This window comes from Stegodyphus dumicola, chromosome X2, assembly GCF_044657685.1.
Source record: "Stegodyphus dumicola isolate Sdum_Otavi_A_Nest chromosome X2, ASM4465768v1".
In the NCBI taxonomy this organism is placed as follows: domain Eukaryota; kingdom Metazoa; phylum Arthropoda; class Arachnida; order Araneae; family Eresidae; genus Stegodyphus; species Stegodyphus dumicola.
In genome coordinates this window covers 155,952,022-156,240,379 of record NC_140781.1, presented here as the reverse complement: position 1 = coordinate 156,240,379, position 288,358 = coordinate 155,952,022, and the positions used below count along the sequence as shown (strand labels likewise).

General features: G+C 33.4%; 1 protein-coding gene and 1 long non-coding RNA gene across 5 annotated transcripts; both read right to left on the bottom strand.

The window, feature by feature from the left end:
* Positions 1 to 66,098: 66,098 nt before the first annotated feature.
* LOC146992953 (uncharacterized) lies at positions 66,099 to 67,604 on the bottom strand. The gene is made up of 3 exons (XR_015038879.1): positions 67,506 to 67,604; positions 67,295 to 67,390; positions 66,099 to 66,213 (listed from the first exon to the last, which is right to left on the bottom strand). It is a non-coding gene; the product is annotated as an uncharacterized LOC146992953 (long non-coding RNA).
* A 48,856-nt stretch (positions 67,605 to 116,460) lies between these two features.
* On the bottom strand, positions 116,461 to 263,415 carry LOC118192737 (uncharacterized). Of its 4 annotated transcripts, none has more exons than XM_035363748.2 (18): positions 263,309 to 263,414; positions 262,874 to 262,913; positions 246,061 to 246,357; positions 235,676 to 235,825; positions 224,466 to 224,549; positions 209,513 to 209,644; positions 209,077 to 209,147; positions 194,432 to 194,486; positions 183,479 to 183,571; positions 182,976 to 183,107; positions 169,603 to 170,118; positions 165,839 to 166,126; positions 160,508 to 160,612; positions 157,495 to 157,557; positions 153,276 to 153,443; positions 143,684 to 143,767; positions 132,529 to 132,612; positions 116,461 to 120,713 (listed from the first exon to the last, which is right to left on the bottom strand). In XM_035363748.2, exons 3-18 carry the CDS (start codon positions 246,316 to 246,318, stop codon positions 120,687 to 120,689), a joined length of 2,310 nt encoding a protein of 769 aa, XP_035219639.1. In that variant the 5' UTR covers positions 246,319 to 246,357; positions 262,874 to 262,913; positions 263,309 to 263,414; the 3' UTR covers positions 116,461 to 120,686. The 4 variants fall into 4 exon arrangements, with proteins under 4 accessions (XP_035219639.1, XP_035219635.1, XP_035219636.1 ...); XM_035363744.2 differs by having other exon boundaries at positions 116,461 to 121,412; positions 263,309 to 263,413; XM_035363745.2 differs by lacking the exon at positions 262,874 to 262,913 and having other exon boundaries at positions 116,461 to 121,412; positions 263,309 to 263,415.
* Between the last annotated feature and the right edge of the window lie 24,943 nt (positions 263,416 to 288,358).

Sequence of the window (288,358 nt, the reverse complement as noted above, 5' to 3'; positions counted from 1 at the left end):
ATAAGATGGGCTTTAAAACTCCAAGAATATATTATCACAATAAAATATAAACCGGGTAAAGAAAACAATGTAGCTGACGCACTTTCTCGTATAAAACTGGACGACGAAGGAAATGAACTTAAATGCGCTGTGTTGACTTCAAAAATTTTAGATTCTAGAGATACGGTTATTACTGAACTGAAAGCTGATCCTGAATTTGGAAATATCTATGCTTATTTGAAAGACCCCGAAAGCTTTGAGCACACAGATATCGATGCTATAAGAAATAGAGCAGAAAAGTATGAAATAATAGATAATTTATTATTTTATACGAAAACAACAAACAAAAATCTTGAGTATAAGCCAGTCATCCCAGCCTCGCTACGATTAAGCATTTTGAAGGAGTTGCACGAAGAAAAAACAGCGGGCCACCTCGGGGTCAGAAAGACTATAAAAAAGGTACGCGAGGCGGTATATTTCCCGCAATTATACAAAATAGTAACGGCGTATGTCAGGTCCTGCAATCAATGTCAGTTAATAAATGATATTAATTACAGCCCGGCCGGGTACTTAAATAGCATTCGCGCTACATTTCCGAATGAAATTTTAGGCATAGATCTCCTTGGTCCCTTCCCCCAGAGCGAGTTAAATAAAAATCGTTTTCTTTTAGTAATAGTAGATCATTTTTCAAAATGGATAGAAATTGTTCCACTTAAACGCGCGTCAGCCAAAACAGTCGCAGATGCATTCTTACACAGATACATTTTAAAATACGGTGCACCGATAAAAGTCATTAGCGATAACGGAAAACAATTCATTAGTCAAATATTCGAAAACATATGCAATGGACTTGGCATACGCCATATCAAAATGGTTCCGTATAGACCACAGGCTAACATAGCAGAAAGAGTTAATAAAAACATAGTAAAAATAATTCGCAGTTACGTGAGTACACATCACAAGCGCTGGGATGGCTACATAAATGAATTAGCTTATGCTTTAAGAACGGCACATCATGATACTACGGGAAAAACTCCAGCAGAATTATTTTTAGGCAGAAAGTTAATTACGCCTTTAGATAAATTATTCTTTGTGCAACAAAGAGAGCAGGAGTTTAAACAACAAGATGTGCAAAAGTTGATTGATCAGGCGCTTAAAACCTCGGATACGGCAAGAAATAGGCAGAAACTTTATTATGATAGAAAACGCCGTGAAGCAGATTTTAAAGTTGGGGATAAAGTATTGAAGCGGAAATTTTCTTTATCAAGTGCCCCAGACAATTTTATGGCAAAGCTAGCTCCAAAGTTTGAAGGCCCCTATGTAATTCAGGAAATCAAAGGGGTAGTATTATATCTTAAGAACGACAGAGGGGAAATCTGTAAAGCAAGTCCCGACCAGGTGAAAAATACTATAATCCAAATGATTTTGAAATCCTTAAAAGTTTCTTGCAGGACTCAAGTCTAAACGAAATAGAAGGGCCAGAGACTGCAACAACTATTCCACCACCCAAGAAACGGAGAACTGAAGAGAGACCTAGCACTTCTACAACCCGGACGTCGGTATCAAAAAGAAAAAATGATTTTCAAACTCCGGCGTTTAAGAAAAACAAAAATACAGATGAACCGGGTAAAGAAACCGTGGTAAAGACGAAAACACCACCTACAAAGGATGGCAGGAGAAATTACACATCAAGGAGAACGCGCACACGTCCACAGAGTCAGGTGCCAGCAAGGCCGCCGTTCCGGAAACTGAAACGCCAGCAGGAGGCACAAAAATACGAGGAACAGAAGAAATTCAAGAAGGACTCCAGACCGGAGGACGTCAAGACCAGCCGTCCCAGGCAGAAACGCAAAGGCCAACAACCAGACGATTACTCCGTCAAGAGGCCAGCATGTAGAGGACGCAAAAGAAAGAGCAACGTGGACGACACTCGGAGATCAATAAGGAGAAAATTGACATCCATGAAACCTCTAACTTGGGATCAATTTTGCCAAAAACGGATGACGGAGTTTCAAGCATCGAAAACTCAAAGATAAGTTAAAACCTTCTATAAATATTTTTTCTCTTTTGTTCCGAAATGTTATGCATAAGTACGAAGTTCTATGTTTTGACGAAAGTCAATATGTCTCGGTTGAGACTTAGTTTTGTTTTACTTTATTTAGCTAAGGCAAAAGTATTATTTTCTTTAAGTGTAAAAGTTAAAAACAAGCATTTTCTGTTGGTCGAAAGACTAATTCTGTTATGTTAAAGCCAAAATTTGGCCGAAGATAAAAATAACTTCGTATTCTTGTATTAATAAGAATTTTACTTTCAGTGCCGCCAGCTTGGCGAAGAATGAGTAAAGTAAAAATTTATTTTCTCTTATTCATTTTATGGTAAATTGTAAAAAGCATATGTATAAAATTTTGTAAATGTATGTAAATACTTGAAGGTTATGTAAAAGTAGAATTTAGTCTAGAAGCATAAAATTGTAGATGCTAAAAGTGAATGCTTAAAAGCAATGAAGTCAAAATTTAAGTATTAAACTGTAAAGTCATGCTTTAGAGCGAAAGTCTGCATGTTTAAAGATGAATGAGGGGTAAGTTAGAATGAATGTGTTTTGTAGGGTTCTCCACCTACATTTGAATTTTTAAGAATATTAAAGTAGCTCATTGAGTTGTAGAATGTCGAGTAAGGTGTGTCTATTTGGTTGTTGAATTCTAACAAATCATGGTGGTTAGGGGAAGTGTTGTAAGACTAAAACACGAATATTCCCGTTTGACACCACACACGGTGGAGAGCCAGGGTAAAGTTAAATTAATGCTTGAAAAATTGAATGAATGTGAAGGAAGCAATAACTAAGAAAAACGAATCGTTTAAAAACAAAAATTTATTGTGTCAAGAAAGTGTAAATTATAATGTATGTAGAAAGATACTGATACTTATTCCTTCCAAATGCTGGAAGGAAAGACCAAGATTGATTGATGAAGTCCAGGAAAGGTTGCTGTAAGAAGACAGCTTTGTAACGATCAACAGAATTTTAGGATACAAATGCTTACATAAGATTTTTTTTTTTTTTTTTTTTTTTTTGTGTGTAAACGAGGTTCTCGCCAGTTAGTTCAGAATTAGATAAACTTACAACAGGTCGTTTGTAGGATCTGCTTCCAAGTTTTCCAAATTCTGGCAGCGGCAAATGTAGGGTTTATATTTATTTTAACTAACATTTATTTTAAGTTTAAACTATCTTTCCTGTCAAGCCTTACTTTCCCCTGGAACTGCCAATGCCAGAATATGTAAATTTTAGTAGAACGCGCAAGGATTCAAATTATCAGCGGAAGTATTCTGATTTAAATAGAAGGAAACAAGTTCGGTGTGAGAGATTCTCTTACGTAGCGAGCGCGGAGGTAATTAGCGAGAATTGAAGAACCCCGCGTTGCGGCCTATGTGCTTGGCGGGAAGTAGTGGTTCAAGTTCCAGTGAGCTTCAAGTCTGCTGAATTAGCAGCGGTATTGTAAAACGCGGTGAGTTAGTTATTTTAGAGAGCCTCGTAGTTAGAATCTTGTCTTTATTTTCTTTTCAGGTTATTATTTTTATTTGACTGCCAAGTTGGCACCGTCTGTAAGCGTCAAGAGAACGCAATTGTAATTTATTACTTTGAATAAAAAGGGACTTAAACCCTTCACAAGCTTCTATCTTTTATACAACTTTTCACAGTCACCTCTTGGTTGCGTGCAAGTTGGAGGCGCGCAACGTTGTACATTTAATAATGCTTTTTTTTAAACAAATCAACGGCATCCCGATGGGAACTAGCATAAGTTTTGAGATTAGTAATTTGTATCTTTTCACCAAGGAATTCCATTTCCAACAGCAGTTATCTCAAGTACAACATTCATATTACTCTAACATTTAGAGATACATGGATGATATTCTTGCAATCAACAACTTCAATAAAATAGAATACGATCACATTTATCCTTCACGTTTGAAACTCAATAAAACTAACTTTCAACAAGGAGATATTAACTACCTAGATTTGCAAGTTATCAATTTTAAAGATATTAAAATTTACGACAAAAGAAGAGATTTTGATTTCCCTACTATAAAACTCATCCATTGGCACTCCAGTAACTCCAAAAGAGTAACACTTAATGCCATACAAACTCAATTCCTTAGAATCAAAAATATTTGCAACAATGTCGAATACTTACAAGAAGAAATCTCTAAGTCAAAATTCTCTTAAAGAATAAAACACCTCTATTCAAAATGTCTATATCTTTAGAGAAAGCTGGTATTAACTACTTTTTTAATTTCTCATCTAAAGTAAAATGATAATTATTACTTAAACCTTAATCGGAGGTAATAGTCAGATGACTACGATAAGAAATTTAATGTAAATATGTACAAAGATCTTGTATGTTTTTCCTTTTTAACTATTTTTACTAATTTTTATATACTAACTCTCTACGCTTTTGTAAATTTAATAACTCGTAAATCTAGCTGTTACTAAAAAAATGGGGCTTCTAGTTTCAAGGCTTATTGTACCCCGATTATGTGAAGACTTTTATCTTTTATAACCTGTATTTTCCTTTTTCCTTAACTTTGAGCCAGTTCCGTTTTCGCTTTTGAAGATTTTACAGAGGACAGCAACTTTTAGAAGTTTCTTACGCCACCATTTTGGAGTTGACGCTCATCCTCTTCGTCGGTAATAATTTTTACAGACCGCATCCATCGTTTGGCAACCCCTCCCCACAAACACAAAGTTTAGCAGGATAGGACATTTTAAACACACGTTAAAATAATTAATTCTGCTATTGGACACTTTGAACTTTATCGCATACTTTTTCCAAGAAATACAAATTTTTGCTTCTCCACAGTAGCTTTGAATTCAACTTTCTTTTGCAAAGAACACAGTTTGATCGTCTTAAAAATTCAGTAAGTTTATGTTAAGATGGGCTTCTTAAGAATTCACTAAGTTTTTTTTTTCTTTGTTTTTTGTTTCAAATATTTTTTCAGTTTTTAGCTGTTTAAGGCTCAGTTTAGATTCTATTATTTACAGAAATCTCTATGAAAAGTTTTTCGTTTTCTTGGTATTAAAAGTTTAGGTTAGCATAATCGGGGACAACCCAATTTTTGAGGGTTGTTTAAATAACAATTTGATTTAAAGTATATTTGTTTTGCTCTTTATTTATAATTGCTTTTGAATATCGGATTTACATACAATGTTTTTAGACCAATTTGTTTTTTTAATGGTCAATTTGCATAATGTAAACTTTTTTTTTTTTTTTTTTTTTTTTTTGAGTGGTCAATTCGGCAGTATGCAATGTTTTATTCTTTTTTCCAAGTGTTTCGAAAGCGTGTAGGGAAAATTCTGGATACATCTGAGATTCTATTTTTCGGTTTTATATGAATTTTAATGTCTTTAATGAAAATTTAATTGAATCTTTTTTCGTTTTTTTGATCTCAAATGAACCAGGAGAACGAAACATATTTTCTAAACATATTAAATCGATTTTTATGAGATTTTTAATTAATTTTCCTCTGATGAGTTCTGAATTGGAGTTTCAGTAAAATGAGATTAATTCTTATCTTTTTATAATTTTGTATATTTTTCCTTTTCGCATTTTCATTTTTCGAGTTTGTTTTAGTAATGACTTCTTATTTTTATTTTGGTATGTTTAGATATTGTATTAAACCTCTTATAAACGGTTGCAATTATTAATATTGTTGAGGAATTTCTTTGCTTTGTTTCCAATTTAATTTTAACTTTAGATGCTTTAAGTTTATTTTACTTCAAGCTTACAGCTATAGCGCAGGACGAGTTTAATAGTTTTGTTTTTAATTTTTAGCCTATTATTATGTTTCTTTTTGTAAAAAACTATACAGGTATAAGGCAATCTTTAAAAAAAATGCCATAATTGCGTAACTATGCTTTTCAGCTAAACAAAGAGCATTCTCAAACTAGTTTAAACAAAAACTCGAAACTTCCCCAAGATAGAATTTCAAAAAAGAGCAGTAAGCATTGAATAGATAGCCTTGCGAGTAAAATCGTAATAAATAGAACTGACAAAACGCTTTTAAAATTCTCACTTTAGTTTCTAGTTACACTCAGGACAGCCAACTTCCTACGCTCTTTCAAGCGTAAAAGCACTTGAATAGAGGGGGAAAAAAATAAGTTCACTTCCTGGCCCTTTGCGCAACACTTCGTTAGATAACCACTCGGACTGACGAAATGAAACTTTATTCAAATGCGTACGAGAAACTTCATGAATTTTGTATTTTAATAAACAAGCAAAGTAACGAAGATGGTATTTGAAGGTTTGTTTCCCGCGGTTATGATTGAATTACGAATATTTTGCAACGGAATGTCGGAATTCAAATTAATTTCGATTATTTTTGTTATTTTAAGACTAAATTTCTTCTTGGTAAGTTCTTTGGAATAAGAAAAAAAATATTAGCCTAGACTGTGAGCTTCTAGCTGTCCTAAATTAAAACCCTTAGACATATTTAGCTTGATTTTGAGTTCCGAAGGAAACGAAATCAGTCCAGTCAAAATTCTTCAGTAAGCAACCCTTTCTCAACTTGAATTTCAAACAAATCAAAATTAAGCTTTACACAGAGAATTTTTCGATACGATAGACCACCCATTTTTCAGAATATTTTTGACATGAAATACCTGAAAGTAATAATAATGGAAGAAAAGGAGAAAAAGAAAAGAATAAAATGGATCTTTTTCCGTTACATCAAGACGACACATACAAAATATTTTCTACAGAACGACATGCGTCAACGTTGCCAGTTGACCATCATTACATTTAATGTGTTGTTCTTATGTCTTAGAATAACGTTCTTGTTTCCAAAGTAAGTACTTCCAATAAAAGGGTTTTAAAATGTGTCATTCTATTTCATTCTTTGCATATTGAAATAAGTACTTAGATGTTTAAAAATATTACCACAGTCGAAATGACCTAATGAAGAAAGCGTGTGTTCTTGCTGGAAGTATTAAGTTGGCGAAAATATCTCTTTTTGGATAAAAATATTTGGCACGTGTTATCCTTTAACGGAAGATATGCAAAACGTTTTGCTTGCGAGAATAAAAAGCCTAAAATTTGAATATAAAGACTTCTGTAGCGGCATGTAATCACCCAGAGATGTGCAAATCCGGTTTCGATAGCATATACGGGACTGTTTTCCCGCATGTAACATAAATGCGAGCTAATTTATCTGAGAAAGTCCATCCTAATTCATCCTAAAGCAGATGACGTTTGAATGCTTCGTAGTAATTAATAGCAAACTAAACTCTAAATTTTACTCTTTTTCGATATGATACCAGTTTCTTCTCTTGTTACGCATTCCAAGCGTCATTAAAAAACATTTTAGTGAATGGCACAGTCTTTTACGTGTGAAGCTCCTGAATAGTTCTGTCAGCGATGACATAAAATGTTACTAAATAGAGGTGACCAAAATGTCGCTGCGGTAAAAAATATGAAATGGTCTTATACCTAAATAGATTCGGTCCTGAAAGTAATATGCATGTGTTTATTAGGCACGTGATGATGTGAAAATCCTTTTTTACTAAACGCTGGCTGAGCTCATTAGTGGATGAGTGGCTGCAATCTCAAAACACTGGAATTTCGTCTTGAAGTCTATTTTCGAACAGGATGGCTGTATGAGGGATTGAATGAGTTTTCTCAGAAAGTCGTCCTCGAAGACATTCCTTGGTCTTCAAACTTATTGATTCAAGGAACCCAAAATACTTTTTGCGGGAGGGGACATTTACCAAAATCTGAAAAATAAGGGCCAAGAAAGCAAGGAATACACGTCAGTATTGCGTTCACTTTATGTGGGAAATGAGAAGAAAATCATTATTTAATTATAATTTTACTCATAAAAACAAACCTATGTCAAATTATTTTTAAGTAGCAATAGGTATTTAAAAAAAATAATCTGATTTAATTTGCTATCTGAAATGTTTCATTTTGCGGCATACTTAGTATTACAAATTCTTTGGACTTTTCACTTTGACTTGCGGTGCACGTAGAGGAGTTATATGGAACCCCTAGCCACAACTGAACGCAGTTTGAAAACCATAGCTTTAGACAGGTAGCCCTCTCTGTGCTTGGTCATAAAATAAATAATCCAATATAATCTTTACTGAGCACCAAGGACGTTCCAGAGTAGTCAATCTTCCGTTCATCATGTTGCATAGATTATTCTAAAGTTCCTACGACGTTTCTCATTGCATTCGGCAAAAGAATTATCTGTAAAGTGAGATCGGAAGATTTAGCAAGCCAAATATGATCATATATATATATATATATATATATATATATATGAAGTTTTGTATTCAATGTCAAACTGAATGTTAAATTCCTTTTCAAATCGCATTCCCTTCAATTGTGCATCAAAACGCAATTCGATGGAAAACTTTCCAATATTTAAGTGTGTGCTTTCAAACAAAATGCTCTCCACATTGATTAAAAACGTATTATTAATGCATTTATAAACGCTGAACATTTATAATATTCCAAAATAAGCTGGTTCAAAACGCTTCATGAAAGCAATTTCTCCGAGATAAATAGTATCTTTCGAGTATTTCGCCATAATATATTAACCATTCAACTAACACAAATATAATGCTAAAAATATTAAAAATTAAATTACCTCTTTAGACAGGGGAATAAGATGTCGTCAAAATTCTAAGGTGATATAGAAATAATTAATACAGTATTTCATTATCTGTTACAATTTGAAATTTCATCGCTCAAGATAAATCTCGAAAAACTTAAATATTTTATGACTAAATCAAATCTAAGACAAACAAGTTGAGATCTATATCGAAACTCTTATTATTTTACGAAGTTATTGTAAAAGATTTTTAAGAAGACTGCTTAAGATTTTAGAACCTTTTTTTTTTTTTTTTTTTTTTTTCGATTTCTTTGGAAGTAAGAGCCCACCAGCGGCCGAGCGGTAAAGTCGCTGAACACTGATAGTTCGGTCTGAGGTTCGAATCCCGCGAACGGGCTGGCTGCATGGGCGTTTTCGTGGTTGTCCCCATGTGTAACGTGTATACGAGCCCGTTCCCCTTAGAAAGTCCTCCACGAAGGCATCCCTCCTCTTAGGCAGATAGCCCTCGAGGCTTTGCCATAATCACGCACACACACCCTCACTAAAGTGACCTGGTTTTTCGAAAGCCAGTTTGGGACAAGATATAAAAAGAAAATTGAAATATTGTTTTCTTTTCAAGCAATTAATATACATTTTTGGTTACTTAATTTACTAACAAAACAATCAAATATTCAACAACTATCAAGTTCTTAAAATATTTTGCTCTGCTAGGGTAACCGACCGGTTAAATCCACTGAACAGTGATAATTCGAACCGGGATCTAACCTTAGCGATTTGGCTGGCTACATGGTTGCTTTACTTCTCCCATGTGTAACGTGAGGAGTTAAAAAAATCCTCCACGAAGGCATTCCCTCTAAAACAGATAGTTCTCGTACTCTTTGCCATATTCAAATAACCTAACCTAAAAGATTCTACTTATTACTTTACGAGTAATTTCTTCAAGAGTTCTTCGTTTACCTTTTCTATGGGCTGAGCTAACTCTTTGCACTGTTTAGCTATATTCATTTCATAATTGTCATAGATTTTTAAAGCGGACCAGTTAGTTGCTTTTCTTTTCCATTTGACCGCATATTATTTGTGATCCAAATACATGCTCGTTCCGCAAAACACACTGAAGTTATTTATTATCGGCATGCTATGTTTAACATGCTTACAGAGAGTAAGCACAATTCAGATATTAATAGTACAGAGATTTGAAAGGAACATAACTCTTAAAATGGGATAAATCTTCGTCCATTTCGACTCAGTTCAGTTTTGAACGCAAATCACTGTTAAATTTACAAAGCTTGATATATTTCGCAATCATCGGTTACTGTCCGAGCTGTTGGTAGACGTTAAGCGAATTATCGCTAAGTCTAAAATAACAACTGAGCCTTTAGAAGGGGCTAAAAGACCCTTTACTTAAAACCTAAAGGAAGAACAGAAGGCACACTTGGTGCTTACGAACTCAGCCAGCACATATGGATAGACAATTACAGTGGCTAGATAACTAGTAATAGTGAAATTTAAAGATTTAAATTCAAGTGAACTAGTAGCCGAAGGCAACACAAATCAATTTAAAGCGAAGTTGTCTCACAACCTAACTGGCATTAATATTCAAATATTAACAAGCACAATGCAAGACCGAAGACCGCAACTTTTATCTGATCTGATCTATCACCAAATCAGTAACGTAGCCTTGAGAGGCAGGACACTGTCTGTCTTACAACAAAAAAGTCTCAATTTAAATACACTTGAATTAATTTGCACTTTGGCATGGAAACGGAAGGAAGGAGTGACAGTAAAGGCCTAAATCGCAAAATAATTGGTTAATTAACATAACTCTACACATTTCTTAACTCTGATAATCTTTCCAAGTATAATATTTTACTGAATAATGATTATTGATTATGCTATCTCTCTCCTTCACCAAACGGTTTTTTTTTTCTTTCAGACGTTAAATTTTCTTTGTTTTCCATTTTGCAATAATTTTCAAAGTAATCCACTTGCAGATGATTTAAATATATTGTTTATTTTTTTTTCCAAATACAAAATAATGTTGAAAGAGATACCTAAAAATTCTTTCATAGATCAATCTTGTTGGTGATTTTATAAATTTAGAGATTTATTATAATATCTCTTTATTTATAAGATATGAATATTTGAAATGTTTTGTATCTTTTTCAAGACGCAATGTTTTTTTTATTCGAAATCATGTATGTCAGTCGCTATATGAAACGAAGATAGCTAACCTCGGGTCAGGTTTTGAGAAATAGAAATACACTCATGTCCATAAATTAAGGATAATTCGGAGTCACGCGGAAATCGAACTCTAAAATAAATATATCACCTGTAAAATCGCTACACACATCTTCAAGAATCATATGCAAATTTCAGGAAGTAACCAGGTGACACCGATGGTACGTCACAATGACAAGAGTGTAAGAGATTGATATATAAGGAATACAGGCAAAGAAGAAAATTGTTCGCAGGCGTTTTATAAGCATTTCAGTGCAATAACCGAATAGTTATGACACAAAGGACGCATTTGGATGATTTTTTACGTGGTAAAATTATCGGCCGTCTGGAAGTCTGGAATGTGGGCGTACCCAACTGGAAATATCAGACGAACTTGAAATTGCTCAGAGTGTCGTCTCCAGCCTTTGGCAACGATTCCAAGATGATGGTAATGTGAGTAGACGTTACAGCACAGGTCACCCCAGAGTTACAACGCCGAATGAGGACCTTTATTTGGCATTACTGACAAACGAAAGAGGCGGAGCACAGCCTCAGACCTGTCTCGTCAGCTCTCTTCAGCCACTGGTACGACAATTTCAAGGCAGACCGTGTACAGAAGCTTAGGGCAGGTTGGTCTATATGCTCATAGACCTGTCAGATGCGTTCCACTTACTGCAACTCACTGTCGCCTGCGTTTAGCCTGGAGTAGAGAGCATGCATTGTGGACACCGCAACAGTGGGCTTGTTTGATGTTTTCCGGCGAGTCCAGGTTTAGCTTGCAGTGTGATTCTCGCCGGACTTTCATATGGAGAGCTCCAGGTACCCGTTACCACCAAAAAAACATCATTGAAGGACACCGTTACGGTGGTCCAGGTGTGCTCGTTTGGGGTGGAATTATTCTGGGTTCCAAAACTGATCTGCATGTTCAAATTGGAACCATGACAAGCCAAATCTATCGGGACGTCATTCTGGAACAACATGTACGTTTGTTTCGGGGCGCCGTGGGCGCACAATTTGTGTTTATGGATGACAACGCCCGTCCTCACCGTGCAAACATCGTAAGCGAATGCCTTCAATCGGATGATATCACCCGAATGGACTGGCCAGCATTCTCACCGGACTTGAATCCAGTAGAGCACGTGTCGGACATGCTTGGCCGACGAGTTGCAGCCCGTCAACCTCCTCCTATATGTCTACCGGAACTTCGGAGAGCATTGCTTTTTGAGTGGTGTAATATCCCCTAAGATCAGATCGATAATTTGATACTCAGCATTCCTAGGCGTTGTACGGATTGTATTGCATCGTCTGGGAGACATACAATGTATTAACAATTATACCAACCATGTAATATTGGTTTTTTGTAAATAGGTTTTTTTTTTTTTTTTTTTTTTTTTTTTTTTTTTTTTTTTGTAATTCGCTCCAGAGAGAAAAAAATAATATCAAACATATAGCATCATTTTTTGCTCTTTACCTTTTGTTTAATAAATAAGCTTTACAAAGAAGTCAAATTTGTTTTGCTTCTAACACTTCCTTTGCCTGATTTTGCATTATCCTTAATTTATGGACATGAGTGTAAATACAGAATCCAAGATATTTTCCTAAACATATCCCAAAGTAGAAACGGCACTAAAATTCGGGAACATCCTATCAGTGTACGTCAAACAGATACCCTTCGATTACTGCATAGTTGCATATACCTTATGTCAGATGTCAAAATATACATCCTACGTCAGCTATAATAATACGATAATTTAAAAAAATTGTGTTTCCTGACTTTATACCGTATTGAGACAAGCAAAGTTCCAACTAAACCATATGGATAGATATTCTTGTGGTTCGAAAAAACCACTGTCTAAACAAAGAATTTACCGCTAGAGTCATTTATTGTCAGAGGAATGAACAATTTTGAATTAAATCAGACACGAACAGCGTTCCCTTCAGAGTTCATAAGGAAGATTTGTAACAGGATTAGCAGCAAACTGACACAACTAGACAAAAGAAAGTGCTACTGCAATATTTGCAGCTACAATCACTTGACAACCTGTGTTGTTGAGTGACTGTAGCTAAGAAACGCAGCTTATCAACGAGAGTGACATAGTTCAAATATTGGTTCGTTCCTGCTACTAAGAAAGGAAAGCAAGTTAATCCGAGTATCATTCTAAAAGCTATAGGCAACATTTCACGCAAAGTAAAGTTTCCTGAAAACTTCAGTGCGCTGCTTTACATACTTTCTCCCCCTCAAGCTAAAAAAAATTACGCTTTTGAGCTGTGAGATTTTAATTACCGGCATGAGATATATTTAGGGCTATAATTTGAATGCTGTTTTTCTTTTTTACTACAGCATGAAGAATCTGCCTACGCACTCCGAAGCGTGCTTGATTTCTAGTCACGTTCATTCGCGTCGTAAAGCCCTGAATTCCACCCCCCGTACACCTTTATCAGGCTCTTGTAAATCAACGAAGTGCTAGCCCTTGAATGACGACAGGGTGAGTAATGACTTATTATGGACGCAAACATGTGTTTTAATGAAAGTAGGAGGTGCTGGTGTAGTGTTAGGAACGTGAGTCAGTTGTTCGAACAGGTTAATTAGTTTCCAACGATGGTTATTCATTCTTAGAACACGTAATGACAATTTTATCGTAAGAATTTTATCGTACGCGTGATAAGGATGTTTAGTATGGCGGTAAATTTTCACTGCCTTTCCATTGAGTTGTGAAAACCCACATAGGTACTTAAATTATTATATAACTTGACACTCTGTTGCTCGCACGTGATATGAGAGATATATGACTCCTTATCGTCTCCATCTTTTATGTTTGTGTATTCCTTTGTTTCCACCTGATCTAAGAAAACACCGAGCTTATTCTTTTTAATAATTTTTGTTGTTTTTGAAATTTTACTGCCTCTCATTTTTTAAATTTTGAAATAACCACTTTATTTTACATGTGTGCAGTAAAATATATTTCTTTGTCCTCTGCCATAATATAATTAATGAAATTTTGGCATTATCTGTAAAAGTTTAATCAGAATCATAGATGATGTCTGGCTGTGCGCGCGAGTACTGAAGTATTAATCTTAAAACACGTATACACACAGCTGTTTGAAGCATATTTAATGGCCGAGTGATCTGTAGATCTCTAAACATGTGTATTTAAGACAGGTTTAAATACCGGTAAATGAGCTAAAGAAGATAATTTGCAGAAACATTTCCGCAATTTTCGGCATGTGTAATATGAATGCGAGACAGTTTTCCACAGAATGTCCTTCACCCGTACAGTTAGGCCACAAGTGTCAGACGCAAATTGCATGTGGGGTGCATGCACGATATGGATACAACTGAAAGGCTATAACTTTTTTTATAAAATGAATATATATAAATGAATATATTATAAAATGAATACATATATTTTTATAAAACGAATATATTTTTTATAAAAGCAATATCGCAAAATCATTTTAAATTGAGCATATCTTTAGAATTTCCGATACACAGTCTCACGCGCTGGAGATAAAAATGTTTTTTCTGTACAACGTTGCCATTGCTCGCTTTGAAATACTTGAGTTTGTTAATCAAAAATTCGTTAAAGTTTTACAAAATATGAAATCGATAATAAAACAAATTCCAGATTTGCGCTTCCAGATGACCATATTCTCAGTGAGATTACGTCATTTAAAATTTGATGGTTCTAGGTACCGCTGCTTTATCGCAATGCGGGAAACATACACACATTTATGCAGATTCTTCATTATTTAATTTCTTCAAATATAGTACAGGGCGATAATATTTGGTGGCAACAGTTTGAGAAGTGAAACGGACATTCAGAGTGATTCGACGCAAAATCGCTAAACGAAAACAATAGGCCCTCAGGGACAAAGCCCCTTTGAACAAAAAATAAAAAAATGTTTAAAAAGTTTTTTTCGCTTAATAAATATTTATGAAAATGTGACTTAAGCAACAATAATGATAAAATCATAACGGGAAAATAATCCATTTTCTATTTATTTTTATTGGGAAGTTTGGTATTTGTAAAAGACATTTGTTGGCTTTGTTGATATTTGTTGTCGTAATTCAAACATACTGACAGCTAAATATTAAATTCTTGGACTGATATTCCCTTTAAACAATTTGATCATGTTTAATTAATCATTAAGTAATTTATTTAAATTCAAACTAAAAATTGACAAATTATGAAAATTTCCTAAGTTTCGAAAGAAACTTTTCCATGTGCGACAAAACTTGAGAATAAATAATGACACCTAATTTCTTTCTCTTATTAATTATATTTTTCTTTTTCGCATAAATAAAAATACATGTTTGTATGCAAATAATTATAAATTCCTTATTTCTTACTGCAGTTTGACACTTGATGGTATTATGTTATGGTAAAAATTGTAGCTTAGGAGAGAAATTACTGGAAATTAACTTAATTACGGACTGAAGATGCCAGTCGGTCAATTGGGTTCTTTTCTTATCAATTTTCAACTGTGAAAAAATGCTGTTCGCATATAAATGTATTCCCAAACAAAACGATTATTATTACTGAAAATGTCTGTAATTGAGCTTATTTATTTTTTGACAAAAACGAATAAAAGTTAATGAAATCTACATTTATAGATTTTTTCTGGCGCATTGTTCACGTTAATTCTTAATGGAAGTGAAAATAATATAAACTCAAACTTCAAATAACTAAAATCTTGAAATCTTGGTAACACCGTATTTGCAACAAATACATAAATGGAATGTCGTCACGGGTAGCATAAAATTGCTTCGCGGGCCGCCAGTTTGACACCTCGCCACCGCGTTCTTTAAATTAATCAAATGAATAAATCAACCCATCATCTATAATTGCATTAAAAATTCACAAAAAACTGGATTGGATTGAATTGTGGCAAAGCTCACAAGGGCTCTCTGCCTAAGGGACGAGAACCTTCGTGGAAAACATCTACAGGTAATTGGCTTGTATTCACGTTGCACAACAGAAAACCACGAATACTTCTAAGCAGCCATCCCGTTTTCCAGAATGTTAACCTAGGTCTAACTACAAATGTTCAGTGGTCTTACAACTTGGCCGGATTAGCTGTAATTACTTTAACTTATGCTAGTAGCATATGTTAATTTTCTCTAGTGATATAAATATTTAACGTAAATATTTAAATTTTACTTCAAAAATTTTTCCTTTCTTAAAAACAAAATTTAAAAAGAGAGAAAGAAAATCAAAATTAGTTAAAAATTACTCGAACTCGCAATTAAAAGGTATTTTATTTATAACATATACAGTATTTTTTTTTTTTTTTTTTTTTTTTTTTTTTTTTTTTTTTGTGTGTGTGTGTGTGTGTGTGTGTGTGTGTCTAAATCTACCATCGACGATATTTTTGCAAACGCCTGTTTTCTTTCATAATCTGTATCATTTTATCTGTAAAGGAAGTTAACAGTATACCTCATTCTTCTCTATCATTGATGAATTCCATTTTCCTTGACACCGTTATCCTAAAAACTAGAATATACAGATGTCTGACGTTTCCTGATCACTGACGTCAGCCAAATTTTGAAGATAATTTAAATGTGAATGAAAAGCAATTTCTAATGACTTTCAGCAACGCATTTTTAAGTCAAATGCTTCACAGTTTGCTATCTTTCCAGATACCTAATCTAAAAAGGCTTCCAAGCATTTAATTTAACGTTATAGAATTTTTTATTGAATAACTATGCAGCCTTCGATATTTTTTTCATTGTCCGTCTAACAAATATTCCTGTTTTAAAGCTTAAAATTATTTATTTAGTTGTCAGGAAAGTTGCTTAGCATATATGAAACTGCATTTTCTTCATCCAATGATTTTTTTTTTAACCAATCCGTGTATAATGGGGGTAATAAATTTAGGAATCAACTAGAGTAGGGGTCTTCAACCCGTGGCCCGCTGAAGGCATTTTAGTGGCCCACATTTGAATTTGAAGAAAAATTGAAAAATTTTAAGAAACTTTGATTTCAAGATAAATTGCTTAGTCAGCTATTTTTTTCCTCTTTTTCTTGATATTTAAAACATTTTATTGACATGCCTGATATTATTTGAGGTAAAATTTTCTGAAAATGACGAATTTTTTTTAAATTTCACTTTATCTTATGTAATTTTAAAAATAAAAAATTTGACTACGCATAAAATCTGAATTCCATAAAAAGGGTAGATTCTTATCTCTGTTGTAAAAGTAGTTAATTTCATTCTGTCTAAAAGACTTAATCATAGGCAATTGCAACAGTTGAGTGATCGCCGGGGAAAGATGCTTCAGCGCCTGTTTTATTTAAAGAGCGAAGTTCAACAAGTCATAGAATTTATAGGGAAATCTATTGACGAGTTTCAGTGATGAGAAATAGTTGAGAGACTTTGCATTTCTTGTCGATATTACAAGTCATTTCAATAATTTGAACTAATGCTTACTGGGAAAAGATCGACTTGTTCATAATCTTTATTACTTTATGAAAGCTATTGAGACAAAATTAATCCTGTGGGAAAGTCAGTTGCTAAATAAGAATTCCACTCAATTTCCAAAATTGATGAAGTGTGGGAAGAACTCAACAACATGGAATTCAAGTAATTATATACAATGCGTTTCAAATTTGAAAGAGGAATTCAAAAGCAGATTTTCCGATTTTCGTGAAAATGAAGTTTTTTATGAGCTTCTCGCCATTTTTAGTAGACGTTGAAAGTGTTCTAGCTGAACTTCAAACAGAATTTATAGATTTGCAATGTGACTCTGTAGTAAAATGCAAGTTTCTTGAAAATCCTACATTAATTGATTTTTATTCGAAGTACGTGACCAAAGACCAGGAATCCAGGAATTCGTAAGCATGCACTCTTTCATATTTTCTAACTTTGGCAGTAGCTACATATGTGAACAGCTTTTTAGTAAAATGAAAATCCTAAAATCAAAAACAAGAACACGGCTGACAGACAGACATTTGGAAGAAACTTTACGAATTGCAACAACACAGATTAAACCAGATATTAAAGCTTTAATCAAGCAAAAACAATGTCAAATTTCACATTAAAACTGAAGTAACTACCATCTTCCTCCAGTAACGTAAGTTTTTTTTTTTCTTTTTTATTGTAAATGCAATTTGTAACATGGTTCCGTACAATCATCTTTATACTTTTTTTCATGGTTAAAAAAAGTTGCAAAATATTTTAATTCGATTTCCATTTGACTTTTTGGAACCAATGTATATATATATATATATATATATATATAATGTTGTATGATCTTAAATCCATTTAGTGCGATTACTAGTTATTATTACTTGCGCAATTGCTGCAAAGTTAGTTAATAATAATTTATTTCCTAAACAGTATTGATTAATTGATTATATTATCTCCTAAGTTTAATTAAAGTAGAATTATTTTAAAAGTGTGCAACTTAGGAGATAATATAATCAATTAATCAATACTGTTTAGGAAATAAATTATTATATATATATATATATATATATATATATACAAATGTGTAACACTATCTCTTCGCTTAGAATCAATTGTAGTCTTGCAAAACAAACCTCGCTTTTTTACATAAATTTTATGACTACACTATTTTTTTGACAGACATGTGGCCCGCAGATCTTTGTGAATTTATTGATGTGGCTCTCGGGCGTGAAAGTTTGAAGACCCCTAAACTAGAGGATAGCTATGCTGGTTAATTATGACGAAGCACGTTAAGACAGAGAGTGAACATCCGACCTGCGGTTATTACCAAGCGGAAAACACGTTAAGGCAATCTGCCTTATTAGGATTGAATTTGTGAAGAACTTTTAAAGGGCTCGTATTCACGATAAACATGAAGCAAATCAAGGAAGCTTCGGGCAGCTATCTCGTTCCATTGACTGACTTGTATTGACATTACCCATGTTAAAAAAAACGAACTCTTTTATGAAATCCATCCGTTCGCTGGGATTCAAACCTGGGTCGCCGCCCAATCGGTATAGCGGTTAGCGTCACCGACTGCCGTGCCGAAGGGCCTGGGTTCGAATCCCGGAGAAGACATGGATGTTTGAAATGTATAGTGTCGGTGCGGCATGACGGCACTCTAAATATGCGGTGAGCCGAAAGTCCTCTCGTGTGGTTTGGTGGAAGGGAAGAGGGTGAGAGACCCTCGGACCCGTCCCTCTGGGATGCTTTCCATCAAAATTGGGGGCAGATCTGAGCTAAATTGCACTGTCACCTGAATGGTGCTTAAGGCTGTTCCCAACCGCAGGCGTAATCTAACGCTCCTTGCCGCGAAGAATTTCGTGGGCTTGAGCTGACTACGTCAGACAAGTCAGCATAAGCAACAACAAGGAACCTGCGTCAAACAACCGATATTCAGCAGTCTTATCCCTTAGGCTAAGTAGTAAACCTCTACTCAGAGGTGTAAATATTTTTCGAAAAAATCGCTTCTTTGATACCGACTTTCGTGCTGCCGAAGTATTCCACTGGCAAAGCAATACTTGATAAAATCTCTGTGACTTTTAAATCTCCCCATATCTGTCATCTATAATGTCGTAGAAGAGACATTTAGATTCAGAGGCATGCTTTTGAATAATTTTTTTTTCATGCCATCTGCGTCAAGAAGGACAATGGTAATTTGTTCACGTTATATAACAGAACTGCTTTCAAGCTTGTTTTCCCTGATCTGTAAACAAGCACCACTCGTGACTAGTAAAATCTTGAGTGACAAGGTTGTTAATTTTTATCAGATAAAATGGCAGTTTGAAAGACTTACGGGACAAGAAACTTTTTGTCAGATTTTCATGCTCGGCACATATGATTAAGGGGGAAAGGAAGAAAGTCTTTTTGGCCACAGTTGCTTTTTATTTAACGACATGACTGTAAATTAATTTTCTGCAATAAAAGGAAAGAATAAAAATAACCTGTAAAACTGAAAAAAAATGTTATAGATAGATGAAAGTAAAATAATCTGTTAACAATGAACAACTTCAGATGACAGTGAAATACATCTCTTAATAATGAGCAGTTAAATCTTGCAGACAAAAGGTATTACGTTCGAAGTAAAGAGATATAATAGTTATGAAAGTCTAATCTGATAAGCTAAAAAGGAATTTACGACAAATAAAAGTGAATTTTTTAGCATTTATTATATTATACTTATTATTTATTATAATTTAAACAAATTAAATTTAAATTTTAACAAACATGTATAAAAGCAAAAAAGCAAATTTAAAGCCAAAATTAAAAAAAGCAAATTTAAAGCCAAAAAAATTTTAAAAAGATATATATATATTTTAAAAAAATGTGTAAACATATAAAAGATTTAATTCTCGAACTAATCTACAATATCATTTAAATTCAGAAGCATAAGCAAATCAAGTGCAAAACCAATCCATGAAAATAAATTCACTAATTTAGCATATTAAAAATAATCCACATTTTTTTTTTAAAAATGCATAAGTGAATGACTGTTGAGCAGGCAGGAGACAGCAAGACTTATCAAGGGGAAGTTGCCTCCAAACCTGACTCTCCAATCATTCAATTCGTGTTTCGTCATTCATGCAGGCAAGGGTAGTCAAAACCAAAAGTAAAAAGTGAAGAATGTCCAAAAAGAAATACCAATAAAGTGGTATCCTTAGAAATTAGCATTTAAGAATTAAAGTTTTAAAAGGAAAATACTAATGAAGTCTTTTGAGAAACAAGCAAGTAAAGTCAAGTATTAAATTAAGCTTTTTTTTTAAATTAAATTTTTTAAAAAACTAATTTTTTATAAAAAAATAATCTAGAAACTAATGTATTTTAGAAACCCTTGTCTACAGAACCTCCCCGACACGAATATGCATATCAATAAAAAGAAACTTAAAAAGAACTAGACATAATCCATATAAACCAATAAGAAACATAAAGAACTAATTTACAATATTTAAAAAACAAATATATACTTAAAAATATAATTTCGTATCTAGAAAATACTTAAATACTACATAAAAAATTTTAAAAAATACTTAAAGCAAGTAAATAGTAAGTTTTAATTTTAACTAAATGAGCGTTGGGGTCTGCAAAAGTGTTTTTAAAGAGAAGTAAGTGTGTTCTTCAAATTAATTATATAGATGGCGCTTATGTAGGTAAAGTTGAGTGCCAAGCTGCTATCTTTGTTATATTAAAAATTTTTTGCAAACATTAATATTAAAAATTATATCTAGAAAAAATTAAATAAAAAATTAAAAATTAAAAATCCTAAAGGTATGTAATTCAAGTTTTAATTTTAACGATAAATTATTTAGGGAGTTAAGCCAATCAAGAGAGGTAAGGAAAAATGTGTGTTCTTATGAAACAATATTATTTATTATACTTATTAAATATCGGGTGAAATTATAAAAGTAGTTGAAAATGTAATTTTAACTGGGTTACTTGTTTCTATATTCTCCCTACTTGGTAGTGGCCAAATGTTTAAAACCGCTGAATACTAGTAGTTCGGAGGCCTACCAGTGGCCGAGCGGTAAAGTCACTGAACACTGGTAGTTAGTTTCGACATAGAATCCCGCGAACGGGCTGGCTGCATGGTCGTTTTCGTGATTTTCCCCGAGTGTAACGGGGATACCTGCCAGTAGAAAGTCCTTCTTGAAGGCATCCATCCCGTAAGGCGGATAACCCAAGTGTGCTTTTCCATATTCGAATAATCTAACCTAATCATCTCCTTGCTTGCTATTACACGAAAAAAAGAAATAATCGGTTCAATAACACACTTCGTAGAGTAAGCATGGAAAAGCACACGAAGGCTATCTGCTTAAAGGAAAGGATGTTTTCATAAACAGCTTTCTAAGAGAAATTAGCTAGTATTCACGTTCACATGGGAAAACCATGAAAAACACCCATGCAGCTAGGCTTATTGCAGCTGGATTCGTACTCGAGCCGAACTATCAGTATTCAGCAGTCTGAATCACTCCACCACGGGTGGGTCCTAAGAGTAAGAAGGAAATGGAGTGGACATCGTTCCCTGCGACAACAACAGGTTTATATCTCTTGGGCACTAGCTGCAAACGTGTCCGCCGCAAAGGATAATGAAAATGATCAAAGAAAAACTCGTTAAGAAGACCCCTCCGTTGGCGGTTTCCGTCGACGCATTTGATAGGTGTAAAAAGATCTTTTTTCCTAGAAATGCTGAGTATTAAGACGCATCACGCGTCGAAAAAGTTGTTGTCTTTCCTCTTCTGTAATAATTCTGTAATGTTATTTTTTAATTTATCAGGTTCAATGTCCCGTCTTACTTTCTTTGGGAACATGCAAGGACCTGACTCGGAACAGAGAGCTTACTAAAGCTATGTTCAATAACTGTGGAAAGTAAACAGGATACACAAGAAGGGTATACAAAACCCTTTATTTTTCTCTCTTTACAATAATTTCCGTATTTCGGAATACAAAGACCCACTACTTGTGGTCTAAACGTAAGAATATAAAAATATAACTAAACTCTAACTTGACTTTGAAATAATAAACGTGGAAGATTTGGCCTTATATTAACAGGAAGCCGTATGTAGTACAGAGAACTGTTAACACTACAATACGTTTAAAATTATCAAGAGGATTAAACCTCTGGCCTGGAAGGCAACCAGCAACTGAGTAAAACTTCTAAGGTAAGCGGCCTGCTTCGATTAACTCCTTCCTCTCTCTCGCTTGGCAAAAAGCCACAACTTAAGTACTTGGCGTTCGTCAGACAAATTTTACATAAATAAGTTAACGCTTTTAATTCTGGCCGGAAGTACAAAATAAGAAGTGATAGTAAAGATTTAAAATAAAATAATAGTAAAACTTAAGATCCTTACAAATTCACCAAGAAAGCCTATGTTAAATATTGAAATAAATATAAAAAAAGCAACTGGTCTAGGTTTTTCCATCATGGAAGTTCGGCAACGTTACAGCTTAAATTTATTGGTCGCAGCGCTACAATATCAATTCCACGAAACAGTTTTAATTTGGTAATCAAACAAGAACTTTTGTGTTTTACTCTAAAAAGATTGCGGTCGTCAGTTCGGGTAAGAAAGGGAGAGTTAGGTTCCAAAATCCAACTCATCTTAAGTTTTTCGGGACAGTTAATGTTCGAATATCTCTAGTTTAAAGTGCCTCTTAAAGTTATCTCTTAAAGTTTTATGGGAGCGCTAGTGTCCGTAAATGTTAGTGAAGCGAAAGGACGGTCAGGTTCCAAAATTCAGCTCATCTTAAGTTGTGATTAATAGTCAGTGACTGAAGTTCTGCAGTATCGTATTAAACTGTTGTCCCAGCAGTGTCCGAAAATTGTGTGCGTTGTAAGAAGTGCTTTAAAGTACCGGGACCAACAACGCCCATAAGAAATTTTAAATGGTGATCTAAGAATCTACAGGTTCCAGGCTTCAACCAGGGCAGCAAACCTACAAATCCAGGCTGATAAGTACCTTGGATTTTTTATACTGAGGCAGTGAATTAATTTAATTTAAATTATTTTTGTAATTTAATTTATGAAAGTTCACGTAACTGTTTTTTTTTTTTTTTCAGTTGAAACTGTTTTCTGTAAAGCTTAAAGAAATGTGTTGTTTTGGTTTTATGTTTCAAATAAGAAAGCATTAATTTTAGAAATTTGAATCTGTGTTGATAGATCTTTTAATATCTGAAATGTTGACGAGTCCTGCTGAAATTAAGACATTTTCTGCTGTAAAGCTTAAGGAAGTATGAATTTTATCAGAAATTCAAAAGCCTGGATTCCATGAAGGGCTACCCTTTAAGATTCACCATCCCTATCAGTTTCTTTTTCTTTATGAATTCAAATACTTATCGCATACTATCTCATCACTATTACCAGTGTGATAGAAATAAGAATTTTGATTTCGTTCATTTTTTAAATTAAAAAATACTTTTATTGAAAAGGTGTATCATAAAACAGATCAGAACATTTCTAAGATATAATACATTGTTTTAAAGTGTATAAATATTAATTATGATCTCTAAAAGGGCGAAAACAATTGTAGAATATATATTTGTTTTTTAATTATAAGCAAACCAAAACTTCTTTTGACTCCATTTACGAAAATAAACTATTCGCTGTTATAAAAACAAGGGTGTACTTTAATATTTTCAAGGATAAGTGTCTACAGATTTTAAAATTTTCAAAAGTTTACAGAAAATTTTAGACCAGAAAAGGATTCTAGCCTAAAATTTATAAACGGAATAAAGAAAATCAATATGCAATTGCTTTAATTGAGATAAGAATTCGGAAATAGGTTAATCCAAAAATATATATGAAAAATTCCGTAAGATTTCTTAAAAAAAAAAAAAAAAAAAAAAAAAAAAAAGGTGCCACGATTTTAAATTGCGTTACTTAGTAAGTTAGTAACTTCCTTTACAAAGAAACGATATTTTTATTTAGTGTATAGTTCAGTAATTTTCTTAGAGATGGTAATAAAGAATTATGCAATTTTTTTTTTACTTATAAATTCCAGAATGATATAAATAAATGCTTATTTAAAATTTTCAAAATTCATTAACCTTAGGAAATAATAAAAAAGAAATTTAAAATAGACTGATTGTCTTAACCTATAAACATGTTTTGGAAGTAATATATACATATATTTATAATGGTCATTACAGCTCATTGAAGTATAACACAAAACTTAACTGAATTTTTTTCCCACAATTTTATGCGTTTAATATAGTAGTTTGATAGATACTTAATGAGCTCAAATACTAAAAGTCAAATCCTTTTTAGTATGAAAAATCTTTTTATTTTCAAGAAATTTTATTTCGCTGAAGATTATTTCCAAAAATAAAACTTTGCCTAAAAATATTACCTTTAATTAACACAAAACTAATAATAAGTAACTTAAAAATTACATAATCAAAATCTCTCAAAATTTCATATACAAATAATCTTGTAATAAGTAAGTCATAAGATATAATTTTATACGCATTAACTAAAAATTAGAAAATTTAAATGCGCAATTTAAATAATCTACCCCTTTTATATCCAGCACTATATGTCTTTCGTAAACTATAGACAACTACTTTTAATACAAAAATTGAGAAATTAAGGGATCTCTAACACAAAAAGAAGCAGCAGAAGCGGTACAGCAAATAAGAAGGGAAATGTAAATCACTCTATGTATAAAAACAGCATGTGACTATTGATGTTTAAACATATACATTTTAATATTTCAGTCCCCTCTGAACATCTTTTGAGAAAAGAACAAATTATTGTTTCACTATCTGTTTAAAAAAGAATTAATATTATTGTCGAATGTGCCATCGACATATCTTGCAACGAACGAGGAAGCAGGCCAGTGAAAAAAAAGAAGGCAGGATGTACAGTGAGCTTTACAGGGACAACTAGAGGATGTAACTTCACCGAATCTCCTCCATGGAAAAACTTAGACCAGTTGCCTTTTTTATGTTCATTTTAAAACTTAACATAGACTTTCTTGGTTAATTAAAAAGTAACATAACGGCATTATTACAGAACGGGGAAGAAAACAGCTTTCCCGACGCCTGATGCATCTTACTACCTCTGCATGTCTCAGACAAAAGCCTTTTTTTTTTAATACCTACCAACTGCGTCGACGGAAACCGCCAAAGGAGGAGCGTCCTTAATGAGTTTTTCCTTGATCACTTTTACCGGCTTTTCTGGCGGACACTGCTGTTCGTTCCCAAGAGAAACCGGGAGTTTTCTAACATAAACCTGCTGTTGTCACAATCCCTTCCCTCCCGGGGGCGGTGACAACAACAGGTTTATATTAGAAAACACTCGGTTTCTCTTGGGAACGAAAAGTTGTAGAAGTCCAACATCTCTTGCTTCATTACCACTGTTAGAGACACGTGAAGTCAGCAGAAAACAATGAATATAAAACACAAGTATTTACACTATGCTGAGTTTAGTACCAAGGATTAAAAATGAAACTTATATTGAGGGAAACTTATATTGAGGCTTTGTTGAATAGACAGAGAATTTGACTGGTTTGTGCGAGGCCAAAACTGGCATAACTAAAGTTCCTTGATCGTACCAAATTTCTTTAGAAATTCTCATTCTGAGGGAATGGTTTAGTAATGCATCCACTACAGTAACAGAAGGTATGTCTATTATCGAAATAGCTTCCGGGTACTGGGACGATAGGCAGATTGCGATCTTGATATCTTTTTTTTTTTTTTTTTTTTTTCACTACATGTGATTGGTAAAAGTTCGCCGTATCTATATTACTTCCTCGAACCGTTTCCGGAATGAGCAATGATTTCCGTCCATTTTCTAGGCCTTCACATAGCAATCTGTTTTCTATTTTGCCAACATTTTTCGGAGAGCTACTTCGAGCGTCTAACGCCGCTAAATCAAAATATGGTTTTAAATCCTCACTTTCTCTTTGCAAGTGAGATAACCGAGTCTTGCTTATTGAAAGAAGGGGTAGTTCATTTATCTCTATGTCGGGAAGGAACAGCGGTATGTCCATTGATTCTTATTTAAGAGAATCAGCTTTGATTTCTGGGAACAGAGTGTAGGGTTTCCCTTATTTTGCATAACAAATTATTTTAAGTTTGATAACTTTCCTAAACTCCTCAGCGTCCCCTCGCATTTTCTCGCCAGGATGTAAATTTTAAGTTAAGTGAAGTGAGTATTTAAACGGGTGATCTCTGAGTTATCCAGAACGTATTTTCGTTAGCCAGCGCAGGTTTCATTGCTATCTCGCTGTTACGCTATTACGCCCCTTGGCCATTTTAGATAATCGTCACACCTGTTAGGTTTTGTTGAATCAACCTAAGTTAGACGTAATTTAACGTGCTAATCCAACACTATTCTATTTTAAATTTGAATTGATTTACTACGTTTAAGTTCCACTGCAAGTAGTCTGTGTTATTGCACGAAATCCGTGCCTTTCTATTTCTGAGTTGAATTAATAAAGGCTTACTTTTCACCTTTCTTCTGTGCTGGCATTTCATTCACGCCTGTGCGAGAACTCGCCAGGTTCATTGTAGGATCTAGTTTAGTTTATGTGGAATAGAAGAAACAGATCTTACAAGAGTTCCTGACGAATGTGTAGTTGCCTCAATAGTTGTGGGCGGAATTTACTCTGTGAGTATATGCACGTTCAATACTCCCATTGTATTTTTGCGCGTTTTCAGTTTCGGTACTGACAGTTTCGCGGTTTCCTTGATACCGACCCTTGTGCATCAATTCTTGACAAAAGACTTCTTTAATTAGACACAATAACACGCCGAATAAATACTAATTCAGAAGTCAAACAACAAAAATGTAAACACACAAACCTGTAAACCCTCGATTCCAAAGATTTTGGCTCCTATCGAAAAAGTTTTCAAGTTCAGTAAAGTTTCAGATTCACAGAAAGAAATGATTAGGCATCTTATCGCTCATAATGTGAAATTCAATAATAAACCTTTGAAACCAAATCTAACTGCGAGAGAAAGAGCTACAATGCGCGAAATTCATTCTAACCCGGATATTATCATTTCAAAGGCCGACAAAGGTGGCCAGATAGTCGTCATGGATAAGAACACTTACATCGATGGTGTCACTAAACTCTTAAACGAAGGACCATATAATCCGATCCCTAAAGATCCTTCACCTTCGGACTTATCCAAAATAAAAACTGCGATCAAATCTTCGCAAATCATTTCAAGCAACTTAAAACATTCGCTTATCCCATCTGTTGCGAATTGTGCCAGATTATATGCTCTTCCCAAAATTCATAAAAGTGGTATTCCTTTCCCCCCTATTGTATCAAATTTAGGTACTGCCTCGTATCCTTTAGCTAAATATTTAGTTTCTAGATTTTCCACTCTATTAGACAATAACATTTACACCATAAAAAATTCAATAGAGTTTGTAAAAAAGGTTAAAAACATTTCTCCTAGTAATTTACTCATGGTTTCTTTTGATGTAAAATCATTATTCACCAATGTCCCAGTGGAGGGTGCATTAAGATGTCTAGAAACCAGACTTCGCGAATTTCATTTCTCTTGTATCGAAATTGATGAGCTAATTTCTCTCACTCAACTCTGTTTGAAACAAACACATTTTGTTTTCCAAAATAAATATTGCAAGCAAACTGAGGGATTAGCCATGGGAAGCCCCCTCAGTCCCATCCTGGCTGATATCTACATGCATTATTATGAATCAAAATTGTTTGAAACTTTAAACTTCCCGGCATGGTTCCGCTACGTAGACGATACTTTTACCCTGTTTGAAGGTAATAAAGATGATTTAAATAAAGTTCTTTCAACAATGAATTCTATTGATCCTGCTATTCAGTTCACTTTTGAACTTGAGACTTGCAATTCTCTTCCGTTTCTCGACATTCTGGTCACACGTAACACATCCAACTTCAGTACTACGGTTTACCGTAAACCTTCATCGGTTTGCCTTCCACCACACTTTAAATCATGTCATCCGACTAAACAAAAGTTAGCTTCATTTTATTCCTATGTTTTCCGTGCTCTTCAAGTTTGCTCCTCCAAACTAGCCCTTGATGAAGAACTAAATTATTTAAAAGCAATAGCTATTGACAGGGGCTTTTCACCCAACATTATTAATCAAGCAGTTAAAAAATTCTCATCTCAACACACTAAAAGCCACACTCTTATTTTAGGAGATTATAAAAATTCTGTTGTCATTCCCTTCTTTCCATCAATTAGCTATAAAGTTGTACATATTTTGCAGAAATTTAACTTTCGGGTTGTTTATTCTCCCATCAATAAAATTCCAACTTCTATACTCAAGGACCCCATTCCGGATATGAATTCCTGGGGTATTTATAGGATTCCTTGCCAGTGTGGTTTAATTTACATTGGCCAAACTAAGAGAGCCTTAAAATTTCGCGTCAAAGAACATGAGGCATATGTTAGAAAAAAGGAAACACAGAAGTCTTCTGTTGCTCAACATTGTTGGTCCGAAAATCACACTTTCAATTTTTCTGCTGCCAAAATTATTCAAAAAACATCTTCCATTGGAGAACTGGATTTTCTAGAGGCATTTCACATTCATAAAAATCTTTCTGTTCTAGTTAACGATCCTAATTCCAATCCAAATTTGCCTTCGGCTTTTAGAGAAATTATGTTTTAGTTCTGGTTTCGCCAACAGATGGCGCCACTTGCTTATTCTTGTCCAGGCTTTCTTATCTTATCTAATCATTATTTCCTATCTTGTTCATTTGCGGTTTTGCAGCTGAAGATGATGGTTCGGTAAAACCATCGAATCTAGTCCTGTGAAAAATTTTTGTAGGTATAACGCTGATTTTTGTTGTTTGACTTCTGAATTAAAAGACTTCTTCATTTTGATTTTCTGCTTATTTTTCATTAGTCCGGATCCCTAGCATATAGCGTCCGATGTCCAATTTTTTTGCGAACGACTGCGGCCTGCAATTTCAATTTGATCCTCTCGAATTTTCTTTCTCCTCTCCTAATTCTGTCCTGCCTCTTTCCCTTTTCTCTCCTAATTCTAAATTCTTCTCTTTTTCTCCTAGTTCTATTCTGCCTCTCTTCCTCTTCTCTCCTAATTTTATCCTGTTCCTTTTGTTCCTTTCTCAAGACTCATTGTAGTGATATTTACCAACAGCCTTTTCACAAGTTCTTCTTAACAACACACTTCTTAACAACAGCCTTTTCACAAGCTTCACAAGTAGGCTTCAGTTCTCAATAATCAGTTGTCTTAGATCCAATATAATAAGCTCAGGTCCGAAATTTTCCCCTAACGCTTCAACCAAGATTTTGAAGTCCTCTTCTCTAACTTTTATTAAGAAAGCCATGATATAACCACAATTTATGATAAAAATCTAACGGCTGTCTCTCTTTCGCAATTTTTTAAAAACAATAGCACTTTTAACCATGAGGAATAAAATTTAACCCTTCTTAAAAACAAATTCAAGACAATTTACACTATAATATGCACACTATGCAGTCAATTATAATTGGTCTACTTGAGGACTTACGATAATACAAGTATATTTAACATTTACATGATTTATATTCGACTCCTTTAAAACTCAAATGCTTATGATAATACAATATACATTACTATGATAATATAATAAATATACTTTACATTTTATTTATGATAATACAATAGACTTTCAGCAAAACTTTTGAGGTATAGTAAAGGATGCATTCAAAGCTTAATTAAATTACAAATAAATGTATGTATGCATGCTCATAACTAAAAATTGATATAATAACAATTAAAATATAAGCTACTGGGGATTAGTAGTCTTTCCCTTTAACACGTTCAACTGAAAAATATTTCAGTTCTTATAATTCTTACACAAACTATTTATATTCCTTAACTAATATTTAAAACATTCAAGACGACTTAGAAATGATCATTTAGAACTTCAGAATTATAGTAATTCTTCTCTCTTACACATTCAATTACATAAGCTTAATTTCAGCACAACTCATCAACATTTCAGATAGTAAAGGATCTATTAACACAAATTCAAATTTCTAAAATTAATGCTTACTTATTTATAAACAAAAAACCAAAGCAACACATTTCTTTACACATGAATAATGTTGAAAAAAATAAATCAAAACTTAAATTAATAAACACGCTACAGTTTTTTCCTCTGGAATACATTTATCATGCTTTCATTAATTAAGTGCGAAGAATACTTTTAGAATTTTTATTGTTTTATTCAAAAGTCCATTCCTATACTAATAAATAAACAAATAAAATCAAACACTTCTGTGCGAACAAAAAAATATTATTCATCGCGCATAAAATTATCCTCGCAACGGTTTAAAACATAATTTATTTATAGTAATTTGAATGTGAAATTTATGATAAAAATTGCCATTTGTTTTTGGTTATTTACCAAATGGAGACTTCCAGATCAGGTTATGTTATTTCAATACAGCAAAGCACACGAGGGTTAATCTGGCTAAGCAGAAAGATGCCTTCATGGAGGATTTTCTGAGAGAAACTGGTGTAGCATAAATTCATTCGACAATGGATTACAATATCGCGTTATTAGGAGAATAGAAAAGAACTAGCACACGTTACAGCAATCATTACATTCTGATATCTAAGCTAGCGATGGCATACAACCAAAAGTAAAAACATACACACAAATATGTAACAGCGTTCTGACCAGGGCTGTGGAGTCGGTAATGAAAATGACCGACTTCGATTCCTGGAATTTTAAAGACTCCGACTCTGACTTCGACTCCCTCATATATATATGTATGTAAACATATACACATGGATTGCAGCTTTTTTTTAATATAAAAGAAGTAATAGATGCTGCAGGAAAAAATTGATGGCATAGCAAATTATTTATATTAATTAGCATTTATTATGAAATGGTAAAACTGGTATTAGTTATTTCTAAGAAACAGTATAGCTTCGGCAAGATCTTCTTTGTTGGGAGGCCATAGATCCGATTTGATAAACTTCAGAGCTGAGAAGAGTCTGACTTGAGTAGGAGGAAAAGCTGTTACTGTTAGGGCTACTTCTTTTAACTTTTCAGGATAGAACTTTTATAAGTTCTAAAAGAGGTGTCTTGCAAGCGCAGTCATATTTCTCTATTTCTTCAGAGGCCGTGTAGAAATCTTGTTTGTATTTTTTCATTTTTATATCTAAAGGCACTTGGTTCTTTATTTTCATTCGTTTTGCCTTAGCCTTTTCAATATTATCCAAAAATATTTCTCAAAATCTAATTCATCACTGGAAGAGGATGATAGAGACTCAATTGCAATGTCTGAAGTTTGACTGTCCTGATTCGAATTCTCTAATTGTTCTGAGAATAATTTCATTCTTAATGAAAGTTCATATATGGCTTTCTTTGCCTTTTTAATTTATTCATCATCCAAGAAAATTCAGTGCTTCCGATCTACATATATTGAACCCAGCAAGATCTCATTGTCTAGCAAACTAGTTTCTCTTTTCTTCATTGAAGAAATGATTCCTTCTGCAATAAACCCTTCATTTCAGAAAGAACAAACATCCCATTCTTCCATTCTCGCCTCCTGTCAATTCTTCAGATTGCAGCATTTTTGTGGCTATATACGATGTAGAAAGAAGAGTTTCTAATTCTGCAAAATCATTCTACAGTCTTTCTGTTAGTGAAACATTAGGGTTATCTACACCTTTTAAAAATGTTCTTAATTCTAAAAACCTCTTTATCATCAAATATGTATTTCCTTATTGCGTTGCTTGATCAATAATTGCTCCTTTACCTGCTCGCTTCCTAAGAATGGCATCAATTTTGGGAGTTATTGCTGCTTACCTAAATTTACCAATGAGATTTGTAACTAAATGAATCAGTTTAATCACTAATGGCAAATATCACATTCATTCTGCTCCCTTATATTTATTTATTAATATATCAATAAAATAGAAAATAACTATTTATTAATGTATACAGTTCATAAATAAAAATAATAACTCAGCTTATCATTAACTTTTTTCAACTCATTTCATTTCAAATTCAAACTGCCCCACAAAAACTGGAGTTGGAGTCAACCTGTTTTTAGTGACTCCAGCTCCGATTCCGAAATCTGCCAGACTCCGTTTCCGACTCCCTGACTTCGACTTCACAGCCCTGGTTCTGACAGGCCAGCAAAAGCACAAAAGGAAAAAAAGAAGACCATTAATCATTGCATATTCAAGAAATGGCAGATTAAACAAATCTGACAACTAGCTCGTATTCACGTTACACATGGGGACAACCACAAAAACCCAACCATGTAGCCAGCCCCGTTTGCCTAAATTAGAGCTATCATTGCTCACCGACCTCAAACCACTTGCACAGCGGTGGACTAGAGGCGTTTAAAGGAACTGTATTAGATATCATTTTCTTCCGTTTCTGTTTAGAATTATGTACCAGCCATATGATCTGCATATAAATTTATCACGTGTGACATAATTTTTAATTATTCACAGCATTATAATCTTATTTTGATATAATTTCGATTTCACTAATGTTATTCTAATTATTAAAGAAAGGCATAGTTTAATAATTAAAAAGAAACATAAAAAATCCTACTATGCATAATTGCATAAGAACCCATCTGATAATATCTTAGTTTAAACGTCTGCATAACTCTGCATTTGTTTAAATAAAACATAATTTTCACCCAGTTTTTCAATTCATTTAACCTCGTAATCTATATGGTGACGTTACAGAGACATTATTTTAGCAGCTTTCATACATGTTCATTGAAAAATGTTAAGTTCTCAAATCGACAGTTCGTAACTGGTAAATTAAAACTAATTAAAAACGCATGTTCATCGAAAAACGTCGAGTTCTCCAAACAGCATTTCGTAATTGGTTAATTAAAATATAAACTGTTGAAAAGTCTTTTTCGCATCTGATATCTTTTAAATGTTATTTACTTAAACGGGAAAAAAAGTTCTTTATTAATTTAAGAAAGTAATATAATAATGAATACAAATTTCGGATTGCGAAATGGAAGGTAATAAATCTATACGACATAGTTTATTCTTCTTTGAGTTTCACTAGAAAACAACTTTTAACAGCCTATAAATTTCCTTCCTTTTAAAATATTGCGTAAGATAATAAGAATTCAACCTTGATGATTATCTTGCTTGACCTCAACCGTTAGGTTGCAGCTCGAATAGGGAAGTGTTTTTTGCAAATTAAAATTACTACATTATAGATTATTTTGGTTAACTTTAGGCCATTAACTAGACAAGTGATAATTAATAGTCTGTTTTTTATTCAATCGTGTTATTAACCTTGTATCTCTCTACGAACTCCACAATATTCTATTTGCTACAAGGTATAGCAGAAGTCGAAGAGGGCGCTGCGTCGCTCTTCCTGCGAAGTTTCGTACTTGAGATTAATTGAGTGGTGTAGAAAAGTTAGAGAGAGATTTTGTATTTAGAATCGTATAATAAATAATCATTTGTGTATAGTTATTGTTTATCAATATCTCAAAATTAAAATTTACAGTATTCATTGTTTAATCACCTTCAAAAAACATCAGAACCACCGATACTGAGAATGTGTGACTAAAATTATTTATACACGAAAAACAACGCTCGTGTCATACTGATTCGTTCACGATAATCTATTTGAATACTAATTTAAACTATTTTGCTGATTCGTCGTGAATGGTTCTACAGCTGAGCAAGTATATTTAGTCCAATTTCGTTTCATTGTGCATATTTTAAAAAGAAATTAGCATCTGATAATTTTTCTTGTGGACACTACTACATTTCCAGTGTAGGAAAATTTTCAAAGAAAAAGGCAAAAAGGTTCATTTCTGCGACAAATATCAAGTAATTCGCGAATATAAAATATTAATTAAAATACAAAAATCAGTTGTCGAAACACTGTAATCATTATGTAATAAAGAGATGATATTTGTAATTCTTTCTGAATCATGTTTTTATCCTGTTGCAGTTGATATGAAACATAGTACTGATTAAGTTGTTTCATACTTTGGTTATGAAATGAGAGGCTGCTGGTTTAGTCTGCTTTATTTTCTAATTATCATACACTTTCTCCTGTTTTCTGAATCTTCATTTATTTTTGGGTAATCGTGACTAGTTGTTCTGTTACTTGGAAACATTAGTTCAACTGAAAAATAATTTTGTGCCTGTGCATTTGCCAATAGTCGCCGATACGTTGCCAGTAACTGATGAAAAAGGTTATCTATATTGTATGTAATGAAAGCAAGATCGTAGATCCATACTGAAGAAGAAACATTCTTACTGGGTAGTATGCTAGAGTTTGTAATATTTAAGAAACTGGACAGTCGAGCCAGTTTTAATTCCTCTTTTATTTGAATTCACATTTACGGCTACAGCTTACTTGGCACTCTAATCGCGCGTTTCCAGAAAATTTACATTTTTGAATACGGCAGCAGTAGGAAGAGAGCGAGGGACATCTAAACAGCACAGAAGTTAAAGCTAAAAGTGGCGCATTTATCCAGTATGGAAGCTCGCCAAGAGGAAGGTTTTGGTTTAGTTTAGAAAGGTTTCAGTTCTGAAAATTGGGAGTTTAAGGAAGAGAGGAGCTACGAAATGAATTGATCTAGAAATGATGCAATCCAGAGAAGTTATTACGATTTTTAGAACAAAGAACGAGAATTAAGGTCTTAGTTTGAATTATAATTTTGATTTGCATATTTTTTATATTGCAATTTCACCCCTCCTTCAAAGAAAAACGGCTTAGCGACAGAAAAGTCTCTTTAAAAGAAAGCAGTATCGAAACAAAGGAAAATACAATTGTGAAAAAAAAAATCACAGAATTTTGATCGAAATAATTTTTTAAAATAATAGAATCTTGTCAATATCATTTTTAAAGACAAATGAAAACTGAAAGTTCTATTGAAAGTCTACAAGTTCGTTTTTCTGTAAAAACAGTAAGGAATGTTCTAATTTTTTCAAGAAATACTGGAAAAGTTCATAGTTCTGCAAAACAAAAAAAAAAAAAAAATGATGTTTCCAATATAAAAACAAAATTTTCTTTTACATATTCATGAAATTTGAATTAAAATTAATTTTTAACACTTATAAAATAATCCATATTTTCTTAATTGTAAAGCAATGTTATATGGAATATAGAACTTAATACATAGAAAAGCAACAAAATTCAGTACAATAATAAAATAAACTTTAATAAAAATGGGCAAATCCTCTACAACGCAAAATCCGCGTGACAACTTGATGATGGCTGAGGGATGCTTAAGTACAATTACACATAGAAGCCTCCGTTCCTTAATAAAGGTAACTAGCTTTTAGTATTGTATAGTTATCAAAGTTTGCATTTATAATTTGTGATCCTAAAAATCTTCAAACTAGTTAAATGAAATAGAAACAAATATACAAAAATTAAAGCTATATTAAATTCTACATTGCCCTACAATAATAATAATAATATAGACCATATAATTTTGTGAATATGAAAAAGAAAAGAAATTTCATAATTATAGCTGTTTAGGGAAGGCCTTTAAAACTTTTTAAAAATTTTCAAACACATCCATTAACGCAAATCGCAAAAAATTTCAAAATATTATAATGTAATTAAATTTTCATTTGAAACATCATTTGAAATAGTACAACTAAAATTATGCTATTATTATCGACATTCCTTATTTATTTATTTGTTACAAACTGGAAAACCCCACAGCCTTCTCTTAATACAAACATTTCCATCTTACATATTCCCCGTATGTAAAATAAAAAATATGTAAATCAAAATTATAATTTAAACTAAGACCTTAATTCTCGTTCTCTATTCTAAAAATCGTAATAACTTTTCTGGATTGCATCATTTCTAAATCAATCCATTTCGCATCTCCTCTCTCCCTTAAACTCACAGTTTTCAGAACTGAAACCTTTCTAAACTAAACCAAAACCTTCCTCTTGGCGAGCTTCCATACTGGATAAAAGCGCCACTTTTAGCTTTAACTTCTGTGCTGTTTAGACGCTATGTCCCTCGCTCTCTTCCTGTTGCAGCAGTATTCGAAAATGTAAATGTTCTGGAAAGGCACGATTAGAGTGCTAAGTAAGCTGTGGCCACAAATGTGAATTCAAATAAAAGAGGAATTAAAACTGCCTCGACTGCCCAGTTTCTTAAATATTACGAACTCTAGCATACTACGCAGTCAGAATTTTTCTTTTTCAGTATGGATCTACGGTCTATCCTATCTAGGTATTACGCACCAACACTGCTCCGTCTATTTCTTGTTTTCATTACATTTAGTCGACAGGATGGCTATCTGTAGCTTGAGATCGCAACTGAAAATTTATTTAGTCAGCTCTTCAAGTAATCGTTTTGTGATAAATTCAAAGGAAATGTGAAAGAAGTGAATATCAGATTTGTTTTTTCAGTGTTTAAAAAATAACCTCGCATCCTTCTGCTGTGGTAGTTTGCAAGTGCTTCAAAAATAATCACGCGTAGTGTTTGCAGAATGAAAGTTATCTCCTGATTAATGCAGAGAAGTTATGATGATTTTTAGAATTCAGAGGGAGAATTAAGGGGTTAACTTAAATTATAATTTTGATTAACATATTTTTTTATTTTACATATATAAATTTTATAATTTCGTAATCTCATTCAAAACCTCATCATAATGTTACTCCCCACATCTTGTCACTGTCTCCTTAAGAACTCTGCTGAGTAAGAAGGCAAACGATTTCTCACGAACCAAATCCCAATTTTTATTCTAACATCTTGTCGGCGTTAAAGATATTACATTTTCATAGCACATTTTTATCCTCAGTCTCATTGCGTTAGAACCGGAAGCGTAAGTGCAAACCGCACTTTGAGTTGATCAGTATTAAGCGAATTTCGCTTACTGCGCATGCTCGATGTTGTACCTTTGCAAGGGAAGAAATATTGGCGACTAAGCAAGGTGTGGTGGTGGTGGTGTATTTTATTATGGCAAAGCACACTAGGGCTATCTGCCTAAGGGGAGGGATGCCTTCGTGGAGGACTTTCTAAGGGAAACTGGCTCGTATACACGTTACACATGGAGAAAACCACGAAAACACCCATGCAGCCAGCCCGTTCGCGGGATTCTAACCTCGGACCGAGCTACCAGTGTTCAGCGACTTTTTGGCGACTAAGCAAGGTCAACTTATACTTAGTATTATTGAGTATAAGTTGGACTTGGACTAAGATTATCCGTGATGTCCACTGCTGTCGAGTGCTGTTTACAATTACAATATTGCGGAACTTTGTTTACTCGTTTTTTAACGTTCATACCGACTGCATTTGCTTATTTTTCTAATATATGTTTCATTTTAGTTTGGGCTAATTTGTCGATAGCAGTTCATTTAATATTTGTTAACATACGTTGTGTCTAGTAATTCATTATTTAGACTTAATTTGTTTACATTTTATAATTCAGTAATGTAAACTGGATTTTCTCGCTTAGTTTGTAAACGCATGTTGGCGCTTTTATTTTCTTACTTCAAACAATTAAAAAAAAAAACAGCATTAAGGAATTGTAAAATTCTTCAGTGTATTTACAAACATTTGCTATATTCCTCCGTGTTTATTTATGTAGTATGTACGAATGGAACGTATGGTAAATCCTGAATTGTTTTTATTCCTTAAAAGTATGATACATAAATTTACATATCCTCTAGAATAATATATATTTAAAAGTATAATAAATAAATTTTTCTATTCATTAATATATCCTGTAGTATCTCCTAAATTTCAGTCCTTTTTTGAACGAAAATTCGTACTGTTCCAAAGGAATGTGCAGAATTTTATAAGTACTGTATCGTAAGTGTTAATGCTTAATAAAGAAATTTTATGAAAATAACCTAAATTTGGAGTATAATGAAAATGACAGATTTTACCAAAATAGCTTAGGATACAATGATTTTGTAAATGTTGTGTATGTATGTATAAAGATAAACTTTATGTTTATGTATGAGGAAATAACAGACTTTAACCTATATTATGAATATAAAAATAAACGTTTCATTTTTAACTATCGCTAATTAAATATTAAACATTTACAGAAGTTTGAATATTTGGTGTAAAATTCGATTTTTCATTATTAAGATAAAAGCCGTTTCCAGTGATTACTTTTCTTAGTTTAATGAATTTCCATTTGGTTTTTCTTAAATCTTATAGAGTTTCACCCACTTTGGTAATATATATTGTGCGAGATCTCTGCAAGACTTAAGTGACTTCTCGCTATGTCTTGGAAATTACGACAGTGATTTGGAAAGGGTGTAAAAGGCCCTTTTATTAATTCAGACAAATTAACAGAAGGCACAGCTTGTGCTTACAGAACCAGCCAGCACTAAATGGTGTAAATCAAAAGTAATGAAATAAATTTAACTAAGTAAATTTTAGGCTACACAGACAGAGAATACGCAATTTGGCTCAGACCTAATATTGGCATGACAAGCCTAATGGCGAGAATATGCAATGCCACAGGTAAACTGCTCTCAAGAGAATGAATTAGTAACGTGGTCTTCAAGCAGAATACGCTTTGAGTCTAACATCTAAAACCTTCCTTTAAATATTATTGCTTACTCATTTGAATAGACATGAACTAGAAAGTAGTATTCTGCAGGAAAATAGAAAGAGAGAAAGAAAAGCTAATTAACATAAAATAACTGGTTAATAAAAATAAGTAAATAATCTACAACCTCCATTCACTATTTTAATTTAGGCATTTTTATCTTTATGCAGCCTTAATGTCGAAGTTGTTGAGTGAAAACTTAATTCTTTAAATTAATTAACTTTAAGAGAAATTAATTAACTTTAAGAGAAACTTAATTATTTAATTTTTTAAGTGTTTACATAACATCATATACAACAGCTGTAAATATGAAAAAACTCATACATATATTCAGCAGCATGTTAATTTCGCTTGAATATATGGTGTCCGTCATCTACAAGAGAAAATTAAAAAATTAAAATATAAGATATGAACATGTAAGATATGATATGTTGGATAATGCAAGAATGTCACATTTTCTGGTACTTAAAAGGTCCTACTAATAATGAAAAATAATAATGAAACACTGTGTGGAGAATGAAAAGCATAATGAAGAAACTTAGTGAAAAATTAACATGTATTAAGCCCCTTGCCCAAGTGTTATGGTCATTATAATGCTTTATGAATGCCATTCTATATAATAATGTATGCACTTGACATTATTAGGTTTTGTCAATTAAATTAGTATTTAAATACTTCAGAGAAATGAGAAAAAATTATGAATACTTACTGCGACATGAATTTTTTTGTGTGAGCTGATTAATAAACAAAAACCAAAATATAGTATTCCATATTTCTTATGCTGAAGTCTAATATATCATCATTAGATATAAGGACAGAAATTTTGTGGTCTTCACCTTGCAAAACACATGAGTAACATTTTAATAATAAAGGAAAATTTCATATAATGGCCATTAGCTGAACTGGATAAAATGAGTCTATGTTAAATTTATAATTACACATATTTTAAATTCACTAGAATTTTAGGGGCATATAATGTTTAATTAATTCAAGTTTGGGCGGGGGAACTAGTTAAAATGCCTTCTTTTTGGAGGAGAGTGCTTTAACTACTGATGGGTTACAGGTTTCAGACATATAATTTCATAAATAATTGCATTTAAAGATTAATGTAACACAGGCAGATCGTATTATTTCCTCATATGAAGGTATTGTTCAAGATTTATTCACTATATATTTATTATACACACACATAATACTAATTAAATCCTTAACAAAATTTTCATCATTAAGAGGGAGAACATTTCCAATGTCCATCTGAGTAGGATTGTTTTACTTCCAAATATATCACTTATGTATTATTTTTCAAATTCATTACCAAGGCGTGATTTAAGTAAATTCAAGTATTATTTGGAGTAGGGGGTTAGTGATATGGGTGTTTTGAATGTTCAGGGTTTTGCGGAGAAATTCTGCTGAATAGTAAAAAAAGTTTATTAAAATTCAAATACAGTAATTCAATTATGTATAGACATAATATACAGATATAATTAATATGTACGAAAAACAATTATTGTATGAAATGCTTAATAGAGCATGAAATATGTACATGAAAATTTACAATAACATAAGATGAAAAAAAAAAAAAAAAAAAAAAAACAGAATAAAGGAAATAAAGGAATATTCATATAAATTTACAATTACATGAAACAATTAAATGTTTTGTATAAGAACATTTCTCAGATTTTTCTTTATAGCTAAGTCTTGCTTCATTTTCATTCATTTTTTTAATGTGTTGTACTGGCGGATGATTTGCAGGCATTTTTTGTGTGATAATTTCTGTGGCACTTCATCAAAGCCTATGTTGTTGAAACAAACATTATCTAATTCTAACTTGCAATGACATTAATACATGTATCATAACAAATATATAATGAAAATCAAGAAAATGTTAATGTACTAATATTTCTTGTTTCATTGGTATTAATCCTTGAAATATTATAAAAGTTGAATTAGATAGTTTTTAATTAGTTATACATCTACCAATTCCAGCCTTATAGTGTAGCACCACCACTATGCGAGACACACTAATCCCCTCGAAGATACACACACATAATCAACGAAACGATTGAGAAACGACTTAGAAAATAAATCCGGTAGTAACTTGTAAAGACGCTAAATTATTATCAAAAAGTCATACAATTCTTAATTAATAACAGGTATTTTGCATAAATACTTCTAAACTGTGTGAGCTGATATTCATGAGAATCCTTGAGTAATTTTTTTAATGCAGATGAATCGAATTGAGAAACAACAGGCTACAGCCACAATATATCCCTAAGAATTCTTTCGTTTCACTTTCTAATGTATGCATAATAGCATTAATTAAGAATTTAATATAAACATTAAAAATAATTACAGCAAACAATATCTTTAAAATTTCAAAATTAAATATAATTTAAAATCTAGTTTAATATCTTCAATGTAATTTTTAATTAAAGTTATCTTTATAAATTTAACTTTTAAGATGAATTAAGGTAAAACATACTTCATGACAAAAGAACATGAACTTCCAGATTAATCATTTGGTCTGAGATTAAAAACTATTCTATGCGAAACATCTGGGGAAAATCATTTTTAATATATTTTAAACTATTTTACTATCATAGATAAAGTTTCATTTATCCCATCAAAAACGTTTTGAATATTCATCAACCTTTTGATTATCAGTATAATACTCATTAACTAGTTTGCTTCAAAATGCCCAAGTGGCATTTGAATGGCTTCAATAACATGCATTGAAAAAGTAAATAAAAGTATTATAAAAATACTGTTTCATTTTCATGGCGTAAATAATAGTTGTGTAATAAAAGCATATTTTAGATATGTTATTTTTAACCAATTTATTTATTAAAATTTCTCTCTTTGACCTTTAAAATGGCGATGTAATGGTTTTAAATGATATTATGCGAAAACCTGAAAAGTAAACAATAACCACACTAAATCTGAAAATGTTTCCAAATTTCACACATCTGCAAGAAACTAACAAGGACAACATTGCCTTATTAACTTATCTCGTTGGCAGATGATGATTCAAATCTGAATATAGGGCACTTGTAAATAGTATAAAAGCACACCAAATTTATATCAGTATGGAGTCATCGTATGTGTGAATCAGTGCCTATTATTAATTAAGTACAATTCTTACGCTGAACTACACAGTATGCTTATGCCCTAATTTTTGTATTTTCTTAATTCATATATTTAATTAGCATTATAACAAAATTAAATAATGTCTGTAATAACGGTAATTGAAACAATTGTATTTGAAACTTTAACAACCAGCTGAATATCACTTTTTTCACAATAACCACAAGTGGCTATTAAATATTCATTAGAAATGCTTACAATTAAGTGCTTCACAGTATTATTATCAGTAATTTTTACAAAGTTACGTTACTGATAATAATACTTCCTGTCTTCTAATTTACAGCCAAAGTTGAGGAACCTTAAGAACAGGTAAGCGAATAATCGCATTAGTTCAGTAGACAGAGAACAGAACTCGAGAAGGGTTAAATACCCTTTGTTATTCCAAATAAAGTTCACAGACGACTCCTTCTTAGAGTTTTACAATAAAGCCTCCACTCGGGCTTGAACTCAGAAAACTAAGAAATAAAACTTATCTAATCTTAACTGAAAGATATAGCCGAAGCTATCAAGAAAATTCTAACAGAGTTGGCCGCTTAACGCTTACTAACGGCCAAGCTATCAAGGGCCTAAAGTACAGCCGATCGTAAAAATAGCTTTAGAAAGAGTATAGCCAAAAGGCTAACGCGCGCTGCATAGAATCTCTGGCTCTCTCACGAAGTCAGTAGAACTTCACAGTTAAATACTTCTTCTCCTCATTTGCATTCAACCGCGATTCTGAAAATACGTTCTGGCCGGAAGTTGTAAGCTGAAATTAAGGAAAGACAGGAAAGTAACTTTTATAAAAAATTAACTGTTGAAAAATTAAGATAAACCTTACAACTTAGACATCATTACTTACATCTAACATTCCAGTTCCAGAACAAGGGCCAAAATTTTTCAACTGCCATTCCCTGTGCCAATGCCTGAAATGAAAACCATTTTATAAAAGTCTTTAAAAGAATGATTCATGCAATGAAAAATCTTCGATCACAACTTACAAAATATTTTATTATTTTTATATCAATAAAATAATATACTGTTTAGTGCTGAATGAATTAGTTAACAATGGGAGAGAGCCAATGGTTGTGAAATCACATTATAATAATGAGAGAATTTATAAGAAATATAATAGGGGTTTTATGTTTATTTTATTTAAATTATACTATTTAACTCATAGTTAAGAATGATTATCTACTAACTGTAATGCATATACGCATCTCTGGTGCACATTTTCTACAACTTTTGCTACTATGTCTGTGTAGTCAGCTTGACAGGTATAAGCAATGATACTTTAAAGTGTATTAACGGTAATGCATATAAAAAAACGCATCTTTACTAACGGGAATGCATATACGCATCTCTGGTGCACACTTTCTACAACTTAAACTGTTGTTACTATGTCTGTGTAGTCAGCTTGAAAGGTATAAACAATGATGCTTTAAAGTCATAATTCTTATCTTGCCTTTCTGCTATACGTGCATTACCTGTACATGTTTTCCTATAACTTGCATGATGCCATACATTCTTTTCAGTAGAAATATGCAGTTTTATGAAGAACTAATTTGAAATAATATATAGCACACTTGAAAACAATCTGAATATGCTTTACAATATTAAAGTACAATGTTATGCGATCATTCACGAAAAATTACGTATATCAAATATACTTTATTTTTAATTTTAATACTATTTTCGGATTATTAAAAATCATCATCAACTCCCATATGTTTTACAATCATCTGCCTTTTAAAAATAGAACTTGTTACATTTGATATTTCATCAGTTTCTTCTATTCAGTAGATATTTGATAACATAATTGGTATTAGTAAATTTCAACCAGTTATATTTCGTTTTTACCATATTCATTACAGTTACACCACAATACCAGTTCATTACATTATTTTCTACTTAGCATCAAAAACAATTTCTCAGCATATTTTGAGATAAAAATATGGTCACTTCCAGAAAAATTAATAAAGTAAAATGACGGAGGTGCACGTTATCTTGTATCAGTTTTATCTGTAATCAAATTAAGCTGTAAATACTAATAGTTTTCTTCTTAAAGCTTTCTGAAAATAATGTGCTCGAAAAAATTAGAACACTAAGGAAACAAATCAAATTTTAAACCTTTTTTTCTTAATTTTACATTATATAGAAATTTAGAAAATTGGAGATTTAGAAAATGTTAAAAAATTAATTATATTGGGCTGATCTTTAGAATATGGTAACTGGTAATTTGGCGACATTTTGGAGGCGATAAAGGTTACTACCTGGGACTTTGGTAATAATGTGAGCAGTACTCAGTTCCGATTACGCATTATTTTGTGTGAGGGAAATGAGAGATCATGGGATATGTCATGTTATATTAATGGACGAATTACGGTTCTTTAATCGGAAAAGGGGGGAAATCGGGAAAAAATCTGGAAATTTGGTATTTGGCTTTATTCTGTGTTGTGTGAAACAGTGTTCGTTAATTTTTGGATCCCATAACCCTAACTAAAGTGAATTCGAAATGGGTATTTAGTGGGATTGAAGGGGGTAGTAATAAGTGTTTCTTTAAGGTTGTCCGAGATAGAAGTAAAGATGTTTTATTAAGTTATTTATTTTACTTGGTACCTTGGTGTGAACTATAAGTATGATTTTAAAGATCCTGAAACAGAAATAAGAAAAGTTTATCGGACACGTAATCAAGATTCTGAAGAAGAATAAGTAAGTTAGTATTTTTAATTATTTGAGGATATTATTTTTATGCATTGTTCTAAATGTAAGGTGGAAGTAAAGTAATTTGCGTAAACGTGCATGGAAATAATTTAAATATTTGACACTAAGTATTTGTAACCATTTGTAATGTTTGCGGTATGAATTAGTTAGTGACGTTTGTAATATAGATAATGTAGAGGTAAAAGTTTTTGGATATTTTATTTATTTTATACGGGGAAATGTTCATATTTGGAAAGGTTTCGCGATCAGGTAATTTCATATATGTTCTTTTTACCGGGTTTAAAGATTCAGAAAATTGTTATGTATTTTCGTGAAATTTTTCTAATTTATGAGAAAAAAGCAGTGTACATGGATATAGTGAAGAGTGTGCGCAATGCCATTTTTGTGCAATTCTGGGATGTTTTTTTAAGTAAAAATAAGTCGACGTGTACATGGTTTAGTGATATTTTAATCAAATGATAGTTATTTTGTGAATTTTATGTTTGTAGGAATTTGGTATACGTTTCAGTTGAAGTAAACGTGCATGGAAATAATTTAAATATTTGACACTAAGTATTTGTAATGCTTGCGGTATGAATTCGTTGGTGACGTGTATAATGTAATAGATGATTTAGAGGTAAAAGTTTTTGGATATTTTATTTATTTTATATGTGGAAATGTTCATATTTGGAAAGGGTATATACTTTTTCGCGATCAGGTAATTTCATATATGTTCTTTTTACCGGGTTTAAAGATTCAGAAAATTGTCATGTATTTTCGTGAAATTTTTCTAATTTATGAGAAAAAAGCAGTGTACATGGATATAGTGAAGAGTGTGCGCAATTCCATTTTTGTGTAATTCTGGGATGTTTTTTTAAGTAAAAATAAGTTGGCGTGTATATGGTTTATGTGTATGTGTTATTTTGAAAAACGCGTAAGGAGTATGGTATTGTGCACTTTTTCCCAATTTTGCAGTGAATATTTGTCATGATTAAGCAGTTTTGTTAGATATAATTTCTAGCATAAGTGTAATTCGGCTACTAGATTGTTGGAAGAAGTGTTCAGTAGATAAAAAGAAAAGAAACATGTCTTTACTTCGTGAAGACAAAATGGCGGCGGGAAAAAAAAATAGAGGGTTGCTGTAGGAGAGTTGGTCGCCAAATTTTCGCCAAAAAAACGCCAAGTTACCATAATGTAAAGATCAACCTTATATTGCAGTGAAGTTGTGTATGTGGGTTAAGAAGGATAATATTGTGACATAGTATATAAACATACTTGCACTTATAACCATATCAAATTTACCGAAATGGGAAAATATATACATACCTAAAAGCAATCTTGCAGTAGAGCTCTGCGCTATCAACTGGGCCATATGTATTTACACTGACTTCCTTTATCCATGTTTTGCACTCTTCCAATCGAATTTACACTTGATCGTATCATGAGTACACTGTGAAATTTCCAGTTGTTGAAGCAGTAACAATGTTACCATTTCTCTTACAGTAAGAAAAAAACGTATTTTAACACAGCAATTATTTTATATTTCAGATATACTATACGAAATTTTAAACGTCACAATTGTTTACACTCATATGGCCGTATATCTACCATACACCGTATTTATCTTCTTTTTAAATCGCGCCAACATAATAATTACGCCAAAATTTTATGGGCATGCACAGCAAGCAACATTCGTTAACATTGATCAATTCAATGTGCGGTCTCGACAGTAATTTGAACGCAGATGTGTACATTTCTGACATCTTATGTCCAGTGGCTGTGCTCTATCTTCGTAGCCCCCAAACGCCATGTTCCAACAAGATAATGGGGCCCACCAGCGGCCGAGCGGTAAAGTCGCTGAACACTGGTAGTTCGGTCCGAGGTTCGAATCCCGCGAACGGGCTGGCTGCATGGGCGTTTTCGTGGTTTTCCCCATGTGTAACGTGTATACGAGCCAGTTTCCCTTAGAAAGTCCTCCACGAAAGGCATCCCTCCCCTTAGGCAGATAGCCCTAGTGTGCTTTGTCATAATTAATTACACCACACCACCAACAAGATAATGCAAAACCACATGTTCCACGTCGTGTTCTGACCTTCCTCGATGCACATGGTATTCGACTGCTGCCCTGGCCTGCACGGTCTCCAGATCTGTCGCCCATTGAAAACACCTGGTCATGGGTTGCTGAAAAACTGGCCCGCCACCCCTCTCCAGCTAATACGGTTGATAAAGTGTGGCATAGACTTGAAGCAGCCCGGAATGAGTTGCCCATTTCTGTCATCCAAGTACAGTTTGACTCCATGCCTAATGGGGTAAGGGTCGTTTTAGCTACCAAAGGTGGCAGTTGTTTCTACTAATTTCGCATCTCTGTAAACCTCCAAAAATGCTTACAAATTTAATAATTTTGCCCTTATGCCATACCGTTTACGTACAGCAAATATCTTTTTGTGTATTAGTTTTCCTTTATGGTACTGCAATTTTAATGGCCAGCAGTGTATTGTAATAAACCCTACGGTTAAGAAAACGGACTGTATTTACAAACAGGCGTTATAACGAGCTTTTGCAACAACACCAGAAACCTAAATTATGTAAAACTAATAAGATATTAGATTTGTATTTTACCTTTTTAATGCGAGAATTTCGCAAAAAAACATAGATTCAATAAAGTATCACTAAAATATCGCTATACGACATTGTTTCAAAGTAACATCCTATGTTTCTGCGACGAGAATGTGGTATGTAAAGACGCGAAAGCGATATCTTTACGTAAAAGGAAATGAAGGTAAAGAGGTGAAATCGTTTTTCGTGAATCGCGAATCGTCGCATCGCAGTATCACGCTCGACGAAATTGCTACTTCATTACGACGTCATCGAGCTACTTGGATATAGAGTCCAGGTCGAACTCCCAGCGTTCAACAGTTTCAACCACTCGGCCACTGGCTGGGCACATTTAGAAAATATGATTTGGTTATTTAGATATAACAAGCAAACATACGTCTTCTTGAAAATTTTTCTAAGACAAAACAAACAAAAACAAACAAAACAAACAAAAAATCTACTAGGTCACTGGTGGGGTATTTAGAAATGAGTAATTTAATCTTTCATCTTCAGATAATTTACTTTTTCTAACAAATTTTTACTTGCACCTTTTCTGATTACGTGCATAACTTGTTATGATACTATTCTTTAATTTCACTTTTCATGTCACTTTTATAACTTCTGAAATAAATATTTTTAATGGGAACAATGTCTCATGTTTCTTTTCCCTTAACGCTGTCGTATAAGCCCACCAGGGGCTCAGCGGTAAAATTTCTAAACATTGGCAGTTCGACCTGGGCTTAAATACTCCATTTAAAAATAGGAAGATTACCAAAACTATCATGCACTTATTTCGTTCCGCCCCAGGAGATCAAACAAAGAACGGACTCAAAACCACTCAACGAATGACGTGTTAATATATGAATAGAATGCTTACAATCGATGTGAAAAATGAACTACGGTAATAGCATCCTTGCAAGACAATCTTCAACAATCAGATTTCTATTATTCATTCATTCAATATACCATTAGTGCTATATTGCATATACCATTAGTGCTATCTATTATGATATTCATTCAATATACCATTAGTGCTATCTGTTTAAGGGATAGAGAGCATAATCTAGGTTCGTGACACGCATTTTTCATCAAACCTTGAGCTATTCATTTTGATCAATAACTCGTTCATTCAAAATGATAAATGGTGTGGGTGCAACCAATTTACCTCTGCAGAATTGAGTTCTAATGAAGAGTACCATCTGATTAATGGATATAACACAAAAATTATATCTACGACAGTAATGTATCTCAATTATTGAACTGATTAATGTTGTTTCAAACATACATCTAACCAAACGTGAGTTTAATATATCACATTTTAAGTTAATTGAGAAAGTGAAATAACTCTGCCCGTCACAAGAAAGATAATGAAGCAGATAAATCTCGGAAGCCCTTAAAAGACAGATAACGGTGAAAAATCAGTCCAGAGCGAAGGACGAAGCAACGTGAATAGATCCCAAGTGCTCTTTCGACGGGGTTGCCACTCAAGTAAGTATGATTCAAGCCAGAGGAGGAATTCGCTTTCTAGAATGCGATCTGAGGGTATGGAACTATGCAATTTACTGTAAAAATTCAGCTCAAAAAGATTCGAATAGTTACAGATTACTTTCATAAATAGATTTTCATTTTTGATATATTTGTTACAGCTGATTTTATGAACTGACAAGATGGTTTGCACAGATAAGACTTCCTTCAGTCAAATGATTGAACGAAACAAATATGAAAAAGTTGGGGGAAAAATAATATGTTAAAACTAAATCAACAGCTGGATACTTAACGCATAAATGAAACTGAGATATTTAAGCAGAAAACAATATCTTCTGAATCCTAGTGGGCCTTAATAAAAATTAAAAACAGAAGTGAAATTGAGTAAACAGAAGTGATAACAATGTTCTCCACGCAGAAGCAAAAATATGTGGATTTCGTCGATAATGTCATATTTATGCAAGAGAATTTAAATATTATACCACAGTAAAAAGAGCCCAACTGCGGCCGAGTAGATAAAACAGAACAACACAGGAAATTCAACTCGCTCTCAAATCTCGGCAAACGGGCTGACTTCATGGGCATTTTCGTGATTTCCCTCATGCAGAAAGTAAATTTGAGCCAGCTCCCTTGAAAACAGTTCCACGAAGGCACCCATTCCTTTAAATAGATGGGTCTGATCTACCTTGCGATAATCTACTAAATCAAAATTACCTAAAAAGCATTCATTACGGCCATTACTATCCCTGGTCGGAGGATTTTTGTGGGTTTTTTCATGTTATAATTTCTTCTTGTGCAATTCCCTTTAGAATATCTCCTCGAAGCCATCCTACCTCATCAGCAAACAGCAAACATGTGCTGTGCTTTGTTTGATACATCCAGTCCCTAAAATTAATTTATTAATAAATAAAAAATATGAATAATTTTATCAATAATTCACGACCATTCTTTCGTATAAATTCCTGTTACAGGAAAGTCTTCCCTTTTTAACTCAGCATGAGAGCTCTCGTAAATCAAATTTTCTTGCTCTCCAACGAGTGAACCCTCCACTTGCAACAGCTAAACTTCATTTTTTTGTGTATAATTTTGCTTTTTGCTACCCAGTGCCTGCCAGTGGCCGAGTAGTTAAGACTGCTAAATGCAAGGGATATGTCTTGAGTTCCATCCCAGGTGAATGGGTTAGTTGCATAATTTGTTTTTGTGTTTTTCTCCATATGTAACGTGAATACGAGTCAGTTTCCCTTAGAAAGCCCTTCACAAAAGCATTCTTTCCCCATAGGCAGATAACACACGTGTTCTTTTTCATATTCTAATAACCTAACATTTTTAGTTTTTATCATGGATATTAGGGAATCAAAATTTTAAATCTGATTCATTGTCTCCATATTACCCAGAACAATTCTCTTTACGATTCAATTTTTCAAACTGATAAAAAAGCGAAAGACTGATTACAATAGCCAAGTTTTCAACTGTACGCTAACCCGATTAAATTGCGCAAAACATACAGCGATCGTATTAATAAAAAATGATGCCACATTCTGTTATTGAACATGAACCAAAAGGTGCATGCTGAATATTTTAAATAATGTTGGGATCAAATCTTAAAAAATAAAAGTACTAAATATGAAAATTACCCTAAGCATGGTTAAAGATTCCAAATGCGTTCGATACGCCTGAGCATAATCTGCATAGTCTTACACTAGCTTTTGCAGATATAAAATAGGCTCAAAAAACGTAAGACAATTTCTCAGATTATTTCATTACAGAAATATAATTAAAACATAATCATGACATGATTACGAAACACAAAACGAAGTATATAAACAAAATTACAGGACACAAAAACGAATCCCAAAAAATTACCAAATCTTTCAAGCTTGTGGAATCAAACTTGTAGCTAAAATACCAGAATGCCACGAAATGAACCACACTGGCTTATGTGACTCGTATCACAATTAATATTTTAAGAAAAGACTATAAAAAATGTGAGCTGAAATCAAACAAGCAGATGCTAAATATCATCCAAACAAAAGAGAAACACTCGAAAGGGAAACTTAAAATAAGCAAAGCAACAACCTTGTGTTTAGCGTAGATTCAGTCAAGAACTCAATCGATTTCGAGGGCAAACAATTACAGGTCCCTCTATTCATCAGGAGCAAAGAAATCTGCAAGACTAGAAAAGCAGCCAAGTCCAACTTCCTCCGCATGCCGCGATTATCGAGTATTTTACCCTATGTATTCCGGCTCTTTCAAATAAATGCCCATAAGGGCGAAGATTGGAAATATTCTGCACTGCTAGTCCCATGAACGGTCAGGATCGAAAGTAAGGAAAGCAGCAAGTTCCACGTTCCGCTGTTATGCCGCGAATATCGTGCAGCATGCAGGACGTTTTCTGGCCCTCTGAGTTTTGGTCACTGCGAACGCATTACTTTTTAAGATCTCTCACGTGGCAAGAACAAGGATTATATTTTACGAAGTACCTGCGGTTAGTAACCGTTTACCTTCACATCAGAAGTCTCAAAAAGTGAGCAGAAAGAGAAAATTGCATTATAGTTAAAAATGGAAAATTAGAGGGAGCCACAGGGCTCGAGAAAGTTTAGGTAAGAGAAAGAATAATGAGAATCATAAATTTTTGTACGTTTAAAGTTTTTTGAAATTTGATAATTTTATATCTGTATGCACATTACAACACTAAAGCAAAAAGCACATTGAAAAGCGATTAAAAATTTATAGGCTCCATGGCATCTGATCTTCAGCATTTGTAGTAAGTCACAATGCTCGCGAGGAAATATCTAGGGCAAAATTTAATTCTGCGGGTTTGATGTGATTCGTAAAATGAACAGACTGACAAATATACTTATAGGCCCTTTTCAGGTGTTGAAGTTCTTAATGGCAATGACAAGCAAGAACAGTATTTTTAGTTCAAAGCTGGAGTTCCGGTGTGGTGTGGTGTATTTAATTATGGCAAAGCACACTAGGGCTATCTGCCTAAGGGGAGGGATGCCTTTCGTGGAGGACTTTCTAAGGGAAACTGGCTCGTATACACGTTACACATGGGGAAAACCACGAAAACGCCCATGCAGGCAGCCCGTTCGCGGGATTCGAACCTCGGACCGAACTACCAGTGTTCAGCGTCTTTACCGCTCGGCCGCTGGTGGGCCGCTGGAGTTCCGGAAAAAGCGACCATTATCGGCGGCATACAAGAAATGAAGTGGCGGGGTTTACCGTTTAAACTTTGGTGGATTCTTAGGCCTACAACGGCTAGGGATATTACTTGTAATATGGTCTGCGCTTCAAGGCCATTGGTGGTAATTATTAAAATATACGCTATTGCGCTAAGGAAAATACATCCAGTAAAACAAACATGTAGACAAAGAACCCATGGGCAGTGCGTCACCTCTTAGATGTTGGAAAGAGTCCGTACTTTCGGCCAGTGATTGATGGAGGTCTTTTTTGTATCTGTGATTACCAGGATCGTAGGGTCAATCTGTTCAATTTTGGCTAAGTCCCTTAATTAAAACGTCGATGGATTTAATATTGAGGTCCTAATGAATAGCATCGTTACAGACATAGCGACCTGCGTTGGTAGGTTCCTTACTTTGAAAGATTTGAATCTTTGAAAGTTTTACCTGCCATACTCCAGATGGTATATTGATACAGAAAAACTGATCTGATGAGAGAAGAGCTTTATTTATAATAGACACATGACTCTTTGGAGCTGAAAGGGGGTATAATTGGGATCTGAAAGCCTTCGCTTTATTGGTGAAAGAATCAATGTGAAGGTGACAGAGTAATTTTTAATCAAGTATCACTTATAGATACTTGTAAGAGTTTGACCAGGGAACATAGTCATCGAAAAACTTTAAATTAATGGTAGTGTACGGAAGGGGTAATCTGAAAAAACTAATGGCATCACATTTAGCGACATCAATTTTGATTTTCCAAGTAATGAGCCAGTGTTCAAGGCAAGGGAGATAACTCTTAATATTGTGAACCAGACGATCCAAGTATTTATGTTGCTACAGGATAGCCGTGTCACCTGCATGAAGTGCCAGAGTGGCACTAGGAGGTTTTGGATCGTCATTGACGGAAATCTTGAACAAGGAAGGACCTAGTAAACTGCCTTGTGGGAAGCCGCTTAGGATTGCACAGGTTGAAGAAATGATACAATTAACTCGTGCAGAGAAGGAACAATTAGTGAGGTAAGAGTTAATTTGAGTTTCGAGAGATTTTCTTGATTCCGAGATGACTGTACCCTCTTCCTCTTCTTCCCAGCAGTCCCTGCTTTTTTTTTTTTTTTTTTTTTTTTTTTTTGTTCCGCCCTACTTCCCGTTGAACTTTTCTCTGTTTTTCCAATTCGTTTCTTCGGCTCAAACTGCGATTTTCGCTGAGGCTTTGGCCTAGAGCTTCGCTTTCTTTGGCAATTCATTGTAGCCTGCTATTCGGTTTTTTTCCCCTGTCGCGTTTTTTTTAATAACTTAGTGCCTAATTCGAACAATCTTTCCGACGTTTCTGCATTTCGGAGCTCAAAATAGCCCTGTTACTTGGCATAGTAATCGCTGCACTATGTGGTGGTGTGGTGTATTTAATTATGGCAAAGCACACTAGGGCCATCTGCCTAAGGGGAGGGATGCCTTCGTGGAGGACTTTCTAAGGGAAACTGGCTCGTATACACGTTACACATGAGGAAAACCACGAAAACACCCATGCAGCCAGCCCGTTCGCGGGATTCGAACCTCGGACCGAACTACCAGTGTTCAGCGACTTTACCGCTCGGCCGCTGGTGGGCCGCTGCACTATGACTTGAATTCCTACTTTGTATTATAGCCAGTGCCTGAGGCACAAAAAGTTACTATCGCGACTACCGTCCTTAGAGGACAAGCTTCCATACTCCAAGCTCATCTAACCATACGTGCGTTTCCCAAATGCGGAACCTGATTTCAAGAACAATTTATACAAAGTAATCTGTAACAGAGGGATTTTTCAGAGTTCGTAATTACTTCATTGTCAAGATAGAACTAGTATTGCATACAAAGCAAAGAAACAAGGAAAACTGTCAATGTTTGTCTCTTACTGGAAAGCAGTGCCTCATATGCCTTGCCATATTCAGATAATCTAACCTAATCATATCTCTAATAAAACTAAAATGATAAGCGATCTGCTCGATTGTTTTCTTCAAAGGAGTTTAATAGCCTTTTCATTTATTGCAAATCAAGGCCATTTAGAATTTTAATTTCTATTTAAAATTTTTAAAGTGATTCCTATGACATATTTCTTGAATTTAATTTTAAATCAAATTTAAATTTTAAATGAAGTTAATTAAAAAATCATTTTAAAAAATTGTTCCTGTTTTAATTCGCAGTTCTAAAAAACAAAGTAGTAAAATGTACCGTTCACAAAACTATAACAAATAAACTATGCAGCATACATATAAACAAAGAATATTAAAAATGCAGATCCAAGAAGATCTGCACTTTTATGTATGAAAGCAGATCCAAGGTTGTTTTCATACAACAATTTGAAATCCTGTTATAAGCATGCAAATTTGTGATAAATATGGTGATGTGCGTAGTATGGTATCAAAACAAGACAAATTTTCCTGTTCAATAGTTGATAACATTATAAGGTATTTCTCCCGCCTTCTTAGCATGCCTTTGTAGTATAGTGGTTTGCACGTCTGGGTGTGTATTCCAGAAGTCCGTGGTTCGATTCCTAGCGAGGGCGTTGCTCATTTTTCATCACTCCGGCTTTCAAAAAATACCTAATGTCTCTGCAACACAATATACGTTTGACACCATTCAAAAGGTGAGAAAAATCAATTATAGAAATAAAATTTTTTAAACAAATGCTTTTTTGTGAATTTAAATCAATTATATATTATAATGTACACAATTTAAAACTTCATTTAATCATTAGATATAAGGATCTAAAATCGTAGTAACACATCTGAAAAAATATAGAATTAAATATAGAAAAATTTTCTAAGAAATTTTCAGCACATAATTTAATTTTAAATACAGTAAAGAGTTGATTTCTTTCTTACAGTATCTGAAAAGTCTTTTTTTTTTTTTTTTTTTTTTTTTTTTTTTCATTTCTGTGTAAATTCTAATCGGTACAACGCTTATGTCTTCATACGCAATAAATACAATCTTTTGACAATGACCAATATATGAATATTTAAAGATATAATCACTAGGTTGTACAACTTCGAATAAGAGGCTTGCAACTTAAGTTTCTCTCGAATGATTCTTTTGGTCATAACCCGTAATCCTCGTTATCATAATCTTGATATTTTTCACTCTGTGAAAATACTTCTTTACGATACTGTCTTTAAAACACCGAAATATTATGAAATCAGTATTAATTTTTAAGGAGATCACGCACACAAAATGTATATTTGTTGCAGAAGTTTTGCACTAAGCTGTACTTGCATGGTGTACTAAACTATATTTAAATTCAGTTTTTGTTCTACATTCGGCTTTTCTGAGAAATTAAAAAGAAAGTTTTCCGTTAAAAAAGCGAATCGCCGACATTTTACGAATGAATACAAAATTAAAACTTCAATTCATAACAATGGTTGAGTTGCATAATTGGCCAGTAGAGTGAGGCTAACTTATTGCTTCTCAAAATACAGGAATATGCTGCCTTTTAATGTTATTCTAAATATATGATTTTATCGATGTATTAGTGTTGCCTCTATGGATTCAACTCTACTTTTTTTTTTTTTTTTTTTTTTTTTTTTTTTTTTTTTTTTACACTGCTAAGGAGGACTACTGACTGGGAACAAGCCCTTGCAGTATGATGTCCGCCCTGCAGACATTTATTAAGTCTAAATTTAAAAAAAAAAAAAAAAAAAAAAAAAAAAGAGTACAGAGTCACATCTAGATAGGGAATACAAAGGACTACCTTGAATACATATGACATTCCTGATAGTATAGGTTACAAAAAAAATAATAAATAAAAAAAAAAAAAACTTAGAAGTACAAAGCTGCATTGATACAAAACTGGTAAAGGTAAAACAAAAACAGAAAAATTTAAGACTAACATTGGAATTTCAAGCCTGCAGTTATACATCACACTGACTTACTATTATACACTTACTATAATTCCGCACATTACAACATATTATGCAATATATTACTATAAGACTGAAAAACACACTAACATAGTAAAACTGATACTACAAATAAAACACACTATATACACTGTTCGTATCAGAAAAGTACACACTGACATAGTAAAGCTGATATTACAAATAAAACACAACATATACACTGCTCGTATCAGAAAAGTAGACAATTCTGTACATGATGCTGTACTGTAACGCTAAAACTAAAGAACACTAGACAATAACCTTTGGAAACAGTCACAGTGAAATTAGGAATATAATATATTCTAGCAGAGTTAGAATACGAGTCATTTCAAAACATTAAATCCAGCAAAATATTTCAATACATATTTACAAAGTTCTACAACCAAGAAAGTCTGGTTCAATACTACTATTATACATCACACTTACTTATCATTATACGACCCTAAACTATTATACTCCACATTAATAGAAAAAATTATTCAAGATACTTAATGGAATACTGTACATACATTGAAATAAAATGGCGAATACTACAAAATAACAATCAATATACAATGTGCTTATCTCTGCGGTCACGAATATTTGTTATAAACTGTTGCATTTTGCACAGTACTAGAAACTGTTACAAAACATTTGCACACAATATTTCATGGTACTAGCCGAGAGCTCTATATATGTATTTACTATTATACCGCAAACTTAATTGAAAACATAACACAACGCACTTACTACTTAACAGGTCAATACACTAAAACAATATGTAAATTGAAATACACAGAATACAATACAAAAATTAAGTAAACACAATAAAATTTAAAGATTAATAATGAATAGAAGCGACACTGAGGTACAAATAGACAGACATTGATTGTGGTAATCAGCATCTAGGAGGTAACATGTTCCAGCAAAGTTATTCATGTACTGCACTAAACATGGCTGTCATGCATGTACGTAACATAGGTACAATGGCATGCCATTAGTCTCTGAAATTGTCCTAATTTCAGTAGTTGAATATTATCGTAAATAATAAGATACCAAATTTGTAAGGTAAGAATTATGAAAGTTGTTGGTTGATTCAACTCTACTGTAAGTAGCACTCGTGACCTTGGAGCTACTTGATATTGTGTAGCATATTCCATGCCACTGCATCGTAGATTAAAGATGTCTCCAGCCGTCAGGCTGATGAAGGCTGAAGCAGTGTATATATGATAATTCGTATTTGAGTGTCTTCAAGCAGCTTTTTAATTAACAGCACTAAAATAGGACAGCAGATCCATTGATCAAACTAACTCACATTACTTTGCAATTCCATCTTCTTGAATTAATGAATTAAACAGATCTGCTGTGTCAATATAAAAACCGCTACAATCGGGGTCAGCATGGCGGTTAGCGAAACTGACTCTTAGCCGACAGTTACGGGTTTCAAAATTAACATTAATTATAGTCTCTATGCAGAATGGAAAGCACTTAAAATCAGTAAGTCTGGAAGTCCTTTATAAAGGCTGGCGGTAGGAGAATAAGAGTGCGAGATTTTCGGATTGCACTCCTCTCAAACTGCAGTCAATGAAATTGGTGGGAACTTGGGCAAGTAGTTTTATAATTGTAGGGTAAAACTGAATAATCCAATGCATATACATATTCGTTCACCACATGTACCTGTACTGTCTTAAGAACTATCAATTTTTATCTCTACTACGATCTTGTATAAGCTACTTATTACTCACATCTGCGGATAATTTGCAATTGTTGTTGCTCCCGCATGAACATGAGAATCAGGGGATATGATTCTATTTATATATGTGATTTTCTTGAAAAACTCTGCTTTTCGTCATCATTTTGTAAAGAGGAACCGAATTTTTATTTATTCTGACTGGAATACCTTAATAGTTCTCAGCCTGCATTTTCTTATTCAACACACACTTGCCTAAGCTAATATAAATGAATGTAGCGTCTAGAACCTGCACAAATATATAAGTAAATAAATAAAATCAATTAAATAAATAAACTAGCTTTTATACTTAAGACAGATATTACTCAAGACATTTCATCGAATTTAGACCAATGTCATAAACAATGAAAATGTAAACGGCATTTCTTTCGTTTACCTTTTGAAGTATTTTTAGAACATGCAATACCAGCTGTGAAAACAAGTTCACAGCTGTGAAAACAAGTTCTAGAGGTCGCTGCAGTCTTGAAGCAACGTTTGAAAGAAACAGGAAAATTAGATGTTCAGTTCGAACCTCTGTTACAAAATTAATTAAGAAAACAGGAGAAGATTTACAAAAAAAAAAAAAAAAAAAATTCCAAATATTGAACTGTTTGCGTGCGGAGATTCCTTGCAGTGTTAATCGAGAGAGAAGCTAGTTTATTAAAATATAGTGAATTTACTAATGCACAAATCTCTGTACAAGAATTAGAAAAGAAAATAGAACATTCTTTAGAATACAGCGAAGCTATCATTAAATGTAAATCAAAATTTACTAGATACATTCAAAATCATGTAAAAATCGAACGAGTTTCTGAAATCAAAATAAATTACAACACTGAATGACCTCTTATTACTTTAGGAAGCTTCAACGGTGATTTATGTAAATTTAGAGAATTTGGGGCTCAATATAAAGCGGCCATTCACGAAAACAATACCATTCAAGCTGTTGAAAAATTTAACTATTTAAGATTTCTACTCACTGGTTCAGCTGTAAAAACCGTAAGTGGATAACCGTTAATAGGAGAAAACTATAAAAAAGACGATCGAAATTTTGACTGAAAAATATTCGTTAATGCATTTATGAACGTTCTCATACCCTTGAAACCTGTACGTCGTTCGAGTGACATATCCAGTTTAAGAAAATTATGTGATGAAATAACGGTTTAAACCAGAATCTTAGAAACATTACACATTAATTTTGATTCTTATGGTAATCTACAAATGCCCATAATATAAATATGTATGCCACAAAATTTAGTATTTTACATTAGTAGAGGACAATATTCTGGCAAGCAACAGTGTCATATTTATTGTCAATCCTTAAGAAAGACGTAGAAGCTCGTGAAAAGACCTAAACAAAAAACATTTCTGAGAAATAGCGAAAGAAATACGTACAGTTTATCGTAAAAATTTCGTTCCATTTACGAGAAAATGGTTTTAGCGGTGACGGTTAATACATCAGTTGAAAGCTAGATGTGTGATTTTTGTTCCCTTCAAAGACTGCGACTTAAGTCTTACAGAGAAACACAAAGCGTTATACGACCAATATAAATGCAAGCGTTGTTTAAAAAAAAGGTCATAAAAAAAACATTTTGTAAGGCGAAATGAGTTAAATGTAACATTCGCAGTTCTCAGTCGCTAAAAAGCCTGTGCGACTCGTGAAACGTGCAAAAAATAAATAAATAAATAAAACCAACAAAAAGAACACAAATAGTAAAATAAACGTTAGCTCACTGTTCCTCGAACCTCTGAGTAAACAAATACATAACGATTTGATTTATTATCAAACTCTTAAGAGCCCAACTCATCCGCATTTAGAGTTAACTGTTGTACAATTCTGCATTCGAAAGATCTTAGGTGTGTCTATGCCAACTATTTGCAAGGAAAGATAACGAATTCAGAATTCACACCTTTGCATCTTCGAATCCGTCACTGACAGTGTTTAAAAGGAAAAGACTCGCACTAAAAAAGTAAAAGAGTGTCTACTCTGATTATCGAAGAACTCGAAATCAAAACCACGATAGCGGGGCCAACCAGAGAGGGCATAGGTAAGTTACATGAGGAAGGATTTGAGTGGCGAATAGTAATATAGTAGAGGTGAAGATTTTAATTGCGAATGATATTTGAACTGTATTTTACGTAGCGTATTCGGAAACTAAGTAGCGTTTCATTCTAGCGCCGTCGCAGCGCTATGGTAGGCGTCCCGCGCATGCGCACTAGTCTTTCTTGTTCACTGACTTTCAATTGTCGCCATTTTGGTTGCTCTATGTTGTGTTTTCAGTTTGCTGTGCACATTCAAAATGTTTAAGACAATTAGTTCTCCCGCTGACTGTGAGATTCGTGCCGTGATTAAATTTTTGAACGCGAGGAATGTTAAACCGGCCGAAATTTATCGTCAAGTGACAGAAGTTTACGGTGAATACGCGATAAATGATGGAATGGTGAGAAAGTGGATAAGAATGTTTAATGCAGGTCGAACAAATGTCCACGCCGAGGCTCGGAGTGGTCGGCCTTCTGTTGTCACCGATGGTTTGGTAAGGAAAGTTGATGAAGCAATTCATGAGAACAGACGCTTCACAATGACAACTCTTTCAGAGGTATTTCCACAAATTTCACGTACTGTTTTGTTCGAAATTGTGTCTGACCGCTTGAATTATCGCAAACTGTGTTTTCGATGGGTTCCAAAAATGCTCACTGATGTTCACAAAACAAAGCGACTTGGTTGTGCCCTGACATTTCTCACGCGGTACAGTGATGAGGGAGAAAACGTTTTAAACCAAATTGTGACAGGTAATGAAACTTGGGTGTGTCATTTCACACCAGAATCGAAACAACAATCGATGGAGTGGAGACACACTCATTCTCCGAAAAAACAAAAGTTAAAAGTGACAATGTCATCACAAAAAATCATGTGCACTGTCTTCTGGGATAGGAAAGGCGTTGTGCTTACTGAATTTCTTCCCAGAGGTGAAACCATTAATGCGGCACGATATTGTGAGATTTTAACAAAACTAAGGCGTGCCATTCAAAACAAACGAAGAGCAATGCTCAGTAAAGGAATTGTGTTGCTCCATGACAATGCTCGGCCCCATACTGCTGGTTTCACTCAATCGTTAATTCGACAGTTTCATTGGGAGCAGTTCGATCACCCGCCGTACAGCCCCGACTTGGCGCCGTCCGACTATCACTTGTTCCTGCACATGAAGCGCGAGCTTGGTGGCAAGCGCTTTGGATCTGACGATGACACGAAAAATGCTGTGGAGTCGTGGTTATCGAAACTGGCGGGAAGTTTCTTTGACGATGGTATACAAAACCTGGTCACCCGCTATGACAAGTGTTTGATCATTGGCGGAAACTATGTTGAAAAATAGTTTAAGACGTATTTTCATATAAAAATAAAATTGAATTCGAAAAAATTGTTTCACTTTTTTTTTTTTTTTTTCCAAAACGGTACTTAGTTTCCGAATACGCCTCGTAACTGGAAAAATGCGTCGTTTGACTGAATAATTTAGTGTTATATGGAAGTATGCTCGGTTCAGCATTTAATGCCAGAATAGGAGGAGTTAATGAGAAGCAAAATTCGTCCCAGGAAAATTCAACAGATTTGTTTATACAGTTTGATTCGATAGAAGAAAAATTATCGGAACAGATTCATCAGCTGTAGAAAAGGAATGTGTTTAGGAATTACTAATTGCGTGTCGAAAAAGAGTGGTTGCGATAAACAAATTGTTAAGCAGTTTGAAGATGATTTGCAATTCGTGGATGACAGGTATGAAGCGCGTTTGTTGTGAAAAAGGAGTTCCGAGAATTTGGGAAATAATTATGTTTTAGCGAAAAGGCAATTCGAAACGGCGCAACGAGAGTTAAAAAAATTACAACTTTGTAAGAAAACAGTAAGAATGTTTGTAAGAAATATCAAATAAAATATAACATTATTCATGAGTGTGAGGTTACAAGAAAAAGACATTTAATGTCATTTCGAGCAGTGGTCTGCAAAGATAAAAAAAAATACTCAAGTTCGAATGGTATTTAATTGCAGCAGTTATGAAAGATAAGCTTATCGTTAAATAACTGCTTAGAAAAAGGTCCAAACCTCAATCCGAATATTCTGGATATCATTCTTGCTTTCCGAAAATTTAAAATCGGATTTTGCGGAGATATAGAAAAGACGTTTTTGATGACTGAGATAGCAAAGGAGGATAGGCAGTATTTAAAATTTCATCTTTTTTTGTTGAGTGCAACGATCAAATATCATTTAAAGAAATATTCAGAAACGAACAGAGATTGCGTCGAGATGTTAAGCAGTTCACTTATATGCAGAATATTTGTGTTACGGAGCGGTAAGTGTAGAGTCTGCTTTCAGTCTTTCAGCAAGAATGGTATCTATTTTGGGAAACTCGGGTTTTGATTTGAGAAAACTAATAGTTATTCTAAAGAGCTGTATGCTTTGTGGCTTTAAAACGGGTTGTGAAGGGAAAGTAGGGTAGAAAGGGATATTATGTTAAAAATTTTTGGCCTAGTGTGGAATTTGGAAGTGGATGTTTTAAGAGTAGAAGTTACATTACTGTTGAGCAGTTTAGAATCATTGCGAAATAATAAAATATCAATAAAGTACAGCAGATAAGGTGTTAGATCCAGTCGGATTTATTTCTCCATTTGTGGTGTGAATTAACAGACTTATACAGGAAAGTTGGAAGAAAGGTCTGGATTGCAATTCAGAGCTGCCAGCAGATTTACAGTACAAATGGATATAAAATGGTGCACAGAAGTTAAGGAATTAAATGAGCTCAGAATAGAAAGGTACTTCTTTGCAGAAGTTATAAGGTCATTAGGGTTGAGGTTCATATTTCCTGTGACGCGTCAGTAGTGGTATATGGAGCAGTGGCATATTTTAGATATAAAAATGAGAGAGGTGGTTGGTTCCGTTAGTTTATTTAATTATGTCAAAGCACGCGGGGGCTGTCTGCCTAAGGGAAAGCATGCCTTCATGGAGGACTTTCTAAGGAGAACTGATTATATTGCACGGTATATATGGGGAGAACCACGAAACCGCTCATACATCCAGCCCGTTTGCCTGGAATAGAATACAGGTTGAGAATGAGAGAGGAGAGGTATAATGTTGTTTATAATGTCGAAACATAGGGCTGCATCGTTAAAGAAGCTGTCACTTTCTAGGTTATAATTAATGAGGAATTAATCGCAGCAAGGTTGTGGAAGTATCTATTGAGGGTGTTGACAGGCTTAGTTGATAAAGTGGTTCTTCGGACAGATTCAGGAATACGTTTTTTCTGTAATAAAGGGTCAACGTGTAAGTAGAAGCAGTTTGTGTCGAATAGGATTACATAAATACAGGATTGTTCTTCGGCTGATAAGTGGAAATATTGTTCAGAGTGGAAAAACCATGCAGGTAAAAAGTTAGCTCGTGGTGAAACAGCTTATACATTGCTGAAGGATAATGTTTGGTGGAATGGTCCATCATCGTTGAGAGACTGTGATCTTTGGTCTCAGTAAACGTTTAAAGCACAGATTGATAATCAAACTTTTGAACGTTTGAGCACTTATATTCATGTGATTGTTCCAGAAAGAGAAACTGCGTTAATATTACTAAGTTCAGCACTCTAGAAGAATTATTGAGAGTCACAGCTTGCATGCAGCCGTTTGCCGCTAAACTAAGAAAACGTGCATGCGATGAAGGGCCTCTTACTACATTAGAGAACCAAGAAGCAGAAATACTGGGTAAAACAAGGGCAGAGAAATAAATATTCTTCAGAGATCCAATAACTAGAGATGAATAATGCAATAACACCTGATGCGAAGCTTTACAGTTTAGCACCATATCTGGACAGTAGAGGTATTATGCGTGTTAGAGATCGTTCGGAAGAAGCAGAATTAATAGAGGACGAAAAACATCCTATTATACTGCTAAAGTTCACAAAACTAGTGATACTTAGTGAATATATAAAATCATTCCATTCAGGAGTTATGTCAATATTGTCCAAAGTCAGGAATACATTTTAGGTACCTTTCCTACCTGTACCATTTTAGGTACAGGTAGGAAAGAAAGTTATTGCTACCTGCCTTAACAGGAGCTCGTGTTATTGAAACCAAGAGGTCGTGTTATTAAAAGTTCCCCTTTCACAGTGATAGAAACTAATTTCATAGCAGCAATTGCTATTAAAGATGAAAGAGATAGGTAAAAAATTGTATTCATCGTGTAGAGGCTTTAGGTATTTTTTGGAAGCAGAAGAAGTGAAAAATGAGCAACGCCTTCGCCGGGAGTCGAACCATGGACCTCTGTAATACGCACCCAGCATACAGACCACTACACCACGAAGGCACGCTAAGAAGGCGGGAGAAATACCTTATAATTGTTGTATTTATGTGTGACGCTAAGCGCGCAGTGCATATCGACGTCGTCAAAAACATGTAAACGAAAGGTTTTATTCTATCTCTTCGACGTTATCTATGTAGAAGAGGAAGCTGCAAAGTGATCTATTCAGGTAACGCGAAGTCATTTCGAAGCCCACGTGAAATTCTCAAGGGATTCAAAAGGGTTATCATAGATTCATCACTGAGAGACTTTATAACGTCTAGAGGTGTCACTTGGAAGTCCATCCCTTAGCATTCTCCATGGTAAGGAGCATTCTGAGAATGCTTGATGAAGAATATAAAAGAACCTCTAAAACAAGTATTAGGAAGAGCTTTATTGCCATATGAGGAATTGACAACAATACTTAATGAAACAGATTGTGTTTTACATCATCGCATTTCTACTTCCAGTACGTGAGGATATCAGTTTTTCTTTACATTTTACGCATGTTTTCAGCAAAGCTTCCTATTCAGAGCCTCTAATAGGACGGAAACTTTATCAGTCGAGGCTTTTCTAGCAGTTTTAGTCCAAATGGAAAGAAGAATATTTACTGCAGTTGACGAATGCTCATAACTTTTTAAATCCTTCTTCTGAACGAAATCTCAAAATTGGAGACGTTGTTCTTGTAGATATATCAACAAAAAGCAAAATAACCTGGATATGGATATCACTGAAGATATTCTAACAGGCAAAGAGATAGACATGTGAGAGCCTGCATTGTTCGTGCGCTCAGAAGACAATTTGGAATATATATTCAACTTCTGGAATTTGAACTTTAAGATATATTCAAAACTATTTTCATTTAGGGCATTTCTTATTGCATTTAGTGCAATCAGTCATTTACTGCATTTAGTGATATATCAAATTTTTGTGTTTGTTATTATCAGCAATAATAGTTTTTATCTGTTTATCAAATTAATTTAGTGAATTTCAGTTTCACTTATGCTTATTTATGCTGTTTCTGTTAGTTTATTGTAGTTATGCAAAAGATACATTCTGATTTCATACATTCTGATTGTTGTTATGTAAATTTGTGTACTCTTTAATTAGGGTACGGGTGGGGAGAGCTGTGGAAAATGTTCTAGAGAGTGCAGCGTCACCCGTATAATTAAGAAAATGTTTCAGATCTTTGAGAAAGTGGAGAGGTGTGGCCATGAAGAGGTGTAGAAAAAGAGATATAAATGAGGTATTAATGTGTGTATGTAAATATTCGTAAATAGACTTTGATTTATAAATTATTAGAAGATAATTAAAGTGTAGCGTTTATTTGAATTCAACATGACATCAAGACCCATCGATGGAATAAAGTGATTAAATTATTCTCACCAGCTAAATGTAAACTGAGTTTGTTGTGTCAAGCTATGAGTACACGCTTATGGAGTTTTGATTTTTCTCAAAGCTGTGGCCCCTCTTCGAAACCTTTCATGGGGTAGGCAACGCGTTAAGCATGTTTTCAAATTCTTTTCAGCTGAAATATTTGAGGAAAACAAAGAGAGAAATCCCAGAATTTTTTTTTATCGAGTGATTCTATCTGCTTTGATTAGATAAACTGTGCGTATTAAAAAGAAGTTGCTATTATGCATTATTCAGGTAATTTCATAATATAAATGTAATTAATTGGATAGTCCTGAGAAGAACTGGGCGTATGAGATACACAGAACTTTCAGCGTCACTTTCAGGGTCACATGATTGATCAGAAACTATTTGCATTTTTTTACACTTTTCGAAGATAATTTCGATAGTTTTAGTATTCTGATTTATTGAATTTCTTTTACATAATACAGATTACATTACAAAAGAGAAGTTTATTTGTTACACTCTTAAGGATCGCGAAAGTTTACATAAACACATTTTTCTCCTTCCCCTTTCTCATAACAATATACTCATAGGCTGCGATTAAACGAATATCAGTTTTTGTTCACTATATGAACGAAAAAAAAAAATTTTAACTATATCCTTATAATGAGGAGATGGGACCAGGACTAAATCTGCGCTATACTAAAAGTAATAGATTCCGCAACGAACATTTTGAATAATTACATAATGTAAGTTACATTATATATCTGGCAATGAACTAGTAGAACTCGTTAAATAAGCTTTTCATTTAAACCGAATTTCGAATATAATCGCACTGTCTTGTGCAATAATATCAGCCACAACTCGTGGTGATGTAACTAAATTGAACAGACGAATTTATGTTAAACTTGGAACAATAATCAAAGACGACACAATTAAATAGAGTTACTGAGATAACTTTTAATAATATTAGCAGCTGGAGCAGCGACAGGGAAAAGTTGGACGAAGCACCAGAACTTCGTCAGTGACTTTTAGAGGTATTGCTCCGCCGCACTACTCTACCCGCTGAGCGTTCGGTCTGCCAGCCTAAAAGACATTTACAGAGATACTTTACATTAATTCTAGGCTTTCGCTTTGAATATATGATTACAATAACACGCTATACAATTATTACAATTAACTTAGTCGATTAACAAAATTTGGATTCTGACAGATTAATATAACATAATTACTTTGAACGAACATTAGTACATCATACAAACAATGCATTTACATTAGTATATCTAAAAACATCAAATTACATTAAACATTTTTAAGGAACTAATTATTCTAGGATATTTGGTGCATCTAGTACACTGTCGTATTCCTCAGGCAATTACCTTGTTAATACATTCCTTTCGTGTTTATCATGTTACAGATAATTGCAACATTTCTGAAATCTTACATTGTTTTTGTAAATTAATATGTTATAATACTCTACCGGAGCATCAAAACCAAAGTGTCGGCAGCGGTAGAAAGCAAAGCCGGAATAAATACAATTATCAGAGTTGGAAGGAAACTAACACGTAGCGTGCACGCGAAGACAGAAACACGCTCTGTCTTAAAATTCAAAAGCTCTGTTTAAATACTGGCTAACTCATTTGCATTCCGATGAAGAATACGGAAAGGGGAAGTTGTGGTAAAAACCGAAATTATAATAACTGGTTAATTTTACCTTACAAACTTCAAAAGCTACTTTTATTCATTTCAATCAACACTTTTTTTGTGAGTAAAACGGAACAAACGAAAAAATTAATGGTATACGCGAAAAGTAAATATGCACAATTCCTATGTATCGGTGCAAATATGAATCAAAATTACCTCATTCATATCTGCGCACGCTTTTTTCGCTTAATACGCACGCAACTGATGCATGTATTTCTAGAAAATTCATCAGCTCTTTTCCGTTATAAGACAACACGCGCCAGTTTTCTGCGGAAAGACAGTATACGCATCAAACATGCATGTTAGTTACGGTTTTGAGAGTTCTTCTTATAACTAATTGCCTTCTAGTTTCAAATGAAATACTATCATTAAAAGATTTTAAACAGTTTCATTCTATTTCGCTCTTTGTTTTTTTAAATAGCTAGGTAAGAGATATACTACTTATAGTTAGAAACATTTTTACCACAGTTGGAATAAGCTGAGGACGAAAGGGTTGTTTCTCGTTGGAAGTTTCAAGCGCATATATCATTTTCAGAGAAACTTTTTGCCATTCTGTTGCCTATAACGAAAACGATCAAATTATTTCTTTGAAAATATATATGCGAAATTTTTAGTTTCCGTTAAGTCTTCATATTTTTTATCCTGAGCACTAGCGCAGCTTTAATGGAGCTCACTTTTTTAAGGCACTCTTTCAAAGTTTGCACAACTTCCAACATCTGTTGACGCTCACTTAAGGAATCAATGTTTCATTGCTAGATGAATTTAAATTGTATTTTAGCATCATCCACGTAACATCCACACCAAACAACGTTGTAACATAAAACCAATAGTCTCTTTTCAGAATGAGATAGCGCAAAAGATACTGTAAATAGATAATGATTTTCTTTTCGTTGCAAGGCGTAGAAAAGGTGGTTTTTTTTTTTTTTTTTTTTTTTTTTACGACGTTAGATGAATGGAGACTTAATCAATTCGTCTAGCATCTTTGACCATAAGTTTATTTAACGAATTGTTACACGAAATTAAATTTACCTTACGGGTTAAAAAAAAAAGGAAAAACTATAGTGGCCTCCCCTAAAAAATGCTTTTTTTTTCTTACCAATCGCATAAACTGCAAGTTGGAGAGAGACGAGATAAACTACTTGCATCAACTTGCTGTAAAAGGAGGTAGCAATTTTAACTTGGTCTTATTCTTAATGCATGGTTTGAAAAGTGCAGTTCAATTTTAACAGTTATTTTTTCAGCGCTACATTAAAAGTGGCAAAAGAATACATTCCGCACGTTTCTCTTTACGATTTCATTTAAATAATTATTAATAGGAATATTAATGCAGTATACGGAGCTTGGATAATAAGCCATAACCCAATGCCAACTGCGGTTAGAGAAATTCCGAAACGGAAGCTACAGCCTAGAAGACGCAGAAGATCTGTAGAGCTCGACGCGGACTTGCAAACCCTGGTGGAACAAAATCTCATCGTAACAGGTGAAGAACTGGCGGAAAGTACGTATACTATAATTTAGGGGTTCTTCAACGGAGTCGATGCAATTTTAAAGGGAGTCACTCAGGAGCAATAGATCAATTAGAGGTCGATAGCCAACTATATGTATCGGCAGTTGATCGGCATAATCAAGATCCCATTGATTCAAAAAAAAAAAGTTAACAAAACTTAAAATTAATTGATTGTTGCTATAAAGCTGCATCATATAGTAAGGAAGAAATCAAATAAAATTAATATAAAAGGAAAAATACACTAAATTTATTTTGTATATTTTAAAATATATAAATTTTGTGTGCAATAAAGTGCGATATAAAAAATAAAACGCAGGAAGACCAGAAAGAAAACATACCTAAAAAAAATAGGAAGAATGCGATTATCCGTTGTTAAAAATATGATATTTCCTCAGAAGATATATTGTTATATGTAAGCCACTTGCAAAATTTAAAAGAATATTTTAATATTCGCTTCTAAAACACCGAAAAATTGAATGTGCCAGCATGGCTTATAAAACCGCTGAACTGCGATATATCTGATCCGAATATTATGATGCAAGACAAAGTTAATTGCTTTGAAGGAGGATTTCAAGCACAAATCATATTCAGAACACATGGGTAGGCTAAGTTTAAATCATCCGCAAGAAGTATCCCAAAATAACAGTTGTTATGAAACAAGCATTATTGATTTCTCCCTCTTCTTACCTAAAGCAAGCAGGCTTTATCAACGTCAATAATTTACTATCGAAAACAAGAAACAGGTAGAATATTTTTAAACAAGATTGTTCTGAGAATTAAACAGTTACATGCCGATTTTTAAAAATATTGCAGCATTACATCAAGCGCAGCCATTCCATAAGTTAAAATTTAACTTTAGAGCAATTAGAATCTGTGATTTTGTTTCTCAAAATTTATTCATATTTCTAAAATTAAAAATAATAATACTGCAAAAAGTAATAAAACATAAATCTAATAAACCACTTTTTTCAAAACTTTAGTTCATATTCTTAGTCTAATTATTTTCAAGTTACTTATGTACAGTTATTTGGGTATGTGTTATATTATACAGAATAATGGTTTTGGTTTAATTGACTATGCCAAAGCACTCTAGGTCTATCTGTCTAAGGGGAGGGAGGACTTTCTAAGAGAAACTGCGTCGTATACATATTACATATGGGAAAAACCACGAAAATGCCCATGTAGCCAGGCCGTTCGCCTGGAACTGAACACAGGTCGAAACTACTAGTATTCAACGATTTTACCGCTTAGCCGCTGGTGGTAAGGAGGTCGATAACGAAAATTATTCTTTTAAAAGGAGTCGACGAAAGAAAAGTGTGGAGAATTCCTGCAAAGAATTTTGTTTATCTTAATTTTGAAAAATGAAATAAGTATAAAAAACTGCGTTATTTACAGAATTATAGAACATTAAAACCCTATATATTACGTCCTTTCTCCATGTTATGTAATACGAAAAACTGTGTGCGTGTGAGTGCGCGTGTGTGTATCTCCGCCTTTTCATGACGTCCAATTATTTACCCACGATAATAAATATCAGCTCGAAAATATTATTTCTTTAAATATTTTATTTGTCGAATTGGGAAAGAATTATCGATATGTCACCTATCCGCCACTAGTCAGTTATCGATATCACTTTTAGATGCACATAGTATACTATAACCTCTTCCCGAAAACTTTACATAATTCCAGAACTTTCTTATCATTCTGATAATTAAATCATTGATAATATATTTGCGCCATTTACTAAGATAATAATTAAATTAGAAGAGTTCTCTTTTGAAATTTCTTTAACATTGCGTTATGATATCCTTTATATTACATTATGACTTCCTTGCAACAGATCTAGTCAAAAAAACTTATTTTTTCCTTAAAGCATATATTACATTTATTTTTAATGTGAATGTTTTCTGTGTTGAACAAATATGTGAATCCCAAAATTCAAATAAACTAATCAGACATTTACAATTATTAATTAATGCTCTAAATTATTAATTAATGCTCGATATTAATAGCTGATACTGATAACTGATTAAGGAAAAAAAATTATTTCAACATGACACAGACTCTTATAATTTTTTGGAGCTACTCGCTGTCATCCAGAAAATGATAAGCAGAAGTGTGCTAATTTAATCATATAGGACTTCGCTATCAACAATCATATTGTTTTTATAACATCGCATGGAACATTTATAATATTAATGTTTCTTAATTCATGCACATATAAACCACATCACTGCAACGTCCCATGCTTAATTTACTAACTGTGCAGTCAGCCAATACAGGTAGCCTAATACCTTTCTTACCTTACAGTATGCCAAGAATGTAGTAAGTAGTACTGAGAGTACTATGCAGCGTTAATAAACAAACAATAGTATAACAGGCAGTTGATTGAAAATATAGCAAGAAAACGGTTTGTAGTATAACAGTACCGGATTTAGTTAAGTACATAGTTATATTAGATATTAATACCAGAGTTTATATCTTTGTAAAAATTAGCAAGTAATAAAATTCTCAGGGCTTAATTTTTTTATGAATCCATATATAACATGCATTATGAATCATGATTCGTGTTTGCTTTTAAAAAATTAAACTACTTCCGATCTCCTAAAGTTCACTTAACGCTCTCTGTATCGGATAACTTTGCTAGTCAAATTCATTGTTGCAAGCTAAGTTCATCAAAATGTTTTCAGTTTGCATTCAGACGTGAAGAAAGCATTAACCGTATGGCTATTATTTCTGGAAAATTAATCGAAACCATTTTAAACGCATGAATGATCAATCCCTTTGCAAATCAGAGAGTTAACTTCCATACCTGTATTAAATTACATGTTCATTGTTTGTACTAAAATTAACAAAATTTAAATTATGATGCGAGGAACAGTTGTGCACTTATTTTTAACTCCCGGGAATCCCTAAGTGAGAAGAACAAGGCCTATTGCTAATCTAATCGCTTTATAAATAAAAATACGGAAAACAGATGTCTGCATACACGATTGCGCCGTCACGAGGTTTCGCCTCACATGACTAAGACGGCCTGGGCTGAGAAAACAAAATTGGTGCTCTGGCTCTCCTCATCTGCCGTTACGTAAGTCCAACTACACACTCTTGTGTGATATCGTTACGTAAATCCTCCGTATCGTCATTGGGTGATATCGTTATGTAAATGTAGCGGAAAGAAGCAAAATATTGACCAAACTTCCTTTTCATATTTCTTCAATTATTATTTACGAATACCGGTTTAAAGAATGGGCACAAATTGTGCTGTGAAGCATATATATTAGCCATAATTTAGTCTGCCATAAGGTTTTTCTAGGTGCTTCTATCGTTATATAAGTTAACGAATTTCCAGGCTTTATCTTAGATTGATAACATTACACACGAGCGAGAGAAGAAAGAGTATATGATTGTGGAATCAGTTGAATTTTACAGGGCATCCTTGGTTTCGATTTTAAGAGACTGCATTATCCACACGCGAGGTTTCAATATTTTCGGTGCCCTTGGCGATCAGTATAATTGGCGCCCTATAAAAATTAGACATATTAATAGTTCAAAACAAAATATATCTTGATTTAGTTGTCGCATAAAATAACAGGATAATTTCTTATAAAGAAAAAAAGATTACTAAACTTCAAATAAATTTATCTCCTTCAAAATAATCCCCGGAGAGTCTATACAATTTTTCAGCTTAATATTTATCTTTGGTTCATCTTCAACGCTCTTTCGTGCCCACGTTTAAAACGGTTGCACCACTCATACACTTGTGTTCTTGATAACGATTCATCACTATATACTGTTCGAATCATCTTTAACGTTTCGGTAGCAGATTTGCCTAAATTGTAACCAAATTTAATGTAATAAAGTTTCAGATGTCACTCTTTCTAAACACTTATTCCTTCACTTTTTATCTATCTTTTGGTCTTTTAATTTGTCCGGTTACTTTATGAGCACACCTTTTATTTTATTACTTTGTACTGTATCAACCCTGGTCTTTCTAGCTGCATTCCAACGGTTATAACTTAGACTACAGCATCCATCGGCAAAATTTAGGAGTAGCAAATTTTGCACCGGGCGGCAAAATGCATAGCATAGACCATGCTTAGGAAGTGTTTCTGTGTTTAACTTTACTATGGTAAAGAATGAAAAGGGCTGTCTGCCTAAGAGTTGGGATGCTTTCGTGGACGGCTTTTTAAGTGAACTTGCTCATTTTTACGTTAGCTAGAGGAAAAACAACAAAAACGACTGTGCAGTCAGCCCAGCAACCAGAATAACGCAAATAAAAAGTATATTACTTTATGTCGTAATCCATTATAAATCACAGAAGATCAAACGAACAGAAGAACATATTTGCGCCGCCCAAACGGTATAGTGGTTAGCCTCGGTAACTACCGTGCCGAACGGCCCGGGTCCGAATCCCGGAGAAGGCATGGATGTTTGTAAACGTATAGTGTCTGTGCGGCATGGAGGGGCACTCAAAATATGCGGCGAGCCGAAAGTCCTCTCAAGAGGCTGGTGGTAGGAAAAGAGGTGTCAGAGACCCTCGGACCTGTCCCCCTGGAATGTTTTGCATCAAAACTGAAAGCGGAACTGAATCGCACTGTCACATGTAGGGTACTAAAGGCTGTTGCCAACGGCTGGCGTAAACTTGCGCTCCTTACCAAGAGGAATCTTGTGGGCTTGGACTGACTATAGATCAGACAAGTGAGCGTTAGCAACAACAACAACAGAACATATTTAGCAAAGCTTGTATTTGATAGGCGCTGTAATGCTACTAAAATAAACGATAAAATTTTAGATAATAACATTTCGAAAATAAATGATGCAATAGTTTACCGAAGTGCTGCTAACATTGTTTTCTTTCTGAAATTTCAGGAAGAAACATCAGAATTTCAAACTGTTAATAAAAGTGAAATAAGTTCATTCATAAGTTAACTCTTTTTCCAAAGCATCTTCAAATTACGCATAGATATTCGCCCTGGCAAAATTTAGGAGAATAGTACATGCGAAGCTTCCATGTTCTTTACTTCTTGACTAGAGTGCATTGCATTTTATATTATAATAATAGCGTTTGTAGTATAATTTAGCGGATAACTAACGATATTTAAAAATAAAAGGGTTGTAGGGATTTATATTTATTTTAAATAACCCAATTTTATTTAATTTGCTATTTTTTCTTATAAGCCTTCATTCCCCTAATTGTCACAGAGCCCAACAGCGGCCGAGCGGTAAAGTCGCTGAACACTGGTAGTTCGGTCCGAGGTTCGAATCCCGCGAACGGGCTGGCTACATGGGTGTTTTCGTGTTTTTCCCCATGTGTAACGTGTATACAAGCCAGTTTCCCTTAGAAAGTCCTCCACGAAGGCATTCGTTCCCTTAGGCAGATAGCCCTAGCGTGCTTTGTCAGAATCAACAAAACCAAAACTTCTCATGCCACAAAGATTAAATCAGGCTTTAAAAACTAACAGTAATCAAGTAATTTAGAAGATTTTTAAAGAATTCGTATTCTCATTTTCATCTAATAGAAGAGTAAGTGTATCACTTTGTAAGCACTAATTTTTATTTTAATATATATTGTATTACTTATATGTGTAATTTTTTTAAAAATACGTATAGAATACTGGACTGCCTTCAAAATTGAATTTCACATGCAAAAACATTAGTTTAATTTGTGATTTAATCATTTAGTTCGGTTCTGTATGAAAGGTATCAGTGTCTGATTATGTTTGTGAAGCAATGTTGCATATATTATATTGTGTTTCATTTAGCGAATTTTTTAAATGCATTTTCACTCACTTATTTGAAATGCATATTTCGGTGATTTAGTGTACATATATAAAGGTATTTTTAACTTATGGAATGAAAATGCTTAGATTTAGGTAAAGGAATTTTTACCTTCATATACATATTTTATGCATAAATACCCGTAATTGTTTTGCTGCGATAAGACACTTGGCTGTAACAAAACAAGTGCTATTATTTTCAACGCCCTCCCCTTAGGCAGATAGCTCTCGAGGCTTTGCCGTAATTAAATAACCTAACCTCTAATTGTCAGTGCCAGAATATTTAAATTTGGCAGCTCGTGTGAAGGAATGCAAATTCTATGTCGAAGAAAGAGTTTAGAAACCGAGTTTCAGTAGTAAAAAGGAAGAGTTAGCTACTGCCGTCACCTCTGCTGCTTAAGCGTTTGCTCCCAGAGTTATTGCTGGTTCGCGTGGCTTAATTGCATTTACTTGCAGCCACTAGTTTTCGACGGGGGGGGGGGGTTAAACGAGATTTAGATGAACCCTGTAGCGTAGTTCTATTACTTGTACATATCATCAAATTTTTAGTTTCATTATCTGAATTTCAGTTACCACCCAAGAAAAGGCGTAGTTTGTTAGCGTCAAGTTGACGCATTGTAAATTTTAAAGTCAGTAAAGTGTACTTTTAACCCTTCTCCTGTGCAGTTACTACTATTCCAGTTTCCACACAAAAGTGAGTCTAGTGGACTCTGCAGGGTTATTTAAGTAATTGAATGAAGCTAGGTTATTTAAGCTATGGCAAAGCACATGAGACCTATATGCCTAAGGAAAGGAATGCCTTCGTGGAGAAATTTTAAAGGAAATTGGCTCGCATCCAATGTTACACACGGTGGAAACCACGAAAACTCCTGTTCCGCCAACCCGTTTGCAGAGATTTCAATCCAAATCAAAATGACAGCTCTTTTAGACTGTTCGGTGGCTGGTGGCTGGTGGCTGATAGTTCAATCATTTACTAACAGATGGAAAAATTTCACGTTTTCCGAAATCAAAATTTCGGGCAAGTTGAATCTCACTAGAGTTAGGAAAAATCTAGTGTTTCTAGTGCAACAAAGTTCTATGAAATTTGCTAATAAGATTTAGCGGTGTTTACTCTGCCTTGCGTATTTAATCAAGCAAGTGGATGGATAAATAAACAAATGCACGTCTGTCGGGATTTTATATGCTTTATTTATGTCCGACTTTACATAAATTATCTTCAACGGCTTTGCCAGACACAGAACTGATACGTGCGCTAATATTTTGAAATGACTGCCTTTTGTACTGATAGAAATGATAATAAGAGTTTCGATTCGCATATATACATATTTTTTCGCTCCATTGTCAAAGACTAGTTCTTTTTATCGTACAAAAAATACATGAAAACATTTCTGTTGCTTAAGTATCTTTGTTACTTTGCATGCCGTTTAGATAATCAGCAGTCGCGTAGAGAAATAGTAAATACATTAGAAAGCAGGACACATTCATGCCCCACAGAAGATTTTTGCTTTTGACATCTTTATTTTTCAGAATCTGAAGAAAGAGAAAATGAATGTAATTCAAAGTATGTTCACTTCTGTGTAATTTTATGGAATGAACAAAGTACTATGAAAGAAAAAAAGCAAGTGTAAATTATTTTAATATAGCCTAATCATGATTAAAAGTACACTAATTATAAGCTTTGTACTCCAGAATTTATCAGTTCCACATTTATCAGAACTAACACCGCTGATTTTCGTTAGCATTGGCAGGTATGCAAAGGGCATTCTGTAATGCCTTATCTCATTCTCAGTGTCCTCAATTAACAATTCCTAGGTATGCATCCGTACCTGTGGATATGAATGACAGAAAGTGTGCTTAGTGGTGTTGTGCAGTTTCCACAGGCGCTCTAGTCATGTTCTTGGCGGTCCGATGAGCATGCACTCTATTGTATCTTCGTCGACCGCAGGCATTAGCATCTACTGACTATCGCTTAGTCGAATCAATAAGGTGGCCAATAAATAAACTTAAATAACCAGTTTTCCCGGCCTAGTGACACAGTATCTCTCAGCTTCGCTCATAAGCCGTGCACTTACATCTCATGTCGAAACTCCTTGGCAATCCTTAAAGGTTCCCATAAATGCAATCTCCTTACGTCTGGGCCCACCAGCGGCCGAGCGGTAAAGTCGCTGAATACTGGTAGTTCGGTCCGAGGTTCGAATCCCGCGAACGGGCTGGCTGCATGGCCGTTTTCGTGGTTTTCCCCATGTGTAACGTGTATACGAGCCAGTTTCCCTTAGAAAGTCCTCCACGAAGGCATCCCTCCTCTTAGACAGATAGCCCTCGAGGCTTTGCCATAATCACACACACACACACCTTACGTCTGACTTTTGCTCTTGATATGCTCTCCTGGATGCACCGATGCACGTTTCCCAAAACCTGTGTTAGCCACCATTAGATTTTAGTCTTGGTGTTATTTATGTACACGGTCTGGGTACTAAAGTCGATTCGAAAGACTTGGGAGCTGGGTCCACAGATCTTAAGTTAATAGGTGAAACACATTTGTCTTCAAAGAAAGATCCTTTGTGCAACAACTTACTTTTATCGAAATTATTCGGTACCTTTGGCTGTCTGCTTTAATATACTGTGGTATCAGAAGACATAGTTAGCATGCCGATGATATTGCTGTGGCACTGCTTTGTCCATACAGAATTTTCCGAATTCTATCTAGCTCATGCTCACTTCTGAAAAGAATTGAACATATAAACACCAGTTTTCGGCCCCGTTGTGAATGTATTAAGGATCCGAAGGTCTTTGCCAGCAATCGCAATGTGATCGACGACCATTTTCATCCACGGAGCCAACAAGTCTTCAGTCATTATGCCTAGGGTAGTGTGTTGACACGCCCATTCTATCAGGGCTTGTTTATTGCAGTAACATTAGCACGTGCTACGAGCTGGGCGAGGCAGTTCAGTAATCGTTTGATACCGGGTCTTTGAGTCTGTATGTTCTACTTAAAACACTACAATTTTTTAAAAAATTTTAAAACAAAATTTATAAGCTAAAAAAAATATATTGAAAAACTTCGTGATGTATGGTAAGCGAAGAAATGGGAACACTGTACACTCAACCTTCATTTTATGAACGTAGATGAGAAGTTCTTGAAAACATTTCGCCCGTTAATATTATCTTAGAGTAGAATAATAAAATCAAAGTGGAGCTTTTTTTTATATTTATTTTCTTCACTATTGAGCTGTCAACGATAATTGGTGTACTTTCGAAGGCCGTAGTATTTCTTTTTCAACCTGTACTATTTTAAAATAAAACAAGGTGTTATAACCATAAATTTGTTTCAACATTTCGTAGTTCCCAGCACCCGGGGAGAACCGAATTATCAAAATGCGCATAGAATCTCTTGTTCCTTGTTCATGCACTATTCAATACACAATCATCAATTTATACATCGACAAAAAGTCTGATTCAGAATATCTAGATTAAACGTAACCGGAGAGATGACATAACGTATATAATATAACGAATCTACTTCGACATAACGAATATTACCTGACATAACGAATCTACTTCGGCATACAGCATACATTCCATAGCTCGTGAGAAATCACAATGGATCTAATTCACAAGTATATGTTGTTCCCAAATTTTAAATCTTTTCACTGGTATATGCGTTTGATTCCAGTTAACCAGCTAACAGAAATAGGCCGTTTTTTTGCCACACATGGAGCAAATCCAATGCAAAAAATAATTTAACTAAGAAAATAAACGGTATTCTTCGTTAAATGGCACTGTATGTCATTAGATTGAGCATTCAACGATACCGAGGATATGCTTCACTAAATTTTTAGAAAATAAAAACTTTATTTCATTTGTTTTGTTTGAACATTAGACAGATAACTAATATCAAGTTACTTCGACAAAGTTCGAAAAGCGTAGTTCTCGCGACGGACTAGTAACACGGAATAGCAATGAATAGCAACTTTACTGTAAGCAAACAAACCAAACCAACCAAATTCCTGATACACCCTCTTTGGGGTAGGAAGAATCATGCATTTGTCGAATTTATTGATTTATTATAACATGCAACTCACTTTGTCGATTTTATTGATTAATTGTAAGCTTCGCTAACTAGTTTGATTAACAAACCATACAAAAGCTATTTGCCTAATTTTAATTGACTAGCATATTAACTATAATTATTTTAATACCGATTTTAATTTGTAGAGACATTACGATTTTTGGAAATAGGAGAATTGAAAAATTAGCATCCGCCTTCGCCAGGAAACGAACCACGGACCTCTGAAATACCGGCTCAGTGTGCCGGTATCAATGTGCTACTACACCACGAAGGCACGCTAGGAAAGTGGGAGAAATGCCTTATATACTCCCGTTTTTAAAGGGCGACTGGGGTTTTCAGGGGATCCAATCGCCAAATCCTGGGTGTAGAAAAACCTTATCCAACACCCTTTTAGTTCGGGCGCCACTATAGAGACATTAGGATTTTTAGAAAAGCTGGAGAGATGAAAAATGAGCGATCGCCTTCGCCGGGAATCGAACCACGGACCTCTGAAATACCGGCTCAGTGTGCTGACCACTACACCACGAAGGCACGCTAGGAAAGTGGGAGAAATACATTATAAATTAATTTATTTAAATCTTGTTGATAATGCATTGATCATACAATATTATTTTATTATTACTTTAAATTAAGATTTCCGTACTTTTCCATCTGAAGTGTATTATTAGCATATAGCTCTCCTTTTGATTAACATAAACTAGAAATTCGAGACCCCCCCTTTTTTAAATCTTCTTAAAATATTTATCCTGCATGTCTGTTTATTTAAAGGTTAAGGACAGACATATATATTCAGTGAAAGTGTTTTGTGATATTTCTTAAATAGTTTTTATACATTTACACTAATTTAGACATAATGAAAAATAATTAATAAGATAAACGTTGTATAATATTAACATTTGTCAATTCAGCTGTATAAACTAATTATTTTTACTACCGGTTTAAATAAAAGGACTTGTGCTTGGGCTAGCTCATTCAGTTGCCATGACAGTAACGGAGTAAATAATTGTTTTTAATTGAGTTCCATTTTTATAGAAAATTAAATACGTTTAAATAGGAAATTTTGAGGACCTAAATTTTAAATATTGCAAATAATCTTCCGCCTCACATTTTTTTAAGTTTACAAAAGAAATGCTTTTGAAACACTTCCAAGTTCATCACTTTCTTCATTTGTAGTGAATTGGATACTTCTAAACTGTTAAGTCGAGTATTTAAAATATATAAAATTAAATCAACTTAACTTTGTCACTAGATTATCATTTTTTTCTGTCGTAAAGGGTTATTGCATAGAGTGGGTAACGTAATAAAGAATAATCATCATCAGAAATTAAAACATTGCTATTTCTCCAAAGCAGGCATGAACATTTATAACGTCACAAGTATAAAAATTTCACTGCTTAGTTTCATGCAAATATTCCTTCTAATATATCATAATACGTTCACAGAACTTTTGGAGGCTCTCATGAGAAGCCAATTTTTAAAATGTTCTTGCAGTTTTCTAAATTTTTGAAAACCTGCGGAAAATGTAAGGATTAGTTCCGTAACGTGATGTTTGCAAAGAAAAACAGACTGGTAATATTCAAAAAACTTTTACTGCAAGGCAGTAGCGCCATCTGTTGCCTTAAAGGATTATAAACAAAATGCATCGAGCTGTTCTCTTATTAATGCCGCTGAAAACTGTAATTCAGGTGATGTTAAAAAGCCTTTTAAGACTCAAATTGATTCAAAGAAAGAAAAAATCGGATTCGATACATTAAATATATTAGTGAAAACAGAGTCTTGATTAATCGTGCATCAGAAAGTGATAAAAATAAATTTTCTGCTAGTATTGAAAAGATTTCAGCTGATTTATAACAAATTGTTTCTAAGCAGAAATGCCCACCAGCGGCCGAACACAGGTAGTTCGATCCGAGATTCGAATCCCGCGAAAGGACTGGCTGCATGGGTGTTTTCGTGGTTTTCACCATGTGTAACGTGTATACGAGACAGTTGCACTTAGAGGGTCCTCCACGAAGGCATCCCTCTCCTTAAGCAGATAACCCTAGTGTGCTTTGCCATAATTAAATAAAACAAACCAAACCAAACCTAAGCAGAAATATCCCACTGTTTTAAATAAAAATATTCCGAATGATGTAAAAAATTCCGAAATATTAGACATTGTTCGGGAACAAAATCCAGAGTTTCCTGAATTAGAAGAATGTTGGAATGAATCAAGATTCGTTTTGTTTTGAAACAATTTCAACACGTACGATATGTTGTTATTGAAGTGCATCTCAAAATTTGGAAACATATTGTTACGAAATGTACAGGCGCGGTAAGATGGCTTCCCCGCAAAGCAGTTTTAGGGTTGCCATAAAATGCAATACAAGGCAGGGTTACCACATTTGGCGAGAAACTGCATATGATTAAGTTATGTATTTATGTTTTTTACTGTTGATGTCCTATTTTTCTTTATATCAGTATTATTTTTATGTATTATTTCATTTTGATTATTATTGTGTTGTTTGAAATTGGTTTATTTTCTTTTATAGGAGAATTAACATCGTTTAATTATTCATGGTATATTTTAGTATTTTTTTATAATAGTATTTGTATTTTATATATATATATATATTTAAGATAAAAATATGTAAATCAAAATTATAATTTAAATAAAGCCTAATTCCCTTTAATTCTCCCTCTCTGTTCTAAAAATCGTAATAACTTCTCTGGATTCCGTCATTTCTAGATCATTCCATTTTGCATAGCCTGCACAGCGTTGACGACGTAATAACTGGGAACTGAAACTTTTAAGTCAAAACTTTCTTCGTGTGCTTCCATATTGGATAACTAAGCACTTTAGTTTCTGTCTGTGCAGTGCTTGTACGCAGTTTTGCTGGGCTCGCTTCCTATCGCAATAATATCAAAAATTTAAATGTTCTTGAATAAGCACGACTAGACTGCCAAGCGAACTGTGGCCACAAATGTCAGTTGCAAATAAAAATAGAATTAAAACTGCCAAGTTTTTTAAGTTCAATTTCGAAAAATGTTAAAAATGTTTAACGGGGACTTGAATTAAATCATGAATAACAAAATTTCAATTGTAAAAAGGAATAAATTAAAAGCAAGTAATTAAATTAAATGCAAGTAATCATTGCCATTGATCTGAAATTAGTTGACTTCTCAAGGGGAACAAACCAACTCCCGTTCAATGAACAATAATTAAGAAATAAATACGAAGGTGTTTCGTCCTTTACTCGAGCAATAAGGCAATGCCAAACCGGCATTTCAAGCTAAGCCAAACATTTCCGTGAATAGATGGGATTAAGAACTAATGCAGAAAACCAAAGAACTCATTCCGATTAAGCATTTTAGCTAATTCAATTTTGAGTGAAAAGCAATTTCTGCAGTAAAATTGATATCGCTCGAGTAATTGTCCGCCGACACACTCGTGTTTATGCATTTTAGTTCAAAACTATTTGTAAAAATTAAACATTTGAAATTGTCATTATGAAATAGAATTCAAAGTAATTTAAATAAACATTAGAAAATTACAAAATATAAGAAAAATAATGCAATCTTTGTAAAAAAATTAAAAAATAAAAAATATTTTTTTAAAAAAATTGTATAATAAGAAAAGGGAATGTACATGAAGATATAAAGGCCAGAAAAAGCATTAATTAACTTACGTTCTTTCTAGTGGGGAGTGGGCAAAGTGTTGTCTTCGCGTCTGTCTCAGAAGGGTTGTGTTTCAGAAATTCTTTTTCTGCAGCGGGGGCTTAGAATTATATCAATTGGTAAGACTTGTGTGAAGTAATTTATGGTAGTGGGAGGGACTAGGAATTCTTGAGGAACGTATGTTGTGGAACTCTTATTTGAGTGAAACTGTCTGTTAAAATTTTTTGAAAATACTAGTGACACTAAGTGAATTTAAGATCATATATGTTTCTATTGCTGAATTCCTTGTACTGTGAGTTATTTACCTACATCTGTAAGCCTCATGGAATACTTCGTGAAACACGAGGAGTTTTGTGTCTGTTACTTAATTTGTAGGGTTTATATTTATTTTAACTAACATTTATTTTAAGTTTAAACTATCTTTCCTGTCAAGCCTTACTTTCCCCTGGAACTGCCAATGCCAGAATATGTAAATTTGAGTAGAACGCGCAAGGATTCAAATTATCAGCGGAAGTATTATGATTTAAATAGAAGGAAACGAGTTCGGTGAGATTCTCTTACTTAGCGAGCGCGGAGGTAGTTAGCGAGAATTGAAGAACCCCGCGTTGCGGCCTATGTGCTTGGCGGGAAGTAGTGGTCATCGTTCCAGTGAGTTTCGTCTCCTGAATTAGCAGCGGTATTGTAAAACGCGGTGAGTTAGTTATTTTAGAGAGCCTCGTAGTTAGAATCTTGTCTTTATTTTCTTTTCAGGTTATTATTTTTATTTGACTGCCAAGTTGGCACCGTCTGTAAGCGTCAAGAGAACGCAATTGTAATTTATTACGTTGAATAAAAAGGGACTTAAACCCTTCACAAGCTTCTATCTTTTATACAAGTTTTCACAGTCACCTCTTGGTTGCGTGCAAGTTGGAGGCGCGCAACGTTATATTGGCGCCCGAACACTTATCGAACTGAAATGGCCGAAAACTGGATGGAAGCCGCTGGACAAGACCAAGAAATGACAACGCAATTAGAAGGATTTGGATACCTGGTCCAGACTTTGAGAGATTCAATCAAGCCAAACGTCTATTTGAACGGAAAAAATTCGGTGTCCGTATTTTTAGAAGGTATAGAAAACCACTTTCAGCTCTACCCTGTGCCTGAAAGACAAAAAGTTGCCATCGCCACATCAGCACTAAGAGGACAAGCTGCGCTATGGTGGAAAAATATAGGCAAATTTCTTCTAGGTGAATATGGAAGCCCGAAGTATACATTTGAAAATTTCAAAAAATCGTTAGTAAAGGCCTTCCCCATAGTGAAAGATCGCGCACGGCTGGAAGCCGAGCTATATAGTTTCTATCAACGGGATACAGCAGATTTGACGGACTTTATTTTACGAAAAATCAAGCTAACGGATATGCTGTATGGGAAAAAACCCGATGCGGAGATTATTGAAATAATATTACCAAGATTGTTACCCGCTGTCCAAGACTACTTTGAAATTAGAAACCCAAACACATTGCAGGAACTTTTCGAATTGGCGGTGAAGTTTCAAAATCGCAGAATAGCGGAAAAAGCGAGAGGGGAAACATATTCTCAACATACCCGAAGGAAGGAGGAAACCAGAAATGGAAATCGCTCATATGGGGGAAAGAACTATCAAGCTGACGCATCGAAACTCGAAGGTCAAGGCCCAAAAAGAAAATTTGAAAATAAGCATCCGCGTACCCAGAAGACACAGATTGAAAGGAAAGCTTTAAACGACTAGAGGGGCCTGTGAAAGGGAGGGTCCAGACCCCGGAAGTTTTAAAAAAAACCCTCAAATAGACATTTAAATACAGTCATCGTAAAAAACTCACAGCTACCAATTATACAAGTCCTGGTTGGCGATGTACCAGTAGAAGCCCTCATCGATACAGGAGCAGAAGGAAATTTCATGAGTGAAAATTTCTTCAAAAGGAATTTTTATAGGATACGACTATTTAAAACCAGAAATACGGAAATTATAGCGGCGCAAGGAAAAACATGTCACTGCATCGGGAAAGTATCATTAAACGTACAGGTAAAAGAGGAAAATCTCAAAGTATTAATTTTTGTGGTGAAACACCTGCAACACTCTCTTATTTTATGTATGGACTTTTTAAGGGCCGCGAGGGCCAAATTAAATTTTCAAGATAGTTCCGTGGTGCTGGAGATGGACCAGAGGGTGGTGGAACCTGTGGAGACACCTGAATTGGACCTTAGCCATTTGAATGACCAGGAAAGTAAAGCAATACAGCAAGTGGTGAGTAATTTTTCTCATTTGTTTTCAGAAAAACCAGGAAACTGTCAAATCGTGACTCACAAGATTCAATTAAATGCCGAAAAACCTTGTAGGACTAAACCGTATCGCTATGATAAACAAAAAGACTTAATCATCGAAGAACATATTCAGGAGATGTTAAAGAATAAAATAATAACGCCCATAAATAGTGAGTACGCGAGTCCAGTCGTACTATGTAGGAAAAAGAACGAGTTTCCTCCTTCAGATAAAAGGGCTTGGAGGTTTGCTATCGATTATAGAAAACTAAATAGTATCACTAAATTTCCAGTTTACCCTTTGCCGGTTATAGACGAGATCATTAGACAGATCAAATCGACAAGATATATGTCTACTTTGGACTTAACGTCTGGCTACTATCAAATAGCTATGAGACCCGAAGATATACACAAAACCGCGTTTATAACAAAATCGGGCACTTATGCATTTTTACGCGTGCCCTTTGGGTTGTGTGGGGCCCCATCAACATTCCAGAGAGCTATGGACATTGTTCTAAAGCCTGTCCTAGGAAAGTCAACTTTAATTTATCTAGATGATATAATTATAACGAGTAGTACGTTGGAACAACACATTAATGACCTCGAACAAATTTTTAAATTATTAAAAGAGGCCGGTCTTACAATTAACGCCTCAAAATGCAAGTTCGCAACTAAAGAACTTAAATATCTCGGTTATAAAATTTCGCAAAAGGGTATAGAAACGCAAGATTCAAAAATAAAAGCTATTAAGAATTTCCCACCGCCCAACACCGCCAAGAAACTTTCGTCTTTCCTTGGATTATGTTCTTACTATCGATCTTTCATAAAAGATTTCGCTAATATTGTTGAACCACTCTTAGTAATCAAAAGAAAAAAGAGTAAATTTACGTGGACAGCGGAAGCTAACACAGCTTTTGAAAGATTAAAAGAAGCGCTTATTAATGCCCCTGTTTTAAAATTCCCTGAGGGGGACGAAAACCTGGAAATTGCGGCAGATGCGTCAGACTATGCGGAGGGTGCGGTTCTTATGCAAAATAACCATCCGCTGGCATTTTTTAGTAAAACATTGAATCAGACACAAAGGAATTATACAGCTACAGAAAGAGAAACATTAGCCGTATTAATGGCTGTACACAAATTTCGAGTTTATTTCGGCAAAGCGCCAGTAACAGTCTTTTCGGATCATGCGGCTGTTGGTAGACTTTACTCGGGAAAAAACCGAACGCCCAGGTTAATAAGATGGGCTTTAAAACTCCAAGAATATAATATCACAATAAAATATAAACCGGGTAAGGAAAACAATGTAGCTGACGCACTTTCTCGTATAAAACTGGACGACGAAGGAAATGAACTTAAATGCGCTGTGTTGACTTCAAAAATTTTAGATTCTAGAGATACGGTTATTACTGAACTGAAAGCTGATCCTGAATTTGGAAATATCTATGCTTATTTGAAAGACCCCGAAAGCTTTGAGCACACAGATATCGATGCGATAAGAAATAGAGCAAAAAACTATGAAATAATAGATAATTTATTATTCTATACGAAAACAACAAACGAAAATCTTGAGTATAAGCCAGTCATCCCAGCCTCGCTTCGATTAAGCATTTTGAGGGAGTTGCACAAAAAAAAAAACAGCGGGCCACCTCGGGGTCAGAAAGACTATAAAAAGGGTACGCGAGGCGGTATATTTCCCGCAATTATACAAAATAGTAACGGCGTATGTCAGGTCCTGCAATCAATGTCAGTTAATAAATGATATTAATTACAGCCCGGCCGGGTACTTAAATAGCATTCGCGCTACATTTCCGAATTAAATTTTAGGAATAGATCTCCTTGGTCCCTTCCCCCAGAGCGAGTTAAATAAAAATCGTTTTCTTTTAGTAATAGTAGATCATTTTTCAAAATGGATAGAAATTGTTCCACTTAAACGCGCGTCAGCCAAAACAGTCGCAGATGCATTCTTACACAGATACATTTTAAAATACGGTGCACCGATAAAAGTCATTAGCGATAACGGAAAACAATTCATTAGTCAAATATTTGAAAACATATGCAATGGACTTGGCATACGCCATATCAAAATGGTTCCGTATAGACCACAGGCTAACATAGCAGAAAGAGTTAATAAAAACATAGTAAAAATAATTCGCAGTTACGTGAGCACACATCACAAGCGCTGGGATGGCTACATAAATGAATTAGCTTATGCTTTAAGAACGGCACATCATGATACTACGGGAAAAACTCCAGCAGAATTATTTTTAGGCAGAAAGTTAATTACGCCTTTAGATAAATTATTCTTTGTGCAACAAAGAGAGCAGGAGTTTAAACAACAAGATGTGCAAAAGTTGATTGATCAGGCGCTTAAAACCTCGGATACGGCAAGAAATAGACAAAAGTTGTATTATGATAGAAAACGCCGTGAAGCAGATTTTAAAGTTGGGGATAAAGTATTGAAGCGGAAATTTTCTTTATCAAGTGCCCCAGACAATTTTATGGCAAAGCTAGCTCCAAAGTTTGAAGGCCCCTATGTAATTCAGGAAATCAAAGGGGTAGTATTATATCTTAAGAACGACAGAGGGGAAATCTGTAAAGCAAGTCCCGACCAGGTGAAAAAATACTATAATCCAAATGATTTTGAAATCCTTAAAAGTTTCTTGCAGGACTCAAGTCTAAACGAAATAGAAGGGCCAGAGACTGCAACAACTATTCCACCACCCAAGAAACGGAGAACTGAAGAGAGACCTAGCACTTCTACAACCCGGACGTCGGTATCAAAAAGAAAAAATGATTTTCAAACTCCGGCGTTTAAGAAAAACAAAAATACAGATGAACCGGGTAAAGAAACCGTGGTAAAGACGAAAAGACCACCTACAAAGGATGGCAGGAGAAATTACACATCAAGGAGAACGCGCACACGGCCACAGAGTCAGGTGTCATCAAGGCCGCCGTTCCGGAAACTGAAACGCCAGCAGGAGACACAAAAATACGAGGAACAGAAGAAATTCAAGAAGGACTCCACACTGGAGGACGTCAAGACCAGCCGTCCCAGGCAGAAACGCAAAGGCCAACAATCAGACGATTACTCCGCCAAGAGGCCAGCATGTAGAGGACGCAAAAGAAAGAGCAACGTGGACGACACTCGGAGATCAATAAGGAGAAGATTGACATCCATGAAACCTCTAACTTGGGATCAATTTTGCCAAAAACGGATGACGGAGTTTCAAGCATCGAAAACTCAAAGATAAGTTAAAACCTTCTATAATTTTTTTTTCTCTTTTGTTCCGAAATGTTATGCATAGGTACGAAGTTCTATGTTTTGACGAAAGTCAATATGTCTCGGTTGAGACTTAGTTTTGTTTTACTTTATTTAGCTAAGGCAAAAGTATTATTTTCTTTAAGTGTAAAAGCTAAAAAACTACCATTTTCTGTTGGTCGAAAGACTAATTCTGTTATGTTAAAGCCAAAATTCGGCCGAAGATAAAAATAACTTCGTATTCTTGTATTAATAAGAATTTTACTTTCAGTGCCGCCAGCTTGGCGAAGAATGAGTAAAGTAAAAATTTATTTTCTCTTATTCATTTTATGGTAAATTGTAAAAAGCATATGTATTAAACTTTTGTAAATGTATGTAAATTTTTTGAAGGTTATGTAAAAGTAGAATTTAGTCTAGAAGCATAAAATTGTAGATGCTAAAAGTGAATGCTTAAAAGCAATGAAGTCAAAATTTAAGTAGTAAATTGTAGATAAAGTCATGCTTTAGAGCGAAAGCCTGCATGTTTAAAGATGAATGAGGGGGAAGTTAGAATGAATGTGTTTTGTAGGGTTCTCCACCTACATTTGAATTTTTAAGACTATTAAAGTAGCTGATTGAGTTGTAGAATGTCGAGTAAGGTGTGTCTATTTGGTCGTTGAATTCTAACAAATCATGGTGGTTAGGGGAAGTGTTGTAAGACTAAAACACGAATATTCCCGTTTGACACCACACACGGTGGAGAGCCAGGGTAAAGTTAAATTAATGCTTGAAAAATTGAATGAATGTGAAGTAAGGAATAACTAAGAAAAACGAATCGTTTAAAAACAAAAATTTATTGTGTCAAGAAAGTGTAAATTATAATGTATGCAGAAAGATACTGATACTTATTCTTTCCAGATGCTGGAAGGAAAGACCAAGATTGATTGATGAAGTCCAGGAAAAGTTGCTGTAAGAAGAAAGCTTTGTAACGAGTAACAGAATTTTAATATATAATTGTTACATAAGATTTTTTTTTGTGTAAACGAGGTTCTCGCCAGTTAGTTCAGAATTAGATAAACTTACAACAGGTCGTTTGTCGGACCTGCTTCCAAGTTTTCCAAATTCTGGCAGCGGCAAATGTAAGGTTTATATTTATTTTAACTAACATTTATTTTAAGTTTAAACTATCTTTCCTGTCAAGCCTTTCTTTCCCCTGGAACTGCCAATGCCAGAATATGTAAATTTGAGTAGAACGCGCAAGGATTCAAATTATCAGCGGAAGTATTATGATTTAAATAGAAGGAAACGAGTTCGGTGAGATTCTCTTACTTAGCGAGCGCGGAGGTAGTTAGCGAGAATTGAAGAACCCCGCGTTGCGGCCTATGTGCTTGGCGGGAAGTAGTGGTCATCGTTCCAGTGAGCTTCAAGTCTGCTGAATTAGCAGCGGTATTGTAAAACGCGGTGAGTTAGTTATTTTAGAGAGCCTCGTAGTTAGAATCTTGTCTTTATTTTCTTTTCAGGTTATTATTTTTATTTGACTGCCAAGTTGGCACCGTCTGTAAGTGTCAAGAGAACGCATTTGTAATTTATTACGTTGAATAAAAAGGGACTTAAACCCTTCACAAGCTTCTATCTTTTATACAAGTTTTCACAGTCACCTCTTGGTTGCGTGCAAGTTGGAGGCGCGCAACGTTATAAATTAAAAAAAAAAAAATGTAACATCTTAACTTTAGGAAGCAGAGCTCTAGAGAAAGTTCTCCACAATACACTTGTTCCCAGCGAAAAAAGCGGCTGCATGGAGTTTATGGGATTTTCCCCTTGTATAATGTGAATACAAGCCAACTGCCTTTAGAATGCCTTCTACAAAAGTATTTTTTATAAGGTCAGGGCCTGCGCCAAAGCCAATTAACAAATCACAGGACAATAAAAAGCTTAGCACCGACCTTTTCTAAAGCAGATAGCTCTCGCGTGCTTTGCAGTACTTAATTAACCAATTGCAAAATGCCAGATGTGGCCGAGAGGGGTTGATTAATAAAAGATATATTTTTCTTTGCAATCAAAAATTTAATGGAAGTGCCCTCGAGTATAGGTACAACAAGAATCTCTTTAGAAATCTGGTCTGTTTCATTTTTTGCAGGTCGAGAAGTTCCTGTCTTCTTTTCAAATTTCTATATTAAAATTACTTGTAAACTAACCCTTCCAATTACGAAAATGTAAATAAACAAATAAAAATAAGAAATCCCCTTTTTTAGTTGGAACTTCTAAAAAGCGAAGTTTATCTGGTCTTTCTAGTTTATAACCATGCGGATGGTTGCACTTTGCTTTTGTTAAAAATATAAGACTAATTTTCACCATTGTACTGTTTAAAACCGCTAGTTTAATTATTTGCTTAAAAATGCGAATTATTGTCAAGCATTTCATGACAAATACTTAATTACATTTCGCTTTTCAGGCTTTAAATCCATAACAGCAGATAGTGACAGCATAAACTCAAACAAAAAAATTCGATTTCAGCTCCTCTCTTGAAGGAAATGGTATTTTTGTTTAAAAAAAGTACACATGTTTAGCAGTACCTATCTAGCTGCTATATAGCTGGTCTTACTCAAATAACCTCCCACCTTGCAATTTGTAGGATACCTATAAATTGCAACAAAAGTTATAAATCAAGTCTATTGGGAATTTTAACACGTCTGCCAGCTCTAGTAACAAAATCTTGAACTTTGGGTGAGGAATCATCATCTTCGCTGGAATCTGAATCATTAGCTGCAGGGCATAGAGGCATATTCGTAGAGGCCCTTTTCTCCCTTCGAGCATCTTGGGCAACGAATGGTAACTTTTCCGAACTGTTGATTTCTAACGGATAAAGTCTTTGGAATGGTCTCAACTTCTCTCCATCAGCTGTTTTCACTCTGGCAACTCTTGAGTGCCCATCTGCTCCAGAAAAGACTTTAATGACGATTCCTAAAGGCCAGTTGATACGCTTGCCATCAGTTTCTAAAAGAACGACCTCTCCAACTCTTAAAGATTCTTCCCGACTCTTACCTTTATGAATCAACATTGCCAAATACTCATTCCGAAATCTCATTCTTAAATCCTTCCTTAATTTTTGCACAAAACGCAATCTTATATTTAAACTTTTACTGTCAATTTCATCTAAATCGGTTGTTTCACTGCTAGGAATACTTTGTAAGAAACAAGCGGGAGTTAATGACTTCAGACCTTCAGAATTGTCTTCAATATATGTAAGTGGCCTAGAGTTTATTGTAGCTTCGCAGTCACATAGAATAGTTTCCAACTCTTCATAGTCAAGACTTTTCCTTCCCAAAATTCTTCTTAGCATCTCTTTCAACATTCTAACCATGCGCTCCCACCATCCTCCCCACCAGGCGGCTGTTGGAGGGTTAAAATTGCATTTTATTTTCTTGATAGTAGAAAACGACATGATCTTCTCCCAATCTAAATTTCTTAGAGCATTGCTTGAACCAATCTTTATTATGTTCTTAGGAAGAGGTGCAAAAGGTGGTTCTGTAGGTTTGGCTTTGAATCTTTTACATGAAATACAACTAGAGCTAACTTGTTTCGCTAATCTATTGATCGAAATAATCCAGTAATCTTCTCTTAAATTGGCAATCAGAGTTCGAAGTCCTACATGTTGTAGTTCACAATGCTTTTGCCTTACCAGTCGATGAATAATCTCATGGCTTTCGGGCAACAATATGGGACACTTGAAATTTTCCTCTTCATCTCCCAAGAGAAGCTTTGTTCTGAGTCGAACAATATTATTTTCGTCTCTGAATGTTTGCATATTCTTCAAGATTTTCATTTTTCTTCCGGCAAAACTTTCCTGCTGAATTAATTTTAGCAAACAGTGTTCTGCTGATTGAACTTCTTCATAAGTCAACTCAGTTTTCTTAAGTTTTTCTTTTCGTTGGCAGTTTTTAATGAAACGAAGTATCCAGGCAAGCATTCTAAGAATCTTCGTATATTTCGAGAAATAAAGTAAATTGTCAGTGAAGTTAACTGATCCATGCTCCACATTACTGATTATCATTTTTCTCTCCTCTGATCTAACCAAATTTTCATCAATGACTTGATTTATAACTTTTGTTGCAATTTATAGGTATCCTACAAATTGCAAGGTGGGAGGTTATTTGAGTAACACCAGCTACAACTCAACTCTGTTTTAAGTTTATGTTTTGAAAATAAGTTCTATCGTTTCTGTAAGAATAACTGCTTCTAAATGTTTTCAGACGTTACCCCTAAAGTCTCTAATGCTCGCAGCTGAGTCTCCAATTTATTATAAAGAATCCGCAAAGTAAAAATTTCGCCACTTTTCGCTTGCGTTAAAACTAGATTTAAATGTTCACGAACATAAATTTGAATTAATAGTTCCTCTTTAGCAAAACGAGATTTCAGCTGTTCAATAGCATTATAATAGTTTTCGCCAAATGGTGGAAAACTTGCAGCTAAATCTCTAGCCGATGAACCTTCTTCAGTTGCCTGTAAAAGATACTGAAAATTATCATCTGCATCAATGCTATCATCATTATGAATCTTTTTTAATTGTCCCCAGAATCCTAGCCAGTTTTTAATATTACCATCAAAACGTTTCAATTCTAACTTAGGAAGACGGAAATTTCGCTTGGTTTCATTTACTACACTGGAAATATCGCCCTTTCTTTCAGTGGTTGGTAACATTAAATCCACTTTCGTTTTCATAGCAACCCACTGATTTCGAAAGCTTTTCGTTAACTCCATATCATTAGAAAATTCCTTTTCATTAAAATTTTCCATTTCTAGCCATTTTACTTTAACTTTTTCATCTAACTGAAATAGTCTGTCATCTTTATCATTAAATATATTAAATACAGATATCAAATCAATCTTACTTACTGCTTCATCTTTTAGAACAGTGTCCACTTACTTCTTTCAAAGAAGTTGTGAAATATCGCCGTAATTGTGTTCTTTCCCGTTTTAAATTTTCCATAGTCCTGTTCCATGGACACCAATATTTTAAAGGATTCGAAAATAATTATGGATTTAATATGAAAAAACACTTTAATTACAGATATTTCCAAAAAATTTAGAAGCAGTTATTCTTACAGAAACGATAGAACTTATTTTCAAAACATAAACTTAAAACAGAGTTGAGTTGTAGCTGGTCTTACTCAAACAACCGGTAAGCAAATTCACTGGGACTGATTGAAAAAAATTCAGTTCTAAAATTTTGTAGACGGGTCTATATGTAAGTTTAACTCAGAACTGTTTAAACCATCTTTACGCAATCAGAAGAACCGATATTACCTTGTTTCCCTGTGCAGTTTTTTATTTGTCTTCGTAAGGAATTAATTATTTTGCGTGAGTAGAGCGTTTTTTAGAAGAACAGAAAACAATTGATTCAGATGAGCAAATACTTGTAAAAGAATTTTAAGAATGAAAATTCTTTCGAGCATCTGAAAGATATTTACATTTTAGACTGGAAGAAATGTGCATGTAATCGCCTAAAATGCAAAAAAGACAAAAGCACTTGCTATTGAAAAGGGTAACGTCGGCATATCATTTTATAAAAAACTTTCCGAAGCCACAGCTAACGCTAAAACTTTGGGACAATAGGAATTAGTTTTACTTAAAAGGGGTTAAGTCGCGGTAAAAAAAAAAAAAAAAAAAAAAAAAAAAAAAAAATTATAGCATTAGGAATTTTTTACAATTTCATTTAGTTATCATTCAGACTGTTGCTCAAACGTACTTATTGTTTTAATTTAATTTGAAAACTTTAGATTCGAAACCATTTTAGAAAATGAAAAGAAAGAGAGGAAAAAGAGAGAAAAGAAAAGTGAGGGAAAAGAAAAAGAAAGCGGGGGGGGGGAGAAGAATCGAATGGCAGAACTGACAAAAAATAAGCTCTTCTGATAATTAAACTCATATTTATTATCTTGATTATCTTCCGAATAGTAACAATTAAACGAAATAATATTAAAAATATTGACAAGGAGCAATAGAACACTGAGTCATAACATGAATGAAATTACCTTTTTTTACGTTACTCTTATTGCGACAATTATCAATGGTCCTACATATAAGTCTTAAAACGAGTTTTTAGCTAAAGCAGAACTTTAACTTCGTCATTTAAATCGTCTTTCTATTTCGTTGTCTTATTTTAACATTACTTTTAAGATTTAAATAGCCTTTCTCTTTAATTTTAATTTTCTTTATATTATTTCTTCTTTCTCTTTAATTTAATTTAATTTTAGCCTTTCTTTTGTTTAATTTTAGTTTTTTTTTTTTTTTTTTTTTTTCGGGCACTATCAACTTTAGGTTTCGGCTACTACTTAAGGCCAGAAGCGGTGACTATTTTACTATGGAGGCACCTAATAGGCGGCCACCGTTCCCTTCTGTGACGGGACAGATAATTTGCATCCATGCCTGCTCCGGGATTCGAACCTTTGGTACGGTAAGCAGAATCACTAACCACTTTCCCTTCTATGTAGGGGGAGGCGCTTTATTAAAATAACTTATGCAGAGCGACCGGTAAATGTAAGCACGGCCAGCAATGGTTATAATAGCTTAAACCTGGTAACCCAACGGATTCGCTTATTCGAAGATAGCAACCGTTCCTCGTAACGTTCTTTTTGGTTCCTGACCCCATTGTGTTCAATAATTTTGCATGTTGTAGCAACGCTCTTATTGTTCACCTTTGCACGTGTAATTTATTCTTCATTTATTTACTGTTATTTTGTCTGATTTCCACGATCTTTTCTGAATTTTTTAACAATGAATAGATGAAATTACTTTCGTTTCATTAAGGACGTTGTCGGAAACACATACAGTGGTGCGTCTTGAAAGATTATTGCCTTCATCGAAAACGTAATCGCAGCAAACAACAGATCATCGGAGATTTTGACACCGCTGATAAGGAAGCAAAGGGAACAACTATTATTACTGATGAATAACGGACATATTCATTCTTAGGCATGCAGGGGTATTATGTGCCTCAGACTGTTCAGCATTCCATAAATTTCGTAAATCCGGCAACTGGTGCACACACCCAGTGCGAAGAATCGAACGGTCGGCCTCTGAAAGTAAAATTTTTAAAAAAAGTCTTCTTAAGGAAAATCTAGTTGAGCACGTACTCGAATACCTATTTCGGCGTGATGTTAAACATATCGGCAAGATTCATTCACGGAAATTTTAAACTCAATTAAAAATTATATCCTTTGAGAGGAAACACGTCTCCGGCAATTTGCTTTTAATGGCACAAGTTTTTGGGAAAAAGTGAGTGGCCTTTTCAGGGCACAAAAATCTTAAATATTAATAAATAATAAAATAAGGTTAGGATTTTATATTTCGCTCAAATGGGCATATTTTTCATTTATAGACACATACATGTTTCGAAAGCTTTTGGGTTAACGCCACATTGGGCTAAAAGTATTTAAAAACAGCATGTCTTTAAAATTTCCGATAGACAGTCTCACGGCCCTGGAGATAAACATTTTTATTCCCTACAACGTTGCCACTACTCGCTTCGAAATTGTTGAGTTTTTTTTAATCAAAAATTCATTAAAGTTTTACAAAATATGAAATAGACAATGAAACAAATTCCCAATCAACATGGGCTTCCGGGTGCCCATGTTTAGATGCAGGACTATGTTATTCAAAATCGGATTACTCTAGGTACTGTTGTTTTTTCAGAGTGCGAGAAACATACATATAATTAATGTAGATTCTTCATTATTTATTTTCTTTAAATTTAATAAAAGACAATAATATTTGGTGGTAAAAATTTGAAAAGTGATTCGGACATCTAAAGTGATTCGATGGAAAATGGCCTTTTGAGACTAATAGCCCTTCTGGGCTAACGACCATTTGGTCTAAAAAGAAAAGTGTTACTGGTTGTAAATATACAAGTTTATTTATACTCTTTTATAATAACAGAATTAATAAGAAGTCTATTTCAATGATAAATATAATAACATTACTTTACTTTTTTATGCTAATCTTTACTTACATATATGCTTAGCATCATGCTTTTCTACCAACATGAATTTAATTGTATTAAATAACATGTTTAACCAGCTAATTTTTACTTGCATATGGTTAATGTCATGCTTTTCTGCAAAGTAAATTTACCTGTACTAATTTATCATGCTTAACAAGCTGAATTTGAATTGCATGTGCTGTATATGTTTAATCAGATAATTTTTAGCGAAATTTAACCTACATATGCAAAATATAATGTTTAAAGTGCTAATACGCTAACTTACTTATGCTTTATTTCATGTTTCAAAACTTAATCGTATTGCTAAAACCATCACCGTTGGCGAGCATGGCGTCAAAAAAAGTAGTGTTGCCAACGAGTTCTCTGCCGAAAAGAATCCAAACTTCTCTTATAAACATTTAATATAAATAAATAAATATATATATATATATATATAAAGGCCTTCATTCACTTTTTGAAGAAGCTATTTTTAACGTACTATGGTGTCTTAAGTCATACTTTATAAACAAATTTAAACTCTACGCCGCCAGTTAACCATATGCTGCCCACCTAGGGAATATATTCGGGTTTAAAAAGGGGAAATACCTGCTAACTTGTCTTTAAATCTAGATAAAGTTTACGCGATACAAGGCTGCAATTTATGAGAATAACCTAAAGCAGCGTTTCTTAAACTGCGGATTGCGACAAAATGAAATCGCGAAATTTTAATTCAGATTCATAAGTTTAAAGAAATATTCCCAGTACATTCATTACCTTTAATTTATTTCATTTTTTGTACAGCGAAATTATAAAATCGCAGTACTGGCCAAGTTGAGCTGGGAATTATACTTTCACATTGAAAACTGCCGTTAAGTGCATCATAGTAGCAATACAGCATTTAAGTTATTTGCGAATAAAACATGAAACACGAAATCATAGTATATAACGTTCTGCATACACAGGCGTGCCGAGGATAACGTCAGAACTGCTGCTCTGTTGTTATAACACGAAGGAAGGCTAAGCACTTTCCTTCCTCTATGAATTACAGTAGTTTCCTACAATTAAGATTAACAGCTGGAAGGAGAAAAATAGCAACGTGCGCTATATTCCCACTCTGTTTAACTTTCTCGTTTCTCACGTTTACTCTTCTCCATTTTAATTTAAATTTGCATCCTGGCGAGGAAATGAGGAGTTCAGAAAAGATAACAAAAATTAGAATAATGGTTATTCAAACTAAGGAAAATTCTACAAATTGGATTTCTGCAGTAAGATCTATCAATTTCGGCTATAATATCCTACTAAATAGGCATTGTATATGAAAATATATTTTAAATTGAAAATAGTGTAATCATGAAAGCAGAATATTTCAATGAAATCCAGAGTATATAGGTCCCAGAAAATGGTTTGGTTTAATTTACTATGGCAAAGCACACTACAGCTATCTGCCTAAGCCAAGGGATGCCTTCGTGGAGAACTTTCTAAGGGAAACTGACTCGTATACGCGTTAAACATGGGGAAAACCACGAAAACGCCCATACAGCCAGCTCGTTCGCCTAGAATCGAACCTAGGTCGAAACTACAAGTGTTCAGCGATTTTACCGCTCGGCGGCCGCTAGTGGGCTTCCAGTAGATGATTCCTTATCATTCCAGTTCTCTATTATTCCTAATGCATGAACCAAAGTTTTTAGTAATTCCGCATGAATCCATAACAGATTCGTGTTTCTCTATTCAACGGGTGGGGCAAAGTTTTTTCAGATATTCATTCTCTTCTTAAAGACGGGCACAAATTTGATATTCTTGCAAACACAACTGGTTGCAAAATGGAATTTCTTTTTGGAGTGTTCACAAAAGGTTAACCTTTTCCTGTCACTCATATGAATTCTGAATTGCTTCAATGTGGCATACATCAGAAATTGCCAAATTTAGAGAATGAGAAGCACAATGCACAAAGTGCTGAAGAAATATTTTTTTCACTTTGGCCTATACGTCCTTGAATACCACGGACATAGCTGCGGTTCCATCATAGTCGTGACATATTATGAATCCAGACTAAACCTATTGATATGAAATTATTTATAATTACATAAGCCAAATCTTCTCCGCATGTCGACGCTACAGATACGAATCGCAAACCAGTTTCTTCCATATATCTCACACAATTAAATACTTGCTCTTCCTACGAAATGTCTGCAGTGTCATCAGCATGTAAATCATTTGCTCTACACATGTAAATCATTTGCTCGCATTCTCTTTTTAAACGATATTTTTCAAAATAATTTTATTCCAAGCATTTATGATTTCATTTTGTGTTTTTGGTGAAATACACTCTTTTGAAAAAAAAAAAAAGAAAGAAAAAAAAAATCGAAGCACCATAAAGGAACTGGTTGTTTTTAATGAAATTACACACATAATAAAATGATTCAAAAATCAAGGTCATAGTACCTATTCACGGCTCACAATCATCCACTGAGCGCCCACCGCCACACAGATTGGCAGTGGTGATCTAACAATCTGTGTCAACTGTCAAAGGGCAAACGCTTCTCAGCAATTGAATTTAGATACAAAACACACAGCAAATGACACGCAATGTCCCATCTACAAGCAGCATATGGAGCGTCTGATGCGTCGCGCTCAGGCGAACAATTAACTTCTCTAATCGCTAACGAATTGCAAGGTATGATATTCGCCCAATGCAATCTGCAAAGGGCGCAAGCAGCCACATTAAATTTTGCTGATCTGTTGGTAAGATTTAAGGCCACAGTCTCATTTATGCAGAAGTTTTATACTAGTGGTGAATACATACCTGGTCCGCCAAGCACAGCTAAAATCTACTTGTCAACTTTAAAACTCGCAGGTTTGATTTATCATGGTCCATTGTTACCAGTTCTAATCCGACAAACTGGACATACAAATACAATACTTTTAGAACTACACACTTCCTCGCTAGCCCTCACGAGCGTCTATATGCCTCCCAGTGGTTCTATGGATGATCTTCTGCAGCAACTGAATCCTGATTTTCTTGCCAGATATCCGTTTCACATTATAGCAGGGGATTTTAATGCCTCGAGTCCTCTTTGGGGAGCACGGGGAGAAAATGAGAGAGGCCGGAAGGTTCTAGACTTTATCTCGGAAAGTCAGCTAGTTGTAATCAACTCTGAGGAGTCCCTTCCCACTTTCCGTACCACTAGGGCGGAGGGTTGGCCTGATCTGACTTTAGCTTCATCCCCACTAGCACATCTTATCAGCAATTGGAGAGTCAGTGATACGCCGACGTTCAGTGATCACAGGCTGATTTTCTTTGAAGTGCAATTGCTGGGAATATATTACACACAGTATCGCTTAAAGACGAAATATGGCGGACATTCCAAGTTCATGCAACAGTGCAGGCTGATTTTGCCTCAGTACCTCAAAGGACTAGACAACTGTACAACTGGTAACGATTTGGACAGGATCTACGATAAATTAATACATGATCTAATGGCAGTTGCTCGGATGTCGTACAAAATGAAGAAATTGAAATATCTGACTCTCTATCCTGGTGGAACGGCAAACTTATAGAGCAGAGGAGTAGAGTTAGGGCTTTACGCAGAAGAGCGCAGGCAGAAATAGACCCTGCTGCCAGGCAAAGTACAATGCAGCTTTACAGAATGGAACAAGCCAGTAGAAAAAACTAATCATTAATAGCAAACTGGAAGCGTGGCAAAACCATTGCAACAGAGTCATAGAGCATTATGACAAGGTACAGAAAGTAGCCTGTGCGAAAGTATTTCGTCCACAACAGTTAGCAGCTTCGCACCACTAGCGAAGAAATTTTGGGCAACATACTTGAAGCTATCTTTCGCAATGACACACAGGAGACAGGCGGACATCAGGGAACACTATGATAACTGAAATTGGACTACCACTGAAAGTGACTCAAAGCTGCCAAGGCCAAAAGAATTGCACAGAATAGTCGAGGCCCTAGTCAATAACAAGGCCCCGGGCCCAGACGGCCTTGACAACATCTTAATCAATTTTGTGCATCAAGCATGCCCAAAGCTGTTGGTTAAATTATGTGGCACATGTTGGAAACTGGGTCATTTCCCAACAACTATGAGAATAGCTGAGATAGTTCTCTTTCTGAAGGTCGGGAGGGGCTCCGATGATCCAAGATCCTACAGGCCTGTCAGTCTGCTACCAGCCATTAGTAAAGTAGTTGAACGAGTAATACTGAGCAGACTCGATCATTTCTTAAGCAAAAGAAATATAATACACCAAGCTCAGTTTGGTTTTAAACAGGGTACTTCAACAGAGCATGCTCTGACCAGTCTGTTGGACACAATCAAGGATAACCGAAATAACGATCTGCACACAGCAGTCGTGTCGGTCGACATCCAAGGGGCATTCGATTCACTCTGGTGGCCAGATGTGATTGAATGTCTAGACCGAATTCAGTGACCGATTGAAATCCTCAGGATTCTTCGCAGCTATTTGTCTGATCGGCAGATACAGATAACAATGCCAAATGGCCAACTTCAACGACGACTGGTGCGTGGCTGTCCCCAGGGTTCATGCCTGGGCCCAGTCTTATGGAACCTGGTTGCCAACACGATATTTGATCTTTACAATGGTGATGAGACTGTCAAAGTCAAGGCATTTGCGACGACATTCTGCTTTTGGTCACTGGAAGACACAGACTGCAGGAGAATGTACAGCGAGCATTGAACCTCTTTTCACAATGGGCAGCCGATCACAAATTGGAAATTTCAGCGTCCAAAATTAACATTTTACTCATAGGGCGTAAAGGTCCACTGAGGCGGAATCCAACTATAAGATTATTAGGTCATCCAGTCAGGACTGTTTCTCAGTTGAAATATCTAGGTATCATCATAGACAACCGCCTCAACTGGATTCCACATTTGCATAATATATACCAGAAAGTAGTATTTCTTACCAATAACATGAGACGAACTACTGGCATGTATTGGGGCATTAGACCAGACATGTTGAAGATCTGGTATCGCACAATAACAGAGAGGGTGATTTTGTACGGGTCTTCAGCATGAGGTTGTACAGTTGCGCGCCTCCAACCTGCACGCAACCAAGAGGTGACTGTTGAAACTGGAAATTAGACAGAGTCTTGCTAAGGGTTTAAGTCCCTTTCTATTCAACTTAAGAAATTACAATTGCGTGCTCTTGACGCTCACAAACTACGCCGACCCGGCGGTAAAATAAAAATATGAACCTGAAAAGAAATAATAACAAGACTCTAACTACGAGGCTCTCTAAAAGTAACTAACCTCACCGCGTTTTACAATACCGCTGCTAATTCAGCAAACCTTGAATATCACGTTGAACGATTAACAATTCTCCGAGGCAAGCACACAGGCCGAAACGCGGGGTTCTTCAATTTCTGGCTAACTACCTCCGCGCTTGTGAAGTAAGAACAGCACATCTCGAACTCGTTTCCTTTCTATTTAACTCAGAATACTTCCACTGATAATTTGAATCCTTGCGCGTTCTACTAAAATTTACATACTCTGGCATTGGCAGTTCCAGGGGAAAGTAAGGCTTGACAGGAAAGATAGTTTAAACTTAAAATAAATGTTAGTTAAAATAAATATAAACCCTACATTTGCCGCTGCCAGAATTTGGAAAACTTGGAAGCAGGTCCTACAAACGACCTGTTGTAAGGTTTCTAGATTCTGAACTAACTCTCAAGAGCCTCGTTTACACACAAAAAAAAAATCTTATGTAACAAAATGTATACTAAATTTCTGTCGATACTTATATAAATCTCTCTTCTTACAGCAACTTTTCCTGGAATTCATCAATCAATCTTGTTCTTTTCCTTCCAGCATCTGGAAGGAATAAGTATCAGTATCTTTCTAAATACATTATAATTTACACTTTCTTGACACTGAATAAATTTTTGTTTTTAAACGATTCGTTTTCCTTAGTTACTGCTTAATTCACATTCATTCAATTATTCAAACATTAATTTAACTTTACCCTGGCTCTCCACCATGTGTGGTGTCAAACGGGAATATTCGTGTTTTAGTCTTACAACACTTCCCCTAACCACCATGATATGTTAGAATTCAACGACCAAATAGACACACCTTACTCGACATTCTACAACTCGATGAGCTACTTTAACATTCTTAAAATTTCAAGTGTAGGTGGAGAACCCTACAAAACACATTCATTCTAACTTCCCCCTCATTCATCTTTAGACATGCAGGCTTTCGCTCTAAAGCATGATTTTATCTACAGTTTAATACTTAAATTTTGAATTCATTGCTTTTGAGCATTTTACTTTTAGCATCTAAAATTTTATGCTTCTAGACTAAATTCTACTTTTACATAACATTCAAGTATTTATGTATATTTACAAAGTTTTAATACATATGATTTTTACAATTTACCATAAAATGAATAAGAGAAAATAAATTTTTACTTTACTCATTCTTCGCCAAGCTGGCGGCACTGAACCTAAAATTCTTATTAATACAAGAATACGAAGTTATTTTTATCTTCGGCCAAATTTTGGCTTTAACATAACAGAATTAGTCTTTCGACCAACAGAAAATGATTTTTCTTAGATTTGTATTTAAAGAAAATAATACTTTTGTCTTAGCTAAATAAAGTAAAACAAAACTAAGTCTCAACCGAGACATATTGACTTTCGTCAAAACATAGAACTTCGTACTTATGCATAACATTTCGGAACAAAAGAAAAAATTTTATAGAAGATTTTAACTTATCTTTGAGTTTTCGATGATTGAAACTCCGTCATTCTTTTCTGGCAAAATTGTTCCCACGTTATAGGTTTCATGGACGTCAATCTTTACCTTACTGACCTCCGAGTGTCGTCCACATTAGTTTTTCTCTTGCGTCCTCTGCATGGTGGCCTCTTGGCGGAGTAATCGTCGGGTTGCTGTCTTTTTCGTTTTTCTCTTGGACGGCTGGTCTTGACGTCCTCCTGTCTGGAGTCCTTCTTGAATTTCTTCTGTTGTTCCTGGTATTTTCGTTCCTCCTGCTGTCTTTTCAGTTTCCGGAACGGCGGCCGTGCTTGCACCTGACTCTCTGGCCCTGGGAGCGTTCTCCTTGATGTATAATTTCTACTGCGATACGTTGTAGGTGGTGTTTTCCTCTTTACCAAGGTTTCTTTACGCGGTGGCTTTGCATTCTTGTTTTTTTTTTAAATGCTGGAGTGAAAGTTTTCACTTTTTCTTTTTGGTACCGTCGTCTGGGTTGTAGAAGGGCTAGGTCTCTCTTCAGTTCTCTGCTTCTTGGGTGGTGGAACGGTTGTCGTTATTTCTGGACCTTCTACTTCGTTTAGGCTTGAGTCCTGCAAGAAACTTTTAAGGATTTCAAAATCATTTGGATTATAGTATTTTTTCACCTGGTCGGGACTTGCTTTACAGATCTCCCCTCTCTCGTTCTTCAGGTACAATACGACTCCTTTGATTTCTTGAATTACATAGGGGCCTTCAAATTTTGGAGCTAACTTTGCAGTAAAATTGTCTGGGGCACTTGATAAAGAAAATTTCCGCTTCAATACTTTATCCCCAACTTTAAAATCTGCTTCACGGCGTTTTCTATCGTAATACACTTTTTGCTTATTTCTTGCCGTATCCGAGCTTTTAAGCGCCTGATCAATAATAAGTTTTTGCACATCTTTCTGTTTAAACTCTTGCTCTCTTTGTTGCACAAAGAATAATTTATCTAAAGGCGTAATTAACTTTCGGCCTAAAAATAATTCTGCTGGAGTTTTTCCCGTAGTATCGTGATTTGCCGTTCTTAAAGCATAAGCTAATTCATTTATTTAGCCATCCCAGCGCTTGTGATGTGTGCTAACGTAACTGCGAATTATTTTTACGATGTTTTTATTCACTCTTTCTGCTATGTTTGCCTGTGGTCTACACGGAACCATTTTGATATGGCGTATGCCAAGTCCAGTGCATATGTTTTCAAATATTTGACTAATGAATTGTTTTCCGTTATCGCTAATGACTTTTATCGGTGCACCGTATTTTAAAATGTATCTGTGTAAGAATGCATCTGCGACTGTTTTGGCTGACGCGCATTTAAGTGGAACAATTTCTGTCCATTTTGAAAAATGATCTACTATTACTAAAAGAAAACGATTTTTATTTAACTCGCTCTGGGGGAACGGACCAAGAAGATCTATGCCTAAAATTACATTCGGAAATGTAGTGCGAATGCTATTTAAGTACCCGGCCGGGCTGTAATTAATATCATTTATTAACTGATACTGATTGCAGGACCTGACATACGCAGTTACTATTTTGTATAATTGCGGGAAATATGCAGCCTCGCGTACCCTTTTTAAAGTCTTTCTGACCCCTAAATGACCCGCTGTTTTCGCGTTGTGTAATTCCTTCAAAATGCTTAATCGAAGCGAGTTTGGGATGACTGGTTTGTACTCGAGATTTTCGTTTGTTGTTTTCGTATAAAATAATAAATTATCTATTATTTCATACTTTTCTGCTCTATTTCTTATAGCATCGATATCTGTGTGCTCAAAGCTTTCGGGGTCTTTCAAATATGCAAAGATATTTCGAAATTCAGAATCAGCTTTCAGTTCAGTGATAATCGTATCTCTAGAATCTAAAATTTTTGAAGTCAACACAGCGCATTTAAGTTCATTTCCTTCATCGTCCAGTTTTATACGAGAAAGTGCGTCAGCTACATTGTTTTCCTTACCCGGTTTATATTTTATTATTAGATTATATTCTTGGAGTTTTAAAGCCCATCTTATTAACCTGGGCGTTAGGTTTTCCCGAGTATAGTCTACCAACAGCCGCATGATCCGAAAAGACTGTTACTGGCGCTTTGCCGAAATAAACTCGAAATTTGTGTACAGCCATTAATACGGCTAATGTTTCTCTCTCTGTAGCTGTATAATTCCTTTGTTACTGATTCAACGTTTTACTAAAAAATACCAGAGGATGGCTATTTTGCATAAGAACCGCACCCACCGCATAGTCCGACGCATCTGCTGCAATTTCCAGGTTTTCGTCCCCCTCAGGGAATTTTAAAACAGGGGCATTAATAAGCGCTTCTTTTAATCTTTCAAAAGCTGTGTTAGCTTCCGCTGTCCACGTAAATTTACTCTTTTTTCTTTTAATTACTAAGAGTGGTTCAACAATATTAGCGAAATCTTTTATGAAAGACCGATAGTAAGAACATAACCCAATTAAAGAAGAAAATTTCTTGGCGGTGTTGGGCGGTGGAAAATTCTTGATTGCTTTTATTTTTGAATCTTGCGTTTCTATACCCTTTTGCGAAATTTTATAACCGAGATATTCAAGTTCTTTAGTTGCGAACTTGCATTTTGAGGCGTTAATTGTAAGACCGGCCTCTTTTAATAATTTAAAAACTTCTTCTAGATCTTTAATGTGTTGTTCCAACGTACTACTCGTTATAATTATATCATCTAGATAGATTAAAGTTGATTTTCCTAGGACAGGCTTTAGAACAATGTCCATAGCTCTCTGGAATGTTGATGGGGCCCCACACAACCCAAAGGGCATGCGTAAAAATGCATAAGTTCCCGATTTTGTTATAAACGCGGTTTTATGTATGTCTTCGGGTCTCATAGCTATTTGATAGTAGCCAGACGTGAAGTCCAAAGTAGACATGTATCTTGTAGATTTGATCTTTCTAATAATTTCCTCTATAACCGGCAAAGGGTAAACTGGGAATTTAGTAATACTATTTAGTTTTCTGTAATTGATAGCGAACCTCCAAGCCCTTTTATCCGAAGGAGGAAACTCGTTCTTTTTCCTACATAGTACGACTGGACTCACGTACTCGCTATTTATGGGTGTTATTATTTTATTCTTTAACATCTCCTGAATATGTTCTTCGATGATTACGTCTTTTTGTTTATCATAACGATATGGTTTAGTCCTACAAGGTTTTTCGGCAGTTAATTGTATCTGATGCGTAACTATTTGAGAACTACCAGGCTTTTCTGAAAACAAGTTAGAAAAATTACTCACCACTTGCTGGATGGCTTGACTTTCATGGTCATTCAGATGGCTAAGGTCAACTTGCGGTTGCTCCACAGGTTCCACCACCCTCTAGTCCATCTCCAGCACAACGGAACTGTCTTGAAAATTCAATTTGGCCCTCGCGGCCCTTAAAAACTCCATACCTAAAATAAGAGGATTTTGCAGATTCTTCACTACAAAAATTAATACTTTGAGGCTTTCCTCTTTTACCTGTATGTTTAATGATAATTTCTCGATGCAGTGACAGGTTTTTCCTTGCGCCGCTATAATTTCCGTATTTTTGGTTTTAAATAATCGTAACCTATAAAAATTCTTTTTGAAGAATATTTCACTCATAAAATTCCCTTCTGCTCCTGTATCGATGAGGGCTTCTACTGGTACATCGCCAACCAGGACTTGTATAATTGGTAGATGTGAGTTCTTTACGATCACCGTATTTAAATGTCTTTTTGAGGGTTTTTTTAATACTTCCGGGGTCTGGACCCTCGCTTTCACAGGCTCTTTCCTTTCAACTTCTGCCTTCTGGGTACGCGGATGTTTATTTTCGAATTTCCTTTTTGGGCCTTGACCTTCGAGATTCGATGAGTTAGCTTGATAGCTCTTTCCCCCATAAGAGCGGTTTGCATTTCTGGTTTGCTCATTGGAAGAGTGCCTTCGGGTACTTTGAGAATACGCCAAAACGATGCCCTCTAGCTTTTTCCGCTATTCTGCGATTTTGAAACTTCACCGCCAATTCGAAGAGCTCCAGCAATGTGCTTGGGTTTCTAAGTTCGAAGTAGTCTTGAACAGCAGGTAACAATCTTGGTAAGATTATTTCAATAATCTCCGCGTCGGGTTTCTTCCCATACAGCATATCCGTCAGCTTAATTTTTCGCAAAATAAAGTCCGTCAACTCTTCTATATCCCGTTGATAGAAACTATATAGTTCGGATTCTAGCTTTGCTCGATCTTTCACTATGGAGAAGGCCTTTACTAACGATTTTTTTAAATTTTCAAATGTATATGTCTGGCTTCCAAATTCCCCTAATAAAGTTTGCCTATATTCTTCCACCATAGCGCGGCCTGTCCTCTTAGTGCAGATGTGGCGATGGCAACTTTTTGTCTTTCAGGCACAGGGTAGAGCTGAAAGTTATTTTCTAGGCCTTCTAGAAATATCGCCACCGAATTTTTTCCGTCGAAATTGACGTTCGGCTTGATTGACGCTCTCAAAGTCTGGACCAGGTATCCAAATCCTTCCAATTGGCTTGCCATTTCTTGGTCTTGTCCAGCGGCTTCCATCCGATTTTCGGCCATTTCAGTTCGACAAGTGTTCGGGCGCCAATGTAGAGTTGCGCGCATCCAACCTGCACGCAACCAAGAGGTGACTGTTGAAACTGGAAAATAGACAGAGTCTTGCTAAGGGTTTAAGTCCCTTTTTATTCAACTTAAGAAATTACAATTGCGTGCTCTTGACGCTCACAAACTACGCCGACCCGGCGGTAAAATAAAAATAAGAACCTGAAAAGAAATAATAACAAGACTCTAACTACGAGGCTCTCTAAAAGTAACTAACCTCACCGCGTTTTACAATACCGCTGCTAATTCAGCAAACCTTGAATATCACGTTGAACGATTAACAATTCTCCGAGGCAAGCACACAGGCCGAAACGCGGGGTTCTTCAATTTCTGGCTAACTACCTCCGCGCTCGTGAAGTAAGAACAGCACATCTCGAACTCGTTTCCTTTCTATTTAACTCAGAATACTTCCGCTGATAATTTGAATCCTTGCGCGTTCTACTAAAATTTACATACTCTGGCATTGGCAGTTCCAGGGAAAAGTAAGGCTTGACAGGAAAGATAGTTTAAACTTAAAATAAATGTTAGTTAAAATAAATATAAACCCTACAAGGTATTCATTTCAATGGAAATCTGAGGAGGAAACTCAATTCTATTCAGCGTCTCCAAATCCTCATGATTTCTAAAGGTAAAGCTTATAGGACCAACTCGACAGATTCATTGCAGGTGCTCGCTGGGTTACCACCATTGGATCTTATCGTGGAGAGGGAGGCTGGACAAGCACGGATCTTACGCATAAAGGAAGATTTTATTTTGTGGGGTACCCATTACCGCGCTCGTGATTACGAGGATCATTCTCTAGGATATCCGGCGGACATAAATTATGATAACAAAGTCACCATAGAGCCCTTAATTCCGGCTAGGCACGAAATTTGTCTTTATACGGATGGTTCCAAAACAGAGTTTGGCACAGGTAGCGGCTTCTGCGTCATGCGAGGCAATACTATCTGCTACACTTCGTCACAGAGGCTGTCAGATTACAATAGTGTGTTTCAGGTGGAACTTGTAGCAATTAAGGCAGCATTAGATTATATTAAGCAAAATCTAACAGGACCAGTCAGAATACTGAGTGATTCAGCATCGAGCCTACTGGCCATTAAAGAACTCAGCAGCAAAGCGGATTCTGTCCACATTATTAGGGATGCTCTACTTCAGATCCCCGAGTCTCAACGACCGTACTTGAGTTGCGTTCCAGCGCATGTAGGCATTGCTGGAAATGAAGAGGCCGATAGGCTTGCTAAGCTAGTAGCTAACGACTTGAATATGCCTGTAACACCCCTAAAAGCACCAGTTTCCTATTTAAAAAAGATTACCGAACTCAAAATATTAGAAATTTGGCAACAAAGATGGAACAACTCTACCACAGGCCGCAGAACCTTTCTTTTCTTCCCCAAAGTTGGTCTGAACCTGGTCACTAGTAGTGCTCATCTTACACATTTCTTTACTGGACACGGACCATTTCCAAGCTACTTACGGCGCTTCAGATTAGCTATTTCAGATAGTTGTAGATGTGGAACACTAGGTGATCCGGATCACTTTGCTTTCGAATGCTCTCTCACGATACCATTCCATTTAAAAAATCCCTCTGAAGCACACTGGTCCGGGTGGTCAGCCACCCTCAAGAGAAGTAAGCTCGCATTTAATCAGATTCATCGAGTAATTTGTGCTCGTGAATTCTGTTGACCAGAAGCGGTGTCAACAGCAGGTACAGCAGGCAATTCTATACCAACAGCTATAGAAGATCAGTAGCTTTCATAGTTCTTACCTTACAAATTTGGTATCTTACTATATACGATAATATTCATCTACTGAAATTAGGACAATTTCAGAGACTCTAATGGCATGCCATTGTACCTATGTTACGTATATGCATGACAGCCATGTTTAGTGCAGTACATGAATAACTTTGCTGGAACATGTTACCTCCTAGACGCAGATTACCACAATCAATGTCTGTCTATTTGTACTTCAGTGTCGGTTCTATTCATTATTTATCTTTAAATTTGTGTTTACTTAATTTTTGTATTGTATTCTGTGTATTTCAATTTACATATTGTCTTAGTGTATTGACCTGTTAAGTAGTAAGTGCGTTGTGTTATGTTTTCAATTAAGTTTGCGGTATAATAGTAAATACATATATAGAGCTCTCGGCTAGTACCATGAAATATTGTGTGCAAATGTTTTGTAACAGTTTCTAGTACTGTGCAAAATGCAACAGTTTATAACAAATATTCGTGACCGCAGAACCAACTTTCTGATAAGCACATTGTATATTGATTGTTATTTTGTAGTATTCGCCATTTTATTTCAATGTATGTACAGTATTCCATTAAGTATCTTGAATAATTTTTTCTATTAATGTGGAGTATAATAGTTTAGGGTCGTATAATGATAAGTAAGTGTGATGTATAATAGTAGTATTGAACCAGACTTTCTTAGTTGTAGAACTTTGTAAATATGTATTGAAATGTTTTGCTGGATTTAATGTTTTGAAATGACTCGTATTCTAACTCTGCTACAATATATTATCTTCCTAATTTCACTGTGACTGCTTCCAAAGGTTATTGTCTAATGTTCTTTTGATTAGTTTTAGCGTTACAGTACAGCATCATGTACAGAATTGTCTACTTTTCTGATACGAGCAGTGTACATGTTGTGTTTTATTTGTAGTATCAGCTTTACTATGTCACTGTGTACTTTTCTGACACGAGCAGTGTATATGGTGTGTTTTATTTGTAGTATCAGTTTTACTATGTTAGTGTTTTTTTCAGCATTATAGTAATATATTGCATATGTTTTTTTTAGTAATGTGCGGAATTATAGTAAGTGTATAATAGTAAGTCAGTGTGATGTATAACTGCAGGCTTGAAATTCCATCGTTAGTCTTAAATTTTACTGTTTTTGTTTTACCCTTACCAGTTTTGTATCAATGCAGCTTTGTACTTCTACGTATTTTTTTTTTTTTTTTAATCTATGCTATCAGGAATGTCATATGTATTCAAGGTAGTCCTTTGTATTCTCTATCTAGATGTGACTCTGTAATCTTTTTTTTTTTTTTAATTTTTAATTTAGACTTAATAAATGCCGTTATGGCTTCTGCAGGGCTTGTTCCCGGTCAGTAGTCCTCCTTAGCAGTGTAAAAGTAAAAAAAAAAAAAAAAAAAAAAAAAAAAAGTGACTCACCTGGGGCGAGTGCCTCACCCTTGTTCTGGCCCTGGCATTAACTTGAATTCTTAAAATTTTCATTGCAGCAAAGGAAAATGATGAATAAAGTGTCCGCGTGCTGTGTATTTTTATCCTTCGTTATAAATTGTGTTTAATGTAACTATTACTGAGTTAGATATACCGTTTGGAGTCTCATTTTGCTTTTGTTTCGTATGATGAAATGCTTGATGATTTCTTCTGAAAAAGTTCTGATGAAAACTTCTCAGATTCATTTACTGATGATGATGAGCAAGACATAATTTTTATACTTTTTATCTGAATATTCTTCGCTCTGTATTTAAATATATTTTACAAATCTATTGTATCAAAATCACATCCCCCCCCCGAGTAAAGCGAATTACAAATGTCCCTTCCCTTAAAAAGTGCCTTTGGAAAACGAGACACATCTAGTAAATATAATATGCATTCATTAAAATAAATTATTTCTTTGAATAATCAATTTTTTTTATTTATTGTAAATGAAATATGTAACCCAAAATCCCAAGCTCTGAAATCAGTAATAATTTATTATGGTAGCATGAAACACACTATAAAGGAAAACATGATATTTTCGTAAGTTAGCAATGTAAAAACTGCTGATACCAAAAAAAGAGGGTGATAACCCATACTTCAATCAAAATCATCTCATTAGTGGAACATTTTTCCAATTACTGCACCATTTGAAATAATCTTTAATTCTCAGAACATGATTTTCCCAGTTCTCTTCCCTCTTCAACACACTGCCTCAAAAGAATAATGGTTCATACTCTAGTTAATATATGTAATAATGACGAAGCAATTAAAAAATTACAGTTAAAACATTTCTTTGTGCAATCTAAAATATTCTTCAGCGGTGAAATTCAGATTAACTTAAACTTTCAAGAAATCGCACATACTTGCAATATTTAATTGAGACAGGGACTTTGTCAGTATTAAGCTGGTAATCAACTCTCTTTACTGTCTATCAATAAAAATTATTAGACTCGGAGTTAGTAGCTTCTGCACATTCTCTAAAATCAGACAGATAAGAAATATTTTTGCGTCACACATTTGAATGCCCTACTTCATATATCTATGAAGGGACACACATTATATTCATTTTTGAATAGTTTGAAATAAAACAAAGCTAATAAGAAAAATAATAGGTGGACCGGAAAGTAATGTCGTTTCTGCGCATGTCGACAACAACATGCTAAGGGCAGAAGTGGAAGCAAATCCATGTCAAACACTCTTAACCAACCTTGGTCGACCATCCAAGAGCATTTAAAGCAGAATGGAAAAATAAGCAAAGCAGGTGTTCGAGTCCTCCATAATCTGTCCGAAAAGAACAAAGCCAACCTATCCATCACATGCAACGTATTGCTTCAACGGCACCATACAAAACCGTTTTTTGATCGTTTGATTAGTGGAGACAAAAAAAAAATAAGTCCTATATGATAATCCAAAACTCAAAAGGAAGTTTTAATAGCGGTTACAAAGGGTTTACATCCCGAAAAGGCGCTTCTGCGTGTTTGATGGAGTATTCGCGGAATTGTTCATTTTGAATTGCTGAAACCTGGAAAACTGTTAATGTAGACCTTTATTGTGAACAATTGGATCTAGTGAACCAATCTTTAATCGAAAAATATCTGGCAATTGTCAACGGAAAAGGCTCATTCTGCAACACGACAATGCAAGACCGCACTGTGCAAGACGATCACTGGAAAAATATAATGAATTGGGGTGGGAGGTACTGCCTCATCCACCATATTCGCCCGATATCGCACCCTCGGATTTCTATTTATTCCGATCCCTACAACATTTTCTTCTTATTGACAAAACATTTGGATGATGTCCAAAATGACATCTCGAGATATTTTACTCAAAAACCAATTGATTTTTATCGGTCTGAGATTGAAATCGGCATACTAGAAGGCAAAAGGTTGCTGATAACGAGGGTGATTATATTATTGATTAAAAATAAAAACTTTTTACAAATTTATTCGTTTGAATTTAATGAAAGAAAGCGACATTACTTTCCGGTCCCACTTTTAAGTAGCCCCAGTGCTATTTGAAACAAATTTCGACATAACTTGCATTTTCAGCTATTCAGATGCTATCTGCTCTTTCAGAAATTAAGATAATCTTGTAAATTTTTAGTAATTATTTAAAATATTTCTAAATAAACAAGAAAATTTATATGAAAAAATAAAAAAAAATTTTGGATTAGCTACTTTCTTTAATATATAATGTGATAAAAGTGAATAAATAAATATTTCATTTTTTGAGATCAGATAATGAATTTATTCAGAAATGTGATTTGCTATGAATACAGTGCTATTATAGATGGGCTCTTATAATCTTAAATTAATTATAAATCATAACAAAAGTGAAGTAATTATTAGAAATTTTATAGCAAATCACAAGCCACTGCAATGACTTTACTATGTATAAAACAACAAACTATTCAAGTAAGTTAAAATTGCAATAAAATATTTTTTATCATATCAGAATTTCTGTTTTGAAAGCGTATGAATTAAATAAACATTCATTTTTAGTTTGATGATAATACCACACAGACTTAATTTTTATATTTTTTTGAAGTTTTTTTATCATTTATTAATATGAACTTTTCTTTAATTTTGATTTCTTTGACAAAAAAAGTACACATTTTTAAATAATAATTCTCCTAGCATGATTTTTTGACTATTTTGTTTTGCTTAATTAAATACTTTTATACAGTGTAAGTGTGCTAGAATTTCTACTGTACTAATAAAAATTGATGTACCACATGAACCATTTTCTTACATGACTGACAGCCAAGCCCGCGCCGAGAATAGGTGCAGGGTCGTGCGGTGAACGACAGCGCCGTGTCAAAAAGGCGCCGGGCAGTCATTAAAACAAGCAGAACGTTTTGCTGCCTGTCCGAATAGGAAAATTCTAGTCTCTCGCTGACCTAATCTGACATAGGCCTACTCGTAGCCAGATTTGCCTGAATGGGACTGGCAAGATCAATATCAGACAGCTTCGACTTCCGGGATAAATAAACTATCTTCACAATGACTACAACCATCATTTATTCGGTGGTAAGTTCAGGCTTGGCAGGGAGCATACCGGTACTGTCTTATCTGCCTCTTGGTTGTGGAGGCATTAAATAGTCAGATATCAAAGATTGCCCTTGGGGGATGGGCTCCGTTGGTCAAAACTGGGGGATGGTTGATGTCTAACTATGACCATGTTCTTTGTGAAATATTTAAGTTTCCCTGCGTTGACCGGGGGGGGATGGCGCTTCCTCAGATGGCCTCCACAGACTAGGGTGATTTAACCGTGTAAAGGGCTGCCTTATGCACGCTCCTTCCTTCTGGTGCACTGTCTTATTTGAACGCTGCCCGGGGGGGGTCAACTCAGGTAAAACCTGGGATGCTACTGGTTATGATCTGCACCTAGGCAGTCTCGATTACAGGGGTATAAAATAGGTCTTCACAGGACTAGAGTCACCGCTGGCGATGGCTGGTTCAGGGTCAGCAGGGACCATATGGTACTGTCTTGTTAGTTCTGTTTTTTTGTGGTGGAGCTACATAGTCAGATATTCATGGTTGTTCGGAGGAGAAACATCCCCGTCGGTAGAAGTGGCGAGTTCAGCGAGCCTTTAGACTACTTGAGGTTTTCAGGGGGTGCCTGAAGGCTGAAAACTGCATATGTCCTTCCTTTGTTGCCCCCTAGAGATGCCTGGAACCGACGTCTGTATACCATGACATAGTGTAAGCAGGCCGGATTGGTGGCCCGGCCTGTCTGATAGTGTTTAAGTGACTGCTCTCCGAAGTTGGAGCCCTTGTTGATGGCAGATGTTTTTAACATTCCTCCAGAATGGGAACGTGGAATGCATGCTGAGTATTCTTGTCGACTCGGCTTAGTTAGTCTGCCCGATCGATAGGTTAGTGGCCCTTGGATCTCCTCTAGGGGTTGGTCTGTCTACCTGCGTTAAGGCAGTCTCGAGCTTAACAGGTCTGGGAGCCCCTTCCTCCTAGCGCACTGTCTTATTTGAAGGAAAGGTTAAAACCTAGGCAGAAAACCGTCTCTGGTGTTCTCTTGTCTCTTAATGGACATGAAAATGCACGATGTCGATGCGTATGTAAGGGTAGACGCAGGCACCGTAGACATGTTCGATAAATTGCTTAATCCTTATTTTGTGTCTACTGTTGCAATTGTAGTAATTTGTGCAACATTTATCTTTTTTGTGATCTTCTTTTGCTGATTGCTTGTTGTTATGGTTATTAGTTTTTTTTTTAAATAAATTTTGAAATTCTGAATCAACAACTTCATACTTTCCTAATCATTCTAAGAAATAGGACAAAAGATAGAGACTCTGAAAATGCATTTTACTGTTTTCATGACATTTTAAGTGTTCACTTAAGTGGTTCGAGTCATCAAATCCAGAACTACTCAATTTTACATTACTAAAAAAATGCAAATTTTGCAACAAAAACAATAAACAGAATTTAGCAACTAATCTCTTAACATTTCCGTTGTCTGGCAAGATTCGACAAAAAGTAAATCTCAAAAAATTTACATTCATATGCTTATCTACTGCAGAAATTGTAGATTTCACTATTATTTCGACCGGCTGCATTGAAGTTAATGGTAATTTGTGGCTGAAAACAATTTCTGTAATTTCAGTGGTTAGCTGAGACACTGATGGACACTAGTGCTGATAGCATCAGCTTGGGTATTCTCTGGGTTTTGGAAAAACTAAGTAAATTTACAGTTCTGGTTTATTCAGTCTTCCTCTCGTTTTCTTTTCTTCAATAAATTCTGATACCCAGACAGTTTTTTTTCTGTTTTTCTTCCGACATCTGGTAAAAAATGAAAACAGAAAAAGAGGAAGTAAAAATAAAAGTAGAAAATAACTATCATAAGAACCACTGCGAGAAACACTTCTTGTTAAAAAGACTTCGAAAGTCACTGCTTGAAGTATTATACCTTACTTCTGAAAAACTGAGTATATCTTAAACCATTGCTAGGAAAAATATGAACTACTAGATCAATACCAAATAATTCAAGGAGATAGTGGTACACTTTTGTTTATTAAAATAAATAAATCGAATTTAAAGTACATTACAAAGTCTGTAATCCGGACGTCCATTATCCAAAATGATCTATAATCCGGACCTCAAAGCCACAAACTTATGCATGCGTGTAAAGCGTTTACGCATGTGTATTTGATGCGCGCGTCTGCTATACATGCACATAAAGCCAGTAAAGCGTTTACACATGTGCGCTTCCAACAGTGAAGAAAGTAACAGAGAACGTTATTGAAAACAAAAAAATTTCGATTGACAAGTTAGTGGATATTCTCGACACAGCAATTACAGGACTTGAAAAATGGAACTTTGTAACTGAACAAGAAATTATGCCTGTTTATAGAATTAAAGAGAAAGTATTAGCACAAAAAATGAAGCAACTTAAACAAATAAATATTAAGCTTTTTTTTTGTAAATTTTGATACCCTTTAAATCATAATTGCTGTTTATTTCATAAATTACGATATTTTTAATTGTATAATTTCTGCATGCCATCTTACCAGATTTAAACTGATGATCTATAATCCGGAAAAACCCTTAATCTGGAATCACCGAAGTGTCCAGATTACGGACTTTGCACTGTATGTATTTAAGACGTAATGAGTAACAATTAAGTTTTCTTTGGTTTTCGGTACAGCTAAAAATGAGAAAATGGCCAATTTGTAATTTCAGAGCAACTTCATTTCAAATCTCAAATAGGTATATTATAAACTCAGTGTTATTCTATAATATGTCAATTTTTTCCCTTGAAAGCTAATAATTTTTAATTTAATAAACAAATGGTTCATGTAAAATGTTTTTTGAGTAATTATGCTCAAATCACTTTTCCCAATTAAAAAGCTAACCTAAAGTTTAACATAACAAGTAACTATACTTCAAAAAAAAATCATGAAAACAATAATTGTTACATAAATTACTACAACTGCAACAGTAGACAGCAGTTAGTCGAATTGACACAGATTAAGCAATTTGTTGAATGCGTCTACCCTTACATACACATCGGCATCACATATTTCCGTTTATATATAGTACAAGTTCAGCTCAGCTTATGTCAAAAACTGCAAAAACATTAATAAAAATGAAAACGATATAAATAGTATAGATCTTGCACATGAACTAGTTTTTACAAACTTTTGGAAAATATGTAGCATCGCCAGTTAAAACTCTATATCATTGCAACATAGAGGTAGGCAGAAAAGAATTTTGAACATCAACCCTAGAGCATTTTTTGTGCCCTGTTGTAATCACAGTTCGAACCTTGTCATAAACGACGCTGCGAACAACAATTTATTCGGTGCAGACTTATTAGATATGTAAATTTTGTTTTTAATTTAAAAAAAATAAATAGTGGTGAGCAGTATATTTGTTATCCGATACATTTAGCATATTATTTCGCTTCATTTGCAATGTTATTTTTTTATAATGTATAATTCTTCAATAAATATGAACAAATGCGGGTTTTAAGAAATTACAAAATGTTTGCACATTTAGAAAGATTAAAAGAGAAAATGTAATCTTTGGGTTTTATTTTTGTTATGTTAATAATACTTCACTTTAAGTGTTAACCATAAGCAGTTTCTCTTTAATATCGTCACTGCATAAAGGTGCTCTCTAGACATTGGCATGATGGCACCGATTAGGATTGGCGCAGGCATGTTGACAGCCACAGATGATAGAACTGGATCAATAAAATAATATTACAATAGTGCATCCCACAACCAAATACTGAAATAGTGTTAACAAATTAATACTATATGGCAACCTTCCTCTGGAACTAAACCCTTATTTTCATAGTTTGTATTCTTAATATCCTTATTATGATAAAGCAACTGGCACAAAATTTCTGGCAGTTATAGAAATTTTAGGTACTTAAGATTTGTGAAGAAAATGCAGCTGTGTATGAAGGTTTTACACCATCCTTCTTTTACACTTTCCTTCAACACTAACCTTCTGAATTTGGAAGTTTGTTATATTTCAAAGCTAAATAATAAAACCATTTCCATCATAACTATGCAATCAGAAAAACATTTAAAGGTATTACAATTGAACTTCTAAAAGGCACTTTTAAAATTTCAAGTTACAAAACCAAAACCCTATTTTCACAGCGAAATAACAGGACATAATACTTTGTCGGACCACATATCAGTTAAGACAGTCTAATACTACTACTACCACCTTTCATATTTTACTTACTTTTAGTATATACATAAATTCAAGTTTATTGAATATTTTTCATTCTCATTTTCATTTAAGTACTGTGATAAATACAAATGTCATTTCAGAATCTGCATTTGCAGGTTTCTGACCTAATCTTAAATATACATAACTTTCAAACAGACTTATCTCTTACACAAATTTGCTGTATGAGGTTTAATAACAAAAATACTTTCTTATATCTCTTATTAAAATATTCATTGATAAAAAAATACATTTTTAATAAACAATGAGTGCACTGCATTTCTGCTTGTATACACACATGTATTACAAACCTCGGTAGGCTAACCATTTCTTTCTATCCATATTTTTAGATAGATGAATAGAAAGTGACAACAATTTGAAGTCATAGATACATGTCATATGATTTGACATTAATTTATGCTATCTGCCACTTACAAGCAAGGTCTGCAACTTTGACGCTAGACTAGTTTTAAAAAAATACAGTCAACCCTGAATCATTCCTCACAACCCCCCAAAAATTGATTACAATCAGTTGTTAAATAGCCATAGATAATTTTAGAAAACTCTCAAATCTATTGCACAAAATATGGCAACATATTCAATTTTCAGCTATTTCAGCAATAAACTGTTTCAGATAAATTTTTTAAACATTATGTACTTCTAAATCAGCAGAATCCTTCACATTTGTTTTGGATACATATTGCTTTCATAGCGATCAAATTTATAATGTTCTAATTGATACAAGAAACTTCAATGCTTTATTCAAATCTCATTCTTAGTGTTTCAGCATATCCACAATCTACACCTTATTTAAAATCCTTAAAACTGCTTATGCCCTACTTAGGATGGTGCCTGCTTATCAATAGTTACTCACAAACATACAACAGCAAACTGTTACTGCAGTTGATCAGCATTTGGTATGCAGACTGCATTTTTTTTATTATACTCAATCTCATACTTTGTTTCAATATGGTATATGTAACTATTATAAAATATACTCCCGCTCTGATCACTTCTTCACTATACTTCATCCATACATTACATTAATTCCAAAAAACTTTACTGATTATCACATGAATCTAGAGCACGATTACCAGCTAGACCATGGCAGAGAGGCCAAAAATTATCTCTAACTCATAATAGTCTATCATTTATTTATCGCTTAAGAAAACAAAGTAACTATTAAGAGTCCCTGAATGAAATCGGTACCTACGATCCCAACCGTCTTAATCGGCCCCTGCATGAAACAGATATTATTTGCATAGCAAAACATATGTGGTATGATGCACATTCTTACAAAAAAGATCACTTTTTCAGAACTTCACTAAATGCTGTCAGCACTGTTCAAACTTGGATATCTTTCCTGCCTTAAAAATAAGTTTGTATTGACAAAAACATCATATATCTTTTGACATTAATCATTGTTAAAGTGTGAATAGACATGGACTGAGAAGAAATCTGGCGATTTCAAATATAACACTTTACACTAAATTCTGAAAATTTGTCAAATAGCACTGCATCAAAAACACTGTTATAATTTACAAATTGCTATTTACTTATTTACAATATTTTAGCAAATAATATTTCAATTACCATGTGTTTTTAGGTGAACAGATTCATACATAGTTTTTTTCAAAAAAATTGACAGTTAAATGCTGACAGACCTCCTTTGTTAGATATTGAAGAAAGAAGCAGCACTATATCAGAAATAGTGAAAGCATGTGAAAAAATGCACATAAGCTATATGAAGGAAAAATCATATTTCTACAGAAAAATTTTAATACAAAATGCATATTCAAATTATAATTTTAAGAATCACATAATTTGAATAGAAAATAACATTTTAAATGTTCTCTGTAAACAAATAAGTTAATACCAGTAACCAATTGGTATAATAAAATATTACAAAATATATAAAAATTTTATACAATAAAATGATAATTTAACATATATTGCGAAGTAATTTAATTTACATCTGAAATTTTACTATAAATTTCAAAAGACATTAAGCAAATGAGACAGAGCTGCTAAAGAGATATTTACATATGAATTATATTTGTTCAATAAATAATGTTAGTGCATGTTATGAGCATAAATTAATAATTAAGAGTAGTTATGAAAGAATGAAAGACATTCCATGAAAAGTAGTTTACTGCATTTTAAATTAATTTTTTTTCAAATGAATAATTTAATTTTCAGTTTGATAAATAAATGTCAGACTGAAATACCTGCAATATTTTGTGCACAGGCAGTTCAATTAATATGGTTACATTTCAAGAAATTTACATCATATTTACAATATACTAAGCACATTCTAACTCAGCACCCTTACAAATACTTCCTTTCATTTAATACATACTAATAGAATTTTGCATAAATAATTTCCAAAAGTTAATCAGAACATTTAATTTCTAAAATTGAAGAATATTTTTTCTTCAGCAGAAGAGAGTTCTTGAACTAGTTCTTCATTGAGATGCAATTTTTCATAAAATATTGGTCTCAAACAATTTAGAACTGAATTTCAACAAATTTAAAAATATACTACTACATGCCTGCTGTTACTTAGACATCAAAACAGGCACCACAAACAGAAAAAATTTTAAACTTAAAATATCAGGCTTACTAGTGAAAAATATATACTCCCCCATACTTTTTTATCTGATTCTGTGCTGATTAATATAGACATGGTCAGTTAATCAGATGCACAGAGAGGTGGATGTTTCTTCGCAATGAATTAAACACTTCTGCACATTTCCCATATTCTTTCCTTTACAAAAAAAAAAAAAAAAAAGTGCAAGGTAAGATTTTATTATGCTTTTAAATGAGAATATATTAATACGGCAAAATTCTGTTGTCATAATAATGTGCACAACAAATAATAATACTACATGTCTACTGTTACTGTGCACATAACTAAGACACAAATTTTTCAATCAAAACATAGGGTATTACAAAACATTTTCATTTACTACACTTACGGTGTAAAATAACACTTACTACAATATGTTATTACAAAGTACATATAAAATTAATTTTTAAATAATCCACTTTGTCACAATATTAAGCAATATGCTTTCATAACATGGAAAATAAATACAAAGTATTAGGCATTGTCAACAAGCAGAACTTCTAGTGAAAACATGAACACCTATCTGAGATGTTTGGAAATAAAAACTAAAAATAAAATAAACAAAAATTCAAAAGCAATTTAATAAATAGCATATATAATAATAAAACCTATCTCAATCCTTTCTTCTATGGTTCTAACAAATTTTCAGATACAATCTTCTTTAAAATCTCATTTCACTTTTGACTGCATAAATTTTAAACATACATACAATATGCTATGAAATATTAGAAACTGAATATGTGAATGTAAAGCAAACATTGAAAATTAATTTAACATTAAAACAAAGAAAGAATCTACAATTTACAATCATATAAGATATGTGTTTTTAGCTGTATTATTTTTATAAAAATCTTATAAAAATTCCTAAAAACAATAACTAAAATATTGCAGTTTTTCCTCCTTTCCTAAGCATCAGCTGAAATAATTTTCATTGAGAAAACTTTTTTTCCTTTAGCTGTAACAAAATAAAAATTAACAACTTGAAAATACATTAACACACTATTTTATCTCAGCATAAAGAAATACGAAAGAAAGACTGCAAACGTTTAGCAAATAAACAAACAAAATTAAACTAGATTCTGTTTCATTTGAACCTTTACATTTCAAAGCGTTTTTATCACAGTATTACCATAAAACTATTTCACTTATAAAAAGCAATTCTTTTCAATAAGCACAACATAAATCAGTTCTATAATGTTACATTCATTAAAAAGAATGCTATGAATAACAATATGACATACATTTTGTGAGTGGGAAAAATTATTTTTCAATATTAATATTCATATAAAATTATAACACTTCTAAAGCAGTGGAAAGTAATTAGACATGTATTTTTATAACAACACAATTTTTTGTACAAATATAATAAAATAATTTCTACAATTGCCTTTTAGCAAGTTATGATACACTCTGATATAGCTCCTTTATAACAATACAGCACTAGCTGCCATAGAATGTTTTTTGAATAACATATACAAAAGAAGTATTATATATCTACAATTGAACTCCTAGAAGAATTCCCCACTGCAGTCTGTAAATCCGAGCTAGAACTCACAGGAAATAAAGATTTCTTTGGATATGCTGCATCAAATGCCCGCTTAGATTGCACAAGAGCTTCTTGAAGACTTTTTATAATTTGACTTTGTTGCTTAATCTGCAAAGGTATTAATTTAGAAATAAATGCAAATACTTCCCTTTATAGCCTAATTATGCAGTTCAATGGATAGTTTTGACTTTAAAGAAAATATTAATAAATATAAACAATATTAATGAAAATAAGAGTTCAACCTAACCACAGAGGTCTAATCATAACTCAAGATATAAGCTGCATGCTGTTCAGCAATAAGATACCAAAGAAAAGATAAATGAGTTAAACCTTAAATTAACTCAAAACTTAAAAATACAACTTTAATACTATCACATACTTCAATTTTTTTTCCCCTTCAAACTAGTAAAGCTTTTTAAGCATGAATAATAAATACATGTATGGCTTAAATTCAACCAGAGCTAAAAAGCCATCTAAATTTTCGTGTAACGTCATTAATGACCAAACAGATGACCGAAACAAGATGAACTTTAGTATTTTAATTTATTATTTATGATTAAATTAATTTTATTAATTTTCATTTAGCTAATTACATTTTATTTAATATCAATTAATTACTATTTATTATTTTGTTTATTTTTCCCAATGGTCTTACAGAGATCTCCTGTGCTTTTTTTTTTTTTTTTTAAATTTAATTAAGACTGAATGCAAGCACACTCAATGACTAATTTATCGCAAAACAGAGTCACATTCATAAGTGAAATACCTCCAATTTTTTTTTAAATAAACAAAATAGTACATTAAAGGAAAAACCTGAACTTTTTTTGGAACCTTGAAATATTAACCCCTAAACTGTTGTGGAAAACGTAAAAGATCTACTGCGCACTCAATGACTAATTATCGCAAAACAGAGTCACATTCATAAGTGAAATACCTCCAATTTTTTTTTAAATAAACAAAATAGTACATTAAAGGAAAAACCTGAACTTTTTTTGGAACCTTGAAATATTAACCCCTAAACTGTTGTGGAAAACGTAAAAGATTCACTCCTCTGTGCCCCCCATATTTTACACAGGTGTGCATAGTTATGTGACGTATTAGGAAGAAATAAGTGCATGCTTTTGCTGCCTAAAAACTGTTTACTTTCACAAAATAAAAAATAACAGAAAAAATGAAAATACAAAATTTAATGCTTAGAGTAAAAGTATAAAAATGTAAGTATAATAAAAAGATCCCAAAAAAATGGAGTTTTGATCAATTTATTTTTAGACCAGTAAAGTGTAATATCAGGTTTCAGTGTTATACCTTGTAAAATCAGTATACCTAAAAGAACATACATTTCTTCTGAACTGGTTGGATGCTACGGTTTTGTTTTTGATTTTTCATTTGGAGGAAGCTGGTTCATATTCTGGTCTGCAAAATGGTCAGTTTCAGTAACAATACAGGTCATCAAAAAAGATAAGTGAGTTTGAAATATTCTTTATATCTTTCTTTATTCCTGGCACCTACTACAAATAGTAAACAAAAACGGAAGACACAGAATAAAAAAAGTATGTTTTACTCGAACAGAAACATGGGCAATAACCATGCAGTCATTACTTTCACCACAACGTACTACAAAAAGTACCTACTACAGAGAGTAAACAAAAACTGGAAAACACAGAATAAAAGAATACATTTTACTCAAACAGAAATCTGAGCGACAACCGCGCAGTCATTACTTTCACCATTTCTAAAACATCCCCCTCACCCTCACCAATTCCATCCCCTCTTCTCTGAAATAGTATCCTCCTTCGCATACTCTGTCAAGGCCACTGTGGTGTGGCATTCCAAATCTATGCAAATAATTTTAATGACAGCAGTGCAAAGCATATAATAGTATTTCAGAAGGGTGTGTGTGTATATATGCAGTTAATGCACCAGCTGGAGCAAGGCATATTACACCCATGACAGTTAAGGGGTTAATGAAAATAGAACACATAGTTCAAGCATAACTGAAGGTACTGCAATAAAATCTTTCCTACAACAGAAACAAATTCTATGTGTCCTGTTCTAAAATATTCAGCATACAAGAGGAAGATTGAGGGCAAAAGCATCTGTAATTATAAGCTGAAAGTTATGAATATTGAATTACGAAAACGGCATAAAAATTGTACTATAAAGATGCAAAATTTCTTAAGATGCTTCCATGCATTTATAAGCTTTCTCCAATTAATAAATTTCCCAGCAAATCAGGAAATTAAGTATTTGAAATTTGTAGTTAGGAACTGAATGCTCACGTTTCTGAACATTACAATCTGAAGTTTTTATAATGTACTACTAGCAATTAATACACTAATTTTATTAATTACTTGTGATTTATATACCAGTAATAAAAAATTGTTAGAAAAGTGACAATTCATATCCAGGATTATTATGAATTATTATTGTCAGAGTGGCACCTCTGGATCCTGCCTCTTCAGAATACATTTTATATTTCTTCACATCATGGAATACGGTTAAGAAGTTGAAGGTGGTAAGCCACATAATTCCGAGGGCATACACTAAATAAGTCTTATTGTTTTATTCTTAGAGTTGAGTTACTACTTGTGTAACAAAATGCATAGACTTTTGAGTCAAAAATCAAGTCAGAATTCATTGTTATAAGACTTTTGTGACTAAAAAATGAGAATAAGAATAGCAGAAGAATGAATGAAAGAAAGAAAAATAGCACATATTTAAAACAGCTGCATCGAAAACCAGAGAGAAAAGAGAAATGTAACTGTTGTTTTGTTTAACTTTGTTTACCTGAATATAGAACCAATAGATGAATTGTTTTCATTATTAACCAGAAAAGAACAAGATTTGCAGAGTTAAAGATGGAAAGAAAGACATTCCAAATGTGATTCAGAAAAATATGCAACATCAATTGAATATTATAAACAAATATTTAAATGTAAAATATGCATAAACAGATATCTTCTAATGCCATGTAAAAATAAACCGTTTCCTAACTTAACACTATCTATCTCGAATTTTTCAACTCAGGTTAAACTTCCGCATTTATTGTTTGAAAAATGGCCTAATTTCTGGGCCCAATATAAAATTACTTTTCATAATAATGAATTTCAAAATGATGGAGAGAAATTTGATACTTAATAACATATTTAGTTAGTGATGCTGAAACTCAAATTGCAAGGTTATCTCTCACTCAAGATAATAACCAAAAAGCTATTATTATTTTAAAAACCTGCTTTGGTAAAAAGTATTAAAAGTTGATATCAATTCATCTAGGCTGTTGCAGGTGATGCCCTACTGATGTTTGAAAAATATAATACCATCACAAAAAGTTTATGACCAGGTTAATATTGCAATTCAACTTTAGCCTCAGCGTTAAGCCAAAAACTTACAGAATTAAGAATAAGAATAATCTGCTTAACTAAGCAATGCCAACAGATATTAGTTTAAATTTTAGCTGCTTACATAGTGCTAAAGAAAACAAATTAATTGATCTATTACGCATTTTAAAGAAAAGAGAGTGAATCTAGAGAATGTGCAAGAAGTCAAAGCACATTTATTCAAGAAAAAAAAATTATCACTTGCAAAGTCCTCCATGAAGGCATCCTTCCCTTTAGGCAGATAGCTCTCATTTGTTTTGCCATATTCAGATAGCTAAGCCTAACCATGAGAAATAATGGTACTTAAGTATTTTCCAGCTGATTTTGAAAACTGACAAAGATCCCACTGAAATTATGCCTACCATTTCAGTGGAAATTTGAAGGAATGAATTGTTCTTTATTTGGCTGGAGAATGAAACATCACATTTTATTTTTTTTCTTCAATATCTCAACAACCCTTGAGTGAGCCCCAGCCCTCTTTGGGCATCTCTACTTTTGGCAACTGTTTTCCAGTTTTTAACCTTTAAAATACTAAGATCTTTTTCAACACAATCAATCCATCTTAGCAGGGGTCTGCCCCGAGGTCTATTTCACAGAAAGATTTTCTTGCAGCAAGGAACTTCATTCTAGCCAGATAGCCAGCCCCTTTAAGTCTGTTGTTTTTGTTTACAAATAAATTCATTCTTTTAGTACTTTGTTCCAATGCTATAAACACCTGTTTGAGAGCCTGTGCAGTTTGGGCAATAATGCTAATGCCATCAGCATAAGCCAGTATTTGAACTGAGAAAAATATTTCCTCTAATATTGATCTTTGAGTCTCTAATAATATTTTATTTAATTACATAATTAACAGATACAATTTATGATATGGCATATAATATATATAAATATTAAATATGACATTAAAAAACGTAACTAAATATGAGCTACATTTTGAGATTATTTGCTGAAAACAATTTAACCCTCTGAGCATTGAGTTTGGCCCTAAAATTCAAAGTTCCCCAAAATCTCATAAAAAAGTGGTATTTTCTTTATTACAATTTTAAACTGGCCTTCTCACTTTACAACTTGCCTCCTTTTCTTCCAATGTAAATCCAATCTGAAACTGGATACATCAGGAGCTCACATAAATTTTCATGTGTAAAGAATTGGAAAGCCATCCAATGCAAAATTTTACATTCGTAAACCTTGGAGGGTTAAAAGTATTGTCATTCATTCCTGCAATAGTAAATCCGTAATGGAGTTTAAAAGAGCAATAAAACTGTCTTCTTTGTGAACTAGGCACTACATAAATTCTCTCAAATAGGAAGATAAGTGGTGTTCTTTATTGCACCATTTCACAAAACTCCACAGACTTTCAATATTTTGAGTATGTGCATCAGTGTAAGCAGTCCTGTAGCTTTCAATGTGCTTACCGTTCTGTAGAAGGCAGGTCCCAAATTTAAATCATTTCTTCAAAATGCAGTATAAAACAGAAGAATGGTACATTTCCATCCTCCTTTACAGAAATTAATGTGGCTTGTTCAGGATGATGTTTACATAAAACCAAAGTATAGATTATACAAGCATGCTGTGGTGTCATGCTTAGCCATTATTGGATTATTGGAACTAAACTACCCTGTTTGGTGAAATAGTCGAAAATGGTCGATGACAAAATATGTAAATACCAAAATTATCAGAGGAATTCAATTTGCCAGTTGTAGATGAAGGAGTTAATAGCATACCTCTACTAAAAATACTGCAGTTAATTAATTTTTACCCAGAAAAATATTTAGAACTGTTTACCCCACTCATTCAATGAATGACCTGCTGCATCATGGATCAGAAATTAAAGCCAGATCTCTTATATCGTATGCTTAAATTCTGAATGAAATAAATTGCATTTATTGATGTAGTAAAAGTATTTCTTCAGGTTAGTCTAGCAGATATTGATCATGATACTCATCTTTTTTTATTAAATGATTTGTGAGATAAAATATCTAATATTCAAAAATTGTGTGAGAGCAGTCCTATTTGGCCCACATCATTTAGCTGCTGTAATCAAATTCCACTTGAAGCAATATTCTGCTGTGTATCCCAATACTTGTCTAACCTTAAATTAATCAAAGTATTTACATGATTCATTATCACAGAGTTTCCAATAAAGAATCTCTCAGAAGATCTAAAGAAGCTGAATTACAAATCAAAGAAGCAGGAATGAAATTTTTAAAATGGAGAAGTGAATCTGCAGCACTTGATGAAATGTGGTCTGATTGTACAAGTATGCCAGATAATAGCAATGTTCTATCATTAAGACTACTACAGTATCCTCAAAAGAATATTTTTTAATTTGACAACAGGAAAAACTTTGTTATAAATGTTGAAGTTAATAAAAGCACAGCATTAACCCATTCACGACGAGCACCTCTGTTACCGAAGCATTTTCTTGGGACAGCGCGTTAACCAGATACGTCATCTTGCGGGGATGAGCAATTGGACTTTGGAAACTTTGGAAAAAAATTCGTATAAATTAAATTTGTCATCCAATTCTTCCAATTTTTGGTACATTATGAGAAGAACATTTAGGTAGTTGTCTGAATTAATTTTAAACCTTTATTGTTATATTTTCCTTAAACATTTTATAAAATACTCATTCTAGAATAATATAATTTTTCCTTTATCCCATAATTAAATATATATGGAAAAATATCCAAACAATCGCAGATTCGGCACAACACAATTCACTTATAGAAAAAATATTCCAAAAAAACTTATTTTATGATATGTAACCACGTTGTACGATTTATATGGAGATCACTTCAAAGCACTTTGACGATTTGCATGAGACACATGATAATTCACAAGCACGTTGTTAAGCAGGCACAACTGTTTTTCACACTATACTGCTGATGACACGAAAATAATGATGGATTACGCTAGTAGTTTGCATGAACAGAAATAATTTTCACTTCATAGCACATTATAATCACAGAACTTGAGGATGCAAGCAGGTTACAGGAGGCACGTGTTCACTAACTTGACGAGTCACCATTTATGGCTGTTATTGATGGATGTCATTTTTGATTGCACATTGAATGTTAACAAAATCTGACTCGGTAATATTAACATTTATATTTAATTCTAGGATGATATATATTTTAACATATATTTACTTATACACAATCACATTGCATGTAGTTACAAGATGAGTATTTTTACAGTTCGCAAGTCCGCATGAGTAAAAATCAAGTCAAGTAAGTAAAGTCATATTACAGCCACGATAACATCAGGGAGGGAAAGAAAGGTGAGTGCGTGCTTCACCGACGGCAGCCAGGAACCAAGTAACCAGTTCGAATTTTCCTCCAGAGAGGAAGAGGGAGAAAGCTGGTAGCGCCCTCTCTCGGGGCAGCAGACAAATAATAATAATAATAATAAAGAGTTCTCCACAGGTACAATCTTTGAGTCAGTGGGTCTTGTTTCTCCCTATACTATCAGGTTAAAGCTAATTTTCCAAGCACAGTAAGAAGGAGGACCTTATTAGAATAATTACCTGCTTCAAAAACTAAAAGAAAACTGGAAACATTGTTTTGAAATCACACTTCAGAAGAATATTTTAACTGCAAGATAATACTTTCAAACAAATGTAACAATGAGCAGAAATGCAGTGCAAATGCATGTATCTTGTGAAAAGAGCCCAACAGCTTGTAGTCACCACTCAAAACAGAAGCGAGCAAGATGCCAATCCGTCACTATCATTACCTCCTTAACTGAAAACAGACTAAATATGTTTTTACATTCTAAATGTGTTTCTTGTGTTTGCAGTTTTAATTATCCCTTAATAAGGTAAGAAACTTTGATTCTAATTTAATATTTGCTTAATGCTAGTTAACTGTATTTAGATGGCAAACAATTGAACTGTGCATTCCTTCAACATTCCTGCATGTATGTTTATTTCATCCGAATGCATAAAACATAATCAAAGTTCATTTGTTAAGCTAAGCTATTAAGAATAAAAACAGAAAAGAAACTCTATCATTAATTCATGCTGGATAATTGGAAAAAGACAAGGCTGTCTTCAGAAAATAAAACAAATATAATTGCATACTGTGCGTCTGAAAAAAAGAAGAAAACATTTCTATTAGCTGTGAAAATAAGTACTCAGATGCAAAATAAAACAACTACTACCAACCATAGAAATACGAAAATAGTGTGAAAAGGGAAAATTTATGCGATTTAACTGCAAATGATACACCAAAAAGAAATCACAACTGAGTGCATAAAACGAGATGAACAGGTAAATGTTATCATAAGTCTAATTGTAGAAGACAACCTAATTGTACACATAAGAAACAAAACAGCAGCTAAAGCAATATTGAATGAATTAAAATTCATGAAAGAAAAAAAAAATCTTTTCAGCAAACTGTATTCTAAGAAAATTTCATCCTTTAAAATCAGAAAGCGAATACAAGCTTAAAGAACACATTGAAAAAATGCTTCAGACAAACTGTGAGGAATTGGAGAAGTAAAGGAAAATCATACTGCAGCACTCTTATTAAGCGGCTTATCAAATCTGATTGATGAATGTTCATGAAGAAAAGAAGGCATTCGAACAGAAGAGACAGCTGCTTTCAAAACGAATTTTGGCACAAAATTCAAAAATTTCCATCACTGAAGATGCAATTATTGCACAACAATTAGGACATTAAGGAAAAGAATGCAGATTCTTAAATAACTACTAAGAAAAAATAAAAAGTTATTTGTTTTCCAAGAATGAAAAGTAACTAAATAAAGAAAATTATGGAAATAAATAAAAAATGAAAGATGCTATTAAAGAGGATAAACATGAAGATTAAAATAAAAATAAGAAGTTTGAGAAGGCAGAATTATACATTCAAAGTTACCAAAGAATGAGAATTCCAAAACACAAACTGGGTAGTTGATTTAGGAGCCACATGTCAAGTGACTGATAATATACACTTTTTTACAAAATTAAACAGAAGCAAAACACAGCAAATAACAATTGCTAATAGTCTTCAAAATAAAAAGGCATTGAAGGATACATATACTGTATAGACGACAAAGATAACAAAATAGAAATAAAACTCAGACATATGTTCCTGATCTCAAATAATGGCCAATATCCATGCAAAAAATCACAAACAAAGGGTTTACAGTTGAATTTAAAGAAGATACTTGCAGAATAAAAAAGAAAATTAAAACTATAGCAATTGCTAAAACAGAAGGAAATTTATGTAATAGAATAATAAAAAAATGTGATGTTGCAGTTACAAAAAGATGTGAAAACAGTATGGATCTTTGGCATAGAAGATTAGGACACATAAATTATGAAACTATCAAGAGGCTGAAGAATGATGACCTGGCAAATAGAATAAGAATCAAACAAGAAATTGAAAAAGATACAGAATGTGAATATTGCATCAGAAGCAAAATGCCTGAATTGCCGCATCCCAAGTTAAATGAATACACATCAAAACCGAATCTGAATTTGAAATATTCAGACATTTGTGGACCAATGGAAAGACATCACTAGGAGGGAAGAAATACTTCATAACATTCATTGATGATTATTCAAGATATGCAAAAGATGAAGCTATCTTCATTTAAATTAATTCATAATCATGATAAAAAAAATTTGAAAAGGAGCGTCTTAAGAACAGACAATGCAGAAAAATACACAAAGAAACTGATGAATATCTAAAAGAAGACGGAATCAAACCTTTGTAGCATATTCACTACAGCAGAATAGTTGAGCAGAAAGAAAAAATTGGTATGTAATGGAAATGACAAGATGTCTGCTACTCGCTTTGGGACTCAAAAGTGAATTCTGGAGCAAAGTCGTATGACAATCGTACAAAACAGACTGCCATCAAGATCAAGTGAAAAGAAGCTGTATGAGCTCAAGAATAATTAAAAAAACCTAACTTAAGCTATATCGAAGCTTTCAGCACCACAGCTCATTGCCTACTTCCAAAGTAGAAAAGTAAATTGGACAAAAAAGCAGAAAATGGAATTCCCATTGAATATAGTGATCATAAAAAGGATATAGAATTTATATGCCATGTGCAAAGAACATTACCATCAAAAGTAGTGCAATATTAGATGAAAACACAAAGGAAACAATACCTCATTAAATAAATGATCAGAATGAGGAAACACAATGGCCTTTTAAAGAAAATGAATCGAGCAAATCATGGCCACATGCTACAAAAGTGGAAATTGAAACAGAAGAAACTTCTCTATTATAGAGAAGATCCCAAAGAAAAATTAAGGGAATCCTGCCAACAGATTCATATACATGGCAAAGAATGAAGAAATCAAAATTCCTAAAGATTGGAAAGAGTTGCAAACTTTCCCAACTAAAGCAAAGAAACTGTGGAAAAAATACACAAAACAAGAAATAGAATCACTACAGAGAGTAAAATATGAGGAACCAGTTGACCTTCCAAAAGGAAAGAAAGCAACTGGAAATAAATGGACACTCAAAATATAACTTGATGCTTCCAGAAATGTTATCAGATACAAAATTTGTCTAATAATCTTCACCATTCATCACTGAAATATCTTCATCATTTGACATGACTGGCATTTGTTTTATTAGATCCTTGCTTATTAGAGAGAGTAAAGAAAAGCATTACATTTTAGCATGTAATGCACTGACAAGAGATAGTCATCAGTTCCTAATTTAAGCATATAATTTGTTTTACATGCACTTCAATGGTTTATTTCATGACATGGACAGTGTACCATAATACATTTCCATTATGCTAAAGTCTTTAACACAACAAATCTAAAACTGAAAGAAATATGAAGAAAAATTAATCATTTGATATAAGTGAATTTTTCGGGAAAAGCCAGAATTTAATGGTAATTCTTTGAAAGGGGAAAACAGTTGCAAGGTTTATTATAAACATATAAACCTTGCAACTGTATCCTCCTTTCTGAGAATCTGTTGAGGTTCACAGTTGAGAATAGTGAAAAAACAACTCATTAAAATACTTAGAAATTCATCTCTTTCAACCGAAGACTTGGAAGCTCTCTTAACAGAAATAGATGCTGTTATGAATTAAACACCCACCACCTATGTTTATAGAAATCTATAAGAATTAGTTTCTTCAAAATTCCTTGCAGGATATCATTTGAATCCTTTGCTGCCCGTAAAATATCATGATGAAAATGCTGATGTAAATAGAAATAATGTGATACCATCAGCACTAGAAAAGATTGGAAAATAGAATATTTTGTGAAATTAAAATTTGCAATCTGTGTAACAATGATAAAAGCAGTGTAAAACTTAAATCTGGAATGGTGAAAAGAACACTGCAACTTTTGCGTCAGTTAGAACTTACAGAATACACTACGTACTAATATAATGGAACATTTTGAAAACTGAATATTAAGATTTTCATAAAATTATGCATACCATTCCCTTTTAGTATTTATTAGGATAAAATTATTATTCTTTAGTTTAGTGTATTTATTTTCATTAGAATCGTAATTAAACACAGTATTGATTATAAGCCATTATTGTTACAGCTAAGTGATTACTGTAGCTAACTGATTTAGTTAGATTTAGTAGATGAACTTGCAGTTCATGGTGGGCAATATGTTATGAATTTATGTTGCCAACAGTCAGGTGATGCTTCTTGCATCCTAACTCTTTAGAATACATTTGTTATTTCTTCACACTAAGGAATGAATTAAGAGCCTGAAGGTGTTATGCTCAATAATTCTTACTGTTGAAAGTTGAATGCAATTAAAGTATGTATGTTTATGTGCCAAGATCACTTATCTCTAGATTAAAGGAACTTAATTCTGAAGATGAGAAAAAAACTAAAAATGAAACTCACTTGCAAAGCTGAAGATTCAATTTTAAGTTTACTCATTGCTAATTCCGTTTTGGTATTTTCCAATTCATCATCCTGGGCATCTAACTAATTCAGCATATGTAAATTCACAAAACATTTTGAATTACATTTGTGCATAGATAAACAAAGAAAAAAAAACTAAAAGTTTCAAGTACAAAAATAACTGCAATATTACACAATGTACCATGTACCTTTTAACAGTCACAGCTTACATAATTATTTTTAGACAGTACACAGTTAGTATAATGGATCAAGACATTTAAAAAATAATATGGTGAGGAACAAAATTATAATAAGAAAGAAAATCTGATAATTATTTTAAAGAAAATACTCTCAAGTAAGCATATAATCATCTTGTTTAGTTAAATAAACTGCACAAAAAGGGCCCAATCCTAAACTTTCAGAGATCCTGGAACAGCAAAGCTGCTTTTACATTACTTTTGGGAAAAAAAAAAAAAAAAACCATACACAAAAGTGCAGAATTAAATCTGCTCTTCAGAAAAGCCCCCTAAACTGATCAACTGAATGGATCAAACTTCCTTATTAACTCATATCAATCAGCATGATATTTGAATTTACTGTTGCTTTTAGCAATTTTATCCTCATATACTGTATCATAAAGGCATTTATTAAATATTTGCAAAACTCACTACAGCATCTTTCCCTAACTCTATAGAAATAATGCCAGATTTTACAGAAACATACTTTTCATTAATCACTTTGTACAGAAAAAGGGCATTTTTAGGAAAATAACTTTAGCTGATTTTTAAGTCACATTAGTTATGACAGAGGTTGCATATAAACTTGCATATTTATGCAGCCATATTTATTGCTGCATGGTGCCATAAATGCAGTTGTCTCTACGTCAGCTTTCTGATCATTATATATCCTGAAATGTTGCTCTTATACCAGCTTACTAAAGTAGCTTAAAACAAAGCAAATAAAATATGCAATAAACTGCCGCAATGAATACTGAAAATTAATTGCACTGACTACGTAGGTTATTCATGCTGTTTTCACAATGTGTAGCATAAAAACAAGGCAGTTCCTCTTACAAAAGTTCTCCCTGAAGTCACCCTTCCCTTTAGGTATACACTCCTGAGGTGCACTGTCATATCCAAAAAGCCATATTAATCAACCTCATTCTAATCTTCTGAAAAAAAAAATTCTTCATTTTGAAGGTGTCTGCAAAATTAGGAGAAAGCAATTTGAATAGTTTGATTCTGCAAAGCATGAGAAAGGAATGTCTTCATAAAGAATTTACCAAGAGAACTGCCTCTATTCATGTCGCATACAGGGAAAACCATGAAAAATGCCCTTGAAGTCAGCCCTACTCTCAGGAAATTGAACCCAGGTCGAACTACCAATGTTCAGCTACTTTACTGCTCTGCCACTAGTAGGCCAAAACCAATTTGAAATCTTGCTAGTTAACATTTGAGAAGGTTTACATCACGTTAATGAAGAAACCTGAATTGAAAATAAACTAAAACTTTAATTTTGTAAAGCTGGTATACAACAGATTTTACTTCAGCAAGAATTCAAAATAAACTTATTCCAATTTCTTCTAAAAGTGTTTCACAAAGATCTAATTTGTGCATTAAAGGTGATTTTGGTTACATTACTGTACTGAAGAAGAAAGTAGGCAAAAAGCCTCACTAAATGTACAGATTTTGGCTTCACTCTCCTTACTTATATGCAGATTTAAAGCTTGATTTATGACCACTAAGGGAGGGCTAACAAAAATTATTATTAAACTTAAGGTTAAATCAAGGATGCAGCTTAATTCTGTTTTAAACAGGATATATTTTTGAAAGTTTTTAACTTGTTAACACTTTATTATCTGGTTACTTAACATTTTAAGCATGTAGACAACAAAAAGATTAATAATGGCTAAATGGTTAAGACTACTGAAAACTAGTAGTTCAGCCTAGATTCAAATCCTGGTGAAAGGGTGTTTTTGTGGTTTCCCTGTACAGCAACGGATCAGTTTTCTTTAGAAAGAATCCCCAAACTCTCAGACAAATACCCCTACTTGGCTTTGCCCTTATTAAATAATCCAAGGCAATCGACATAACAAAATTATTTTTTTAAATAATGTTTAATAAAATATTACTTCTCAATAATTTCAACATATCACTATCAAATGATTTTTCAAAGATAAAGAATAATCCAATTTGTTTCACTAATTACATATAAAATGTACAATTTTTTATATCAAGCAAAAGTGGCAGATCAAAAAGAAGTGAGTGCTAGAATTCCAATTTTATAAGTTAACAAACACTCCTTCTATATAGCAATTTTACAAATAAAAAATTTAAAAGCGAGCAATCTGACATCTCACAGATGCGTTTATCTCAAAAAGCTGAAAAACAAAGATTATACAAATAATTCAAGTCTGTTAAATAATATTAATAGCTATCAACGCCAATTCATAAAACAAATTTTTAATGATAAAAAATAAAAGTTTTAAAAGTTCTGACATCTGCTTTTGTATTTCTTTCTGAAACTTAAAATCAGGTAATTATAAAATTTAAAAACAGAAATATACCGTAATTTCTGGAAGAAACGCCGCGGTGTTTACGTGTTTAAAACTTAAATTTTCAGCGGGTGCGGCGTTTCTACCCATGCGGCGTTTAGGTGCACTAAAAATAAAATATTTTCTATGATGGTCATTGTACATAGTTTGGATGGCCTTGTCATTGTGCATAGACTGGTGCTGTTCCCACACAAAAGACCATTCAGTTGCTTTTTGCGAACGTTATTTTGTTTACATTCTTTCCCTTGAACAGACCTACATGCCTTATTCACTTTAAACGAGATCTCAGAACAATAACATTCTTCCCCCTTTCAAATCAACATTCTCATCAGTTTGAATAGTCTCTCTCCTCTGCCATTCGATGAATCTTCCAGGACCCATCCTCTCCCAACCCCTGCCTTTTTTGCAATTTTTTTCAAAGGCGGTCACAACTCCACCTGCCTCGCAATAACGAACTCTGACATATTTCCCCTTCAGCATGAATGGATTTTTCTTGGCATTCTGCCAGATACAGATCCCATCAGTTTGAGTACAAGTACTTGCTGGATAGTTTTTAAGTAAGAAGGGAGCGGAAAATTTTTGAAAATGTCCCTAAACGGCACAGAAGCTATACTGCTGGTTTTAAGCTCAATATAATTTCACGTGCTGAACAAACTGGAAATCGAGCAGCAGCTTGAAAGTTTGAAGTGGACGACAGATGTATTCGACGTTGGAGAACTGAAAAAGAACTTCTTAAAAATATGCCACAACAGAAACGAGACAAAAGAAGTGGTACTGTAAGGTGGCCAAATCTAGAGGACGACCTTGCAAACTGGATAAAGGAGCAACGAGGAAAGGGAATGGCAATTTCGACTGTAAAAATTCGCCTACAAACAAAATGTATAGCAAAACGAATGAACATAAATGATTTCAAAGGAGGTGTAGCAGATTTATGAAAAGAAAAAATATTTATCTGCATACTAGAACAACAGTCGGGCAACAATTACCAATGGACTGGCAGGATAAAAAGTCCTCTTTTCTAAAATATGTGACAGCTATTATTGACAAAAAAAATAAACTTCTTCGGTCACAGATAATAAATATGGATGAAACGCCGTTAGCTTTCGACTCTCCTGCAAACAGAACTGTTGATGAAACTGGTGCAAAAACTGTATCTGTGTTTATGACGGAGCATAAAAGAACGTCATTTACATGTGTGTTAGCTTGTGCCGCAAACGGTGGCAAGCTAAAGCCAATGATCATTTTTAAACGAAAGACTATTCCGAAGGGAGATTTTCCTAATGACATAATTATTTAATCATGCACGAGTGGCTACAAAAAGTTTGGCAGTGTCATATGAGATCTTTTTTCCAACCAAAAGGGTTATTCGTAATGGATTCCATGCGTGCTCATTTCTTTGAGTCAGTGAAAACAAGATGTCAAAAATTGTCTACGACCGAAGCAATAATTCCTGGTGGTTTGACAAAAATCTTATAACCATTATATTTGTCAGGTAATAAATCCTTCAAAGCTGAAGTCCGAAAGCGGTGGGAAGTGAAGTGTGAAGGATTGCATACGTAAACCAAAAGCGGTAAAATGCGTAGAGCATCTTATGAAGAAATTGCAAAGTGGGCAGGAAGTGCATGGAAATCGGTAGAAACATCGTCAATAATAGCAGGGTTCAAAGAAGCTGAAATTATATCCTTAGATAAAGAGACTGTAAACCAAGAGGATGAATGTGACGATCTGGAAGACTTAGATCACGATTTACTAAATCTTTTTAATTCAGATAGTGAAGAATCAGATTTTGATGGCTTCATATGATGTATAATTTGCTGTAATTCGTAAGTAAAATTTAAAATTTCCTTTTGTCATCCAAATTTAATATTTCGTTGTTGCAACATTTTTTATAATATAGTCTGAGTATTACAAATATGGACTTCTTTAGTGGGTAAATATAAGTATATACATGAAGATAAATATATTTTCCACATTTCTTACCTTTAATTTATTTTTGAGTTATGGTTTCATTTCATGCATTTTTCTTAACTGGTATGTCATATATGAGGACTTAGGTTGAGTTTTTGCATCTATACGGCCCACGACGATGTCACGGGCAATTTAATCTATTGCGGCGTTTACGCTGATGCGGCGTTTCTGTGTAATTTTAATTTTTTCCCTGCCATTTTTCTTGAGTGCGGCGTTTACGCTGATGCGGCCTTTCTTCCGGAAATTACGGTAAATAAACCCTTGTAATTTATACTTCACTTCAAAAAGTCATCATAATCATTAGGTTCTACTTTGGACAATCCATGCAAGTACTAGATTTAGCATTTTTTCACAATTGACTTATTTTAGGGCATTAAATATCTGCTTTATGTACTGATGACACAGAATAACACCCGTCAAAATGTTATTAAAAAAAAGTGTAGATAAAAAGATTTTTTTCTCCGATTTTAATTTTAACCTATCATCACGAAGAGAAAAATTTAATGCTGATTCTGGCATTAAATATGTAAGCACTCAAAAAAAAGGGGGAGAACAAAACTGGCTTGAGTCTATGTACGAAGAATGATTTAGCATACCTCAAATGAAATGGGGAAGTTTAAGTACTTACGCAGGGCGAATAATGAATGCTAAAACTCTAAATTAAAAGGAAAGCTATGACCTTGAGGTGCCTATATGTCAAATATCATTAAAAAATACTTTAAGCAGTGCAAACCTTCACATGCCTGTGCAAAGGCTGTAGCCACAATGGTATGATTTCCAGAATCAATGGTTCTGTATCTATTCTCTGTTCATCGTAACAAAATGCAAAAGCATTATATATTTATCACAAAAAGTGCCTACATATTACAATCTAAACAGTCTGAGACTCTAAATCTGAAATGCTGAATAAAAATTTACATAATCCATAAAATTCAATTCTTTTGAATTTTATTCATTCCTTTGAAACATTCTGCTATGCTGTCAAGTCAATGACTTCTTAATCTTCATCTTGTTTTTGTTTCTTCTTATCCTAGGTCTGGAAGAATAAATCCTCTTTATAATAATGGTATTTAATTTTCGATCTCTTAACACTCAGCTCCTAATACATCACATCTCAATCTTTTTCAATATCTCACAAACCAACTCTTTAACCTTTTCCCATGGGCTATAGGGACCAATTTCAAACGTATTATGGCCATTTAGACATACATTTTAAATGAAAGGAACATAAAAAAAAATCGACAGGGTCTTGCACTTCCTAATCCATATTAAGGAGTAAATTTTAAATCTTCATAGTTTACTGAAATTTCTTGAGACACATTTAAAGTAGTAAAAGTGCGGGACATATACGTCCCAGCCTCCTGGAAAAGGTTCATGCCGAGAATGTTAAAGTTTGCTTTGCATTATTTCCACACATATTTTCTAAAAAAAAACTGAAAGCTTTCAGATTTTATATTGCGCCCAAAGGGGAGTTTTGTAACGTTTTGTGTGTTACCTTTACTTATTAAGTATCATGTTCTTCGTACTTAAATCATAAAATTTAATTCAACTGCAATATCACAAAATATTTAAAAGCGCACATCTTTAGAATTTTGAATACGCAGTCTCACTTGCTATAGATAAATACAGTCAAAAGTCTAATCCGGACGTCCATAATCCGGAATGATCTATAATCCGGACCTCAAAGATACAAACTTTCTGCGCATGCGTTAACGCATAATGCGCTTACACATGTTCATATGCATTTATGCATGCGCATATGCATTTATGCATGCGTATATGCATTTATGCATGCGCATTTAATGTATAATGGACAGTATAAGCTAAGCTAAAATTACCTATTTCAATTAATGTTGCAGATTGCATTGTTCCTTAATCTTCGAATTGGATCCGGCTTATTATTTTTTGCAGACTGTTAGAGCAATTTTATAAAAGTAAGCTTGAACTTTCGATTATGTCAAAAAGAATTTCCGATTCTGGAGCTGCCAAAAGATCTACAAAGTGAAAGCATGTTTTGATGTCTATCAAACAAAAATTGGAATTGCTGCAAAAAAATGGATAAAGGCGTATCCTTTGTTTCTCTAACCATTCCGAAATCTGTTCATTAATTTCACGCTGTTCTGTGGGGGGGGGGACGTCGCGGCGCGCAATGAACTGGAAGTTGATCTGTCAGCACTATGCTTATCTTCAGGGCAGACGTTTTTATTTGATTAGGCTTATAATTCCTTACTAAATGTAGTATTTCATCTCGATGTACTCCGCCTTTGATATGATTTAAATCAAATTCCTCGGCATTATAACTATCACGAATACACATCACATAGTTTTCTGGTTGCAATTTTCTAATTTCGACTATGCGTAATGTATGCTTTATGCATGCACACGTTGAAAGAAATCTTTAATAAAGTAAATAAATAAATATTAAACTTTTTTTTGCAAATTTTGATACCCTTTAGATCATAATTGTTCTTTATTTCATAAATTACGGTTTCATATTTTTAATTTTATAATTTCTGCATTCCATCTTACCAGATTTAAATTGATGATCTATAATCTGGAAAATCCCCTAATCCGGAATCGCCAAAGTCATGACGAATCTGGATTAAAGACTTTTTTAATGTATGTACCCCCGAATACCATGTTGCCATTGCTCACTTTGAAGTCGTTGAGTTTGTTAATAAAAAATTCTTTAATGTTTGGCAAAATATGAAATAGATAATAAAACAAATTCCAAATTTGTGCCTCCAGATGCTCATATTCGAATGGACAACTACATTATTCAAAATTTGATGTCTCTAGGTACTATTGTTTTTCCACAGTGCAAAAACATATATACACTCATGCAGATTCTTTATAAATTTCTTTAAATATAATTCAGGGTTCTAAAATTTGGTGGTAACAATTTTAGTAAACCGAAGCAATATGCCAAAATGAAACTAATAGCCCCTTTTGGTTAAAAAAAAAAAGGAAAAAAACTGCATTAGGTTTATGACTTTGAGCTTTAACATCTGCATACAATTTTAGAAGATATTAATTTTTTTATTCATCATAATCATTAAAAATTGAGGAAATTCATTCCTAAATCAAGCAAATTTGTCACAGGTTTTGTATATTTCAAGCCAGACCAACGAAACTATGTATTAAATTAAATACGAGGGCTATCCAGAAAGTAGATTACGTTTTGGAATAAAAAAATAAACAAAGTATAGGAAACAAATTTTATTATATACAGATGAAAGCCACACTCAAATACTACTTTTCTACATAGTCACCATACAAATTAAGGCATTTATCGTAGCGATGTACGAGCTTGGAAATTCCTTCGTCGAAAAATTCGGCCGCCTGCGCCTTCAACCACTTCGTTACCTCTTCTTGCCTTCCATCTTGCACAAAACTTGTGGTAACCAAGCTTTTCGCTGATGATTTCATGCAACAAACTTCGCGAAATTTGTGGAAAACTCAAAGAAAGTTCCGTTATTGTGAAATTTCGATTTTCACGGACTTTAGCATCGACTTTTTCGAGAAGTTCGGCGGTCACTATGCTGGGTCTCCCACTTCGATCTTCGTCGTGAACATTGGTTCGGCCATTTTGAAATCTTATGACCCACTGACGCACTCCACCTTCAGTGATAATGTTGTCCCCATACACTTCACGAAGCTGCCGATAGATTTCTATCGGTTTACAGTTTTTTGCAGTCAGAAACCTTATTACTGAGCGCACCTCGCAGCTCGCGGGATTTTCAATTAACACAGACATTTCAAACCGTCACAGTATCTGAACGGAGCACAGCACGAACCTCTCACTAGCACGGGTAGATGCAGACTGAGCTGCGCAACGCTCTGACCCCAAGATGGCCGCGCTAGCCCCGCCCCTAGCGGACACAGACGGAAACGTAATCTACTTCCTGGATGGCCCTCGTATATCATTCAAGTAAGTATTGTTTAATCAAGATTAGACAACATATAACTTAGAAAAACAACTACTTCTGCAGTGCTACTAAGCATACATATAAAACTAAAGTTTGAAGTATATTATTTCAATATTTCATTAAGACTAGTATATGAAAAATTGCACACAATTTGCATAATATGGGGAAGTAACCACTAGGAAAATTTAATCAAGGAAAGTTTTGAATATTGGGTAATCTGAAAATGAGATACATACAAATCGAGTAGTCTACATAATGCTGCTTCTTTTTAATCAGTGAATTCAAGGACCTATTTCCATAGCAGATTGCTCTGAAGCTCGGAAATCTCAAGCTCATGTTGCAAAGAATTTGCACAATCATTGATGTGACAGCAAGATAATGAACTTTGATATGTCAAGGAGAGCTGGCCAATGTTTTCAAGCATAGCTTTATTAACAAGAACATAATTTGTAATTGCTATGTAATTGTATGGAGACACTAGAAAAATACATTATCATGGCAAATCATACATCAGGAACTTGATAATGCTGATCTACATATCACATTTTATTTAATTATTTTTCTTCTAATTTTTAATTTATTTTTCTTTGACATCTCATCATACAGCTTGTTTGAACTTTCATAGACAGCATCTTTCATGGAATAAATACTGGTTCCTTTTCTAAATTAAACTGAACTGGTTTCTTTTTACTTTAATCAAGATTCAGTTTGCAAAATGATAGCTGTTATCAACTTATAAATAATCACAAACATAATAAGCCCACTGAATTCAAGGAACCCAGGTTCTTCTGGAGATAAATGTTCATTGATATTAGCCAAAATAAATTTTATGCACCTGCACAGCCTTGCATGAAATCTAGTGGGGGAATTTAAATGCCACATACATAAGAGAAAAAAAAACTGCATCCTTATTGCATGGCTTTTTCATGGAATTGTACGCCCTAGCTTCTTGTTAACTGTCTGAGTGGCGTGACTACTTTATCCATTCGTGAAACTAATTCTAATGAATATATTTTACCTCTTTATTTGAAATATTTTGCTCTAATGAACAAAAGTTAATGAAATCAAGATTAAGTAAGTATGCAAAACTAGCCAATAAATGCTACCTACATACACTTCTTCATGAAAGGTTAATAAAAGCCCTACCTTTCAGATGGTCAATGAAGACTATGGTTGCTGGTATAACAATAAACTAATCAATGATTTCCTTCAAAACTGATGATATTTAAAGAATAGATTTGCCAAATTTACATCTGATATAAAATGCATGGAGTTCACTATAACAAACTGCCAGCCAGATCACAAAATCATTTACCAATAAGCACATCTTGAAGAATGGAATTCACTGCACAAAGATATTATATCCTGATTATGAATATGCTTCATCATTGCCACTGGCATATGTCTCCAACAGATCATCCTACTCTATGATAAATGTATGACATTCAGTGCATTCTTAAGTCTAATGCAAAAACTTTCGGCATTCTTCATTTCTATTTACTTTCAATAAATGTAAACATCTTGTGTCTTTGCATGGAGAAAATGTGTGCATTTTCATTAGATTTATCTGAATTTACACCCTTTTATTGCTATGCATTTGTCCCCAATTTATACTTTTGTGCAACACACTTCATTTAAATTTGCTTTTCAGATTTTAATTCTGGATATGTGTATAGTGAAGATAAAATGAATAATCTGCATACAGATGATTATAATGAAGCTTGAGTAACAGAAATAGTTACTAACCTCGCCATAATTGGTTGGGGGAGTGAATAACACTACTGTCTAGATTATGCTAAATCTTAGTCCTGCATCTATATTATCACTTTCACTGCCAGACATGTGAAATAGTTATCGTCCTGACATAGAAGTAGATTGTATAAATATGCCAACATTTTTGTTACAAGAAATATGATTTAAAAGAGGTAATTAAAGATGATTTTATGCATTACACTGACTGCTAAACCTTTAATCTGATAATTTTATGGCTACATGTCAGCAAGTAATTGGCACTAGAGGTAAAATTATTTCCCCAATGCCACCCACCTTATGTCCTGGTGCATTACATTTCAAAACGAATCAAAATGAAAATAAATAAAAGATGAATTATTTTTGTATCAAACTATATCACAAATATATATACTACACATGAATATATTACAAGGTAGTTACAATAATATTACTACAAACTATGTATTTCACAATGTCATTTGTGTAAACGAAACTTTGCTTTTATACGAAACCACATACGTTTACAACTAGTTTCTAACCTTCACGTCATGCCAATACCAGCATACATATTCAAAACATATTAATGAAGACTGAAATGGAAAATAAACAATCAGGCACTGCTTTTCCCATTACAATACATGTCAAGTGTCTGAGACATCACCATACACCACATGCTGGTGTGTGATCGGCAGAAAGTGTTAAATGGCCCTTTATCTTCATTTTATGTTTGTGATATTATAAATTTGCCTAATAAATGTGTATAATTTTATCAAAACCTGAAAAATAAATGATTGAAATTTGTAAAAGGAATGAAAAGTAATAGAAATAATTTTAATCATTTTAAAATCAGCATATAGAATAAGCTCACATGCAAATGAAAACAGAATAAAAGAAATTAAGGTCCAAACTTTACATAGCATGACATTACCTTCCTTAATTATTACATATCACTAAATAACTGAAAATAAAATACCTGTATCATTAAAGCACGTTTTTGGTCTTGCAGCAATTTTTGTTCACCATAAATTTCTTCTATTTTTTCTTCTTTAGCATCACACTAAATTTTAATAAAAAAATTTTACATCTGGTAATAGAAGCATCTGAATTATCATGAGTAATAACTAACATACACCTAATAATCTAATTAGTAAAGGAAATGCAGATTTCTACAACACTGTTATACATTCATATTTCAATATAAAGAACTTCAAGGGACTGAAAGTTTGGTTTGCTATACCTGGTGGTTCACTATATCAGACCCTATAAGAAAAATGGATTAACTCACAAAAATAAGTGAAACTTCAACAATGAAAAAGGAAAAAACTGATTAGTTATCACATCTTGCAATATATATATATATATATATATATATATATATATATACATATATATTGAATGATACATCTAATTTTTACAAAATATTAATATTTGACTACAATTACTATTATGCTTTCCGAAATGTCCTGCAAATTCATGCTACAACTTTTGGCAGTGTGAAGCATTTGTCCAAATATTGGCAATTTCTTTTCTTTTTCTTTTTTTAATTTGTGAACCATTTTAGCAATGCTATTCAACATACATACACTCCATTTTTCTTTACTTCTTTTTCTTGTACCTAAAATTTTCCATGAGTAGAAATTAAGTTTATATTTTGTCATGTGGTACCTACTGTAGATTTGGATAAATTGCATTTCTGGCACATACAGATTCTGCTGCATGCATTTTGTATTTTTCAAATAATGTTCACTTGCGGCAGACAATACAAAGATAAAAAATGCATGTGCGCAGTCCCTTGCAGTTGTCGAGCTGTAATGACATGCAAGATGACAGCTCTGACATTGAAGCAATTGATTCATTCAGGTACGCCTCCATTTGACATTAAACAAATTGCAACTTCCCTGCTCCTATTAAGGGTTTTTAACAATATACACTGTATATGTCACCAAAAGCCTATTGATTTCAGGGAGGCTGATGGACCAATAATCTTGTTGTTTCTGTAATATTTTAACTATAATGAGTCATAAGACATGAAATACAACCGAAAAATAAAGAGGGCATCATTAATTCAGTCTGTAAATTGTTTTAGACAAGGCAAAAATTCAGACTGCTCATACACTCTCGACTAGAGAGATTCTTCCTGCTAGTAAGATCCTATGAGGACAATAACTTACAATAGTTATCTTATCTATGCATTTTATATTATCTTGCATTATCTAGATGGAACTTCTTGTGCCAGAACTCAGTTCAACATTATTCCTTGATATTAGTGTCAACATGGACTAGCATCTCGCTGCACACCTTACTGTCGACGGTGTTACCTTTTTTTCAGATACTGTTTGTGGATAATACCATGGCAATGCCACCAGATACAAAGAATGATCTTTTTCTCTGTTAAACTCTGTGCTTTATGACGCTGTCAACGGGCTCACCGGGCACAGAACAGCTCCCTTTTTTGGCCTTTGTTGTTGAAAAAAAAAAAATCCTCATTTCATCACAAGTGATGATCAGGTCCAGAATTTTGTCCTTGTGTAGATATTTGAGCAGATTAGTGCAGGCCCAAACATGTTTGTCCATATCTGCTTGAGTCAGCTCATGTGACACCCAACTTGTGACTGAACTTGTATGTCAAGTTTATGCAATGCATAGCACAACTGATGGACATGGCACTAACGTCTAACTCCTTATCAAACTCTCAAGAGGTTATATATTGATCTTCTTCTGCAAGTTGTTGCAAGTGAGCCTCATCAACAACAGTAGGCTGGCCAAAAGCACTCTGCTTCTTAAATGTCATAGTCCTTGCTTTTGAACTTCTGGTGCCAAACCTTCACAGTGTCACATCTTGATCTTCTTCCACAAGTTCTCACAAGTGAGCCTCATCAACATGAATTGGCTGGCCAAAGTAATCTGCTTCGTGGATGTCATTAGTCCTTGTTTTTGAACTTTCAGTGACAAACCTTCACAGTGTCATATGATACAACATTAGTATCTAAAGCTGTAAACCTGATATGGTGATATTTTGTAGCTGACTTTTTGCAACAGAACTGGAAGTAAATGATGGTTCTAATCTGGTAGCATGATAGTTCCATTTCAGACCCTTTGTACTTAATGATAACGATATGTTCTTACAAAGTCGTCCACAACACAGTGTTCTACAGCAGGTCTCTTTCTTTCAAATACCAAAAATCGCTTGACAAAATATGATTAAACATGCCAACACGAACTGGGCGGACCATATTTGCAGTGGCAGGAAACGTTCGTTAAAACCCCATATTGTCTTCACACCTCCTTAAAATGACAAATATTACAACTTGACATAAGACAGACGGAGTATTAAGACTGCAAAGTATGGGAAATCTCTAAACTCTTCTAGTGGATTTACAATTAGGTGGGGAAAAAATTTGTTTCCTTTCAAAACAAATGAGAGTTATAGTAAAACAAAATTCATGATGATTTCCAAAAAACTTGTAGATACAAAGACTTCTTTCCAATTCCTTCTAATACAAAGACTTTTCCAAGCAATTTTATCAGCTTGTAAAGCAGATTTAACTTATCTAGCTCGAACAACAGATGAAAGTTTTGGAAGCCACAAACTATTTGCACAGCATCAAATACTGAGCAAAATATACAGTTATCTTCAACACTAGGCTTAATGAACAAATAGACACAGAATCAAGTAAGTATAATGCTTGTCTCAAAAGCAGTACAATCAAAATCCAAGAAAGCATGCTAACCACAGTTATTCAAAAAGTAAGCTATTTAATTTGTACACAACTCAAGCCAACAATAGTTATTGCTTTTACCAAAAAAAAGTTTAAATCTGATTCTCCTAATTGCCTTTTTCAGTGCACTTTTTAGTCAGAAAACTAATTTTAGCCACTGTTCTGAAACAAGTCGTGGATACTGGAATAGCAGCAAACACCTGCAACAGATTACAGATATATGAAAAATATACACACATGAAATTTCTTGTTGACATAGGTTGCCGCATTTTTCTACATTCCTGCATGAAGAGGAAAACATGTCAATGCTACTGCACTACAGCTGTTTGCTGGAAATAGTAAAAGTAAAGTGTATGGCATTAATCAACTAAATTTAACTTTGATCTGAGGCGAAATTTTATATGGGGTTTCATAATAGCTGACATTTTAATTCCCAAGACTCTTTTGCAATGCTCTCCATATAACAAAATTTCTACACAATTTCCTTAACTAATCTTTCTATACACAGCAAAACAATCAAACATGACACAGTTCATTATATCGAAACTAAAGGACCATCAGTCCACTCCAAAGATAGACAGCTTCTACCCGAAGCTTAAGATAAAGCACGAAAAAGGGGGGGGTAGTTCAAATATAAATTAAAACAGGGAATTTGTCAGGTTCTAAAAGTAACCTAATTGGTCATCATCTTTACACATACTACATAAAAAGCCTACCAGCATTAGCCCACTTGGAAACTACAGAGCACTTAATTCCATTACAGTTTTCGATTCATATCCTATTCCACATATACAAGATTTCACTCAATCTCTTCATGACAAAACAGTGTTTCCTAAATTAGATATTGCCAGGACTTATCATCACATGAAAAGTACATGTCATCATATGAAAAGTACGTATCATTTATGAAAAGCACATATCTTAAACAGCAGTAATTGCTCCTTTTGGTCTTTTTGAGTTTCTTTACTTAAATTTTGGACTAAAAAATGTTACTCAAACCTTCTAGTGTTTCCTGCATGAAATGTTATGAAGACTAAATTTTTGTTACACATATTTATATGACATTCTAGTATTCTCCGAAAATTAAGCACTCCATACACAACACATTTCTAAAATTTTACACAAACTAAACAAATATGGACTAAATACTATAAAATGTATTTCTATCGTTCCTAAAATAGAATTCTTATGCCATTTAATAACCAAGAATGGGAGTAAAACTTTACCAGAAAGAGCATATGCAATTTTTAGCTTCAGAATATTAGAAACTGTTAAATTTGAGTTTTAGTGTTTCAAAATTTTTACCATAGATATCTGCCACATGCCAAGCATAGCCAAGCACTACTCACAGACTACTTTAAAGGTTCAAAATAGAATGACATAAACAAAATTTCTTAGTCTATTCGCACAAGTAAAGCTTTTGAAATTGCCAAACAACAGTTAACAAATGCTACATTATTAGCACATTTTCAACAAATGCATCTGCAGTTCTTCAAATTGATGCATCTAACTACACTACTGGCAGATCTCTGAACCAAGCTATTAAGAATCGACTCGGAACTTTTTTCCAGCTACTATTTTCTAGTACTTTCTAGAAAGTTCACAACCACTGAGACAAAATACAATGCGTATACTAGGGAATTATTAACAATCTACGTAGCCATCTGGAAATTTAGAACATGCTAGAGGGATACAAATTTGCAGCATTTACTGATCACAAACCACTAATATTTGATTCCAAATGAAAACCTGAATAATGCACTCTACGTCAAAGTCATCAACTAGACTTCATTTTGCAGTTCACAACTGATATCCAGGACATAAAAGGTACCAATAATATAGTTACCGAAATATTATTTCACATTCGCAGAATTAGAATTATTGGTTATATTGATTCAAAAGAAACTGCTAAGCCACAAACAAGACAATGAGGTAAAAGAAAAATTAAATCCTAACAATTCTTTGAAAAATAAAAAGTTCAAACTTTCAAATTCAGAAACAGAATTATATAGTGATACACCAACTAGTTAACAAGACCTTATATCCTCAGAGCATTCCAAAATTGTTTTAATTACATACATAATTTAGCTTATTCAGTCATTCAAATGACATCAAAATTAGTTTGCAGACAAAAACGTGTGGCCAAATATCAGCAAAGATGTCACAAATCGAGCAAAGACAGCACATTCCATGCCAAAAACCCAAAATATACTTCAACAAGTGCACAATCATTTAATGAAATTTCTAAGTGATTTCAACATATTCATTTAAATCTTATCAGCCCTTCAAATGGATTCCATATAGTCTCACAGCTATCGATCATTTCACCAGATGGATGGAAGCCAACCCCATTATTGTAATTCAAGTTACAACAGTAGTAGAGGCTTTCTAAGCGAAGTGGATTTCTTACTCTGGTGTTCCAGCTACTATTACACCTGATCAAGGACATTAATCCCAGTCTTGTTTATTTAAGGCTCTAATAAAACTCCTAAGTGTACAATGAATATGCAAAACTGCTAATCATCCACAAAACAATAGCTTTAGCAATTTCATGGTCCATTAAAATATGCATTAACATGTCACAAAACTTAAAAAAAGGGGGGGATTGAACAAATGTGCTACTACTTGGACTGATAAGAGCTCTTAAAGAAAATATTAGTTGCACTCCCACTCAACCTTGTGTATAGAACTACAATTAAACTTCCGTGTGATTTTTTACCCACACAACGAATGCTAAAACTGATCTTGTTTAACATATTAAACAACTCTGAAGCTCTATACAGCAGCTTAAACCAAAACCAACTGGATCATGTGCAACTAAAGCTGTGTTTATCCACAAAGATTTCAAAAGTGTTGATATGTGTTTGTCTAATATGATGCAGTACAATGGACACAACTGTTGCGAAGAGAATTTGTCTGATCGCGTTATAAAAACTAGTGAATAATTTACTGATTTATGGAAATCTTAATTTTATTTGATTCTGAATTATTTATTTTAATGCTTTAATTTTGGGGAAAAACAGATGCTTCTGGGAATATTATTTAGTTTAAAGGATATTATTTATTTTTCTTTTATTTGCAATTTTTGTACAAGCTTTGATTCATTGTGAAAAGAAGCAGGGAAAGGGAGGCAATTTTGCTAAGTCATGGTTTCGCGCGCCTTGTCCTTTAGAATGTTCTAGAAGAAATTTCATTGTGCAGTTGACGTTAGGACAGGAAGTACGTGACAGAAGGGTCAGAGGTTGCCACTTAACCTTCGATGTAAGTCATTCAGGTTTTGGCGATTGAGGGTCCGGTTGTTGGCTAAGTGAAGAAGGGCGCGCATGCGCGATCACCCTTATTTCCGCATTCAGGGGTTGAAAACGCAAATTTTGCCAAAATTAAAGGGGCGATAATTGAAGCCATAGTGGGAGCCCGCGTTTGTGAAGGAGAGGAAGAAAATTCGAGTTTGAATCACTTTTCGTGCGAGACTTGCTTGCGGAACTTACTTTGGACATTACTCTTGAAACTTGCTCTGGGGTTGAGCGATAGAAATGATGTAATTTACGAAGAGAGGTGTTTCCCAGCGGGGAGCGGCAAATATGCTCCCCGGCCGCGTTTTGGTTAAGAGGCGAGATTGAAGAGGTATGAGTATTTGCTGAAAGATTTAAAAGACTTTACTCACTTACTCTTGGAATGACTTTTCGTGCGGAACTTACTTTTGGACGTTACTCTTGAAACTTGCTCTGGGGTTGAGCGTTAGAAACGATGTAATTTACGAAGAGAGATGCTCCGCGGCCGCGTTTTGACTAAGAGGCGAGACACTTTACTCACTTACTCTTGGAATCACTTACTGGGTGGACTTACTTACTTTTGGGCTAAGATTGTAACTTCGAGCTTGCTCTTGGGGAGCGAGAGAAGGCGAGCTGTAATTGCCTAGAGAGACTTTTCCGGCAGCAGTGCTCCTATTTCTGATGTCCAGAGTGAAAATTGCTTCGTCGTTATGAAAACCAGTTACCAGTCGTGTGTGTTTCGCCAATAGTGCCAGGACAGGACGATGTCCTCTGAAACTTCCATTTGCAACCATGGATAAGCGCCGGCGACGTCAACTCTTATTAGGATACGAGTCCTCCACTTCAAGATGTACACCACAAGATAAGTTTCTATTTTTTTGTGTTTGAACTTTAACTAAGGTTTCAACGACTTCCTTGGAATGTAAAATAACAACGTCAAATCTTAAATTAATTCTCGGGCTTTCAATTGTTTCCCTTTCCCCTTCTAAATTATCGAGACAAACCTTAAGGTCTTTATATGAATTAGGATGTAATAATTTAAGTTGTTTGTGTAATCTTCCTTAGAACAGATGTGAATTGCAAATAATATGTTTTCCTTAACCTCTTAGAAATTATAGAACGGGTACCCGTTAAATTAAAAGATTCATGTAATAGATTTGCAAATCATGAATTTAGATGTAACAAAAAGTAAATGACAAATTGAAGAATTCCCCTGTGTCTAAAATAAGTAAATTGAAAATGTAAAACAAATAAGAAATTTGACTCTCTGATTAGGATAAGATTTAATTTTTATTGTGAGGAATTGGAATAAACTGATATTTAATCTGGAAACCTATTACTTATGTTTTCTTTATATCTGTTATGTGTTTTTCTTATATATATATTGATTTTACATGTTGTTTATTTGATCCTCTCACGGCGCGGTCACGGATGCATTTTCACAACACAATGCATTAAAAATTCACTGATACGATCACTAAAAGTTTGGTAATTAGCAAACTCTTAAGAGTTTAGTTTCTCAGTTGATATTTAGTTAGTTGCGGTTTCACCTGTCTGTTTCTGCATTAGTTTCCTCCCTAAGAGGAAGTTGTAACACAGCATTGGTGCCCATGATTTTTCGGCAAAGTATAGAAACAAAACATAGGTTTTTCTTACACAACACAACCAACTTAACAACGGCCATTTTAAACTGCTTCTACATCGTGTAAAAGTTTCAAATCATCCATTCATCCAAAAATCATTTGTCTCAATCGATTATGTTAAACCACCATTTATGTCTAATATGAACATGCTCTCCTGAACAACAATTATGCTCTCCTGATACTGAAAAACCTATACCTGCAAATCACACCAAAACAAATATTCATCAAACCCATTCCAGGTGATGTGCATTTCCGTGATTTTTATACATCATCACAATGATACTACAGAGAAAATATGCAGCAGATTGCACAAAGATTAGAAATTCATGTGTGCATTTCCCCACAGGTCGCAGTGTTTGAGCTGTTACGAGATATGTGATGACAAGCTCTGACATAGTAGAAGCGATGAATTGTTCAGTTACGGCTCCAACGGTCCAATGATCCTGTTGCTCCTCTGATATTCTCTCAATTATAAGGAGTCAGGACAAAATAAAACCGAAAAATTAAGAAAGCATGACTAAGTCAATCAGGAAATTGTTTTAGACAACACAAGAACTCAGAATGCTCTTGCACTCGAATAGAGAGCCTCTTGCTGCTAGCAAGATCCTCACAAAACGAGGACAGTAGCTTACAATATTTATCTTACCAATATTAATTGTCATTATTGTGTTAGTAATAGAGCTTCTTGTAGATTTATATTACATGCATTTTTGTTCTACATGCAGTAGGTAATTCACAACTTTACAAATGCAGCATACCACCATCACCCTAACCTCATCTTCAGTGCAAAAGCTTTACGGTTGCAGCTCGCCATGTGGAAAAACTTTTACACAGAAAGAGAATGCAGAGAGTTTGGTCAATGAAAATGCATGACTTTTTCTCTTTTGGAAAAGATGAAAAGAAAAGTAATTTTATCACATATGTTTTTTCACTCAATATCTAGTGAAAATACAATCATTTTGCTAAAGATTGCAATAGAAAGATTCAGTAACCTTTCTGAAGAATATCCTATGTCTGGCAAAAGATCTAAAGAATACAGAACCTCTATTCCCTAAAAGAAGAATCAGCAGTAAAACCACAAGTTCATAAGATTCATTACATTCTTTTTCCATGGATAGCAAAAATTTCAAAATTTCCATTATAGCATCAGCCTTGAATAGAGGTGTTGGGCAGCTCAATCACAGAACCCATTTATGTTTTTTGTTTCAATAGTCAGATATGCTACATGGCATTCTATGATAAGTTTATTGTATCCTTGTTCTCCTAGAGCTCAATGTCACAGCTGTCTTGCATAGTCTTTGTTTAGAACACAAAGAAAAGGGGGTGGGGGAAGATAAAAGAAAAAAAAACCTAAAGATGTTTTCCTTACAGATGGACTGCAGATCCTAATATACTAAATGTGGATGACTTTAATGATTAGTAATTTTTTTTTATCTAAAAACTTCCAGGGATTCTAAAAGAAAATTAAAAATACAAAAAAAAAAAAAAAAGGGTTTCCATTGAAGATGTCCATAGAGCTTGCTATATTCGACTTTCACACATTTGGAAGTTTGTTATAGCAGTATAAAGTAACATTACGAATACAGGAAATTCGATTGAACCAAGAGTTTCATTCATTATATCTGGAGTTCATTACACAAAAATTCCACTTATTTTATATTTCACTTGTTAAGAGTAATGCTTAAAAGAGAGATTTGCTAATATATAAATAATCATTTCAATCATAGAATCTAAAATAACAATAGATTTTTTTCTAATCTAAAATAACAATAGATTTTGTTGAAAATTTCATTTCAATAGAATCTGCATAAATCTTCCACAGTCTCTTGTGAATAATTCTACAAGAAAGTTTAAAACAATTTTGGATTTCATCTTTTTTATAAAAGTTATTACTTATATGTGCTAGATTTTATCAAAATTTTCATGCTTACCTTTAGTCTCAAGTTATCATTTAGCATATGCACATCTTCTAGATCTTTTAATACACGCTGAAGTTCAACATTCACAACAGAAAGTTGTTCTTTTAATGATGCACATTCATTACGTGATAGATCTAACTTTTTTTCAACATTACTCAATGTTTTATCTTTAAGCTCAACCTGCAGAGATGATAAATATGTTAATCATCTTTTGCTATTTAAATGGGCAGTACTTATTTAGAAAACAGGCATTATCTTATTCATTATTATTAATACATGAATAATGTTATAATAATAAAATTTTACTCTTATTATAAAAAAATACAATAACACCTGTATGACAAAAATTAAGCCAAATATTTAAATTTAAAATTTGAGATTACATTCAGGAGCTGCCCACAAAATGAAGAGCAAAATGTTTGCATTTGTGCATAACTAAAAATAAAATATCAGTTTACATAAAGTTTTATAGTGTTAACAGATAAGCTGATGAGGGCTTCTATGTAGATTATCACGAAAATATTAATCAATATAATTCCCCCTCTCCCCTTCAAAGAAGAATCTTATTCACAGCAACTGGTAGAATTTATGCTGCACAGAACACTGGCAGCCCTTCAACTTTGGTACATACTTGTAATATTATTTGCATAAATTAAAAACGAAAAATATTTCTTTGCTCATGAATTTTTTTTTTTACTTGTGCTAAAGTTGCTTGTGCAACGAGCCACCCTAAAATTTACAAAAAAAGAAAGAATATATAATAATTTTAATGAGTGTAACCACTGCATATGTATCATTCTAATTAATAAATGAGCTATTTATTGCTTCTAAATCATTTAGTTTGTTAATCAATAGCAGATTAAATTTAACAGAAAAATTAAATGTGTTACATCCACCAAATAAAAAATCTGATGTGTACACCACATGACTTCCTTGTATGGAATACTATATTATACAAATCTTTTCTTACATTTCCTTTAAACTTATTGAATTGAATTAAATTTATTTCGTCATTAGTGCATAAACCACAATAGAATAAATGCACTCTTTAAAATTCACTATATTTGTTTACCATAGCGACACTCCGGCCCCAGGTTCGCTTAACAGCATAAAATTTCATTCATTTTTTAACTCAGAATGCACAAAATTTATATCATCTTAAGAATTATCTAATCGTTGCCACATATTCTATTCAAATACTATAATAATCTAAAACGATGTATAAAGGAAGTTAAGCAAACAACAACAACAAAAAATTAATAAATAAAGGTTTTTCACAGACGATTCAGTATTTTTCATTCAATTAATTCAGTTTTTACTTCGCGACAAGGCAAAAATACGTAAAAACTCAAAATATCTACACTAAAAATTATGAAGTAAATCTTAAACACTTATTTCCTCGAATAAATTCCAGAATGGATTAAGCATGATTTAATTCACAATAAAAGAAGACATTATCTTTGTTTTTGCAAAGCTTACTTTCTCTAGATTGGCAATAAATATGCTATTCTGCTGTTTCAAATGTAAACAAACATTGCTGCCATTGAAAAAGGCTTAGCAGCACTTAAACAACTTTTAAATTGTTAATAATTCTACAACTATCGCATTATGTTAAAGAAAGGTATAAAAAAACTTAACCGGAAGATAAGAACAACATAATTCAACCACTTTTAAAGCAAAAAGTGCCCAATTTACAAACATATAAGAATAAAGAAACTGAGATTACAGAGCTGAGTAACAGAGTGGAGATATATATACTTTTGGTGCGGCTGACTGCAACCAAATTACGAGGTGCACATCTACATGCTATAGCAATCCTATATACAAAATTTCAATGTTCTGAGGCTACTTGTTTTTGAGTTATGTGAGATACATGCATACGTACATACACACAGATGCCACGAAAATTTCTCTTCAGAATTCATTTTAAAACAGTTTTATAATTGTTTTGGGGAATAAGAGTCCTTTATTCTGTCCTTACGTACGGATGTCACGCAAAAATATCATTAAATTGCATTCAATAGCGGTCAAAATGGATATTTCTGTTAAAATATGGTGCCTGAAGTTTTTTGCGATTACAATACTTCCTTTTACTTCATACAAGGAAGTAAAAAAACACTCGTTCATGGAAATAAATACTTTATACTTAGCAAAGTGGCAAAACATCACTTTTAGAGTGTTAAGTTTCTTAATTCTTTAAATTAAACCAAAAATTCCTCAAACCTGCACAGAATAGGATATAAATATAAACACAAATTTTAAATTGGGCTTACAAGTGCACATGTTAAGGATTATGTGTATTAAAAATCTAGTGTCTCTTGGTGCCACTGCTTTTCCACAATGTGAAGAACACACACAAGCATGGATTCTTCATTACTGAATAATAGAAATTACTTGATTATGATTCTAAAATTCTAATAGCGCATGAAAATTGTAACATACTTTTAGCAATTGAAAACATAAATTACTTGTGTGAAAATTCTTTTGGCATACTATATATAGCAAAATTATAAAGAATGTAACATGTTTGTAAATCACAAAATATTGCTGAATGAAATTAAAGGGGTAAAATCAATCTTAAATTATTTCAATTGACCACCCCAAGAACTATTCAAAAGCATGTTAATAATCTCAAATTCTGGAATTAAATATCACAAATAATTTTGTCCCATGGAAGTCAAATGCTTTGTAGTTTATTTGTTCATAATGAACTATATATATAACTATGCACGTATTTTGTACCTCTTACTAAATATTACTGTACAAAACTTTTAATTGGATAAAAACTGTAAAAAAAGTTAAAATTTCCTAATTTTTATAAAATTTCTTTAAATTTAAAAATACCAAAACATGAACACTAGAACCATTTAAAACATTTTTGCAACCGGAAGTATCTGCCTACAACAAAGACTTTTGAAAATAAAGGTTGCATAAGAACTTTTACAGTGTAATAGTGACTTTGCAGTGCATAGTATATGACTTACGACATGAGTACTAATAGCTTCCATTCATATTGATTGTTTACTATTTTAATAAAATAGAAACAGACATAGAAACAATATTTTTCAAAATTATGTTCAGAACGATTTACATGTAGAAAATTTCAATACTATTCCAATAATTTCAAAATGAAAATAAACATACAACACAATTTTAATATAAACAATCATGGATTCAAGGGACCCTTGCCTTTACTTTTCTATAATATTTCTCAATACCTTTGTATTTGGTCATTTTCAGCTTCATGCAAGCTTTTGAAGGCACAGATATTGCGTTCTCTGGGGACTCGAAGCACTTCTCATCGGACTTAAATTTTATTCGGATGTCATAAGATGATTCAAAAGCTGACAGAAGAGCAAATTCAGCTTTCTTCAAATAACTGATGACTTCAAATGACTGCCAATAACTGATCTATAACTAGCAATTTATAAACTTCTTTTGCCCAAATAATATGCTTCTCTTCTAGGACACATTATTTCCAAAATACGGTCAAGTTTCCATTCAGTTTTCATATGAATGTAGAAGTTTTAAGAGAATGATTTCACAAACTCTTCAACATTTATTTTATTACTCCAAAACTGATATGTCTTAAAAAGAACTGCAACCTCAACAGATTGTCCAAACTGCTAACCTCAACAGGACATTATTGCTATTAATATACAGTAGTTTATGATTTCAAAAATTTGCTACATGCAATTATTTTAAAAACTGCACGTAGCAAATTTTTTCCTCTGAAACAAAGGATTTGGGAGAGCGGAGGTACTGAAATTAAGAAGTGCATTTTACTATCAATGGCATAGTAAAATCAAAGAAAAACAATATTCCACTTATTTCGCAAATGAAGTTTGACTGTGTAGTAAATAAAATAACTTGATTTTAAGCTTCATTTTATGTGAAATATCCAAACCATGAAAACATTCAGGATCATAATAAGACTATAATGTACAATTACATTTTTATGAGAACAATCTCCATAAGATAATGCTTAACAAGTACCAAATCAATCACATTGGTTAAAGAAATATTGAAATAAAATATGTAATACGTCAATGGAATTCTCAACTTTTCTAAAGAAACTAGCAGTAAAACAGGAAGTTTTATATTATCTGCAAAAACATTTTGTATAAAAAAATATACCAGCTTTTAAAAACATCAGATTTAAATAGCCTTTAAGGTGAACACTGTGTCATCAACAAATTATATCTCTAGGTAATGAATCATGACTACTCACCTCTTTGATAGTTGATGTCAAATGTCCTTGAAGCTGTTCTATAAGAATTGCTTTGGCTTGAGCCTAATGAAGTAATATTAATATAACATTAAAATTCCCATACATACAACAAAACACAGAGGAAGAAAACAGCAAAAAGTATTGTACATAAATTTGAATAACAGAAAGCACTGTAATAAACTTAAACTGAGTTAACCCAAGTATGAATGAAATCATGTCAAGTAGGGTAAAAAGGGTAGCCAAAACTAATTCATAGCTTGACTTGAACTACCTGAACTTTTTGGCTACCTTTTTAGACTTGAATTGGTTTTCATGACTGTTCTTGCATAATAAGATGACAAAACACATTCGCTTCTATTAATTATTGTGAATTAATAGGAAATTGACTTGTTCCCCTTGTAAAGTCAATTAATTTCTGATTAATAACCATAATTTTTTCTATATTATTAATATAAAATTCTTCCTTCTAATGAAGTTTCTGTTTTACTTTCAATAGGCAATTCCCTAAACTTTTTACTAAACTATGTTATTACAGCTCACTATTTTAATTAATCTTTATAAATTCTTCTTCTAGAAGATAAACTATAAACTACATTAATATATACTTTATTACTACATTAATAAACTACATTAATTTATACTTTAATAAATAAAGATGTTTTAAATTCTTTGGATTATATGCTATTTGTTTAAAGGCAAAAACTTTGATTTAAACTTTTCACTAAAGTATTTTACTATTTCACTTATGTTTTCAATTCTTTAAATGAAATTCTCTCTAAGATAAAAGATTCTAATTAGAATTTACTTTTTCCTTATTTGGGAGGGGGCCAGAATTTCCAGATGAACTATTATAATTAAAATACATCATTGAAATGGTTCATCGACTAATTCTGGATACAGAAAAGACTTTTGTGGAACAGACATTTCAATTGATTTCAGTGTTCCTCCTCCTGACAAAGTGGCATTGAAGTTGATTGAATCCTTCTTCTATTATGTTCACTTTTCTTTAAATTTCATTAATTTTTTTAACTGGGGTATTGCTTGTTTGAAAAGTTGTAGTTTTAATATTTTTTAAATTCTTTATTACATTTATGGGATTATTTGAAATTTATTAATTATGAATTTCAATTTTTGGTCTTTGTGAAAAATTAGTTATAAATTTCTTTATGTCTTTACTGATAATTTTTCAGCAGCTTAATGTGCAAAAATACTAGGCATGTTTACATTTTGCTTTTGAAAAATTGTTTTGTAACTTTAATAAATAAATACATATATTTATATCCAATATTAATAGGCACTTCCAACTATAAAATAAAGACAGCAGCTTTCAGGTGGAAAATCTCTTTAACATCTAATATTTTATACACCCCCAAACACCAAAAAAAAAAAGAGTCCTAAAGAGTGGCTACTTTCTGGAATCAAGCTTTCCTTAACACATTGTCTAAAATATATTTCAAGAAAACTTTGTGTCCAAGAACTTTATGCAGTTCAATCCAATGTACATTCTTCTGAATGACTGTACATGTAACACTGGCAAAAGTCATTCCCGACAGCTACACAATTTCTTCAATGGTCTGTCGTCGATCTTCGTTGATCACTGCATGAATTTTTGCATCATTTTCATGTGTTGGGAAGTGGAAGGATGACCAGAGTAAGGTTTGTCATCAACTGACATTTCACCATTTTTTAAACAAGAAAACCACTAAAACACTTGAATTTTCCCCATAGCATCACCCTGGTATGCTATTTTTAACGGTTGAAGTTCCTGTTCTATGTTTTCTGAGCAAAAAGCAGAATTTCATCACCACATGCTGTTCACAAAAAGCAGCCATTGTGAAAGCAATGATCACACAAAACAGTTGTTACTATAAACTCTGTCAAAACTAGTTCTCCTTTAGCAACAGCACTCGGCTTACTGACTCAGGAATATCTGCTTTATGTGCTCCTAGTGGCAAACATGGTACTATAAAAACTCTGCCCACTAAACAATTAGTTCGGTTTCTTTTGGGTACACTCTCATATATTTAAAATGTATGAATTAATTGAGAATGAAACAAAAAATTGATCAAGTGAAATGAGATACTTAAGACACAATAAAGGGAAAAGACATTTATTCAATTCATACAAATTTAATGTTATTATGTCACTATTTAATAGAATGATACTGTGTCAGTTTTGGAAGCAAATGAGAATGCCAAAAATTCAGCCACTCAGCTTATGATGTGCAGATGAGTAAGCTATTGCTGGTTTTTACCACATTAAGAATTTAACAGCATTTCAATTTTAATTCAAGATACTATAAAAATAAGCTATTTCATTAGCACAATTAAATTAATACAAATATTTAATTGTGCTAATAAAATAGCTATTTAGCTAACATAATTAAATCTTTGTATTAATTTAATCTGCATTGAAACTTTATTATTATGTTCTAAAAAATGCAGTTAAGTATTATCTTTCAATGATTTCACATCACTGCTATGAACTAAATATTAGATGAAATGCAACCTTTTAATGTATTAAATGAAATACAACTATTAGCTACATAACTAAATATTAAATGAAATACAACTATTTAGCTAAAACTAAATTAAACTTGTGGTGCTACAGTCCTTAGAGAACCATGGCTGGAAGTGCCGATATCTGCTTTCTAGACCATTGGCTCCGGAGTGCATGAGCATCCACCCTGGACAAGTGGTCAGTTTGTCGCAGGACCTCTGGTGCTTAGTCCCCCAAGAGAACGTGATACTTATTTTATTGATCCACTGACAGGACGAAAAGGCTGAGTCAACCTTGCCCAGCCCAGGGATCGAACCTCAGACCTATTAGCTACACAGCTAAATATTAAATGAAATACGACTTTCGAGACCTCAGCTTTAATGAATTACTTTGTAATGATTTGCAATCATGTCGTATACTAGAAAAACTCTAAAAGTATACACTCTATGATAATATACTTTTATGTTTAACAAACACAACATTTTTTTTAATTAAAAGAAAAAATAAAGATGACCTTATCTTCAGCTTTAATAACACTATCTTTTAATGCCTGCATCATTCTCTTTAGTGGGGATAAATCCATTCCCTGTAAATGACTTTGTATATCTTCAATTCTGCTCTTTTAAAGAAAAGAAAGTATGAAATTAAACAACAGATGTATGCATTAAAGCACATATAAATAACATAAGCATTAAATATGGAAAAATGCATAGAAAAGTACAGAAGACTTCCAAGTAATTGGAGTAGCAGCAGGGACTACGTTCATGGTTAATCTGACAGCAATTAAAAGAAAACAGAAGAAAGTAGAATAACCCATATTACAATTAATGGAAAAATACTATTAACAATTTACCTGTATTTTTAAGCAGTTTGATCTGAATGAGTTCATAAATTATTGGTTTTTTAAATTAATTCAACAGTCAAAACTCCAATACACTTCAAAACACAAAGAACTATTTTGTTTATATAACTCTTGTACGTCTAATGGCTGCACTCTTTATTTTTATAATTTAGCAATTTAATTTTTAGGATGATATAATGATTTTTCTGTATTCCAGATTATGCAAAATTATAAACTATTGTGGATAAAAACAATGCCTAAATATTATGACATTATCTGCAATAACTGCTGTTATCAAACACACTTTATACAAACACTTTTGTATTTCCTGCAGAAATTTTGCTTTATTTTGATGGCATAAGATATTAATTCTTCCATATTTCCACAATAAACAAATGCATTTTTCAGGGAAAATTCAGTTAATCCACTACCGATTAATGTGAATTTGACTGTATATTAATTTGTAACAAGAAATAAAAATAATATGCATAACAGGTTTAGCTGATTTTAACATAAGCTATAAATTTTTACCCTCTTGTTCGTATACGATTGATACATTATTTTCTTAACAAATAAAAATCTAGATACATCAGTTCATGAATGTATTCCATTATAAATCACAAGTCCCAAATAAATTATTCAAAAAACTTTATTTCGCAATCGAACTTCTTAAATGATTTCTGCTTCTTGTATCTAAAGTAAGTAAATGATATTTTTGTTTCCTCAAAGATTTCTTCAGCATTGCTTATTATGTCATCAGCCTGAACATAACCTACTTTCCAAAATTTTAAGCAAAAGATTAGACACACTTCAATTTCACTAGATGAAACTCATAATGGAACACGGAAATAGTTTTTTTTTTAACCCTTTGCTGGACCTTTGTTTCTCAGCCATTAGTCTCTGCCGAACAACCTAGTAAAGGTATTGAAAAAAGCAAAAAGTCAGCTTCATCTTCAGAAGGACTCTTCACAAAGTCATTAAGATCAGAGTATTGTAGACACACACAGCCTGGCATAGACACACCATATTTATAGACACGATGGTGAGTTTACCAATCTCATATGATGGAGATGGTTTTGCAAATAGCCATGTTTAGCTCAAAAATTCTCTACACCCATAGCTAGGTAGGTTGTAAGAAACTCAAGTCTTTAACAGGGAACCTCAGAACCTCTCTGCAGCCACTTCTTTCAAGAGATTTCACTGATATAGGCTGACAGTAAATTTAATCATTTGTTCAACAAGTATGCAAATAGCATATGATTTAAACAAGTAGAATTTTCTCTCCACAAATGTGTATATTATACACTGCTTGAAAATGTTGCCTTTACGAAGGTTTAGAGTAGAGCAGTTTAACAGTCGAAAAAATTTTGAAAGATGATTTTTTTATCAGATAAGATCAATTATATAGCTCAAAGAAGATGAGTGGATATACTCAATGCTAATGCTATTAATCAGCTTGATTTAGGATAAGCTACATTTTCAATAGACATTTCTTTCACCTTTTAGAAACTATTTCAAATGAGTGAGTTGGATTGACAGGAGACCTGCTCTTGGTTATCTAAGGATTACCACATAATCCATGAATGGCTGCATCAACTCTAAGAACAGCATTTATTGTAAATGGAAGATCAGCACATGCAGCTACTGCACAGGGAAGACTATATATGAAATTGCTGCATGCCCAAGCATTTTAGGTCTAAAATCCAACAACAAACATGTGCCAAAAGTTATAACTGTTGTAAACTCAATTGTTTTATGATTTGTAGAGAATAATTTACATCATTAAAGTTAAAATGTTTCTTTAAAGCATACAAGCTCATGATTTCAGCTTTTTAAATTGATCTAAACTTTTAACTAATTGAGAACATTCTCCAATTTGATTTAAGATCTGCATTTAAACTCCCAGTGCTCTAATGTATAATTTTTACACTGCTTCACAGAATGTAAGCATGGATCAATAAATTTGACATAACTGGGTAAGGAATATAGTACAAAGTCCGAGATCCCGACTCGTCAGGACTTCAGAGATTCCGGATTTGGGATTTTTCCGGATACTAGACCATCAGTTTAAATCTAGTAAGATGGCACGTAGAAATTTTAAAATTAAAAATACGAAATCTTGATTTATGATCTAAAGGGTGTCAAAATTTACAAGAAAAAGGCTCAATATTTATTTATTATTTATTTACTTTATTAAACATTTCTTTGAATGTAAGTTGTTCAAGTTGCTTTAATTTTTGTGCTAATACTTTCTAATTCTATACACAGACAAAATTTCTTATTAAGTTACAATGTTTCATTTTGTTCAAGTCATGCTGTGTCAAGAATTCTGACTAAATTATCAATCCGAATTGTTTCATTTTCAATAAGCACTCTGTCACTTTTTCACTATCGGTAGCGGTATTTTCTGGATCTAGACCTACAGATTTCACCGCCCGTCAACTGATTGAGGATCGGGGCATTGTTACCACAATGAAAAACTTCTATCATCTTCATTTATTACTGTTTCTCCACATTTTCTTTACGAAATCCATTACCTGGAAAATTTCACCTTTGGTTTGCGATATCCGAAAACCTTCAAATTTGCCAATTATCATCTTCATCACTCTCACCGTTAAATCTGGTAGCTGGCCATAATTTATGCCAAGCATTTTTTATAATATCTGGAGACACATCCTCCCACGATCTTCCGATGCTCCACACAGCAGATTTTATACAAAAATATTTCAGAGATTATTGAATAGTCTTGAAATTATTCAAGAAATTTAACATGGATTTTAAAAATGCTATTTTATATTTATACATTTCAGCTCACATTCTAATCCAATACCTATAGGCTGAATGATGGACATACAATTTGGAGGAAAAGATAATGCAGATACATTATCTTTCACTAAAACTTTAAGTGAAGTACGAGCCATACAGTTGTCTACAATCAGAATAATTTTTGCGTCATCAGGTAAACCAACCAAATTCAAATGTTACCGAGCCTCAAGTATGAAATGATTTTCAAAGCACTAATTTATTAAAGCTTGTGCCATTCACATTTTTTTGTTTTTTGTTTTTTGCATGTTATATAACGGTGAAAATCTTTACTCCCTTAAATGCTCGATGTCCTGTACTTTTTCTGATTATGTAAAGCTTACACTTATGCATTCCTGCAGCATTTGTACAAGCTAAAATTCATTAGTCTTGCTTTGGAATCTTTGATATTAGTTGGAGCCTTTTCTGTAGAGTTTGCCTAAGTATTTTGCGGTACATATTGCCATAAAAGACCAGTTTCACTAGCATTGTAAATTTGTTGAGATAAACTTTCACTGTTAGTGAGTTCAATAATTTATCTGCAAATAGTTCAGCAGCTTCAGTATCAGCTATCATGAGACTGTTGACAAAAGAGAAGTTGTTTCGCTAAATTCAGTTTTGCTTCTATCACGTACTAAGACAATAAAGCCTGAATTCAATATCTTAGTTATTTATCACACTTACATCTATTTTTTGCACATGCTTAAGGCTTATCTGAGTCCTGAATATATAAATTCACACATATACTTAAGGCTTATCAAGGGCTGGTGCTAGATACCTTACCGCCTAATGCAATATCTGCGGGGCCTAAATTTTACTAACAAGCGCCTCTCTAAGTTCTAAATTTTTATCACCCCTAAATGTTGGGTCCCAGTGCTTTCCCTAAATTCCAAAAATTCTGTCTTTTCTAGATTCTGCTGCTGTGTGAATATGAGCTCTGGCGCCAGGTTTGGGTTCATGTGAATCAGTTATTCTTAATTCAAACAGCACTAAATGTAGTCTTTTGGTCTATTAAGTATCATTAATAAAACATATTTTTAGCATATGGAAAGAAATTTTTGTTAAATGTTACCTTATCAGCATTTCTTAGTGCAATTAACTTAAATCTGTAATCACTTACCAAGTATAATAGCAACAGAGAAATTTACCATACTCTTTGTTATTCAATTACTAATATAAAAAAGTATTTGAGGCATCGCTGCCATTACACAAGTTGTCGTGTGCTGATAAACAAGCAGTGATAAAAGCCGATTTAAGTTTGAGATGCATGACAAGTAGATACGCAGCTATGGAGTCAAATTATAGATTGCACAATGCATGTATAATATATTTACTAAGTTGAGAAAAGAAAGAAAAACAAGCAAGTATATAAACTACAATTATTTGTCTCAAGAAAAATTTATGATGATATTTTAAATACTATTTAATTTTAAAAACAGTCTGTATATATGTGAACACTAAGTACTATAAAAAATTACCACATATGCATGAAATTTTATATGTAATATAATATAATAAGGTAACTGTAAATAAAGTAATATTTATAATTTTTTCACTTGGGCAATACTCTTGCGTAAAATTCCCCTATAATAAAGTAATAGGGTACCCAGCTAAGACATATATCTTATACATAAAAACATTATATATGAGATTTTAAGTCAAATCATGTGCAGAATCAAGAAAGAATTAGACAATTTTTCCCATGCAAGTTCAGTTTAACTTTTTTTAACTTTGGATTTCCTATCACCTGAGATATACCTGGGAGATATCGATTAAATTCATTCAAACACTAAGACATGAAGTTAACTGCAATATTTTCAAAGCTGTGCTGGTGTTTAAATGCAAAATACTAAATTGTGTTTTAATATGTCTTTATATTTTGTTACTTTCTATAAGAAGATTTACAAAACATTAAACTACATCAAAAAGATAAATTACTTCAAGTCTAAATATTTGTAATTCAAGAGAAGGATTGTGAGGAGTTCTTTCACAGTTAAATATTTCTATGTGCAAAATATTTTAGCTACAAGTAATTTCCATTATTTCAGTAAAAAACTGTGTATCTTTTATGTATAAGAGATTCTGCAACTTTAAGGATAAAATATGTGTAACACACTTTTCCAATCGAAAAATAAATAAAAAAAATCATATAAAATATAGAACAGAGCTCAAATAAATAAATAAAATAACAGATAAACATACTTCACTAATATCAGTCTGTAAGCAAACAGATTTTGCAGTTACTTTGTACCCTTCTGTTTGAGCAAATGATGACACAAGTTCAGCATGTTTTTCGCTCTTGGAGGTAGATTTTTCATTTGACAGTGAAACAGAGAAGTTATGTTCATGACAAAAATTTCTGTGTCCCAGTAGAACTGATGATGGACACTTGCTTTTATCCCTGGACTGTATATTGCTGAAGAGCATCTCTTTAGAATTATTCATAACTTCTGAATCACTTGAGGTGCAAGAACTACAAGAGTCAGCAACCTAAAAAGACAGACAAGATAAATAATTACAAAACCACCAATAAAATTTATTTACATAGATAAAGTTTAGAAATTTTTTTTATCATCAAACATTCCTTTAGGAGAAATTATGTATCAGTAATTTTTTATTAATATGTGATTTCTGAATTATAAATACTTTTATATCCAGAAATATGTGGCCTATTTTCACTTGTCCATTAGAATAATAATAATTAATAAGTGAAAAGAAACAAGGGCTTAAAAATCAGCACTTACATATCAACACAACCACCTTGGCCAAACTGGTTATTTTTTACAGATGAAATGGTACAATTCACTTATCAGATGTAAGTTTGTGGTTTTCGTAACTCTTTCTAAAAAGAATCCAAATCTCGATATTTATCGTAAGTCACCAAACATTATCAACTCTTAAAAAGAAAACTAACTTTAGCAATTTAAAATACAAATTTTAATTGTTAAATATGGATTACGTGACACATTGAAAAAATAAAACACATTCATCTCTAAAGTACACAGTGATCAGTTTTTGCTTAAAAAAAATCAGAAAATTGCAAACTCGACATCGCACAAACCTCAGCAATAGCAGCCATCTAACAAAAGTATCTCCTTGTTGGTTCCTTAAGAAATTTTGCTGCAAAATATAATATTCCTACAGAAATTTTACAGCAATTTCCTCCTTTCCAGGGAAATTCCAAAAGACAATATTTTTAAATTAAGGCAAAAAATATCACGATTTGTTTACAAAAACCATTGGAACTTGGAATAGAAGAAAAGAAGGCATATGAAAATGGGGACATTCCAAGGATTTATGGTTGCCAGAGTTCAGCACATTCTGAAAAATCTGGCAACTTCTATTAAAGTGGTTGTGATAACACGTAAGTACTGAAAAACCTTAGTTCCAAGAATATTACAGAATTATTTACTAACATTTAACTAAAATAATAAAGCTAAACTGAACCGATTGCACCAAATAGGCTTTTTATTTCATTTTCATTTATTTACCTATGATAGCAATTCAGCCCATTTCTTCAGTTGAACTGAAACTAAAAATCTGTTTCATTAATTAGAAATATCAGTCAAACAACCCAAATATCTCAATGCAAAACAAGTTTACCAGGTAATTAGGTGTTATTCCGTCAATTGTGAAAGTTGGCTACTATCAAGCTATAAAAGTCAGCAGAGATCCTGCTTAAGTTAGGCCAAACTTTCACACAGAATTCTGAGTCATATTTCTATCTGCAACTCTTACAATAAAACATAGTCTCTGCACAATCTACCAAACAGCCACTGTTGGGAAAATCTTTGTCCCTCTCCTTTTAGTATTTCATAAAAAGGCTTTCATTTATTTGTATTATTTTTGTGTATTAAAATAAAAAAAAAAAAAGAATTCTTTCTTGTGGCAGTTTTCAAAAATTTGATCTTTCTTAATGAAACCCTGTACCGGTTAGAGGCTTATGAAAGTGGCAGCCCGATTAATGGTGGATCAAACATAAACTCAGTGTCACTCAGATTTAAAGCAAAAATTCGGTCACGTGAAAATCCACGAATTTTACTAACACTTGGTTCCTAGGAAGTCAAAAATTTGCATTATATGCATATTCAGTATTACTTATCAGTGTGAACAACTTTTGTCACTTATGGAAAGGAACAAGTCCCCAACAAATCCAAGTTCACAGGCATTATTTCATCTTCAAAATTATTGAATGGCCTGGAGTTCACATTGTTTTGGAGCCTGCCAAACAACATTTCAATAACTTTTTTATGAATAAACATAATGACTTTTTATAAAAAAAGGGTACTTTTCAACTGCCAGAAAGATGACAAAATGTCATAGAATACAATAGTGGTGTGTGATTCCATTAAAGTTTCTTACCTTTTTGTACTGTGTCATTTGCATTTATCATCAAAAAATTACAGAACATTTTAGATGACATAATTATGAGATAAATAAAAAAACAAAGTAACCTATAAAATAAGGTGCAAAACTAAAAACTTCATATATATAAATATGAGGACTGTTCAAAAGATCAAACTTTTAAATTGCATATTAATAGTCAGTGCACCTAGTGGCATATCTTAGTAATCACATTTTACTAGATTCTAAACCAAGACTTGCATAAGCTGCTCATCACATTAGTGAAAAAGCAAAAATGAAAGATTCGGAGAAACAATGCATCTGCATGAAATTTTGTATAGAAGTCGAAAAACTTTAATGGAAATTATCCAAATACTTAACCACACATAGATGACTGCATAAGCCAAACACAATACTATAATTGGTTTCAGAATTTTAAGAAGGACAGACATTCAGTTGCCAAAGCTCCAAGGACTGGATGACATTCCATGTTAACAAATGAACAACATGTTTTGAGTGTTATACCACTTAGTCAGAGAGTAAACAAGGAAGTCTACCAGAGAATTCTAATACAACTGAGAGATGTTGTGAATAGGAAGAAACCTCAACTGTGTGGGGACTCAGTTGTGGTTGATGCATAATGACAATGTACATGCCACCTTATGCATTACTCCCTGCTATCAATTAACACACAGAACATTGCACTTTTGTTGTACCTCCCACTCATCCTATTCTCTGAACTTTGTCCAGGCATACCCTTCTTCTGTTTCCCAAACTTAAAAACCACTTAGAAAGGATGTTGTTTCCAGCTCGTGGAGGAAATTAAGGAAAATGCAATGACCACTGAAAATGGGATTTCCAACAAGCATTCCAAAAGTGGAAGAAACATTGGCTACAATATATTGACAGAGGGGAGTACTTTGAAAGAGATAGTGGTTAAACATTTGTATAATTAGCAATTAAGCAAGAACAGCAAAAGTTTGGTCCCCCTTTTTTTTTTTTTTTTTTTTTTTTGAACAGTCCTTGTAAGTAAAGTTAAAAATAGTTGGCAAAAAATGTAAATGTAGTAAAGGGTCAGAAATTGAGTAGATTCTGCAATCTAGTGCGTGTGCAGATATGGCCCAATGAGGTGATACAGCGAAATGCTGAATGACACATAAAAACATTCTGGTATAAATCCTTGAGTTATACAGAATCATTTCTAATAACTCCTTTTTAGAAGGTGCTTTAGTTTAGCTGAAACCCCATAAATAAAATACATGTTGGCAAGTTGTGAGTTCATGCAGCATGTTCATGCACACTGCTCAAAATCTGCATGGAGAATGATGATTCATGTCAGCAAAATCCTTTTCTACCACTCTACACTGCTACTGCACAACACTTTTTCTCCATACATACAGCATTACAAAATCTACTTATTTAAGTTCACTCTACTTAACAACTTTACTAGATATTTTTAAACAATCTGTGTGCATGTGTATACACACACATAATATATATATATATACACCAAAATCATGCTAAACTCAGCTTTTATTGATGCACCACATTTTACAGAAAAATAATGCAACTGAGAAACAAAATCTACATTTATTACTTAATTGAAATAAACAGTTGCATACCTCACAAAAAGAATTATCAGGAAAAGGGATACACCCGTTTTTACACATCAAATCCCAGTCTTCAAGGTTTGAGTCATCTGTAGGAAACTTTAAATCAATACTTTGACATGGTGGAAGGCTAAGCTGATAGTCATCATGCAAAGGAACATTGGATGCTTTTTTGATTGGCTCACAAGGCCTATATACATAAATACTGTCACCAAACATGAACAAATATGGTTCACTTTGTGCTCTATGGACAGCAAAGGGATGTTCAGTCTTTTTATTTGTTGTTCTACAAAACTGGGATTCTGATCTGTCATCATTTTTCTTATAACATGGGCTTGTATTGGCCACGTTGTGTTTTGGAGAAATGGCTAGACATGGATTTACAATATTACTTATTGCTCTGCAAGAGTGCGATTTCTGTATTACATTATCATAACTATAAATATTGCCAATATCTGGGAAGGAAACACATTTAGGTATGGGTAAATCACAAGGTGATGCCCCAGAGTGGAAGACATCTGTTCTGTTCTGGAACAAACAAACACAAAATTATTTCATATTTAACAAAATCTATTAAAATTATATATTTATATAACTATACTTATTCCATACAGCAGTTCAAGACACATAAGAATTCAATTACAATGCTATCATAACTGACTATAAACCTGACAAAATTTTTTATATTTAATTTTAAAATATAATTTTGTACACTGCTCAAAATAAAAAATGGGACAGTGCTATATCTCCCGTTCTACTGGGGCGATTCACGAAATTCAAATTGCGTTCTTCATGTCTCGAAAGCGCGACTTAGGATATATATTAGATTTATATATAGCACTATTCTAACATAGGTATTTTGACACAAAATCGGACTTTTTCTGAAATAACATACCATTTTTTTTACATATTTCGATTCTACGACTCAAATTACGCCAGAATACCAAGTTTTGTAAAAATCATACGAGTAGTTTTTGAAATATTAGCTCTCAAAATTTTAGTTCCTCAATGTTAATTGAATTTGCCAAATATTTATTTATATCTCTTTTTTTATTAAACTTTTTCGATTTTTCTCTCACATTTCGAAATTTAGGTTCATTCCAAATAAAATTTACCCATTTTTTGTGTTTTATTTTTTAAATTTCTATTTTTAAATAATTTTTATAAATTTTTCGAAAAAAATTTTGAATTATAACCTATAAAAGTTTTACCATCATCTTAAAGTAGGTATATTTTTAAGCATATCTGCAACAAATTAGACTTTTTTATTCAAAATTTTTTAAGATATACACAAATTTACATATTTTCGCGTTTTGAAATTTGGCATCTTTTTTTTGAGCGATAATAACGCCAAATGTGGTCTATGGATTTTTGTTACACTGTATTGCCACAGCTATTTTTAACTTTAAATTTCAAGTAAAATTTTACGGAGAATTAATTATATGCTATTTTTTTAAATAAATTTTTTAATATTTTTTTTTTTTTTAATTTCTATCCTTTTTTTTTTTTTTTTTTTTTTTTAAGAGTAAATTTTTACCTTTTTCGTCTGCTACTTTACTACCGTTTTATTGTTTGCTACTTTACTTCGTTTAAATCGAATTGTCTAAAACTGAGAATTTTTGTTTGATGTTTATTTGAATTTTATGACATTAACTGCACAATTTATTTCTAAACAAACTGATGCTTTTGAAGTGGCTGAAAGAGCGGCTGGTACTATCATCCATATTTTTAAAGCACAGTATACTTTTATAGAAACATAAGATTTAGAATAATCATTTTTATAAAAGTCAAATTATGATATAAATATACAAACCTCTAGAGACTGAATTAATGGAAGTTCAATGGTTATGTAGAAATGATCTGCAGCTACTTAATCGCTGGATAAGTCAGCAGATTCCGTGGACAAGTAAGAATAATTATATATAAACAACACCCAACATTCTGAATTCAATTAACAACGAGGATACGATGTTTATTAAATGAATTCAAGAAGTTTTAAAACATAAAAAATCAACTCATTTTTTATCCTAAAATGTATTTTTGTGCGTAGCGTATTTTCATTATTCTAATTTAAAATTCTAATAATTCTTAAAATTCTAATTTAGAATGTAATTGTCAAGAACTGATTCCTAATCATCAGTAATATATTAAGTAATTATTACGGTTATTAATAAATCCTTCTTATAAAGTAATTGCAAATATTTCAAAAAACTTTCTGTCTGAATGCAAATATTTTTAATTTTATATTAATCAAGATTGCACACGATATTATTTATTTGCACTTCAATTCTTAACGTCAGTTCTAGTAGAAGTTACAAATCAATTATATTTAATTAAGGATTGGATTGGATTATTTAATTATGGCAAAGCACACGAGGGCTATCTGCCTAAAGGGAGGGATGCCTTCGTGGAGGACTTTCTAAGGGAAACTGGCCTTGTATACACGTTACACATCGGGAAACCATGAAAACACCCATGCAACCAGCCCGTTCGCCGGATTTGAACCTCGGACTGAACTACCAGTGATCAGCGTCTTTACCGCTCGGCCGTTTGTGGGCCTTTATGAAATGGAAGGCGATAACTTTATTTAAAATGATTGTCAGAAATACCAAAATGTTTCAAAAAGTTGGATACTTTTTAATATACTTTCAGAATGCTTAAAGAAAAAGAGAAGAAAAATAAATTTTTTCGTAAAATTTAGTATTTGTATTTTTTTTAATTTAAAACTTTTCAAGGTTATGATATTTGATTCTTGCGATTTCAAAAATAAAATATTTGACTAAAATATGAATAACATTTTAAGAAACCAAATGTAGGATAAAATTGTGTAAAGCAAAGGGCACAATGATAAAACTGTTTAAAGCAGTGTATGCAAGTCATCCTAAGTTAAAATGTTGGTTATACATCTCTCTTATTTATATATATCTTTTCTGAACGGAACATTTCTGAACAACACAAACAATTAAAAATAAAAGTATAAAAATTTAAAAATTACCTAAAATAATAACTATGACGAAAAATATATATAAAGAAAACTATTTGAAAAAAAATAAACGCTGCACCTTTATTTACGCAGTTCGAATAGGTAAATAGAAATTTTTAAAACAGTTATTCGAAAAAAAAAAAAAAAAAAGTGCAACTTAAACAATTAAATTTTGAAAAGGAAAAAATTACTTAAAATAATAAGTTATAATTAAAAATATAATATAAAGAATATTATTTGGAAAAAAGGAACGATGGTGACTTTTTCCTCTCATGGGAAAGGAAACTAGGTTGCCATATATTAAGAAGTGACTAGGTTGCCAAGTGAAGTATTCTTGGCGCAAACTGACAAAAATGTGCCAACATAAATTTGTGAATTTCTCCGTAAATTTTGCTCCAAATTTTACAAAATTTCCTATTTAGGCGTAATTTGAGTCGTAGAATCGAAATATGTAAAAAAATGGTATGTTATTTCAGAAAAAGTCCGATTTTGTGTCAAAATACCTATGTTAGAATAGTGCTATATATAAATCTAATATATATCCTAAGTCGCGCTTTCGAGACATGAAGAACGCAATTTGAATTTTGTCAATCGGCCCAGTAGATTGGGAGATATAGGACTGTCCTTTTTTTTTTTTTTTTTTTTTTTTGAGCAGTGTACATTACACACTGTGCTTTTTTAAGGAAGCTAAAATGAATGCCCTGATTTCAGCAGAATTAGTAAATATATTATTATACTGAAAAAATATATATAAAAAATACAATCTCGATTAATAACTTAAATTTGAAAAACTAACACATACTGCATTTTAATGTTAAAAGAAATTATTATTGCATGTGTACAGATTCATAATCAATTAAATGCACACGGAACTGATGATAGCTTGATAAAATTTATTTTCCCAAAAGAAACAATTTACAGTTTTGGAACTTTCCACAAAAGTACTCATACAGCTCTTCTCTTAGGATCATGGAGAACAATCAGTAGTTACACTTAAATTACTGAGAACATTAAACACAATGCAATGCAAAATGCATCTAAATGATGAAGCTCATACAGAGTTCTGTCAATACTTCAAACTCAGCTCTGAACCCAAAATTGAGAAACTGGTGCTAGTCTTATAAAGTCCCCACCACCGAGAAATCCCCAGCACCTTCCATATCTCGAAACTACTGGAAGGCACATATGGTTAAAGTTACATATAAAAGAGGTGGATATGGTTACAGTTACATATAAGGATTAATGTACAGTTATTTAATTACAGTACCAATTATAGTTATAATGATCAACATTTCACCAAATGGTCACCAAGTATAGCAACTTTTGGGGATTTCTAGCCAAATTTAATGTACAAAATTTGTCACTAAAACCATCATCAATTTGGCAATATCTTGGCAATTTAGTGAAATAGCCATTTACCTCAATGTTCAAGAGACTTGCCATTGTAACAATACTTTTCCAGCAGAGTTTTGCTTTTTCTAGCATTTCATGTTACATTATACAAAAGGTCCAGCAATTTCACATATAATTTTACTAAAATTATTTACATATACATAAAACTCATAGCAATGCACCCTTCCTAACGACTATACAATCCCTGAACAGGAAGCCATACTTACAAATCAATGCAATACTAAAACAATAATTTCAATAACTAACATACAACAAATCAAACATTAAATCAATAATTAAATGCATTATTTTACAAATTTATACACAAATAAGACCATGGTCTTAGTTTATTATTTACATTACACACACAATGAGGACTATATACTTTGGTCACAGTAAGGGCCAAGCCTGTTGTAATGAACTACTTTAGGTTTAGAATGTGATTACTTACGGATTCAAACTTCAATACTGTTAAGCTTGTGTAGGACTGTGTAAGGACCATGCCATGATGACTGCAGTTTAGGAGTCCCTTCCGTTGAATCTGATTCCATAACCACACCTTGTTACCTTTGTTTAATCGACATTCCATAATTCTTGTGTTATATTGGGTTTTCACCTTCTCTGCCGCCGAGTTAACTTGCTTTAGAGCAAAATAATTTCAAACCATGCACGGAGATCATGAAAGTACTCCCCACACAATGTAGGCACATCCAGAGGGCGGCCGAACAACAGATCACAAAGCAAATAAATGTCAAGACTAAAGTGCATCTACGATCAGATTATTCGGTAGTCTCATGGACAGCACTGCAGCAGGCCAGTAAGAACAGAGATAACTTTTGGTTCGAGTCTTGGTCATTTCTGGAAACCATGCATAAGAGGTTATTAAGAATAATTCGATTAAACCTCTACCATGCCGTTTGACTGTGGATAGAAGAGTGTTGTTGCGTTTTGTCTATGCCAAGTAGTTTGCAGAGTTCTTTAATTCCAGCTGAGATAAAATTCCTTCATTGATCAGAATGCAAATAAAGAGGCACTCCAAGCTTGATAATCCAATGAATGTATTACTTCTGCTACCATGACAACTTGTTGATCAAGGACATGATACGCTTCAGATCACTTTGTAAAGTAATCAGTGATGAGGATGTATTTCTTGCCATTAGCAGATCATGGCAGAGGTCCCAGGACATTGAAAGTGATGCATTCAAAAGGTGCTCCTGCACTGTAATGTTTCAGCTTCCCTTGGCTGCATTTCCTTGGTCCTTTATGACTCAAAAAGGCATAAAATTAGCACTTTTGCACATCAGCTCTAGCATTTCTCCAGTAGATGCACTCTTGAACTCTATGCAAAATCTTTATTATTCTAAAGTGGCCTTGAGTCGGACTACTACGTAGTTCTTTAAGAACATCCTGGATCTGGGATCTTGTAAGTATCAGCTGCCATCTGAATGCTTTTCCATTATTCGATTTGAACTTCCATAACAAGATGACATTTCAAATACAGGATGTTTATAATTAAAGTTGTGATTTCAGAACACTCTAAAACTACCTATCAAAATGACTTGATATTTTACCTAAACTGTAAGGGAATAGAATTTTGTTCGGCTAAAGAAAAAGTATAGTTCCAAAATGTGTTGATAGATGGTGCTGTCAGGGTTTACATTGCTTTTGTCGAGGTATGTAGATTACTTAAGACATGACATGTGCATTGCACACATAGCTGTAATACTAGTGGGACACATAATGCTTTGCCTGAGTGCTTCATCATGGCTCTGACAGAGAAGGATTGTGCTCTGCTCGTGAAGATTTTCTATCTGAACAGTGACTGTGCAATTACAGCTATCAAGAAGTTGTGGACATTAAAAGGCATAAAATCCGACCCTTTGACCACAGAAAATCATAGATAAATTCTAAGGGACTGGCTCATTTGACGTGAATTGAAGTAGAGGACGAAAACCAATTACGATGGCAGGGGCAATGGAAGATATGGCCCCAGCATTATAAGAACAGACAAACAGTGATGCAAAACAAGCTGAATGTTGGATGAATGAACAATTGGCTGAATGTTGGATATGCTTATCAGGATGGTATACAGAGTCATTTGGAACATCTTGTATTTCTATCTGTACAAGATAATTCATGTGCAGCAGTTGTTACCTGCTGACCTGGAAACATGTGAATCATTTGCATTATGATTTCTTGTCCACATGGAACACATGGAAAAGGATAATGGGTAGCCATGGAACATTCTGTGGTCTGACAAAGCCTATTTTTATTTGCAAGGTTCTGTAAAAAGCAGCATATGGGCAACCGAGAATCCATTTTTGCCACAGCCATTACCACTGCTACAGCCTGAAAGTCTGAAAAGATCACTATGTGGTGCAGAATAACAGCTGCATTTGTCATCATTCCCTTCTTCGAAGGGATCATACCTGCAGACCCCATTACCTATATCCTTGCTGGCAAGCAGTATGAAGCGATTTTTCATAACCATGTCCTTCCGTCACTTCAGCAACATCAGTGTGTGATCGTGCAATATTCATGGAAGATGGCACTCCTCCACACATTGCTACTCATGTGAAGTAGCTGCTAATTGCTCATTTTAGAGATGATAAAATCATAAACCGCCGTTTTCTAACAGCATCGCTGCCGTGTTCCCCTAACTTCAAACTCCTCGTGAAATTTTCGGCTTTAGTGATACCCGAAGAATGTCGTTAATAGCAGGTGGACTGCGAATCTCACCGACTAGAAGGCAAGCATTACACACAACATTAACAGCATCAGCACACATATCCTATGACCTGTTGTGGAAAATGCTGTTTTGCACTTCCAACTAGTAGTAAAACAATGAGATGGCATATCAAACAGCTTATGTGTTAATCATCCATAAGGTGTTTGTTTCATGAAGCTCTTCTTTTTCTCTTGTCAGTATCTGTTTTTTGTTGTGAATATGTATTCTTGTTTTTTTTTTTTTTTTGTTAATAAATTTGTTGTAAACCCTTGGAGTTTATCGCTTCATTTTGGTTAACAGCATTCCTGTCTTTTAATTAATCCATTTAAGACTTTTTGCTGACATTACCCTGACAGTGCTATCTGTCAAAAAAATTTTTTTTTAACTTTGGGCAAACAAAATTTCACTCCCTCACGATTGTTCTGGTAAAATATAAAGTCATTCTGACCAGTAGTTTGAAAGTTAGAGGTTTTTGAAATCATAACTTTAATTATAATCATCCTGTATGTAGCGATTCAAAGAGAACCCAATATTGTTTTGTGATAGGACTATAGACTGAAATGTCCTACTAGGTAGGATTTTCTATGTTAAGACTCTATTCAAATAATTATGAGTTTAATATCATCTCTTCCAAACGTTCATTCCTGACTTCATTGTCACACCAGGGGTCTCTATCAGTTGACGCTGAAATACAAACTAGGATCGAACGAATTAACAAGCTCATATTTTGTACTGACCCTGCAACAATATTGGTAGCTTTCTGAACAGGGTTTTCCAGACAGGACATCAGCGTTTATGCAATGACCCCCTATGATAACGGATAGTGATGTTATATTCCTGGAGTCTCTGTATCTATCTAGTTATACAGCCTTTGGGATTCTTGAAATTTAAGAATCAGGTCAATGATGCATGATTTGCGTGAGCAGGAATTTCTGGTGTACAGGTAATGGTGGAAATGTTCTACTACTTTAATTATGATCAGAAACTTTTCTGGTGACACAGTAATTTCTCTCTGGTTGAGACAAATACTTGCTCCAGTATGCTACAACATTTTCTTGACCATTTATTTCCTGCGATGAAAAAACACCGACACGCTCATTGCTCAAATCTGTGTTAAGAATAAATGGGCTGAGAATACATCAGGATTGTTACAAATGTTAAAGCTTCTTTTGGTATGTTAAAAGCACCCTCACATTCTTTTCTCCACAAGAACATTTGCTTGCTCTCTGTCAGTTTTCAAGGGGTCTTGTGATGGAACAAAAGTCCTTCACAAATCTCCTATAGTATGTGCAAAGCCCCAAGTCACTTCTCAGATGATGGATATTTTTTAGGTGTCTTAATCTCTGACTGCCAACAACATTTGTGGATTTATACACAAACCTTCAGCTGAGATGACATGTTCGAGTTAAGTCACTTCCTTCCTGGACAATTTACATTTGGCAGGACTTATTTTTAGACTGGCTTCCTTCAATTACTAAAGCTCATTCCTAATATTTACCAAATGCTCTTCAAAGCTTTTCCCGATCAAAATGATATCATTCAGGCTTCACAGGAAAGACCTCTCAACACTGTCAAAATGAGGCATTCAAATGTTGCCACCGAATGACAATCTAAACAGCAGAATTTTGAGCTGCCAAAGTCCTTGTTGAGTGGTTAATGCTCAGTCATCAGGACCAGGTTTCTCATCAGGCTCTATCTCTACCTGGCAATATTCATTCTTTAAAGCAAGTGGCTGAAACCACTTGCTTTCAGAAAGATTATCCGGAATGTTGCCAATTCTAAAAAGAAGGCAGCTTTCTTTCTTTGTGATGTCATTCAACTGATGATATTCGATACAAAATGTAGTTGAACTATCCTTCTTTTTTATCGGGACAATGGGAGAGGCCCAAGGACTTGCAGAAAGCTCAATCCCATAGCTGCCCTGCATGTCTTTTAGAAGTTTATCTTACATCTTCCAGTTTAGCAATGGGAAATACATTTTGGATGTTGCTTGACTGGTGGATGATCCCTAGTATCAACTGTATGCTGTGTTAAACTGGTTTGACCTACATCAGAAGATGAGCAGGAGAAATCATCTTAAAACTCTTGAATGGCATGTTCTGCAGCACTTCTCTCTTTATTGCTTAGTGGTGCATTCTGCAATAACTCCAGTGTTAGGCTCTTCAAAGTCACAGACTCTGAAAGACTACTGATTCGTTTAACACATGCCACAGGAATACATGCTGCAACCACTTCACCTTTCTTAATAATTTTCACCTTATCATTTACATTAACAACTCTCACCAGGATAAAGGTCCTCGATAGGTCGATGAGTGACAAGGCTACTAGTGCACTTCATGGAATATTCCAATTCTTAAGACATTCCATTATGCTATACAGTCAAAAGTCGTTAATCCGGACTCGTCGGGACTTCAGCGATTCTGGGTTGTCGATTTTTCCGGATTATAGATCATCAGTTTAAATCTGGTAAGATGGCATGCAGAAATTATAAAATTAAAAATATGAAACCGTAATTTATGAAATAAAGAACAATTATGATCTAAAGGGTATCAAAATTATCAAAAAGAAAAAGCTCAATATTTATTTGTTTACTTTATTAAACATTTCTTTCAATGTAAGTTGTTTAAGTTCTTTCGTTTCATGTGATAATACTTTCTCTTTAATTCTATTAAACAGACATAATTTCTTGTTCAGTTACAAAGTTCCACTGTTCAAGTCCTATAATTGCTGCGTCGAGAATACCGATTAATTTGTCAATCGAAATTTTTTCATTTTCAATAACCTGTGTGTCACTTTCTTCATTAGCGGAAGCAAATTATAATGACGAGGAACTTGATTGGCAAAGACAAAAGGAACTCTGTAATTAATTTGTTATTTGGAAGCAGAAACTCTTTCTTTGATTTGCTGCTGGACAACAGAAACTACTCTTTCTTCAATTTCTCCATCTTTTTTCAAATGTGTCTATTCCACCTTCAATAGCTTCAAATCTGTTTTCTGTTACAGCAGAAATTTCTCTTTTCATTTCCTCTCGACCTGCTTCAATCTTTCCTTGAACTGACTTCATGGCTCCTTCCCTTTCTTCTTAAGGCCACTTTCATCTCTTCTTTAAATGCAACAAAGGCAGTCACTAGTAGTCTTAGTTGCTCATCAATTGCTTTTGTGACTGGCATTCAAGCTCACATCTGACACCAAAAATTCCTGCATGCATACAGGTTCATAATGAATTGAATGCACACAGAACCAATGATAACTTGATAAAATTTGATTTCCTAAAAGGAACACTTTACGATTCGGGGACCTTCCACAAAAGTACTCATATAGCTCTTCTCGGTATCACAGAGCACATTCAGTAGTTACACTTCACACAACTAAGAATGTTAAACACAATGCAAGGCAAAGCACATATAAAAGGCAAAGCTGACATGGGAATCTCTCAATGCTCTGAAAAAAAAACTGAAGCTCTCTTCAGTCTTATATGGTTCTTCCTGCGACCGAGAAATCTCTAGTGCCTTCCAATTCTCAAAATTACTGGAAGGCATGTGTGGTTAAATTTACATATAAGGGCTGAATATGGTTACAATTACACACAGAGATCAATTGGCAGTTATTCAACTACATCAGTTGGCAGTTATTAATTAATTATGCAGGGATCAGACCAAAATTTCAGCAAATGCGCGGCAAGTTTGGCAACATTTGACGATTTCTCACCAAGTTTAGTGAGATAAGCAGTTACTTCAAGTTAAACAGATTCACCCCTGGAAACTTACTTTTCCGGTAGAGATTCCCCTTTTTCAAGCATTTCATATTACATTATACAAAAGATACTACAATTCACATATAATATTGCTAAAATTATTTACATATTCACAAAATTCACAACATTATTGCTTCATTTACAATAAGAGTTAAATTTCTTTTTTTCTATATAGAGTTACACAAACTTGACTCCTGATTAATTGAATTCCGTGTAACTCAATATTTTTTTTAATCGCCAAAATCTGCTGATCATACAGAGCATTATCTTTAAAATAATGCCACGGTTTATTAATACTTAGACAGTAATAGTTTTTAATTACAATTTTAATTACAAACAGTTAAAATATATTTTAATTACAATCTTAATTTAATTAACGCACATATGCATATGAATGTATCTGTGTTTTCCTGTTATTCAAAGATTTGCTTTGACATTCTAATTTTGCAATGTTAGTCTCTTTCCGTTTGTGACACTTTTCTTAGAAACTATTAAACGAATTTAGCGAGAGGTTCTGCTCTTTCCATGGCCATTTTGATGTACCTCATTCATCACTCAGTAACAAAGTGGCTGAAGAAATACACTTTCCTCCATTTCATTGCTAGCTGTTAGCAGGTTTATGGCAGTACTCATTGGTGCAGCTATGGATAGGCAAGATTAGGTAATGCCTAAAAACCCAGACATTTTAAAAGCCCATTACTTTTTAATATTCTAAAAGTAATAAATAAATAAATTTGTTGTAAAATCCATTTTTAATATTTTATATGTGCAGATTAAATTTTATGAATTATGTTATTAATTATAAGCATTTTATATCTTCTTTGCAAATAATATTAGAATTAAAAATTTATATACTACAGATGTGTACAAATTAATACTTCTCATCATAAAAAAGTCTCATTCTTACTATTTCATACACACATATGTGTAAAAAATATGAAGATACCAGTTATTCCCCCTTCAGATATTATGTTGAAACATGAAGGATAATTCATATTGTAAGTTTCTTTTCGGTTTTCTATGTGTGTTTAGATTCAGTCACCTCTTTTAAGTGAAAAAAACAGACAGCTTCTTAAAAGTTTAAAAGAGAACTACACAGACCCATTTTTCAGTATAAATGTCCAGAAAAAAAAAAAAAAAAAAAAAAAAAGATCGGCAGAAAAAAATTACAGGAATGACTATGAAAAGATGCTTTATATTAATTCTATTAAATGAAGTCGAATGACAGGTTATTTGGTTAGTAGCTGAAGGATAATTTATCACGTAGTTCAATGGGATTCACCTTTACTGCACAGAAATATGCACCTACTACAAATTGAAATTTCACTACGAATGGATAGAATTCTCATGTTCGGAAGGTGGAACATGTCGTTGAGAAGGCATTTGATGGATTATGAGAAACGACATGTGACTAGGAGAATGGAAGCAGGAAAATTATTACCGTACCCTCTGTAGAATCCTAAAAGCAGTAAAAAACATCAGGTTGAGAATATGGAAACAGTTTTAAAATATTGGTGATGCATGCAAACAACCAGGTCAAAGAAGAAAACATACAACAGACTCTTAGGACCATTATTTAGCAATAATTGCTAAAAGAAATAGACAATTGACATCAGCAGACACGCAAGACATCAGCTGAATGCAAGACTGCAAGCTCAGACTGCAGACTACTCAACATGCAGCTCAGACTGCTGCGGCTATAGGAACTTGATTACACAGATATACTAAATAACAGGCTGCATAAAAGAGGACTTGATACAAAGAACCCCATGATTTATGTCCCACAGTCCTAGTTTACTGATCCCACTTAGTATGTCTCATTTACTAAGCTGCAAAATGCACATGATAGTATTAATGCTGAAATCACTGTGATTAAAGTACACAGACCAAAGGTAGATTCTTTGTAAAGTAATTCCAGACTTGCTACAACCTGGAAAGAAACCTGAAAATATCAATGAAAAGCATTAATACAAAGGTGGCAAAATAATGGTATGCACAAGAACCATTTTGAATGGATGCACTAATCTACATATTTTTACCAATGTAACTATGAATGCTGAAATATACAAAGATGAAGTCTTGATCCCTATGTAAAATTGTTTAGGGCACAATTGGTAATAACTTAATCTTACTGGACAAAAATGCCCATCGCCATCATACTACACTAGTTACTGATTACCCTGACAGCAGACGAATCCAGCAGGTAGAACAACTTGCATAATCTCTGGATTTAAATCTGATAAAACGTGTGTAGGATGCACTATGATGCCAACTTGCATTATTTCATATACAATGATGGTTAAGAGAAGATTCCACATTGCATGAGTTTTATTTAAAATGCATCAGAAGCTATCCAAATTTCCAGTATCCAAGTCTGACAGAGACTAGACTACAGAAAATAATAATCATTAGACAAAATATATTTTGATGTACATGAAGCCCAAGCATGGAATGTCATGTGTATTTTAAAATTCTAACAATAATGATTAAACATTGCTTTAAAAAAACACTAGAAATGGAGAATTCACTTGATTTTGCTGCATTAATATTCCTAATTTCCATAGGTGAGTTTCACATTCTGCGTCCTTGGATGTTAACCGATGCTGAAGTTCAGAAACATGTGATTCCAATAATGCTATTTTTTTGTCTTTCTCCAGAAGCTACAGGATAGAAACAAAAACATGAAGAGCATGCACAAAAAATATACTGCATACATTTATTACAAAACACCAACAACACAAACATTTGAAAATACACATGTCACAGATTTAAAACTTGAAATGCTCACTATAACAAGTCACAAGAAGTTTAAAAAAATATACCAAAAATCACCAAAAAAAGTAAGATAACCAAAACTTGGATTTATTTTCAGATATTAGTTTGATTCTGAAACAATCATACTAACTGCATATTTCATTTTCATAATTTAAAAGTAATCTAAGTTTTATATAAAAGAAATGTTTTTAAATATTAATTAATGATTATGAAAATGATAAAAATGACCAAAAAAAAGAACTGAACAAGTCTTTACCAAATTAATTACTAATGGTTTGGACTGGCTAGAACTTGGAGTTGATGTGCTTGAATTTAAAATCTCTTGTGAAGAAACAGCAGAATTTGCAGTCTGAAAAAAAAAAGGGGGGGCAGTATGAAATTTTTGTAAAACAGCTAAAATGTATTATGCTACAAGTAAGTATATCACTCACATCAATATTAACACAATTAATATTACTTATTAGAAAATTGCTGTATTAGCCCAAATATAAGACAACCATGCATTTTCGAAGCAATTTCAAAAGAAAACATAACTTGGTTATATGATAAATAATTTTCATACTATATTGAAAGTGCTAAATAAGAAAGATAAATGAATAAATACCCTCTTTTGAAGTAAAAACACAACAAATCTTATTTTTCTATTGTGAAAGTTAAAGAACAAGTGATGAACTATTTTTTAAACGCTCAGCAGAGCACTTAAAAAATAATGTTTTGATTAACTGCACCTTATCCCCACAAGCTGCAAGTTTGTTGGCAACTTCAGTATAAAATATTTGTTTGGGGATTCATATATCTATTTCAACGATGCATCCAGTGATGCCTATTTTTTTACATTCCTTTTTTTCATTAGAAGACATGCACCTCAGGGATAAATTTACCAAGAGAGAGTTGCATTAAAGACATAATTCCACTTCATTTTCACAGAATATCAATTATATATAACAGTTTGTCCAACAATGAGTAAAACAAACCACTGTTATAAATTACATCTTCAAACCTATTTCTGACCCACATTCCGCTTGTAATTTTTTATGTTACATTTCCATAAAACCCAGTTGTTTAAGAACTGAAAGTTCATCAACAAAATAGCATATTTCTGAAGAAATGCAAAGTTTTCTTCTTCATCAGCCAGCAAACTCCCCATCCTCATTACAATTTGTTATGACAATAACAAAATACTCAATGCAAAAAACTAATACAGTCAAAAGTCATTAATCCGGACTCGTCGGGACTTCGGCGATTCCGGATTATCGATTTTTCCGGATTATAGATCATCAGTTTAAATCTCGTAAGATGGCATGCAGAAATTCTAAAATTAAAACTATGAAACCGTAATTTATGAAATAAAGAACAATTATGATCTAAAGGGTATCAAAATTTGCAAAAAGAAAAAGCTTAATATTTATTTGTTTACTTTATTAAACATTTCTTTCAATGTAAGTTGTTTAAGTTTTGCTTCGTTTCATGTGATAATACTTTCTCTTTAATTCTATTAAACAGACATAATTTCTTGTTCAGTTACAAAGTTCCGCTGTTCAAGTCCTATAATTGCTGTGTCGAGAATACTGACTAATTTGTCAATCGAAATTTTTTCATTTTCAATAACCTCTGTCACTTTCTTCGCTATTGGAAGCGAATTATAATGACGAGGAACTTGTTTTAAATCATATCAAAGACGGAGCACATCGAGATGAAATACTACATTTGATAAAAAATTATAAGCCAAATAAAATAAAAACATCTGCCCTGAAGATAAGGATAGTGCTGACAGATCAACTTCCAATTCATTACGCGCCCGCTGCGGCGTTCCTCCCACCGAGCAGCATGAAATTGATAAACAGATTTCGGATTTCAAAACATACTTTCGCTTTAGATCCTTTACATATTAACAAATATATATCGGAAATTCTATTTGATATAATCGAAAGTTTAAACTTACTTTTATAAAATTGCTCTTACAGTCTGCAAAAAATAATAAGCCAGATCCAATTCGAAAATTAAGGAACAACGCAATCATCAACATTAACTGAAATAGATAATTATTTAGCTTATACATCCATTATACATAAAACGCGCACGCGAAAACGTATTCTGCACTTGCGCACACTCATATGCGCAGTCGTAAAAGGTCTTGCACGCACGCGTAAACGCCTATGCGCATGTGTCAACGCGGCGCATGCGCAGAAAGTTTTTAGTTTTGATGTCCGGATTATAGATCATTCCGAATTATGGGTGTCCGAATTAACGACTTTTGACTGTACTAATTAAAAAAAATAACAGTTACATTTAAAAAGTGCAAATCTAAGTACGTACACACACATGCTATGTGCATATTTAGGTTGCAATATAAATACTTTCTGGCAACATCTTGAGTTGTCACAAATATTTTTGGGTGACATCCTGGGTTGCCACATAAATACTTTTTAGAGATATGGTGTACTACCTCATCGATATGTTTTTTTACTTTTATTGAGGATGCATATACTCAAAAAGTACCACCAAATATAATATATTATGGGTAGTAAAATACTTAGGTATGGTTTCCAGAAAAGCATTTTAAAGGGAAATAGATTGTGTAAAATGTGATCCAATGTCATATTTTATGGCTGGTTTCTTTAAATAAAGGTTTGCATGGTAAAATAACACACCAAATATGCATATAGCACTAGATACATCAGAAAGAGTAAATAAAGAACTACTTTACATAGTAAACTTAAGACCTCTAATACTGTATGTGACATACACAATTTTGGTTCACACTTTCAATATTTGCATTGTTTTGAAAAAAAAGTCTATTTTTAGAGAATGAACTACCTAATTCTGTAATCAAAAACAGATGGGCTAATACAGATCAAAATTTTTACAGTTAGCATTTTTAAGTTACGAAGTTAAGATAATGTTAAAAAACCACTATTTAACTATTTAACTCTTTAATTATAGATTAAAGTTTAAAAAATAAACTGATATTAATTTTAGTTCAAATATTTAAATCTATTTTTTAAAAGCCACGAAGTGTAAAATCACAAATTTTCCACTGGTTTCATAAACAGATGTTCAATTGAAGATTCTATAAGAATCAGCAATGTGTCACAGATCCAATGAGCATGCATATACAACTTAATGGATAATTATAAAACAAAATGAAAAAACAAAAAATTTAAATTCATGCTTTATAAATTTCACTCATAATTATTCATAATTTTTAATTTAATTTATAAAGTAAAAATATTAAAAAATTGAAAAATATGAACTACCTTTAAATATATTCAAGTGGTGAAAAAATCTGTAAGCAATTTTAAAATTTATAAAAATCAAACAAATTGCTATAATTGAGTACAGTTTAAATGAAAATGAATTGCAAGGAAGGTTTTTGTGAGTGGGGGGAAGGGATTTGGTTTAAATTTTCACTACTAAAAGCTGCTGTGTCATAATGACAAAAATGATCCAACCAGAGATTAGGATGTAAAATCATTTATTCATGTATATGTAACATAATGAAAATCATAAAAGAAATCATTTATAATATTAACAGAGGCCTGTTACATATTCATAAAAGTAAACGCTTAGAGCACACAACAGCACAGGTTACTTATCAACAGCTTTCGAGTGCTATCCTTCAGATTATTATTAAATACGGTATAAAACTCCTTGTTGATAAAAATTTGATCCATTATCAACCCTGAAAAAAACTTCCTGTTTGTGATTCATTTTTGAATAAACTACACTAATTTAACCTATCTGTTACATTTTTTAAATATGTATGGATTTTTCAGCCACCCTGTATATCAGAAGTTACACTAATTTAAGCCATCTGCTATATTTTTTAAATATTTATCGATTTTTCAGCCACTCTATAAATCAGAAGTTGTAATTATCATGAAGCTAACAGCATCCATATCCCCCCTCAGAACCTTGGTTGTTAAGGTATTTACAGGTCGAATCATGCAAGAGTTGGCAGCATGGGAAGGAATGCCTTTATGTGGAACCATTTTCTACTTTCTCAAATTTAAATTTAACAGGGGAAAATTTTATATGAATATACATTTAGTCCTGATTTCACATTATCGCTTTATGAAAATAATACACCATTTGCAACTAGCAAGAGAAAATTAATTCCTTGTATGTGTCCTGTTAAACTATACACATTTTTTGCCTCCTTTCATTAAACTGATTTCTTTGAATTATTCTAATTTAATTAACCGATTCATCACGGCAAGTTGGAAATGACATCAAAAATAGCAAATTTTGAAATTAAATATTCAGTCAATTTTTTTCATATGGAAGTCAAACTTTTTATAATCTTATTTTTTCATAAAGATTTTCCAAATATAAGTATAGAAACTGGGAGACTATGTTAAAAGTTAGATTTCGTTATTTGTACAATTTTTTTTTTAATTTGACACTATCAAAATATGAATATTTTCATAACTTAAAACAGTTGTATAATTAGAAGCGGCTCCGGTATTTTTGACATAAATCATAATTCCAGCCGGAGCATGCCGGAAGCCTGAATAAAAGGGCTTAGGCACTTCTTTTATGTAAATGAAACAAAATCGCATCAAACAAATTTTATTTCAATTATAAATATGTCTAAAAATTGTTTCTAACTTCTTTCTGTATTTCTCTAGGGAATAAACACTCTGACTGCAGTTCAGAATTTTAAGGAAAGAAAAGAACCATCCATATATATCAAGGGCTTATTTTCCAGGTAGTGCACTTACAAGAGCGGGTAATTCCCAATGGTACTAAAAGTGATCACCTTAGACATGCAAGTCTAATGCTAGTGACCTCCCATTGTAGAGCTCATGCATACTTTTCAACAAGATGTAATATGTGATGAAAGATGTTACTTGTGAATCTTACGTTTGTTCTCATTTGTTATCAGATTGGATTATGGGGAAATATTTTTTCTTAGTAGCAATTTGCATGACAGTTTGAATTATACGAACTGGACATCACTGTCAGAAAGCAAATGACTTTTCTCTCTTTGTTTTGCTACACTTCTCCATTAAAATTTCTTCCATATTCTCATACTGTTTCTAGTATTCTCTGTGATTCTCATAAGTGACGCTTTAATCATTTTACCTTTTTCTATTGGCAGGCTGGAAAAAGAATGTTTTTTTTTTTTTTTTTTCTCTCATCCCTTGAAATAGTACCTTTAAATTCTGTCAGAGCACAACTGAGTTTTTCTTAGTTTATGAATGAAATTGTAAGTCTATCTGGAGCCTCCCAAAAGACAAAGTCCTATATTTTATTTCTATATGAATTTCTTTTTTGACTTTTCATGAATGTAATGATTTATTAAAATTTTTATATCTTTATATTTTACTGAAAATTAAATTTAAATTTAATTATTTTAATAATTAGTTATTTATTTATTCCCTTTTTCTTGGCAGCCTTCTGTAAGACTCCGGCAATTCTGATTTTAGGAATTAAGCCCTGTTCAAAAGCCATAGTCATACTGTACAAGCTGTGGGACAGAGGGCGGACTTTCTGAACTGCATTCTCCTTTTTTCATGGGCAACAAACAATTATTAATTAATGTTATTTTGGAAGGATTTGTTGACACACAGCTAGCACTGGAGGATGGACCAGGCACCTATTGGTTTATGCAAGATGGAGCCCAACCACACTGCACTGAACAGGTGCTTCACTTTTTTGGAAGAATACTTCAAGAATAGAGTCATTACATTGGCTTATTCCAAATTTACTGGCACGTAGATTGACTTCCATATTCGCCTAATCTGACTCCTTGCAACTACTTTTTGTGGGCACATTGAAAGACTGTTTACCTGAACCATTTCACCACACTGGATGAGCCTGAATCGTCAATCTGTGTGGCATCTGAATCCATTTCCTTTGAGACACTACAGGATGTAATAGCAACTTTTATTGCTCATTTGTACCACACCTCTGTAGTACGAGCTGTAGGCATTTTGAAAACTGTGTGATGTGACTGCAAAAACTGCTTGCAGAGGATGAGTTCTTTAATCATACTGATATAAGTTGTACAGTGCCATCTGTTGGCAGTTATTGTAACTATTATTTTAAAACTTTTGTATTACAATGTTACAGCTTTCACAATAAATATACTGCTTAATTTAGAAGTCAAACAACAAAAAAATCAGCGTTATATTTGCAAATTTTCACAAGACTAGTATCGATGGTTTTACTGAACTATCATCCTCAGCTGCCAAAGTGCAACTTGTTTGTCGTGTCATTTTTTTCTTAAATATACTGCTTGTTGTATCCCTCTATCGATCTTTGTTTTCCTGATTTTTAATTTTAAAATCAGGGACTCCTTTGCTGGACACCCTGTATATATACACATCTGGTACTCCTGATTGCAATAAAAAGGGGGATGCAAAATTAGATGATACAGCAGTCCCATATACAAAATTTCAGTGTTCTATTAATATGTATTCTATTAATATGTGTGTGTATTAATTAATCATAATAAACTGCCTAATACTTGCACAAGAGCTGCACCTTTTTAAAAGTTTCCATTTTCAATTTATTCTTAATTCATTTTTGATGTTTCCATTTAAAAAAAAAAAAAAATCAAGATTCATTTTTTTTTTAAATATGCTTATAAGTTACAGCATTTCAGTAGAATTCTAACTATCTTTATCAAATGAGGAAATACACTAAATAATACATTAGTAATTATACACCGCTCTTCCTTTACAAGAAGTCTTTGACAGTCTTCTAACTATACAAGATTTGTTTCCACAAATTATTACTGTTATTTCCAAAGAAGAATGGCAGCTATATTTAAAAAGTATTCTTTTTAATAACTACATTGTATTTAATAATGCCTTTTTTAAACAAATCAACGGTATCTTGATGGGAACTAGCACCAGTTCTGTGATTTGTAATTTGTACCTTTCCAACAACAGTAATCTCAAGTACAATGTTCAGTATTACTCTAACATTTACAGATAAATGGTGATATTATTGCAATCAACACCTTCAATCAAATAGAATATGATCACCTTAATCCTTCATGTTTGAAACACAATAAAGCTAAGTTTCAACAAGGAAATGTTAATACCTAGATTTACAAATTATCAGTTTTAAAGATATCAAAATTTCTGACAATGGAGATTTTGATTTCCCTACTATAAAACTCATCCACTGGCACTCCAGCATTTCCCAAAAGAGTAATACTTAATACCATACATACTCAGCACCCTAGAATAAAAAATATTTGCAACTATGTCCAATGACTACCAGAAGAAATCACTTAGTCAAAATTCTTGCAGAGAATAAAACACCTCTATTCAAAATTTCTATATCTTTAGAGAAAGCTGGTATTAACTACGTTTTCTTAATTTATCATCTAAAGTGATATGATAATGATTACTTAAATCTTAATCAGAGGTAATAATTTGATGACTACGATAAGAAATTTAATGTAAATATGTATAAAGATCTTGCTTTTGTTTTTTAATTTTTCCCTTTTAATTATTATTTATACTATCTTTCCACTATTCTGTAAATTTAATAACTGGAAAATCTTGCTTTCACTAAGAAAATGAGCTTCTAGTTTCAAAGATTTATTTGTACTTCGATTACATGTAGACATTTATCTTTTATAACCTATTTTTTCCCTCATTAAAGTGATATTATAATTATTACTTAAACCTTAATCAGAGGTAATAGTTAGATGACTACGATAAGAAATTTAATGTAAATATGTACAAAGATCTTGTATTTTTTCCCTTTTAACTATTTTTACTATTTTTATATACTAACTCTCTACGCTTTCGTAAATTTAATAACTGACAAATCTATCTGTTCTAAAAAAAATGGGGTTTCTCGTTTCTAAGGCGTATTGTATCCCAATTACATGAAGACTTATCTTTGATAACATATACTTTTTTCCTTTTCTACAAATTTGAGCCAATTCTGTTTACACGTTCTAGGATTTTACAGAGAGCAGCTTCTTTTAGAAGTTTCTTACATTGCCATATTGGAGTTGACGATTCACCCTCCTCATCGGTAATAATTTTTACAGACCACACTCAACATCTGTCACCCTGCACACAGAGTTTAAGAGGATATGAAATTTTGAACACATGTTAAAATACTTAGTTCTGCCACTGGACACTTTGAACCTTATCACATACTTTTTCCAACAATTACAAAATTTTTTGCTTCTCCAGAGCAGCTTTAATTCTACATTCTTTTGCACGGAAAACAGTTTGGTCGTCTTACGAATTCAGTAAGGTTGCATTATTTTCAATTTTTGTTTCAAATAGTTTCAGTTTTTAGCTGTTTAAGGCTCAGATTAGATTTTATTATTTATAGAAATCTCTATGAAAAATTTTTCATTAAAAGTTTACATTAGCATAATTGGGGAACCACCCAATTTTTTAGTGTTGTTTAAACGGCAAGCTGGTTTAAAGAATATTTGTTTTGCTCTTTATTTGTAATTGCTTTTGAATTTCGGATTCACATATAATGGTTTAGGACCACTTTTTTTTTAATGGTCAATTTGATTAAAGTTTTATGGCTTTTTTGAGTACACAATTTGACATAATATGTTTTATTCTTTCTCCAAGTGTTCTGAAAGTGTGTAGGGAAATTTCTGGTACATTTGAGATATGAATTTTAATGTCTTAAATGAAAATTTAATTGAATCTTTTTTCTTTTTTATCTCAAATGAAACAGGAGAACGAAACATGTTTTTCAAACATATTAATCGTCTTTTATAAAGTTTTAATTCATTTTCCCCTGATGAGTTATGATTTGGAGTTTCAATAAAAGGAGATTAAGTTATATATTTCTATAAGTTGTATATTTTCCCTTTCACACTTTTAATTTTTGTGTTTGTTCTGCTATGAATTCTTATTTTAATTTTGATTTGTTTAGATATTGTGTTAAACCTCTTACACACAGTTGCAATTATTAATGCTGTTTAGGAATTGCCTTGCTTTGATTCCAATTTAACATTAACTTTAGATGCTTTAAGTTTATATTACTTCAATCCGATAGCTATAGCTCAGGACAGGTTAAAAAAAATTGTTTTTAATTTTTAACCTATAATTATGTTTTTTTTTTTTTTTTTTTTTTTTTTTTTTTTGTACATATGTATGTATATATAGAGAGAGAGTATTACGAATTGCAATAAGAAAGGGAAGTGCAAAGCAAAATTTCAACATTCTACAGCAAACCCTTTTTGAGTTATGCGATATACATACACACATATACAGACACCATGAAAAAATCCATTCTGAATCCTTTTTAAATCCATTTTTCAATACACTTAGGGGGGAAAGAGTCCTTTATTCTGTTTGTATGGACAGACGTCATGCAAAGAAAAAAAATGTCCAAATGGATTCAGGAACGGTCAAAATGTATATTTTTGTTAAAATATGCAACCCGAAATTTTCTGAGATTACAATACTTTCTTTACTTCAAACAAGGAAAAAGAAACTATTCACTGATTACTTTTCAATGTTATTTGATGATTAACATTTCATCTACTTTTTTTAACTAAACTTAGAAAATGCACAAGCAAATTACTTTTTTAGCAGTACTTATCAATGATGGGTTAGAAATATTACGAACAATGTATCAGCTTTATAAACATGAAAATCCTCTTTGCATTTTTCCTACAGGCAAAAAAACATGCTAAAGTAAGTCTTTTTATAGAAACAAACTTGCATAACAGTTTCACAAGCTGGAGGATACTTGCAACATAGAATAACTATTAAAAAAAAGAAATATTAATAACAATTTTTTGGATTCATTCCCCCCTTTTTTTTAAGTAGAGAGGGAATGTTTGTTAATGAGAAAATGAAATCCTCTTTGATAATTTTAAGTTATTGAATAAAATATTTTTCATGTTATTCATAATCATTATAAATACATGTATCCATTTGTCAAGAAAAAAATGAAATATTAATACTAATTTTTATTTCTAAAAACACACCTTTCAAAGCGAAAAAAAAAAAGTATTTGATGACCTACAACCCATAACACATTTCAATACATGATATGTATATATTTCTCAGTGCGATGCCTCTATTTCACCATTTAAACACGTATCACAGCAAAATATTCATAAACATTATGAGTTAATATTACTGCATCTCTGCACTACCCCTACCCACTAAACCAAATTCAGCAGCACAACAGCCCTTAAAGAGCCATGGCCTGCAGTGCTCCGATATTTGCTTTCTAGACCGTGGGCCCCTGGGTGCATGCTTATGTCCCAGACAAGTGGTCAGCGTGTCGCAGGACCCCCGTGTTTAGTTCCCAAGTGAACTTGGTACTCATTTTATCGACCCACTTAAGGGATGAAAGGCTGCGTCAACCTTGCCGAGTACGTGATTATATCCCCCGACCTATGGTGCGGCTGCGCAATGCACTAGTCACTGCACCACCAGGCCTCTCACCCATACCCACAGCAATAAAAAAATAACATTAGGTAGTAAATCGATCAAAAGTAATAAGATTAAAAGAAAATGCAAGGTTACGTGAAAAGTGTTAACAAAGCTATCTAAGTTTTCATCTAATTTATTTATTCCTTTTACAGTTCCATCTCAATGATATGAAAAGATTAATTCTCTACTTAAAGAAAGGGACTGAGAAGCCCCTTCATGATAATTTCCTTATTAGACATTCACTACATATATTTATGCTAAGAATATATGGTTACTGAACAGACATTAGAAATTAATCCACATTCTAACAACCTTCCATGCAGACAGTACACCAAATGGCTTAGACTAACACATTCAGAAAGGAGCGTCTAGTTTATCTAGCTCAGAAATGTCATACCTTTTGCCGCCACTTACTTGGCAGAGAGCATACAAATTCTCTTATAAACTAATTTCTTTATTTCAACCAAGTTAATTAATACTTATCTCCATTAATGTTTAATTTTTGAAATACAAAAGTTGTCTCATTAAAAAGTACATAAATATTTTATTAACATATCTTTACACATATTCCTTAAAATGGGTAATTAGTCCCAAATTAACTTTAAAAATTTACGTTTTATTTAAATAAAGTATTACAAAAGTTTAATTTTATTGGCTTGACCCTTTCCATCAATGCTTACCTGAAGGGTCAAACTGGATGAAAAATATTCACATTTCAAAAGAAAGCAAATCTACTGAATTTTAAAATTTTCACTCAGTTGCATGAACAGTTTAATGAATTTCCATATAAACATTAAGTAAACAATATTTACCTTTTTTTCTTTCTCAGCCAAATGAGTATCAGACTGCGGAGAGTGGGAGGAATTTCTAAAACAAAGAAACATTGCTTATAGAAATGGCATAGAAATTACATATTTTGCTTCAAATGTTTCAACAAAAGGGGAAGAAAAGAAGAAGAAATAAATACAATAAAGTCTATAAGCTGTGTAAAGTTACTTCATAAAGCACAAATATAGATTATAAAATTGTTCATATTATGTGAGAAAACTAAATACAGGGAATCCTATTTAATGTCGATTAATGCAATAATTAGTTGATATTAAATAGGCAAATGGCTGGATGGTATTATTCCCTACTTTGAATACGAGTTTAATTATTTAACATGATTTTTTTATAATACAAAAAAGAATTTATTCACCACTCTGCAATGAGCTGGAGTATCTGACAATACAAGCGAATTGAAAATAGAAGTGAATTTTTTTGTGTTATTGCTGTAACACATAGCATTGTTCACATACATTCAACCAGTGTAATAATATTTTCCCTTTAGTTTTGCTTTGAGTGGCAACAGTTGTAAAATGTTATATTTTGGTAGAATAAATTTGTTTGGTTATATTTAAATTTTTACAGAGATTATTTAGGTAAAAATGAGTTTATGAATGGACAAAATTGTGAGCATTTACTGTCGTATCTAACAATAGCATTTATTTTTTTAGTGATCATACTTCTATAAGTGTATTAAATGTGTATGATAATGTTATTTTAAGTTTAACCCTAACACTGTATTTATTCTGCCACTGAAAAATTATTTTTAGATTTTTAAAGTTTTATTAGTTAGTTTATTATTATTTTATTGTTAGTTATTATCTTCAGAAGTTTAAAGGCTAAATGTTTATGAAATTGACACCTGCATTTATCAAATGACACAAATAAAAGTCACATGTTACACTAGTCAAAGTTGGTCACCTTTATGTCTTGATTATGACAGAGTTTCACAAATTCAGTTAAATAAAATGTAAAAATAAGACTCATCATATAGAAATTTCTATAATAATTCTAGAAAACAATACTGAATGTGCCTTTCCAAACGTGGGCACTTGCATTAATAGTCAAATTGTTCACATGAGTGTTCATTTCCCAATTAAAGTATACTGGAATTTTTAAATGAATAACTAAATAAGGCAGGTCAGACTTGTCTCTTCTAAGCATAAAAGCAAGATTTAATTTGATATTATCAAAAAGTATGCTATTAGAAAAAGGCAGGAGGAAACTTTTCCAATATTATTAAAATATACAAAAATAAATGCTCTTTTCCATCTTTTTACAAGTTTTGTTTTCAAAAGTAAAATTTTATTTTGTGATCACTATTATTTACATTTTAAATTTCAGAACTCTCAAATGGTCCACACTTTATGAGACTTACCTCAGTTCACATATGCAAAAATTCAGGTATTTTAATTCACACTGTAATCTCAAGGACCTCTCAGGATAATACTGATATTTCACCATTTTAAAATACAGATTTATTTTTTAAAATCAGTATTTAATTAACTTTGAAAATACTACTGAAAATGCTTGGAACTTTTTTTCAATTGTATCTTTTTGTTATGTTATCATATTGCATATTCTTTCTTGAAGTTTTGATCAATCTTTCTGCCACTTCCACCATTTAAATATTACACTTAATTATTTCGATTTTCAGTTTGACCTTGAAATTCTTGAATTTCTGACATCCCTGAATAGGACAATTTGGATATTTAATAAGCACTATACAATATATAGTCACCAAAATAAGATTGAGGTCACCAAAATCTTTTCAAAATTACCCTTACTTAAAACTGCTTAAAGCCTCTGGAGATGTTTTGTGTTCTAGGCCAACACAAAAAGGTGAAAAAATATTTAAATTTACTTTTTGATAAAAGGTAGCTCAATGTTTAGATATCAAATGAAAACTTAAGTAACTGATATCCACTATTAACTTTGATAACTGCTGGAACAGCTTATAAATTATTTTCAAAATTATACTGATCAATGGATAAATTAAAATTATTCCTGTTTCCTGAATTCATTTCGTACGATTTCACTTAGCGTACATTTATAGATGGACTGATTACCAGCCCTGGAAAAAAAAAAAAAATTAAGACTGCATCTACATATCTTTCGTGATCTAACTATACTTAATGTACTACTAAATTATGCACTTATGAAAACAAAAAATTAAATACCGATATAACAATATTAACAGTTATAGTTGTTCCTTGAAAGTGTAATTACTACTGTGGTGTGCTACTTTATCGTGCAATTCTTAAACGAATTCTTTTTTTGTGCGGGGGGAGGGGATTCATTTCCACAGACTACAACACTTTACACAGCATACCCCAAATTGTGATAAAGTATTTTGAGATGCATGAAGTCAAAATATTTAAAAAAACTGTGCCTTCATAGATTCTAACCTACAGCAAAACTTGTCCGCAGTCAATGTATGAACGACATTTTTACAACTTTGAAAATGTGCATGTAGGGCATCCTTTTTTAAATTAACCATTTGCTAATTTTTAATTAATCATTAAATAAGATAAATTTAATTATATTCGATTTAATATTCTTGAGCTCTACAACCAGCCTCTCCAAGTTTTCTCAATCTGGCCATATCCAGAGTGACAGTTTCCCATCGATTTACACCTATCAGTTTCAAATTCTTTTCCACACTATCCAGCCATCTAATGGCCAATCTTCCTTTTGTCATTTCCTCTCTATTTTTAAGAAAGTTTTCTTTTTAATAGGAAATGTGTCATCATATCTACAAATATGGCCTTTACAATTTTGACAATATCATATTACAATTTTGAGAATATCAATCTATAAATATGACCTTGCCATTCTACTATGAGATGCCTTTACAATTTTGACAATAACAGGTTCATTACGTTTCCTACAGATTTCATGGTTACATAAAATTCCCACAGCTAATTTTAGCTCAACAGCCCTGGAAACCTTCCTTGGAATTTTTTTTCAAATATCAGCAGTAGCTCTTCCTCTGTTTTGCTAAGTGTCCAGCATTAGCTTCAATACAGGCCACAGGCCTTATCAAAGTCTTATATAAACTTACTTTGGCTTTTACACTAATTAATTTGGATTTAAGTTGGTTTCTAAGTCCATAAAAACATCTGTTGGCCATAGATATCCTGCTTTTAATTTCAATCTTAATGTCATTGCAACTCGAAAAAAATTGTGCCCATATATTTAAATTGCTTACCAGTCTCAAAAGTATAATTCTTGATCATTAAAGGGGGTAGGTCCATGATTTTATTTGTTGCTATCATAAATTTCATCTTATCTTCACCGATAGTTAAACCAATGAGTCCATAGACAAAATGGAATTTTTTTTACTAGAAATAGAAAAAAGATGAAGAACTTAAAGTTTTAAGAAAATAAATTAAAACTAGATGGCCATATGAAAATGATGTGGTTTCAGAACTGAAAATACTATATTTTAACTTCAGAGAAGAATTATCAGAATCACATAAATCAATATTTAAGAATTCCTGTGTTGCTGTTCCTAGAAGTTTATGAAAAGATATGTTAAGTAGAATACATGACGTTTAGTTTTGAGTAGAAAAATGCCAGGTATGTCAGAGAACAAAGCAAGATAAATATCATATTAGCTAGGAATGTCAAAAGAAATTGAAGATTTGGTTCTGAATTCACGAACATATTTGAGTTTATAAAAGGCTAATAGTAAAAAAAACAGTTATATCTAAAGAAATACCTAATGGTCCATGGGAAGTATTGGGAAATCTTTTACTTTCAAAGGAGAATTTATTTAATGCAGTACAAAGTCCGAGATGCAGACTTGTCAGAACTTCGGAGATTCCGGATTTGGGATTTTTCCTGATATTAGATCATCAGTTTAAATCTGGTAAGATGGCATGTAGAAATTATCAAATTAAAAATTTGAAATTGTGATTTATGAAATAATGAAGCATTTATCTTCTAAAAGGTATCGAAATTTCCAAAAAAAAACCTCTATATTTATTTGCTTACTTTATTAAATATTTCTTTCAATGTTGTTCAAGTTGCTTAAGTTGCTTCATTGTTTGTAATAATACTTTCTCTTTAATTCTACAGACAGACTAATTTCTTGTTCAGTTACAAAGTTCCATTGTTCAAGTCCTGTAATTGCTGTGTCAAGAATTCCGACTAATTTGTCAATCGAAATTTTTTCATCTTCAATAACCTGTCACTTTCTTCACTACTGGTAGCAATATTTTCTGGATCTAGAACCATACTAGATTTCACTGTCCTTTAACTGATTGAAGATTGGAGCATTGGCATCGCAATGAAAAACTGTTACAGTGTCTTCATTTATTACCGTGTCACATTTCTTTACAAAATCCATTAATTGGAAAATTTCACTTTTGGCTAGCGATATCCAAAAACTTTCAAAATTGTGGTTATCATCTTCATCATCCTCACCATGACATTTTGTGGTTGGCCATAAATTATGCCAAACATTTTTTTTAGGTATCTGAAGACGCATCCTCCCACGATCTTGCAATACCCCTCACAGATTTTAAGCAGACATTTAAAAAATTCTTGAATAGTACAGTACAAAGTCCAAGATCCGGATGTCCAATATCTGCAATGACTGGACCTCAAAACTGCCAACAACTTTTTCTTTTTTAAAAAAAATGCTTTACGCATGCACATTTTCCCCCTCCATAAACAAAACATGTAGAGTCTCGATTCTTAATTTCCCTTCGGCACTAAATAAATACCTTGTTATTAAGGAAACAATAATTTGGCTCCTTTGTTGCATATCTGCTTGGAATACATTTCAAACCAAAACATTCTAGAACCAAAACATTTTATTTTGCACTTACTAATATTTTATACTCCATATGCCAACCTGGCGAATTATTATTTTGCTTTTATTGCCTCATGTTTATCAACACATGACAACTTGAGTAATGACTCATGCAGCAATGCCCAAACAATTTTTTTATAATAGCAATTTAATAACAAAGAGTATGGTAACCTTTTATGTTGATGTTATGCTTGGCAATGATTACAGATTTAAATTAAATGCGCTAAGAAATATTGACGACGAAAAATTTCCCAAAAATTTCTATCCATATGCTAAAAATAGATTTTGTTAATGATACTCATAAACCAAAAGAATACATTTAGTGCTATTTAAATTAAGAATAACTTATTTATTTTTCAAATAAATCCACAACTAGCGCCAGAGCTCGTATGGCCATACCGGTCAGCAAAATTTAGGTAAGAAAAGATTTTTGGAATTTAGAGGAGCACTGAGCAACAAAATTAAGGGATCAAAATATTTTTAGAATTTAGGGAAACCACTGAGATACAAAAATTTAGAACTTAGGGAGGCGGTTAGTAGTAAAATTTAGGACCTGCAGATACTGCATCAGGCAGTAAGCTATCTACCCTTGATAAGCCTTAAGCATATAAGGGAATTTATTCAGGACCCAGATAAGTCTTAAGGATGTGCAAGAAATAGACGTAAGTATAATAAACAACTAAACTCATACAATCAGGCTTAATTGTCTGAGTGAGTGATAGAAGCAAGACAAAAGCAGTGGAACAACGTCTCTTTTGTCACCAATCTCATGACACATAGCCAAATAATGTATAGCGTGTACTAATTAAGCTATGCTAAAATGATACTTTACTGATTCCAAGGAGTTTCAGTCAATATACCAGATTGCGCTTTTCCTTAACTTTCTGATTTGATCCAGATTAATTATTTTTTGCAAGCTGTTTTCATTACACCAATTTTATGAAAATAAAAGTTTCAACTTTTGATTATATCAAAAAGAATTTCTAATTCTGCATCTGCAATAGGATCTACAAAGTGAAAGAATGTTTTGATGTCCAGTAACAAAAAGCAAATTGCTGTAAAAAGTGGATAAAGATATATTGGTCTCAAAATTATGCGAGGAGTATGGCACTGGAGAGTCAATGGTATGTAACATATGAAACAAAAAAAGGAACTTTTTGATTTTTTTGGAGATTCCAACACCCCACTTGCAATGAATAATAGAAAAATTATTCGTTATGCTAAAAGTGACTATCATGACTGAATGGGTCAGGCAGCATTGCATATAGGGCATGGCATTGACGGGTCAAATGCTAATGGCTCAAGCTAAAATATTTCACTTAGAAATGAACTTAGATGCTGAGTGCTAATATCTGACAAGTTGGTTAACAAGATTTAAAAACTGCCATGGTATAAGGTAATTAAGAATTTCAGGTGTAAAAGTGTCAGCTGATACTGAAGCTACTGTACTATTTGCAGACGAATTCGTTGAACTCATTAAAAAGTTATCTCCAAAACAAATTTACAACCCTGATGAAAGTCATCCTTTCTGGCAATATGTACCACGAAATACCTCGGCAAACTCTATAGAAAAGACTTCAGCTTGTGTCAAAGATTCCAACTCAAGACTAACAATTTTAGCATACACAAATGCACAAATGTAAACTTCCTGTTATCCGAAAAAATACACGACCTCAAGCATTTAAAGGAGTAGAATTTCACATTATGTAACATGCAAATAAAAGAACACGGATCACACAAGTGTTAATAAATGATTGATTTGAAAATTATTTCATATTGGAGGCTCAGTAACATTTCAATACTGTTGGTTTACCTGATGACACAAAAATTGTCCTGATTGTAAACAACTGTTGGGCTCATACTTAAAGTTTTAGGGAAGTATAACGTATCCATATTATTCTTTTCTAAAAATTGTATGCCCATCATTCAGCATATGGATATCAGAATATTGTGCGTGCTGAAATGCAAATATAAAGTAGAATTTTTAAAATCCATGTTCAATTTTTTGAATAACGGCAAGACAATTTAAGAATGCTTGAAATATTTTAGCATAAAATCTGCTTTCTGGAGCATCACAAGATTGCAGGAGGATATGTCTCCAGATAGTTTAAAAAGTGCTAGGCATAATTTATAGCCAGCTAGCATTTTCATGGTGAGGATGATGAATATGGTAGCCTCGAATGTGAAGGTTTCTGGATTCGCAAAGCAAAGGTTAAATTTATCAATTAATGGTTTTTTTTAAAGAAACGTAGAGAAGCAGTAATAAATGTAGATGATATAACATTTAGTTTTATATAAGCAATAACATTTAAGAAAAGTTTTTCATTGTGATGACAATGCCCCAATTATCAATCAATTAACGGACAGTGAAATCTGTAGTATGGTTCTAGATAAAAAAAATACTGCTACTGACAGTGAAGAAAGTGACAAAGAGGTTACTGAAAATGAAAAAATTTTGATTAACAAGTTAATTGGAATTCTTGACACAGCGATTACAGGACTTGAACAATGAAACTTTGTAACTGAATAAGAAATTATGTCTGTCTACAGAATTAAATAGAAATTATTAGCACAAAAACAGCAACTTACACAATTTACATTGAAAAAAATGTTTAATAAAGTAAACAAATAAATATTAAGCTTTTTTGGTAAATTTTGTTACCCTTTATATCATAAATGCTTCATTATTTCATAAATAACGATTTCATATTTTAAATTTTAAAATTTCTGCATGCCATCTTACAAGTTTTAAACTGATGATCCCTTAGCCAGAAAAATCCCAAATCCGGAATCGCGAAGTCCTGAAGAATCCAGATCTTGGACTTTGTACTCTATGGCCATTATTCAAAAAATTTAACATGGGTTTTAAAAATATTACTTATATCTGCATTTCAGTATGCGCACTATTCGATATCCCTATGCTGAATGATGGACATACAATTTGGAGGAAAGAATAATAAGGGCACATTAATTATCTTTCACTAAAACTAAGTGAAGTAAGAGTCAAACAGTTGTCTGTAATCAGAAGAATTTTTGTGTCATCAGGTAAAACCAACTGAATTCAAATGTTGATGAACCTTGGGTATGAAATTAATTTCAAACCAATCATTCATTAATGCTTGTTTCATCCATGTTCTTTTATTTGTATGATATATAACAGGGAAGTCTTTACTCCTTCAAATACATGAGGTCGTGAAATATTTTCTGACTGCGGAAAGTTTACATGTGCGTGTTCCTGCAGTATTTGTACATGCTCAAATTATTAGTCTCGCTTTGGAATCTTCAACAGCAGTTGATTTGGTTTTCGCTTACATGCTTAGGACAAAGCCTCAAGAGCTATCTGCCTAAGGGGAGGGATGCCTTCGTGGAGGCCTTTCTAAGGGAAACTGGCTCGTATACACATTACAAGTGGGGAAAACCACAAAACGCCCATGCAGCCAGCCCATTCATGGTATTCGAACCTTGGACGAAACTACGAGTGTTCAACGAATTTACTACTTGGCCGCTGGCGACTTTACTACTTGGCCACTTGGCTGACAACAGTTGCAGCCTTTTCTGTAGAGGTTGCCAAGTTATAATGTGGTACAGATTGCCTGAAAAGACCAGTTTCATCAGCACTGTAAATTTGTTCTGGGTATAACTTTTCTCTATTAATGAGTTCAATGAATTCATCTGCAAATAGTTCTGCAGCTTCAGTACCAGCTGACACTTTTTCACCTGAAATTTTTAATTGTCTTTTACCATGGCAATTTTTAAACTTGGTTAACCAACCAGTTGAATATGTGCACTCAGTTTTTAAGTTAATTTCTTCACAAAATATTTTGGCTTGAGCCATTAGCACTGTATTTTGTCAATGGCGCGTTCTCGCTTCGATGCTGTCTGACCCATTCAATCATTACTTTGTAATTATCGTCACTTTTTGCATAACGAATAATTTTTATGCTATTCATTGCGAGTGGGGAGTCAGAATCACAAATGATTCCTTTTTCTGTTTGCTTATGTCACATACAGTTGACATTCCCGTGCCATACTCCTTGCATAATTTAAAATTTTTGACTTTTAATTTTTTAATTTTGACCTCTATCCATATTATACAGCAATTCCACTTTTTGTTTAATGGACATCATAACATGCTTTCGCTTTGCTGATCCTGTTCCAGCTCCAGAATTAGAAACTCTTTCCGACATAATTGAAAGTTCAAACTTTAGTTTTCATAAAACTACTGTAATAATAATAGCCTACAAAAAATAATAATCAGAAAGTTAAGAAAGAGTGCAATCTGCTATACTAACTGAAATTCCTTAGAATCAGTAAAGTATAATTTTAGCCTATCTTAACAGCATCTGCTATATATTATTGGCTGTGTATCTTGAGATTGGCATTAAAAAACAAGTTAGAGAAACAATTTTTTGGCCTATGAAGTAGCATTAATAAAATCTATTTTTAGCATACAGAAAGAAATTTTTGTTAAATTTTTCCTCGTCAATATTTCTTAGTACATTCAACTTCAATCTGAAATCATTGTTAAGGGCAATGTCAACATAGATGGCTACCATACTCTTTGTTATTCAATAACTAATAAAAAAATTGTTTAGGCATTGCTGCACGAATCATTACTCAAGTTGTCAAACAAGCTCTGCCGACGGTTCTGAGTTTACGTGAATAACAAATCATTTACTCTTCCTCAAATCTATCTTCAGCATACAGAAAGAAAATTTTGTTAAATTTTTCTTTGTCAATATTTCTTAGCGCATTTAACTTCAATCTGTAATTATTGCTATGGGCAATCAATGTCAACATAAAAGGCTACCATATGCTTTGTTATTCAATAACTAATAAATGAAATTGTTTAGGCATTGCTGCATGAATCATTACTCAAGTTATCTTGTGTTGATAAACATGTGGTAATGAAAGCAAAATATAATAAATAATTATTCATCAGGTTGGCATCAGGGATATAAAATATTAGGTGTAAAATCAAGGATGTTTCTATGTATAATGTTCTGGTTTGAGATGTATACCAAACAGATACACAGCTATACAGCCAAATTATTGATCACACAAATTTATGCTAAAATTATTGTTTCTTCAATAATGAGGTATTTTATCTTGTGACAAAGTGAAATTAAGAATAAGAACTGTCCATACGTTTTATTATTGGCAGGGATCAAATGTTCGTGCCTAAAGCATACAAAAAAAATTTTTTTTGAACGACTGCTGGTGGCTTTGAGGTCTGGATTTTAGATCATTCGAGATACTGGACATCTGGATCTCAGACTTTGTATTGTATTTTCATTTCAAAACTTTTGTCGCTCTAATGTTATAGATTTTAAAAACTAATTCCTCTTTTTATTTTTTATAATATATTTTAGATCAAATGTTTACTTATTGTTTTTTCGTATTGTTACGATATGTCCAGGTGCGGTAAGATAGTTTCTCCACAAAGCAGGTTTAGGGTTGCCATAAAATGGCAAGGCAAACCAAGGCAGGGTATTGTAAAGTATTGGGTTTTGTTCATGACTCTGATGCACAATTTGGAGCTGGTTCCCAGGAAATGGAAGTGAAAGAAGCATGTACCAATTGCTAAAAATACTGAGGTGAACTGTATGCATGCTGCGAATGAACTACAGAGTGGTGAACAAACTATTTCAAATCTTCCTGTGAATGAAAAGTCTGAAAGGACTGAACCTTTAGACTATGATATGCAAAACAGAAATGCATCTGAGAACTGCAGTGGAAAAGTATTTGACTCGGGTATAACTTAATGGAAAGACTGAGACTGCAATTTATTTTGAACTTTAATTTGTATAATTTAAAACTGTTATGTGCTTAATTTATGTATTTAAAACTGTTATGTGCTTAATTTATGTACATAATTTTATATAAATATTAATATAAGAAACAAATATTTACACCTTGTACATAGTGTAAATATTTGTTTCTTTAGTTATATTATTTGTTTGTTTTAGAACATTTTTGTTTGTATCAAATTTGGCTTTAGACCAAGGGTTGTACTGTCCGGGACGTGCTGTCTTTGGGAAGGAACAGCATTACGATATATCCAGGTGCGATAAGATAGCTTCCTCACAAAGCAGGTTTAGGGTTGCCATAAAATGGCAAGGGAAGACAGGGTTGCTATATTTGGTGACAAAATTGGCAATATGCCATAGACGGATGGAGAGCCTTCTGGAACGAATTCTTACCGGTTTAGCCCAGAATGGTCATGAATACAAACCAAAAGCTATATAAACCCTGCTGGTATGCGCAGAGTCGGTCAGTTAGTCCGTGCCAAGTCGATCGAGTTGACAGTTGATCAACGAGTGCCGAGTGAGTCATTGAGTGCACCGAAAGAGTCTCCTAGTATATCGTTGTTAGTGCATTGTCGAGAGAGTGTGTTGACCTCCAGGAATGAGTGAACAGAGGAGTTGGGAGCTGTACTCTAGTGTATTGTCAAGTGCATCGCGAGTTGTACCATGGAGAGTCTCAAGAGTACATGGAGTTCCAAGAACGACCGAGTAGAGTCGGGAGGTGGTGTTTTGCAGTGAAGCTGTCTTTACCGTTATTGCCTGATCGTGTGAAGGCTGTGTCACTCAGTTTCAGCGCGTTTATAGCAGACCTTCGATGACTGCGTAAATGTGATTTTGGAGCTGTCCTGAGAACACTGGCCAATACAGTGTGTTTTGATACTTCATCAAGTAGTGTCGTCGTTATTCACTCCAAATCTGCACGAACCCCACACGTACGTAACGCACCAAACGAAGAAAATAATGTAACAGTATGTTCTTCAAATTTGGTCCACTTAAAACTGGTCCAGTTGATGTTAGATTTTAAAGCTTTTTTTGCTTGTTATGATTATGATGCTATAATTTTAAAAACAAATTAACTCATCCTGTTTGGTTTCAGATTTTTCATTTGCTCTTATTTCTGAGTGTATTTAGATTACTTGTATTTACATTTTTTTTAAGACTTGTTCTACTCCAAATAATTTTAAAAAATATTTTTGACATTATAATTTTACAATTCTTTACACTGCTTACTTCGGGCTGTAGGGGTTAGACTAATAAAGATACGGATTACTTTGATTGTTTTTCTGAGATCATGTTAAGTAACAAATTTTAATTTGTTTGTCAGTTCAGAAACATGCTGATATGGCGATAGTTTAATGCCTGTGTTTAATGCCACAATACCCCAAACTTGTCAGAAGGAAAGCTGAAGACTTTAGCAAACCATAAAATTTATTTAAAATTAAAAGGTAAAAACAAAAAACAACATATATGATTAAGTTGACACCAAATGTTGCTCATAAACAAGCAGGAATACTGAAGTTCAAGTGCAAAATGAGTCTCTCAATCAAAAATTCAAGTCTTTATACTCACACCTACAACCAGAGCCCACAGGTACAGAGCAGCAGACATGGATAGTACAAGAAAATGTCAAAAATGCAAATACTCTTACACTGATTGAATTATTTCTTTCGTTGCACTAACCCCTAATGATACAGTGAAAGATGCAAGTTTCTTTTTTCATTTTTAGTTTTGGCACTTTCATGAAGTTTGCCACTTTGTTTTTGTTTTTCGGTTTTTGTATATGACCCACTCCAGATTGAATATGGGATGTATTTTAAACATATTATTTATTTTAATTTATTTTGCATTATGACCTCTACTTGCTGCTGCTTTCAGCATGAATCAGATTAGGTTTTGAACTACTTTTTACATTATATGTATACATACATATATAGGTAACAGAAAAATAATTTCACATGTCACATTTCATTTTTTTTGGAGGGGGGGCTGTGACAATACCTGAAAACCTTGCACTTAAAAGCTGCTTTGAACAGTCCAAAACTAAAATTGGAAAGGCTGTGTTCAATTAAAAACCAAATTCAATAATGTTCAGTTTTTATAACATCCATTTCATTGTCTTTTATGAAAAAATTTCATATTTGTTACAATTTTATAGCACAGCCTTTGAGAAAATATATGCGTGTTACAGTCATGTTTTACACTACGCGCAACCGAAATATCTTTGTTGCTAGTGCAAAATGCATGATTTACAGAAACTTTACATACCTTAATTTTAACACACGGAAATTCTGTAAAATATGAGTCTTGATAAATTTAGCCTCTTATTTTGAGGCAACATAATTCATAAACTAAAAAAATTTCCCATTTAATCACAACTCACAAGAAAAATACCCAATATTTTCTTCCCAGAAAATAAGCAAATGGAATGAGCAGGGTCAACAAACCCTTCACTACAGGATGCTTTATTAGAAATATATGGGCCAAACTTTGCAGAAGTAACATTGGTTAGTCTTAAAAATCAGCAAGACAATCAACTAAACATATGTTAGATGATGTCATGAGTATTTCACCAATCATTGGAGGAATAAGTTGGTTCTGTTTTACCATATCATTATTCTTCCTCCCTTTCTGTAAAACAGTAGTTTTCTTGGTACTTTCTGTAGCTTGCAGGTTTTTCAGGAATTTCTGTAGCAACTATATACAATCTGTAGCATTTGCAGTCTATGTGGCTATGCCATTTCTTAAAAGCACTTATTTAATTTCTCAAAAGAAAACTAGCAGCCTCCCCCTATTTTTGAAAATCCTTTGGTGGATAAATATTAGAATCATTTGACGAAGAAGAAAAATTTATAACAGCTATGTTTCTGTTTAGCTATTAATTTTTGTTCAGCTATGTTTTTGTTTCTGAAACTTATTATGGCAAAATTATCAAAGAAATGAACAATTTACTTTGCAAAAAAAAAAAAAAAAAAAAACTACCACCAAAAAAATTTACAACTGCCATTTTTATTTATCATAACTAGGGACTGCTTCACAGTTTTACCACTGCCAAATTAGCAACATTTGAAAAAACAGCATTTTGGGAATATTACCCCCCCCCAAAAAAAAAAGGATTAAAAAAATTACGAAACAAACTAGCTGGAATGCTACAGCAGTAGTTCCTGAATAGTGGGTCAGGATCAATTAAAAATTACAACATCCAATTTGTTACTTAATAAAGGAAAAAAAATTAGCTACTCAGTTACAATAAATTACCTAAATAAAATAATTATAAAATAACAATACCATAATTTTAATTTTTAACTAATGATTCATTACTGTAGAAGTATTTTAGGAAAAAATTCGGCTGAACCATAGAAAACTGGCTAAATTTCACTAGTAATTGTGAAAACGATTTTGGTGAATCATGAAAAGTTTGATAATTTGATTTTGTTTTGTTATATATTGTATAATATATACATAGTTATTAAGTTATTTAGCTATTTATACTTAATATGTGCAAAAAATTCAATTTATATGATATTTATACAGATTTTATGCATGAACAATACAGATTTAAATTAAATATTAGCATTAGATACACCCAGAAGTGCTACCAGCTTATTTTCTGATAAACTTTAATCCAAACTTGATGAAATAACATTAGCTAATTTAAATATCTTTCAAGATTCTATTTTAGGATAAAACAAATTTTTGTCTTGGGGTGAAATGATCTGTATCTTCCCCAACTATACTTTTCAATCATTAATATCTTTCATGTAATTTAATAAACGTTAGCAAAGGCATAAACTCGGCTTTCTGCAAGGTAAGCACATACAAAATTGTACTATATTAACTTTCTCATTATTCTATCACTCGTATTTAACAGGATATATTCCCATGATAACTGACAAGAAACTCATAAGAAAAACAATTATTATGCATAATAATTTCCATGCTTGTTGAAAATTCACAGAAAAGCATTTTTGAAATAAATGATTTTACAACATATTTTAATGCTTACACATGTGAGATGGATTGCACAGGACCAAATACTTGTTCAGGAGTCACTTCACAGAATGTCACACAATTCATCTACAAAGAAATATGTATTAAAAAAAGGTTCAGCCAAGTTTTGAAGAATACTAGAATATTGTTTTGATAATAGTTGGATATATTGGTTTGATTACTTGTTCAAGAATGTTTTGGAAAAGGATGCAAAAAAAGTTAATATTTTAAATGACCAATTTCATTAAGTTATGACAGTGTCATTCAATTTAAATATAATTTAGAAACTTAAGCAATATAAAGTGCTAAAACAAATTAATGTACTTTTATATAAGAAGCGTCAGACAAACAAAAAAGAATGTTACTATAAAATTACATTACAGTTTTTCTTTCTCTAAATGACACAAAACATAACATCTACTCAGAAGATTAATAAAACAAATATAACTCACTTCCCAATGACCGGTAGAACGAGCGTGATGAATCACATGCAATAAAGCTTGTACGTCATGATTTAAATTGCAATTCTGATCACGAAGAATACTGTTTTCTTCTTTAATAGAAGAAAATTCATGCTGCATGTTCTACCAGAAAAAAGGGGGAAAAAGGAGAATTGTAAATTTAATAACCAGAAATATTTTAAAAACTGAAAATATATAATATTCATTTTCAATATAAAATATTTTTAATAATACTATGATCACAAATTTTATAATATGTAAACAAATGTAACAGAATTATTTAAGAAAATAAAGTGAATTTTTTATAACATTTTAAAGAACAATAGTAAAAGCACACAAAAAGCAACAAGAGACATATGAGGACAACCAAAGTGATCAATCAATTTTGCCTAAACTGCACATTATTATAAAAACCATTTAATGTAATACATAAGACTACATAGCATGTCCATGAAATAAGCAAAAAAAGTTGAGGGGAGAGTTTTATGTACACATAATTTAGTCTGAAAGTTTGAAAGAGCTTATCCTAGCTCAGCAGTCACATACAAGTACATCAGACAAAGAGCATGGGATCTCAATCAGCAAGTAGTTAAATCTTATTATTTTGTCAAAAATTTACCTATCAAATATATTTTTAAGGAATAACATCATAAAATTCATTTCCTATAGCATACCTAATGAAAGGAAGTAGAAAAATTAGCTTTTAGCTTTCAGCATTCTTTTCCTTTCCACTTTATAATGTGTAGAAGTACAAAATGTTAGCAAAAATACAAAACTCTAATTTTTAATTGCTCAGAATCCAAAAATTGTCCTATGGTGTCAAAATTCTTTCTTTGAGGCATCAACAACTGATCAAACATTTCTTAACTAATGTTAAAATATGCAGAGACACAGTTGCAAACACAGATCAACAACACACAGATGTTTATGTTAACATAATGTATTTTTTAACTCTTTAAAGAAAAGAACATAAGCCATCATTTATTACTAATATACAATACTAAAAAAGCAATGTTTTCATGACAAATATATTTTTATTAACTGTAAATAATTTGTAAAAAAAAAATGAGAACAAAGTTTAAAAAAAAAGTTAATTTTTTAAATGCCTGAGTAACATTTTTCTAATTCCTCTAAAAATACAGCAGAACACAGAAGTAAGAATTACAAGCGCCATGATTTGGACTTCAAATCTTTTATGAAAATACCCATATGTTAATGCCAAGCCATCAGTTTCAGCAATCAGGTGAACATAAGAACAGCAGTCTCTCAATTTTATGCCTCTCATTTATATGTTGCATGACATTTATACATCAGTTTACAGAGGTCCTTTCTAAGGTAAACAAACTTTCACTTTTTTTGTTAGAGGAGCACAACTTAGCTCTATGAAAACCCAACTGAATAAATAGTTATCGATTATCCATCCAAATAATTCTGTGCTAAATAGACCAAAGATGACAAAATATTGAGCTCGACTAAAACAGATAATTATAACAATCAGTTAAATATTAATACAGAAACTTCACAACCAAAGAGGGATAATTTTAAATACAGGTGCAAAACAAAAATATTCATTTGTATGATTCTATGCAGTGGAAATGGAAGAATGAAATTCACAAATTATGTACAGTGAAAAAAGTGATAATGTATTGAAAAGCTTAACATGGAATAAATTAATGCTTGGGGAAAACTAAAAAAGCTTCCAAAGAAAAAAGTTTATATAGTGGCATAATAAATAATATTTAAATGGCTTAAATATTGATTCCAAAAGCAACAACAAAGCAAGACCGGTAATGAAAAGACCCTCTTAGAAATAACACTAAAGGCATGTTAGGTCCATCATTTTCAGAATGCTCCACATTTGCCATGAGAACTATTGCAGGTCATACAGAAGAAATTTACAATGCTGCTCTAACAAACGAACTATTTGCCCTGTTTAAGTATCTTGGAAATTTTCAGTGAAAATTCTACCATTAATAGATGTGGTTAAATCTATGCTCTGTAAGTAATTTTCCATAATCTCATTATTTTTAGATTGCAAACATGTTGTATTTTGGTGAATCATTTAGCTTTGTATTATCTGTTGTATGTATTGTGATCTCGTTCCTTGTTGTAAATATTCCCTCATTATGTGCATTCAAGATTTCTCATATATTCTTAAAATGCTGTGTGTATCAGTACTCTTCATCAGCTTTCTTAAACTTTTGCACACTCAAGAATATACTGTTTTTTGGGAGGGGAGCATTTTTAGCAAGGGCACAGAAAATTCTTCTGTTTAAACTTCATGAACTCTATGCAAATATATCCTAATTACTAACAACTATTTTGTGGCGACGCATTTGCAGGTACTTATATTCAATAGAGACAGGTCATTCAAAAGCAAGTACCTCTGATTGCAACATTCGAAGAACTCTCATTTAAAACTTCTTTGTAGAAGCACAGAAAAAGGCCACTTTAACACACCCTGAAGCTGACAGTAAGTGATAGTAAATGCAATTAAGTAATAATATAAGCATAAATGGGCACAGTATTAAGTATATGAATAACATGTATGATAGATTATAAAATACTTAAATTTAAAATACTGAACAAAAACCTAAATACTAAGATGGAAGTCCAAGTTTGAAAAACAAACATACTGCAAAAGTGAACTTCATTCGAAGAAGTGGAGCAGGATACATGATGGGAAGTTCAAATAAGTTTTAAAGAATTCAAGCATACGAATGAAAATGTACATACAGTGTAACTAAGAGATGTTCAAGAAACATATTCTTTGTTTCTTTACTTCTGAGTGGTGATGAAGAGGGAGCCAACAATAAAGATTTAATAAAAGATCCTCAATGCATCTAAACAATGTATTAAATTCAGAAACTCTCCATTACTACATTCAACTTAGTGATGTATCTAATGCTGCACATTTCTGTTTTAATAAAACTAAAGACGGTTGTTTCATTGAAAGACAAAAGTAGAAATAATCTTCAGTTTTGCACTTCTAACCCAATTAAAGTAAAACGTTTTAGTTATTTAAGCTTTTAAACATATTAAACATCATTACAAAATCTAATCATTGATATTATTCTTACTTTGCATTTTATTCTCATATTATTATTAATTTCTACTTAATTCTGGTTCTTACACTAACTTTAATTCTGCATCTCATTTATGCACAGCTTCCGATTGATCCCTTATGTTGATATACGGTTATTAAAATTTATCGTAATACAACAGAGTTCAGATTAAATGACACCTATCTTAAAAAATTCCTTTCCATTTTTCCAATAAATTTTATGCAATAAATCTTGATTTAATAGCATACTTGCCAACCTACGACACTCAGAAATCATATTTTTCTCAAAGACAAAAGGACTTTTTTTAAATAATAAAAATATATATTTTTTACAAATGAATCAACTTTAAATAGTTACTAATTAATATCTCAAAGTTAAGTAACTAATTCTTTAATGGAAACAATACAAAAATATTTCTAAAAAAACACTTTTATGACTTGTATCTTTTAACAAAAAAGTAATACAGTACGAAGTCCATAACCTGGACTCGTCGGGACTTCAGCGATTCCGAATTAAGGGTTTTTCCGGATTATAGATCATCAATTTAAATCTGGTAAAATGGCATGCAGAAATTATACAATTAAAAATATTAAACCATAATTTATGAAATAAAGAGTAATTATTATCTAAAGAGTATCAAAATTTACAAAAAAAAAGGCTTAATATTTATCTGTTTACGTTATTAAACATTTCATTTAAGTTGCTTCGTTTTTTGTGCTAATACTTTCTCTTTAATTCTATAAACAGACATAATTTCTTGTTCAGTTACAAAGTTCCACTGTTCAAGTCCTGTAGTTGCTGTGTCGAGAATACCGACAAACTTGTCAATCGAAATTTTTTCATTTTCAATAACCTCTCTGTCACTTTCTTTATTACTGGAAGTGGTATTTTCTGGATCTAGAACCATACTACAGATTTCACCGTCTGTTAATTGATTGATGATTTGAACATTATCGTTGCAATGAAAAACTTCTGTTATATCATCTTCATTTATTATTGCTTCTCCACATTTCTTTACAAACTCCAATAACTGGAAAATTTCACCTTTAGTTTGCGATGTCCGAAAACCTTCAAATTTGCAGCTATCATCTTCATCGTCCTCACCATAAAATATGGTAGCTGGCCATAAATTATGCCAAGCATTTTTTAACATATCTGGAGACACATCCTCCCAACGCGCATGCGTAAATGCATTACGCACATGCACAAAGCATGCAAAAGAAAAAAGTTTGTGGCTTTGAGGTTCAGATTATAGATCATTATGGATAATGGACGTTCGGATAACGGACTTTGTACTGTATTTAAATCAGAAATCACAAATGCTAAAACACTGGCAGATTTGGGTTTCATTAAAAAAGAAACTTCATAATTTTGTTCGTAGCAATCACCACATAGGCCTGCTCTTGCTAATTAAAGGTTTTCTAATGTGTCATTACTAATGTTAGATCTAAATTCAGTCCTTGTTTTCGCAAAAATACTGAAAATACTCTCACACTCTGCATTACTATGGTAAATTGTCAGAAAGGCCAACTTTATTCTAGACAGTTCACTATACTTTAAAATTCCATTAGCGCCTTTCAGTTTTCCGATTAAACTCAACTGGGTGCCAATCCTAGATGGTTTTATAACTTTATCCAAATTTTCTAATTGTAATCTGCAAAATTGTGACTGAAATTTATCAGTTGCAACATCAAAATCATCTTTCATAACTAAAGTAAAACTAATATTTTTAAAAAGTATCATATCTATTGGAAGACATTTTTCTAAATAAAGCTGCAGCATTATTCAATGCAGTAGCAGTTTGTGCTCCAGTAAAAAGGCAGAGAACAGGCATTCTGTATTAAAAGCATTTTGGTATTTTGTTTAAACCAAAAGAATTCCTTTTTTTTTTTTTTTTTTTTTTTTTTTTCCAATAGAACTCAAGTTGTGTTTTTGTGCAAGTACATGTTTGAGAACATCAGCCCTTTACTGTGAGAAATTGAAAAATTGCAAAGATAAACGGTACATATCATAAATGTATTACATTTCTTTGAAGAAAAATAATAAAAAGACAGTCATCTATCTGTGTGCGATTTTTGAAAAGTACATGAGTATTTTACTTTTTTCGCAAACATAACTAAGAACAAAAGATCATAATTTCTTAAACTAGCACTAACACCACTCAGAAACAAGATGAACGAAATAACAGCCTTGATTCTGCTTTGTGCTCATTGGCTAATGTAGGCCAGATGACACGCAGTAGCACTCGATGCTGAATGGAGAAGTGGTACATGACGTTTTCGAACACATGTGGTCTGACTCACAAAGCAAAAGCGCGCCATAATTTCTCACTGACAAAACGACTTTGGTTTTCTTTTATATTTAATCTAGAGAAAAACTAGGTGACATACCAAATCTGTTTTTGGTGCAAATAACGAACTATTAAGCCAAGATACAAAATAATCATGAGAAATTTTAAGAATAAGAAAAAATCAGGAGAAATATGTCGCAAACCAGGTTAGCAGAAGAACAGTCAGAAATCAGGAGTCTCCCCCCCCCCTAAATTGGAAGAGTTAGCAACTCTGAAAATTTCCAACATTTTCTATTTTTAAATTTCCAAAAAAGTCTGTTCTCTGAAAAAAAATGAGCCATTTTCACATTACATTACAAGTTCTCTTCACCTTAATGGGAATTATCCTATATTTTCAAACACCAGAACAGAAATTTCTTTTTCGCCCACCAAACTCGTACAAGTTAATGACAACCTCTGGAAATATGAGTAATTCGATGATTTAACAAAATTAATGAGATGAATACTGAATAATTTGAACACAAACTATGGCGTTAAGCTCAATAAGTTGTGAAAAACTTATGGAAAGTGGCACCTGAAACTGCTACTGATTGCTTAAAAAAGCAAATCATTTATTATAACATGCAGTTTGGTGCAATCACAGAGAAATACAAAGATGCTGTTAATGATGGCCGAAATTCCTCTGAGGATTTATCAATTTTCATATTATATACTTACTGATAATGATTGACTAATTCCATGGCACAGTGTAATAATTAAGCAAACTGTATATCTTGTATTTACAGGAAATATATTTAAAAAAATCACAGTTGCATGGCTGGTCGTTTTTGATCCACCACAAAAAAATTCTTAATAATATGTAAGAGACCACAAAAAATTCTTAATAATGTGTAAAAACGGAAGCTAGTCAAAAACTCATAAAAGAAATTTTGAGATAATGAACCTTTGATAAAATATACTCAAATTTCAGATTCCTTTTATACGCAATAATTTATTGCACAAAAACTTTAAAAAAAAATCGGTCATACTTTGCACACAACACAATTTTCATTAATTTACCAAGATCACTTTTCATTAATTTACTATTCACTGAGGTAAGCATGTAAATTTTGAATTGCACTTCCTATTTCTATGCACATTTATTTTCATGTCACCCATTTTAATAAATTAAGCAATCTCAATGTTAAATCTAGATTCAATTGTACATATTCATTTGAAATTGAAATACTGTTTTCTCGCATATTTCACAAATCAGCAAAAATTACTTGAGAAATCAGAATTTAGTCTTGCCTCGTCAGGATGAAAAGAAAGTGTGAAACCTTACATTACTAATGCAACCTAAACTCTGCCCAATTAAGCTTTTGCAAATACACTGGTTTTAAGATGCCTTACAATTATGCAAATTTCTGGCAAAATCAACAAAGCTAAAGTTGAGAGTCCTCCTAGCCAAAAATTCCATGCCCTTTGGTAGCTAAATACAGATAAACGATTTTATAATCTTATTACTTACTGTATTACTTACAGATGATTGACTGCGCAAATCAAATTGCATGGATTGAGTTCAGGGAGTACAGTGGCTAATTAAATTCTCCAACTAGCCGGCTCATCAGTGATCAAATGAATAACCCACTGAGCAATAGTGGTTTGAGCTAGCTTCAGCCTCTAGCAAAGACATACTGTATGGGATTTTCATGGCTTTCTTCATATACTATGAATTCAAGTCAGTTTATAAGCTTTCCAGGAAGGCAATTCATCTTCAGACAGATAGCCGTTAAACATAATTAAAATCCAACCTTTACCAGCAGTTTTACACTTGAGGTTAATATCTAAGTTTGGAAAATACGAGGGCTATCCAGAAAGTAGATTACGTTTTGGAATAAAAAAATAAACAAAGTATAGGAAACAAATTTTATTATATACAGATGAAAGCCACACTCAAATACTACTTTTCTACATAGTCACCATACAAATTAAGGCATTTATCGTAGCGATGTACGAGCTTGGAAATTCCTTCGTCGAAAAATTCGGCCGCCTGCGCCTTCAACCACTTCGTTACCTCTTCTTGCCTTCCATCTTGCACAAAACTTGTGGTAACCAAGCTTTTCGCTGATGATTTCGTGCAACAAACTTCGCGAAATTTGTGGAAAACTCAAAGAAAGTTCCGTTATTGTGAAATTTCGATTTTCACGGACTTTAGCATCGACTTTTTCGAGAAGTTCGGCGGTCACTATGCTGGGTCTCCCACTTCGATCTTCGTCGTGAACATTGGTTCGGCCATTTTGAAATCTTATGACCCACTGACGCACTCCACCTTCAGTGATAATGTTGTCCCCATACACTTCACGAAGCTGCCGATAGATTTCTATCGGTTTACAGTTTTTTGCAGTCAGAAACCTTATTACTGAGCGCACCTCGCAGCTCGCGGGATTTTCAATTAACGCAGACATTTCAAACCGTCACAGTATCTGAACGGAGCACAGCACGAACCTCTCACTAGCACGGCTAGATGCAGACTGAGCTGCGCAACGCTCTGACCCCAAGATGGCCGCGCTAGCCCCGCCCCTAGCGGACACAGACGGAAACGTAATCTACTTCCTGGATGGCCCTCGTATTTGTTTAACCCCTTCGCGGCGGGTAGCGCAAACGTGCGCTTATCGCGGAGGCCAGCAGTGTCTTACGTCACCATCTGTCCAGGGCCGGAGGCTTTTTTGCTATTAAGCCTAAATCCATGAAATTTCCGAAGTATCAATACATTGTTTAATAATGCTCTATAGAGTATTTAAACGGCTTATGCTTTATAGATATTTTTATATATACTTTAATTACCTTATTTCTTGTTTAAATGCATATTTTACACATTTTATTTTCATTACTCACCATTTTATGACTTTTAACATTATACATCTGAAAACTAAATATATTACTTAAAATTCTCTTTTCGTATGAAAAATTTGGAAACAGTGATCTACACACAGTCATATGTTACATTCCTTGCACTCGTAATAACTCATTTGCCGTTTTGGAGGATTTTTCCAGGAATGTGAACAAACAAAGCATCGTCATCTCATTTTCTTATCAGTCTCTTCTGAAAAAAGTTTTGGAAAATGTCTTTCAGTTAATCTGAGCGGAATTAATGATTCTGCTGATCTTAGTGTGATTGCAACTGTAAAAACAGAAAGAATTCACGTCTAACTAGATCTAATTATTTTCTAAAACAGAAAGAATTCAGTCTAACAAATTTTCTATTAAAAAATATTTATTCGGTCTGTTTCTATTAAAAACAGAAAGAATTCACGTCTAACAAGATCTAATTTAAACTGAAATACCCAACGCTTTAGTGAAAATAGAAGTTCTCTACTTACAATAAACAACTACCACGTGTGAATTTAAAGAGACGTCATAAATCACGCCATTCGGAAACATTTATTTCCCCTTTTGTTTATATAATCAAAAACACGTGTATGTGAGTCATGCTTCTCTCATTTCGAGTAGAAGGTCTAATGTACATGTATCTGAAACCATATGGACATATAGTGTCATCTTGTGGCAGAAATTATAGTTTTTAAAACGTTCTAGGACACTGTGGCACAAATACGTGACAGTCGGGACTGAACGGGAAAATGCTCTGGCACGCCTGCGTGTCGGCCGGGAAGTGAGTGTGTTCGTTGCTGGCACGCAGACTTGACAGTTGGCACGAAGGGGTTAAAAGTTGAAAGAAATCATATGTTCTGTGCAGTTTTACTTAACTTTGAATGATCCAAAACATTTTCATTGTGTTGAGTTCCATGGTAGTACACTCTTTACAAAGCATATAAATGCAAAGCTTCTGTACCAAAATCTTCACAGATATGCACTGGCATTTGTGCCAAAGATTAATAACAGTGAGAAATTTCTTAACAGAGAAATCACACTAAACATTCACTCCTTTAAAATGCATATGAACTTATTACTCAAGGGCTTTATAAATTCTTAAAGCTTTCCTTACTCAAATTAATAGTCTGGCCAAAATGACTTTGATTGTCACAATAATTACTAAGTCCGTGCAATCAGTAATCAATAAGCAGTCAATTCAGAAATACCTACCAAGAAGGCAAATTTTTTGGGCTGACATTCATGGGCTGCTGTGCCTGCAACTGTTTCTGTCTTACTCTCCACATACTGATGGCCAGTTTAACCTGCATGAATATCAACTGCTTGTGCTATGAATTATTTGTACTTTCCTTAGAGCTACTAATGATGTTGCAGAAATTGATATTTAGGAGGGTTACCAGATACCCTCTAACCATGTTTGCTTAGTGAATTTAGAGCCTTCTTCCTAACAGACAGTAATTTCACATAAAAAAATTTTGCTCTTCTACAATTAATCTGTCAAGCATCATCTTATTGTAATTTAAAATCAGAACTCTATATCCATCTGATAAAGGAATTTTAGGAAATAAACTTTACCAGCAAAATCCAGATAGAAGAGAGGAAGAAAGAAATTCACTGGACACAGAAAATTCAATGACTCTATTCAAAGGATTTTCCTTTGTTTACAAAGGACAAAACAGAGGTGACTTTTTGCTACCACGGGTAGTCAGCTGCTACCTAATCATAACCATCATTCTATCTTCTGCTTCAAAGGAAAATGATGCTCAAAATTTATTGTAAAAGTTCATTTTTTGTTTAGATACACTGTACATATAATGAAATACATAATTCAAGGATTAAAAACTACACAGAAAACTATGACTGAATAATGAACATTTATATGCAAAATTTAACATAAAATGTATTTGGCAAATACATAAAATGTTTTAGTATGATTAATATTTTTATATACAAGGAACTGTTAATTCATCAAAGATGCTGTCAGTTCTCTTTAACATATTCTCTTACACGTATTCTCTTAAAGTTATAAGTTTACTAAATTTAATGTATTTGAATTATTTGTGTTTTCCTTAGAATTCTATTACTGCTAAATATCTATGCTATAAAATGCTATTTGAACTGCTAAATATCTATGCTATAAAATGCTAATGAACCTTTTAGATAAATGTGTACATCTGAAAAAGAAAGTAATAACAGCAAATTTGAAAATTTTGTTTTTTGCTGCATGTGTTTAATAGCTTCTTTCCATTTGTAGAACATGCTTTTCCTTCTGCTAAATGCTAATTTTAGCTGTACATAAATACGCATCATTAAATTTTATTTAATTAAAATCTTGAACTAACATTTTAGAGGTAACCATTTCATAGAATTAATTTTGAATGATATAAATGATGGAAAGTTTATCAATGATTATGCATACTCTATGCAAATAATTCAGGAAACATGATATCCAGGGAAAGGTGGAAATGATATAAATGATGGAAAGTTTATCAACAATTATGCATACTCTATGCAAATAATTCAGGAAACATGATATCCAGGAAAAGGTGGGAGAACAGCTTAGTGTCAGATTTGAAGCATTAAAAATAAAGTATAAAAAGTTTACGACTACAAAATTCTTTAAATTGCTTCTAACCAGACGAAATTCTTTAAATAAAAATGTATCAGAAAATACAGTGAATGAAGAGACTAAGAATTACACTAAGTCCAAATAAAGATTTCTTAGTATTAAAGAAGCAGTTTTTGCTAAAACAAGAAACTTAAATACTGAAACTGAGTCTCAGGCAGGGTTTTAAACTCAGATAAAATTACCTAAAACAGAATTAACAAAATCTGATTGATATTTAAAAAGCTAAATTGTTTCTGACAATAGTTTGTTAAAATTCATAATGATAATTCCATATCCAGTGAAGATAAATTTGAATATTTAAGAATATAAAATATGGGACTCCAGCACATAATTGAAGATATCCTACCATCAGGGGAAAATTATAAGAAAGCTATAGAACTTCTAAACCTGAGATAGGAGAAACATGATTTTTATTACAAGTCTATTTTCACGAGTTGCTACCTCTTGTTCAACTAAAAGAGAAGTATATTACAATTTCATATATGTTATAACAAATTGAAATCACAACTGTATGAATCCTTAGATGTAACTAAAAAAAGGTATGGAACCATACTTTCTCATGGCTTCAACTCAAGAAAATTTTCAAATTCTGGAGGAAATATAAGGTAAATAAAAAAAGCTTCAACTGAAGTCCTAGTCACTGTTCATGAAAGTTAATACCATTTTTGAAAACAGAAATAAAAAGAAAGGTGCAATTAAGAAAAACTTTCATTGCAACTCACAGACATTGCATGGGCTGTTACATAAATATAAGATATGCATTACATCAAGAGCCACAGTATTATATTTAAGAAGTCATATTCTCCTCAGGCTTATGCAATTACTACTGACTCTTCTTTAGAAAGAAAGGCAGCTTGTCATAAAAAAAGTGTGAGTTTCTGCTTTCTAAAGTGCACAATTCCAAATGCAAAGCCATTTATGACATGTGTGATATGTATAGGAAAATATTATCTGATATTAGGCAAAATACTGTTTAAAAAAGAAAATGTTTCAAGGGAGAACACCTACAGCACGTTGACATAGTCCTAGAAATAGATTATTCATTTACAAACTTGACTTGTTAATGTAGAGTTAAGTGATCCCTGATTATAAAGAAATTAATATTAAGGACTGTGCAAAAGTATGGAAGCTGAAACCTATGGGATGTAGTACAAAAAACTGTATGGAAATAACAAGATTGCATTTGCATTACACTGAGCTTGCGAACTTTTACTGAAAAGTTTGGACTCAATTGTTAATGCACATTTAAATATACTTGATCAAAATTACATTTGTGGTTATGTTTCCTAACTTAAAGATGCTGTACTTAAGTTTAAGACACAAGGAAAACTTTGTAAACAATTTTCAAACACAACTGATACTCTTGCTGATATGAAGATGATATTAGGAATTGATGTAAGGTCTCAAAATATTACAGCTGATTTTTTTCAAAATAAATGAATATCTGACAGCTTCAAAAACTGTATGGTCACTAGTTGGGATGTTAAGGAGTGATAAAGCATCTTCTCAAATTTGTTCTTAAGGCATTTTCAAGTTCTGAGAACTTAGAATGCAGAAGAATCAAAGTACCTGAAAAACTATACAAAATGACACACAATGCAAACTTTGTGAATTCTTTGAACAAACCAAAGATAACACAAGTTAATATATTATAAAATTACCTAGTATCAAAGTTGTACAACTGCAGGGAGGCAACAAATAGAGCACTGTACACTACAACCTGAAAATGAAATCAACTTCATAAACGTGAAGCCCATGACTTAGATCATATTTTAATCTGTGACTTAATCATATGAGATTAGTAGAGATGGTGCATAAATGAATTAGTTGAAGCTGGACAGCAAACTTCTTAAGCATTTTATTCATCCCATCCAGCTGTACTGAATGAAAATAGCACACCTGTAAGATCAGTATTTCATGTGTCAGCCATAGGCAAAATTAAACATTTTTAAAATGAATTCTCAGAAAAAAAAGCCTAACTTAATTGAAAAAATATCCCTCATTCTATTCAATGTCAGGTAATATCACTTTGGATTACCTATTGACAGTGAGAAAGCCTCTTTACAGACAGGTATCGATGAAGCTGATCCTTATTAAGATTTCGGTGGTGGCAAAAGGATAGAATAAATATTTTCCATCCTTATACAACCATTTTCTGAAGTGGCCACTTTCTTGTTGGATGTATATATAATTTGTTACAGAATGCTTCAGACCATCTTGTAAAATAGGCTTAAAAATTTCTCAAATCTTTTTATGTGAGTCACTGTTTGGCATATATGCATAATGTAAACTAATGGAAAACATTTATCTCCAGATAAAAAGGTAATTAATGCCTTTAGTTGAATTTAATTTTAGAGGATGGCTTAGTAATTCACCACACAAAAGTGCAGAAATTATTTTTGAAGGTAAACTACAATACTAATACTGCTGTACAATGATATTATTGAATTAATGAAATAGGATGCAGTATACCTCTGATGAATTGTTTTGGCAAAAATATCGCTTTTACTTGCGACTTAAATTATTTTTGATTCTATTGGTTTTACTACCTCTCCCAATAACTATGCTTGCTAGATTATTACAACAAAAAACATGACCTCTGCAATTAGGTTGGGATGAAATTTTATGTTACTAGTCAGGTTGTATATTTCTTTTTTTTTCTTTTCCATTTGTTTAAGAACAAAATATTCAGTAAACCTTTTAACCAGATTTCTGAATTACAGAAAGTTAAAAAAGAGAAACTGAAGAGCAATTTTTGTGCAAAGAACATTGAACAAGAATTGATAGCAATTCATCTGGTTAATGTATTTTCAAGTCATATGCTAAAATTGTTAAAAGAAGTTGCATGGATATTTCATTAAAAAGAAAATTCCAGGTAATTTAAGACTTCATACATCACAGTAAAAGAAATATCAAAAAACAAAACATTAATCTTCTGATGCAGTCAATATACACAGTTTTCTTTTTATCAGAAAGAACAGTACAAATAGTATGAAGCCTCTTCAAGTCTATAAAGATGATCGAGGAAAAAAATTTTTTTAAATGAAATCAGGACCAATAGCTAAAAAGGATACTAAAGAATATACATATCCAATTCTTCCTGAACATCCTTTAATTGAAAGTAAGATAAAATAAAAACACTTGTTCTAAGCATGCTGGACAATTTTAGATTATCATTTTCAGGAGAGGTTTATATCTTAGAACAAAAGAACACCCCAAAGCTGAACTAGAGAAAGATCTCATATACACACAGGTTGAGAGACTAATGTAAGAAGGAGAAAGCCTGGATTTTAAAAATGTTTTTGAAAATCTGATCATATGAAAACTGAAATCTTTGATTATGTTTCGGGTTTATAAAGCTCTTTTTTTAAAAACAGAATGTTAGACAATACTATTTTGAGCTTGAGATTATACTATATACATGGCAGTGAAAACAATAAAAGCATATTTGAAAATTTCGCTTTTAGATTCATGTGTGCGTTTGGTATTCATCATTTTTAGACATGATTTTTTTCCCGCTAAATGTCAATTTTATCTATCAGCAAATGCTATAGTATAATTTTATTTGATAAGTGCCTTAAGATGAGTTACTATTTTAGTCTGCACTTAACAATTTGATACATAGTAATTAGGCAGAATGAATAATTCTGAATCACAGCATGTTATATTTTTAGTTATAGAATCTAAATTTGCAACTTTTGTTTGTACACCCACATAAAGAATTTCTCTATAACACCTTAGTTCAATAATGCAAACTTCACTGCAGAGTATTCATTCAGAAAGGCTTTCCGAGAATGCTTTTACATTACATTGAGTGAAACATTAAAGATAAAATTGCACTAATATTTAAACTACCATTAAATGCATTTCACAGCTTGTTATTTAATTTATAAATAATAATTTACTAAATGTTGCAATCAGTTTTTATTATGATTACTGATTATTTTAGACTGTCTTTATAATATCTTATAGATTTACATACAAATACTTAATGAATTTAATTTAAATACACACTTATCAATAATAACATTATACATTATCATACAGAATAACTTATACTTAAAACATATCACTGAGAGTCATATTTACATTGAAAAGTGATTCGATATATAAACGTTCTTCAACAAGTCTTCTCATTTCCTTTTCACATTCGTGGACATTGATAACTGCTTCCTGAAAAATGAAGGAGTAAACTTCAGAAAAGTTATTACAATGTCTGAGGCCTTAGCCCATTTGTATCAATGCAACAGAAAAAGTCATTTAAAAAAAAACAATTGTGGAAGTTAAGCTTTCACACTGAAACTATACCTGTATCATGTTACAATGCCTAATTTACAAGAATATATCTAAGTATTTCCTTAATGGTTTCTTATTTGTAAATAGTACACAGTGTTGTACAAAAATGTTATTGCATACGTTCTCATACCTCTGTAACTGTAATTTTGCATAGAACTCTTAGGTTTTGATTTTGAACTATAACTGCACAGAATTTTGTAAAACGATGTAAAATATGCTTGCAACTTTAATTGCTTCATTAAATGTTTCAAAATATTAATTACTAAAGGTAATTACTATGGTGAAGTATCTTTTTCTAAATGGCTAAAATCTCAAGATTCATCCAAATTCACAATTAATATTAATATCATAATGAATATTAATAAATATTAATATATTTTCTATTTGGCTAAAATCTCAAGATTCATCCAAATTAACAAACAATTTACAAATCCAGTTACTGAAAACAGAAGTAAGAAAGCTTAAGGTCTCCATTCCTTGATTGAACATTTTCTTGAAAATATGACACCCTCCTGCTCGGATGTTGTAATATTAGTTTGCTATTACTGAAAAATCTAATGTGTTCATCAAATATATTGATTAAGTATTGTATATTTTGAAACATTTTGGTCAGTAAAGAATGAATGAAGAAATTATTTCTAAACTGAAATGCAGTACAGCCAGATTAGCAGTTATTAAAATTCTTAATAGGATAGAGTCTGATCTTTTCGAAGATAAAATTAATTTAAATGAATTTAAAGAAAATTCAGAACTGCTGAACTGAAAGGTTAATATCTGAAAGTCTGTTGACAGTGAAATAGAAGAGGTTTTAAAACTGTAAAAAACAGAAACTTAGAAAATGTGGATGAATATCTAGATAAGATAATTTTATGCAAAAATATATGTTCAGAGCCAACAAGAAAATTAGACAGATAAAAAATAAAAATTTATTAATTTACCTGTGAGAAGTTCACAAATTTAAATGAAGAAACTCATTCTAAAAATCTTAGAAATGCTTCTAAAGGAACTGGTAATGTGAAAACTCCTAAGCTCAAGTTAAATAAATTTTACTGCAATACTAATCAGTGGCTTACATTTTCGAGCTCATATGAATCTGCGGTTCATGAAAACGAATTAGTAAAGAAAATTGATAAATTTAACCTAAAGGCTCATTTATGTGGTTCTGCATTAGTATACTATTAATGGTTTCTCGATTACATCTGATTATTATCATAAGGCTCTCAAATCCTTAACTGACCAATGTGAAAAAACTGTTCACATGAGTTAAGTATTTCCCTTCTTAAGTGTTCTAAAATGACAGAAGCTTTCAAAAGTTATTAGATAATGGTCAGATGCAAATTTGTAGTTTGGAGTCCCTTGGAATTTCTTCAGGCACTCATGGGAATTTGTTATGCCCCATGATTTTAAAATGTTTAACCTCTCAGATCTAGTTTCTGAATTTAACAAAGAAACTGGACACTCCAAATATAAAGCTGATGATTTAATCAGCTTCTTGAATGTTCAGTTACATGCCAGAGAAAAAGTTGGCACTTGAAGAAAGGAAATTTATTTAAATGAAAAAAGAGGTTTGCTTCAGATGTTTGAAACAAAACAAACATTTATCAAGATGGTGTAAAATAAAAGTAATTTGTTAATTTTGTAAGGGAAGACATTTTGATATTATGTGGTTTTCAACTCAAAATAATTACCTTAATAATACAGGAGCTAGCTGTGAAAACTAAATAAATAATAATACTGTTTTGTCAAACTCTTGCACAAAAGAAGTGTACTTACAAACTTTAATTATTAATATAACAGAAAATGGGAAAGAATATTTGGTATGCATTATAATAGATTCAGAAAGCCAGAAGAGCTATATAAGCAAATTTGTGTCTGAGAAACTGGGGTTGAAATTCCTACGCGAAGAAACAGTGATACATGGTTTGCTTTGGGGTGCTGAGAAAACACAAAATCACAAAAGGTATCTTGTGAAGCTATCTAGTATTGATAAAAAATATCAGATACAATTTGAGGCCGTGGTTCAAAAAAATATTTGCTTGACTATTCCTAGAATTAGAGATAGTGACTGTATAAAAGATTTTAAAGAGCTTGGCATATATGTGAGCGATATTGCTTTAAATGGAAATTCATGTCTGTTCGAGAATTCAAACAAAATACAAGTTCTTAATAAGAGCAGATTTGGCTGGAAAATTATATAAAGGAAAAATAAAATATCTAGCTAAGAGTTTTGTAGCCATGAATACCAATTTAGGCTGTACGTATTTTGGGTAAGTGTAGCAACGAAAACAAAAATGACAGTTCCTTGTTAGTTCTCTCTACGTAAGCAATACTCAGATATTGGATCTATAGAGTTTAGATTTTTTTGGAGTAACTGACCCTATTAGAAAGAGAAAAAAAAAACTATGAAGAGCTTGCTTTTAAACACTTTAAGGAAACTGTTGATCAAGTAAGGATTCCTGGTTAGAAGACCCTCCTCAATTGTTAGATAATGAACATTTATATAGAAAAGACTTACTCAGTGAGATCCCTTAATTCTTCGTGTAAACTAGCAGCCTATCAACAAGTGTTTAATGAGCAGGAAAAAGAAAATATTACTGAACAAGTACATTCGAGTGAGGATTCTAAAAGTGATGCGGATTTATATATCCCCATTACGCTAAATTGAACTGTTATAAAAGAAAATTCCGCAACTGAAATAAGACCTGTTTTCGACGGATCAGCTAAAACTTGTAATTCAGTGTGTCTTAATGACTGTATATAAGAACCTAATTTGATTGAACTCATCTTTTCAGTGTTAAATCATTTCAGATGGGGAAGGATAGAAGTTACAGTGGATATTCTGAAGGCCTTCATATAAATACGCTTATGTGAAAATGACAAGAATTTTCTGAGGCTTTTATGGTGCCAAGATGGAAATCCTGCATCTGAAATTTGTTATAAACATTGCCATGTAGTTTTTGGTCTTTCCTGTAGCCCTTTTCTTCTAGCTGCAGCACTAATGCATCATTCAGACTAAGCATCTGAAAAGGCAGAACTGGCAAGAAAAATCAAGGATTCACTGCCCGTCGACAACTGTTCAACTAGTGTGGATTTTTTAGAACTAAATATTTTCAAGTCCGAATCTCAAAACTGTTGAGTCGCGCTAAATGTGATCTATGAGAGTGAGAGCACAGTCATCTATCTTCATCCACAGAAAATGATTGAGAAGGAAAAGAAGATCTAGTTTTAGGACTACCTTGGAATCCTCATGATGATACATGATGACTGACTTAAAAGATATCCACTGATAAAAAAAAAATTATTCCAATAACTAAAAGAAAGATTCTCGCTTTGGTTCATAAAATCTTTGATCTTTTAGGTTTCAGCTGTCCCTTTACATTAGTACCAAAAATTACTGTTACAAAAATGTTAGAAACTTAAAAGTCCCACAGGACATGGAATAGCCATCAGAGATCACAAGAAAATACCAGAAATGGAAAAATAAACTATCAGAAATCAAGAAGATTAAAATTTCTCGAAAATTATCAGGTTTAGAACTTCAATACAAAAACTGAATCATTGCATGTGTTTTGTGACACATGCCAATGCAACACGTATTTTCTTGAGTGTGTAAGCAAAAAATGCAGTGAATTGTGAACTAGTGCAAGCAAGATCCAAAGCTACCTTAAAAAAAGTAAGTATAGCCCGATTGCAATTTCTTTGCAATATCGGTGCTTGATTAGCCAATACAGTTAAAAAGGATTTTAAATTAGACAAAACAGAAACATACTTCTGGTCTGATTCAGTGGATGCCCTCTGCTGGATTAAGAAGAGGGATAATTGGAGCATATTTGTTTCTAATCGGGTGACAGAAATTAGAAATTTGACATCAACTGATCAATGAAAATATGTACCTGGAGTACGAAATCCAGCTGGTCTTCCATCTCGAGCATCTTCGGTGAAAAAATTCCCTAAAGGAAAATAGTGGGAAGGTCTTATATGGCTAAAATATTCAAGAGATGAATGGCCAAATTTCAAACACATGCCAAATGGAGAAACTGTAAATTCATAAATGAAGATTATAGTAACCTCTATAAATTAAGAGAAAACCGATTTCTTCTATCACATAACTTCATACAAAAATATATTTAGAATTAAAGGATAAATTTATAGATTTTTTAAGAATGCTAGATGACCTATCAAGAAAAGTCAAGGGCCATTAAAGGCAGGTGAAACTGATAAACAGAAAAGATTAAAGAAAATTCCAAGAAGACGTTTTGTTCGGAAAAGATGACAAACAACTATGGTGTCTGTAAACAATTACTGATTCAAAAGGATTATTAAAAGCAAGGACAAAGGTTTTTATGCAAAAAGATGAAGAAAATTTTAGACTTCCTCTAGCATTATCTTCCAGTCACCACATTGTTAAAAGCTTTCTTATGTGAAAACACTAAGAGCTGGGACATGCTGGTGTACAGTATTTAATGTTAACATTACGAGAAAATTACTGGATACTGAACAGCAGGATAACAGTCACGAAAATTATAAAGATGTGCTCTATTTGCAAGACTTTCATCAGAAAAATCATGTTCGAAAAGCTTTAGTTTTTTAGGTCATAGCAAATCTTTGTGGTCTCCTACATTTAAGAAATGGATCCAAGAGTTGAAAGTACGTGTGCCGTTCATTCGAGCTGTTCATATTGAACCAGTACCATCATTACCTATGAATAGTTTTATTCTAGTATTGAGATTTATTTTATTGCAAGAAAAGGTCATCCTAGCATTGTCTATTCCGAGAATGGAACAAATTTATGTGATTCAGTTTTTGTGGAAGATGAAACCAATTCCCTTTTTAGTCATGACTGAAATGTTGTAGAGATACACAGAAATAAGATGCGTCATGGAGGATAGTTACATAGATGGAAAGATGGATTTGCAAGCAGACGAGGCCAAATTCAACATATTTCTATTATTGGATAAAGCATTTCTGGATAAACAATATTTGCTTCACACAGGATTTGGGTGCAATATGCACCCCATAATTTTGAAAACTTAGCCCATTTTCAGACAATGGATGATACAGTGAACTGACTGGCACATGCAAGCTAGAGCAAACACAAAGGGGCAAGAGAGTCCGTATTAAGTAGTTGGAGTATTTAGAGGTTTGGATCCAATGTTTTAATCCCACACAGCGATTGGGAAAGAGCTTTTGCAATGCAAAATACTGCAGCCATCAGTGATGGTGTGAAGGGGGTTGTATTTATATTTTAAATCAGAAATTTAAAAGTCTATTTGCAAAAGTTTGTTAGTGATTTGCTTTTATATTTTACACACACATATATATATATATAGAGAGAGAGAGAGAATTAAAACAAAAAAAAGAATATAAGAATAATTGTTTAAATATACATCCTACACATACTTCCAATGAGAAAGTTTCTTAAAGAATATTAGAGAGGGTTTTTTAAACATAAAATTTTGCTTTCTATATAGTTCACTATACCATTAGTCAAAGAACCCAAGTATCAAAATGTCCATTATGCCTTAATATATTAAATACGCATTGAACATTTTACCGAGATATTCAAGATGAAATTTTCTGAATTAGATAACCTATCATGTGACAGGATTTTAATCAGATTTGAAAAGAAATTACAAAACAAAAATTGGTCACTTTGGCTACTAATCATTCCTTACTTGCTTAATGCATTAACAATGAGTGCTTATGAAACATATTCTACATTTTTTAAGCACTCATTATTAACTTTGTACCTGACACATAAAACCATTAACTGCTAAAGCTTGCTGTATAAAATTTATGCAAATTTGTCTCCAGGGAGACTATATAAATATTAAATATTGCATTTACAGAAACCTGCTAACCCAGTGCTGAAAATGTTTTAATAAAATTCTCGGTCTTAATTTGAGAAACTATGCAATGATTAACATTCTAAGAATAATCGCCTAGGATTAATATTTGGAAATAAAGCTTACAATTTTTAACACTTTAAAAAATGACACAAGGCAACAAGTAAATATACTCAATGGAGATACAGAATTATTTTTGTTTTATTAATAAATTAAATTTTCATTATTAAGAGCAAAGTGATCATTGCAGTCATCATCAGTTTTCATTATTAAAAGCACTGCAGTGCAGTATGATTATGCAACCTGGAATGACTTCACATAAGCAATTATTTCATACAAAACACACCAAGACAAATACGATTTCAGATTTTAGAAATTAGAAATAATTAAATCTATTTTAATTAAGATTCACATTCAAAACTATAATGACCGAAGAAAGGGCATAATTAATATAAACAAAATTACATTAACTTTTATATTATATGTAAATAATTAAATTTACTAAACAATACTGTAATGATTGCTCATGCATGTCTTTTTAAAAGACATTGCAAGTAAACACCAGTTTTGACTGTTCAGTCGAAATAAATGCAAATAAAAACAAGCAACAGATGGTTAAGGACAAAGAATTTAAAATAAATGAAAAATAAAACATGTAGTTTAATCTCTTAAGGTGATTACTAAATTAAATAAGTTCTCTAGCAATGTGTTAAATAGTCTATGAAATGCACTTTCCCACATATGTGATAAAAGTTTGTCTATACAAAGAAACATGATTGCATATCACAATGTTTTTCAACTGTCAACTCACATATGATTGTTAATAATATAAGAAAATCTTTTGGCTGTTAAATAGTATTGTTGACTATATTGCAAACAATGCATTTCATAAGTGGATATATAAATTTACAAGAGAACAGAAAATAAATAGCAAATGTCAGGAAATTTTATTATGTAAATGAGAAAATATTGCTTTGAAGTTTCAGTGCAAGTGCCTCTTGTCATTAAAAAAAAAAAAAAAAAAAAAAAACCTAAGTGAAACTAGCTTGCTTCTATATAAAGCAAAGCATATCTGACTGTAATTTTGTATAGCAGTAAATCAACAATGGCTGGTATACCCACTTGATCTTCTGTAAAGCCTCACAAAAGAAAGTCTGACATTCTACAGCTAACAGAAAGCAGTGACCATGTTACAGATGCCCCTTAGTCAAATCATCCACTTGTAAAATAGAGGGTGAAAGGCAATCTTACGTCTAAGAAGGTGCTTCATCTTGCTAGAAAGATAAATATCCATTGTGACTGCAATGTTTAATTGCATTATCACGTCACTTTGCACCAAGTTTAGGCACTGTTGAGAAAGCAAAGTCATAATGATTCATGGCTTCACATCTACAAGATGCAGGGTGCTTTGAAAATCCAGAAAGACATTCCAAAAACAAGAAAACACTTTACTGAGCTCATACATTCTAGAAGCTAACGTCACTCTACCCCAGCTTAACCTTTTAGCTGTCAAGTTATTTTGATGGTTTGTGTGCATAAATTATCATTTTTTTTTATTTCAAAAATGAAATGCTTGCCTCACAGTCAAAAAATCAAAAAAATGCCGCACACTTTGAACTTTAACCTCTATCCTTTGAAACCAGTAAAATACTGCCATCTGTTGAACTGAAGCCGAAATAATACTTCTCACTATATATATTCGGGTATAAAAATATAATGCACTCAAAAAAAAAATTAGCCCGATTAATATTCAGGCGTGACATTTTGGAATACCAGTGCTGTGCCCGAGATTATTTCGGGTATGACAGTTAAAAGGTTAATGCATTTCAGTTCACAACATTCCATTCAGTTCACAACTATTGAGTGGCTTACCTGCATTTTTATCAAGGCTTACCAATGCAGAGGCCATCGAAGGTTCATCTTCCTTTGCCTTTTTACGTGCAAAACTCTTTTTAAAATTAAGGTGAGACTTAAACCCAGTTCTTGCTAATGACACCATTTTTTCACCTTGAACTTCTTGGTAAAGAAAATTCATCAGCTATTGTAAAGTACAGGAATTCCTGGAATCACTTGACTCAATTTCTCCTTCTTTCCCAGGTAAGCAGAACTGCTGCCATGAAGCAGCTTTCTACTAATGGAATTAGAAAATCCGCAAACATTTCTTGCACTCTTCTCTAAGCTCTTCCAGCTCATCCATCATATAAGGCTGCCAAACTGGACTCGGTCCAGTCATGGCATTCTTCAAAAACATACTTAATAAGTCATAAATATAAATATGGGCAAGCAAATCAACACAAATTCATCTATTCCAAATCATTCTTTTAACTGTTCAATGACATTTGAATAATCTTCGCTGTTGCTGGAAAAATGAGTTAGACATGCAGCTCTCAATATTAGCTCCATAGATTGCACAAGATATTGCATCTTATCTTCATCAGGTACAGACTTGTCTTCATGAATCTTCTGAAATAAGCTCCAGAAAGACAAGTAATACTTTGGGTCAACTCAAAAATTTCTTCAGCTCAGTTTTGGGTAATTTAAATTTTCTTTTTTCATTTCTAGCTGCAGAAGCTTCTTGTAATCCCTTTTCCACTTTAGCGCAAATTTCTACATGTCTGTCTCTGCAGGTTGCAGCTTTTTCAAAATCATCAGCGTACAGTTTCCTATCATCTTCAGTCTTCAGGAAACTTTCAGTAATTAATGACTGACAACCTTCAAGCCTCTGAAACTTACTGATAAGTTTCAGCTTTAAAAACTGAAACTTCATATATATCTGTAACTTAGTTAACTAGCTCATTTTCAGTTTTCTTCAGGCTGAGAGTAAAGACATTCTCAGTCCCTTGTACTGTGCATTTAATTCAGTTAAATCCATCTCCAGGAAATAATTCAAAACTACCTATCCCACACCAACAGAACCACATTTTATGCTGCGAAAGAAAAGCCGTAATTTGAATTATGTGTTCACATTTACCCAATCCATGGTGCTTTGAAAACCCAGAAAAACAAAAGTTATTCCGAAAACATGGAAACACTTCATTGAAGCATATGAAACACATACAAGGACATACATGAAACCAAAATGTTCTCTCACATTTCCAAACTAAAGACTAACTTTGATTTTTATACATTCTAGATGCTGATGTCTCTCTAACCCAGCTTTAATTAACTTCAGTCTGCAACAGGTACACAATAAGGTTTAAACATCTACAGCAGACTTTAAGCATATGCTTTATTCATGACAAAGAAAAGATCAACCTTTGATATGACACAAAAATATTTTACAATCACTAATTTTTGGTTTTCCAAATTCTGTTGTTGTAAGTGTTCATTTTCCCATCTGCATGAAAAGTGGACCCATCACTAACAAGGATTACATAGAAAGTTTTTTTCTTCCTCCTATTACTTTCATTTTATGCATTTCTCTTTAAGAGAATATATATACTAATTTAATATTGATAAAAAGACTTAAAGCTATTATTTTAGTTATGTAATGTTTCTCCTCAGAGGCAGTTCTGGCCCTGTTTCTTTAAATCTAACTCCCCTAACGAGTTCCCGCTTCTCCCCCCCAGACGCGAAGCACTTGCGATGTGAATGATCTTTTGCGAGTGCTTCTGTTCTAGTATTGTTAACACCACAAGACCATTGATCAAGGAAATATCAAATCTTTCCAAAATTCATGATGTAACCCCTTCAAAATTAATTCTGGCCCTTTACTCAATCTCAAAATTATTAAATTAAGCCCTTCAGTGTTTTTTCCTTTTTTTGTCACAGCGAAGGCAGTTTACCTTTTGTTATTTTGACAGCTCAACCCTAAATTTTACCTCTTTGCAGAACCCTCTTTTTGGTGATACAGTAGAAGTCCAGAAATTCGCAAAGCTTGGGACCAGAGGTTGTGCGGATTTTAGGATTTTGCGGTTTTCGGGACAGAAAAAATAAATCATAATATTCAGGCTAAAAGTGCAAAATAAATAAGGTGTATTAGATGCATTTAATTATTATATGCATAATTACAATAATTTATTATATGCATTAAATTATTATTACACATATAAATTGATTATATATAGGCTCCTCTATTTTTAAATCAGCATGAATCTGCTTCTCCTTTTCTCTCAGGAGCAGTCCTGAAATTGGTACCCCATCACTCAGGCTGCTGCCGAAAACACTGGTAAGAGACTGTATCGAGGTCTGCCGATTTTGCCTCATGTAAAGATTTCCAGTTTCGGACTCTGGTATTAGAATCATTGCTGCTGTAAAATTTTCAAATGCTTTCCTTTATTTTTCTGTATATCATACACGGTCCATGTCACAATTCCATATGATTCTGCTATAAACCGAGGAGTAGCCCCTGCCTTTCATCTTTTGCAGAATATCCACTTTTTGTATTACCGTCAATGCAACATGATTACGTTTTTCAACGTTGCAATCAGTAAAATGAGTGCATTTCTTACCTGTCCTTGTATTAAAAAGTGCTGAAATTTAAAATATTCTTAATTTATCCACAAAATATCTGGATTAAAAAGAAAAGGGGGCAGCACTAAACAATCTTGTGATATAACAAAACTCAGAAAGTACAACAACGTGAATTATGTACTTGAAGGAAGAGTTAAGTGAATCATGTGCTTTTTTACCTCTATGCAGACTGAAGGGGAAAAAACTTTTATCTTGATGTCAATAATTTGGTGTTTTCATTATGACTCATTTTATTTGGTAATTATGATGTTATTATCCGGTAAGTATTTTTTTTTTTTCGATATTTTGCACTCCATGTTGCGGTTTCCGAAACCTATAAACTGAAAGTTTATATTTTGAGAGGCAACGCGGATTTCAGGAGTTGGCAAATTTTTGGTATTTGACTCTATAAGTAAATCTCTGATGATGTGGGGATAAAGGCTGTAAGCCTAAGTGCCTCATGATAGAACCCTTTCTTGGTGATTAAAACTTGATATGTTTCATGACATTCTGATTAACTCAGCTTTTGAATGTTTTTAAACAATTTTTTCCCCTTAAGATAACTGCATATTTTGGGGCCATGCTGAACAAATTCAGCCAAATCTAAAATACTTTGCACAGATATAAATGAACTAACAATAAATCTCCAAATAAACACAATTTTATTACAATAAAATATTACACACACTTAAAAATTAAATTTACCATTGTTGATTTAGCGCTGGACTTTAATCGCTTTTCCATTTGTCTGACTCTTTGTTCAGCTTCTTTTTCCAGTTCTACCATTGTTGATACCAAAATTTCATTTTGTTCATGCAACTGGTCCAAGTATGTTTCTAAAATCTTCAGTTTTTCCTTAAAAAACAGACAAAATAAAAAGAATAATATAAAATACTATTATACAACAGATTAAGAGAGCTTTGTAATGCAAAATTTTCTTTGAAGGTAAAGTTTTTTAAAAAAATAAACATTTTTAAAAAGTAATGCAACTGAATAATAAATTTTTACTTTCTGTATCTTATGCAAATCAATATAACTTACAAGAACAATATATCTGTTGCTGCATTCAAATATGTAATGGAATTTTCCTATCATTAAATTAGCTTTTGTGACACAGTTGAAGTTTATATGAGTATATGGATATTGAGAAAAGAAATCATATGCAAGATGGAAGTACACACACTGGCCAATGACTTAGAAACTCAAGATGAGTACTTTACTGGACCATCTTTTGCACAGATAACTACTCTGATTCATTTGGGCAATGAGTCTACATGCTTCTGGAGTGCATTCACATACAGAGAATATCATGCATTAGCCATGCAGCTTTTTAGATCTTGTAAATTAGATGGAAGAGAAGAATGCTGTCGGATGCGTCTTTCCACCATATTCCACAGATTTTCTACGAGATTAAGATCTCAGCTATGCGGTGGCCAGGGTAGGTGTTTGAAGTCAGACAGATGTTCAGCGAATCAATTTTGAACTTCTGGCATGATGCATAGTTGCATTATCATCCACGAAGTATCTGTCACCATCAGGGTAAAAATACAACATTGGAGGATGCACGTGATCTGCTAGTATATCTAGGTATCTCATGGCTCTTTGTTTACCCTCGAGGAACATCAGAGCACCAATTTCATGCCAGCAGAACATGCCCCATATCATGATACTCTCACTAGACCTTGGAAGTAAGGCAAGATTGGCCTCATGGAGTTCTTGCCAAATTCAAAGTCTTTCATCACTACAAAATAAGGTGCACCAAGATTCATCTGATGACATTATCCATTTTCAATACTCATATGTCCAGTGCCTTCTTTACCAACACCACTACAAACATATTCTTGCATGTCATGCAGAAACAACTGGTTTTCTCACAGGCACATGACTATGCATTCCTATCCACTGCAAATTTCTGAGCATGGTTCGAGCTGAAATCTATTGAGAAGAGACTTGGTTGATGATCTGTGTTAGTTGAAGCACAGTAGTCCCTGTTCTGCCATACAATTTATCAGAGACAACGCCAAATATTCTCTTGGAAAACTGTGCTCGAACTGCAGTTACGTTTTCTAGAGAAGGACTGTGGGCTCTGATTTCAACTTTTGAAAACCTTTGATAAGGATGTTTTTTTAAGAACCCAGTAAGATTTCCTATCTTTGAAATCAAGACCCCTGCTAAACAGGCACCAAGAATAAGTCCTTTCTCAAACGGTGAAAGATCTATCGTTTTTCTCATTTTACTTATTCATCGTGAAAACCACTCTTACACCTTACTTATTACTAGCAATCTACCCATGTGTAACTCACGTCATAAAAAAATTTGCATACTTCATCCCTAGCATGCATCCAAATGAAAATCTCATAGGTTTTTAATTCATTGGCCAGTATGTGTGTATATGACTCCCTGCTGCAGTTTGCCAAAGGAAAATATCTCTTGCAGGTTCTGTAAAATTCAACAAGCATAATGGGACTCCACTTGAGTTAACCATGATGCGCACTTTTGGTACAAAGGATAATTGCCATATGTGAGACTCCTCTGTTGATAAAAATTTCTGGAAAACGGAGTATTGATAAAATTTTTTACAACTGGGCATAAAGTGAACTTAAACATTTATTTTTCATTACTGATACATTAAGAGATGTGCAACATTCATAAATGAAATAATCTCTGAAACGGCATCTGACTAGTTAAAGGTGAGCAGTTTTTTCCCTCAGTGCCTGAAATATTCTACTGAACACATCTACCATGCTTCTCAAGCATGGCTGTGAAATTATTAGGAAAGAAATTAAAGTAGGAATGGAGGGAGAAGAGCTTTACAGTCATGTTACATCCCATGATTTCTTTCAATTTCAAACAATCATTCTTAATATCATTTTTTATAAAGTACTTTCACAGAAAATTAATTTTTTTGAAATGCATCCAAAGAGCTACCACATAACTTTTCTTTTAAATCTGGATTCAGCAGCTGATTTAATTTCTGATCCAGAAATAATTTCCTAAAGTTGTTATCGCATAAAGACACCTTATTTGATTTTACTGTTACTCATATTAGACATCCTAGCTCTCTGTATTCATTGCCTTCAAGTTCTTTATAAATGCTAATTTAACACATTACGCATTATGTCAGTCACATTTTCATATGGATTTTTATAAAAATCCAGCAAAGAGTTTCTAAGGAAAATACAGTTTGATGAAAAATATGCAAAGGGGTAATAGGAATCGACATAATGTTCTAAGAAAATATGCTGCAAAATATATGCAGTCTACTTTTCAATATCTTGAATATTTTATTATTGTTATACGATTTCCTTTTATTCCATCATACCAACTTTTCAGCCGTCATATAGGCCTTGTATAACATGTATGTTGTAGACATTTTAATCACTAATGCTAATGTTTCAGACAGTGTCTTGGACAGGCACATTCATAAAAATTTTTCAAGTGGCAGAGGAAACGTGCATTTATCTTGGATTCTTTTCCAAACCATATTATCATTAGCCCCTTTATAGTCCTGAATTCTCATTTTTAAAATATGTTACCCCGAACGATGGACTTTGATTCTTATTCCTAAAATATGATAATCATACTAATATGAATCAGTTTTCCACTATTGCCTCCCAGACTGTATAGTAGTTAGGGACGCCGAGTGTGATGCCGAAGAGCCTAGGTTGGAAATCCTGGAGAACGCATGGTTGTAACTGTCCATCCCTTCCTAGGAGGCAATAGCCACCACTTCTGCCTTTAGGAGTGGCGAGTGTCAAATAGGCAAGTGCTCACCATTCGATTAAAAAAAAAAAAAGAGTTTTCCAACATTCTGTCAAACCCACATAATCAAGTGTTTATAATTCCTATTCCTTAAAACTTTAGAAACTTTAACATATCTTACGATTCTTTTCTACTAATATGCAATCTTCCAGTCAGTGTAGTAACAAGAACTCCTGAAGCCCTATGCAAAAAATTTTCTTGAGGCCCCACTAATAAATTGACAATGCTCAGAAAGAAAAAAGGGCGAAAGAAAAAATCTGAAAGGTTTTAGATTTAAACTGCCACTTAAAAGCATTTGCTAAGGTTTTTTATGCACTTTCTAAGCTTCCACTCTCACCAGCCTGCTCTTTTCTTTTTAGCTTTATTATTAAGCGTAGCTTTCTTCATACTTATGCCCCATATATTTCAATACCAAATATCAAAATATGTTTAAAAGCTGAATAGCAGCATATGTTTAGAATTCCTGATGCAGTGTTAAGTTTTCGCATACATTTTTATATTTATTCAGTCTTTTCTCAGTTAATCATATCAATATTCAGTTTTCTTGGTAAGATGGCTAACAATTTTTTTTTCTGTCATTTCATTATTATTTTTTTTATCTAAGTTTATTTATTAAATATCATGTTCAGCTCATAATGAAATTCAATTTAACAGCAAAATCACAAAATGTTTAAAAGCAGCATATCATTAGAATTCCTAATAAAGTGTTACAGTTTGCTATACATATTTTTACATTCACAATATTATTTCTTTAAAAACTAGCCGTTTGCGCAGCCAGCCACCTAAAATAGTTATCATAAAAAAGAAAAAGTGTATAATTATTTTAATAAGTCAGGCTAGTGTCATTTCATAAAAATATTGAGTATTTCTAATTAAACATCTCATGATTTTAATACATGTTATTTAAAGCAAACCCATTAAAAAGCAGAAAAAATATTTCATTAAACTGTGCTTATTGCATTTAAATCACTTAGTTTAATATTTAGTAACTTTCCAGATTAAATTTGAGTGTATCTTAAGCTTTAATGAATGGCAACATGCTGGTGCATGGAAGGTAGAAGAATTTTACTTTTGGCAGCGGCAACTGCCAAAGGTAACTGCTTTTATAGAATCAAGTTTGCTAGTTAAAATTGAAAGGGTAAGTATCTTACATTTTTCGAAATGATGACAGTCTTGTACACTGGAGATAAAAATGTTTGATTTTGAACAACATTCCCACTGCTTGCTTTCAAATAGTTGAGTTTGTTAATAAAAATTTCATTGAAGTTTTATAAAATATGAAGTAAATAATAGAACAAATTAGAAAATCAAAATTCCGGCTTTCAGGTACATATGTTCTGGTGGAGGATTACATTATTAAATATTTGATGGCTCTAGGTACCGTCGTTCTTCTCACTATGTGAGGTACATATATGCAGATTCTTCATTATTTAATTACTTTAAATGTAATACAGGGCAATAATATTTTATGGCAGCAATCTGAAAAGTGACTTTCCATTTATAGTGAACCAATGCAATACATGTTATATTAAACTTTAAGAATCATTCATATTAATAAATTTAAATTTATAAGTAGTTTAATATTAAGATATAAATATATATATATAAAGTAAGTTTAATATTAAGACTGATTTTTGGACTTAAGTTAAATAGAAATGCTAGTAATATAAATATATGACCAAAATTATATGCTGCAAATTGCATGTTCCAGAAATTGATAACTGTAAATAACATACCATGACTTTTCTTTTAATTTGCAAGGTTTATTCCAAATTATGTACCCAAATAATCCTTAGTTAATTCTTTGACTTATATTTCAAAAATATGTACATTTATTATTCGATAATGAATTAAATAGAAATAAATTAATATACACAATATAACTGCATAAAAATAAAATAATACTAGTGTAGTAAAATATTATTACATTATTGTAGTAAAAAATTATTACACTTGTTTCAGGCATCTTGTAATTTGATTAGTTTTCTTTTATCAAAGCAAAATCATTAAATTAATTTGTTTTTTAAAATCTAATGTCAATGATCTCAATTTCTTCAGTTGCGATTCATTTTATTCAAAGTCACACAGATTTACGAATCCTTTCATGTGTATTGAACATTTATTACTGAAAATTAAATTTTTTATGCATCTCTTGCTCAGTCGATTTACTTTATATACCGCTAGAAGCATAATAACAAATTGCTAAGAAAGCATGGTTGCTAAAAATTACAATTTCATTCTGCATTCGATTCTGGAGTCACTATTTATTTTCACTGTATGTGCCATAAATAAAACTAGCTGTTTAAAAATATTCGACGAAATTTCTCCTGTAAAAATGATCAGCACTGAAAGAAGACTGGATATATATTTCGAATTCACTGAAGAGTTTTTCAGAAAATTTGGAAAGATGGAAAGTTTTAATTAATTTACTGCATAAGACAGAGTGCTCGAAAAGGTCTCTTCAGGCAATTTATTACATATTGATTCTGTGCGTATACATACAAAAACAAAATTCCTGAAAATAAATTATATAATGTTATGAAAACGACTTCTGCATAATGGGGAGAGTTATGTAAATTATTTACAAAACCCTCCCTCTGCAAAAATAATAAACATACTAATAAATATTTTTACAGATCTGACCGAGGCAAATTTCTAATTAATAAATCATTCATTATATTTTAATTAATTAAATAAAAACTTTCATACCTTCACATGCAAACTTTATGAAGATTCAGTCCCTAACGAATACTTTTTAGAATCTAAGTGACCTTGTATTTAGAATTCTCTTGATTATAAATGCCCCTTAGCTTTTTTAACCTTTAAAAGAGGGAAAAGTTTAGAAATGTTTCACTTAAAATGACGGGAAATAGGAATGCACTTCCACTGCCCTATGAGGCAGAACCGTAAAGAGAACTTTCAGATAAGATACTGGGGAATACAAGGAACATTTTCAGTTCTGTGATAACTTTTGTCCCTAAACTAGGAAACCCAAGGTGTTGCTATTTCATAGTCCAATGGTGGAACATTAACTTTTGCAAACACGGTCTTGCACTGAAAATATACCTTGGTAGCAAATATTTCCTAGGTATGCCTAACATCAATATATATTCTAATCAGTTTTAGTGTGTTTTGCAAACTGAATACAGTTTAGAATTACATGTATTGATTAACAGTTTTAATTTATGTACAAAAATAATTTTTGGCCTTTGCTTCATGCACAAATCAGCAGTTCGCATTAACTTTTTAATGAAAATTGAGTAACAATTTTAGCAGTAGGCATATACATTAACAAAATCCCCTTGCATTTTTATGATATTAACATTTTTTTTTTTTTTTTTTTTTTTCATTTGAGTATTCTTTTAAATATTCTCAGTTTTAAAAAATATTTTATGATTTTTTTCCCTTTTGTACTGTACTAAATATTTCCGAATGTCATCAAGACAAGGGACAAGGAAGGTCATCAAATAATAACTATCCTCAAAGTCTGAGAAAGGAGGCAGAATTTTTGTAACTGATATTTCAGTCAGAGCCTTTTTTTTTTTTTTTTTTTTTTTTTTTTTTTTTTTTTTTTTTAAGGCATTGCAACTTTGACTTAAATTTTGTATATCATCTTCAAAGCATTAACATTGTTGTATTTTAATTCCACTCCTCTCACTCCTTAAGTTATTCGGCAAAACCTCAGCTTGACTCTGATTAGACATATGCATAAAACATACTTAATACAAATGCATACAAAAAGTCTTCTTAAGACTAAATATTTATGGAATATTTCAAAGAAAAGCTTCATAAGAAACTGTTAGATAATATTCTGACTTGGCCTGTATCATTATGAAAATCTTTCTTTGGATTTTTTGAATTTTCAGGAAAACATTCGTTGTTTATGTAAAATAACTGATTGCAGTCTGTTCCCTTTAAATTTTCTCCGATTTTGGTAATGAGTGTCAAAATAGTTAATATTATAAGAAAAACATGTTATGGCCATTCTATTACAATGACCAATATCAAAGGCCTACATTTGATTAGAGTATACATCAGGTGAATATTTGCAATAACTATCATTCATTATAATGTAGCTTTTCTTCAATGCAATGCAAGAAGTTCAAATATATTTACATTATGAACCATATCGAAGAAGATTTCATTATCAGTTTAAAAAATTAATTAAGCAAAGAGACTTAGATATTTACCCCTTAAATTATATACCTAAAAACTAGTATTGAAACTAATCTGCATCAGAAGAGTTATAAACTATTGAGGTCTGACAGCTAAACAAATTCGAAAAACTGTGAAAGTAGGAAACATGAATCGAAAGAAGGGAAGAAGAGAGATTTTAAACCTTTATTAAATTTTCTTTCAATTGAACCATTATCATGAGATATAGTTAAATAAATTAATTGTATAGCCGCATTTCAAAATATAAATTGATGTGAAGTCTACAAGTCCCAGAAGAAATAATAATTTTTACCAAAGCCAACACAATCGTATTCTAAAACATACTCATTTCATATTTCCAAGAAAATTTAACATTTGGCTGCAATATAAAATCATTTTCTAAAATTAGGAATGCCAGTGAACTTCATTATTGTCATGCACTCGCTTCAAAAAATTTAGAACTTGTTCTCGCAATAAACCCGTAGTTCATTATATGCAAAATTGAATTCAGCTGTTTAATCTGCTTCCAAGGACTCCCTATCTGCATCATATATAAGGCTGGCAGAGGGCCCTTAAAAACTTAAAAGAAAATTAATTCTGTTTTACCATTCACACTCAACTCATTTGAATAAAAAATATTTGCAACAAAATCGAATACTTACAAGAATAAATCACCAACTTAGTCAATATTCTCTTAGAAAATAAAACACCGCTATTTAAAATTTATATGTCTTTAAAGAAAGCTGGTATTAACTAATTTTTTTTAAATTTCTCATCTAAAGTGATATGATAATTATTACTTAAACCTTAATTGGAGGTAATAGTTGGATGACTACGATAAGAAATTTAATCTAAATATGTACAAAGACATTGTGTTCTTTCCCTTTTAATTATTTTTATATACTAGCTTTCTACTCTTTTGTAAATTTAATAATTGGCAAATCTAGCTGTTACTAAAAAAATGGAGCTTCTAGTTTCTAAGGCGTATGGTACCCAGATTATGTTAAGACTTTTATCTTTTATAACATATACTTTTTTCCTTTTCCACAACTTTGAGCCAGTTCTGTTTTTGTGTTCTAAGATATTACAGAGAGCAGCTTCTTTTAGAAGTTTCTTACACCGCCATTTTGGGTTGATGATCACCCCCTCCTCGTAGGTAATAATTTTTACAGACCGCACCTAACCACTGACACCCACACGCACAAAGTATAATAGGGTAGCACATTTTGAAATGCTTAGTTCTGCTATTGGACACTTTGAACCTTATCGCATACTTTTTCCAAGACCTACAAAATTTCAGCTTCTCCAGAGTAGTTTGAATTCTACTTTCTTTGCAAGAACACAACTTGGTCATCTTTAGAATTCTGTTAGATTAGGCATAGAAGGTCATGTTAAGATTTCAATAAGTTTGTGTTTTTCAATTACTGTTTCAAATAGGTTTCCAGTTAGCTGTTTCAGGCTCAGGTTTTTTATTTTTATTTTTTTTTTTTTAATTTTTTGTTTAATAGAAATCTCTATGTAAAGTTTTTTGTTTTCTTGGTATTAAAAGTTTAGCATGTACATAATGTAAAGTTCTATGGTGTTTTGAATTGTCAATCAGGTATCATGTTATGTTTTATTCTTTTTTTCAAAGTGTTTCGAAAATGTGTAGGAAAAAATCTGGTACATTTGGGATTCGAGTTTTTGGTTTTATATAAATTTTAGAGTCTTAAAATAAAAATTTGATGAAACATATTTACGGTTAATGATCTCAAATGGACCAGGAGAACGAACATAGTAATCAACTTTTATGAACCTTTAATTCATTTTCCACTGATGAGTTCCAAACTAGAATTTCAGTAAAAGGAGTTGATTTTTATTTCTATAATTCTGTGTATTCCCTTTTGTATTTTTCGAGTTTGTTTTACTATGAATTCTTTCTTTAAATCGGATTTGTTTTGATATTGTGTTTTACCTCTTATACATGGTTGCAATTAATTATATATTATTATAATTAATGTATAATATAATTAATTATATTATACATTTCTTTTATTCCAATTAAATAATAAATTTAGATGCTTTAAGTTTATTCTACTTCAATCCTGCAGCTATAGTGCAGGACAGTTTAAAAATTTTTTAATTCTAATTTTTAGCCTAGTTTTATATTTCTTATATATATTCTAAGGTTTATCTTAAGTTTTTAACAGTTACCTTTAGTTAAAGCTACTTCCCTACCCCTTCTAATTTCAGCTTAAAATTTCCTGCCAGAGTGTTTTTAGAATCGTGGTTAAATGCAAATGAAGGAAGAGTAGTACTTTAGCCACTGATTTTGTTAGAGAGCCAGAGATTCTGACTAGCGTGCGTTCGCCTTTTGACTACACTCTCTCTAAGCTATTATTACGCTCGGCCATATTTCAGGCCATTGTTAGCTTCGCCATTTAGTTAACATTTAGGGGCCACCTGTAGAATTTTGATAGCTTCAGCTATATCTTTTTACTTAAGCATTAGTTAAGTTTGATTTTTCTTAGTATTCTTGAGTTCAAGCCCAAGTGGAGGCTTTTCTGTACATCCTGAGAAAGGGCCATCAGTTAATCTTTATTTTGAGCAATAAAAGGTAATTAACCCATCTTGAGTTTACGTTTCTGTTTCCTGAGCTAAAGCGATTATTTGCTTACAAGTTCTCAAGATTCTACACTCATAGCTGTAACTTTAAGGTTGGAACCTTATGATATATCCCACTTCTTTTAAATTTAAATATATAAATGTAGATCAGCAGGACATTCAAAGGCTCCCTAAGCATTCGAGCCCCAATGCGATGGCGTGGTGTGGTGTATTTAATTATGGCTATCTGCCTAAGGGGAGGGATGCCTTCGTGGAGGACTTTCTAAGGGAAACTGGCTCGTATACACGTTACACATGGGGAAAACCACAAAAACATCCATGCAGCCTGCCCGTTTGCGGGATTCGAACCTCGGACCGAACTACCAGTGTTCAGTGACTTTATGGCTCAGCCGCTGGTGCGATGGCATTCCTAGCATACATTTATTTAAGCCACTGCGTCCAGTTGTATTTTAAGTAATAATTAAAACCTTAAGAAGAAATCCATAGATAATAACAAAAAAATCTGATAATTTATTCAATAAATTAAATCTTTAACACATGCAAAAAAATTAAATTTGTAAAATACATACTTCATTTTTTTTGCTCAAATCCAATTTACTGTTCTCTACATCTAAAATTCTCTGCTGAGTAACATTCCGAAAAATCTCCACTAATGCTGATATTTCTGACTGCATATAAGTATCATTTGCATCATCAGATGTAAAGTTTTGCAAGCAGGCAATTTCAGTCTTATCATTTTCCAGATTCTCAGAGCTGGCTGACTTTAAAATTTCATTAATTCCATTTAATAATGGTATTTCAGCAGAGGAATCACTTTCTAATTCCATAATCCTGTCTTAACAAATTTTCATAATCTTAAGCATTTCCTAAAATACAAATAACATAATATTTTAATAAAATAAAAATAATTTATACACAATACAATTAAAAGAATAAATTATGCATTTCATATTCCACAACAAAACCATGACAGGCTCGAAAAGTTCATTTATAGTCAACCACTGCAGACTCAAATATTTCATTTAACACATAACAAGCTAGCTAAAACTGAAGTGACTTCTTTTAATGTGAATTGAGTAAAATAATCAGAAAGAAAATAGGACAACTGAAAATTAATATGCACATAATGTATAGCTATTAAATTAAATAAACAAAATCAATTTTCCATTAGCATGGAAATCTGTTGTATGCTGTTTTTTACTACAAATATTTTTAACAAACATGTTCTGCGAATCTTTTTCAATCCTACACTCGATTCTACAATTTCCAATGCATTCCAAGAATTTTGGCACAATCCAGACATGATCTCATGCCTTTTTCATTGTTGCAACAGATTTTTCATTATTGAAACAGATTCTTCATTATCGTTCTCATCTACTTAATGGTCATTTTATTCCATTACGGAACTGCTCTGCATTGTAGCTTCATTCATTACAACTTCAGAGTTATGCATGGATAAGTTTTTGTCACGCGCTGAACAAAAAATTTTGATTGAAATTTGATTGGAAAATTTTGATTTGAACAAAAAATTTTGATTGAAATTTGATTATTGGAAAATTTTGATTTGAACAAAAAATTGGAAGTTTAATAATATCTCTTTGAGGTGACTCAGCAATTTCTGTGAAAGTGTGGTATGATGGCATAAACACAGTCCATAACGATTCATGCATCTCGTGCACCAAGGTTGTGATGCATGAAAACAGTTATTTACAGAAGCAAATTTTTCATCTTTCACAAGTTTTGTGGCTCACAAACATATTGCAGTTGGGGTTACGACATTACCTTGCTGCCTGTTGTTTAGAATCCAGTCACTTAACTTTCCAGTTCTGGGAAAGATGTCAATCCATTACACCGAGCCTTTTTAAGATTTGGGGGGGGGGGGGTAAAATAAGACATATTTTTCCTCTACTCATGGATAATCTTCTCATTCACACTGATCTTACATGATGCAACACAGTTGTTTGTACTTTAAACAAATGAAGCTGCTTTTAGCTTGAATTTCACAGTCTCTTTTGTTTTACACAACCCATTGCAAGGGAGTGTGCTGCTCTGAAAAGAAGTTTTTTGTACATTCTGATAAATCAGACATTACAAAAAGCAGGAAAATTAAAGATGCACGCATATGATCGAAATAAATAAGATATAATCAGTGACTTATTCAGTATGGTTACTGTTACTGATTTAATGTGATTATACTAACCAGAGTGCCCGACAGATTTTGTACAGATTGAATTGGTTTGTGATGCCAGATGATGAAATGAAAGGGGGGAAAACTAATAAATAACAATACGAAGAATAATTAAACAATTTTGAGTGTTTTTTTTTTTTTTTCTATATGAACGCGATATATTTAATAATCAAGTTCGCTGATATGCTGTCTGCCAGCCCCACAGATCTTTTTCGGAAAAAGGGGGTTCCATGTATAAGTCAACCTCCTACTTTTAAATTTTACTTTTTTCTTAAAAAATTTCAGCTTATACATGGATATATACGATAAATCTCTGTAGAAAAAACTTTCATGATGCTAGATCGTTTCCCACACTCATTAAAAATAGCTCCATTCATTCAATCATGCACTTGACTGATTCTTGTACCAAACAGGCAGATCATAAAAGATGTCAGTTTCACAACTGTACTTTTTTATGCTTCTAAATGCCTAGCATTTTTTCCATTCACTTACTAGTGCTATTCTTAGTTAATGGTTGCCTGTTTCATTACTACATGAAAAGACTGTAACTTTCTCATTAACTCTTTCACAGCCTGGGACTTTTTTTCTTCTCTGGATGCAAACATTTTTAAAGGCAGCATTTGAAAATTTTGACTAGACTAATCATACTTGAAAATTTGATCCCCAGATACATCCTCTTTTTTAATTAATCTGTGGAAAGTTCCCCCAAATTTATTAACATCTTTCAAGGGGCTCATCTTTCAAACGGACAAACATTTCCACATGACCCAGCTATACATTCACATTGAAGAAAAATCATCCCGCATAACTTTATTTGCGCTCCCCTCAGCAAAGGGTAACAAGGGCACTTTTAGGATTGGATTTTCTTAGAAGTACTGGAATTATTTTAGACCTACAAAATCATTGGTGGTTTTACCACAATAATTCGGAATAGAAGTTTAAGTTTATTGATGAGGATTTTAAACCCAATGAGTGAACCGAATATACAGGGTGCGGCAGCGTTCATAGTAGGATATTAAAAACACACCATAAGGCAGTAACTGTAATTTATTTATTACCTCTTATGTCAATTAATATTTAAAGGTATGCCATTTACTAATGTGCAAGTCATTGTCCATTGTGTGTATTACTTCTTCAATATGATGCCTGTCAAATGATGCCCCCTCTGCACAACACATTTATCTAGGCGGCATTGGTAGCTTGCCATAACTCGGCGTAACATATTTCCTGGGACAATGACGATGGCAGTTCTTATGCGATCCTTCAACTGAAGAATGGTGGCACAATGTGTTCAGAAAACTTCTTGCTTCAGGTGGCCCCAAAGGAAAAAGTCTGCACATGAAAGATCAGGTGAGCGAGGCGGCCAGGAAATGTCACCAAAACGGGAAATTACTTTACCTGGAAATGTCTGTGGCAATGGTCCATCCATCTGGAACTTTCCCATGACATCCCAAGTTGAAATGTTACTAAAATAGACACTGGGTAGAAATAATGGAGTAGTTATTCTTGAAATAACTTTCAACAGCAAAGGCACGATGCTGTGCACTCCACCGATCCATATCACTGTCACACTTGAAATGGCAGCTCATTAGTACACGAATGTGGCACAAGCTGGCACACATTCATGCAGTATATCATTGTACTATGCAAGTCAAATTATGCTATGAATGCTGCCAGACCCTGTATGTTGGAAGTTGACACTGTGCTGTTAAGAGAAGGTGAAGGACAACATCTATTGTCTCATCAAAGATCACAAAAAAATTATTGAGTCAATATTCAACTATCTTCTAACCAGGAGGAGAAACAACACCTTTCATATAAAATCAAATTAAAACCATCCCCGAGTAACTTTACCACCATACAGGATGAATTATGTCAAGAAAGAAATCTTGAGCAAGAAATTGACAAGCTCATGTCTGAAGGAATAATTGAAGAATGCGAATCACCTTATGCATCCCCAGTTGTTTTAATACCGAAACCTAATGGAAGAGTATGCCTCTGCATAGATTGCTGGAAATTGAACGCGATCACAACTCTGGATTCCTACCCGCTTCTGAGGATGCATGACCTGTTACATGAAGCAAAACCTACTCCCTTCATGTTGATTCTTGATCTGTGTGCAGGTTATCACCAAGTGAAGGTTCATACTGTTGATCAAGGACAAGACAGCATTTGTGTGTCCCTTTGTAACATATTGTTTCTTATAAATGCTCTTCAGTCTTCCAAATGCCCCAGCAATATTCCAGAGATTGATAGACCATTTTTGCAATGGACTTGAGGACATCCTAACCCTCACCTCTCTGGACGACATAATTGTTTTGTCAGAACCATTTGAAAAACACATTTTCGAAAGGCTTTTGCTCTTCAAAATGCACACAAACAGAGAGCAGTGCCACTTTGCTTCTTCTTGTGTGAAATATTTCAGATTTTTTATTACACAAAAAGGAATCAAAGTTGACCCGGGAAAAATTTCCTCTATCCAGATAATTCCACCTCCCAAAAACGACAAGGAATTTTAATCCATCCTTCAAACGTGTTCTTGGTTTAGTCAGTATATACAAAACTTTGCAGAAATATCACGACCCCTTAGTAATCTAACCAGGAAGAAAGTCCAGTAGGAACGGGGTTTGAACTAGCAAAAAGCATTTGAAAACTGCCTCATAACACCTCCTGGGCTGAAGCAAGCAATTGGAACTCGACCGTACATTCTGTGAACAGATGCAAGCAATTATGCTCTTGGAGCATTTTTACTTCAAGGGGGAGGATCAAAAGAGCACCCTATCAAATAAGCAGGCTATTACTTTCTCCAGCTGAGTAAAAATATTCAGTGACTGAACGATAAGCTCTCGCTGTCATCTGGGCTCTGAAGAAATTCTGTGGTTATGTCAAAGGATCAGTAGTAACTACAGCATCTAATCATCAACGTTTAAAATGGCTTTTGAACCTCAAGTCTCTAACCCTCACCAGAAGACTTGCTAGATGGGCACTTGAAATTCAGTCTTTCAACCTGAAAGTACAATACATCCCTGGAAAGGCAAATGTCATCGTTGACATGCTGTTCTGTCAAAGCTCTGAACATGAAGCTTCACCTTGCGTGATTTCAAATATATCTGTTATGAACATGCCCACAAGAAGTCCAAGATATGCGTGAATCCCAACTTAAAGGTGAAAATTTTAAAAAGATTATAGAAAGTTTTGAATCCACTCAGAAAACTGAAGAACGGGCCACCTGGACTGAATGGGGAATCTTAATGAATAAAAGTGTTCTCTACTGATACGTCCCTGCGTCTGATTCAGAAGAGGCCCAGTTAGTCATTCCAACTGCTGAGCATGAATCCATCTTGTAAAAGCACCATGATGACCCAATGGCTGGACATTATGGAGAGGAAGGAACATTCCAAAGACTTGCCAGATGCTATTATTGGACTGGTATGGAAAAGTACATATCTGACTATGTGAAAAGCTGTCCTGAATGCAACCGCTAAAGGGCTACCAAGCCAGCTGGACTGCTATGAACCCCTGTCTATTCTCAACATTTTGAGATCATTTCTATCAATTTGTTTGGACCACTGCCAAAAATTGACACTTTAAAAACAATGGATCTTCATTGAAGACTGTGCTACACTATGGCTTGAATTATTTCCTCTTGCTCAAGCTATAGCATGTGATTGTGCTATAACCCTCATCGAAGATGTATTCATGCGGCATGGTATACCATGAAGAATCATCAGTGGTAATGGAGCCCAGTTTATCGCTGCTATCATGTGACAAGTTTGTTGCACATTAAATATCAATTAAAACTTGATACTAGTTTACTTTCCTCAATCAAATCCTGTGGAAATTTGAAACCTCATCTTGCAATCCTTGTAGGAGATGCGCATGACAACTGCCATTCAAAACTCCCAGTTATTCGCTTTGCTATGAATATGGCTATCTATGACACTACAGGCCATACACCAGCATTCCTAATGTTTGGAAAAGAGCTGAGGCCTGTTGATGATGTTGTCCACATCATCGACAGGCCTCAGCTCTTTTCCAAACATTAGAAACTAGATTTCAAACCTATGGTTGAAAATTATAAGCTTGTCCTGAAATCACCCCTTATCTTAAACAATTTGCAACTATTACATTGAACATACGAGAACATATTGAAATGAAGCAAGATCAACATAAAAAAGCAGTATGACAAAGGAAGACTGCAGTTTTATTCACGAGGTGATAAAGTGGGGGTCAATTAACATCCTGTTAGTAATGCAAAAAACAAAGACTTCAAAGTTTATACCAAAGCGTGACAGTCCATACTTGGTAATGACACAGAAATCACCTACTTCTTATGTCATTTTAAGCTTCATAAACCAAAAGAACCCTTAAGGACATACCATACATCTGCACTAACACCTTTCAAAGACACATCCACTTCTCCCATTGTTCCACTTAGGAAGAGAGGTCGACCGCCAGAAGTTACTTTGCATTCCCAAAATAATCAAGAACTTGAGTTTCCGGACAGTGCTTCAAAGAGAGGTCCCCTTCTCTAAGAAACCACAAAACCCGAGACTAAAGACAATATTACAAGAGCTCCCAAATCATGGGCGTAGCCAGATGGGGAGTTTGAAACCAATCTCCCCATCTTCTTGAATTTCTTTCTTTCTTGATTCTTTGACTTGTTATTTTGTCTTTGTATAGCAGCACACAAAGCCAAATAACAAGCCAAAGAATTGCACAAACTCGGTATCCATGTACCACCACAAATCCCCAATTTTCGCCAAGGGACACCTGTAAATACATTTTTACCCAAAACTTAAATTTATTCTATAGTTTTTAAAGTGGCCTTTTACAAATTCTATTATCATTTTAAGAATTAGCAATTTTAAAGATATCAATTTCATAAAACCCTTTTTCAGCATATTATACTGACAAATGGAATTAAAAAACTGATTACCACTGAAACTTATGTATTTACATAAATTCATGTCACTGTACTTTATCATTTTACATAGCCAAAATAAAGACGGTTGGCAAAAACATCATGAAAAATCAGTATGACTATTTTATGAATGATAAAGTGAAGGATTGAGTAACAAATGTCTTGTTTTTTAGGCTAAATTTATGCACTCTCTAATAATCAAAGTCATTATATACAGTAACCTATAATAACTGTATATCTCCTTTTATTTTTCCCTGCCTCATTTCTTAGAACTTCCTTTATCATAAAATTAAACAGAATTTAAATATATATATATATATTTAAATTCTGTAAAAATCATGCCTTATATATATATATATATAAGGCATGATTTTTCACTTTAAAACCTGCATTTAAATGAAAAGGTTAAAGAGTACAGATCATATACATAAGAGATAACACAGAAAGAAAAGTTAGTTCCTTTTAAACTTATAAAATTCATTGGTTGGCTATTTGAATATGACAACACACACAAGAGCAAATTGTGTAAGGGAAAGGGTACTTTAGTATCATAGCAACCATTTTGGTAGAAGTCACCAAATTTTCAGCAGTTGCCTATTGGTGGCAACAATGCATGTTACCAATTCTTTAAGCAACCTATCAATAACTGTACATTTTAATAAACAATGTCACCATTTTCGTACATACTGTTTTGATTGTACTGGAAACTTTAAAGGCAAACTGCAATATTTTTTGTCTTCATCTGAATTCTGAAATATGCACTGTAGGATCTGTCTGCATCTGTAAAATTTTTGCAGGAATATAATACTTTGCCACAAAGGTAATATTCAGAGTCACATTTGAAGATGAAGTATTCTGGAAAACAAATTTGGAAATGCGAGGTGAAAAAGCGTAATGAACACGTGCAGTCAGATTTATTCACTGCTGGAGATTAACAAGGGATTTCCCATTGCTTTGCATCTATTCTTAAAGTGATCGCTACAAAATTTCCATCAAAAGAAAAGAAACAAAAATCTATTTTTAAGCGATTTTATAAATTGTTTTCCAGGATAAATTTTGAACTAAAATTAAAATATGTGCCTACTAACATGTACGATATGAAATAAATTACTTCCTCTGATTTGAAATTAGCATTCTTTTTCTTCTTTAAAAGAATAACCAATTAGTGCTAAGGTGGTTGTGATAATAATACCAAGGTACAAGGGAAAGGAGATTTTGCAAGGGACAATGTCAGAAACCAAGAAAATCAGCCATATAGCCATGTTGTTCCAGCCCAAAATAAACTATCAGCATTCAGCAGCCTTTAACCGTTTGGCCATTGGTGGGATTTAAATTTCTAAGGAAATTTTTATTGGTTAATAGCAACAAGACATTAAAAGACTAGCTACTTAAAGAGATGAGCAAAGAGAAACTGGCTGTACGTATACTACAAACAGAAAAAAAGATTAAAATCTCATGCAAACCTGCCTGTTTACACACTATGACCTGTACCAATGACAAAACTAACAAAATTTAAAACTTCAACCACTAGTTAAAAATTCTGTTCTAACACATATGAAACATCCACAATCTTAACCCTTTGAAAGGCACCGGTATATAATATATACCAGTTGTTTGTCAATTTTTTTATCTCGGAAAAAATTATAATTTCTCTACACCAAAAGCTATAATCGTAAGTTTCTAGTGTTTCCTTTCTATTCTAAATGGCAGCACCACCCTATGAATGCTCAATATTTTGCAGTTATGAAATTAATATATCTCGTTCCAAGGTAACATATTTAAAGATAGATAAATTCTATTGGAGGCAAAGAAAAATTCAAAATCTGTAAATATATGACGTACACATGCTGAACCTTTTATATTTACTGCATTTCAATCAAAACTGATAATTAAAAGAAGATTATATATACGTTTTTAATACCGGTATATAACCCTTACTGAGTGTACCTTGCCAATAGATGGCAGCACCAGGCTTCTCTTTCTCTACTGTGAGAGATGACAGCATTTCTTTATACTATAATAGGTTATGATGTAACAATTTGTTTATGAATAATTTACAAATTGTTTAGGATTCAGATTATGTTCATGAAGGGATAGGAAGTTTACTGACTCTGCACTAGGACTGAATACATGTATATTTGTTTCTTTTTATTCTTTTTTACTCTGCATGAGTTTCCTTCATCTCTATTTAGCTAAAATTTTAACTTCAGCACTTTACCCTTTCCCAAGAGATTTCGATCGATTTTGAAATTTCCATCTAGGGTCAAAATGTTACACAATTGTAGGCGTTAAATGTGGCATGTTAGTCCACAAAAGACACCCTTTGCTTCCTGTTTTCCAAAATCCTAGAATCCAATGAAAATGAAAGGAGGTGATTGACAACTGATTTGCGATTCGGGAGTCAAGCCTTCTTCCCTTTGCGTGGTGTGATAAAATCGCACAAAGAGAAAGCTCAGTTAAAAATACAGGAATTGGAAGTGCACTGAAAGTCCATCTCTTAGTGTAATCACAAAAACTGCTGATTTGAAAGCATGCTTTTATTCTTATCGTCTTTGTTAATTTCAGATGAAAGACTAGGGAACGCAAGAAAAATTTAGGGTTATGTTGTTTTTGAAATAAATTTCACAGTTTGTTAAATGAGGGAAAATACTTATAAGGCCCGTTTTAGATGCAAACTAGAATTTATCCAAAAGTTGAAAAGGAGCCCCTAGGAGGCCAACGGGGTTGAAAGATGGTGTGTATTTAATTATGGCAAAGCACACTAGGGCTATCTGCCTAAGGGGAGGGATGCCTTTCGTGGAGGACTTTTTAAGGGAAACTGGCTCGTATACACGTTACACATGGGGAAAACCACGAAAACGCCCATGCAGCCAGCCCGTTCGCGGGATTCGAACCTCGGACCGAACTACCAGTGTTCAGCGGCTTTACCGCTCGGCCGCTGGTGGGCTCCAACGGGGTTGAAAATCGAAATAAGAGCTTTCAGGTGTATAAAATAATAAGGTTGTTTAACGGCATTTCTTCGTGAACAAAAAGATATACAGTCAAAAGTCGTTAATTCGGACACCCATAATTTGGAATGATCTATAATCCGGACCTCAAAGATAAAAACTTTCTGCGCGTGCGCCGCATTGACACATGCACATAGGCGTTTACGCATGCGCGTAAGACCTTTACGACTGCGCATATGCGTGTGCGCAAGCGCAGAATACGTTTTCGCGTGGGCGTTTTATATATTACGGACGGTATAAGCTAAAATTATCTAATTATCTATTTCAGTTAATGTTGATGATTGCGTTGTTCCTTTATCTTCAAATTGGATCCATCTTATTATTTTTTGCAGACTGTAAGAACAATTTTATAAAAGTAAACTTGAACTTTCGATTACGTCAAATAGAATTTCCGATGCTGGATCTCCCAAAGGATCTACAAAACGAAAGTATGTTTCGATTGACAAGTTAATTATCACATTAAATGAAGCAACTTAAATTGAAAGAAATGTTTAATAAAGTAAACAAATAAATATAAAGCTTTTTTTTTTGTAAATTTTGATACCCTTTAGATCATAATTGTTCTTTATTTCATAAATTATGGTTTTATATTTTTAATTTTAGAATTTCTGCATGCCATCTTACGAGATTTAAACTGATGATCTATAATCTGGAAAAATCAATAATCAGGAATCGCCAAAGTCCCGACGAGTCCGGATTAACGACTTTTGACTGTATTACAACCTATATTTACAAAAAATAAAAAAGGGGCCCTTAAGATCCTCGATAATCTAAAGTGTGTGTGCGTGGGGGCGATTCTTCATATCATAGCATGAACCATGATTTTTTACATATTATCTAACGCATAAAATAGGACTTCAAAAATGCAACATACTTTCGCATGCGAGTCCTAGTGTTTCATTTTAAAATTTTTTTTAATTTTTGGCCGTTATATCGCCTTGTAATATTATACTAGTTCAGTTACAGCATATGATTCACACATGCAGTGTCATATTCATTAATTTTTTTAATAAAATAATAATATTGAATTTAAATCAAGTTCAAAAGCTTTTTACCCATATTTTACCCATATTTAAGTATGTTCAGCCGGGTTGCATCATCAAAGTGCATAAAACATAAATTTTATTTTTAAAATTTTAAAATTTCTACCAAAATTTTAGAAGTTTTTGTCTTAGACTTGCATAACTATATTCAAGCATCCATCTCTACAGATGCACATCAAAAGTACGTAAAATTAATTTGAAAATCCAAAATTAACAATTGGCACCTACCTGGAAAAAAATATCTTAAAGGGATATATACCGGCTCTCAAAATTTAGGATTTCACTCTAGATTTTTTTTAAATCTCAATTTTGTGTCTTTACGGTCCATAAGTTATAGTTCATGCAAAATTTTACCACAATTTAAATTATTTTATATACCGCTCCTCAAAGGGTTAATTGCCACACAAGATAGATGACTTTTTCCCTCTTCCTTTTTTTTTAATAATCCCAGCAGATTTTTATAAGCAAATGATTAATATTAAAAAAAAATTTTAACAATGTACATATGAAAGAAAGTGAAGAACTTTCTCAACACAGACTTTAATCCAAAAATTAACCAGCATTAACTTATCCATTTTTGTGCTTTGATAAAGCTGAATGTAATAATAAAATGCTATTTTAACTGATATTTTCTTGAGACAAAGAGCTTTGGTATGGACTGAAGCCCATCTAGTACAACCTAAGTACTAATTATTTTTTTTTTTTTTTTTTGTTGCAAGGGTAAATACGGCATGAGTCAGACTAACTAGTATTGCCCAGCTGTCACTTCTAACAAAGTTCAGCAAAGTTGTTACCTTCTGTTGCTTGCCTCTAGCAGAATGTAAATTTTTATGATGTGTGTAATGTAAAATTTGATCATACTAGTACTAGCCTCTTCTTGAATTTTTGGCAATATTTCATAATATTAATGAACATTAAGAGTTTATTTTACCATTTAGTAAACCCCAGAGACCAATGAAGAAAATAAAATGCATACATTTCAAAGAACCGAATACATCACACCTACTTACAATGAGCTAAAATGAATGCAAAGAAGATTAAGTTGTTGCAACAGAAAAACAAGAGATTTAGTGACAAATTATCATCATTTTAAATGCCTAATGAAGCTTTTATTTTGTCTTCCATTTATATTTCAAATAAAGTTTCTCAAAATTCAATAGTTAATTACTTTTAAATTTTGATATTTCCAATTGCAATTAAAAATAAATTTCTTTTATATAACCCAGTATATAAGCATACATAATTTATCCAAGATATATTGTGATGTAAATACAAACACTGCATACAAAAGCAAAAAGAAAGTTTAGTAACAGTTTAGTCATTAGTTTCGTATGAACATTAATACCCAGCTGATTTGTCAAATTAATTTTAAAAGTCTACATATAAACAAAATACAGTCAAAAGTCGTTAATCCGGACTCGTCGGGACTTCGGCGATTCCGGATTATCGATTTTTCTGGATTATAGATCATCAGTTTAAATCTGGTAAGATGGCATGCAGAAATTACAAAATTAAAAATATGAAACCGTAATTTATGAAATAAAGAACAATTATGATCTAAAGGGTATCAAAATTTACAAAAAGAAAAAGCTTGATATTTATTTGTTTACTTTATTAAACATTTCCTTCAATGTAAGTTGCTTGGTTTCATGTGATAATACTTTCTCTTTAATTGTATTAAACAGACATAATTTCTTGTTTAGTTACAAAGTTCCGCTGTTCAAGTCCTATAATTGCTGCGTTGAGAATACCGACTAATTAGTCAATCGAAATGTTTTCGTTTTCAATAACCTCTGGGTCACTTTCTTCACTATCGGAAGCGAATTATAATGACGAGGAACTTGATTTAAATCATATCAAAGACGGAGTATATCAAGATGAAATACTACACTTAGTACGGAATTATAAACCAAATAAAATAAAAACATCTGCTCTGAAGATAAGGATAGTGCTGACAGATCAACTTCCAATCCGCAGCGTGAAATTGATAAACAGATTTCGGATTTCAAAACATCATTTCGCTTTGTAGATACAAATTACATATTAGTAAATATATATCGGAAATTCTATTTGACATAATCTTTCTAATCTATCATAATCTAATAATGACGTTTCTGCCCCTCTGCCGCAGAGCAGCGTGAAATTGATAAACAGATTTCGGATTTCAAAACATACTTTCGCTTTGTAGTAAATATATATCGGAAATTCTATTTGACATAATCGAAAGTTCAAGCTTACTTTTATAAAATTGCTCTAACAGTCTGCAAAAAATAATAAGCTGGATACAATTCGAAAATTAAAGAACAACGCAATCTGCAACATTAACTGAATTAGATAACTTTAGCTTAGCGTATAACTCCGTTACACATTAAACGCGCATGCGCACAAACATATTCGCAGCTGTAAGGGTCTTATGCGCTGTCGTAAACGCCTGTGCGCATGCGTGAGCGCGACGCATGCGCAGAAAGTTTGTAGCTTTGAGGTCCGGATTATAGATCATTCCGGTTTATGGGTGTCCGAATTAACGACTTTTGACTGTACTTAAACTTCACAGTGAAAACAGGATTTTTTTTAATTTAAATTTTCTTATATGTAAAACGATCTCCAAAATTTTATCTAGCTAGAGGCTTCCCCTTTCTTTTTAGTGAGTGTACAAGTATTTATGCGTGTTTATTCACTCATTTGTGTGGTAGATGTATGTGTATAAACAACCGAGAAAACATGACCTAGTTTAAAAAACAGACATACATACAAAAGCCAATATAATTTTAAACATTTCTGCATCTCATTAGAAGAGTACTGCTGCACATTATTTTTGATTAATTATTGCAGTTTTAAATGTGCATAAAATGTGAAATTCTATTAACACAAGAAATAAAATTTTACATCATAAAGCATAACACAGTTTAATAATTGCTCTTATTTCAAATATAATTCACAAAAGTCACTGCCATATAGTAAACACCATTATTAACATCACTCGATGAAAATAATGTCACAGTATAACAATTTTAGACTGATCTTTGGAATATGGTAACAGGTAGTTTGGCGACATTTTGGAGGCGATAAAGGTTACTACCTAGGACTTTGGGAATAATGCGAGAAGTTTTCAGTTCCGATTACGCATTATTTGAGGGAAATGAGAGATCATGAGATATGTCATGTGACATTAATGGACAAATCACTATTCTTTAATCGGAAAAAGGGGTATATTGTAAAAATATCTGCTGTACTTTATAGGAGTAGTTTCATTCTATGTTCTGTGAAACAGTGTTGTTTAATATTTGGATCCCATGGCCGTATATAAAGTAAATCCAAAATTTTTATTACGTTTATGTGTAATTGAAAAGAATTGCTTAATTGCGGATAAGTATGAATGTCCAATATGTGGGAAGATCGTGTGAAAGGAAAGATATTACAGATAGTTTGAATGGCGGTGCAAGAAACCTGGTGAAAATGGACATTTTGTGATCTGCCATGCACTCAAGATTCTGTAGAAGATTAGGTAAGTTAGTATTTTTAATTATTTGAGGATATTATTTTTATGCATTGTTCTAAATGTAAGGAGTATATAAATTAATATGGTATTATTGGAAAATTGTTATTAGCACTGATTCCGTTTAAAGTAATTAGGATTTTAAGCTAATTTTTATTAATTTAATGTATGTGCTTATTTATATTTTAAGTAGTGTTTTTTAATTTAATTATCGTGATTTTGAGAGTTATATGTTTGTAGTATTTTGGAATACGTTTGAGTAGAAGTAAATGTGCATGGAAAGAATTTAAGTATTTGACACTAAGTATTTGTAATCATTTTTAATGTTTTGTTATAAATTCATAGGTGACGTTTATAATAGATAATTTAGAGGTAAAAGTTTTTGGATATTTTATTTATTTTATACGTGCAAATGTCCATCCTTGGAAAGGGTATATACTTTTTTGTGATCAGATAATTTCATATATGTCCTTTTTACCGAATTTAAAGATTCACAAAATTGTCATGCATTTTCGTGAAATTTTTCTAATTTATGAGAAAAAAGCAGTGTACATGGATATAGTGAAGAGTGTGCGCAATGCCATTTTTGTGCAATTCTGGGATGTTTTTTAAGTAAAAATAAGTCGACGTGTACATGGTTTAGTGATATTTTAAATAAATGATGGTTATTTTGTGAATTTTATGTTTTGTAGGAATTTGGTATACATTTCAGTTGAAGTAAACGTGTATGGAAATAATTTAAATGTTTGACATAAGTATTTGTAACTATTTTTAATGTTTGCATATAAATTCATTGGTGATGTTTATAATATAATAGATAATTTAGAGGTAAAAGCTTTTGGATATTTTATTTATTTTATACGTGGAAATGTTCATTCTTGGAAAGGGTATATACTTTTTCGCGATCAGGTAATTTCATATATGTGCTTTTTACCGAGTTTAAAGATTAAGAAAATTTTCCTGCATTTTCGTGCAAATTTTTGTAATTTACGAGAAAATAGCAGTGTAGATGGATAAAGTTAAGAGTGTGTGCAATGCCATTTTTGTGCAATTCTGGGATTTTTTTTTAAGTAAAAATAAGTCGACGTGTAAATGGTTTATGTGTATGTGCTATTCTGAAAAATGCGCAAGGAGTTTGCGATTGTGTACTTTTTTCCAATTTTGCAGTTAATATTTGTCATGATTAAGCAGTTTTGTTACATAAAATTTCTAGCATAAGTGTAATTCGGCTGGTAGATTGTTGGAAAAAGTGTTGAGTAAATAAAAAGAAAAGAAACATGTCTTTACTTCGTGAAGACAAAATGGCGGTGGGGAAAAAAAAAATAGAGGGTTGCTGTAACACGAGTTGGTCGCCAAATTTTCGCCAAAAAATTGCCAAGTTACCATAATCCAAAGATCAACCCAATTTTATTCTCGGAACAGACATACTAAGGTGACCAGACGTCCCGCTTAAATCGGGACGGTCCGGATTTCAGACTTCATGTCCCGAGGTCCGTTGCTTGTCCCAGCGGGCGCCTGTTTGTCCCGCTTTTCTGCAAAAGATGAAGTCTATGAAAGACTTTACAAAAGCCAGCTCACTAGTGGCCGAGCAGTAAAGACGCTGAACACTGGTAGTCCTCCACGAAGGCATCCCTCCCTTTAGGAAGATAGCCCTTGTGTGCTTTGCCATAATTGAATAATCCAATCCAAATCTACAAGAGCCAAAACTTCTTAGAAGCATTTATTCGTCAATGAAATACGTCTAAGGAGCACTTACACAGGATGATCCTTCTAGTTCAGAGGCTGATCAGGAAGGCCCGTAGTTCAGCGGCTGTGTCGAATTAACACATTTGCGACGTCATGTACTGGATGGACACATTCAGGCAGTAAGGTAGATAGGAAGTTGCAAACATTTATTTTCTGACTGCATTTTTTTAATTCTTTGTTCGCTTTTGTTGAAAGCGCATTTGAGTTGTCTCAGTCCAGATCCCAAAGTCCGTGATTGTTGATTTAATAATTAATTCAGTCTGATATATGGATAAATTCTATTTTTTCTTTCAATAATAGAGTATGTTTAACACACATGCTAATTCACAAATGATGGGTAATTCTTTACAGGACAATGCGACTTCCCTAAAAATTTTGCACTACGTATTTTCACCTTCAGAGGGGGCTTCTACCCTCTCTCCCCCTTCCCACCACCACCCAAATTTGGATCCCCGCGTCCCGCTTTGACCTCCGGAAAATCTGGTCACCTTAGATATACTCTAAACTGTCTGGATTATTTCTTAATAGGGGTTTAAACAATTTTTTTCACTACATCATAATATCCCAAAGGCATATTTCATTGTAAGATCATTTCAAAATATGCTGCACTCAGAAACATAAATAGCTTCCAGCAATTCTGATCAGGAATAGAAATGAAAAAACTTAAAATTCTTAGGATAACATTTTAGTTTTTGTCAATAATTTTTTTACAGTTTCATATCTGATATTTACAACAATAGCACAGGAATCGCTTCATTACTTTTATGTTTATATGCATGCTCTATTACTTCTAGGAGAAACAAATATTTGACTGCACTTACTGTACGTCACAGCACTAACAGTATATAAGATAATGTTATTGAAGACTTCTGCACAACATTACTTTAAAAAGTCGTATTTTTTATTCCAATGTTATTTTTTTAACATGTTTACCTGCAAATCTGTATTCAATAAATAATATGTTTTTAACTGCATACCTCAATCCTACTGAAATCTGTAAAACTGAAATGTTGCTACCTAAAAAGTGAAAACATCCAAATTAATACACTGTAGTTAGAATTTAAAACTACATTAATCCATATTTCCGTTTTATACAATACTTAAGTTTCTTACGAAGATCTTAAGCTTCTTTAAAGCCAAATAAAAATACGGATGTTTTCAATTTTAAGTTTTGAGACAACATTTAATATACAACTTATAAAAATAGAAAATACTTTATATATATATATACATTACACACACGCAATACGAAACATTACCATGATTAGCTTTAAACACTGCCATAAGTTTCAAATTATAAATAAATATAAAATTATATTATAAGTTTCCAGCAAGTATAGATTATTATAGGTCGTCTTCGTTAAGTAAAATCAGGCGTTACCTAATAAAAAAATTAGAGAAAGTATACTTACATTCCCAACTGTAAACAAATTCGTGGCAAACAAACTTAAATATTACGATGGACTTTACTATTTAAATGACAACATGTGCAGTGCCATCTGTTGACGAATTTCTGTTGCCGAAATTCTAGAAACATAAGTTTAAATTTAAATTTTCATTGGGAGAGTTATGCGCTTAATAATCTAAAATGTGTATTTATATTTGAAATAATTTTGATTTACTCGATATGAATGTTGTCAAATTGAGCATCTATTTAATAATATCTTTGTTTGATGAAATTTAATAAATTATGAATGGCAACAGTGGAAATTTTTCGGCTCTAAATCCCCAAACGCGCAGGGTGGTCACGAGACATCTAAACTACGTCTTCTAAGCGATGAAGTCACGCATTCAGGCACCTGGGTGAATACCCTATCCCAGGGGTCGGCAACCTTTTGAGTCGGAACAATCAAAAATTACAATTTACAAAATTTCAAAGTTTTTAAAGAGCCACCAATTTTTTTCTTGCCAACAATACATAGTACTCACATAAATAAAGTTTTTTGATAAACAAAAACTAATCTATTTTCACAACAAATTAGATAATATATATATATGGCATTGTTAGATAATTATTATTTAAGTAAAAAATTAAAACAATTAAACATTTACTTACAACACTAACTTGTATTTCAATAAAAAAAACAATTGAAAAACAAATTCAATGGGAGCATTGGCTTTGCATGGTTTTAGAAAGTTTGGATAAATTTGTCTCATAACTGGTTGTTTTAAGTTTCAAACACGACTCTAAATTTTTATTTGTTAGTTGGCTTCTTTAATTATATTCACGCAAGAGAACGCTTGCTCGCACGAATATGTCGATTCGAAGATAGTCAGCACTCCAAATGCCAACTTCTTCACCTCACTGTAGCAATCTTGAAGACTATTCCATGCGTCGAATATAAGTGCCGCAACTCGCGACATTTCTTTTAAAGCTGTGTGGCGTTCCGACAGATACTTCAACTTCTATTCATGAGATGGCGCCACGTGTAAAATCCAGGTCTTAATCGGAGCAGCAAAGCGACGTCATTACTCACTCAGACTTCTCGTGAGACAACTGTACGCGAAGGTAGCATGAACTGTCTTCCGAGCTCTGCGTTGATCTCTGCAATGTAATTTAAATTGTAATTTAGTACTTAATATATTCTTTTGTTATAGGAGATTGTCTACTCTTATTTTCTTTAATTATATCATGCATTAAGCGCACGACTACCAAAAGTGGTGACCTTTTGACTGAGCACGCTACTGACAATGGATTTTCAACGACCCTAAGCCACGTGCATCCCAGGCATTCTGAAGAACTGACTAAAAATAACAACGAATATGGACATTAAATGTATGCTACAACGTACCCCTTCAATTATTTCTAGAAGTATCGATATATATTGCTTGTGTTTTTTTCAAAGTCGTGCATATCATCGCAAGGAGCTTCAGCAAATCATCAATGTGATCTGTTCCGTTCCGCTGACTTCGCCAGTCGTGCAATAATTCTTCGATCATTCAACTTTTGTGACAAATGTGATACAATAGTGATTTTCGCTAAATGTGCTACATCAGTAATTTTTCTGCAACGTGCTACGGCAAAATTCTTCCCTCAGTGTTCGAAAGTAGTGATTTTTTTTTTCCCATGTGTCATAGGACTGATTTCCTTTTTCCTTCGAAAGTGCCTTAGCAGTGTGAAGTGGTGATTTTGTGTGTGCGCAATACAAAATGAACGCATCATTTTTTTCTCAAATAGGGGTTTCTTTTCAAATGCATTTCGGTAAAATATTATTTGTGTGTGTAATTGCTGACCCTGTCTTATTTGTGTGTGTATCGTTACGTAAATTTTTTCTGCATGGTTAAAATATTTATTGTTATCATGGTAAAATATCCATAGTGTATCCTCTTGCTACAATATTTGTGCTGTTAAGTGTTTATTAATTAAAGTGAAAATTAACTATCAGTATGCCCGACGATATTCCACCAGAGCCACAAATCACACGCGTTGCGGTGAAGCCACCGCCTTTCTGCAAAAATAATCCTTCATTGTGGTTCGCTCAGATCGAAGCACAATTTTCTATCGCTCGCATTAGTGAGGATTCTACAAAATTCAACCATGTAGTTGCAGCAATTGAGTCTGATATTCTGAATTCAGTGCCTGACTTAATTCTCAAACCACTTGATTGTGATAAATACTCCAAACTGAAACAGCGGCTCATTGAAATCTATTCAGAAAGTGAATCTTCAAAAATACGTACTTTACTACAAGGACTTGAACCTGGAGATCAGCGACCTTCATACTTGCTGTCACGAATGCGTGATCTGGCAGGAAGCCATTTTAGTGACGACTTGTTGAAGTCACTATGGCTTTCGCGTCTCCCTAATAACATACAAATAATTCTTGCTGCCTCCAATGAAGATCTAACCCGTTTAGAAGCAATGGCTGACAAAATTAATGAACTTGTTACTCCAGCTTATGTCAGTGCTGCTAATGCTGCACCTTTCAGTTCATCCCTTGAACAACAAGTGGCTGAATTGACCAAAAAAGTATCTGAACTCTTTACAAGTCTTCATGCTTCACGGAGATACAATCGATCAAATCAGGGCCCACGTAATAAATTTCGCGCCCGAAGAAGGAGTAAATCTCGTCACAATACTCGAACGCAGTACAAAGAACCCACAAGTGGCATATGTTTTTATCATATGAATTTTGGCGCTCAAGCTCGCAAGTGTGCCCCTCCATGCACTTTTGAACAGACGGGAAACTAAATGGGCTGTCTTCTGCTGGCCAACAGAATGTCCGCCACATCGACAGAATAGTACTGGCTGATCGTTCAACTCAGTTATGTTTTCTAGTAGATACTGGAGCTGACATATCAGTGCTCCCGAGAACTAAAACAAGTGCTCACCCACTTAATAAACTTGTACTGTATGCAGCCAATGGTACCCAAATTGCAACCTACGGCACCAAACTATTGACACTTGATTTAAACTTGCGCCGGACTTTCAACTGGCCTTTTATTATTGCGGATGTAACTCAAGCAATTATTGGTTTCGACTTCTTGACACATTTCCACCTTCTAGTGGATGTCAAGAATAATTGCTTAATTGATGCTACAACTCAGCTGACATCACAGCACCAAGCTTCTCACATATCGAACGTACCTACCAACATAAGTGTTGTATCGGGCAGCACACGGTTTCATCGGTTATTAGCAGAATTCCCTGACATTTTAAATCCATCCAAATCAGGGCAGCATACTTATCAGCCAGAAGTGTATCATCACATTGAAACACATGGCCCACCTGTATTTTCCAAGCCTCGTCGTCTTTCTCCAGAGATGCTAAAAGCTGCTCGCAAAGAATTTGAATTCATGCTAGCACAGGGAACTATTCGCCCATCTAAAAGTCCATGGGCCAGTCCACTTCACATGGTTAAAAAGTCTAATGGTGACTGGCGGCCTTGTGGAGATTATCGTCGACTTAATGCCGTCACAGTCCCTGACAGATATTCAGTCCCCGCATATCCAAGACTGTACCCATCTTTTTCATGGAACAAACATATTTTCTACCCTCGATCTTGCCAGAGCATATCATCAGATCCCAGTGCATGCTGAAGATGTGCCCAAAACCGCAGTGACTACACCAACATTTCAGCGTTTCATACACCAAGTACTGTCTGGCCTCGATTTCTGCATCCCATATTTTGATGATATCCTGGTTGCATCTACAGATGCGGAAGAACATTTTCAACATCTGCGTCAGATTTTCACTCGCCTTAAAGATCATGGATTAAAACTAAATCCATCCAAATGTGTACTTGGTCAACCCTCAGTTTCCTTTCTTGGATGTCTTATCACCCAGAATGGAGTCAAAGCGACCTACCTCAGCCCAAAACCATCTCTGAACTGAAGCGTTTTCTCGCAATGTTAAATTTCTACCGACGCTTTCTGCCAAATGCCGCAAAAACACAAGCCTGCCTACATGAGTTTCTGAAGAACAGCAAAAAAAAAAAAAAAAAAGATCAACGAGCTGTCCCTTGTACTTAATCTGCATCTGCAGCATTCGTGCAATGCAAACACGATCTGGCAAATGCAGCCACACTTTCTTATCACTCACCTAGTGATCAGCTCTCTATAATGGTAAATGCATCTGACACGGCCATAGGAGCAGTGTTTCAAGCCCATACCACTAAAGGACTTTCCCCAATGGCATTCTTCTCCAGAAAATTTCAGAAAGGAAATACAGCACATATGACAGGGAGCTACTTGCTGTGTACTGTGCTGTTGAATACTTCCGGCACAACTTGGAAGGACACGACTTCATCATTTTCACCGATCATCGACCATTAACCTTCGCTTTTAGAAAAAACTCTGACTCATGTTCTCCTCGTCAGCTTCGACATCTGGATTTCATCGCCCAGTTTAGTACAGATATCAGATATGTCTCTGGTACTGATAATTGTGTCGCTGATGCCTTGTCTCGGGTAAACAATATCAACCTCACTACCCCAGATTTCTCTGAAATTGCAAAAGCTCAACTGCATAATGAGGAACTCAAGAACCTAATCTCAAATCCACAAACCTCCCTTCAGTTACAACCGCTGCACATTGATCCAACGCTTAAAATTTACTGTGAAATAGAGAACAATAGAATACGTCCCTATATTCCTGTCAATTTTAGACGTGAAGTGTTTAATGCCTTGCACAATTTGGCACATCCTGGAATCAGTGCCACCAAAAAGCTGATCGCAGACAGATTTGTCTGGCCAGCAATGAATCAAGACATCACAGAATGGACTCGTTCATGTATTAGATGTCAACGGTGTAATGTATCCCGTCACACTCACAACCCCATTCAATTCAACAATTTAACCTTCCAGCAAGACGCTTTGATCATGTGCACTTAGACTTGGTTGGCCCATTGTCTCCTTCAAATGGTTACACTTACCTCCTCACTTGTATTGATCGGTACACAAGATGGCCTGAAGCCATTCCTATTGAAAATATATCCGCTGAAACTGTAGCTCGAGCATTCATCTCCCAGTGGCTTTCAAGATTTGGCATGCCTACCACCATCACTACTGACCAAGGCCGACAATTTCAATGTCACTTGTTCGCATCCCTCACCTCTCTTCTTGGCATTCGCCATATTCGCACAACACCATACCATCCATCTGGAAATGGGATGGTGGAACGCTTTCACCGATCTCTCAAACAAGGTCTGAAGTGCCACAGTAGCACACACTGGACAGAAGCCTTACCCATAGTCTTGCTTGGTCTTCGCACAGCATTCAAAGAAGACATTGATAGCACTTGTGCTGAAATGTTATATGGTGCAACCCTCCGTCTGCCAGGTGAATTCTTTCACCCAGAATCTACTCCAGTTATCGACCCTCCAACATTCCTTCAACGTTTACGTGAGACCATGAGCAATATCTCGCCAACCCCAGCATCTTCGCATAACCAGCCAAGCTATTTTGTACATCCTGCGCTTGAGACATCTTCGCACGTATTCGTGCGCAACGATGCAATTAAGCCACCTTCAACACCTTCATATGATGGTCCATTCAAAGTTGTCAAACGAACACCGAAACATTTCACCATCATCTGCAATGGCAAACAATCAGTGATTGGAATCGATCGTCTCAAACCAGCATTTCTAATGCAAGATCCAACAACTTCCTCATCAACATCACTCCCGGAAGAAAGCTTACATCCCGTTAAAGAGCAACCTAAAACTACCAGATCTGGAAGAAAGGTTAAATTTAACCCAAAGTACTTATAACGTACCGATGGTACTTGGGGAGGGGAGTACTGTGGCGTTCCGACAGATACTTCAACTTCTATTCATGAGATGGCGCCACGTGTAAAATCCAGTTCTTAATCGGAGCAGCAAAGCGACGTCATTACTCACTCAGATTTCTCGTGAGACACTGTACGCGAAGGTAGCATGAACTGTCTTCCGAGCTCTGCGTTGATCTCTGCAATGTAATTTAAATTGTAATTTAGTACTTAATATATTCTTTTGTTATAGGAGATTGTCTACTCTTATTTTCTTTAATTATATCATGCATTAAGCGCACGACCACCAAAGCTGTCCACTTTTACTGCATTACGTACATTCATTTCTGGACCTCCAACTCTTCAAACTTGCTTTTCAACTCTGTAAATTTTCCACTCCCCGAAGCCTTACTTTTTAAATCGATCAATTGCATTTCTAGAGATTCAGTATCAATTCCAAATGGCTCAGTGTAGATTTCGTTACTATTTGTGTTGAGAGGGTTTACTATGAATGCTAGAGTGGTTTTGTTGGTTTTGAATTACTCAAATTTGTCAGCAAACTCATCTTTAACCTTTTTGTAACTGTGCTGAAGTTATTCGTGTCAACAGTTGCATTATTGCTTTAGAAATTGAAAATGAAGTAATTTACCGCTCTGAATATCTTCTGCAAAAAGAATTAATTTTTCTTCAAAACAAACCACTTCTTCTAAAACATAGGCTGGGTTTCCCTTTCCTTGCAGTTTTAGATTCAGCTCATTTAATTTCTCTGTAACATACACCATAAAGTAAAATTTTTGCAACCATTTGTCGTTCTCTAATTCAGGGTGATTAATGCCTTTTTAATTTAGGAATGTGTTTATTTCATTCAAGCACAAAGCAGAACGTTTAAACACCTTTCATTTGGAAAGCCATCGCACTTTATTGTGAAGAAGGAGGTCGGAATACTGAGTCTCCATTTCGTTTAAGAATTCTTTAAACTGACCATGGTACTGTGCTTTTGACAAGATGCTAGCAATCTTGATTACCAAATTCATAACCTCAACTATTTGGGCCGGAAATGTTTGGTGTATTATACAGTGAAACGTAAGAATTTCGTGTTTATTTTGCTCTGAAAAATCGTTGTTGCCCTTTTATTTTTTCCTGTCATACTTCTGGCTCCATCAGTTGCTATTGAAACGATTTTATTTAAATCGATCTTACTGTCTTCAAGGCATTCACTCTATCTTCCCCTCTATTTTGTCCCGAGAGTGGTATCAATCCTATAAGTTCTACTTTTGGATCTCGGGAAGACACATACCTGACAAAAAGAGCAACTTGTGCCGTGTCTTTTATGTCACAAGACTCATCTATAGCAAGTGATAAAGCAGAAGAAAGCTGAATATCTTCCACCTGCAAATATGATTCATTTGAAGACATTTTAGCTGTTCTATCTTGTACTGTTTCAGCGGATAGTGGCAAATCTTCGATTTTTTTCAAGATTTCAGGTTTGTTTTTAAAATCACAAATCAGTTTTTCAGATGCACATATGAAGCAATCTTTGACATACTCACCATCTGTTAATGGTTTGTCTTATGTGCAATTTCTAATGATACCGCGAAGCTTGGCCCACCAGCGGCCGAGCGGTAAAGTCGCTGAAAGCTGGTAGTTCGGTCCGAGGTTGAAATCCCGCGAACGGGCTGGCTGCATGGGCGTTTTCGTGGTTTTCCCCATGTGTAACGTGTATGCGAGCCAGTTTCCCTTAGAAAGTCCTCCACGAAGGCATCCCTTCCTTTAGGCAGATAGCCCTCGAGGCTTTGCGATAATCACACACGCACCGCGAAGCTTGCCAGATTAACATTACTTATAGATTGCGTCCAGTTACTTAACATGGAACTTGATTGCTGATTTTTTTTTTTTTTTTGGATCTCGTCGACAGCTTTTTTTCGTTCATCGCCAGCTGGATATTTACTAACAAACTGAGTATGTTTTTTAGTGAAGTGTCTGTTTAAATTTGATTTCTTATTGTGTGCGAGTTTTTCGAGGCCAATGAGACAAGTCGCAAGGCATATGAAATTGCATATGAAAGCGAACGACTGCGTCCAATCCCGATTGAATTCTCGATGCTCTTCTTCAGTTCTTCTCTGTTTTTTTTTTTTTTTTTTTTTTTTTTTTTTTATAAAATAAATAATATTTGAGTATGGAACTAAAGAGCCGCAGTTTCACATCCAAAGAGCCGCATGTGGCTCGCGAGCCGCCGGTTGCCGACCCTTGTCCTATCCTGTATCCGCCGGGAACTGGAGAAATTCAACCAATCAGAGACGACCGTTGCACCAGGAACTTCAGGCATCATTTTCCGATCGCCAAACGCAATTTTTGTGCAAAACTGGTACACAAGAAAGCAACTGTTATTGTTATGGTAACTTTGTCAGGACTTGTGTTTCTCTTTATTTGCGTTGGAAACATGAATGGTTCTGAGTAGGAACAGGGAGCTTACTCAAGCTATGCTCAAGAAGGTGTGAAGTAGACAACACAAGCAGGAAGGGTATACGAAACCCTTTATTTTCAATACTTTACAGGTATTTCCGAACTTTGGAATACAGAGACCAACCACTTGTGGTCTGAACGTAAGAATATAAAAACTACTAACTAAAACTCTAACTGAAAGCTAACTTTGAATTAGTATACAAATGCCTAGCACTAAGACTGGCCTTTATTTAAAAAAAAGTTACGTATGTAGTACGCCAACCTGCTAAAACTACGCTACGTCTGCAAATATCAAGAGGGCTAAACCTCTGGCCTTAAAGGCAACCAACAACCGAGTGAAAACTCGTAAAACTACAGTGGCAAGCGGTTTACTTCCTATAACTCCTTCTCTCTCGCGCTTGGCAAAAAGCCACAACTTAAGTACTTGGGCGTTAGAAAGACAGTTTGCATAAACAAGTTAAAGCATTTAATTCTGGCCGGAAGTAGAAAATAAGAAGTGATAGTACAGTTTTAAAATAAAATAAACGTTAGTAAAACTTAGGATCCTTACATACTTCCCGCCAGAGTTAATTAGTTTGAAACTGAGGTTTAAAACGACCTTGTTGAAAACATTTAGCTCTAGATTCTAAATCTAACGCGAGGCCAATCTTTTACAAACATTCCTCACTAGAAACTATCTAATCTAGAAATTAAAAAGTCGTTTTTACATGATCAATTCCATGGACAATTACTTTTCACCTGTATTACATCTATAAATAGGAGTTTTTCTTAGTGGAATCTGGTTCCTTCCAGAGATCTGGAAGGAAAACTAGTTTAATGAAATGTTAAACAATTAAATGGCAAGTAACATGAATACGTATATTTTTCTTTTAAAATTCTTATTTCATTCATGCCATTATTTAATTATCTCCCCGTGCTCTCTGACGTGTGTTGTAAAGAGAAACACCAAACACATGCGTGTCTATGTACAAGTGTTCAACACTACCACCTGCAATCAAAACACTAACGTGTTAAAATTCAACATAACAAGACCTCAGAACACACCTTATATTCATCTCTGAACCCTGAGGTACTATTCTCAAAAGTGGCTAACTCTGAAGTGTAGCGTCAGAGAGCCTAACTACATTCATTCAACCTTTAGCACATATTCACACTACTTTGCTTTTTTTACAGTCATACCAATAAGTTAAAAATTTTGCCATTACTATAACATTTTCACTTTTAACATATCACAGTATTTCTTACTTTTAAGATACAGTTAACATTGTACATAAGGACATATTAACATGCCGTTAATTTTACGCATTTTAAAACATACATTAGTAGTACAATGTTTGTTAACTTCTATTTTTTTCCAAGCAAGTGCTAATTCTTTTACATTGAAATACTACATTTCAAAAGTCCTTCAGACTAAAACTTCTTTTCTTGACAGAATCTTTTAATAATTGTACATATAATGGGAGCAAAAGCGAAACAAATTCTTAAAATATCACTCTGTTTCGTACACATTTTCGTACAGCAAGCGGTAATTGTCAATCTATAAAACAATTCAATGATTTATTAAACAGTTCAAGCAAGTATAAAAGAGATACTTTCTAAGACTTCTTTTCTAAAATTTCTGTAAACAGAAAAGTAAGACAAATGAAATTGCATTTGAATATTTAGGTTTATATTTGTTTTGTCTAGGAAGTAATTGTAACATGAAAGTTTTGAACTTTGAGAATCATGAATTACCCTACGATACACAAATTCATTTATGTACAAAAACAGTTCAGAATTATAACTAAAAGGATTAGCAAAATCTAATTTAAGTTTCATTAATAGGTGGAGGAAGAGCATATATATATCACAGTTCAAATTTAAATAATACTGGAATCACAAAATACCTATGAGGCACAAATTCATTTCAGTACAAATACAGTTCAAAATTTCAACTTAAAAGATATAAAATACTATAATAAATAAATGAAGGAAGAGTATATATAATTCCGATTTAAATACTATAGAGAATCGCGAAATATCTCTGATGCTCAAATTCATTTCAATACAAGTACAATTCAAGATTATAACTAAAAGGACATATTAAAATATTATTCTTTAAATTTCATAAATAAGAAAAGAACGTATACATTCCAGTTAAACCGTAAGGAGTAACAATAATCACGAAATTTCATAAATAAGAAAAGAACATATACATTCCAATTAAACCATAAGGAGTAACAATAATCACGAAATTCGTATGGTGCAGAAATTCATTTAAGTACAAATGCAGTTCAAAATTATAACTAAAATGATATATCAAAACACTAAAATAAACATTTGTACGGAATGCAATATGTAGGTAACATGACACCTAAATACGTATAGAGAATTTGCAAGCCTAATTAATAAGCAAAGTTATACTTCCGAAAGGCGTCAGTTTATACGTAAAAGCTTGATACATTTTGAAAGTTAAATTTTCACGATCTCTTATTATAGAAAATAAGTTACTTTTTCCTACGAAGAGATAATGCACTGAACTTCTGCAGTTGAAATTAACGGAAATTTCAAGATAGGTTTGCATAAAATGAAGAAAATCAAAAGCTTTACGCTTTAATCATAGCTTTACGAAAAACTCTCCATTGTGTGATAATTTAAAAACAAGGAGTTATACATAAAGCCACATCACAGTTTTGGCAGTAATACCTAGATTCTTTCCTCAGTCTCTTGCCATTTTCATTTAATTTAGTGGAACAAACTACACACTTTTTACAAGGTCTTGCCTTTTTCTCTGTTGGCGGTATTTCAGATGGGAAATGCCTTTCTGTCAAGCGTAGTATTGGTAAAAAGTTTTTAGACTTCAGCATAGTGACAGTGCTGTCTCTATTTTGTTTAATTAAATTTTCTATTAAATTTAATCTAAAATCCAGCTGCGAAAGATTTTCCCCCGATTTTTGAAATAGCTCAAATGCGTTCCAAACTGCTTGATTTAAGAGATGTCTGAATAACTTTTTATAGAATTTTCTTTGTTTGTTTCGGTACACAAGATAATCTGAGAGGCACTGATCTACTTTATCTACGCCACCCATTTTTAAGTTGTATTCGAAAGCAACAACTGGTTTTAGCAGAGTTCCAGATCTTGTGATACTTTCTGCCATTTCCGCGTTGTGCTTTGTACTTAAGAAACAAATCGGTTTTTTGGCTTTCCACTTAATCGCGCACATTTTTCCTTTTTGGAAAGCAACCACTTCCCCTTTCTTTAAGTTTTTCGATTGAATTTCGTAAGGCAGATCTCTTCGATTTGGTCGCATTGTTCCAAAAACATCTGTCTTTTGGGCTATCAAACGTTCTGCAAGTTGTGGGGATGAATAAAATTTATCAACAGCCAAGCAATAGCCTTGGTTGAGCAAAGCGTGAACAAGAGATAAAACACTTTTTATTGATAACCCGTAGCTTTCATATTCTTGGCGAAATCGAGTACTTTTCCCGGTATAAATTATGCTGTTCCATATATAACCACTGTCACTTTCGCATAAATTAAACATTTTCATTCCGAATCTGGCTCGTTTCGACGGTATAAATTGCTCCCATCCAAGATTTCCTTTAAATGAGACTAAAGATTCATCGACATTTATATCCCTTTGTGGAGTATATTCTCTCTGAAAGTTTCTGAGAAGTTTAGTCGAAATGTTGTATATTTTTCTTAACTTCGGGTTTGGACATTGGTTATTGTCATTATCTCCTTCAAAATGAAGAAATTTCATCAAAACATTGAAGCGATTCGCAGACATAATTTCTGCAATACCCGGTGTGCTTAATATAGGTCGTTTAGACCAGTAAAATTGTTCAATCGGCTTCTTTATAATGCTATGTAAGATTAAAAAAGATTAAAAAAAAAAAAAAAACTCATTTCATTTCTGTTAGTTTCAATCCAAGTTCGAGCTCTTGAACTTGGGGTCAACTCATTATTTCTGAGATATTTCGCCGCAAAAGAGTTCGTTTCGAAAACGATCAAATCTACTATATCATCATCTATTAAAATACTGAAATAGTCTACTTCATTTGCGTCACTAGGCATATTGATTTTTATTCCAGGAGAACCACTGAAAGGAAAGTGAGGAGGCGGTGACTGAGGATTTGATGTGTCAATGCAACACCAATCCCTTGCGGTAGAAATATCATCTTCCGACTGACTCACTTCCTGATGTCGGCTGGTCATCTGATGAGCTAGAGGAAGAAGATATTGAAAATTCATCGTCATCAAAACTTGCCATTTTCAGTAAAACTGCGTAACGTTCATATTATGAAGATTAAGAATAAATTCCTGATGAAGGCAAACTGAAAACCTTTTTAAAATGCATCGGTGATTGCAGACTTAAATATTTTTTAAGAAAGCACCGAATACTCTTCAAGTGCTCAGTGCCCCCACTTGGTAAGCCTATGAGCTACTCTTGTATGGACTGTCTTTTAAAGGCAGCAATCAAAGATAAAAAATAATTTCTTTCCCAAGAAATAGCTTTAAAAGCCTCATCAGGTGTCTATTCATAGCGGAATTCTTTATTTACATGTATTCAAATAAAAATCGACATGATTAGGCGGTGCTTTTGTTGGACTTCTCAGGAAAAGTAAGGATACATTTATCCGTTTGTAGGCTAAATTCACTAACATTTCAACGAAGTCACTTCCCTTTACTTCTAAAACTTACTCAGAATTCTAAAGGGTGAACATATTTCCCACGGTGAGCCTTTTCTCCGCGCGTTATTTTCAAAACGCTGTAGTAGACTTATCGGAAGAAATCATCTTTCCTCTTTCAAACTGGAAGCTTTTCTTTGCTTGCGGAGTAAACAGCACTAAAAAATAGATCGAAAAGTTGTTGTCTCATTTGATTGACATCGGCGACAACAGTATTGCTTTTAATTGTAGTATCGTCGCCTCCATCATTCACATGAATAAGGGCTCCTGGTCTACAATCAAAGAGAGGATGAGTGAGACATTTCCTTTAACCTGAGCATGGTTTAAGATTTTTGAAATTACTTTAAAATTTATCAGTTACTTTGCAAAGTTGAAAAATTTCACCAGATTTAAATATCCTTGATTTTTAGTTCTTATATGCCTGTCCTAAAAAGTCAGTTTATTGAAAGAGTAATTGTGGGATTCAGAAATGAGTGAATTTCAATATTTAATCAGAATAAATAAATTATAAGTAATTTTTAATATTATTTTTCATTAAAAAAAATGGCTTTTGTGACATTTATTTAATTCAGTGCGTCAGAACAGTGTTACTCATTAAAGTCCCAAATAAATATTTTTTATGCTCCTAATACCAGGAATTAAATCTTGACGAAGTACCAGTGTTCAGTGGTCACATTCACTCAATCATGGTGTCTTAAATTACTGTTTATATATCATAAATAAGGATTAAAATAGTGAACAATAAAAATTAGCCCTGTCAATTTTTTGTTTAATGAGCTTTTTACTACAAATTGTGGCAGTTTAGTTGAATAGCAGAATGTTACATTAGATCATGGTATTTATTTAGAATTCACCGCTGCTACTTCTTCATACAAAATAAATACCGGAAAAAATATTCCTAGAAGAAGGTAGTTTTGTAAAAAATACACCCAGAAAAAGTATCTCTGGAAAAACTGTACCAGTTCTAGTATAACAGTATTTCAGTATAAGGGGGAATATTTAAACCTTATACTGAAATACTTTGGATTATGAGAACTATTTAATACTTTTTTATTCATGGCAAAATATACACTAATATTCACTAGTACGTTGGCTGTTAGCTATATATAAATTTACTTAAAAAAATATACAAAAAGAGTCTGTTTTCTATTTCGATTGCGTATACAGCTCCTTAAAGAATAAATGGTATTTATACGATATATTTCAAAATGTTTTCGAATTGGAAGTACGATTCTGTATGATGCGCGGAGAAAATTAATCAGTGTACGGTTTAGTATATATGCCTATGATTTTCTTCATTAAAAGTATAGCTTAAACTTATATTCGAAAATCCAGTTAATGAAATTATACTCGTATATCACTTCATGGTTTATTCTATTGTTACGAATTTGGTATTTAAAAAGCTAATGTTAGTTCAATTAGAAATTAAATGGTTTTATTTCTCGCGCAGTGCAGCGCGTGACGAATATTAAAAGAAAGCTAAGTCGGAAAATTGAAAATACAAGAGCGCGTGCATTAAATAAATAAATATCTCTTTTTGATTTCGAGAAAGTACTGGAAAATTCTAGCGCGTGATTTTAAAATCTTATAAAAGGAGGAAAACATCTCAGTTTGTAGTAGTTGCTTAGTTTGTTGTTGTTTAGAAAACTACTGTTGTTGATTGTAGCGAATTCGCGGATTAGCGTTCTTTAGCTGTTTTGAATTACGTTCTATTGACATTTGAGTAGTTAAAAGAAAACTACTGTGAGATATTGTAATACTGCATGATAATTTGAGAAAATTTAAGCATTTTTGTTGTGATAATAATAAATTTTTGTTCATTTTTCATCGGACTTGTGCATTCATTTCATAACGAACCCGTACGCACGCAACAATTTTTGGTGTCAGAAGTGGGATTTGAATGCCAATAACAAGAGCGATGGAAGAACAATTGAGACAGCTCATTAGTGCTTTTGCTGCATTCCAAGAAAAGATGGAAGCTGGCCAAGCATCATTTAAGGAAGAAATGAAATTGGGCCAGGAATCCGTTAAGGAAGAAATGAAATTGGGCCAGGAATCCGTTAAGGACGAAATGAAAGCCGTTCAAGCTGGTCAAGAAGAAATGAAAAGAGAAATTACTTGCATAATAGAAAATAAATTTGAAGCTATGGAAGGCAGAATTGACGCAGTTGAAAATAAAGTTGGACATATTGAAGAAAGAGTTTCTTCGGTGAAAGAAGAAATAGAAGAAAGAGTTTCTTCTGTAAAAGAACAAATTGATGAGAGAGTTTCTGCAGTTGCCAAAGAAATGGATACTTTAAAGAAATTCGTAGCGTCGGCAGGGAGCAGGAGTGATGATTTTAAATTCTTACCAATGCCTGCTCGTCCACCTCTGAAGCTATCCACATATGATGGGAAGACCTCCTGGCAGGTGTATAAGACACAATTTTCTATCGTGGCGGATGCGAATGGATGGGATTCCCAAGCTAAGGCCTGTCATCTCGCCGCTTCTCTAAGAGCCGACGCAGCGGATATCCTTCAGACTCTTCCCGAAAACAAAAGGTTAGATTTCGAAGCTCTGTCCGGCGCCTTGGAGTTGCGCTTTGGGGAGAAGTGTTTAAAAGACTACAGCAGGCTCCAATTAAAATCTCGTCAACAGAAGCCTACCGAAACACTTCAGGAGCTCGCCGCGGATGTTGAAAGGCTGTCCCATCTCGCCTTTTCGGAATGCCCGACAGAAACAAGGGAAATCCTGTCCTTGCAATACTTTATCGACGGCATCCGAGATACTGAAATACAGAAAGCTCTACGAATGGCGGATGTAAAAGATTTAAAAAGTGCTCTAGTGTACGCCATGAAATTTGAGGCAGCCCAGCAAGCCACTCGTCGAGACCGCCACCCAGTCAGAGCTGCTCAAGTCCAGGAGCCAGGGGATCAAGTCACCGCTCGACTTGACGATTTAACTAGACAACTGAACGCCTTGAGACGGAATATTGGTGAGAAGAAACCGACCGTTAAGTGCTGGAACTGCGGTGCTGAAGGACACATACGACGAAACTGCAAAACACCCCAGGGTACTGATGTTAAGACCGCTTCTAACAAGCAGCAGGGAAACTAATTAGTGGCCATCTCGCGGGGCGGAGGTTGCCAGATAATGAAAAGCCCCCGTTTAAAGCGCTTCAGATTTCTGCAGTGAGAGGCGGCAGTAATGGACTTTTCATAATAGGACATATTAATGGAGTTCCGTGCAATATGACTATAGATACAGGAGCCAACGTCACCATCATCCGAAAAGATTTGGCTCAACAACTAGGAAACAAACTTATCTGGACGCCGCCCTGCGTTACCCTCCAGACTGTGTCCGGTGAGAAGATCGACATCGACGGAAAAGTAAATGTTAACATCACGTTTGGAAGTGCCGCTTACCATCACACGGCATATGTAGCAGAGATCACTGATTCTTGCATACTCGGATTGGACTTTCTAAGGAAATACAATTTTTCCTTGGATTTTAAAAATAACGAATTGCATTCTACATCTGAGGACATAGCGTTATTTCTCGTTAATGATGAAGAAGTTAAATCTGTCCATAAAATCATAGCACAAGACTATATTACAATACCGGCAAGAACAGAAATTTTACTTCCTGGATCCATAGCCGAAAATAGAAATTTCCGCTACGGCATCATAGAATATCCCAATAACTGTAATATCCCAAAAGGAGTATTAGTAGCCTCAACACTCGTCGACCTATCCAGAACGGTTATCCCGGTGAGAGTCGCCAATGTAACTGAAAAGTCGAGAGTTATTAAGAAAGGTGAAGTGGTTGCAACATGTACTCCAGTAACCAGCGTTGAAAAAAAGAGTAACATCCCAGAATCCGTGTCCTCAGAGAGCATTACATCGGAGTTATTGCAGAATGCACAATTAAACGATAAAGAGAAAAATGCTGCCGATCGCGTCATTAAAGATCTTCAAGTTGTTTTCTCCCGCTCGTCTTCTGACGTGGGTCGAACTAGTTTGACACAACATAGAATAGATACTGGCGATCATCCCCCGATCAAGCAACATCCAAGACGTCTACCGTTTGCTAAACAGGAAGAGGTGCGAACACTGTTAAAAGATATGGAAGAAGGCGATGTCATCGAGCCTTCAGCGAGTCCATGGGCATCTCCCATCGTTCTCGTCAGAAAGAAAGACGGCTCAACAAGATTTTGCGTTGACTATCGCCGGTTGAATGAGGTTACGAAGAAAGACAGTTACCCTCTTCCTAGAATTGATGACATTCTAGACACTCTTTCTGGAAGCAAGTGGTTCTCAACACTTGATTTAAAGAGTGGGTATTGGCAGGTAGAAATCCATCCTGATGACCGAGAAAAGACGGCATTTACTACGGGACAAGGACTTTGGCAGTTCAAAGTGATGCCGTTTGGACTGTGTAATGCGCCGGCAACATTCGAACGTCTTATGGAGACTGTTTTGAAAGGCCTTTCTTACGAAGCCTGTCTGATATACCTGGACGATATCATCATCGTCGGAAAGAGTTTTGAAGAGCATCTAGAAAATCTTAGAAAGCTGCTTCAGAAACTGAAAGAGGCCAATCTGAAGCTGACTCCCGCTAAATGCAAATTGTTTCGAAAGGAAGTGACTTACCTGGGACATGTCATCTCTGCAGAAGGTGTGCGCACGGATCCTGAAAAGGTATCAGCGGTTAAATCCTGGACGCGTCCCGAAAATGTCCATCAGCTGAGAAGCTTCCTAGGGCTTTGCACCTACTATAGGAGATTCGTGAAGAACTTTTCTTCCATCGCAAGACCACTTCACAAGCTGACAGAGAGCAAGCAAAGATTCTTGTGGACAAAGGAATGCGAGGATGCATTTAACAACATAAAGGAAGCTTTAACATCTGCTCCAATCCTGACGTATCCTCAGCTCGACAGACCATTTATTCTCGACACCGACGCGAGCAATGAAAGTGTCGGTGCTGTTTTGTCCCAAGAAATAGACGGCCAAGAACGTGTAGTAGCTTACTGCAGCAAGTGCCTGTCTAAACCGGAGAGGAATTACTGTGTCACAAGGAAAGAGTTGCTCGCCATAGTCAAAGCTGTAGAACATTTCCATCATTATCTATACGGGAGAAAATTCCTCCTCCGCACGGACCATGCCTCATTGGCGTGGCTTTTAAATTTCAAAAATCCTGAGGGTCAAATAGCCAGGTGGATACAGAGACTCCAAGAATATGACATCACTATCCATCATCGTAAGGGATCATCACACGGAAACGCCGACGCCCTGTCTAGAAGACCTTGCCAAGAAAACTGCCGATATTGTTCCAGGGTGGAAGCGAAATACGAACTGCTGACTCCGGTCGCAAGACAAATTACAACATCAACATCGGCTGCTCGAGACCCGTGGAGTGATGATGAAGTCAGGAAAGACCAGCTGGAAGACCGCGACATTAAACCCATACTTGATTTAATAGAGTCATCAAACAGAAAACCTACATGGCAGGACATTTCTATCTGTAATCCTACAACAAAACAATACTGGGCACTCTGGGATTCACTTCACATTCGAAACGGCGTCTTATACAGGAAATTCGAGTCGGATGATGGGAAGACGTTCCGATGGCAACTGATACTTCCGAGATCCCGGATTCCTGATGTCCTCAAAGAACTACATAACAGCCCTACAGGAGGTCACTTTGGAATTATGAAGACCTTACAGAGAGTTCGTGAGCGCTTTTACTGGAATAATGCAAAGAATGACGTGCAAAAGTGGTGCCGATCTTGCGATGCCTGTGCAGGTCGGAAAGGACCGAGGAAACGCAGCCGAGGCAGACTGCAACGTTACAACGTAGGTGCGCCTTTTGAACGTATCGCCTTTGACATCCTGGGACCTCTGCCACGAACTGCTGATGGCAACAAATACATACTCGTTGTCATTGATTACTTCACCAAGTGGCCTGAAGCTTATCCTATTCCTGATCAAGAGGCAGTCACAGTAGCTGAGGTAATGATACAGCACTGGATTTCCAGGTTCGGAGTGCCTCTTCAGTTACATTCCGATCAGGGAAGGAATTTTGCCTCGGCAGTAATCAAAGAACTATGCAAACTACTTGGCATTGACAAAACTCAAACGACGCCATTGCATCCCCAGTCGGACGGCATGGTAGAGAGGTTCAATCGAACCATCCTTAATAACCTCTCATTAGTGGTTTCCAGAAACCAACAGGACTGGGACAAGAAATTACCACTCTTTTTACTGGCTTACCGCAGTGCTGTCCACGAGACTACCGGCTATTCTCCATCACAGATGCTCTTCGGTCTTGACCTTCGTCTGCCTTGTGATCTATTGTTTGGCCGTCCTCCGGATGCTCCTTCATCGTCTGAGGAATATATTCAAGATCTCCAGGCCCGGTTTGAAGTGATGCATAATTTTGCACGAGAGCGAGTCAACTTGGCGACGGAGAAGATGAAGACCCGATACGACACAAGAGCTACTGAACATCAATTCCACGAAGGAGACAAGGTGTGGTTGTGGAATCCGACTCGACGGAAAGGACTTTGTCCGAAATTACAGTCACCTTGGGATGGGCCGTACACAGTCCTAAACAGGCTGAATGACGTCGTTTTCGGATTCGTAAGTCTTCGAACTCTAAACCTAAAGTCGTTCATTACGACAGGTTAGCTCATTACTATGGCCATAGTACATAATGTAAATAATTGTAAATAGTATAAGACCATGGTCCATTTTTGTTTTTAAATGTGTATTTGATTTGTATTTGATAGCATTTGATTTGTTTTATGTATTGCATTTATTGTTCATGTTGTTTATTATTGTAATGTAATGCTTATTAATGCATTTATGCCACAGTTGTAAGTTTTGCTTCCTGTCCAGGGATTGTACTGCCCGGGACGTGCAGTCCTTGGGAAGGGGGCAGTGTTACGAATTTGGTATTTAAAAAGCTAATGTTAGTTCAATTAGAAATTAAATGGTTTTATTTCTCGCGCAGTGCAGCGCGTGACGAATATTAAAAGAAAGCTAAGCCGGAAAATTGAAAATACAAGAGCGCGTGCATTAAATAAATAAATATCTCTTTTTGATTTCGAGAAAGTACTGGAAAATTCTAGCGCGTGATTTTAAAATCTTATAAAAGGAGGAAAACATCTCAGTTTGTAGTAGTTGCTTAGTTTGTTGTTGTTTAGAAAACTACTGTTGTTGATTGTAGCGAATTCGCGGATTAGCGTTCTTTAGCTGTTTTGAATTACGTTCTATTGACATTTGAGTAGTTAAAAGAAAACTACTGTGAGATATTGTAATACTGCATGATAATTTGAGAAAATTTAAGCATTTTTGTTGTGATAATAATAAATTTTTGTTCATTTTTCATCGGACTTGTGCATTCATTTCATAACGAACCCGTACGCACGCAACACTATTAATTCTCAATCTCTCTTAAAAATAATACACATTCAATACATCTTTTATAACGCAAATTATTAAGTGTAGAGGTAACATTATTATTCAAGTCAACAAGCCTTGTTAATGCATAAATAACTTTCGTTACAAATATGACTTGAAATTATATAATTTCTCTCAAAGCTTAAAAAAGAAAAGACATAAACAACAATGTATTTCTTTTGGCATTTTCCCCAAGAATAATAAAATACAATATCACTATAAGAAACGTGATAAAATTATCTCTTATGAAAATACGATAATGCAATGAATGTTTTTACAAGTGTACTTATTATTATGACATACTAACTCAGTGATTTTTTTCACATAAAGCTCGTATTAGTGTGCTAGCACCTAGTGCTGCAGCTTTTACTTTTCAAATGAAACATGAAAGCAAGAGAGTCAGAATCCCTATACGCTCACTGTTTGAGATTTTGTGAGGATGTTAAAAAATATTGCACTTTTCTCATGATCGAAGCCTCATCAGTAGACGAGAAGTTAAAGACTGTTGAATACTGGTAGTTCGATTTACTTTCGGTTGAAACCCATGCGAATGGCATGTCAGCGTGTTTGTTTTTTCCATATTTAAGGTTAATTTGTTCCTGTTTCCTACAGAAAGTCCTCTTTTTGAAAGAGGACGTAATTGTCAGTATAAAAAATACATGAAAATATTTTAATCTCCTTAATTTATAATTCTGAATTTTGTTTAAATTTAACTTCTTTAAATCTCACATCAAATTAAGTTGATAAAATTTAGTGTAACTAATAAAGTAATTATTTATGTATAATTTTTCATCATGTCATAGGCTATGCATTTTATAATAATATTTATTAAAATAAGAAAACTGTAGAAGTATTTTTAAAAATAATTGTAAAAATAATTGTTGCTGATACATAAATGGAGAATAAGAAAGATTTTTAAAGGTTTTACTGTTTCAATTCACAATGAAAAAGTACTGAAAAACAGAAATATAAATTGCAATAGAAAAATAGAAAAAAAAAAAAAAAATTGATATTTCAGCGCTTCAGTCATGAAAGGAAGAATAGAAATTGAACTAAATAAAAATGACTTAAATTCAGGTTACGCATGAGAAAAATCATAAAGACTCAAGCAGTTAACCAGTTTGGTTGCCAGGACCCAGACTCGTCACAAACTACCAATGTTCAGCAGTCTTATTCAATCCACTATAGTGAACTTAATTTATTTTTTATATATTAATTATTAACAGCATTAAAATAATAAAAATATTTGTTCTAAATAAAAGTTAATGATCCTTCCTTGTATGGCATTTTCTTTGGTTAGGAGTTTGGTGTAAATACTTAATGCTATATTCAAACAAGACATTTATTTAGAGCTTAATGTTTCAAAAAATGAATACTGGGAAAATTATCACTAGAAAAAAAAATATCTCCCTGATGATGAATCCCATAATATATATTTAATTACTCATATCCTTTATTAAACACATTATCATAATTATTAAATGTAATGTTTATTTATTACAAAACATTCGACAATACACTTTCTTTACAATAATATTTTACTTTTCTATACAATAATACCATATTGAACGATTGTATTACTTATGTGAGTTAATAAACAACAACATTGTTTAGTTTATGCATAATAACTTAGATAAAGTGTAATAAAACATTGCACAGTGATATTAATTATGTTATATAATTCCTTTGCAGCTTTCAGTTTGTAGAGTCATTCGGTTATTTTTGAAGTAAGAAACATGAAAAATGTGCAATGCCCTAGCCAGGACTTGAACCTGGGCCTCTCAAATATACGCCGAGTGTGCTAACCATTACAGCACGAAGGCATAAAGAAAGAAGGGGAAAAATACCTTATGTACTCTCCGTTTAAAGAGCGACTGGGGATTAGGGTACCGTACCCAATCGCCATATCAGGATGGTGAAGAATCATCATGCATCACCTTTTTTAGTTCGAGTGTCACTGAAGAGTCATTAGGTTATTTTTGAAATAAGAAACACGAAGAATGTGCAATGCCCTAGCCAGGACTAGAACCTGGACCTCTCGAATACACGCCCAATGTGCTAACGATTACACCCCGAAGGCCTAAAGAAAGGAGTGAGAAAATACCTTATAAGTTATAAAAGTAATGTTTTAATCCTATTTCACATCAAGTTTAGTGTTTCAGTGACAGAAAAGTAAGAATTTATAAACTCAGTCAATTAATAATAAATTTCTAAGCTGCATGAATTTCTAAGTTCTGCAAGAATACCATTAAAAATGCAATCCTTAAAAAGAAGAGTGTATTATTTTGGAGCTGATATAGTTTGCATTGAGATTCAAACAACTGTCCTTAAATAATCCAAATCTTTGTTTTCGTTAAATAAGTCATATTTAATACCTATTCTTTTTCAAATCAGCAATCCACGTATAATTTTAAAAATACTTTCCTTTACACTGAATTTAAGACATTTAGTCACAAAGTTTTATGTTAGTGAATATTTAAATTTGTTTAAAAATTCTTGTCTATAAATTTTTCAACTATAAACAAACAAATTAAAAATAATTTTCCAGAAAACACCATTCCTTCGGAAAAAGATTCGAATTTGAGCATAAGAGAAGCCTAAAGTTTGAAGTTTGAAATATACCTTATTTTTCACTATCAGTTTCTTTAAAAAGCAGTTTTAAAAATCACATCATATTCCGTTTTAAACTTGCAGAAATCATAAAACACATTTTTTATAATAATTATTCGAATATTATGCTAAACATCTTAAAAATATAAAAAGGTAAAAAGGAATATATCTATAAGGAATTATAGAACTGTTAAAAGATAATTATTATTTGCATGCAAATAAAAAATATAGAAAAAGATTAATGTTTTAAAGATTTTTAATTTATGCTAAAAAAATCGGAAAATAATGTAACATTCAAGAGAACTAATAAATAATGCTATTTAAATGTTGTAACAGTGTCCCAGAAGGAATGAAACATGTACCAGTTAATGCAGATTTTATTAATAAATTATAATGCAATTTAATCGATCTGCAATGAAATCAGTGACTTCGAAATCTGGGTACCTTGGTTATAAAATGCATAAAAATTAAAAATGAAACCCGGCAAATTTTAAAAGCAATTTATTCGAAAATGAGATGTTTGTATGAGAGAAATACCATTTACTCATGAAATGTTGATGAGTATTTGGTGGACAATTACCCTAGAGCACTCCCAGGGTCCGTCAGAGAGAAGCTATTCATTCGCAAAGTTCTTGACAGTTCGCATCTACTAATGTTTACAGTGCAATCAATCTCTTTAGGCGGAACAATTGATCTAAAATTCTGGGAGGGAAGGCAAATAACAAAAGAGGTAGCCGCAGAGTCGTAGCCAGGGTTTTCAGCGCCCAGGGACAACTGAAGATTTCGCGCCCCCTACTGCTTGCCAAGGATGGAAAACATTTAATTCTAAAATGTCGTAACATCAATTTGGCGCCCCTTGGATTCTGCGCCCGGGGACAGATGCCCCCCTTGCCCCCCTCTAGCTACGCCCCTGGGTAGCCGGCATTTTTCGAACGACTAGTCTTATTTCCCTGACAATTTTCGGGAAGTTGGGTCAAAAATTACCGGCATTTTTAAAGGCTTTTGCCCAAAAACTCTCGACAGGAAAAGGGTTAAAGCATAAATAATTGCCCTAAATTCTAAAGCACATTTTAATACATTTTATTTGACGCCTTAGGGTAAGATGCTTCTGTATGGGCAAATTAATAATTTAATGCTGACCTTTTACTCGTAGTTATTTTATCTTAAAATTTATTTATTATTCATATTGTTACACACATCCAAGCAATGTGTATGTTCCATGTGTAACACATATGAACACGTGTAATAATAATAAATATATTAGTAATAAAATTGGAAAAACTTTTACTTACCCTTAATGGAAAGTTTTCACTTTCGCTTATTATACTTTATGCCTGTATTTGGCATATATGTATATAAAACTCGGCTTGAAAGCATTTCAACACATCTTTGATCTTTGAGAACAAAATGCAATTATGATGTCTGATATAGTGAACTTTTTTCAACAACTGAATCTTAAATAAGCCTTTAAATTTATAATATTGTTATTTTTTATCATTGCAATATAGGGAGTCAGCATACTTTTAAATAATATTTTGAAAATGTTTAATGTCAGTGAGAATGTTAGTAGAATATATGCCACATGCTTTTTTTTTGTGTGTGTGTGGCTTGTGTGCTATTTCTAAGCATAAGTATTATAGTTATTTGTATTCTTAAAATGCTTTTGCATAATTAAGAATCGAAACATACTTCGCTCAAATATGTTGATTACACTATGTTTGTATATGAGCTAGTTTTTTAAAATTAAATAAAAAATATATGGTAGTGTGAGGTCAGTATCGTGAATCGCTTTCTATTTTTCTCCTTTCTGAAGGGAACGTTCTGAAATTAGCTATAGAAAATTTTGTAATAACCGGAGAATTAACTCTTAATAGAACCAAGCAAAATTTTTAAAATTTACTGTCATTGGTTTACATTTTCCATTGTCCTTTTTTAATCCGCGATGGAATCTCTTTTTGCCCCAAGATTGTATTTATGACGATTAGAGGATATGATAATCAAAATTTATTTCATCATAATGCAAGCAGAAAGTCGTCAGGAGGAAGGAAACAGATATAAAAAAACAACATG

Coding starts and splice junctions, on each gene's coding strand:
- LOC118192737 (XM_035363745.2), bottom strand. CDS start 246,318: ATGGAATTAGAAAGTGATTCCTCTGCTGAAATACCATTATTAAATGGA. Junction 224,550..235,675: donor CCAGCGCTAAATCAACAATG/GTAAATTTAATT, acceptor TTCATTTTTCAG/GAAGCAGTTATCAATGTCCA. Junction 143,768..153,275: donor ATGATAACTTGAGACTAAAG/GTAAGCATGAAA, acceptor ATTAAAATTTAG/TGTGATGCTAAAGAAGAAAA.